The sequence below is a fragment of the Neolamprologus multifasciatus genome, chromosome 9 (assembly GCF_963576455.1).
Source record: "Neolamprologus multifasciatus chromosome 9, fNeoMul1.2, whole genome shotgun sequence".
Classification (NCBI taxonomy): Eukaryota; Metazoa; Chordata; class Actinopteri; order Cichliformes; family Cichlidae; genus Neolamprologus; species Neolamprologus multifasciatus.
In genome coordinates, this window is record NC_140447.1 from 23,829,801 (window position 1) to 24,039,456 (window position 209,656).

At 38.8% G+C, this 209,656-nt stretch overlaps 1 protein-coding gene and 1 long non-coding RNA gene across 5 annotated transcripts; one reads left to right on the plus strand and one right to left on the minus strand.

The window, feature by feature from the left end:
- Positions 1 to 53,978: 53,978 nt before the first annotated feature.
- Positions 53,979 to 177,479, plus strand: LOC146511610 (RNA-binding Raly-like protein). 4 transcript variants are annotated; one of them, XM_085173523.1, is made up of 10 exons: positions 53,983 to 54,911; positions 55,022 to 55,116; positions 105,150 to 105,423; positions 152,432 to 152,507; positions 153,545 to 153,592; positions 155,331 to 155,512; positions 162,495 to 162,611; positions 165,028 to 165,197; positions 168,856 to 168,894; positions 171,056 to 177,479. In XM_085173523.1, exons 3-9 carry the CDS (start codon positions 105,168 to 105,170, stop codon positions 168,886 to 168,888), a joined length of 882 nt encoding a protein of 293 aa, XP_085029649.1. In that variant the 5' UTR covers positions 53,983 to 54,911; positions 55,022 to 55,116; positions 105,150 to 105,167; the 3' UTR covers positions 168,889 to 168,894; positions 171,056 to 177,479. The 4 variants fall into 4 exon arrangements, with proteins under 4 accessions (XP_085029652.1, XP_085029649.1, XP_085029648.1 ...); XM_085173526.1 differs by having other exon boundaries at positions 53,979 to 55,116; positions 162,498 to 162,611; XM_085173522.1 differs by having other exon boundaries at positions 53,983 to 55,116.
- Positions 177,480 to 198,559: 21,080 nt separating this feature from the next.
- Positions 198,560 to 206,535, minus strand: LOC146511611 (uncharacterized). Its single transcript, XR_014876254.1, has 2 exons — positions 204,914 to 206,535; positions 198,560 to 200,780 (listed from the first exon to the last, which is right to left on the minus strand). It is a non-coding gene; the product is annotated as an uncharacterized LOC146511611 (long non-coding RNA).
- Between the last annotated feature and the right edge of the window lie 3,121 nt (positions 206,536 to 209,656).

Consider the following 209,656-nt stretch of genomic DNA (forward strand, 5'->3'; position numbering starts at 1 on the left):
TGCTGTCTGTTGCTGAAAGGCAGTGGGGAGAGGGGACACTTGGGCATGCATTTATTGCAGCATATAATGTGTTTCCTGGATACACTGTGCTTTTTCAGCATTCAAAGATTGATGGCACCGTGTCAGAGCACTGGCTTTGAATTTCAGACGGGTCAGGCCTTAACAAAAAAGTTATCAATAGTTCTTTTCATCTTTTCTTATTACCCACAGCTACATCCACTTCTCTCAGGCCTAGGCTGCTCACTAGGGCTGGGTATCATCACTGATTTCTATAATCCATTCGATTCTGGTTCTCAAAGTCCTGATTTGATTCAATTTAGCCTCAGACAGTCAGAAATATAATTCTGATCATTTATCAGTACTGATACACATGAGACTTCATCAGAATTGTGAAAATCACAGCAGATGCCTTTGTGTGAAAGTAACTGAGAATAAAAAACAGAAAAACATGAAGGAGATTTTCCTGGTCTGGCTTTTTATAGCAGGTAAGCTTAAAAATATTCTGCAATATTCTGCAATTTTGCATAATTTTAAGAAGTTTAAATTTCTTCAGTATTGAACAGCAGAAATTAGGCTTTCTTGTCCGAGGTCATTTAAGTGAAAAAAGAAAAAGACAGCGCTGTAAACAACGGTAGACTGGTGGGTAATAAGCGAATGAATAATGCAAAAAACAGAGATTTGAGACGGGAAACTGTGCGAACTGAGAGAGAGCTGTGCATGAAGTGTGCATGAAGTGTGATTTTTATCGAGGTGGAAGCAAAACAGCAAAACTCAGAGGGAATTCATGACGACATTGATCAAATGTGAAGCGTAGTTTGCCGCTTCTTTTGCTGCTGACTCGGCAAATTTTGGTTGGAGAGAGACAAAACCTGCACCTCAGAATCAGCGCAAAAAAGACGTAAACACAGAGCGGACGCATCAGAATTGCTAAGCTCCGACAGCGTGTCCGTGTTCGGGCCGTTGGGTGAGAAAGCCGAGAAAGACAATTTGGTCGCATTTGCGACCAAATTGGTCGCACTCTAGAGCCCTGCCGTAAAAGCATCATGAATGTAACAACATAATATAAAATGAAACAAATTAGAATCCAATTATTCTAAGCTACCTGAGATTGAACTAAGTGAGAGATAACTGAGATCAAAACATAGAACATGAGAGGGCTTGGTGGGGTGATATGACTTTAAAGGCACCTGAGGTGTCATTTTAGGGAGTGTGGGAAACACATGTTAATCCCACACATGCAAGGTTCTCTACCACTGTTTGGAATGCAGAGTGTCACGGCCGGATGGCCGGTGTGTGGTGTGGACCCAAACGCAGACAAAACGAGGTGTGAAGCGTGAACAACCAAGAGAGGAGCTGTTTTATTTAGTTATTCAATGAACAGCGTAACAAAAAGGCTGAGGGGAGATAAACTATAACTAAACTGGGGAAAACTGAACTAAACACAAAGAACACAGAACATGTTAGCTGGACATGGAGAAAACCTGAAACCTGAATATCAAAACATAAAGCATGGAGAACAGACAACCTAACAAAGAATGAATGACAACTCACACCATAAATGTGCAAGAGGGTGACAAGGAAAAAGGAAACGCACGGGGAACACGGCTGGAGCAAATAAACATAATGACACAGGAGGAAACAAAACTGAACACACTGAACACAGGATGCAAACTACCAAAATAAAACAGGAAACACGCAGACTAAGACACACGGACTTGACACTGGGACCGGCGGAGAAATGGAACATGGAAGCTAAAGTGGGAGACAAAAACAATGACATGACTGGAAGCGAAGAAGAAGGGAATAAGGGACAGAGAGGGAAGACAGGGAGCGAAAGAGAGAGAGGGAAGGCAAGGCAAGGGATGTGGACAGAAAGGGAGGGAGATATGACAGGCTGGGGAGAACATACATGAATGCACATGACAGACAGGGGAGACATGGAATGAGACACAAAGAGGGGAACATGTTAACTGAAAGATGAGATGAGACACATCAACAAGAAAAAATGGAAACAGACTAACAACTAAACATTTAAGCAAAACCAGGACTAAACTCAATACTAAATAATAGAAAACTAAAACATTAAAACTCAAAGAAATCACAAAATACCATGAACTCAAAATGCTGGTACAAATGACCCAGAACCATAACAGGATAGACTAGTTCACAATAACGTTTTTTTGTATTTGAATTAATATTTATAATTACATATAGTAGTTAAGAGGGTTGTTTTAAGTTAAAGCAATGGAGACAGTGTTTAATAATTGTAATATTGTACCTGGTTACTTAATAAAATTATTATATTATTATATTATAAATATAGAGATTCTTGGCCCAGGTCAAAACTGACCCAAACCACTCTTTGAAAAATGAAATATGAACACTGTGTAACGCTTCAAGGGAGAGAAGCTAAAAAAGAGAGAAGATAAAATAAAAAAATGTTTCATACAGTGGCTGAACTGTGCGACTGCACAAGGCAGAGTTTTAAAAAGACAGATTATTTAGAACTGTGAATCAAGCAAAGCTATGCTAATAGAGTACAGAAATGGAAAAAAAAGAGCTGGAAAATATCTTAATAGCACTTTTAAATGGAATGTAGCATTTTTAAATTTTATTTTATACTGTGTTTATTATTTCAAATATTGTTTCTGCTTTAAAAGCAAAAAACTGACTATGTATAAGGTTTTCATTCTTAATACATTTCATGGGTAGAATAAAATTGAAATTACCACTGAAGATCTGTGGTTTTAATATGGCAACAAGCCACTTCCACCTATCAGCCCATATACTTAGATAGCTCACTGGCTGCACACACCAGCCTGATCTTTATCACAGTTTCGGCTCTCACCCGGTTGAATGATCTTTTTGATAAACAATTCATTTGAAATGTGTGCTGCTCTAAATTTCTCTGAGCTCTGCAATATCACTGAAGCACATTTATAGGAAGAGTAAATCATCTGGGGCTCTATTATAAAAGCATATTCCGCCATTGATTTGGTGCCCGCTGAGCCTGGGCCATGTTAATGGCACACCAATTTCTTATCCTTCACAGTGCACTTGGCCTGATGAAAAGGTCATCCTCACTATCGTGAGCAGGGATGGAGCATGTGACTGACAGCAATTGATGTTAACAATGGCAGTACCTGTTTACAACATCCCTGTTGTCTATAAAGGATGGACTTTGCCGCTGTGATGTCACCCACTGTGTCGTGAAATCCTGTTATGAAGCCCGGAGCTGATGTTAAACACCATCTTGCTGTTTTAAATAGCTAATTACGATACATCTGGAAGTCAGCTGTTACCAGAAGAGTTGCCTCCTGCTGGCCTTTAAACAGAATGTAGTTCGAAGCTCACAGTCCACTGAAAATGCTCTAGAAGGTGTCTTTAAGGAATAAAGGGAAAGGGAAGGGGGTTGCCTGTGATTGCCACTTTGAGGCACTGCTATAGGGTAAAGTTTGTGAGCCCATGGGGTCCCAGTTGGGACTCTTTTTTCTATAAAGCTGTTGGCCTTGACTGTTGCAAAAGCTTAAGCTTGAGCAACTTTTAGCTGGTAAGAGGGCTGTTCACATTGGTTACTTTCAAGTTGAAACTACTTCAAAAGCAGTACTTCATTTTTGTGGGTTCTTTTTGAACGATCAGGCAGATCAAGTAAAGCAAAAGCAATACAGACACACATATACATAAAAAGAGAGATTCACATCCTGGAAAAACAGGGAGCACAATCGAATCAAAGGTAACAAAGTTTTCTAGCCACAGTCTGGTTAACAACAATAAAATATAAAACTCAAAAGCCTTATTAATGAAAGAGAATAAACCCTTGAAATTGACTTGAAAGTGCCATGGATCTTTTGCTTTCAGTTAGCAAGTAAAACAAAACTGCCCGGTCCCCTTGTCATTGACAGGAGTGTTCACAGTTGGAGCAACTCCTTCAAATGCAGGCCACCGACAGCCATGTAGACCCAGGGCTCTGCATGTCACAACCCATTCCCGCTGGATATTTCCTCACGGTCCACTTGACCCACGCTGGAATTACTGCCACTGGGTGTTCAACTCTGACGCTTGCTCAAATAAAATGCTTCTCCACAGCTCTCTTTGCTTTTGTCGTCTTTTTTTTTTTCACCGCCTTTAAAAGTTTGGCTTAGAATGTGTTGCTCTTTGATTTGGTTAAGTATTCAAGCATTGAAAACAGTCCAAAAAAAGCATGCAAAATAAAATCTAACTCTAAAATAAATAACACTGCCCAAAAATTGCTAGCGAGGCTGATATTAGGGATATCAGATATTAACTTTGACTATGTGATGAAGCCACATCATATCTAGCCAGCTATAAAAATAACATTTTACACCCACAGAAACTATCCAGCTCTGTGAGTCTTTTTGTATTTGGTGCTGCACATAAAGTTGTGATTTTCAAATGGATTTTAGAAACAAGAAATCTGAAGAATAATACAGAAGAATAAACCAAACAGGACAGCATTAAAACCAAGGTTTAAATGAAATAGAAGCTGCTACTTGGGACTCGACTCCAACTCCAAGTGATTCAGAATATTACAGAGACAAAATCAGAAGGTATAAGACTCAGATATAAGCCAGTAAAGCATTGCTACAAGAGCTTCTATCTTGGAAAACAAAGTAAACTTGAAAGCTCTCAAGAAAGGAAATGTGATTGAGGCTAATGATCCTGATGGTGCTCAGTGATGCATTGAGCTTGTTCACAGTGCTGTCATTGACAGAAGCGATCAAATCATTTTCTCGACTAATGGGTACTTCCCCTCCCTAAGGAGAAAATGGGAGCATGGCTAATGCATGCGCAGTTTCTATTGCCAGGGACGTGACTTTGATCTGTTAAATTTATTCAAACAGGACAACTGTCTGGTGATAATCACGAAATGGCCTTAGAATGAATATCCATCAATGTAAAACCTAATCAAAGTGATGAAAATGTTCTATTCATTGAAACAGGCCTGTACAAAAGTGTTGGCATAATAATTTAATTGTAACTGATCTGTATGCGAAGAAGATTTGTAGTGTCTTTATTCATTAGATAAGTGCCATGTGTGCATGTTCCCGTTAAAATGGCCGTTTTTAATGGACAACAATCTTTACTTCTTTCTCTTTGTTACATATTCGTATAAATTTTTAAATAGACTGATTCATTTCAGAAAGGAAAAAAGAAAGGAAATTCATTCAATCCCAAATTTACTGAAGTCTAAGCATGCAGTGTTTTTATATCACAAGTGGATCACATTTAGAGTTGGAGTATGTTGGGGCTCAGTACTGGTGAGGCACTTGAGGATTCCTGAATGGCCGCTTTGCTGTTCACCCTGGAACAGAAGGGGTAATTATACTTTGCACGTCTCTGGAGAATTTATCTGAGTCACAGACGGCTGCTGAAGTAGTTTTACTGATGCTATAGCATGGAGAATCGTCAAAGGACAGAATGCATCATTTGCTGTTATTTTTGAAAGAGAAAACATGACAATTTTATATCTAAAATGTTTGGTGCAGAAACTAATCCGGCTTTAATAATGCGAGGTCATAGTTCATTGAGATGTTCATGTTTTATAAAAAATGGGAAGAAAGGTCATTTGATCAGCCAGAAATAATACAGTTAGCAGTACCTTTACACATTCCACATGAGTGCCTCATCAGTCTGATAAAAAGAATAGAAAATGAATTTTTAAAAAATGGGCATTTGCAGACTGGAGAGTGACTGCTGAAGGTTGCTGGTTGTCACTAGATGAAAATGTTGGACCAAAAAGCTGCTTGTGGTTGCTTTGGTCTATTCTATTCTTATTACTGTGTGTAACAAGTGTAACAAGCTGCATTACCCTTTTCACGCACATTCATAAATTACTTCATTTCATGCACTATAGCAGCGGTCCCCAACCTTTTTTGCGCCACGGACCGGGTTATGCCCGACAATATTTTCATGGACCAGCCTTTAAGGTGTCGCGGATAAATACAACAAAATAAAACTAGTACCGGTACCGAAAAAAAGGAAAATTTATTCATAACACACGTGAAAAGACCAAGGAAAACTGAGTAAACGATAAAAACGATAACAAAATAACGCTGAAAACCGATAAAAACCCTGAAAACTATACATTTCACACCTGAGCCTCAACTCTCGCGGCCCGGTACAAAACGACTCACGGACCGGTACCGGTCCGAGGCCCGGGGGTTGGGGACCGCTGCACTATAGCCTGTCTATCTTGCATAGAAAGCTATGGCCAATACGGAGTCACCAGTTGACCTAACAAAACACATAACACAAGGATAACGTGCAAACATCACGCATAAACTCCCCCTGATAACCAGGAGATTTGAATTTAAAGGAACCTTCCTACTGTGATGCCACAGCTGTATTCACACCAGCTGGCCGCCTTAATTTGAAATTTACCTGAATGTGTTACTATCAAGCTTTTTACATAGTAACAACACACTTATACAGAAGTTACAAGTTATAACAACTTCAGTACTAAGGTGTATCATTTCTTGTGAAACACAGAAAGAGCATATATTTTATAACAAACTATTTCAATATTGCTTATAGCATCTGTAAAGCTGCATCAGTCTCATCCAAGCTTGTCTACACTGGTTACATTTATATTTCTGTTTTTCTGGCACATGACTTCTCCATAATCCTGCCAACAAAACTCTGATGGGCTCAGCTGCTTTTCCAGCTGCAGAATCGGCTGAGCCCATTGGAATTTTTCTATTTTTTTAAATCGATGAAATCATTTTAGATGTGGATGACAATTCAGAGATCTGACACCACCGTATTAATTTGTGACCCTTTTCTATGAAGCTTTTCCCCCTTCATTCAGGGCCTGATTGGAATTCACGAGATTTGATTTCCAGCTTCTAGACACCTGAAATGTTCAAATCGTCTGAGCAAGCTGTGCTTTGTTCTGCAGCAGTATCCAAGAGCTGCTCAGACGCAGAAGAAAAAGAAGCCTGAAGCTCAACTCTCACCTCCAAAATATTGTAGTATGCATTTCAGTATTAATATTGCATATATATACAGTAGCAGCTAATTTTCTTCAGCACATTCATTGTTCTGAAGGATTGAGGCCTTTCCTTGACCTACCAAACAGCATTTCTTCTCAAAATCCCTCGGCAGAGTCTTTTAATTAGAGGTCAGGACAGCTAAAATTATTTACTCTAATAGACTGCATATTTTTTAACTTTAATTCTGCTTTTTTTCCAGTCACGGCAGTATCCAAGCGCCTCATATTTTGGATTACCTCTCCGTAGAGCAGATTGTTGATAAATATATAAATATCCACTTTTTTTTTAAAACAAGCCTCTACCAGAATTATAAAGTCTAACATCTATTAAAAACTTTTTTTTAACATGGACTTTGATGTGCTTTAGTAGATCTAAGAGCAAGCAGAGCCTATCCTGTGGAGTGATGAGAAAGTGAGGAACACCAGATTAAATGGGCTCAGGGTTCAGCCTGAGGGTACTGTGGTGCTCATTGGTCACTGTCATCCACTAAGTCTTCTTTCTCTTTACTGCCTTTTGTTTAGTGCATTTAGCCCCAGGGATCTGTCTGGCAGACAGAATGATTCTGAAATGCTGTGATGAATGTGATGCCACATGATCTTCAGTAATGCTGGTTACCAAATCTTTTTTTTAAAATTTCCTTTGATTAGGAGACATTCATGGGAATTTAAAGGCTCCATTCAGACAAAGATACAAAGCAACTTCCCAGGATTAAAATAAGATCTATTCGTGTTCTATCTGTATCTTATCAAAAGAGAGAAAATGTTGGACAGGAAAAGTGGTTGGATGACAGAGATGTTAGTCCACTTGTTACCTAGCTGGAAGTTGTGGAAAGGCAGCTGTAAAAATCTTTTAAATATGTCATGTTAAAGTGCAGATCTCCACTACACAGCTGTAAAGAGAGCATAAATTAGACCCGTTTTTGATTGTTAACATATAGAAAAATGCCAGAATCTTCATTTCAAAATGTTACATATACAAAAAGCAAGTGTGAAAGATCCCATCCCATGCAAAATTTGGAACCTAAAACTTTGACAGGACAATGCGTGCATCACTATGGAGGCCTTGCATAATCCACGTGTTCAAACATCTTGAAGATGGGGGGAGCTGGTGAGTTGTCAAATCTCTTTGGAGCAGATCAAAGAGTGTTTTTAGGAGAACAATCTCATAGCATCTGTAACGCATAATAAGGGAATGTAATGTGTTGGTCTTGCATTGCTGCCTCAGGGAAAGGGAAGTTTGCAGTCACCGATCCAACAATGAATTCTTCTTCAGCAAATGAGCGAATTGAGAAAATGTGAGGCCATCTGTCTAAAGTTGAACTAGAAAGTGATCCCACAAATGAAAGCTGTGGGAAGGCCCTGTCAAATGCTTGATTTCTGAAATGTTGTGAGAGGGTTTAACACAGGAAACACATCCAAGAAAGCCTTCTTGCATTCTTTTATATATGAGGCCTAGGATCTACATACTTTTACGTCTTACATCTGTTGATAATTTGCTGAATAAATTACTGGGAAGGTTATTTTTTTCTTAGTGGTGCTGTCTAACATATTATAAAGAGCAACTACATCTGTCAGTTCACTAGATTTGTTATTTGGAGCACTTTAAAATCTAAAGAAAAGTTTTGGTCTTGGTTAAATTATTACAAAAACAAAAAATCAAAATGTTAAAATGTTAAAATGCCAACTCACACCTTTCCTGCCCTGACTGAATGTTATAAATAAAAAGCACATGCAACACACTGTATCAGACATCAGACAGCCTGGCTAATGTCCAATCCAACAGTACAGAAGTTCAGGGCTCTAGTGCATGTGTGAAAAAAGGCTACTGAGACATTTCTGCTGAGTATTATGTAAGTACACATTGTAACAGCTTTAAAGTATATAAATCGTAGTGACATTTGGAGCTGCTAAGGTTTTTTGGCTGGAGTATGATGTTTAAATACATTCTTTGCTTTCTTCTACATGATGCACAACCGTGGGAGGGAAGCTATGTGGAGTGACTTTCCTGAGCTTCTAGCTTAGCTTAGCTCCCACATGAGGCCATTTAATAATCAGAAGGCTGGTGGTTTGAGCCTTGCCCGCTTCAGTCTCCAGTACTGCCCAGTTTTGGGCAAGATACTGAAACCAAGTTGCTTTCTGATGCGTTCACTGGAGTATGAAGTATGAAATGTTAGCTAGAAAGCACTTAGAGTAGGTGTAGCAAAATGTACTTGTGTGAATGAGGCAAGTTCAGTAGAGTAGCGCTATATACAAACCAGTCCATTTACCACTGGTGTGTCACACGGTTTATAGCAATAGTGAGATGGTCTTGGATTCAAACGTACAGACTAAGTGCCATTTTTCAACATGTGCATTTATTTTAGTGAAGATATATAATTCAACCAATCATTGGTGGCTAAAACTAATCAGCAAGTGAAAACAAAATATATGCACATGTTTATTATGTAAATTTTTACACTAGTTTCAGTAGTTTTAGTTCTAGCGGAGGAGGAAGTTGCTATTTTTCCTTGATTTTTTCCTAGAGACAAATAGCCTAAGCTGATATTAGCAGATTCAGCAACAGCATAAATATATGTAAAATCACATAAAACTTTCAGCATTCAAAAACAAAGTGCAAAAAGTCCCAACAAACTAGTCTCCTGGGTGACAAAGTGGCTGAATCAAGGTCACAAATGTGAACTGTGTTACTCTTTAAAAGAGTATTATTTCTCAGATTCCAGTATTGCTACAACAGGTGCATAAAGGTACCAGTGCCATAGGACACCCTGTGTCTATCTGTATGATGCCAACATCATCTGACAGAGCTGCAGTCATTGATGCCCTGGGATGTGAACTGGATATTGGTGAAAAAATAAATCTAAATAGATAGATTTTTATAAGAAATGAACAGAACTTGATTTGAATCTAATTGTCATGCATGCATGTGTTTTCATAAATCCTCATTTAATGAACAATTGGGTCAAGCTAACACTGTGAATTTAACAATTTTTAGAGGAGTTGAGGGAAAATAAAAATGAAAAAGTCTGTGGTAATGAGTTAATAACTAAAAAAAGAATGAGGCTGAAGACTTTCCCCCCAAGAATATGCCTGTTTATCTCTTATAGCCTAGTCTTACGTATTCACAACCTGTCCAGAGTATTTCCCTGACTTCGCCCATTACATACTGGGACAGCCTCCAGCCCTACAGCACCGTGAAAAAAGGATTAGAGGAAATAAATGTGCTCTCCCGCACGCGCCTGTATGAGGATGTGAGTAGGGTCTGAAAGATCAGAGAGTGACATCAAATTCATTGAGTTGCTTTTCTGTCAGGCTCTAAACAGTCTTCTCTCAGCATCCCACTGTGTTATTAGAAGCAGTCAGAAAGACAGAGAGGAAGGAAATAGGAAAGCACTATAACTCAAATTGCCACCCAGAGAATGCATCTCAAAACGAACGTGATCAGATAGAGGGAGGACATTACCATTTCTATTACAGCTATTTTGCCTCCAGCAAAGCAGTCCATCGTCCGTCTCTGTGGAAATAATCTTTTTTTTTTTTTTTACCATTAAAAAGGATGCTTTGTCAAAGCTTTGTAAAAAAAAATGAAATACATTTCTAATTCATAGAAAATGTGTGATTTTCAAGAAGTTGTTTGCATGGATGTTTTTGTCTCTGCGGCAAAGAATGAGTCAGAGATGCAGCGGTGGAACCAACAGTGAATGGGAGGTCCACCTCAGTCTTATGCTCCATTAGCAGTCAGTGTGTAATAGCACGGGTGGACATGTGTTCAGTACAGATAACAGAGACGTAGCTGAGACTGTGACAGAGAGAGACAGCCCTAACAGACTGGCCCTGATGTTCCAGCACCAGCGACATGTCTGCCTCAGTCTCACCCACTCTCTCCCTCTCCCTTTGAGAGCATTTTGAAATACCTGTAGGTACAACAGAGCCAAAGAGAAAGATGGAGAAAGAGCAAGGTGAACTCTCTGGCCTGAAAATGATCTGGCTATATTGCAATTATTAAGGCAGACTCTGACTAATTGATTCCTCATTCAACCCAGAGCAGCTTCTGGGACTACTGGAATATGCAGACTGCACTGGAGCCTTTGCTGCTCCTTTATTCATACTGAGTCATATTCACATTACATATCTGTTGTGCCATTGCTTTTGACAACACGCCCACATGGACACACTTAAACAAATTTGGGATTGAAATATTTATAGTGTGGATATTAAATCAGGAAAATCATAAAATTGAAAACACAGGTTCATTGGAGGGGCAAATACAAAGATAATTTGCAATTCAGATTTTTATTTTTATTGCTGAATAAACTGTATTCATAAGATGTTCCCCACATCCACTCAGTTCATTCTGTATGAAAAGAAAATGTGGCCTACACTGTAGACAGTGAGAAAAAAAATTAGACCAGTGCAAAAAAAGAAAAAAGAGCTAATCTAGGTGGATACAAAAGGTGTCACACCAGGTTTTAAGCAAGAAAGTCCACCTATATTTCCAGAATTTAATTGGAATCTATTATTCTAACAAAAAACCCCGAATAAATCAGTAAGGATAGAGTAAAGTAGGAGGCCAATTTCCTTGCAAGCAAGAAAAATCTGTGGTTACCTGGTAACTGTTCTGAATTTTTATGTATTTGACAGTTGACTGCAGGTAGCTGTGGTTGCCCAGAGGTCAAGCATGCAACACCCTCAACCTCTAGGTGGACACATTTCGATCAGAAGGCCATTGCACAGGTCGCCTGGTGGGTTGCAATCTATTTCCAAACAAATGAGGACTTGGACTGTCTGCAATCACTGCCAGATTTGCAAAGGTTGTTAAATAATTGCAGCGATATAAACACAGACAGATTGCTAACACAGTGCAGTCAATGTCAGCCTGCACTGATGAGTGCAACTTTTTTGTGAAGAGTCTCTTTAAAGTACGGGACTCAACTTAACTGGTTAAGTTGGTTCACCGAGGCTGATGAGCGCAGGTGTTTTTTTGCTGTTAAATTGTTGTCCTGCAGCAACTGCGTCACTATTTGTGGAGAAGTTTGTTTCAAATATGTGAAGTTTTGGCTGGATTCTGATACTACGTATTTCATGTAAAATTCTGTTATATGTGAATTTGTGTGCATACAGACAGCAACAGGTTTGTGATTGTGATTTACATGCAGTTGCCAGCTGGAACCCGTTCAATTGCAACTGAGAGCAAACTGAGTGTCTGACTGTCGTTCTATCACCTTCGATACACCAAAGCCATTTCGAGTACATCAGCTGACTGCTAGTAGCTGTAGACTTGATCTCTAGCCTTAAAGTAACTATTTCAAAGGCAACAACACTGCAAGCTTGTTGCACAAAGTCAAAATAATTTTGGTCATGCCACGGTCACCAACTGCTGTTTTTCCTTGTGTGACTGTAAAATGCTTGCTGTTAATCCTGCTGAGAATCAGCAACATGATGTGTGCCACTTCACAGCTCTCATCTTTTTGTTTGCCAGTCCATATGGTTGTGTATCAGTGGCTCTTAACATGTGAAGCTCTAGCCCATGAGCAACCACGCTGATAGTTGCCAAGACAATGTAAAGAGCCAAAAGCAGCATCGAGTGTGGGAAGAAAAACGAATGAGGCAAAGAACACAGATATTTTTTTCGGGAAATGTTGGACCAAATTAGTAGTGATGGGATTTCCGGCTCTTTTTAGAGATCCGGCTCTTTCGGCTCGGCTCACTAAAAAGAGCCGGCTCTTTCAGCTCCGAACCGGCTCTTCAGGTTGTTTTGCTGCTTTAATTAATTTATTATTAACAATGATATAAAATTATGCACAAAAGGAATTACTAACGTAAAAAAGTGGTTTTATTTATATATGTTTATATATTAATATATGCCGTGGCCCCTAGAGACAAAGCACGTACAAACTCCAAAACACATTTCTAGCATGAACTGAACTTCCAAAGCAGAGCTACTAGATCACTTAAATTACACAATTGAAAGCATGTGTGTATTGTTTGTGTATTTATACACAGGCACTCATATATATTCAAATAATTTTTAAAAAAGTTCATTTACCTGTTACTACCACACACCAAATCGGGTCGTTGGTACTTGCTGGCTTGTGTAGCCACTAGGTAATAAAAGCTCAACACTGTGCCCAGCATCCTGGAGCACTTCTGTTGTGTTTTGTACGTGTTTTGAGTTTTTACGTGCTTCGGAGTTTTTACATTTTTACGTGCTTCGGAGTTTGTACGTGCTTCGGAGTTTGTACGTGTTTTTACGTGTTTTGGAGTTTGTACGTGATTTGAAGTTTGTATGTGCTTTGTCTCTAGGGGCTGTAAATATACTTTTATTTATTCACTCCACATAAAATGTAATAAATAAATCATATAATACAAAAATCAACTATTCACATTTCAAATTTTAACTATTTAAATTTTCAGCTTTTTCCTTTTACAAATTTTAAGTGAAACAACACAAAACACTGCAAACCACAACACAATTAAATATAAATTAAAACATGAAAACAAAAAAAAAATGCATATTCTCTGTCATATGGACCTGCATGAATAAACTTTCTGAATCCTTTATCATCTGCAACTGAAAATAGTTGTGGATGATTACTATACCTTTCTAATGTGACGTTGTTGTCCCTGGCTTTCTTTCTCTCTCTCCGGCTCTGTTCCTGTGCTACTGAGTGTAACTACCGCCCCTCCCCCCTCTGCCCAGCGTAAAGCACCAGGCTCGCGTGCAGAGTGAAGCGGAAAAAAAAGTGCGAGAGAGAGGCTGAGAGAAAGAAAAAAAAAAAAAACCCACGTGACGGCTCGCGATAAGGAGCCGGCTCGCGTCGTTCACGTCAAAGAGTCGGCTCTAAGAGCCATTTCGTTCGCAAACGACCCATCACTACAAACTAGGAGGAAGAAGTGAAGAACATTTTGATTTTTAAAAAGTAATGTTTTTCCAAAGAAAATGAAATAGTAAACAAACATCGTTAATAGTGTTTTGTGCATTTACTGAACATGTGTCATTTTTTACAAGGCCTGCAACTGACATTAGTCTGTTGAGGAGTTAAATAGTGGTCAGCATCAGACTATTTTATTTTTTCTCCCATAAATGGTGTTTAAATACATCTGACCTGATTTCCTGATAACCTGATTGCTTTTTAAGTGTAATGCAGTTAAGGAGAAGACATAATTCCTCAAACTTTCAGGGTTCAACCATTTTCTCACTTAGCTTTGTTGTATTTCACATTAAACGTTCATTTTCTTTTAAGTTTATTTTTCTCTTGCTGCTTGGCTGGGTTTAGACACCAAATCTACCTGATTAATTTTAGGAAAAGATCACTGACTGATCTAAAGGAGACCGTCATCATGGCCGCCCTTTTTATAGGGTTGCAGGGTGCTCAGTAATGCTCTGTTTGATATGTGATTGAATACAGAAAAAGTGGTGAAAGCAGGAAAGCAAGAACATAAATGGCAAAGAGATACTGACAAATGTCACAAACAGCAGTGATCTGGAGATACAATCAGTTTCTCGTCAAAAATACCAGAGGTTATGGTTTAATTGTATGAGCAAACTCATTCTTGGGGGACAGTGCTCGCTATATATAATCTATTACTGAAATTAAACTTCATTATATTAAAGCACAAAGCAATTGGCTCACAAGGTATAACTAGATATGCACCTACCACTGCAATAATAATGGGTGTTTAGTCACTGATTGCCTGTGGCGATTTTCTCACTGAACTTGACAAGAAGATTACCCTGTAAAATTGCTCTCATTAATGGCAAATTATCCATTTAAAGCCCCGTGGCACAAAGTTTTTGCCCTCTCAGTCATGATTCTATTTTCTGCAAAAATAACCAGCTGAACTGTTTTTCACTTTTTCAGGAAGGGTGCATTCTTCATAAAAAAGGTGATTTTTCTGTCCATATTTATTGTGGCTGTATGTCAGAAGGAGATCAAAACAACTGGTGAACACTTTTTCCGGGAACCTTGGCAGGCAGTTGGCTTTTTGTGAGACACTTTGAGATCTCAGATACCATCCATGAAAAATTCTATGTTGATACCATCCATAAAATCCACTGTACAAAAAAAAATCCAGACTTTAAAGTTTCTAGTTTTGAAGTCATATAGGAACAAAGGGAAAATGCATATTTGTTATTTTACAAACATGTGACAACCATTGGCATTTTAAACTTTCAAAGCCTTCTCCTAGGCTGATCTAAAGTAATACTCTTTTGTTGCTCTTTGCACATGTAAGACATATATTCAACTATTTATTTATCTTAGAAACCACTGTTCTATAAAAGACGTTTCTATCTGCTTTATCAGGATGTCTTAAAAAACCCCTGAAAAACCTTCAGTTGACCCAAAATACTGCAGGAACAGTACTGACAGGGACTAGGAAGAGCATAGTTCTCCTATGTTGGCTTCTCTTCATTGGCTCCCTGTTGAATCCAGAACCACATGTAAAAATCCTACTCATCTCTTATAAAGTCTTGAATAATCAGGCCCCATCTTATCTTAAATTCCTCATAGTACCGTATCATCCCAACAGATCACTTCGTTCTCAGATTAGGTTTACTTGTGGCTCCTTAGAGTATTTAAAAGTAGAATGAGAGACAGAGTCTTCAGCTTCTAAGTCGCTGTTCTGTGGAATCTGCTCCTGGTTTGGATTTGGGAGACATTTTGGTTAAGATTAGGCTTAAAACTTTCATTTTTGATAAAGTGTATAGTTAAGGCTGGAACAGGCAACACTAAATCCCCCCTTAGTTATCCTGCAATAGCTCTACGTTTAATCATTAGTTATTATTAATGTCTACCTCTGTTCCACAATGTGTCTTTGTAGGGTTCTTACCTTACAATCTAAAGCGCCTTCAGGTGACTGCAGTTGTGATTTGGAAATATACAAATAATATTCAACTAAATTGAATTAATCTGCTTTTGTTTTTCAACAGCCTGATATTTTCTTGGAAACTGATAAGCTATTCTCATACTGTGAGGACAATAAACTCACCTATAATTTCCATTTGTGATGTACATGAGTAAAAGCTACATTAGTTTTACAGTTTACCTGGGTTTCTGTTTACCCATCACTTTCGTTTGCCTTTTGTTCTCCACTGCAAACACAAGCCGTGAGCCAAGAAAGGTTTTCACAGAGATGGAACACCTAGCAGGTGCCAAATGGAGACTCGTGAGACTGTTTCATATAGATGTTTTTTTTTAAATCTATTTATTAACAATTTTGGACCTACCAAATAAACCAGGAGATTAATTAGTTCTGTAAAGAATCACTGCGTTGGAGTTCATACAAAGAGACAAACAGAATGAGACGAGGCAACCACTTAATCACTCCAATGATTTTCTTTAAATGCTCTTATTTAGTCATTCAAGGCAGAAACATACGCAGGTCTTCTGACTGAGCTTGTGCAGTGCGTCTCTTCTGCAGAGCAACACCGAGATGCTGCATGGAAACTGACCAAGACACCTGCAGGTGGGATTTTTTAATTTTTTATTTTTTTGCTATGAGAGCTGTGACTGCTTCTCAGTGAACAGTAGATGTTATTCAGAGCTGTCCAGGCCCCGATCATTCAGTACAGTCTATGTATGGATTCAATATATTCATCTGAAAAATGTAAAATAAGTGGTGATAAGACATGTAGATTGGTGCATTTCTTTGATATGTGGGTTATAATTGGCAATAAAGTGTTGTATGTTTACCAAAGCATGCTTTTTGTATCTTGTTTTTGTCACCATTAAGGATCTATCCAGACAATCAAATTACTTTTACCACTAATTAACACTTTTAAATATGATCAATTTAGCTTTCTTAATAGGTTTAAGTACCCCAGGCTTTTGAGGTGGCTGTAATTAAACATAATTGCACCGTAGCTAATTATAGACCAATTTCCAAACTATTCTGTTATACCTGTATGCAAAAAATACACTGCACCCAAAATATTTCATAGTTCAGCAATACTGATCAATCTAATAAACTTAAACCTACTCCATCCTCCCTATTCTGGTATTTTAAAGAGTAAGCAACCTAACTAATAGGGTTCTAAAACTCCCAGCAAAAAAAAAAAAAAAAATAGGGAACCACCCCCCACCTCATGATGCTTAATCGACGTAATCAACTTTAATTTGATGCAGTGTGAAAAAAAATGCACAGAAATCAATTATTTTTCAAGAATAATTAAATAGATTCAACATCTTTCTTCAACAGAATTGCAGACTGCACAGATGGTACCTTCCCAAAGGAAAAAGTACTATAGCTTACTAGGGTATATTAGACTTAATAGTTACTATATACAGTAATGGGCTTCTATACATTTTACATCAGATTAAAACTTTGGGTGTAAGATTCAGACAATTATTTATTAAAAGCTAGACATTTTAAATGAGAATAAGAAAGAAAAGTATGTCTTTGTGCCCCCTTTCCCCTGTTAATGCCCTATCGGCCCCCCTGGCTAAACTTTGCTAGATCCGCCCCTGCACAGTTACCAGCCGTCAGCTACGTAGAAAAGGATCCTGGTGTAGAAAGTAATAATAAATACATTCTAACAACAGTTTATCAAGGTTAAACATGCTGCTGTTGTTCAGCCGCTGGTTTCTTCTTTCTGCTGGACTCCTGACAGAAAAGCCGATCAGCTGATCATTAATCAGTTTCATGATTAAAGTAGCAGCAGAAGAGGGAGGGAGAGAGAAGAGGCAGTCGCTCCATATATCAGTTGTTAAGCCTTACGTGGGAATTTACAAACATTCAGAGATGAACTTACACACTTGCTTTACTTCTCTGTGGGATCACTTCCTCTGAGATGAAACCGGATTGGTACAAATACACACAGCTGCTCTATCACGTGACGCATACTGCTCCGACGTGCTACGGTTATGAGCCGAGTTACGCCATGTCGCAAGTTTTGTGAGGTGCTTTTTTGATATTTAATGGATCGATTAGATTTTTTATTTCTCTCCAATATCCGATCCGGTAATTTACGTCAGTATCGGACAGATACCGATACGTAATATCGGATCGGTCCATCTCTACTAAGTACACATAATTCAATGGAAAGGAGTAGCTGTACATCCACCTTTACTTGAAATATTTTACCTTTAAAACAAAAACATATAACAACATAAATGTCAGGTACTTGGATTATTTTCTATATATACACAATTTTAGCAGATAACAGGACACGGACTTTGTTTCTCTTTTTACTCATCTCCATAATTTTGTTTTGTGAATGCCTCAAAACTTTGACTGCTCTTACTAAGACTCATATGTTTGTTAGCTTCTTTAATCAGAATTAGATTATTTTTAAAGAATGAATTTAATTATTGGATTCTGATTAGATTTATTGTTATGAACGTTTGCGCGCACTGTCACTAACTACATGATATCATGTGGCTGTAATTGTGTGTCGAACTATTTGACTATGCCACTGTGTGCAAGTTGGGCATGTATGAAACTGAGCCCTTTCTGGGAAGACAAATCTGCATAAATTCAAAACCAAGTAGAACTGCAGATAATGTCACGGTTTTCCAGGGCAAGCCGCGGGGATGTGGGGGAAAGGAGGACCCAGAACGCTGTACTCTTCACTGCAAGCGGTGCGTTTATTTACAGTGCGAAAATGACAATAAATCCCCGTGCTCTCCCTTTACTCCAAATGTTGTGTCTTCTTCCCAAAAAGTCCCTGTTTAGTGCTCTCTGCTCCTGTGTTTCTGCACTCCCCGTGCTCACTGCTCTCTCTCGTCCCACACTCATTCTGAGGAAAACAATAGAGGCAACCATTAAAGCACTTAATCCCAGCAGGCATACACTCACTGACTTTTAAACTAAACTAGAAGACTGACGTGAAGCCTAACACAATAATCCCGCGTCGGTGGAAGCTCCATCGCTCTCCTAAATAGCTCCCCCGACGAGCCCAGATCAGCAGCAGGTGTGTGGCAAGGACTTCAGGTGTGGCCAGTCCTCAAGCAGGGCCACACCCAGCAGGCCTGAAGGTGCCTGTAACTTGGCCACAGAAAACAGCTACACACACATGCACACACACACCTGCCTACATACAAATGTGGACAGAACAGTAGCAGTGCAGATGACACACACATCAAATAACAACAACAACAATAATACTACTACTACTACTACTACTACTAATAATAATAATAATAATAATAATAATAGTCCACACTGCTCACGGACCCCGAGTCCGTGACAGGTAATAGGTAAAAAACTAGACATTTAGAGATTAATGTTTGGCTGTTGCACTTTATCTTCTGTGTGGCAATGTTGTAACTATAGCAAGATCAGCTAACACTACATTGTAAAGTAATATCTCAATACCACTTTTGGATGGTACCAGCACAATGCAGAGTAACATACATGCAGGCAGGTGCAGCAGGTGGTCACCGAAACCTACTATTAGGTAATTATCAGCTTATTCAATTTTAGCCCTTCCGTCCTGCTGAAGAGAAGTAATGGGTGGTGTGTGTTCAATTTAGAACAACAACAAGAGTTCACATCAGCTGGCAGAGCCGGTGGTGGAGGTAAAATTGCTTTGATTCTCAGCCGTGACAATAATTTCAAAAACTAAAAACACCTCTACTATTATGTACCCTGTTACAACGGGGTTTTTTTATACTTTGGTATTTGTGTATATCTTGGGTTATGACAAAAACATATATCCATATCGGTTAAATCTAAATATACATGTTCTTCAAATGAAAGTGCTTTCAAGGGGATTAAGATTTTTGAAAAGGCTAGCCAGTTCACGCGCTTTAAAACATAAAAAAGCTCACACGGTCTTAAGATGCAGGACGTATGTTTGCACAATGGAATAAACCACCGTACATGTCCCTTATCCAGATGGAAGGATTTAAACGTATGGGTAGAAAATGAAACAAAATATGGGGAAGACATTTATGTCAGTGTTGGAGATGGCTGATAGGATAGGATTTCTGGATGGAGAGCCTGCTGGCGCAAATGCAAGTGATGAACAGATGTAGAGAAGACACGACAAAGAAATGGAATTATTTTGCTTATGAATAAGAATAGGTTATTTTCTTTTAGATGTAAGCTGTCAGCGTTATTTCTTTCATGGCACATGGGAAGACTTCTTGATGTTTAATTAGACTCTCACAGGGCTCCTGTTTTCATCATGTACTCTTCTCTTCCGCTGCTTTATTTCCAACTTTTTTCAGCAATTTATGTGGTAAGATTGGTTCTAATGTGTGGTCGGGACTAAAGTGTGCATGAAGCATATTAGCATTCAGTGTGGCACACAGTGCTGTCTCATCAGCTTGTCAAACTAAATTACAGGTGCAGAATACACAGTGAATCATTCATCACCTCACTCTGTCCTCCCTAGTCTCCAACTGCTTCCTCTTTGTTTAGCCACGGTGCTCCATTGGAGATTCATCCAATCAATGTAATTGTGGATGATTGTTTGACTCAATCCAGTGGCTCCTTACAATCACAGCTATGATCAATGGCCGTTGCTCTCGTCTTCCTGCTGTCACGCAGAAGGATTATTCAGGCACGGTACAACAAGAGAAATTGTTTTGTGTGAAGACTTATCTGATTATTTCTGAGGGATTAAGCATTTTTATACCTGCAGGCAGCAGTCCATCCCTGCGGTGTGTTACTTCCGTTACATTTTCTTTGTTATGCAATGACTTGGCCACATAGTAACACGACATACACAAAAATGCTGAATGACACTAGACAGAGCTCAGAAACAAAAGATCTGACTGCTCAGCATCACTAAAAACTTTAGATACATGTAGCTTTGTAATAATCACCAGGAGTTGGGCTATTTATGGGCAAGTGATTGTGATCAATGAAAGTTTGAATTCCTCGGAATTTAATAAAAATGGACTTTAGAAAGTGGCGATCGTATTTCTAGTTTAGGGCTGTGACTAAGATCCGCATATTTTTTTGTTAAATGATAAAAGAAAACAAGTCTGTATCTGCCACAGCGATCATGTCTGATTTATTGGATGTTGTATTTCCAAATCTTCTCATTAGATTCTTTAATAAAGATGAACTTTGATGTTGCAGACAGCAACATAGGCACGACTTTGTCTGAATCCCTCTCCAGTATCCTGACAGCCTGTTAATCCTCTCTCATATCAGCTTCTTCTAAAATCGCAGCTTAGTTTTCATCAAGCTGGACCCGTCGATGATAATGAGCTTGGCATTTTCACACGGCTTGTAGTACCACACTGTAGGACTGAGAGACTTGTTTCTACTGTAAGTAAAATATTGGGAAATACAGATCTTATCCACATTTTGAATCAGAGGCAACTATAAATTTAGACCTCTCTACTGGATTTGCAAACTGCTAATGGATTGAATAACCAGCAATGAAAACATCTATTAATCTAAGGGGAGATAAGTAATTGCAGCTATTTTTGGAGCATATTGAAATGTCAGGATATAATGCATCTGGCTGTGTCTGTGCATTGTTCCCGCTCTGCCTCTATTCTCGCCTTCTGAATGCTGCTCTTAGATAATGAAACTCAACATGTAGTATATAAGTGCAATTTGTCTCTGTATTTCCAGCCAGAGCAGTGTGTGTCAGCCCGCGCCTCTGCCATGGTGCTGAGCAGTAGCAATGGCCTAAGCTGTGCTGATAGATGGCTTGGCTGCAGGCTGCCAGGCGCTGGTGCTCGCCTCAGCTCCCATCGACGCAACGAGACCCTTTAGCCCAGGGGTATGGCTTAGAATGCAGCTATTAGAGCAGTGTAGAAGATTTCCCAAGCTCATTATAGTCAAGTGTTGGGCACACATGCACGCAGACACATAGGCAGCTTTGCGAATGTGCACACAAACACAGTAGTCGCTCAGAATGCAGGTCCATGAGCAGCGAGAACAAGATTCACTGGAGCATTGAAAAAAGAAAGAAAGAAAGGAGCTAAAAGCATGAGATTGGGCTTTGTCACTGCAGTCTGTTTGGAAAGATTTGCAGGAAATTGCTTGTATTTTACACTAAAACTGAGAGAGTGAAACAATTTTACAATTTTAGAATGGCAGCATCATTATAGACAAGGCACACATCTTCAGCAGATTTACTCCTCAGGCAGGAGGTGCTTTAGGACTATAACAGGTGCACTATCAAATTCTGTGCATGTTAATTTTGTTTGCTTCCTGCAGTGGCATTCGCAGCATCGTTTGCATTCACTTAAGTAGAAAAATTTGTCAGTGCTGAAAAGCAAGACAGTATTGCTCTAGGTCCTTTTACCAAAAGTTATGTAGGTCAGTATCAAGCTTCTAGCCAAGGCTGGGTCTAATGTCTTTGTAATGACACACAGTCACTGTGAAAAGAAAGTACACTCCCAGTCAATTCCAAGGTTTTATGTTTCTGGACAAATTCATCTGGGCCTTACTAAATTTAAACTTATTTAAAATGCAAGCATGTATGAACAGCAACATGACAGATTACATGATGTTATTGTTTATTTAAAAAAGACTAAACCAAAGGTAAAATTAGTGTGTGAAAAACAGAGGGACACTGTGTGATTCAAGAGCTTTTTTAAACACTTTGGTCTCATATGTCTCATAAGGACATATTCCAGAACTAGTACATTTGTAGTTGCATTTACCTATATATAAGACCCCATAAGCACCAGATTATTTGTACATAAAGCCCTATAATGAAAAGAGGGTATAGTTTTTACCATGACTGTACCAGCTGCTTATTTTGCTATCTTTTGAAATTGTGGTTCGTTGACCTGTGTTAAACCGGGCTTCACCAATGATCATCATGCCGTATTTAAAACAGGTAAACTGCAATACTTGTGAACATATGCCTTAGGGACATATTATGAATACATATTTATATATGTCACCAGAGAATGGCCTGGAAGCACAGGAGAACAGAGCAATTAAGGGTTTAGTGTCTTCCTCAAGGAGACTGAGAAGACTTGACACTCACAAGGGAATGAGGAACCGCATTTAACACTAAGCTTGTCCCAGTTATAGCCATTACCAGAAAAAAAAAATCCAACATGGTGATGCTGTATAGTGTTCACTGCCTATTTTGTAGGCATCTATGTTCTATTACTAATATAATGTTTTTGTTTTGGGATTTTGTTTCTGTTGTATAGGGGAAAAAAGAAACATGGCAACACACGCTAACATGTATACATACATCAAAAAGCAGTGGAGCAGCAAAATTAGCCACTAGCTAATAAGGACATTTCAAAGGACAGTTATTTGAAAGTGTTTTGGAGATTAAAACACACCCTAATGGGAAGTGAAAATTTACCTGACATGGCCAGAAGCATTCAAGCACCCATCCATCCATTCGCTTCCGCGTATCCTTTTCAGGGTCGCGGGGGGCGCTGGAGCCTATCCCAGCTGTCATAGGGCGAGAGGCAGGGTACACCCTGGACAGGTCGCTAGTCTGTCGCAGGGCTAACACACAGGGACAGACAACCATTCGCACTCACATTCATTTGCACATTCCCACCTAGTGACAATTTGGATTAATCAATTAACCTATCCCCACAAGCTGCATGTCTTTGGACAGTGGGAGGAAGCCGGAGTACCCGGAGGGAACCCACGCAAACACGGGGAGAACATGCAAACTCCACACAGAAAGACCCCGGCCTGATGTTGGAATTGAACTCAGGACCTTCTTGCTGTGCGGCAACAGTGCTAACCGCCGTGCCACCGTGCTGCCATTCAAGCACCCATTTTTTTCAATTCATCCAATTCACGGTTGGGGGCTATCCCAGCTGTCACAAGGCAAGATGAGGGGCACAAAGCTTGCTAAAGTGTTGCCCATATCAACTCTATAAGCTAATAACATGTTGGCCTAAGGGAACCACAAACAACTGTAGCATTTAGTGTTGAAAGTCAGACTTTCTGCCGTGGATGGTGCACATTCAGTTTTTGAACTCCAACCATCGAACATCAAGGCAACAGTTCCAAATCATAATTAGTTATAACTATTTATTGCATTATAGGTAAGGTTACTCTAACATGAAAAGGCAGAGATAATTTTACTAGCAAATTATTAACCAGCTCACACAAAAATGTGATGCTACACCCACTGTCTTAGAGGCAATCATAATCTGCACTGGGGAACAGCTGGTTGATAAGCAAAGGTCATCGGCTTGTTTAGCACACCTGGAGCAATATTTGAACCTGAAAACACTGTGCAATGTTTTGTTGCGGTTACTGGTTTGAATGACGTATTTGAAACAAACTGCAGTAGTGTGCAGCAGGCAGCAGACTTTAAAGTACATTTGCTAAACGGCAGTGCACACAACCATTGAGCACACAACCTTTGGCGTAACAGTACATCAAGGTGCTCCACATAAAGCCATTTTTGTTTAAGCATTTCACTATGTTTGCCCTTCAGGATATAAAAGGAAGCCTCTTTACCTGTTCTCCTCCATCCACCTGATTTAAGTGTTCTTTGGTGTTTGTCATTTTGTTTCTTTAGGTTTAATTTCCTGTATGGCCCTTTTCCTTGTCACAAAAATATTTAACAGTGACAAATGGGGTCTTGTCCGGGATATTTAACTCTATCTAAGATCAGTTTGCAGTACGCTGGAGTTGCAGTACGAAAACAATGGTTAGTGGCACAGTCAAAATTATTGCAACTGTGAATAACAAGCTTGCGATTTCTTGCTTTAAAGATCTAGACCAGATCTGCAACCACTCACAGTTAGTTGCCATCCTTAAAGTGAATTTGGTGTGTCAAAGGGCAATGAAACAGCAATAAGAATAAGTCAGTCTGCTATCATTTTGCAAGCTGGCAATTAGTTGTAATCTCCTTATGAAAATATGTTATTAACTGTGATAAACTGGTGAAAATTGCAAAACGGTTACCATCTGCATACACAGAAACTCACACTGAACAGGAATTCACATTAAATGCTCCTATTTCATGAATCTGAATTTCCTAGATTCAAAGCAAAAATTCAGATATTCTCCCCAGATATTGACATAATTGCTGCAGGATGGCAACTTGACTGCAAAATGACCTAGGCACTTGGATACATTGCTTTCATATGAGAACATTTTATTTTGTATATTTAATTCATCCAATTCATCCAATTTAGTTTATTCCATTGTATAGAAGTATTATTCTGCAATGGCAATAAAGAGTTTTAGAGTTTCAGAATTAGTACATCCAGTTGTCAACCTGTTGAGTTGAGTCCCCTATCGCAAACAGACACTGTCACCTGATTCTTGGATATTGAGGATAAGAACAAACCAACACTGGCCCAGAAGAGTTCAGTCAAACGCATAGATCTCCGCTAAAAAGCACACCTCAAAATGGTTTTAATATGTCAGGGTTCAGCCCCTTCTCGCGTCAGCAAAGAGTATAACATGCATAAGTTACAGTTAATGACAGTTAGACAAATTTCCGTTATCAGCAACATTTTACCATACATGGTTGTTTGTTTCAACCGTCTCACCCTCCAGATGTTTCCTGTTGACTTGTCCAGTTCATACCTATTTTTTAACACCTTTTCGTCAACTGTTGCTATGCAGACACAAATGCAGTTTCAAGCAAAATGTATTCCTGGCCTTTGGCCTAGACTGTCTTCTATAATTATTTGTGTTTGTAAGCATGTATGCATTAGGGTGGCTGTAGCTCAGGAGGTAGAGCAGGTCACCTACTGATCGGAAGGTTGGTGGTTCGATCCTTGGCTCCTCCAGTCTGCATGTTAAGTATCCTTGGGCAAGATACTAACCCCAAGTTGCTCTCCGATGCGTCCATCGGAGTATGAATGTGTGTGAATCTAGTTAGATAGCACTAAGTATAGAAAAAAGTGCTTGTGAGAATGGGTGTGATTGGGTGAATGTGGCATGTTGTATAGAGCGCTTTGAGTGCTCCGAGAGAGTAGAAAAGCGCTATATAAGAATCAGTCCATTTACCATTTACCATTTACCATTAACCTTCTACTGCTCGAAGTCACTTAAACAATATATCGTCGGGACCGTCACACCGGACGAAGCTTAAGACCTTAAATGGACTGAGCATCAGCTCTCCATGGGCACAATTTGCAATGTGTATATAAAATAACTACAACTACACCTTTAATAAAAGTTTTAATAAAATGCCAGTAATGCAAGCCATGTTTAGCAATAATATATTTTCACATCACAAACAAGTTTTGCTCATCGGCACAAACTGACACAGATCGATTGCAATATGTTTGCAATCTGAGTTTATAAATTAGATGTGAATTATTTGCAGACCTTTGCCAATCTGGGAGTGACTGCCGTTAATCAGAGTTGGACCATGATTGTTTGGAGACTAGTTGCCAAAGCACAGCAGGTTTAGCTGAATCACTAAATCCCCACTGCTGTTAGTCCAAACTTATTTTGGACATTAATCTGAGTCAGATTTCACTGTTGGGACAAATCTTCTGTTAGTGTTGACACATTGTGGAAAATACACAAAACAAGCAAAGTGAGGAATCTGTCATAAAGTTGCTTGCTACCTCAAATGTGTAGATTATTCCTTGACCCATCTCCAAGCTGTCACTCAACCCTTTGTTGACTTTTCCTACAGTAATGAGAAACACTCAGCCATGGCCACCCAGTGAGTCCAGTTAGCGTTTTGATTTATTGAAATCCATTGCTGGCCAGTGCTGAGTCACCAGCTCTGTGCTGAAAGCTAGACTGATACTTCACAGTTCCTTCCACTGCTTTCTTTCTGCTTAGTATCATCACACTGTCTTACATTTTTCTCTGGCCCTCCTAAAGAAGAGAGTACAATCATTCAACCAGTAAAGCCACAAATGAAAGAAGACACTCAAGTTGGGCACATGATGTATGAACCTCAAACTGCTACCCATAGAAATCTATTGCTTTTACACACATACTTATTCTGTCAGTCGGCCAGTCTCCCATCATTTGAAAATATTATATATAATGAAAAGCAAAGATTTGCTTGTCTTATTTTTTTTAGTCATACACTGCCATCACTTTTAAATGTTATGCAAATGGAGGTTGAGTATAGACTAAACCTGTCTACTATGAATCATATTCATTTGAAGTGCAATGCAAGCTTTGCGAACGACTGTTTTGACCTGTGTAGGATATGCACTGTCTTATGACAGCTGGGATAAACAAAACCTCCACTCATGACCCTGAACTGGATATGCGTAAGAAGATGGATGGATGGATAGATGTTGAATTGCATGCTTATAATTCAGTAGCTTTATATACGTATACAACATGCAGGCATAGAGTGTGTTGATATATATTATTTAAATGTTTCATCGTGTTTTGAAAGTGTCATCCATCTAAAATTCTGTCCTATCATTTCTGGTCATGAATAAAACAATATTCTGGAAATAAACCATACAACAGACTTGAAGTCTCCATTTCTGACATATTTCACTTACCACACTGACTCTGACTGAAAGCACTGATAAGTCTGTCATTTAGCATGATCACCCGTCTAAAGCATCCCACTGGTGAGCACAGTTGTCTGAAGGAAAAATGTATAAAAATTATTTGTGACTGAAAACCTTTTTTTTTTTTTAAATAATTATTCAAATCTATCTCCAATCCAATTACTTTCATGTTCTACATTTCCTAAGACTGCAATTTGTTTGGTGTTTTAAGTCTTAATAGCTGCACTGGTGAGACTGATAGTCCCATTTTGTTGTTGCTGCAGGAATAAAAGCATGATTATTTTCGTAGCTTATCTTTTCTTGTCTGTTTTGATTCAATTTTCACCACAGTACAAGTCCTGGCAAAGACTTATACGTTTATAAGCCTTATCAGGGCTTCCCTTCAGTCCTTCTGGCCTTTGTAGAAAAATCTCTCTTCACTTGCCGCTTCTACTCGTTCCATCTTCTTTTAGCTTGCATCTCTGGAATTCTGATGATAATCACTTAAACCGGCGGTTAGCAAACTGCAGGGTGAGCCCCGCTATAGGGCTCAGAGCCACTGCAGGCAGGGCATGGGTGACAAGGAGGAAAATGTTTTTCTTCTTCTAAAGTGGGGAATGCCAAAAAAGTTTGAGAACCACTGACTTGAACACGTCTGTACTCTTGCAATACCTAAACACCCTATTTTCCAGTGTCCAAGGTCTGTTTAACCTTGGACATGAATATCAACACGTTAATAAATGTGTTTAGTCAAGATATTTTAAAGCTCTCATTTACAAACCTTCATTTGCCATAAACTCCCCAAGCTGATCCCAGGCAATTATTCACTGTTGCACATGGGACAATGAGCAGTCCATAATCAAGCAGCTCAGAGAAACTCTTTGTGATTGATCGCAAGTTGTTATTAATGGCAAAATAATAAAGCCTCAGAATGCCACAGGGATATCTGATATGCCATCAAATTGAAGTGATTTAATTTAATTATGCATCTTCTTAACAAGGAAATCTATGAGTTTTATTGAGTTTTATTGAATTAGACCACTGAAAATTATTAAGGTTGAAACCATGCTCAGCTGAAATTTGCAAAAGTGTTATGGTCAGAGGAAGCAAAGAAAAAAAGAAATATATGTGGAGGAGCAAAGATGAGGCTTTAAAACATAAGAAGATCTGTATTTGTACATTTCTTGTCATGCATGTTAAGGCTGCTAGTGTACTCTTTGCGTCACTTCCACTTTTCCACGCTGTCAAACTGAGGACTGCCATCATTACTGTAGTTCAACCGGTCTTCTATGAGCCAATCAACCTCTGTTCAGTTGACTTTTATATGCTGTCATTCTGCCGCTACGATTCATGTTGATACAATCTTCCTCATCCCCGTCTTCTCGTCTCCCTGATCTCTCAGAGCCCCACCCAAGCATCTCTACCACCACCAGGGAATTCCATCTTAATTCCAATCATTGCTGAATGTGGTTCTGGTGTGAACCACACACTTTTTTAATTCTGGAGGCTGCAGATTTCCCAGCTCCTCTCCATATTGACATTGTACTGGTTTGAGTAATCAGGTGCTTCAATGTTTGTCTCAATTTCTAGTGTGACGTTGCTCCTAACATTGTTTCTCTCTTTGCCTCTCAGTGATTCTCTAAGTCGGCTGAAGCTCTTTCCCTGAAGCAATAGTTCCCTGGAATCCAAAGCTGATATGTTACTGTGGAATGAAGAATTGTGTTTCCACTTATGGCTTCCTTACTTCCTGGAAAAAACCTCTAGCATGCTTCTCCCTCTCACTCCACCTGCTTTGCAAAAAGACTGAAGTAAGAAGTCAAATCAAAATCACAGCACAATATCCCTTGGTGCAACTCTGGTCAAAACTAATTTATTTCTCCTCTCTGGCAAGACCATTCCTGCTCAGTGAATAGACACTCACCTGAGATTCTCCCTGCTCCTGATTCTCTCCCTGCTGATTTAAATTCCAGTAAAATAAACCTTTTTTTTTTTTAACTGAACACTGTGATCTCTGTCTTGCTAGAGTGTCTGTTCAAAAAGTTACCATTATTGGTCATGACTATGGTACACACAGACAGAGACACAGGAGATGTACCCACATATTTGATTTGGTGCATATTTTACACTGAATGCCCTTTCTGATGCATTTATCTAGGCTCAAGACCACCACTGGGAGCATGTACACTAGCTTGTGACGCCTTGAGGCTTTGTTTGTGTCTCCCCCTTTCTCAAATTGGGGAACTTCTTCATGTAAGGTGAATGTATGTAAACCACTATACACTGGAGTTACATTACCCGATTTACTTTTATTATCTAAGGCATAAAAATAAATTTTACACTGAAACAAATGCTTGTAATTAAACTGACAAAATCTGATTTAATGATGTGCAATTTTATATCGGCTGTTATAGTTTTTCTGTTTTAATTGGATTAGTACGTACCCACTGCCCAATATATTTTGGGTAGGCTAAACAGTGGAAATGGAGACACAAAAAAGGGATTGTATCAGCAGCCATATTTGTTATGCTATAACTTGTTAACTAATAGCAGCATATTTTTAATTAGGTATTGGTGGATGCAGGTTCAGTTTTTGTTTTTAATGTTGAAGACTTAATTATGTGCGGCCAGAAGCTGGACAATTTAAAAGTGTGTTAAATGCTGCACCATTTTTGGTTGGTGTCATGTCTGATAAAAGACAAAGCTACTCTGTTCAAGTTTAAATACTGCGCAAGTAAACATAATTACCTGAATTGAGCCTGAATATGTTTTAGGATAGATAATACTGTCTTGTCATATGAAAAGGCAATTTCCATTGAAACTGCAGGTTCAGTGGACAGTAATTACAAAAGAAAGCTAAAAGAAAGCAAAACTAAGTAATTTTTTTAATTAAACTGAATTTAGCTCAATTAAAAACAACAATAGACTGTAAATAATCCATAAAAAAGTTGAGTTGTTTATGTGGTATTTTCACTGTCCTACCAGACACTCTATAATGAGCTTTTTAGGAAAGCCTTTTTTTTTTAGACTTTTAAGGAAAGCCTTGGTTTTCCAAGAAACAAATTCAACGGAAATGACAGAGAGTTTACACAAAGTTCAGCATGCACCTCATCATCGTGACTTGACAAATAACTGAGGCACAACAGGGGGTATGTCAGGAAGAAGTGCAGAGAGGAATGCAAAGCAGGCTCGGAGCAAAGATTTGTGAAAGGAAAGAGATGGAAGGAAATCTACTTCAGTTACGCCGAGAAAGGTCAACTGTTGTGAAGACAGATGACAGAACATGCAATGAGAGAGAACATTATTAATAATCCATAGGCTGTTAGACTGAACAGTCATGAACACTAATTGTTAAAAATAAAACATACTTTGTGATATTATTATTTATTACATTATCTGTTCTTTCTAGGTGATTCAATTGCTATGAAACAACATAACAACACTACCAGTTATTTTGACTGAACTTGTTAGAAAGAAATAGGTTATTGCAGTGTTTTATGGATGGGCTGGTTTGATATTATTCAGTGTGACCAGCACTTCCTCTCACTGGACTATGTAGTCTGCTCAAATTCATTCATGCACAGCTCTCTTAAATTCCCACCACAACATTTCAGTCAGGTTAAGGTAGGGATTTTGACGACTTTCGACGACTGAAACACATTGATTCTTTTCTTTTTCCACTATTCTGTGTGCTTGGGATCATTGTCCTTTTGCATGATCCAGTTTTGGCCACACTTTAGCTGTTGCAAAGATGTCCTCACATTTGACTCCAGAATAATTTGGTATACAGAGGAGTTTGTGATCAAGCCAATGACTGCAAGGCACCCAAGCCCTGTGGCTGCAAAGCAAGGCCAAATTATCACCCCTTCACCACCTTGTGTAACAGCTGGTATAAAGTATTTGTGCTGATATGCTGTGTTTGGTTTTTACCAAACTGGTGCTGTGCATTATGGTCAGTGTTCTTTGTAGAGATAAGAGACTTTCTTCTGGCAACTCTTCCAAACAAGCCATGTCTGTTCAATCCTTTTCTAACTGTGCAGTTATAAACTTTAACATTTAAATGGTAACTGAGGCCTGGAGAGTCTGAGATGTAGCTCTTGGATTTGTTTGCAATTTCTCTGAGCATTGCAGTGTCAGATCATGGGGTAAATCTGCTGGGACATCCACTCCTGGGAAGACTGTGGCATTGTGTTAAAAAACAACTGAATGCTCCAGACCTGCAAACTGCCAAAACTTTTGCTTTTAAATACGTGATAACATTTGCTGATGATCAGTTAATCAAGTCCATTTGAATAATAGCAGTTGGCTGCATCTTACTCTCTTAATTTCTATGGAACCAATAAGGGTGTTTGTAGTTTTTCACAACATTTTTTTCACACGATTGTAGTTTTTTCTCAGTTTTGATTCTTTTCACTGCCACAACTGCACAACAAACTTTATAAAGTTTTTTGCTGTTGATTTTTTTTAGTCATGGTGTTTTCTTCCCCCAATGATTCAATCGATCATATCCCTGGAGTATACTGACATCCAAAGCATGTTAAACTAAAATACCTCACATTTACACAAAGGGTTTACACTTACATAATTATATTTCAACTAACTTCAATCACTTTCTCTACTATGACACAAAAACCCACACAAATGCAAAGGAGTTACGGGCATCTAATGAATTTGTACATTTCAGATCATATTCCAATAAGCTGCTAATTAATTAGTCTCGTATGTCATATTATTGCTATGCTGTGGGACCAGGCAAAATCTTCACATTTGTTAATTAGTTTTGTTTGGAAGCATTTCTTGCAACAGTTTACAAAAAAGTTAGCTAATTGGAAGAAAAATGATGATATTGCTGTCTTCATCCCTGTCCTCATCCCTGCCTGGAGAACTGTGCATGTGAGTTGTCAGTGATACCAATGGGTAGTTTTGTATTGTAAATATTGTAATATCTTCAGCTTAGCATCCCAAACTGCACAAGAATGCTAAAACAAACTGGAAACAATGATATCACAATTACCCACCTGGGTGATAATAGGTTAAACATTTAGGATGAAATGATAAACTGCAGTATTGATACATTTTACACATGAAAGCACATCTCAACGGACTTTCATGCTTTGAAGTATGAACATGTATATTAATGGTGATGGGATAGCTCTACTTCTTGGATGTCCCTTTGTGAATGAGTATGTGCAATAAAGATGAATATATATATATATATATATATATATATATATATATATATATATATATATATATATATATATTGAATAATAAGCTGTTATGTAGAACATTCTCCACATGTGAAAGGAATGTGAGATTTTCATTTGAATGTACATTGGATTTGTGTAATCTGTTTCTATAAAAGTTAAGGAGTCAGGTATAGGGTGCACCCAGCAATGAAACCCAACTTTGAAACCCAACATTGAAAACCAAAAGTAACACTTGGCCAAGTCATTATCTTAGTAGTTTATGTGTTTTACTTTTTTTTCATTTTTTGTAAGTTTCCTTTTCCACAGTTTTAAAGTGCCTTAACCTGTGCTTGTCAACCTTAAGGTTTATTTCTCTAAAGTCGGCTGGTTCTTTTGAGGTACATTCTTGTCTCTGTGTCTCATTTAAACACACCCCTGTGCTCCCATAGTCGAACCTATTGGACCATTTATATATTATTTTCAACAATTCCCCTTACTGTGTTACATGATGCAGTTTTGAGATGCATCCATAGAGTTACATTTGCATCAAAAAGTGATGCGAGACACTCAATAATTACAGCATAATCAGCACTTATGTAATCAGGTCAATATACAGTGGTCTACATATAAGGCTATGTGTGAAAAAAGTACACTCAGTCTTTAAACTAGGTACACTCTTATTGCTTCCATGGTAATTAAGAAGGCAAATGGCAGGCATCTGCTGCTAATCAAACGAACATGAATAATTGATCATCAGTAAGTGTGACAACCTCTATAAAAGCAGTTTCCTGGTCTTGGGTACAAGGCAAACAGAGAGAGAAAAACATCCATTCATTCAAATCACTCATAATACATGTCTTTGGTCTCTTGATTACACTCTGTTGTTAACATAGACACAGACAGCTGGAGACCTGATGGCTGAGCAGTCATTCGTTTATACTTTTTGACTTCTTTGATGTCCACTTGAAGTTCACCACTTGGCAGGCATGCATAGTTGGTGCATTAGAGCCTAAAGTAATTTTTCCAGAAACAAGTCAATGTAGTCACAAGATAAGATTTGTATTTTGAATATTTTATGAAAGTTTTAATACAATATATTTTCTTTAATTATTAATTAGCATTTTGTTTTCATATGTATCTTTTTGGTACGAGATGATTTGATATTATACCTTCTTGTTCAATAGTTATTTCAGTTCTTCTCTGTCATTGTCTTACAGGGTATTATGAGTAAAATAGCTTCAGAGTAAAATGTAAAGCAGTGGAATAGGTGTTAGTCTACAGTGACAAAAGTTCTGTGAGCTAATAACTCATCTGCCATGTCGATGTCAGGAGGTTGATTAAAAATAGAGAAACTGTTGCCCAGAGAGATCAGTGAATGGCACTCCAGAAGAAATCAAGGTAAATAACTGGATGAAGAGCTTTAGAGCATTTATAGCGTATCTTTGAGGTCTTTTAGGTGAATAACTAACATGTTGACATAGGCCAGACGTTCCCAAAGTGTGGGGCCCGCCCCCTAGGGGGGGCGCAGAGCCATTGCAGGGGGGGCGCGGCATGAAAAGGGAAAAAAAAAACAAAAAAAAACAACAACGCTTGGACACTGCTAGCACGGGGCGCCCACACAAACGCAAAGCAGGAGATGAAGCATAGCTGAATATGTTTCCAAACCAACTTCATTCTAAGCCAAAGACTAGAAAATATGGTGAAGCACATCTTCCCTTTGGTTTTACCTGCACAAGTGCCGAGGTAGGTCTCCCTGCAGGATTGGTTTTCCCTTCGTCGGGAGCAGCGCTGGGCTGTTTAAATCACGGACAAACAGTATCCTACATTCTTGATTTGTAGTTCACAAACACTTGTTGTAATGACTAACTACTCCTGACATTTTGGAGATGCTAGCTCTTTATACAGTAAAGTTACAGTGGGATACAAATAATATCAGGCTGATCCTGCCACGATTTGTTCCCCCGGTTCAAATCACGGACAAACAGCATCCAACAGCTGTTTATGTTTTTGAACCCATTTTGCAGAGGGATTTTTTGAAAAATGTATTGATAGCAATGTTAAATATTATTACACAGGGAAAAAAAAAACAACTACATGTAAAATAATTACACCGTGACGCCTCTGCCTTTGGAGGACGTGTTCTTGCGTGCGTGCGTGCGCGCGCGCGAGGGGGGGGGGGGGCGCGAACATTTTTCTTGTAAAACAAGGGGGGCCCAGCAAAAAAAGTTTGGGAACCACTGACATAGGCACAGATAAAATAAATGAATTGATAAAAATAAAACCACAGCAACAGAGACATGCTGTTACTGGCTAAAGGATGTCGACCTTAAAAAGTTTTTAAATGTGTTCTTCTTTCATGGTTGTGTTGGTTTGATCTTTGCTCTGACATTTTGCTTAATGCTCTATGTCATATTACCCTCAGGCAACAATTCGAAATGTGCCCCTTAAAAAAAATGTTATTTATGCATTTTTTTGTTTATTTACTTTTTAAATTTCATATGACACATTTGGGATTCAAGCAAATAAGAAGTAGAAGAGGGTCTGACCTTTGACCTTGGAGTTCAGTAATTGTTTCAGTAACCAAAACTACACAGGCCACAGGGCCAACAACTGCTAAACATAAACTGACATAAATATATTAGCAAAATTCCACACAGAATAGTAAATGTCAGACACACACACAGAAGCTAACTCGTGCATGTGCGAACACACACATATACATACACCCACGTGCAATTATTTGCTTGTTGAACTTGATGTTTGTTAAAATAAAATTAAAACGTGAAAAACATTTTTAGTTTTCTCTCATATCTACTACAGGAGTATTTAGGCAAGGCAGCTGCACATGCAACTGTTTCATTCTACCAAATTCCAAAGGTTCTTTGCTAGATTGAGATCTGGTAACCGCGGAGGTCATTTGAGTACAGCGAATGCATTATCATGTTTGAGAAACCAGTGTGAGATGATCTGAGTGTTGTGACATATTACGCTATCCTAGCTACTGGAAGCAGGCATCAGTAGATTGGTACACTATGGGATAAAAGGATAAAGGTGGTCAACAACAATTCTCAGGTAGGCTGTGGTGTATAAATATACTAGGTAAAATGAACTAAGGTTTAAAAATAATTCTCACCACCATTATACCACCAGCTGGACTCTACATTGTGAACACAAAGTAAAGCTTTCATGTTGTTTATGCCAAATTCTGACCCTACCATGCAAATGTTGCAGCACAAATCAAGACTCTTTGGACCAGGCAATGTTTTTCTGGGCAGCCTTTTGGTGTTCGACTTTGGTGACGTTGTGTGAATTGTAGCTTCAGTTTCCTGTTCTGAGTTGACATGCACCCACTGTGGTCATCTGCTGTAACCTAACACATAGTTATTTGAGTTACTGGCCCCTTCCTATCAGCTCAAAGCAGTTAACACATTCTCATCTCTCTCAGAACTGCTGCTCTCTGGATAATTTCTCTTTTTTGGGCCATTCTCTGTGAACCCTAGAGATGCTTTTTGATCAGTTTCCGATACTCACACCAGCCCATCTGGCACCAACAAACATGCCCAGGTCAAAGCATCTGAAGCCACATTCCTTCCCCACTCTGATGCAGGTCAAATTGACCACGTTAGCATGTCTGCCATTTGATTGGATGATATGTTAACCTTGTGAGAGGAAGTCAAGACAAAACTGTCTCTGGAAGAATCAGAATCAGACAGCATACTTTATTAATTTGTGAATATACATATATATATGGTACTATGTAAGTGATTGTGTGCTCACAGATTTGTTTGTCAATCATGGCCAATAATAAACTGAACCTTGTTGAGAACCATTATTAATGATATTTAGTTAAAAATGTAATTTGATTCTTTAAGATGTTTTTCCCCTGGTTTATAACTGCGTTAATGAAGAGCCTGAGGTAGCACCGGTATAATCATCACATTTATGATTATTAATTGCATGAATAATTCATAGTTGACTGTTTAAATTGCTCCCATAAACCACAAATTTTAAAAAATGCTTCAGAATTGTTTTAAGGATTCAAATGGGTGACCTGAACTTAACCTGAGCTCTGCAAAAAAAAAGGAAAAAAAATACCAAGGGCTCCCATCGAGTTCCCACAATCTGTTTACATATTATTTTGCATTTGTTATTACTTTCATTATTTTTTTTATCATGAAATTAACTCTAAATTAAAGGAATAGCTGCTTTGACCCCTCCAAAAATGTAATATGTAGATTGATAGAATTGGAGGCAGTGGGTGCCATATTTTGATGAATGTCATTACACACTCTGCGCACTATTGAGAAAAACTACTCCCCCAATAGTATTCAACTGTGGTTTTGAAAACTGATAAGATTTTCCCTTTCCAGGGCTAGAAGTACTAACTTCATGCAGTGCTACAAGACCAAGTGAACTGTATCCAAGTCACAAGGTTTTCAAATAAATCATCCATCCATAAACAAACAAAATAAAAATAAAGACAAAAACATTATTTTTTACCATCACCATTTGAAGTCTTTATAAATTATCTAACTGAAACACAAACTGCATTAATACTATTCTTATTTATATAGATTCCTTCCTTTAGATAGTGCAGTTTGTGAAATTAAAAATCCCGTTAGTGCAGTCTGATCCTCCAGGTCTGCATGGCCTTGCAGCAAAACTGCAGCATTATGGGCTGTGCATTTTAAAGCCAAAAGGTTTGAGGCAGAAAGCTGGGGCTGGAAGCTGCTCAACTAGCTGCAAGCATCACATGCCAAAGACATCAGAAAGCCATTCACTACCACTGAGAGGTTCCACGGGAAGAAACAATAGTGGGCAAACAGACTCTCTTGCCCTCTGCTTTGTGCAAGATTTGTATAAGGCCAGCCTGCATGACTGCCAGAGTATTACTGGCCATTGGAAAGCTTTTTTTCACATCGCTATCAGCTTTTGCAGAATCTGATTAAGAAGGATTTACATTTCTTCTGCTGTGACCAGGAGTCATTCCCCTGGATACACCTGTATGCCTAAACCACAGACCCTCTGGTTTTGATGAAGGAAGACAGTATGTAACCTGGAAATAGGTCTTTGAGCACACAAACAAGCACAGCATATCCAGCTCACATTTCCCCATTTTTTTGCTGGTTCACCTTTTTCTCTTTCCATTTCTGCACCCAAGTAAAGCATACTTTAAAATCAGGAAAAACTGTGTATATAGAAATGGTTAAAAATGTTAAACATGTAAGCACCGGAAATTTAATAGTAACATGACTGAATGTTTTGGGATATCTGCACTGTATCATAGCTCTTCTGATGTGAAATCATTATCCATCCATTCATTTTCTTCTGTTTATCCGATTCAGGGTTGCAGTCTGGACTAGAGCCTTTTTCACGGGTGTGATAGGGGAAGAGGCAGGGTAAACGCTGGACAGGTGACCAGTATATTGTACAGTTAACGCAGAGACACAGAAAGACATTCACACACACATTTACACCTAGAGCATTTAGAATTTGCATTTACCTAACAAGCATATCTTTGAAATGTGGGAGGAAGCAGGGGTACCTGAAGAGAGAACATAGTAACCCCACACAGAGAGGTGTTCTGTCAGGTGACAGTGCTGACCACATATAACCAAACTTTTACACATTATCTATATTAGCATTATAATGGCAAGGTGAAGTGCATCATTCTACAATGAAAAAGACTATTCGCAGATAGAAAATATTGAAGACAGTTGGCAATCATCACAGGAATGGCTATCCCAGCAAATTCGTCCAAGCACAGCAACAAATCTACAACAAAATAACTGAAACGGAAAAGACTCATGGTTTTGCAGTGTCCCAGCCAAAGTCCAGACCTAAACCCGACTGAAATGCTGTGACAGGACCTTGAAAGAGCTGTGCATGAATAAACGCTAGCAAACGTCCCTGAAACGAAGCAACAATGTAAAGAAGTGTGAGCCAATCTTTCTCCACAGTGACATGAGAAATTGAAAGTCATACAGAAAATGGTCACTCCAAGTTATTGCTGCTAAAGGTGCTTCTACAAGCTACTGCATCGTGGGCTCTACTTTTTTACACACTACTTCTTCTTTTTCGCAAAGTATAAAATGCTATTTGATGTTCATCTGAAGTTGGACCTGGTAAGGACTACATCTTTTTCAATCATGCCATGAGCTGTAAAACCTAGGCTAGACTTCAGTTTATTTTATTTGAATATTATTTTATTTTTATCATGACTCTAGATTTGAGTTTCTAGTGTCTAAAAACAGATTCCACACAGGTACTGTTTTTGGTAATGAAGGCGAAAATACGTCGAAGCCTTTGGCCATAATAAACTTGCATTAGGTAGCATTACGTAAGACATTTAGCCTTTGGAATAGAGATGTGGTAGTTGTTGAAAATCCTCTCTTCACCTACATAGATTTTACATTAAAATTTTAATGAAATAAAAAATTGTCCTTTGCGTATTTTATCTATTTAATGTTGTTTTTTTTTTTTTTTTTTTTGCCTGTCCCGTTTGGTTCTTTTGCCATCAGAATTATTGTCTAAAGGCGAAGAAAGATGCCCAACGGATTTTCTTTACCAAATTGACCATCCCAGCTTTGCCGTAATGGTCCATTTGATTCACCTTTTATTCTTTATTTTATTTTCACTTGCTGAATACGGGACAGACTTGACTGGGGGAAAGAAAAGGGAGAAAGAAAGAGGGGAAGAAAAACAGTTGAGAAGAGGGACGGGGGAGAAGGGCAAAAAACAAAAACCAACAGAATAAGCAGAAGAAAAAAAAAAAAAAAAAAAAAAAAAAAAAAAATACATATATCGATCACCTGGATCACCTGTTGAGAAAGAAAAAAGAAAACAAGCAGAAGAAAACGAGAGTAATACAATAAACCACATCACAATGATATATGGGAATATGACAGTAAATACTAAATATTAAACATTATTGTGCAGCACGTAAGATCGACAGCACAGTGTGCATTGAGGTAGGAGCCAAAAAGGGTGTAGTTTGTGTGTGTGATCACCCGTGTGTACACCTGTGAGCATGGACGCGCTTGTTTCTTAAAAGGTTCCCTCATGTAATGATCTGCTAGAGGGTGTGGGGGGCCACTGCCCCGTCCTCCAGGGCATGAAGCAGGTATGGAGGAGATCAAAACCCCAGACATCCAGAGGCCCCCAGAACACAAGAGACCAAGGAAGACCAACAGAGGGGCAGCCGCGCCACTGTCCCAGAAAGAGCTGAGGAGAGTCCCAGATGAGGGGTCACCCAGCAGCCACGGAGCAGAAGCCAGGGGGGGCTGCAGTGACGTGCCCGTGAGCTCCGCCGGCAGCCAGCTGTGCCTGAGTGACCGAGCCCCAGGCCGAGAGGCCGGGGGCACCCCACCTCCGAAGTGGCCCAAGCGAGCCCCAGGCTCCAGGCCCCGATAAGCAGCCGCCAAGGAGTGAGCCGGTGTGTACCCGGACGCCCACCCCCGGACACAAAGAACCACCAACGCACCGACGTCTGAGGGAGTCCGCCCCCGGCAGGGGAAGTGGTGGGGGGAGATAGGCCTCCAAACCTTGGAGGGCCTGAGCTGTCCTCAGAGAGGTGGCATCTGATACCCAACCTGACATACAGACACAGACATACAGGCACACACAGATACAAACATCCATTCCCACCCTCATGCTCTCATATGCACTTACTCCACACTCAACCAACGTGGAGACAGACATAAAGAGACGCTGTACACACAATCACACTCCCCAAGCGTACTCTACGAACCGGGTCTAGGTACCCTTGCCCCTGGAGGGGGGAACTGCACCCAGACCCAGGTTGTGTTACCCTTTTCCCTGCAGTGGGGAGAAGCAGACCGCCCCGACTCCGCAGCAGCAGGGAGGCCCCACACTCCGGACCCCAGTCGGACGGCCAACTCCTCCTCCTAGCCCCCCTGCTCCAGCAGAAAGCAGAGAACGAGGGTGAGAGAAGACTCCTAACCTCCCTCCACCCGCTCATTGTAGTGTTGATGTATGTGTGTTCTAAGGTGCGTTTAAAACCCAGGAGGGCATGGAGCCACCTGCCAGAGAGCAGCAGGTAAGCGCATAGTCCCTCCTGCTAGCCCTCAATGTCTACGTGTATTTAAAATTGAGAGGTGGGCAACGACGCCGGGGGTGAGGTGTACACCCTGATGGTAATTGGGATTCCGTGTAGCGTGCCCACCCCCAAGATCCTATATTTATGTGTAATGAGAATGTGAGTAATGTGAATGTCTAAGTTGCGGATAAAATTGAGGCAGAGGCAGCCAGAAGGGGACAGAGGGGGGGGGGGGGTTACCTCCTCTGCACCCTGGTGACACACCCCCACTCCAAGGCCCTGCATGTGTGGGTGGTTGTGGTGGAGCGGGAAGAGGGAGGCAGCTGGAGATGGGGAGGGAAGGAAGGGAGGAGCAAGTGACCCCTCCCTGGGGCCAGCTCCCCCGCTGACCCCAGTAGGCACCCCCATACTCCGCGACCCACCAGGGAAGGGGGGCCCAGGCCCATCCGAACCGGGGCCCAGCGCAGCGGCGCCGCCCGGCCCCACAGAGCCCGGGGCAGTCCACTCAACCCCACAACAGAGAAAACTGCACCCACCCCATCATCCACTCATCTTCCAGACTACATAAGACAATAGACGCCCAGGCTGAGATCTTCCTCCACCTCTCCTGTATCTCCCCCTCTTGCAGAGAGAGTTCCTGAGAGAGGAAAGCCCCTGCAAGATGTGACAACCCCCCCCCCACCAGTTGAAGAGCCCCCCAGCTGGCTCGGCGCACCGGCGGCACCCTGCGCCAGTGGCGGGCCCCCATATACCCACCGGCCCACAACCCCGGCAACACACCAACCAGGACCCAGGCCCCCGAGGCCCGGCCAGGGCCCCAGGCCAGAGCCGGAGCGCCCCCAGAACCTCACGCCCGTCCCAGACCCACCCAGGGGCAGCCAGGCTACCAGGTCAGTAACCCCCGTCCGTCAGCACAGACCCTCCCCTAGCCCCGCTGCACGTAGCCACGAGGAAGCCGTCACCTAAGAGCCAACAGAGCCCCTAATTGGCCATGACCGCTACCCCGGGTTGAGCCCCCCAAGGAAGATGCTCCTGGGGAACCCCCCGACGCCCCAAGCCTGACCCTACCCCCACACCAATCACAACAGTGAAGGCGAGACCAAAATATGACCCCCCACCCCCACTAGGTGATGGAGCTGATCAGAGGAGCCCAGAGCGATTGATCTGATGTGGTGGCAGAGGCTGTATCAAGACTAATGTAATCTAATAGATAATTTCTATATTGGTTAGAATTAAGATTGTTTTTATTTTTCCAGTTCATGAGGACTGTTTTCTTGGCTATGCATAGAGCAGTGAAAACCATATGGGCTATATTCTTTTCTGAAGTGACATTATCTAAGCTGCCCAACAAACACACTAAGGGGGAAGTTGGAATGTTACATTTCAGACACTTTGATAAGTCTTCACATATCTCGCGCCAAAACTTCTGAACTGGTGGACAGAACCAAAGAGCGTGGATATAATTGTCCGGTGAATTGGTTTGGCAGTGTGAGCAGTTGTTGGTAGATGCAAATCTATCTATTTAATGTTACAATAAGTAGAACAAATGTGTTTTTTCTTTTGAAAATAAGGATTTTTCAGAGTAACTGTTGTTAATAAACTATAATCAAAACAGACTTTAGGCATTTGTGAACAATAAGCAATTTATTTTAAACAACTTCCAGTGTTCTCAGACGATTTTAGAGACTTCCTGCAGTTGACAGTCCATTTAATTTTTCACTGTAGAAGTGTAAAAAAACACAACTTAATTCTGCAAGGTTTTAGATGGTTTGCTACACAAACATAAAGCAAATATAAATGTTGCTAAGCTAAAACAAGACATTTAGTCCAGGCCACCCAATTCTATAGTGATACTGTACAACATTTAGATATAGAGGAAGACAGATGCACTATGAGTTTAAATGGATTCTTAAAAAGAAAAACAATAACAGACTTGTTTGTAACTCCACTCAGCTGTGAAATTAAGAGTAAGCACTCTAATGAAGGAGTTTTGTTCCCAAATTTAGATTATGGCTACAACATGTTTACCACGATGACTCCCTTCATCAACATCAGTTCTACCCAAAGAAACTAAACTTTTAACATAACACAATTTACCAGAACAGATGAGGATAGCCTTTGAAAGCTTTTTAATTACTTCTTGGGGTGTTATGTTTTACCTGCCATTTGCAAAAAATAAAATTAATCTGAGAAAAAATATATCAAGAGAAACTACTAGCGACTTAGGTTATATATATATTATATAGCGCCAGTCACAGCAGCCTTGTAGTATAAAGCGCCTCAAGGCACTTGATGCTCCAAGGTAAAGACCCTGCAGTATTCTGGAGAAAACCCCCAAAATCAGATGATAACCGATGAGCTGACATTTTGCAATGGCAGGAAGAAAAACTCTCATTTAAGAGGAAGAAACCTCCTTCAGAACTGGGATCAGGGAAGGACGGGCATCTGTTACGACTGTTTGGGTGATGAGGGGAAAGAGAAAAGGAGAAAAAAAGAGAGAGCATAGGGAGAGAGGGCAAAAAAATAGACTAATTAAGAGAGAAGATAAAATTTAATGACATGATGCAATGGTGTATAAACAGTTCGGGGTTGAAAAGAGGTGAGTGGGTCATTTTGACCGAGCATTTTGAGTTTTTTATGTTTTGGTTTATTTTCTGATGCTCTTGTGCTTTGTTGATTATTATTAGAATTCTATGTTTCTGTTTATTCGTGTTTAGGGATTAGTTCTTAGGTTTTGTGTATCATGTTTAGTGTAGGTTCAGTTCTGTGTCTAGTCTGCATCTTTGTGTAGTGGTTCTTGTTTCCTGTTTTATTCTGAAGGTCTGGGTCTCATGTGAGTGTGTTCAGTTTACCTCCCTTGTCTTGTCTTGTCTTGTTAATTACTTCCAGCTGTGTTTCCCACCTGTGTGTAATCTCCCTGTGTGTTTCTGCGTGTATTTAAGTTGTGTCTTCTTACGTTGTAGTCGCTTATCCGTCTGTTAATCTCCTGTGAATCCATCGTGTGTTTTCCCTGCGGTCCGTCTTCCTATGCCTCCATTTATCCTCCATCATGTTCATGTTCATGCTCAGGTTTGCTGTTCAGTAGTTTAGTTTGTCCCAGTATAGTTTAGCTTTTGTTCGGTTTTTCCATTTTTCACCTTGTGCTTTATTTTCAATAAACCTCCTTCACATCTCAGCGAGTGTCTGCATTTGGATCCTTCTTCATTTTTCCCCACACGGCTCATCCCACTCGCCATGACAGGAGAAGACTTGCTCAGTGCATCACATGAAGGCAGTCTGAGCCTACAGCAGCCTAACAAAGGGACTGTTCAGGATCACCTGATCCTGCCTTAACTATCATAAAGCGAAGTTTAGACTCTAATCTTAAAACTAGAAATGATGGCTGTCTTCTGAATGCAAGCTGGGAGCTGAGTTTATTCTGTCTTACTGTCAGGGCACAATCTCCAACTCCTGTTGCCAGCTGAGTTAATTTGTCCTTTTTTGGCTAATAGAGAGGCATCAGCACTAAGAAAGACTTATACAGACGTCTTTAATATATCTAATTCACAGACATCCAAGGTGGGGTTTTTTCCTTACATAAAAGCATCAGAAATGGGAAACACGCTGAGACTTAATATCAATTCATTCTCTGTCCATTTCACAAAATTACCTAAAAGGTCTTGGAGACAAATTGACAAATTTTCTCCACATCCAATGCTGACAGATAATGACGGTGGCCATTACATAATCTCACTTTGTGCCATGTGTTCAGTTGCACGTAGCAGCGCTTTTTCCATCGGTATATGTTTATCATGTGTTCTCATCTAAAAGTTGCTCTCTGGAAATGAAAAAAAATGCCCCATGCATATTTTAGAGTCCTGGGGCTGATCCAGGACTTGCTGGAAAGATTATATATCTCATCTGACCTGGGACATAAGAAAAAGGAAGTCTGGAATACCCTGATTTGCTTGTTGCCACCACGTCCCGATCATTGTAGGAAATGGATTTATTGGAATACTGGAAAAAAACATCATGGTAGCAAAATAACTGCGACATAAGAAGGTAAGGAAGAAAACAAAGCTTCGGGGATTTAAAAGGGCACCCAATTAAGTTTTAGACCACTGGTTGCACCTGGTTTCACAATATTTCAGTTTATCATTATGGTGCTTTATTTTTAGGTAGTGCTTATGTGCCAAAAAAGATCACTACGTGTGCAAAAACAGAGGCAACTGCTCACTCGTAAAACTGCTTACTGGGAAAATTGGCTTTGCAGGTGTATTTTAATAAGAAAGTACATTAATCATGTGTGTTAAAACCTTAAGTATACAAAATTTAATTTTGAGAAATAGTAATGCATTTAAGTAAGCCTTTTTTTCTTTGCAAAGAAATTTGCTACGTGGTAACTTTAAGAAAAAAAAAAGTTGTCATTTTGAGAAATCTGGTGACCAGCTCTGCACAAATAACCACATTAAAATCCAGTTAAGTCATACCACTTTAGCCACACGCAATTTAGTCCCCACAGTCACAGTTAGGCTAATTTCATGCTCCTGTGATTGAACAAAGTTGTGAAATGGTTTAACATGTGCAACATAACCTCCAGTGAGATGACCATAATTGCAAATCCAAAACAAGCCTGTCCCCACCTGTATCATATCTCCACCATAAGCTCCAATGAGCAATTCACGAACGTCACGGAGAAAGGTTGCACAGTCGAACAGTAACGCTGCATGAAAATAAATTAACTGTCATGTACTTATGTTAATTAACTACCAAAAGGGTACTCACAACACACAGCACAATAAACCTGCCCCACGGTGCTCCCGGCCGTGTAGTGGCCTGGGGAGTCCTTCCACTTCATAGTGTAAAGGTCATCCTGTCTCAGTCTCTCTGGGTGCAGTCACACTGAAAAGGAAATGTCCCTGCGCGATGTGACAATTAATCTGACAGCTGTTAACAAGGTTAATACATCATATGTGTGTGCATTCTTTCAGAAGGACATCTCGTCTTCATCTTCTTTCTTCTTCCACTTCTACCTTCAGAGGATTTGCTGGTCTGGAGCTGCGACGCTGCTCACCTACCTTTTCAAAGTCAATTATTTTGTTCATCAGAATGCAACGACGTGAGTTATTTTTTCCAGCTCCTTGTCGCAACATTCTCTCAAGATGTCTCTTTCACTAAACTTAATTGGAAGCGTAAATGCTTTTTAAGATGGCAGCACACTGTCAGAAAATTGGCAAACTCCAGTTTAGTGTCCATGAGTGTCTTTGCGTGTCTGTCGGGTACAGCTATTTGACTGTCTGTGAGCGTCCAAACCTTTGACCTGCCAGTTCATACTTTTGTTTACCTCCCTTGACAAGACATCAGATTGAGTCTTACTTAGAAGGCGAAAAACAGTGTGAATAAAAATATTATATTATTTCAACGCCAGACAACACAGAGGAGTGCTTTGTTTTGCATCAGAATTAAAACAACTGTTGCCTTTTATTTTGATGAGAATGACTTTGACGATTCAAGTCTAGTGCACATAGGAAGAGAGAACAAATGAGCAAGGAGACAAACAGCCCAGCACAGTCAGTCCACAGGGGCGTTAGTAAAGCATCTTGGTTTCTCTTATAGAATATCAAACAGAGTTTGGGATGATTGGGAAAACTATCATTTGACTCTAGTTAAAGCAATAACAAGTCCTCAAAACTAAAGATTAATTCCGGGAGAAATTATACAACTTAAATTATTATTATTTTTTTTAATCGTTGTATTATCATCATAATTGCTATGATTGTGGCTGTGCTAGATAAAAGATAATGATAAGTTTTCACATACCACCTCTGTTGTGCAGGTTAGAAAATTATACAGGTGTTTGTGGCTTCCAAATACACTTATCTTTTTGTCTGTACAAAGACCACAAAGGGAGAAATGTGTTCCTTACAGAGTAGTGTCTAGCACCACCTAACTCGGTTTTGAGCAATCCAGGAAAGACATCATATAGCTTGTTCCCACATATGCAGTAGTTCACTCCATAAACTGTAAACTGACAATGAAAAGCAGCGGAATTGTGCATTTTGAAGGAAAAACCCAAGAACAGATGATAAAGAGAAAACATATTCATGACACAGATCTATTGCAAAATAGTAAAAGTAAACCCCTGAAGTGAATAGGACAAAAATATTTGAACTCTAAAAGACATTACTGTGCAAAGGTCTTCAGCCACCCCTCATTCTATACTTGTGAAATATATTATGTGAAATAGGTACAGCCATTTATTAAAACATAAAAATAACAATTGAAATTCAATATATAGGTAATAATAACTGAGAATATATACACATATATTTGGCATGACTATCTTTATTCTTCAACACAGACAAAACTTTCTTAGACTTGTCTTCTTGTTCTTTCTCTAAGTAGCCTTCAGTTATAGTTACTCAGTGTCAATGTGTATGCCTAGAGACTCTAAAGAAAGGCCCAATAAAAAAGAAGTTAACGTGTCTCAAGCTTTTATTGAACACAATGAGTTACTATGACAAGGTCACATGTCTCAAACAGAGGAGTTTTGAGGAGTGATGCTGGGCTTAAGGCTCACTCAGGATACTGAGAAAGAGCAGAATGCAGTTAGCCCCATGAAAAGATGGGAAAATGATCTGTATAATGTTTAAGTGGTACAGCGAATACATGAACTGTCTTACTTGTGTTAGTGGGTGAAACATTTCTGGAAGGGGGCACTAGTTTGCTTGTGTGTTTGCTTGGAGGTCACAGGAGGGAGGACAGGCAGGTGCGGGAGGCAGAAGGTGTTCTACTGAAGGTTTCCAATGAGAATGAACCAGTTCAGGTATCATCTCCACCCAAATGTGGGACCATGCCTGCCCAAGCTAGCCTCAGAGAGAAGTTACAGAAGCAGCGCAACTGAAGATCTATCTTGGATGTTCCCTGCCTTTTCTTCTGTTTTCTGTCAAGATGACACACTGCTTCATTAATGTTTCATTAACACCAATTCATGACTGATAGTGTGTGTTTGTTTGTGATCAAACTGGGATGATAGCCAGCTGCAGACCATTTCTGGGGCTTCAGTGAACAGTAGATGGATCAACTGAGGTGCCAGATGCATCTCTTCGGTCCTGTCGTTCATTTCTTAAGGTCATGACTTTCAGATACTGTTCATCTGCAGTAGATTAGGCTTTTTAGGCTTGCCACTTTTGCCTTTGTCCCCCCACTATGACCAGTTTCCTCATATTTTTTAAGATCACATAATTATTGTTATTATTTTATTTCATTTTTAAATATATTGCATTTTTATAACAGGTTGCTGGTAACAAAGCACCTAAAAATACAGTTACAAATTAGTTATTTGCTAAGTTGTCTGTGTAAGCACCAAACTTTGCGTTAAATGATTCAAGAATCGTGGCTCAAAAAAAAGATAATGGTCAGGTACAAAGATTGAACTGATAATGAGTAAAGAAACAATTTCCTAAAAATAAAGGGAAAAAAGCTGCAAAAAAAAAAGAGTTTGAAATTTGTACTGATTCTAATATCAGCTGCATTTTTTTAAACTTCCCTGTTCAGTGTATGAGTACAGCTACACAGTATAGACACGCTCTCTAAAGCTCTACCACATAAGAATAAAATAAGCATCCCACTGTTCTATAACTGTCTCGTTATAAAAAGAACACCCTCTTGTTATAATGAGTTGCTTTTATCACAAGACTATAAGCACTGGATCTCATAAGCCAGTGCTGGATGTTAGAAGAACAAAGATAGTGGAACATGCTGTCCCGTAAAGAATAATGCAGCTCTCAAGTTTCACTTTGCTCCTCTCTCTGATAGTCATTTGTAGTATCTGCATACAAATGACAATCCCATTAAAAATTATATTGCTCAGAGAGAGCACAGTTTCTTTGTGTGCTAGGTCTGAAAGGGAGAAAAACCTGACTTGTTAATTAGTGTTCTCTTTCGGATTTGTGTTGAATTGTAATTGAACCTCATGGTAGAACTATAAAATGCAGCACACCATATGGGGGAAATGTGCCAGTCAGGCTTGTTGCCTGACTTAGTTGTTCCTTAAAAAAAATCTGAATCTGTTAAAGTTAATTTAGCAAATACTTTTCATATGTTAACCTAAAGGGAAATGTTTCAACTCTACTGAAACACACCCATAAACTCAAACACAGTCAGCTAGCTTGAAAACAGCGCAGTCAAAGCAGACGCCACTATCCAGCCACTTTAATTTATATAGCACCGTTTCACAACAACAGGTAACTCAAGCCACTTTGTATCACAAGGTAAAGAGCCTACGACATTAGAGAGAAAGCCCCACCAATCAGATTTTCCCTCATGAGAAGGACCTGGCGACAGTGGGAAGAAAGAACTCCCTTTTAATAGGAAGAGGCCAACCTCTGGTAGAACAAAGCTCAGTGAGGGGCAGCCATCTGCTGTGATTAGTTGGTGGTAAGGGGATAGAGAATAGGGGGATATTTTATTCTTTATTATTTCTTTATTACTTTTTAGCACAACCTTGTGTTATACTGAAGAGAAGGGAAGCATCACTATAACCAGCATCTCCAAAACTGGTCAACTCACACAAAATACAATTTAAAAATAATCTGGATGGATGAACATCACTACAGACCAGACGGAAATGTGTAAATTAGATTCAGGGGGTGTACTGTCTCTTTAATACCTTGTGTCATAATAGATGGTTACTCTGTTTAGAGTGCAGTGTGGTGTAAGTTGTTGTTTTTAAAAAAAATGGTGACTGAGGAGATGGAAGTCTATGTGCTACTCTCCACTTAACAATTTACTGACTTTTTGTCCCTTTTAAGTTTTAAACATAGATTCAACAAATCTGCATGTTTTTTTTTTTATTATTCTATTTTTTTGATGGGCAAATAACTGCTATTTTCTCTTACACCTTCTTAATAAAATCTATCTTGTAATGTAAAGTATGCACAGTTGGAAATGTTGGTCAAGCTTGCATTAGAAAGTCTTTTAATACACCTCTCATGTGATTGTAGGAGTGCGATCTCTAGCTTACAGGCTTGCCTTGTTCCCTGCTAATCTGAATATGTGCAGGTTTTTTAAGTCCTCTGCAAAAATCCCAACCCCACCAGAAACTATAAAAACTACCATAGGTCACTAAATTTGTAGCAGAAAAAGTGGTAATTTGGGTAAGATTTCATACAAAACGCCAGTTAACCTTCTGCTGTAGATCGTAAAATCTAAATGGTAAGACTTAGATGGTGCTGAAGGGTGATGGGTCTCAGTGTAGCTGTAGAAGTGTCAAAAATAAGGATGCTCTGCAGAGTGACTACTATAACATGTCAGTAAGCCTGCCTTCTGTCTCAACAAGGTGATGTGGATCCATCATCTTGGAGAGAATGAAGCCATTGACATGCAGGAAGGCAACACAGGAGAGATGCATTCAGTTAGGTTGATACAATTAATGCATTGGTTGACATTTCACTGAGTGACCCAGCCCACACACGTACATTTTCAGCCTTTAAAACATGCATAATGGTGGAAAAAAGCATTTCCTGTAGTGATTTTACTAAACCCATATTCTAAGGCTGTTATTGGCAAACACAGGCAATGTGAAAAGGCTTTCAAGAATATTATTCATTTTGACTTATTTGATATAATCCTTCCACCTCAAGCTGTAGATTTGTAAATGTAACCCATTTATGGTAATGAGCATTAAATCCCCTTACAGTTATGTGTGCATACTCCATTTATTTCTGATTAAAATATCCCACATAATTTCTGCCTACTTCTTGACAAAATGGTAATTAAAGAATACAATTCCTTTTATAAAGGAAATTAATTCGGTCTATAGTTTTTGTGTATTGCAACAGGAATACACAAACGAGCTACCGCCACGTATTGGAGTGGACCTCAGCTGCGTGAGGCTGGGATAGGTATCCTATGACTATATTATAGAAAGTTCATTCCATTTAACACAAAAATAGGGCAGGGAACTGAAAAAGCTGTGTTTTGTTTTCGTCTTGAAATATACTGTACATCCAGTCACATAGGGCATTTTTGTAATTTATTACATAGGGGGATGTGGATTTTGGGCAATAAATATTTTCTAACACAAGAGGTGGCTGTGAAACTGGATCCAACAGAAAAAAAAGAGAGAGAGAAAAAAATCAAAGCCTCCTTTTCAATGTTGCTGCATGTTGCACACATCCTATAAATAATGTACTAACAAATATTGATTAATGTACCTCAAGAAGAACCACAAGGCCCAAAAGCCCCGATGTTTTGAGCTCTGCCTCTGACTGAATGTTTATGGCCTGAGGCGATGTGTGGTCCTTGCACTGTACTTTACTAATGGGGATTTCATCCTGGGCAATGAATTATGATTCTGCTTAGCTTCATTTCTTATTTAATTTGCAAATCTACCAACTGCAAATGCATCGGCATGTAAATGAATCCAGGCTACCATGGAATCAAACTGGAAAATGCGTGTTTTTGTTGAGTCTCTGGCCAAACTAGACACCTCTCATGTCAAAAGGTTTGTATGATTGATAGTTCTTGTTCCAGATATTCATGAAGGTCGTGCCTCGCAAGTGTCTTTGAGATGCGACAGCATGGTGGATAATATCACGATCCAGAAACCTGCGAGTGGATTATAGCAAACATGACAGTATCTCCACTGTTTATGGTCACATATGCGTAAATCATGGGGAGTGAAGCATGAGCCGTATATTTTCCACAGCAGGCATTAAAAGTTGTGCGCCATTAAAGTGGGAGAAAAGGGGTGATTTTGAGCCAAATGACTGGTAATAACCTCATGTCAATAGCAATGTCATGCATTAGTCATAGTTTATTATAGAGTGTGGTATTGGATTAGAAGGAATTAGACTGGCTGTGGTTTAATTGGTCCATTTTTTTGTCACCCGTGCTCTGCCCACATGTTGGAAGCTATCTGGATTTATTTACTGCCTAATTCTTAAATCCGACCTGTGCATCTTAGTGAATCACCTAGTTTACAGTGAATTAGGTCATGAGCACCCCCAGGCATTGATAATTATGGTGTGACATGCCCTGCACAGCAACACGCTGACCGTCACTTTTACTTTAAAGGCCCAACAACCAATATGCTATGACACTGTTGACATATCACACCAAATGAAGAAAAAAAAAGAAAAAAGGGGGAAAACATAGTGTTTTACAGTATGCTTCCAAAACGTCTTAAGAGGCTCTGATGGCCAAATGGAAGAAGAGGTGAAAACACTCTGCGATAAAGGTGCTAGAATTTGCTCTAAGGAAAGTTTGATCACCGTTCTTAGACACCCAATATATCCTTTAGACACTGTAAAGGATTTTACACTGTGCCTCCCAAAGGCTTGGATGTTATCTGAAAAGTGAATTACATTAGACAGTGCTTAAGGTGGAAACAGTGCACCAACCACAGTTGTGATGAATGAATGGTGACAGTTGTCTCCAGCCCTGTGTGTTGCATGAACTTGTACTGAATTTCGTCTGACAACTGCAGTCAGACACTAATGCATCAATAACACATTATTACTTTCCTGTCTGGCACAATCAGCAATAACCTACATTTCTCAGGTGCATTTATTCAACAAATGAGAGAAAGAGAGAGAGAGAGTGGGTGTCTGCAGGATGTCATGTAGGTACGATGAATCCAAATAGCATGAAAACCAATCTTAAGAGTCACCTGTTTGTCTACTTGGCTTCTTGATCTTAAAAAACACGAGTAAACGGCTAAAAATATAGAATTAATCCATGCAGTGTCTCTCTCAATATCATACTTAAAAAGGAAGTACTACAGACATCAACTACACGATGAAGGCAACCCAGTTTCGGCTCCATGTACAGTCTTTATACAGCTGTTTGCCCCAAATATGCTATACTCACTCAGTTTCAGGACCATGGACAGGGCTTAGAGACATTAAAAGAGTATAATTTCAAAACCCATTCATCTTAATGTACCGCTTTAGGACCATAGACAGAGATGAATTATATTAAGGACACTGCTGAATCTAATATCACTCATTCATTCACTCAGTCTATATATACCCTGTAGTCACTCAGAAGCCATCATTTGTGTCTGAAATGATCTGTGGTAGGGGAAGTGATACATAGCAACAATTGTTCACCATTTGCTGTTTACTATTTAGTTTTTTCTCCAAACATCAGTTATATTATTCTACATGTGCAATGCTTCACTTTCCAGTTGACTATCCAAGAAAATATATACATTTTTAAAAATGATGTGAGATGATGGATTTGATTAGGATTTGTTCAAATTCTGTGTTTAATTTAAAATTAAAAACCAACAATGAATTTCAGTTTCCGTTTCGGTGCAGCAGACAGTTTTTTATTTTTCCTCAATATGTACTTGCTTTCAGCACCAGCAACATGGCTGCGTATTATTGAGACCATAGCCACAAATTATGTACTCTGTTTAGAAGACTTTCCATCATACACTGTGTCTATCTATCTATATAGGGAGTGTGGTAAAACTGCTGTGCTGAGCTAAAAAAGCAGTATATAATCCATACTCTGTAACAAAGACCTGCTTTATTTTTTTAATATGGTTGGTGATGGTGTTGTGTATGTGTGTGACAGTTGCCTTAGTCACAGTTCACGAGCATAGGCAGTCTAAACCAGGCTTTAGGCTACATAATGTATAAGATGACAAAATCATTGGAACGAGTACAAACACCATTGTTTTGCTTCAGTATTTCTTTTGTGCTTCAGTTTCAGCAACACAAACACACAAACACAAACACACACACACACGGCTTGGAAAAAGGCTCTTCTATCATTTCTTTGTCCAAGAAGTGTTCCCTTTCTTATTTTCAATCACACAACCAGGGGTGTGCAATACTGAATTGCGCAATGCACAGTTAAGGCTCTGTGCCATACTATACTTTAGTTGCATGCATGATAAATTATACTTGCTATAATAAAGAAAAAGAAATCTTGTTCACACGTGTTTTACCCCAATTCTCCAAAACGTAGAAACATCTATTTATCTATAGTAGTGCACAGCTGAAGATACTAAATGCTTTAAATTGGCTTAATATCTACAATACTCAAAGTTCCAGCACCCTGGACAGGTCTTGGTGATATTACAGTTTAAGTATAATGCATTATTTTTGTTTGCCGGTCCCGGGTGTATTACATCGTGCTGAGCACCAGGGACACATCTGCTCTACAGTCGCCAATTTCAGCACCATGGTCAGCGCTGGTTTCCCGTTAACGGTGTGTTGTTCGGTGTGCTGCACTTTCACAGTTTAAGCACCGAGAACAGGGCTGCATGCTATTGCGATGCAGCTTTACGTTGACCCCCACCCCCCTCGCTGTAATAACACACACCCCTGTTCATTCTCCCCCAGTAAGAAAAACCGTGCTCTTTATCCCAGCCAGTGCTTGCACTGAATGAAATGAAAGCATGCCTGGATCGTGACGTGGCGCTGACACCGCGTGAGCTCTGCATCTTTAAAACAGAAGGACAAAAAGCAGAAAAAAAGAAACCGAAAGAAAAACAGACAAGCTGCTCAGTCATAACTGTGGGATGATAAGGACTACCTCTTTTTACTTTTGGAGAGAGTCGAGCCGTTAGGAGAGCATTCAGCATCAGCTGTTCAACACTGGTCTCTCATTGCTGGAAGTCGGGGCTGAATCAGTCACATGACAGAACTGGAGGCAGAGATCTAGAGAAAAGGCACAGCATTTCGGCTAGCACCGCCATACTGTATTTTGAGCCATATCACATTTTTATTGCAACATTTTACTCCCGCTCGGTGAGTACATTTCCAATGGCTTTTTTGTAAGCATTTTTTGTCTTTTTAATTGCCCCCCCTTTTTTTGTTATTTTTCCTCCTTTTGCTGATGGTTGAATTGAGCATTGACATGGTGGTTTTGAGCGTTTTTCCACATCCAGGCTTCAAGTTTTTAGCATGCAGTTATTCTGATCGAGAGTGCCAAGAGGGTAAACGGGTGCGTTATCGGGATTGAGAAAGCCTTTACTTGCTTGCAGTTTTGTTTCGAGGGTCGAAACCAAGCAGGTTTTGTCAGTATTGAGATTTTTCGAACATTTATTGGTGGTTTTGAAACATTTTTAATTTTTTTCTCTTTTTTTTTCTTTTTTGTTTCTGTCGACTTTTGCTGTTGCTATGCTTTGGTTTGCATTTTGCAGTGTTGTTTGTTGCCTTCGAGTTTTGTGATTTTGATGTCTCGGTGAAATCACCACCGATCCGATCCTTGCTTTTACTTTGCTCCTCTTTTCTTTATGGAAAAAAAGAGGGGGAATCATTTTTAAAGCCCGATGACATTTTAACGTGCTACTTTTCTTGCAGCTGAGCTCACAGGTTTGTGGTTTTTGTTTTTGGTTTTTTGTGTTCCTCTCTTTTTCCGATTTCATTATACTTTTGCTGGTGGCAGTGTCAAGTATTTTTTGGATGTTATTTTTTTTGACTAGATGATGCTGGGTGGACGAGGGGAGTTTTGATTCTTGGGGGAGTTCAATGCGTTCTTGTTTTCAACGAGGATGAACAGACATTTTCCCTCTTGCAGGTATATAACGTGAGCGGATGAGTGACACGCTTCTGTATTTACAATAAAGAATGAGGTGACAGAAATATGCACCTGTGGCTGACGTGTTATTTTGTAAGGGCTGCTCAAATTGTTGATTAGAAAAGGCATTCTTCATCAATGTTACCTGAAGGTTACCTGCTGTGATCGATCTGTGCCTAATGCTTCATAAAATAAAATACAAAAAAAAAAAAAAATCTAATGTCGTGGTCAATAATTCAAGAACACGGATTGGAAATCACACGCAGTTCGCTCGAACAGTGTTTTCTTTGTCGTGAGTTCAACAATCTTCACGCCGTTCAAGCTGAAGACTAAATGTAAGTAGATACAGCCAAGGACGGATACACTGCAATAAATGCAAGTATCGAAAGTCTATTCATATATCGATTTGGAGGAGCGGAAATTCCTTTACTGCAGCAGACGCTTCTTTAAACTGCAGCTGGCTACCAACTTGAGGGAAATAATTAGGTTACATTTTCCATTGCAGTATGTCATGGGCAAATATCTTCCCACACTTAAGTGCCCCTCTTAGTCCTTTACAAACTCAAATCCGCTTTTTGTGGGCCTGGATGCATAAATACATTTTTTTTTCTAATCTGATTTTGCAGGAAATGAACTAAAAGAGGACTTAGAGTGAAATAATCCTTTCAAGAGGCAGTTTAACCTCAGATTATTAGTGCTGCAGGAAATGCAAAAATAATAGCGAAAACAGATATCATGGAGTCTTAGAAAAGAGCAAGGCTTGCAATCAGTTACTCGAATTATTTGCTCTGTGTGTGTGCGTGTGTTTGTGTGTGTGTGGGTTCATAGCCAAAAAGTCATGGTACTCAGCAGAAATCCACCATCTCTACTTGACTTACTCTTCACTTTTTCCCGGCTGATCTAAATCATTTCTGCCTTTTGAGTTTCCATTTTTAAAGAAAGGAGTCAAGCTTGTGCATCAGATCTCATCAGTTTGCTCCATTTAACTCATATGTGTTCAGTTTAACAGAACAGAGGTTTCGTCGGCATAATACTGCAGGCCAATAAAACACAGGGGAGTGGACCATTAAGTCTGAGTGTAGACTGTTAAGTCCCGGTGTCATTAAACAGGCTTGCATAGTTGATCAGAATCCAAATAATTTAATGTGGTGAAATGAAACATTAATAACTACTGGATGAAAAACGCAGTTGGTAAACTAGGATTGTTAATAAGGCAAACTGACTAGAGCAATTAAGATGAAACATGTTGCAGAGAATTGAAAGGCTGTTATTAAGTATTGATTTCTCTGCCTTCGGTTAGATCTATGCAGACCATAAAGGAGATGTAGATAAAGAGCATGAGGAGATTTTAATGGGGTCCAATTTGTGAGCCAATTTAGAAACAGCTTTAAGAGTCTAGGAAGAGAGTAAGTGTTTGCTTGTAGACACATAGTAAATATATTATAGGCTATGGTGTTGGAGTAGGTGTGAATTTGCCACAGAGTCTGTCAGTGACTGAAAAAGAAGAATTACAATTGAATCCAACTATTAGATTCAGATACAAGTAATCAGTGTACCGTCAGTTCTTGCACTGCAGCCACGATTTAATTACATTTTCCTTCAAAAATTTCTAAAAGTCACTGAACTCATTTAAGCCATGAACACATTAAACTCTTACACTGGGTAATTAGGTGAAAGAATGACTTTAATTTTCAAGGCCTGTATTTTAGCCTGAAGCCAGGGCATTTCACATGTGTCTAGATAATATTTTCAGTAACTTCTTCAAGGTGTCACACTGTCCTCCAGTTTATCTATGCAGAATTACACACAAGTCCATTTTTAGCTGCATAAAATAGCTGTCTTTTGTAAACGTTCCAAAGAAATTGTCTTCGTTATCTTCGGTGCACAAAGGTTTTAATCAGGCCACTCCCTCAAAATCAATCCATCTGTTGGCTTTCAAACCTCAAACCACAACATCACAAGACATCAACATGTCTTCACGCCCTGAGTTGAGAGTTGTTTCTGCCACACCGCCAGAGTGTGAGCTCCACAGACATCTCTCCTGCTAAGCATTATGATAGTTTCTATTACGTCCTGCAGTGTTGTGTCTGCGCTCCAGGCAGGTTTTCTGTTATCTGGGCCAAGCCAGAACCGCACAGGAGTCTCACAGAGAAGTATGATAGCTCGTGTGTGGTTATATCTCTGCTACCATGAATAAAACATCACGCAAGAGTCAGCTATGTGCACTAAGCATGTGCTTAACTAGGGGATGCATGAAAGTGAATGCAGGTTTGGTGGTGGTGGTGGTGTGTGTGTGTGTGTGTGTGTGTGTGTGTGTGTGTGTGTGTGCAGGCATATGTTGCTTTAGTATCATCTTTCAATAGAAGAAATAATAAGCAACATTAAAGGAGGACAAAACCTGAGCAGACTGAGACGTTTTATGTTTTGCCCTTTAAAGTGTTGAAAAGGGACCATGAAACAAGTTTTATCATTTTCAAGAAGCAGCAGTAGCTCTTTACTTAAATTATGTTTTTTTAACCATAAAGGCACTCGTATAGTATGACTTGCCACTGTCTGAAAATATGGCAGCTGCAAAGCTGGTCTGAATTTTGCTCTCATCTTAACATTTTTTTTGCCAGTCAGTGAAGCTCTCAATTAATCTCTGCATTGTTTTAATTGGATTTCCACATGTCATTACTCACATAGGAAAGAGTTTGGTTGCTGTTTTCCATCTTTATAAATCAATCTAGAAAATGAGCCTGACAGAAATGGTTATTGTCTTTCTGATAATTATTGTACTATAACAATAAATAATGATTTGCTCCATTCAAGTAGATACAAAAAATCCCGTTTCTCCTTCTTGACTAATAAGCATACGGCAAAGAGCACCACTCTTTACCGCATTAGTGTAATGTTATTTTGACAGCGTGATTAAGTGTGAGCAATACCTTGATTCTTCTTAGGCTTTACCACAAAGAAGAAGGGCCAGTTTTTATGTTACCTGAAAGAAAAAATGTCTGCAAGGCAAACTTGTGCAAGTCACAAGTTAGATTTTTTTTAAATAATCGCATAGCTGTAAAGGCAACTCGCAGAAGTGCATCCATATTATTATAAACTCAAAGCGTCTTTCATCTGCATTTTGGCAGTCAACCATATCAACATAACATGAAGTACCAAAGTAAAAAGAGTGTTTTACGATGTGTTTTATTTCTCTCAATGAGGCATTCACTTCCTTCTCCCCTCCTTTTAACAGATAAACAGCTTACCTTTGCCATGACTCATTCTACTGAGACTACTGTTAAGTACTTTACTGTCCTTTTCTGAGCTGTTAATTTGATAAGTGAGGGGATCTTGCACTTCATATTCTGGGCAATTAAACCCATATCTGAAGAATAGGGTCAGGCTGAATGACTTTCCAGTGTCTATTATGGGAACCATCTGAGTTACTGTGCATCACTGAAATCAGACTTCTGCGCCGACGTGCTGAGACCTGATTGTAACTTTTAAATTTCGCATGAAAGCAAAGTTTTGTTTTAGTTACATGTAACTGACATTCGGTCTTGAGGGCGTGCGCTCTTATAACTTGATGCTTATGAAGACAATGGGATCAGTCGCAAAACAGTGATATTTTTTTCTTTTGATTAAATACACGAAACTAGACATAGACTGAGACTTGGGATGTGTTTCAGATTTGTAAAGCGAATTGAATTTTTCTATTTTTAGGGAGGAAATAAGTTTAGAGCTGTGGGATTAGGACTAACCTTACAAAAGGACATGGAGCTAAGATGGTATAAAGGTCAGTGTTTGGAAGATCCGCTCATGAGGAAAGTACAGTTTATACTGCTTTCCCAGCGCTGTGCAGTTATTGATCCAGCCTACATGATAGCTTCCAGGTTACATGAGGTCAAGCTTAAAAATTCAGTACAATTTTCTAATTAGCAGGAGTATCACGTAGGAGCAAAACATTCAAAATGAGGCTTTAAATTAGATATGGATGTAGCATTGCCGCTTCTAATATACATAAGTATTATGTCTTTAGACGAAAATGTCACAGAGTTTCCTGCAGCAGCATCTTATCCCCAACCCCCTCCTAATTAAACTGTAATTTCAGAAAATTGTTGGTCTCATTGTAGATACATAAGCCTGTTTCATCACATTTAACTTTTTGGCATTTAAATACATGTTTTTCACATCAGTGTGCCAAACATCATCATTAAAATTTAACCCTCAGGCAGAAGGATGACCGAGCCAAAGATGATTAGTCTGTGCTTTGCACGTCTTTTCTGGAAATAACGGAAGATCTCAGTTTGGATACATATAGAATTATGGAAATGTGGCTGGAATATTTTGGCAGGACACGCAAAAAAAAGAACAATACACATGACCTCAATCTGCACATACACAAATTTAGACATACATTTGTAAAGAAAGAGCAGGAGAAGGAAACTGATGCATAAAGTTTTACCTATTTTTTGGTCCTTTTAAGAGCAGGCAGTTTAAGAGGAGCAAGATTTTAGCTTCTATTTCTTGCTTGTATGCATTTATTATACTTTCATTATGCAGAAATTCTTCTCTTCAGCCCTCCTGATAACCTGCTTCCCCTGATCGGGCTAGCCAATCCACATTAAGTTGAGTAGTAGCAAACTAGAACAGTGGCACAGGAAAAGACAAGCTGATCAAATATTTAGAAAAGCGCTCAACGTTTCTCTGTCCTACGAAGATGAAGTATTTTCTTTACCTCTCTGAAACATTAAAAAAAGCAGAAAACACTGCAGATTAAATAAACATAAGACTCTCCCAAAATGCCACTATAAAATATTAAAAGCAGCAATAAAAAGATAAACACAGAAATACCAGAGACTAAGGGCTCCCAGGTCAATTTATAGAGGCATAAAATCAAAATGCATAGTGAAATTCAAAGACTTGAGTTGCCATAGGCAACATCTAAGGCTCAACTAATTGATTTATCATTAGGATGCAAAAGCAAGTGCTTTCTTGCAATCTAAAGATGACCTGGGCATGAAAATATTAAGCATAGGAACATTATGCATGGGAAACATCTAATTGGGAAGAACTTTTTTTTCCTACTGTATAAGCAGTGGAGCATTGCCCACGGCGATGAATTCAAAGAACTGCATAGTTTACTGGTAAGAGTGAATCTTGGAAAAGCTGTTTCAGTTAAGAGACGAGGTTATAAAGTTGACAACTTGATCCATGAGTTCTGGCATGTCTAAGTGACTGTGTGCTCTTTGATGCTGAGTGTGTGACAGAAAAATAAACAAATGAAAAGCAACAAAAAAAAGAAGAGGCAGAGGAGTGGTATGAACCCTTCCAAAGCAGGTGGCAGAGCCCTCCAGATGCTGCAGAGAAGCAACGATGCAGATAATGTCTTGCCTAGATTACCTCAGGGACTCCGATTACAGTGGAGAGTCCTCATCTGGGTCAGCTCCGAGCTGGTTCTGCAGGGATCAGCTGTTCTCGCTGTTGTCCTGCTGGCCTCAGCTGTCTCTCACCTGCTTGTGACCAGTCGCGGATGTATTGGCAGTCTAAACACAACAGTGTCGACATACATGATACATTGCACTGTGCCGTACCTACACTGTCATTATTTTTGATAAGGTCTGCATGAAACGTTTTCTTTTTTTTAAATTGATCTAATTGAATTAATCAATTCACTGTTGTCATCTCTGGGAACTTTCAATTGTAAGGGAAAGATTTTACCATAACAGTGCAATAATAGTAGAATAGCTGGAAATAGGAGGGTGAAAACTCTCCCTCTTACAAAGAAGAAATCTCCAGGAGTGGGGATCTCAGGGACCAATTGGGGTAAGCAGAAAGTGAAGAGAGAAAAGAAGAGCATAGAGAGACAACAAAAAAATATAACGTATGCATGGATAAATTGGTGAACAGGCCTTCAGAGCACAATCCCTAGGGGCAAGTGGTCAGAGCTCTCCTGGGGCTACAGTGTTGGTTTGAAAGAATTTTTCTTGGGATGTCAATCAAATAACTTTAAAGATACTGAAAATGGACAAAAAATAATCGCAAATAACTGCAAAGAGGCATAAATCAACCATAAATAATCCAAAAAGACAGAAAGAAAATGCAAACCAACCTCAAAGAGACACAAAACAACCAAAGAGGAACAGAATTATAACAAAAAGACACAAATTGACCACGGAGACGCAAAACCACTACAAAGACGGACAAATTAACAGGAAAAAAAAACAACCACAAATAACTCAAAGCATTCTGCATTTCTTTCATTTTGGATGTCTTCATCTTATGTTTCGAGGCACTGGGGGCCTTTTCGCATGCCTCAGGGCACATTGACAAGGGAGGGAGGGAGTTCCAAACAGGAGTCAGAGGTTTCAAATCTTTGAAGTTTATATCCAAATTTAGAGTAGACAGCGAAAAACTGTGATCACTTTATACAACAGGCACTAAAGGGTAGAGAAAAATAAAATGATCATAAAGTGATTATACTTTTTCTGTGATTTGTTGCTCTGACAACAAATCTTCATCTTTGCTTTTGCAGCTTGTTTTTTTAAATCTGGTCAGATACTTTCAAAACTCTTGCATAGGGCGTAGCACAGCTCATTCACTCAAACCATTTATTTATTTTTAATGTTTATCAAATTATTGGCTTATATATTCTAATATACTCATTTGTGTTTTTAGCAGACAATAATGAACAATGCATGTGTTTGAAAAAAAAAGGAATCTAGCAATTTAGAAATATAAATTTAAGGCTAGATAATTTTTAAGCGAGGCAATAATGCAGATCTACACAAGAGATGAAAGTCAGTTTTGAAAAATGGGTTGCAAATGCTCATGTACGGTTTACCCTTCAAATGTATGTGTGCACAAATGTGCGTATGCCCTCTATAAGAGAAAGAATGTACACGGAAATTCCAGATAGATATTTTCAAGGAGATATAAACTGAAAAAGAGAAAAGAAAGAGAGATATTCCAACATAGAGGCATCTTGACTCACATAGTCGTGGGGATCATGACCTCAATTTTCAGTGTGTGCCACTAGGAAAGCACAGGTGCACTCAAGAAGAGATGGCTAGCTACCTAGCTAGCTATTGAGTTTGTGTACCCCTGAGGGCAAAAACATGTCCACCGAGCAAACCTTTTATGTTTCTCTCAACAAACGGTTCAGTCAGAGGTATCAGGGGGGACTGCTGGTGATGGTGAAAATGTATGATTGCTCCACATTCAAAGTCTGATTCAGGCTGACAGATAATTCTTAACTGACGGCAACACATGGACAGACTTGGGGCTTTTTGCACGTAAGCACTCACATTGTTATTTAAATGATGTTAAGTTATGCAGAACTTTTACTAACTAGGAGAAGAAAAAGGGAAGAAATGCAGAAATCAGCTTGGTTTCATTGCAAAGAATAGCTGTCATAGTGAGCCCCCGCCCATGAATGATAATCCCAGCTCTGTGACCGGCTGCGTGCGCGCACATGTCCCTGCAAATATGCATCCTGAACACAACGGCATCCTCTTCGGATTGAGGTTAACTTTAAAAAAAAAAACAAAAAAAAAACACAAACACATCTGTCTTCCTAAATGTTGCCCTATTCACTGATGGGTTTATGATTAAAAATAGAACTGCTGTCGTTTAATTCCCCACTTAGCCACAAAAACAAAAAAAGCAATCATCTCCTGAAACATTAATGGCCTGTTGACATCTTGCAGCGAGCCACAGTCTATCAGGTGGCGTGTGTAAATAAGGCTTCATTCTTCATATTGATTTTCCCCCCAGGTTTTGACATCAGAGGAAATCAAGAAGCACATTGCTGTATGTTCTCTGCAATAACAGCAGTTATTATAGCCATTACTTCCTTTTCCATCCATTTTCTCTAATATACACCCTGCGCCTACACCCATCAGTGTGCAAAGATGTGGTTTGGATATTTGTCTTGATGGAAAGGTAAATGAAATCTTCAGTTGAATAGCCTGCTCTGGCATTATTAGTGGATATAAATGTGCTTACTTACAAATTCCGCTGTTTCGTAAGAGTAACACGATTCTCTGGATTATATTTACGTCCCATTTGCTGCCCAGTTAGTGTTTTACTGCACAGGAAACAATAGCATATAGCAATGTGGAAAAACCAAAAGAGAACATTTAAAGCCCCATCAAGAGACTTTAAAGTGCATTTGCATGTCCTGTAAGCCAGTGCTTCTCAACTTTTAAAGCAAAGTCTACTTGTGACACATCATCCATCCCTAATCAGCAAGATGCTTTAAAAATAATGCCTTGATTATACTCTGTTGTGAATACAGACATGGACAGCTGAAGACAGGATAACAGAATAGTCATTCTTGTTATAGTTTTTTGAAGTCTGCTACCTGGGCCGCATGTGTAGTTGGTGCATTGTGATATAAATTCTTTGCAGACTGGTCCGTGCAGTCAAAAAAGACAGGCAGGTATGTGGACTACTATTAAATTTACATTGCTGTGACCTGAGCGGACTCTAGCAGTCTCTAGTGGACAAGGTTTAAGTCATTCAAAAATTGTTTTAATCAAAGTTGATGTTGATGTTGTCTGAATAACAGATAATAAAGAAATCAGAGGGATTTTAAGATCTATTTATTTTTAATTTTTTGTTGGGCAAGTGTATTTTCTTGGTTTGGTGCCCTGGATGCAGGGCTACCAGCACTAAATTCAGAATAACTGTCATAAACTACAGAAAAGTTTCCTTTTTTGTTCATAAGCACGGCCAGAAAACCCCACTTGTGAGGGCCTGTACAACATTTAAATTCTCTATAACACCAGGTCTGTCAGGGCTTGTCTGACAGACCCCATCGCCCCTGGCATTTTGCCCTGTACCAGCCCACCACAATCGATAACATGCCACCCATGTTTGTGCTCCCCTGAATATGCATGCCGTCCAGGCCACCCTTTAAAAGCACTAAAGGTGTGTATTGAATAAGAGAAGACTAAGATTTAGATAAAGGAAACGTTTTTTGAAAGTGACTCTGCTAATACCTGTACAGTACTGAGAGAATTTTAAAAGAAGTAATGATCTGTCTGTAATAAACAGTTGATCAGATAATTGTTCTTTTCAGGTTGAAGAACAGTATGTTTCACTAACTCATAGCATTTCCTGCTTGGGTAAGTCCTTAAAAAGCAGGAAAAAAAAATAAAGTGAATAAACTGTCAACATAAAAGTTAAATAAAAATGCGGGGGACTTGTTTGATAAATCCATAAAAAAGTGGTGCGATCATGTCAGAGAGGCGCAAATCAGTCACACTGACATGACAATGTATGTAAAGACAATGCACAAATAGTTGTTTAGTGAATAAATAAAGACAAGAATGTCTCAATTTTACTCCCATATAATGTCCATCACTGCCACACAAAATCTTGCATCCTAAGAGGTTTTTTCCATATCCCAAAACATCACTGGGAACAGCAAGCTGCCAGCTGGCCCACTGCTAATGCTGATAAAAGGTGGTTAACAAAATTGTGGCATCCTTTTTACACTTGCAAGTGCTTACTAATTGTCTTAGCCACTTTGCACAGTGTGTTAGCTAGCACACTCTGACATTCACACAAACACATTATGACCAGAAAACTACTTATTTGCAAAAGTGGCAAGCTAGTCAAATTGAAGTTGTGGAGAGAGTGCATATTTGGTTGTACTGTTATGTAATTAACACAACTTTGCAAAAACCAGCCATTTCGTTTACCAATAGAGCTTAAGCTTAAATTTTCTGACACTCCAGACAAGTTATCACCCTGCTAATCATCCTAGTCTCATCTCTCCTGACGTACAGTGTTGTTGATCCAGGCAGACAGCCCATTACCTTCTGCTTTACTTAACCCCCTCTAAGTTCTCCTTTTCTCTGTCCTTCTAACTGTGTACAGCACCACTGCCAGCACCTCCCTAGTCTTATCCATTTTGGCACTCTGACGTTTTTGTTGACAGCTGTGTTGGCCCGAAAAGTCACGTTAGGCCCACCGGGGGAGTTCCAGTATGCCAGATGGCCAGTCGAGCACAGGTAAAAGGTGATAACAGAGAGTAAAAACAAGCCAGAATAATATAATGTACTGTCCTTGCTCCTCTGGCTTTCTTTTCTCTCTCCGCCTATCACAAATTGCAAATAGGTAAACTGTTTGACTGTATACTGGCTGTTCTAAGCTAGTAACAAATTGAATGTAGAAGTATACAAAAAAGAAAACAGCGTGTGCGTGACAAGTGGCTCGCTGCCACAATAGAAGCAGCGAGCAATGCAGATGCTTGCTGTTGAAAAATGGGTTAGGGTCTCGGGCCCTCAAACAGCAGGCTGCTTTTCTTAGTTTGTAATGCAGCCCTATCTTTTAGCATGGTTGTACTGTGGGAATACTGATCATTTAAATGGATAGCTTATCATCTTCTGAAATACACTTGAAGTATGGGATGCAGACTTTGCTATTTTAGATTAAGATTAGAAGTTCAGCAGAATGCCGGCTCATTTCTCCATCAAATATAGGACCATGGTTCTCAGCTAGCTGCCAATTAGCATTTTTTAGCATAGTTAGCATAAATACTAAAAATAGGTGATAAGAGTCACTCTAAAGCACTAACTAATTATATTGTTTGAGAACTAGGGGTTTACTGGGTGTTTTTAGCTGGGCTAACTTGTGTTTATTCAGGGGTTAAAATGAGTGGGAGTTCCAGAAGCTTTCAGTTGCTCAGTAATTAAACCTAATCCAAATTTTAATACATAATTTTATCAAGCAGCCTGGCTTTGCTTCCAGGTTAGGCCACAGAGAAATGAATATCACCCTTGGTCCTGTCCACATGTGCAGATGTCAGAAAAGTTTCCATGTTGTACTTCACTACCTACAGCTACAGTAAGCCTAAACAAAGTTACCATTTCTATGGTAACTTTGAATGGCAGATAATTTCAAACTCAGCCTTTTAAACTGTTCAACAGACACAGAAAACTGCATCTGTGCAGTTTGGATTATAGTCTGTCTGCTAGCTAAGTATCCAGTCACTGTATTTCCTAAGAGGGGAAAAAATGTGTGAACGATCTAAAATAGACAGAACATTAAAGGAAAATGAGAGATTATTTTCAAAGATGATGACTATTCGGCAAGTGACATTAGCTAGAGGGGAAAAACTTACATATCCAAATAAATGTTACTTTATTATTAAAATATCAGATTCTGGATCTGCATGTAATATTTTGCTGAAGTTATTTGGTTATTTGTGAATTGTGTCTTTCACAACAAATTGAATTATATTTTTTGTCGGAATATTATACTAGTATGCAAATTCATGCTGAGCTGAGTAGCAGTATTATGGTACAATCTACAGTGCTGCATTGTGTTGCACTGGTGAAACGTAGTATGATAGCTCTGTGGTGTCCATGCTGACTGTTTGATAATTCTGCAACCTGTATAGATGCTAGTAAACGTATGACCAAAAGATTTGCTAAAATACTTTTTTAGGGGGCAAAGTAGCATTTTTTTTACACATGATAATTTTAGATTTTTTTTTTTTTACCTTCTTTATGTCCTGTTTACCATTGGTGTCAAAGGTAATTGTTATTTAAAAATAACTGTCTAAATAAATACCTGGAGACATTTAAGAGGACTTTCTCTAAGGCAGGTCTTGCTTCTAGGAGGAGTTTGCCAGTCATCAATTTGGATCTAAACTGATGATGCTCTTTAGTCTGACTTACCAAATTCTACCTTTATAGTAGTAATAGTTCATATAACATACAACAATCTGACTGAAGAGCAGTAAACCTCTAGAGCAGCAGCATCTGGTCAAAGCCTGTCCATAAAGAAAATGGGACATCAATTTATTTTGTGACTTATTTCTAAGAGAGTAATTTCCCCTGCACTGCACCCAATCTCAGCATACTCAAGTAGCCAAATTCCACTTTATCCCCTGGGTGTTGTGATTTTGTGCTAAGCTAAGCGAAGTGTATGTGACAGACAAACATCAGCGACATCAATCCTTTTTCTATTTAATGCAAAAAGAAAAATAAGAAGCAAATGTTGTTACCCCACAGAGATAACTCTTAATTTTAGAGTCCCTGTGGAAGCGGGATTGCTTCTTGCAAAGTGGTGTTGAACATAGCCTGCTTGTAATTCAACTAAAATCTTTCAGATCATTTCAAGTTAAACCTGTCTCCCAAAACAAATCCAGTGAACCGGCATAGCAAAAGTCAGATATTTTCTTACTGGATGTTACATGACATGATTATTAGGAAGTCACAATATTAGCTCAAGACTAAAATGCCTTCTGCACTATCTTTCAGTTTTACTCCAAAACTGACAGAGCGGCTTTCCAAAATGTTTTGTGACCAGATGGCTAAACTAGAAGAAAGACGTTCTGTGTATTATTTTATCCTTTTTTCCCCCCATCTTTTTAGACCCATGGGGAGCTAACTGCAAGGAAAATCAATTTCTGTCATTCTCCAGCGAGTCTGCAGATGACAGTGAATAAATTTGTCGGGGGTAGATGTAAAGTTGTTGCAAGCCACAGGAACTCGACAGCTCTGTAATGCAGGTAGTTGCAGCTCCTGCAAGACAAACTAGATGAATGAAGTGGGACATCTGGATTTTGCATTATTTTTGCTATACTCTAAAGACACCTGTCAGTGACATCGTCAGGGAATACAAACATAATTAAGTAATCAAACAGACACATTACATATGTAGATTACATTAATTGCAGAAATGGGCTTAAAATATTCATTCAAATTAGCCCCATCATTTAGGCAGGGATCTCTTCCTGGTGAGTGTAATCATTGAACTAATTAGGTCAGTCAATGCAAGTTGAAACATTTCGAAAAGCAATTTCACTTTCCAATTAATTATAGGCTCAGAGATTGAAAGCAATATGGAAATCTGTGGAGCAATAGCAGGGATAGATATAACCCTTCAGAAAATCATCATCATGAGACCAGACTTATAGAAACAGGCCGACAGACTGAGAAATTTCACTGTGCAGCTTGAGCCTGAACTGTTATTATTTTTCATGGTTTATGGGTCTGAATGTGTATTTGCCGAGATGACTTGTCTGTAAGGATTTTGGAAGTATCTCAGGAAGACTATTCAGCGCTGTAGAGCTGAATAGCATTAGATGAAAGTGGAACACTCATTCACCTTTCTAGTACAAAGCAAACCACTTTGGAGAGTTCATAACCGGCTGCAGAGTGCGTGGCTTTTTCAGAAACACACAAAACAAATATCCACCCTGGTCTGAACAGTTCCATTCGGTAGTCTTATTTGTTTTGTTATGGCACTTTTATTTCATTCAGAAGCAACAATATAATTGCACTCTATTCTAATTTTTTTTACAGTCCTGAGTGAAACAGCATTCATGGCAGCCATAAACACGAGGATTGCAGGGAATTGTTCTCCAATCTGCTCCTACAAACAGGGAGTGCATGACGCGGTGGACAAAAATATTGGTCCACCTACACATTACACCTACAGCAGCTGGCCAGCCATGGAGACCCAACAGGGTGATCTCCCAGTGCACAGCTTTTGTGTTGATGTTAATGCCAGAGGAGTTTCGGAGCTCTGCAGTTATTGAGTCAGGAGTGGATTGGCGAGCGTTACGCACCACGTGCCTCAGCACTCGGCGACTCCACTGTGTAACTTTACAGGGTCTGACACTTTGCGGCTGACTTGCTGTGGTTACTAAACACTTCCATTTTGCAAGAGTACTTTCAGTTTCAGTTTCAAGTTCACTTACAGTTTACGGTGGCATGTCTAGAAGGGAAGACATTTTTTCAGCTGACTTGTTGGGAATTCTTTCACAATCATCATGTCACAGATCATGTGCTTGATTTTATACAACTGTGGCAATGAAACTGAAAAAAACCCAAATTCAAAGATTAAGAAGTGTGGAATGTTTTTGTCCAAGCCTCGGAACAATGAAGACAACACAAAAGGTGTATAAGCTGTGATTTCTTTAGTGGATAATTGAGGTTAAAATCTCCCAATTAAAAGAATAAAAAACATTTACAACCTGATTTTAAAAATATATATATATTATTAATAGTTTCCCCCTTAATAATTCCACCCAGTGACGTCTTTTACAACTCCTCTACTTGGATACAGGATTCAGTCGGCATTGCCATATTTAAGCAGTGTAAAGGAGGCTCTACAAAGGGAGTACGTTTTACTTCTTTTATTCAGAGAGGGTATGTTCATTATTGCTTAACCCTCATTAAGATACTAAAAAAGTATTGTATAAAGGAAATGCTGCAAGTGTTAGTATGCCATAATGGAGCTGTAGTAACTCAGTGTTTCTTCTAGAGCTTTAAAAGTTTTCAGGTATTATTTACATTCTGTACAAGACTGGGCAGAAACCACAAGGTTGTACTATTTAAATCCCAAACTATATTTGCTACATTGTATGGAGTTTTATTTTGAAATCCCCTCATTAGTCGTCATTAGTGAGTCTTTTGCCTTGTAAAGGTAGCAATAGTGTCAAAAAGCACATCGCCACGTGATTTTCTAAGCTGTGGTACAAAAATGTTTTCTATTTGTAGCATCAGCAGATGAGGATGCTAACCTTTTGCTTAAGACATGTTTGCATATGGCATGCAGCCTGTCTCTTTAAGGGTTGTATAATGATATAATATGAATATTTGACTTTTTAAGATCATTTTTTGAAACAAATCACCTGGAAACTTTAATAATTTATGCTCCTGGAGCTAAAGATCAAGATACCTCTAACTAGTTACATTCATTTTAGCCATCAAACATGACAACAATTGAAGAAATGAAAAGCTGGCTTGTTTGCGTTGGTGTGAAATTAAATAACCATTGTTTCAAGAAATAAAATATAAAATATTTTTGAGTGACAAATCTTTCACCATTACCTGGTGCGATGCTAAATTCAAAAGGCTGGCATGCAAATCAATATCGAGCAGATTTCTTTCTCTTTTTTTTCTTCAAGATAAAAATATTGACGTATGACTTTTTGCTATTTTGTGAAATTATAAGCTACATAACTTAGCTTTTTACGAGTGCCGCCCAAACTGTGTGCAGCTTGTTCTTGTACACCTAAAACAAGACAGATGATGAGACTACAGCATGTGATAGGACATGCCCTCGGAGGTCCTCTGCACCTCTTTTGCCCTTCGTTTCCTCACCTTTCCCATCACATTATCCTCAATCTTACTTTGCTCCTCCCCACAATGCTGCCTCCCTTCCCATCCTCAGAGATCTCACCAGAAGCCTCCAGAAAGACAGATGCTTTGTCCATTCATTCAGTAATTACATTCCACTGCCAGGTCTTGCAGGCTGATTATTTAGCTGTCTGTCTCATCTACTGCCAAGCCACTTCTCCCATGTAAGCTCCGATTCAGGACCCCAGGACATCATCTGCAGATAAGGCTCACCCTGACTGTGTTAAACAATGAGAAGAGTTCAAAATGATTAGCCTGCCAGATTTTAGGTTTATTTTAGGTCACATTCATGAAGGGGGAATGAATGTAATGAACATGCAACACAACAAAATGTAACAAATCTAGACAGTAACATATAGCATGGGAGATGCTTTTGGTGAATCTAACCAATGAATCAGCTTAAACTGCGATACGAATGTAAACAACAAATTAGTTCTCAGAGAAATGAGAACGACTGCCTTTGGGCTCGCCTATGTTTTTTTCTTGCTCCCTTTTATATTAGAGCATCACCAGCTGTTATGGCAGATGGGCAAGGTAGCAACCAATTTAACTCCATCCATTTCTATGCAAGCACACAAGAAACAATCTGTCTCTGTCACTGACTGTCTCACTCGCTCTCTCCTCTAAGCTTCTTTTTTTTCTGAAGGGATCTAGCTTTATCGCTCTCATTTTGACATACAGATTTTTACCAGCATCAAATAAAAAACTGTGATGGGATAATATAAACTGTACATGCTTGTGATTAAATGAGTATTTGCAATATTTTTACTTTAATTTTATATGTAAGCAAACACATTGTCCTTGCCAATTCCTGAGAAAAACTAGGAAAGGTTTTCCAAGAAGTTCATGATACAATTTTTTTTCAATCCCAAAGGCACAAACTCTCACCAGCCACTTTATTAGGTACACCTTCCTAATGGTGTGTTAGAACCTTTTGCCCTCAAAACCTTGTTTATTCTTTGTGGCATTAAATCAATAAAAGGTGCTGAAAACATTCCCCAGAGATTTTGGTCAGTATTGACATGGGAGAATAACACAGTTGCTTGTCATGCCAATGTCTCCCTTCAACCACATCACAAAATGCTCTATTGGATTGAGATCTGGTCACTGTATGAGATATTCAAGAAACCCGAGCTTTGTCACACACACACACTATCCCACAGGAAGCAGGCAGGCGATGAGTATATTGTGGTCAAAAAGCGATGGACATACTCAATTAGCCTTTGGCACTTAAATGGTGCTTAGTTTGTATAAAGGACCTAAAGTGAGTCAAGAAAGTATCTCTTACACCTTTACACCATGGTAATGATGCTTTCACGTTGGATAGCAGGGATCATTTGGCCCAACCATCACAGCAGAGATTGAGACTCAACAGACCAAAGAATGTTTTTTTCCAGTCTTCTACTCTCTAATTTTGTTGAGCTTGTGGGAAATTTAGCCTTAGTTTCCTGCTGTTAGCTGATAGGAGTGGTATCTGGATAAGAGCTGCTCATCTGCATACTGTACCTTGATTGTAACAAGCAGTTATTTGAGCTACTGTTGTTTCCTGGAAGCTTGAAGCAATTTGTCCTTTAAAATCAGCAAGGCATTTTCATCCAGAGAATGGACACTGGATATTTTGTCTTTTTTAGACCACTCTCTGCAAACCCTATAGATGGGTGTGTGGCTTAGATCCTTGAGATGAAGTGTATGCAGCTGATGTGTGTAGAAACACATGCCAGGATGTGCTCCTAAATTTACACTGGTCATTTTAATCATGGTTAACAATTACCATTGGAATTTTTAGATTCAGCAGCAATCATAAGCAGATTTCTCCATACAACAATCTTTATTAGTTGAAGTGCTCTAAAATATAAAAACATAATTAAAAATGAACATAATCCATTTCATTCTATACCTTTAATATATTCAGAATATTTTCCTGATTCTAATTAAATTTCTACTGGAGTCTTATTTGAAAACGCAGGGCTTTTTAGGGGAAAGAGAATGTTTTTACAGTGTGATACAGCGTTCGTTAGTTTACTTAAGCAAAGGCTCCGAACTATTCGTCCACTATAAGTCTATTAACAAGCAGTGACACAAAGAGCAAAGAGGAGCAGTGAGGTTGAAAGATGCTATTAAAGCCATAACAAGAGTTAATGGCGGGGCAAAAAAAAAAAAAAAAAAGTTGAAGGTAATGGTGCTGCGAGTCTCAAATTGTCCAGATCAATGTTTAAAGAGCACATGGTGCAATTAGTGAGTCTTTTGTGCTTCTAAAATCTTTTTTGCATTTTTTATCAAAGAAAGCATGGGCATTAAACACCCAATTGCCCAAGCAATAACTATAAAACAGCTGCACCACATCAGAAGGCTTAGGCATTAAATTGCATTGTTCTTTGCTTCTGCACTAATACAAGGATAGAAAAGCTGGCCAGAGATGAAAATTTAGCCCAGTAGTAGCAACACTCGTCTAAGTGGGGCATCTATTTGCTCTCAAAACCACCTGAACTATCAGTGTCACACAATCCACGAGACACTGTAAACATTCATCTGATCCATGCTGAAATAATTGCATCACATAATAATTCATTCCCCAAATCCTCTGTTTGACAGCATGCCAAAGGTGGTGATTAAATTCAAATCTGAATACCGAGGAGGCCGTTGAAGTCGTCTATTCTCTTGTCATGTTCATGAAACCAGTCACCATAAGAAGATGGATAATTTGTGGCCTTAAAGCGAAGCTTACAGCGAGTAATAATGCTTTCACAGAGTGACATACAAATGATAATGGATCAGTGTAAAAAGGAGAAGTCCATTTTAAAATTCACTTCAGTGTGCAGCTGAATGTTGCAGTGATCGGATCAGCTTACAAGTTCCCCCAGATTAGTCATTTCCCTAAATTCCCTGAGTGGAGGTCAAGAGTGCAAAATTTATACGACACCCAGAGTCATAAGCAAGGTTAAAATAAAGCAGAATTCTACAGCAAGAGCCCAAAGTCTGCCAAGAAACATCCCACACACCATTAAACCACCGCCATCCTAGACTACTGAAACAAGGCATTTGGCTTCTAACCTGTGCGGGCTTTAGCTGTCCAGATTGGTGTACCAGGTGTACCAGAGCACCACCACATCTCAAATTTCTCGTCTGACAGATGTGAAGCCCAGTATGATCTTGAAGCCCATCTTCCTCAAAGCTGGAGGTGTTGTTTATTCTGAGAGACACAGATGTAATAACTGGTATCTGTGGTACTTCTTACCTTCCTGTCAGCTCCAACCAGTATGGCCAGTCACCGCTGACCCTCACACCAGATGTTTTTCTGTTTTTTGTATCATTCCGAGCAAAGCAACAGGTTTAGAAACGTTCTAGCCACACTTCACTTTTTAATTCAAATGTTACCTGAAGCTCCTTAGCTGTATCTGCGTAGATTTATAAATTATATAATTTATAATTTATATTATATATAAATGCTGGTGCATTTCATGATTGGTGATGCATGCTTCCACACCTTACTGACTACAGCTTCTTACTAGCAAAAAACCACACACACACACACACACACACACAAAGAGAAAACACTCCAAATCCAACAAAGTTGCTATAATCAATTCCAGTTCAGAGGCACTGTGGGACACCTCCAAGCTGTCAGCTGATGGAAAGCTGTTGATTATGGTTTTAATAAGGAGCAGAAAGTGTGACCATGAAGACTACAGTGGTGCAAACTGCAGTACAATACAACAGTTCTTACAATGTGTAATTCTTCCTTTGCTTTTTTCACTCAAAGCAAAAGTGTAGCTCTTCTTTTAGACTTCATTTAAGGGGAGACTCGATAGATCTGTGATGAATGTCCAATTGTGTAGGCTTTTAGATCATTCATTTGTCATTCAGATGAATGTACTGCTTCAATTAGTGAATAAGAGCTGGAGATTGGATCTATTATCAGTGTTACACTTTTGTCTACTTCTTAGAAGTTTTTGAAGAAAAAAGTAACTTGAGGAAAAATATATTAACTTTCTTGCTGAATGTTTGATAAGACCGATATATGTTTGTCATGTTTGTACCGTTTAACTCTGTAACAACCAGATGTTATAACTTAGCATAAACCAAAGAAGGACTTAGTTAGACTTATGCGATGTGTCATTCTCACAAAAGGGACATAAATGCTGCCATTCTTTTGGTTACCTTTGGCACACAACTTTCCCTTGTTTCACCTTTATTGTGCACTGTGCATTAACAGAGAGGAAGGAGGGTATCATGAGTCATTAGTATGAGAGGGAGACCCTGGCTCATGTACCATTTTGCAGTGTTGTGTTTTCCACTTTATACTTTGTTTTGACTCACAGTTTATGCTTAGATGCTGAAAGTACTTGTTTATTATTCGAAAAACACTATATTTAGGTGATTATGTTTTGAATGAGCTGCTCTGACTTCTGACTGTGCAGAAGTCTTGAGCTCCCCTCCACCATTTATTTATTTTTTGCTTCCGAGTAGCCAGACTGCCTTGCAATTTTTTTAAGTTGTCTTGAGCTATTTCAAACTATGTTCTGGCTTTTTTTTTGAGTTGCTTAACACTGACCTATGAATGATTCAAGCATAAAAAGATGTCAAAATCAATTCCATTCCATTTTAATTCTGTCCATTAAAAAAATGAGGAAATTGGACAGTTGGTGAAAAAAAGAGGGAAGTGTCCAAAGCCTCATCGGAAATGATCTCAGTGTGGCTACAAAGCTATTTTTAAGGATGGGAGGATGTCTGGAGGAGGACAGGGAAGAGGCCATGTCTAAAACATAGAGGTGGCTCTGTCATGGTTTGGGGCTGCGTTTCAGCCAGTGGTGTTGGGAATCTTCTTGAAACTGATGGAATTATGAAAAGTAGGAAAGTACTATAAGTACCATGGAAAGCATCTGTCTGGCAACTGCTTCGGTTTTCAGCATGACTATAAATGTAGCAAAAACATTCCTGGATAGTTAAAAACAACAACAACAACAACAACAACTACAACAAAACAGTGGAACACTATGAGTCATGGACTGGCCTCACCAGAGCCCCATCCACCACATTATAGGAGCAGTGTGGAATCATCTTGACAGAGAATGGAACAAAAGACAGCTAACATCCAAAGAAGAACTTGGATGTCCTTTAAGAAGCCTGGAGGACTATTCCTGGACACTACTTAAAGTACAGGAAAACTTGTTTACAAGGGTTCAGACTGTGTGGTCATACCAAATATTGACTTTCGAGCTCACTGAAAATGTATACACTCAGTTTTTTTTTCTTATACACTGTATTTCCATGTATGTTTTCACATTTCACTGTAGCTATTTACCATTTTCCTAGCAAAAGACTTAGAATAGTGCATTCCCATAATACCATGTTTTATTTTGCAAATAAAAAATAACAGGGAGTTATTTAACGACCCTTTGAATTCTAAACTATCATATTAGTACTCTAATTTGATATTTTGAAAGAAGAAAAATGTGAAAAGTCATTGATGTGTGCCAGGATGATTACTTTCACTGTTTGACAAGACTTGTGAGAAGTTTTTTTTTTTTAAAAAGTTACATATTCTCAGAGGGCTAATTATGAGCTAAAGGTGCTTGTTGCTATATTTTGTCATTACAGAGACAGCATAGCTCTGTGTAGTTATTATGTGACAGCATAGCTCCTTTTGCTGTGTCTATGCTATACTAGGTAAGCCCTATGTGGTTAATAGTGAATAAAAATATTCAGAGATGGTAAGGTCTATTACAACACCTACAATATATTAGTTCCAGGGAGAAACCCTGACATATTACAGAGTTTTGTCTTGCTATGACAGGAATGCACTGAAGTGTAAAAAACAGTACTGCAAATGAGACAGTAAGGGGTAAAGGTTAAAAGAGGCAGCTTTGTCAAGATGAACTTTTTTGACCAGTTTTATTAAGATGTGACAATAAAAATCAGCTTCAAAGCCCTTAAATGAAGAGCTTTGAAAGTTGAAGACTCAAGGAATACTTCACTTCAACATGGAGGGTCATTATAGTTTCTGAGTGGTGCGCTACAACCCAGAGGAGTGAAATATAGCCAAGAGCAGGTCTAACATCTGCCAGAGGGGTTACTGGGATTGGCCTTTCCTTCTAGATATCCACGGCTGAACCTCTGTGGCTCCAAATATTAAATTAGATAGGTATTCTGACCTGTCTGCAAAATCTTTTTTTCTCAGCTTTTAAGCCAGTAAATTAGCAGAGTAGAACACATTTTAAAATAAAAAGTGTCAATATATTTAATGATTTGTCTGTGTCTGGGCTGTGAAAGTATTGGTTTCCATTTATGTCTTGGCAAGCCTGGTAATGACCCTATAAAATTCATTTTGTTTATCTTAATCACCTCATTCTTATAAAATCTAATGATTTTACCTTGGCTCATTTCTTATTTGATGCCTGGTGCAACTACATTGTTTTATTATGTTTATTATTTTATTATTTATTATGTTTGTTTCTCTTGCACCCAGTTCTGGTTTGTCAAGTCAATGAAATTATCTGCTGTTTCTATCAGACCTGTTCGGTATTGACTTACATTTTTAAATTACAGCATGCACTGCATTTAGCTTTTAAACTACAGAAAAACGTATAGCTGCAGTTAAATAAAATGCAATGAAATGGTGACAGTTAGATGGTGTCAGAGGCATTTGGTGACAAGCATATCAATGAGTGTAAATTATAAAGGCTATATATAATATACAGGCTTTTGCACATTTTTTTTTCTTGCATATTAAATTGAGAGATTGTGTCAGCAATTAACTGATTCATGACAATAACTATGCCAATTAACAAACTGATGCTGGAGCATATTTCGAAGACCACATTTGATACAGGAAGTTGCTGTATGTCATTATCTATCGAATTATAAAAACTCTCATTAGGAAAGGAAAATGTAAAAATGTGAGTCTTTGGATCAGTATTCTCTCCCGGTGACAACATTATTCATGACAATTACAATAATGTAATTAGGAATTAAGACTTCAATATCTGACTGATTACTGATAGAAATATATTTGTAAAACATTTCCCACTTAACATCTGTGTGCAACTGCCCAGTCCAATCTAAAATCCATCCTACAAATGCACCACATAAAAACTCTCTTATAGAGCTTTTACATATGCAGTATCCAATGGCACGTCAATATAGACAAAATATGTGGTCCTTTTATGTTTACTGATGCATTTTTTTTACCTTTCGGATATCAACTTGCAATTTTAAAATCCACCTTCGGTAGTATATTTCATTTCATTTCAAACTGTCTGCTTAGCCAGAAAAAAAAGATCCAAAAGGTTTTGAAGCAGTGCTGAATCATGCTCTCTTATATGGTAAATCAACATTAAAAGCAACAGAAAATCTCCATGTAAACTCTCAAGATGGTTTTTCATGGCCTTGTTGTGCTTTCAAGTCTCGTCTGCCGCTTTGGATCGTTGCCAGTGTCATAGTAACGTGGCAGGATGTGTCATCGTCTCATCCAGGCAACACTTTTCAACAGAATATGTTAAGGGCTCCTTTTTTTCTGTGGGGCTGCTGGAGTGTGGCACAAACCATCAGGAGCCTGCTTATTTTTAGACAGTCCTCACGCTGATTGTATTGTGACTGATTTAATAAGTATCGAGAAATTTGAAGAAACTTTACTGGGTTAGAGACATCACTTTGGAAAGGTCAGCAGAAATTAGTGGAGTAGGAGGGAAACTTAACCTTTCCCTTGGGTTGACTGACAGAGAGACAGAAGTGGCTTGATTGCAGCCATTGTGTACTCTTGTGTTTGATGATAATTACATATCCTGTTGTTTGCTCGGATCCATAAATATTTCATGAGCTCCTGTCTTGGATTTCGAAAGACTAGAAGATTTCCACTATCCTATAGCAAAAAATGACTACAATAGTGATTCAAAAGGGTGTTACTAACTTATTATACAACACTAATGAATTCTCTCGGTGCTGATTTTTGTAGCTTTCTGTCCTGACACTTACCCATCTTTAAAAATTGTCTAAATGTTACTAAATTTTCATTACTGCACATACAGTTGATATTATGTCAAGTTCAGTGTTACTTCACAGTGTGTGTGAGATCATGCATTGCGTATTTCTCATAAAAAGCTAAAGTTGAAGTGATATCTTTGCATAAAGGTTTAAAGACAGCACAAAGCTAACGAAGCATGGCTAGTTAATCATGTTGGTTTTTCAGTACAAAACAAAGATGTTTGATTAGAAATGATTAGTTCTATCAACAGAACCACATGCTGTATTTATTGCTATTATCAACAGCATGGTGCACTTACTTCCTGGAACACGCTTCGTTGCTTGGCAAGACTTAAGGAAAATCAAAGACAACCTTTACAGCACAAAATTCTCTGCAAGACCCCAACCTGTCAGTTTTATACTTTGGTCTGAATACAGATTAGATTAATGAGCTCATTATAAGCTTTAGAGTTGCTAGCAGATTTGGACAAAGGCCTCCTTGCTGTTTTCTCTTGTTTGTAATCTTTTAGTAAAAATTAATTAGCAAAAAAAAAAAAAGAAGAAGAAAAAATATGAAAGCAACTTTAGCTTAATACACAAAAATGTATTTGTCCCAATCTTGTTTATTACATAAAGCTATTGTGTATGCATAGTTACATCTTAGGGCCCTGAATGTTCTTATCTATATTATGATGTCATCATGTTGCCCAGCGGCCACCTACCAATGGTGCCGCAATAACCTTGCATTTAGACAACCATACCAACTTATAAAGGCGTAGTATAATTTAATATATATTTAATATATTAGTTTGTGATACAGATTTTTTGATTTTCCAGATTGTGATATTTACTATGAATATGAATATTTATTGAATATTTATTTACATAATTTCACACATTAACTTACAAAGTCAGGTTTACTGTATTTAGAGAATTCAGGAAAACTTTAATATAAAAGCAATGGGATGTTGCGTCATGTGAATGAGTCCACCCTAAAGAAATCACCTTTTTTCCAGGATGCCATTATATCCATTTTGTTTAGGTGCATGTTACTGGCATGTATACATAAACCATAACAACCATAATTAAAGTAACATTCAGAAATCCTCTTTTACTCTAAGGGTGCACATTCTACGGAAGCGTAGAGCTGCCACCCAGGCTAAAGAAAAATACAAGTGTATCACGTTATAACGTGAAAAGTTTATTGTTCTAACAAGATACTTTTCCTGTTTGTACAATATACTATCATGTTTGTACAATATACTATCATGTTTGTACAATATACCTTTCACGTTTGAACAACATAATATCACGTTATTACAATATACATAATTATCACGTTCGTACAATATAATTATCACGTTCGTACAATATAATTATCACGTTCGTACAATATAATTATCACGTTCGTACAATATAAATATCACGTTATTACAATATAAATATTATATTGTAATAACGTGATATTATGTTGTTCAAACGTGAAAAGTATATTGTACAAACATGATAGTATATTGTACAAACAGGAAAAGTATCTTGTTAGAACAATAAACTTTTCACGTTATTCAATTCAATTCAATTCAATTCAATTTTATTTATATAGCGCCAAATCACAACAAATGTCGCCTCAAGGCGCTTCATAGATACAGAGAAAAGCCCAACAATCATATGACCCCCTATGAGCAAGCACTTTGGCGACAGTGGGAAGGAAAAACTCCCTTTTAACAGGAAGAAACCTCCGGCAGAACCAGGCTCAGGGAGGGGCGGCCATCTGCTGCGACCGGTTGGGGTGAGAGAAGGAAGACAGGATAAAGACATGCTGTGGAAGAGAGACAGAGATTAATAACAGATACGATTCAATACAGAGAGGTCTGTTAATACATAGTGAGTGAGAAAGGTGACTGGAAAGGAAAAACTCAATGCATCATGGGAATCCCCCGGCAGCCTACATCTATTGCAGCATAACTAAGGGAGGATTCAGGGTCACCTGGTCCAGCCCTAACTATATGCTTTAGCAAAAAGGAAGGTTTTAAGCCTAATCTTAAAAGTAGAGATAGTGTCTGTCTCCTGAATCCAAACTGGAAGCTGGTTCCACAGAAGAGGGGCCTGAAAACTGAAGGCTCTCCCTCCCATTCTACTTTTAAATACTCTAGGAACAACAAGTAGGCCTGCAGAGCGGGAGCGAAGTGCTCTAATAGGGTGATATGGTACTACAAGGTCATTAAGATAAGATGGGGCCTGATTATTTAAGACCTTGTATGTGAGGAGCAGGATTTTGAATTCAATTCTGGATTTAACAGGAAGCCAATGAAGGGAAGCCAAAACAGGAGAAATATGCTCTCTCCTTCTAGTCCCTGTCAGTACTCTTGCTGCAGCATTTTGGATTAACTGAAGGCTTTTCAGTGAGTTTTTTGGACATCCTGATAATAATGAATTGCAGTAGTCCAGCCTGGAAGTAATAAATGCATGAACTAGTTTTTCAGCGTCACTCTGAGACAGGATATTTCTAATTTTAGAGATGTTGCGCAAATGGAAGAACGCAGTCTTACATATTTGTTTAATATGTGCGTTGAAGGACATATCCTGGTCAAAAATGACTCCAAGGTTCCTCACAGTGTTACTGGAGGCCAAGGTAATGCCATCCAGAGTAAGAATCTGGTTAGATACCATATTTCTAAGCTTTTCAGCGCCGAGTACAATGACCTCAGTTTTATCTGAGTTAAGAAGCAGAAAGTTAGTGGCCATCCAAGTCTTTATGTCTTTAAGACATTCCTGCAGTTTAACTAATTGGTGTGTGTTATCTGGCTTCATGGACAGATAGAGCTGGGTGTCATCTGCATAGCAGTGAAAATGTATGCTATGTCTTCTAATGATGCTGCCTAGGGGAAGCATGTATAATGTAAACAGAATTGGTCCTAGCACCGAACCCTGTGGAACTCCATAATTAACCTCAGTGTGTGAAGAGGACTCTCCATTTACATGCACAAATTGGAGTCTATTAGATAGATATGATACAAACCACTGCAGTGCAATACCTGTAATACCTACAGCATGTTCTAATCGCTCTAATAGAATATTATGGTCAACAGTATCGAATGCTGCACTAAGGTCAAGAAGGACAAGCACAGAGATGAGTCCACTGTCAGAGGCCATAAGAAGATCATTTGTAACCTTCAATAAAGCTGTTTCTGTGCTGTGATGTTTCTGTGCTGTTATAACGTGATACACTTGTATTTTTCTTTTGCCTGGGTGGCAGCTCTACGCTTCCGTAACATTCAAACAAACTCTTGCATTTTTTTTTTCTTATACACTTAACCGGGGTGGTAAGTGTCTGAATGATGAGTGTAGCAGTATACTTATTTTGTACAACAGATGGCTCACATATTCCCTTAATCATACATAGAGCTAAATACATTTTCCTGCACAACCGCACAATGAGTTCCTTATTTATCTTTATTCATATAAACATTTACAACGCCTATATTTTCTGTTTTTTCACTCTTGGTAATGTGATTCAGTATATCTTTTTGCCAACAAAGCAACACGCAGAGCAAACAATGCTACAGGATGAGCATGTACTTGTAAATTAAACAAGTAGCATGAGTGTATAATAACGCAAATAAACCTATGGGGTTTTAAGGATATACACTTAATTATATAAGTGCTATCAGTGGAAATGTCCACATGTAATTTCATAGTCATCAAGTGTTATATAATCTGATCATATGACATTATCATGTCATTCAACTGCATGCGTTTCCTCTGAACACAGGACAGATGTGGTAATTACAGAAACACAAAGCTGCGTACCAGCAGCAGTTTCTGTCTGCTTCGTGTTATTTTGAGAGAATTCTTTACGCCAGCAAATAGAGATCTGTGTCTGCCATACACTGCATGGTAAACATGACCCAGCAGCACAAGCCAGCACACTTCAGCACTCATATTGATCACCAGCATAAGTGTAAAGATTGCGGCATCTGGAGACACAGTTGGGTGTTGATGAATATATCCCCTTTGGACACAAGCAAGTAAATTCAGCCGAATTTCAAGAATCTCTTTTGTGATTCCCTACACAGAACAAATGAAGTGTTTCAAAACATCCCGTGAAGAAAAGGTTTCATTTTAATCCATTTTATATAAATAACCCACTTTGGCATTTTGTTTGACACAAAAAACAATTACGTCATTGACTATGTGTTTGATTTAAGTGTGATAGTCCAAAACATCTGTTTCACAGTCAGACTCCTGCAGACGTGTATAAAGTCATGGTGAAAAAGAAAGTACACCTCTTTTAAATTCTAATGTTTTATGTAAGAGAACATAACAAAAAAATTATCTATTCCTCCGCAGGACTTCAAATTAGGTAAATACAACCTCAGATGAATGACCAAATATCATATAATTTCTTGTGTCGCTATTTATTTAATAAAAATTAAGCCAAAATATAAAAGCAGTATGTGAAACACCCTCCCTGCTTCTAGAGGAGTTAGCAGCAAGGCGCTGATAATCAAAATGCACTGACTCATCATCAGCAAGTGTGAGCACCTCTACAAAAGCAGGTGTTTGGGGAGTTTGTTGGTCTGGGGCATTGAGCGCGTGTTTTAATACAATGCAAAAGAGGAAAGACGTGCAGTTATCTTAGAGAAAGAGCTATTGCTATAATGCAGTTTGGCCATGATGTTACTTTTTTAGTTAGGGAGATTTTTTTGTTGTTGAGTGCTATGTTAAAATAAGTTGTTTAAAAGGAAAAAAAATATTTATCAAGGCAATATGAGCAGAGAGTACAAATATGTTGAGGGATTGGCTGTGTTAGTTCAGTTCAGTAGTTTGTAAAGAAAACAATGTTCACTAGCAGTCAAAAACTAATGTGTATACTTATGTCTGCATTTTTATTTTTTTGAATATGAGCAAAATTATAGAAGAAGTGCTGCCATGTGTTTGCCCAAAGGCTTCAGTTAGCATGTCTGATGTAAAGTGAGAAAAACAAATGTGTTTACATTTGCAGTTTTGTCTCCTTATACAGTACAAAACAAACAAATAACACATTTTTGCTAATATTTGTGGGTGTTTTCTTGTTTATTTGTTTGGTTTTTTGTACTATTTAAACACTAATGTGGCCCACCAACGAGACGACGGTGTTGGCAGTGGTCCACAGCTCATTTAAGTTTGAGACCCCTGAGTTATATGTTAAAGTTTATAACAGTACACTGAAGACTGAACAGGCAGAGCCCTCTTCTCCTTTTGAAGAACATGGCAGTTTGACTTAGCTTTATAAAGCTGGATGTGAACAAACCACATTACTGGAACCACATCCTTTGGAGAGTTTAGAGCAAAGTGGAAATGTTTGGCCGTAATGCACAGCACAACATTTGGAGAAAACTAAACACAGCATATTACCACAAACATGTTATACCAATGAAAAAAAAAACAACAAAATTCATCCAAGTTCTTTTATGTTATCACTGCTGATAAGCAGTGTTGGGGAGTAACGGAATACATGTACCGCCGTTACGTATTTAAAATACAAAATATGAGTAACTGTATTCCGTTACAGTTACCGTTTAAAAGGTGGTATTTAGAATAGAGTTACTTTGTTGATATAAATGGATTACACGGCTTCATATTGTTTCATATTGTGGCGGGTCAGGCCTGTTTGGGTTTTGTTTGACAGCTACGTTCTGTTGTTCCAGGCGGCAGCGTTACGGTTGCCATGGTTACAGGATGACGCTCTCTCTCTGCGTGTTTCCTGGGTGAGAGAGGCCTTTTTGTTGTTGTTGTGCTAAGCTAATAGGCAGAATGCTACAGGTATAGCTCTAAAGAATGTAGCATCATGGGCAGTGTAGTGCGTGCTGCAGGGAGAATGGACTGCCATACACGTTATGTGTCTGTGAGCGAGGGAGGGAGAAAAAGGATAAGTACGAGCTGTCATCGAGCAGAAACGGGAGCTGGAAGCATGTAAATATAATAATAACCACTGCAGCCAAGAAGAGTGCCTGACGAGCCCAGTTGTAAGTAAGCTATTAAGACTCGACTGTACACCGTGTTCGTGTTTTCCTCCAAAAACAATAAGTTCCTTTGGAGCAGCCGTTCAACGCCTCTCTCTGTCTCTCGCAAGCAAAGTTGACCCAGACAACAAAGTAAAGCTATTTTTCAGCTACGAGCCCGACACAGAACCTGACGTATTAGCCAGAGGTCCCTTTACTACGGTTCGGAGCTGCGGACCTTCAGTAACAGTAATAAATCACAGCAATAGTGCATTCATGTAGTTGTAAACAGCATGATCATATATTAAGTAATCCAAAGTATTCAGAATACGTTACTCTCATTGAGTAACGTAACGGAATACGTTACAGAATACATTTCGGGGCATGTATTCTGTATTCTGTAATGGAATACATTTTAAAAGTAACCTTCCCAACACTGCTGATAAGTGGCTCCAATAGTTATCAAATATATGCATTATTTCAGACATTGCAACAGAGTTTAATATGGCATGTGTTGTTGTTCATCTGAGGTTGTATTTACTTAATTTTAAGACTTGATAAGAACATTTTTAGTATGTCGTAATATATAAAACCTTAGATTTGACAGAGGGCGCACTGCCATGACTTCACCTTGACTACTCATACATATTGTCAGTGACTATCTTTTTTAAAATTCATATAGAATGAGTATTGGCATACATGGCTATACCATTTAAAAAATCCGGTTACTGTAAGAATTTACCTTGTATTGATCTCACATTACATAAGTGTTAAAGGCAACATTATGCTGGAGTAACACACTTTTCTGAATCCATAAAAATCTTTTTAGTGAAATGAATAGCCATTATGCTTATTTGCCCACTTTCATTTACAATACAAAGACACTGACATGAATACCATTTTACATCTGAACAAAGAGAGTCTTGATACTGAGGTGTTAACACGTTTGTGTGTTTTAACTTCTGGTCCTTTTTTATGCAAACCTTCCATTACAAGAGGCCTTTATTGGCAAACTCAATAGCTAAAATGAAAAACAAAAGCACATAAAAGTTTAAAATATCTGGGCTACAAACAAGGTCAACAGGGGAAAAAAAACATATCCAAAATACAACTGGATAACACATCTGAAGCCACCCTTCCTTTATTTCTTTCCCCTAATTGGCTGGTGTGTTTTGAAACATATAAAGCTAAGTAAGGGGATTTGAAGAGTTCTCGAACCAAGGTATAACAATAAAGGCTGCATAATTTATCAACAGCCAGGCAGCGCTGCTTTTGTACTTAATATTGTGCAAGCAATTCATCCCAGAGAGAAGTTAAATCTATTAGAACGGGACTCTGTGGAACCATTGGAAGAGTAAAAAAAAAAAAGCACATAACAATGAAAACTATTTAGAAAAATGCTTAAGAGTCCATACTGTATGTCAAGCCTTAGGGTGAATGGGAGCTGCAACTGTAGTCTGCTGCTTACAAATCTGTTACAACTCTCACAACTGCCATAAAATCAATACCCTGGCATTTGGCCAACACGTATGCTGCCCTAGTTTGAGGGAATAGGGTAAGACTTGGAAATGGGACCCCACATGCAGAAATTGAGCAAGTGTCCTTCACTGCATCTTGAACAAGCAGGAGTTGTGGCCTCTTTAGGGAACTTCCCACCTGACGTGAGATTATTTTTAACATTTATTTTGCTTGTCTATCCTCCATGCACGGACTAGTTTCCCATCTGATATGATGGCACAGCAAATCTTTAAACTTCAAATGATTTTTATAAAAGGAAGCCAAGTCCAACACACCGTCAAGGTTTCTGATGCAATCTAACACTTATAACTTGCTTACCTTTTCTAATATGCTCACTGCCCTGTTTTGAGAGACCAGGCTATGACCTGGAAAGAGGCATCTCTTCTAGAGAGTGAGCAGGTCTTCTTCACCCCTTCTTAAGTTGGAAATATGACCTCTTTACAACTTCAACCTCTTTAGAGATTTTCCCACATGACAACAAACTAAGCCATTTAGATGGAACTGTCCTACATAAGGACGTCCAGGGGATTGTTTCTATTTGTTTTACATCCCTTTTTCATCCATTCTACCTTAGCCAAACCTGTGGACCTGTCAACATGAAAAAGTTGGTGTTTGATTGAGTAGCTTGCCTACAAATAAGCCTAAAAAACTCTGTTTTTCATTTTACTGCAACCATTTATATTTGTTAGGTAATTTGAGTAGTGGTAGTTTTGGTGTACAGTGGTGTGCAGTTAACACAATGGGCACATTTGTTACACATGCAAACATTTTTTGTCATGTATATTAATTCACAACAAGCACAGAATAAATACTGCAAATGAAGAAGCAAAATAGAAGCTCGAATAAAGGATGTGACAAGTGTGATGTTTAATATTAAAAATAAAAAAGCTGTGCAGTTGTCTGGTGGTAGGAAGGGCTTAGAACAGATAATAGATAAAGTAAAGCTGCAGGAGGAGGGTTGTTTTCAAGTTCTTGTGATTTTATGTGTGTGTTTGTGCCTACTACTGCTACTACTGGAGCTTTAAGCTATTAATTATGACTGTGTTAAGCCAGCAGAAAGCTGCAGTGTGACCCAAGTGTCATCAGGTAAATTCTGTTTACCAGTGACTATTCATAACTCTGTAGCAATTGCTAATTTAGCAGCATAGGTTTTTTACTGCACTGTGAGAAAACGTGCCAGCAACTGAAATAAAAGCAGGCAAACAAAACCAATCATAGAGGAAGGTAAACATTTTTGTTATCTTTGTAATCTTATTAAAATAAAAGTGACATTTAAGTATTTTTCATCATATTCTCTTTCATTGCTTGTCTATTACACCTGAATGCTCTTTCATCAATGTGCTTCTGGGTGAGTCATTAGTAGAAGGAGAAAGTTATTACATGCCTTCTGTATATAAATGTCGCCTTTGTTATTATAATGCTCATAACCAAGATTTACCATTGCCAAGTGTGTTGAGGGGAAAAAGCACTTACAGTTATTGCTTCATAACCCAAATTATTATTATCAGTGAAGACTGCTGACAACCAGGCAGGATAGCAGAATTGATGCTCACACTTTATTTTGGACGACAGTCGACATCTTTTAGGTGGTAATCTGAACTGACAGTGGTGTCAAAAGCAGCATAGCCATATTTACAGCAATGCACAGCTGTTTTTATAACTTCGACAATATTGTTTTTGTGTTTCCAAGCTTTAATCATTCTAAATCATTCTTTTCTCTTGTTGGATTGCAGACAAAGTACCAGTTTGTGAGGAAGGCTAGAACCAAAATTAATTTTCACAATATACCAAATTTAGATAAAGCAAAGTACCTTTTTTTATTCATTCCCTAAGAGTCATTAGAAATTATTACAATTATTACATTTTGTTACAGGAAAGTTGCTGTTGTGAGTGGTAGACTTGAAAACATGTGACATGTAACTAACTTGGAAGACAGAGAATAAAACATATCTCAGGCCAGTTGTATTTTAAAATTAAGAGGTGCATAAATAATCAGCAGAGATTTTATATATCTTACTTGTAAAACCAAGAAAAGCAGTTCTAATATTTGCTTTCATAATATCACACCCATTCATCTCACTTCAAAGTAGCTTTTCTCTTCTTTGTGATTCAATAATTTTCTCACCAAAAATTAACTGAAGAACTCTCTGTAAGCCACGTGCCCAGGAGAGAACAGCAGATAGACACAACTAGTGGTTATCCAGCGAGCACAAGGGCATTTAGCAGCAAAAAGGACAGAAATGTCACTCAGCACTTGGACGAGGATAAAACAGGGATAAAAGGCTGCAAACATGTCTCCTAATGCATACAAATGGTGGACCATTTCTGATGAGATTTTTAGCCTTGCTAATAGGTTCAGAAAAAGTAATTCCATCTTTGGCTAAAAATATGTTCAAGTACACTTTTAAACAGTGTTTCATCCTCATTCAATGAGCTTGCTAAAATGATTCCTTCCTTAAAAAATTGCAATGCAGATTTTTAACTTCTATTTATTGAATTTCATATTTAAATTCTTTATACATAGCACCCATTGAGTGTAAATACTGATTTTATTTTTTGATGTCACTGATTTGGGAATCTATCGACTATCGTTTGATGATTCATGCTATGTCTCAAATCTTGGCCGGACTTTTTTACAGTTGTATTTCCTGACCCATTGGTGAATAGTTCTGCTAGCATGAAAGTGGTTGCAAAGATGTTGGGGGTTAGCAAGTTGCCACAGCCACTAGCAGTTGGTGTGGAAGATGCTAACTTGTCTGCAAACACTTGCACACTACTTCCCAAGTGAAATGGAAATGGAAGTTCAACGCAAACCAGAAACAGAAACTGTTCACATCGAAAGTAAAAGTTTGCCAGGAAGTCACTCGGCTTGTGACTGAGGTCTAAGTGAGTTCACAATGACACAATGACAAGTATGGCCACATGCATTGCACTACATGCCCCAGTGTGGCGTGGCTTACTTTTTACCCACAGTGATAACAACTTTGGCATTTTAATGGCAATGATAGAAACTACCATACAACTTTATCTAGCGTAAGGGAGGTACAATAACAGTTGTCATGATAACTCAAATTAACGCTAGCAAGTTAAGATCAGCTGATTTTTTTTTTCCATTAGCCACTAACATTATGTGTTGTGACTAATACATGTGGCTAATAAATGTTGCAACAAACATGGTCAAACGATGCAGCAACTTCTCATTTTTGCTTTCAGACAAAAACTACCATGGAATACAACCTTTATATTCTGTATTTATATAGTGCAACTTCACAACAAGCATTGTAGGTAAACCTACTCAACTGCACATTAATGCAAATATTTAATCAGCCAGTCACATGGCGCTAGCTCAGTGCATTTAAGCATGCAAACATGGTCAAGAGGACCTGCTGAAGTTCAAATTTAGCATCAGAATGGGAAAGAGAAATTATTTTAGTGAATCGGAATATGACATGAATGTTGGTACCAAAAAAGCTGGTCTGTGGATTTCTGAAACTACTGATGGGATTTACCAATAAATGATCCAAAAACAGAGAAAATATCCAGTGAGTGGCAGTTCTCTAAATAAAAATTCCCTGCTGATGTCAGAGGTAAGAGGAAAATGGCTGCTTTAAGCAGCGGTAACTACAGCAGAAAAAAAAATGCTAGATGCTGCTCCTGTCAACAAAGAATAGGTAACTGAAGGCTAGAATTCCAAAGGGCAAGTTTGATGCACACAACATGAAAGCGTGTATCCATCTTGCTTCATATCAATGTTTGAAGTTGGCTGTCTTGGTGAGCATCATTTAAAATCCACAGACTACCTGAAGTTTTTTGCTGATCATGCCCTTTCCCCTGATTTCTTGAACATGTCAATGAGGTCACTCAAAAGACCTCTATAACCACCAGATCTCAATGCAATAGAGCACTTCTGGGATGTGTGGAATTGCAGATTCACATCATAAATGTCTAGCTGACAAACCTACCACAACTGTATGATGCTGTCATGTTAATATGGATCAAAATCTCAGAGCAATGCTTTTTAGCACCTTTTTTGAATCTCTGCCAGTTCTGAAGGCAAACAGGGTTCAACCAGTGAGTATATATCACTGTATAAGTTTTGAACCCTGCAATATTCAAGAGACAATTTAGTCTATGATTGCAAGGTTGCATTTTAGGAAACACTTCATACAATAAAAACACTTCTCAAACACAACTGGTTAAAACTACTTGGATTATAACTACACAAACCTAAACCAGCTTTTGTTGCCTACACATTCTGCATGTTTATATGCAGATATCTTTACATAGAGATTATACAGACACTAAAGATTCCAAGATTTTATCTTATTGGTAAAGAAGTGCTACTGAGTTTATTCTTTTTTCCCCTTACATTAAGTCCATTACAGATATGGAGTTTACTGAGCTGCACTCACATGTGTTCAGTCCTTAATAAAGCTTTCCGGACAAATCAGTTGAAGAGTTAGACCATCATTCAGCCTGGGCTGAATGATAAATCTCATATGGTCAACAGATTATTTAGAGATTATTAAAAATTCTTGCCAGCAGGCAGGTTTTCTAACGGTGACTTTTATGGAAACCAAGCTGTATCTAAGCTAAAGCACTGTTTGCCACATGCTACATTTTATGAAGCACACCAGTCAGTCGGTGGTGCAGTCAGAAAGAGAGGCAGAGAATGAAGGAGGGGTGCAGTGCAGTAGGTATCAGGGATTTAACTGGAGAAGGAGCAAAGGTGATTGAGAGAAAAACATCAGGTCTGTCAATGCTGTACTTTGCGCTCCTCTGAGAAATGTGAGGCAGTAAACACTAAGCCGCCTGCAGCTCTGTCATACATGTTATTAGGTTAGCTAAGGAAACCCAGGCCTAATCCCCTTCAGCTCTGCAAGGCAAAGTAGGGAATTATCGCACGGTGATTATCACATGACAGTGTTTATAGTTTTTCTAAAGTATATCGAGAACTTTGCAACCAGGGAAATAATAACAGCGTGTGATAAGTAGGAGTTTGATTTTTAGGGTGATTCACTTTATCCTGATTACAGGATTGTAAAAAACACTTCAGGTGGCAAAAAATGAAAGCACATTGGGAAACCTATTATTGTGTAATACTTGTTATTACTCTCCCACCACCACAAATTAACAGGATTCACTCTTCCATGAAAAAGCTGTTTATCTATGTGGTTTAAGTGCCCCGGGCTTGGTGTTGCGAGGCAAAAAAGGACCCCATCTGTCATCCATTTCCCCTCAATTCTTTGATCATTTTGTGACCTCTTCCGCCCTTTTGTAGCACAGCATTTTATTCGTATGACGATTCATCCGGCACTCTATCGGCAGTAATAATGCAATGTGATAGACATTGTTTAGGGCGTACGAGTTGTCTCTCACAGCAACAAACAAGTGACGAAAGGGATGATGTGATAAAGCATGAGAAGATGACAGAGAGCACAATATCAAAGGTTTAGCAGTTTAATTCACCTTAACTTATGCAAGCGTTTTCTAAGTATAAAGTGTTATATTTTCTTAGCATGGGTAAGATTCCATGCATCAACATTTTTCTCAGTGTGCACTGATTTCTGCTTTTATTTTTTAATCCACTAATATATATTTTTTTGCAGAAGTCATGTAAGTAACCTTTGCTCTGTCTGAATATGGCGATGGATTCCATTTTGACAGTGGGAAATATTTGTCCCATGGGCCGATGACAGTTGTCAGTAGCTGAAAAACAGCCCTAGTGGTGTTTCCATTTAAAGGTGGCCCATCTCCCTCAAAGCAACGTTCCCCTCATAAGAACTTATGCCATTTCAGCGTCTCAGTTCATGTATTGCTGCTAAGAGGATGTGAGCGTTCATCCACAGCTAGAATGTCATTATGTGGCCAGGCTTTTGCACAGTGCTTTAAGGCTTACATGTCATCCAGTGTGCTGCTAAAAGGATCTGAAGTCTTTCAGTCACTACAAGTGCTTCAAAGGCTGTTTTACATGTAATTATTTCTAACGGGAGTGATACTTTGCTTAGATATAAATAAATCCTTAGACGGGAGTTTTTAAACCTTTTAGTAACATCTGAACCTTTATTGTGACAGCAGTCACTCTGAGCGAGTATAGGTGTCATTTTACCCCATGCATGACTGATGTCTTACTTTGAAAAGAAACTCTTCAAATGCATATGGCATTGCTGCTTTTTGAAGCGAGCTACTAAGATGGTAGTTTTTTTTATGTCTATTTTTGTGTATTGTTTATTTTGTCTGATGCAAGTGAAGTTTCTCACGCTCGTCGGCGTTGTGCATAAAGGCGTATGGTGCATTTTATTTCATTAATGCAAGAGGAGAAGAAGTGTTGAGGGCAGCAGACAGACTCCATAAGCCTCCTCTGCTACACGAAAGACAGAATATGCTGTCAAACTGTCAAAACGTATACTTCGAGGCCTGTGATCGTCTTGCTGTGTGAGGCTCTCCGTTGCTTTTATGTCTGCGGCGTTTGCGTACAAGTGTGTGACTGACTTTATGCACGTGAGTCTGTGTATGCCCATGTCCTCGTGTTTGCGTACTATTTGGGGGTACACACATTTGAGAAAGCATGCATGATTGTGTGTGCATATTCAATATGTCTCCCTCTCTTTGAAAGCCCTTACACTCTGATCCATTTTGCTGAAGTGTGTGGCTCTTACACTGCGCATCAGTAGACGTGATAAATGGAAATATGCCGGAGCAAGACGAGAAAAGAAACTGCTACACCTCATGAAGCATGATGACGGCTTCATTGCCCGGGGAGGCCCTTAAGGGTTCCCTTGGGCTCCAAGTAACAAATGTTTTAAAAATCTGCATCTGTGGCTTCAGTCACTGGCTGGGGTAATTGAGCTGTCTGTTTCGGAGTAGAAAGAATTAAAAGCAAATTACTACCTACTGAAACTGTGTTTGCATTGCCCATTTGTAAGAGACATTAATCTCTAAGTAAGGTATCACTGCCTTTATCTTATTGTCTTTGCAGTTCTTCTTTATTCTCAATTGTTTAGATAGCCAGTGAACTCTTAAAGACTATAGCTGTCAGCAAACACTGAGACGGTTTTAATTGTGCTTTACTGTTATGGTACAAATGCAGTACAGGCTTGTGGGGGTGTGATGAAGTGTCTAATTACAGATGGAGAGGGTGGGAGCCAATTTCAGTGGCGACACCACATGCAGCCAGCCAATTAAATATAGATGTTGAAGATTCAGTTTTCCCAATACATATCATTTGCTTTCTGTTTTTGTTTATGTTTGCTTGTTTTTGCTTTTGTCTGTGTTTACATGAGTGTTCTCTTTTCTATTTTCTTCTGCCATACACTCCTTTGCATTGCATTTAAATTCATTACAGGCATTAGTGAGTCTATGAAATGCATCATGTCAGTTGTAGTAGAAATGTGGCTTTTTGGGGACTCCTGGATTATCTAGGTTCAGATTTAAATTCAGTATCTACTAAGTGTCCTTTGATTGAGAGGGGGGGGGGGGGTGTCATTCACAAGAGGCCTCTCACTAAATGAGGCTACTTTGATGTGCATATTTTAGAATGACTTTGCAAATCATCTTTGCAAAAATGCACAACGGTCCACATTTCTCAGGGCAGTGTTCCTAGATTTTGAACACTGGTTTATAGAAACCTGATGGTGAATATACAAACATGTGATTTTCTAAACTCATTGTGAATATGTCTTCTGTTTCTGTGTGACGATCTTTGCATAACTTTGTTTGAAAGGATGATTCATGATAACTGCAATAAAGCATTGTATAGGAAAACAGCGTTAATGTTGCAGAGTGCATATTGCTCTGATGGAGAGCAATTTCATCAGAACTCACTGCACAGTGAGCTTCAATTTCCATGTATGAAACCCAAGTGGCAACCTCCAAGCCTTAAGTGGCCACTTCAGACGTTCTCCAAAAACAAGTCAATCCCAGCAGACTCCCGTGTTAAAATGACTAAATTTACCAGAGAAAAGATGTGTGTTCACAGCCGGCTACAAAACTAGCTAATTTACCCCTTCAGAAATCCTGCACAGGAGCTGGTGTTATATATAACTCGTCTTTTTTAACTTTGGCAGCATTGCAACTTGTTGTGTAACTTGTGTGAGCTTTTGAAGCATTTCTTTTATAGAATTATTTGATAAAAAATCTGGTGTGCTATGTGGTACAGACATCTTTGGAAGTCTAAACTCATCCTCAATAGTCTTTCTGATATTCATGTTCAAACATGGCCTCCAATTTCAAAGTGAAAAAAGCATGCTGAAAGTGGGTCGATGGTTCATCTTCCAATATATATCTTGGAAAGTGTTTGATATATTTCACAGCAGTCATTATATATTTCCAAATTTTGGACCATGACATTTTTAAGGAAATCAAAGATGACTGAGCAGAAGGCCCACGCTGATTTGATATTAAATGACCCACCACTTCAACATGTTGGTGACCTATGTGCTATGCAATGGGGCTTCACAAACCATCGTGTGACATTTTTTGTGGCTACCTCTGTTTTTAATAAGCAGTCTGACAAAAACACATTTTTAATGTAATGTTACAAATCACAAACCCTTAAAGAGCTTTACAATCTACAGTATTAGTGAAAGAACTACCTCTCAGTTCACTAGCTTTTATACTGACTAATACTATTATGCAATGATCATGGGGGGCTTACAGAAAAGTAGGCACGGATGTGACACCGACAAAAGACATATTTTGTCACAAAATGCACAAAACAGTGGCCTTTCATATGAGCAACTCATATGAACAGTTTGTTTTAAGGTGGGATGAGTCATCAAGACGTTATGGCATTAAACCATTTTTCTCATATTTACATTTTTTTTTATATGCATCAATTAGACACATGAGTGATTTTGTCTCGTCATTTGAAAGAAGCCTGCAAGGATGCAGTAATGAAATATTCTAGCTCTTACACCCAGGTTTTCTCTCCATTCTTCCATACTGTTACTGGGAATATTTCATTATTTTCACGATTCTGCCGCACAAAGACGAACTAGGAAGCCTGTGTGAGAATGATGCAGTTGACACATGCGGTGTTAATTAGTAGGGGAATATTGATTTAACAGGCGCAGGTAGAGAGACTGTAGAAGTCCCTAATGAACATTTCCCTAAAGATGTGTCATTCAACAAGATTTTCATCCCAACTATTTCTTGAGATTTCTCTGATGCACAAGGTAGTAAAAAGATAACATAGATCTACTGTAAGCTCTTCAATGACTGCGATGAACTTCTGGAATTACTAATAATTCCCTATTTTAGCTAAATGTCTGACTACGTTTGACTGATCTCAAGAAGCTGTAATTACCAAATGTCTGCAGCCAGAAGCTTTGCATTTCACACAGGCGAGGGACAGACTTTGTCTCAATTAGCTTCCGGCATTATCTCCTCTCCCTTTCTCTACACCTCACACCTCAGTGGCACTGACAAGGATGTTTGTACCTGCTATACACAGCGGCACTATCAGTTCAATCCTTGGCATGACTTTGAAGATTAGTCACCGAACCGTGAAGAAGCTTTTGAAGTGTTGGGGGGTTCTTTGAAGTTTGCGATACAAGTTTTTTTTTCTTACTTTCTCACTTTACCTTGTCAATGAGTTACACAAAGTTTCTGCTACCTTTGAACATTTAGCCTGGCAATGAGAGGATGGTGCTGGCGCAGGCATAAACATGACAACTATGAAGATTTGTATCATCAAAGTCCATGAGGAGTGTTTCAAACTGTCTTCAGTGTACATATCCTACAGGTCCCTTCACGCTGAACTGTCAGGGTTATTCTCACTGATTAGTATCTCCTTCTTTGGGAGACCACAGGAAATGGAACAATGTGACAACTTGCTCAGGCTGTATTTACTCATGTTCTCATTTCGTGCATGTTAAAAGGTCCGATTTAACAAACAACTAGTTTAGCAAACTTTGGTTGTACCAATAGTTTTGAAATATTTATTCCTGTCATGCGTACAGTGATAAGTGACTAGAATAAACTTTGCATCCATTCTGCACTTGGCAGGCAGAGAGATTATGAATAAAAATGAAATTAACATTGGAAACAGTGAAGACATAAAACCTGCCCGTTGAAGCTTGATGAACACATAAAGGAAACACATGGCCAGATTTTCTTGGCCCAGTCCCCACGTCTAGGCTGAATGTCTCTGGCTGCTTACCTCAATACGAAACTAATGAATTTCCGGTGATTTGATTGATTGTGTTGCTTGCGGTGTGAACGTACGGTTGAGCCAGCTGCACTTCACAGCCGATAGAGAGCAGGACTTTGCCTCTCAGTGCCTCCAAACCATCACACTCTGGTTACCGCCAGCAGAAATATGTAAACAAATCCAAGGCAGGGCAACAGCCAAGCATCTTCTTTATGCAACCGTTTCAGCACCAGGCGGTGCTATAGGGAAAGGCAGATGATACCAGAAAGGACCTGACACATAGGTCATAGCTAGATTGCAGATGGCTGACCAGCAGCTCTGTAACACCACCGGAGAAGAGGCGATGCCAAATATATCTTCCTTATCACCCTTTGGAGTTTGGCTCAAGAACAGAGGACACTGTATATTCAAATGCAAAGCCAACAATGATAGCAAAGTGCATAAAAGGTGAAAAATTTGCTTATTCTGATGACATTATACAGATAATATCCCTTCCTTTCTGCATAGTAATTCTGTAAATGAAACCCGTGAATTTTAAGGTCATTTAAATTCTCCTGAGCTGTTGCCAAGCCTTTGAAGCTCAGAAATTGCCTGTCATCCTCTTACAATACCGACTATTGAGCTAGTGCAGTGCATAGGGACGCCTATAAATAAGAAATATCCTTCTGCAAACTGTTAATTGTAGCAAGTCAAGAACAAGATTCAGTGAACTACTCTCTTTCAGACAAAACATACTGCTTTATGGCTACATGACTGCAGTACTAAAACCCAGGCTGCACTTGACTGTTTGGTTTGATTGTATTTTCATTACAGTCAAACCAAACACCTTTAAAAACTTAAGATTAATTCTGCTAATGAAGAGTTGGGACTTTGTTTTACTTCTCCTGCGGAGTAGATGTTAACAAATGCTAATTTGCCCCATTAAAAATTTGTCCCAGCTGCAGCTACAACCTGGAGAGCTAATGATGACACATCCAGATTTAATGAGGGAAACAGAACGGTCATCGGGCCAAATAGGTTAGATCCACCAAATCAAAGAGTAGCTTTACAATATTTGAGCATTTTTACACTCTCTGGGTTAATGTCAGTTGGAATTTTATTAGCTTACCCTTATGAATTTTAATGCAGTATAGCAATAGTTAAAATGCAGTTGCACATGAAAAGATAATTAGCAAAGCACAACCAACACAATAGTCGTTAAGTGGCAATGTGTCTTCTGGAAGTGCTAAAGTGAAATGCAGATTTGAACAGATTCCACGGTTTCTCTGGCAGCCCTTTCAGTACCCGTTAGTGTAAACCAGAAACAATCGTCTTTCTTAAATTAACATTGGATAATATCGTGGTTGCCTGTAGTGGTGAATTCACAGAGGAGCATCTCCAGAGCCTGCAGTTTCCCGCAGCTCTGCTGATTTTTATGTCATCCTCCAGTTGCAGGTTTTATGAGCCACAGCTTTATTGTTTTGGTTCGCTTTCACATGTCTCATAGGAGACAGCGTTCTCATTTGAAAAATCTACTGTACAATACCTGTTTCATATCAACAGCAAACATGCAAAGTTTGAGACAACAAAGAGCCGCATATTTCATTTGGTAAAGGAAAAAGTAGGAAATGTAAAAGGACAATACATATTGTACCCATTGTTTCCCCAAAGCTGTGTGTACGGACAACTGTTTGTCTGAATTTCTTAAAGTTGATAATAAATTTAATTCAGCTCATTTCCATGTTTGTCCAAAAGTGGACAAAAGTCAGAGAACAGTTCTAGAAAGTTTAAATGAATTAAACTGAGTTCTGGTGTTCACTGTGCTGAGGGTGGTTTGATATATGAAACTGTCTTCTCTATTTTTTTAGAGTAGGTGAATTTATTGTAACAATAACAACTGCTATAGTTCCCCATGGCATGAATATTGGTCGTTGCATCACACAGTGGTACCCTAAATGATGATGCCCAGAGGATATAGGGATCCAGCCCACATTAAGTAAAGTGTGGCATTGCTAATAACCTCATTTTTTTAATCACTAAATGCAACTAGTGCAAATATTTCCTGAGTTTGAATGCCACTTTATTAAAATCACTCAGAGCAGAAAGTTTATTTAAGCTTATTTTAATGTTTGCTCCCTGCTTAACGTACTTGGTGTACTTACGTACTGCACTGCTGTCTTTCTATTTCTGTTATGTAAAGCTTAACACTCCACTGCACCTAACAGATTTTTGCTTGTGAAATTTCCATTCACAAGCACATCAGACTTGATGAATTCCTCTGGTTTGTAAACAATAATGTATGTATGTATATGCAAGTAGTTAGTTCCACCTGTGATTGATTTCTTTTGTTATTTTGCTTCTTGTACTAAAGTGAATGATTTTGGCTCTTTCCCACCCCTTCTGAAACGTCTTGATTTTTGATGTTATTTTTCTGCTTGCCCAATTTGAGGAGGTGGAAACATCCAACTGCACTGTGGATAGAAAGCTTTTAGATATCCCGTGGAGCTATGTTCCATAGTGGAGAGGAAACTTTCAAAACAATCATGCAGAGTGGGTTTTATATCACCTCGATGCTATTCTTACCAATCAGATTGGATTAAGAGCAGACAGAGATTGATCTATGCTGCGCTCGAGAGCTCACTGTGTTTGACCAGATTAGTTTTAACTCTGTGCAGCTGTATACTACCATGGAAAGAAATGAAATCTTGTCAGTGCAATTGAGGTGTTCCCCTGTCAGTCACAAACAGCAGACTCCCCCTGGATAATAAGAAATTCCACTTGTATATCATCCAATGTTTGCTATGCCCCGGCACACGGGAGTTTTTCCCATCACATTTTACCCATCACTCTCGTGCAGGTGAATGAGAGCCAACTGAGAAATGACTCCATTTGCATGTTAGCTAATTGTATCGTTCCTTCAGGCTTTCTAATAGTCAATGAATTTTCTGAGAACAGAGTTCAGGGGAATAAAAATGGTTGGCTCTGCCAAATAGCCACTATTTGTAGTGAAATGAGGTTTGCTGCAGGTAAGAGGAAAAGGGGCCCAATGTGAAGGGCTGTGGTATTGAAGTTAGACAAGATGTATGAGGTGCATAGTCTTTCTTCCAAGGCTATAACCACCCAAGTAAGAAAGAAATGCTCAAGCATAAATTGAACAAAAAAGTAATAAAAATTAGTAAGCACAGTCTGCTTTTAATTTTAAATAGCATGCTGTGCCACATAAATTACACACAGGAGTATTGTATCATTACTGTCATTGCTTGTACTTAAAACTCATTTCACAAGTAATAGCAAACTAGAGGAAAAGTTAAGTCATTTATTAAACACTGGTTGCATAACAGACGTCATTATTGATGATATTTTGTCCATGAGCAGAGAGCTAATGGATGCACTTCATCCATTAGAAAGGGATTCAATTAAGAGCTGTAATTTTTAGGCCATGTCTTGGGACTATAATGCCTATTTAACGTATTAGGAGGTGGTGAACGTAAGAAAAACAACAACGATCCTTTTAGCTCTGCTTTGGTCTCCACCACCTTCTCAGTGTCATGACAAACAGGTTTTGTCTCTGCGTTTTAAGCTTAATATTCTTTATTATTTAGATTCAGGAAACAGTTTATTCTTTCTTGTTATTAGTTCAAGCTTAATTTTGAGTCCTGCTTTTCTGTACCTTCAGGGATTTTCAGTTTCTTTTGAATTCTGCAACTCAATGCAACAATGTTACATTTCCTGGTTGATTTATCTTTATGCTCCTAGTTTAGTCTTCTGGGATCCCTAGCCTTCAGCTCTCTATCATTAGAAACCTAGCTCCTCTTTGTGTCTATAGTTTGTTATTTGTGTCTTGCTGTTCATATTTTATTAGTGTCATACTGTGTTTCTGACCCTCTTCCCCAACTGCACCACCTGAAAGAGGTTCATCTTTTGTGTCTGAAATAGACATGACATTGAGGGCGAAATCTGGTTGATGGGGTTAAGACAAGGCTACAGTAGTGGTTTTTTTTTTACATCATCCTCCAATTTTAGTTGAAAAGCAAAGGGAAGCTTTGAAGATGAGATTATAATGATTAGAATGATTTAGCAGCCTCTGAAAACAGTAATTAAATATTTAAAACCATAAATCCCATTCATGGTTTAGGTTAGCAGTCAAAAACATCTCTTACCTTAAGAGATGTTGCTCTCTTACCCCATGCAATTAACTGCTCAGAGAACAAAAAAACAATGACTTGTGATAGTCATAAACAGTGAGGTTGTGTAAATGTCCCATTGAACAAAATTTATCTCACATTTATAGCACTTCAAACACCCTTTGCCAGCAAAATTAGAATGGCTCCTCCTCCTCCTTTTTATAGGTCCTCTTTGCAGTGGTGTAGCAGAGTTGAAGCTGAGGCCGGCACTGTGTACCTTGACTCATAAAGCCAAAGGGCAGCAGCTGATTGAAAATGTGGAGAGAATTAGCTTTATGGCTTCCTATCTTGGAGACTAGAGTCCTTTTTTTAAGATGCAAATAGAATAGTGGAAAGTGCTGTATAGCATTAAATGTGTTTACGGCCTTTATTCTGTTCATATTAAATTTAATTTCCGTAACTGTTCCTTCACCTTTAAATCAGGCGAAATGTTGGGAGTGCTGTTTCTCTTTGGATCACAATCGTTTCAGCCTCTGACCACACTTCACAAGTGCACATATTTATGGCTGGCTGCACGACTGAGATACTCTGCGGCCTGTAATACAAATAGAGCTGTTGATTTACAAATAGGATTTTTTTCACAGTTGTTGCTGTTGCTTTCACGGGCAGAAAGACACATTTTAAGTCAAGATATAAATGGAAGAAATCTTTGAAGCAATTATTCTAACTTTGCAGTACACGGTGGCAACGCTTTTGGAAAAGGTGTATCGGGTTACCTTACTCTGTTCTGTTTCAGCGAGCAGCTTCTTCGGCCTTTCCTCAGCCCGTCGAGCTGCCTAGGCAACAATCAGAGCAGAGAGGCTGAGGCATCGTGAAGAGAAATGTACAGTGGTGGAGTTGTAGGAAATTACAAAAGGAATCAATTCAATGAGTTCCCTCCACGAAAAAAAAAATGTCTATAAATCAGGCAGGTGGCCAGAGCCAAACAACAACCTTTTAAGAGCCTGTCTACCGAGGCACAATGCATTACAGAGCAAGAGAGAGCTCAGTAATATGGCTACTTCTGCACAAAACCCTTTCTTTTTTCACTCAACCGCTAACCCAACACAGCAGTTCTGTCAACTACATAACCTTGATGCTTTTTCTACTGACCTTATTTGTATGTCTTTATCATTGCCATGATATCGGGCTTCTCTTACAAAACATATTAGAGGCAAAGCATGCTGCGCTTTTCTGTAATGCCAGAACATCAAAGTGTTTTTTTCCCCAAAGGAGACGTCCACCTTTTGAAAAATGTGGCACTTATTCTGACACGACCACGCCGGCATGAAAGTGAAAATGAAGACTTATCAGTCTTCACCTCTTAACTGTCAAAAGGCAGTACAGTTGAAGCTGTAATCATTTTTAAAGAGTGGGCTTTGAACACCAGGTCGTTACGTTTCCTCTAAAAGCAGTTTGCAGAGCACGTTTCTGTGTTTTTTTGATAACAAATATCAGGTCCTCTAAAACAATTCTTTTTCCAATTACATTCCTGGTTGAATATCACTTCCTGCGCTCTTTTCCCATGTTTCTCCCTGTGACGCTATCACCTCAGAGGACAAGAAGCTTAATGGAGGTTGTAAATATACTAAAAAGCAAGGTCAGCAGGAAAACCACTGATGGAATAAATTAGTGTCCCGTTCTAAAGAAAACAACAGAGAAGACAACATGAAATATAACAGTAAGAAGAGGTAAAGTGGTCCGAAGGCCAGTATCCACTCCTGATTTATTAAACTAGAGAGGCAACCTAACCCTTCCCCACTGATGTGTCATGTTCCCTGTGACCTGTCCATGAACATCCATATGGCAGGAGTGTCAGACTGGGGTATTGAACTAGCATTAGGTGGTCGCTGTGGTGCTCGTTTGAGTTAAGACATGCATATCTGTGTGCCTGCACCACATCAATTTTCAGTGTCTGCCACTGATAAATGACGAGGCCACTTGAGGACTGGTGAGCAGGAGTTTATTCCCACATGTGGCAACGTGCAAAAACAGCACATCCATGCAACACTGCAAACCCGAGCTGCTGTGCAACCACAGTAGGTGCAAATAGTCAAAGAAATAACATGAGACGTTAGGTGATAACACATAAAACATGTGTTGCCAAGTGAAAGAGTAGCGGTAGTGTGTGTTGCCTGATCCCAGACTCAGGTGTAATGGATGCATGACACAAAATTTTTCCTCTGTAAATCGCACGGCTGTTCCACTTTCCTGGTTGACTGGGCAGCTTTCTTCTTTATCTACTGTGGGTTCAGTGTGTGAATTGCATCCTTTTCAGAATTATTCTCCTGCCACATACAGCCAATTGCCAAACAAAGTTATTATGGGACAGCACATCACAATAAAACTACACTGTGTAATTGTGCAGAGATTGACGCCACGCAGTGGGCAATCAAAGCTGCCGCGCCGTAGGAGTCTACAGCCGTTTGCATTGGAAATTATGTTTGGTAAAGGGAAAGAGACTGCCAGTCAGAAATGTGTACGTGTGTGCGCTTGTGTGTTCGTGCACGATATTCCAAGAACATCAGCGTTACCTTGGTTACTAATCCTATTTACTGAGGATTGGATCCATTATTCAGGTTCTTCGTCTCAAAGCTGAATAGTTGTTATCACAGTGTGTCAGGGACAGAGACTCAGAGCAGGCAAATATTAAATATTCAGTGTTTTCTTCACAATATTTCACAGTATTTAATGGACTAACTGTAATCCGTTTTGGAACATAAACTGTAATGAAAACCGGGATTTTTCCAGCTATAAAAAAACAAAACGACATGCTTGCAGTGAAAAGAAAATCAAAGGAAAAACTGGTGGAAAAATTTGGGGGGGATCAATTTACCTATCTGCTGTTTGATAACCGTAATTAAACATACAACAATGATCGCTCAATAGTGCATCCTTTCATTGGGTAGGCATAATTGCCCCGATGCTGCGACCAATCAGCTTTCATGAAAACTAACATTCAAGCCATGAAAAGGTCATTTAGGAATAATTGCAGAGGAGGCCTACAAAAGCTGAGGCTAATGTACGTTGATAACTTGACAGCACAGAAAAGTCTGAATAAAACTGTAACACGAATTACAGCCCACGCTTTATGTGATCAGTGAAATGGCACACAAAGCATTAGGGATGCAACAATATGGGTATTGAGATAGCAAAGCTTTTTCACTGACAGCTACTGTATTTGGTTTCTCACAAAGCGGAGAGAACTGCTGTGACATTCACATATTGTTGCTTCTTCTTATGCGCCTCACAATCATCCAGTGGTAGCATTTCAACCATGCAAAATGTGGCTTAGGTAAACAGTTGACTGGCCAGTGACATTGTACTTTACATACAGAGAAGGAAACCTTCAACAACAACAACAACAGCCTTTTCAATAAAAAGGTGCATTAAAAAAGTAGAACCCAACTAGGAAAAAGGGTAAAACTTTAAAAGTTAGTAAGCTTTAAGAAAATGATATGTTGCTATCAAACAAGTCATTTAGGTTTATCATTTACTAAAAACTAGCTATAATTTGAATTTAATACGATAACATTGGTACATATAATAACACACAGCACCTGTGCCACAACAACAGTAAGGCCAATCTCACTCCCTTCTTGCGTGTTATTGACTAATTACACACAGTCTAAGTCCATGTAGTTACAGCGGTTATAAGAGACAGCCAATTTGTGTTTATAGATGATCTATGTAGTATTTATTAACCATTTGCAGAGCTTAGAAACATCAATCCAGCTCCACCTGTCAGAATGAATGTGGAATGGGTAAAGATCATGCATTCAGACTGATTCAGGCCCGGCTCCAATTCCTATCCTGTCATCTCCCAGCGCTCTCTGCCCTGATCCACTCAGAGTGGCTTATTTCGTCCAACATAACCTGTGTTCCTCATTCAAAATTGCTCATCCTTCCAAAATTACACCGAAAGATCTAAAATTGAATTAAACAACATGTAGATAGTTCTGTAAAAGTTGACATGGTTGCCTTTACTTCACATTTATGAAAGAATTGGAAAGTTGCCCTACTTTTTTGAGTCAAACGTGAACTACTTATAGTCACTTAACTCTAAATATTAACAGAGGCCGTCATTCATCAGTTACAGAACAATTATTATTAAAAGATGTGTAAGCATTAAATAATGGTACAATTTCATTAACAGTAAAAGCTTTATTTTTATTAAAAATGAATTTTCCATTCATTAACTACGGTTAGTATAAAGTACTACTGGAAAAACAATTATCCTGCGTTTCATGGAGCTCCAGTGTGTAACACAAGTAAATAAATGTCAAATGATTCAAGTTAAATTGAAGTAATTTTAAGTGTATGTAAAATATCTGTTTCAAAATCTCCTTTCCAGAAGTCTGACTTTTACTTCATCTTTTTTTCTATCTAGTTATATTTGATGTCACATTTCATGACAGTGGATTTGTCACCAGCCAATCACATGCCCCCAGCTGGGTCAGTAAAACATCCATTCACAGCAATGCTGTCAGTTGCTGGAGGAACCACAGAGAGACTCTGTGTGTGTTTTTTACTCTTTAAAGTAGTTGTCTGACTGAGAAACAGCTTTAAAAAACCATGATGCCATGTTAGCCAAGGTCACAAACCAGCACACCGAGCTGGCTGGGTAAGTAAGTAAGAAGCACATGTATGTGATGAAGAAGCAATGATCATCATTCAGAATTGGTTAAATTTAGTGTTGTTGCGAGTCCTAAAAGAATACTGTGCTATCACTTTTTTTCCAACTAAGCAGCTCAATCTTTAGATCTGTAAAGAAAGGTCAGTTGTTAAACCGTTATTTGAGGTATAGACATCTTTTTTGTTTCCTTTTTTTTTAAACTTGCAGTATTTTTGATTTCTCTAAGCAGCAGTTAGGTTACTGGTGACAACTCTGCAATCATGAAATGACTTCTTTAAGAGTATTATTAGATATTTTACTGATTCTGAATTAGTTCCTGAAGTTCTTCGACAACGGTTCCATTTATAATTGTGCTTATTTATTTGACTATCTGTGTCATTATGTTATATTTAAAAAATTAATATTAAACACTTCCTTTGGAGCAGAATTAGCTGGAGTTGGCCTGCCCGTCCTCTAAAGCTTTCCCCCTCCCCTCCCCCTCTGTCTGTGTCCCAGGAGGGCAACTGGAGGAGAATGACTGGTAAAACTCAGACCAGCAACGTGACCAACAAGAATGACCCTCGTTCCCTCAACTCCAGAGTCTTTATTGGCAACCTCAACACAGCCATCGTCAAGAAGACCGACATAGAGGTCATCTTCGCCAAGTATGGCAAGATAGTGGGTTGCTCTGTGCACAAGGGTTACGCCTTTGTACAATACATGAACGAAAGGAACGCCCGAGCAGCGGTGGCGGGGGAAAACGCCCGTATCATTGCTGGACAGCCTCTTGGTGAGTCTTTGCTTTGTTTTTGTTTTGTTCTTTTCCTCTTTGCTCTCAGGTATCTATCGTTTGCTATGCAGATTTTATTAGTATGAAAGCCCAGTGAAATATAGCCTATACTGTACTTCACGAACACTTTCCTCTTGAAATACAGAGGCTTGATCTTTGCGGGAGGAATGAATTGTCTCTCTCGGGAACAAAAAGTGCCTTAGGCATCTTTCAGACTTTTAGTTTAGAGCCTCTCTTGGCTCCTAAATGCTGAAATGTCTGTGTTTGTTGTCATGCTGTTTTTGAGAAAATCCCTGCTGAATCATTTAACTGATCCACTAGTGGATGTAAGCACAGTTTGATTTTAACATTTACTAAACATCAACTTGCAGAAAATGTGTCAAAGTTCTTGTGACATACTATTTAGAGCGGAATGGAATTTATTATGTGGCATGGGATGCACCTCCAATATGCTGTGCAAGCACTGCTACTCTACTGTGCGTGCACTTTTTGTGTTTTATGTTGTTGTTTGTGAGTGAGTGGCAGGCAAAATGTTTAAGCAATCAAAAGACGTGAGTCAAAAGTTAACTTTTTAGACAAATGGAAACAAATTAGAAAAATACCGAAAAATCATTGTTATACGGTTTTGTGTGTCTTCACTCCAGAAGCAAACAAAGCTACAATTTAAGTTTAAGTGTTGAATTAAGTTTTGTCTCTGAAGGGCATTGTCTGGGGCCTTATCTTGTTAAAACATCTTTGCGAAGCCGAGGGATGAATTGCAAAGATACAGCGGAGCACATTCCTAGACACTACTGCTATCAAACATAATTTTAAAATGATCATGACCAGATAATGCTGTGCATGCAGGCAGGCGAGCAAGAGACCTTTTGATTAAATTCTCTGCAGCAAGTTTAGTGTTTCAACTAGGGAGCCTGGGCACTGCAGTGAGTGCAATGTGCAAGTTTTACTGAGTGTTAGTCATAATGCAATAACAGTAAAAAGAAATTAAACCTTCTTTCAGTTCTAAGGACCAAATAAACCATTTGGTCCTTAGCACATCTTAAAATTAACTAAATGCAATCTCAGATGAATTCCAAAACATGGTATATTACACTGTGTCATTATTTATATAACAAAAGTCAAACCAAATGCAGAAGCAGTTTGCAGAAAGCAAAATACATTCTTACAGCTTCCGTAAGAGACTTTAAGAGACTAAGTAGCAGTCAGGTGCTGCTAATCAATGCATTTGATAATTACATCAGGAAGTGTGAGCACCTTATAAATGCAGACGTTTTAGTGGTTTGCTGGTCTGGAGCATTCCAGTGTGGGTTAAAACATTACCAAAGAGGAAAGACACCAGAAACGATCTTAAAGAAAGAATCGTTGGTGCCAGTCTGGTAAGGGAAGTGTTGCAGGACAATTTGCAAACAATTAGAAATGCTTCATTCTGCAGTGAGAAAGAATACTCACATGTGGAAAACATACCAATTACCAATCTTCCAGTGAATGTACCACCCCAAGGTCAGACTGTGCAGTCCTCAGACTGCTCAATGAGCTACATTTCAGGCTCTACAGGCCTCACTTAGCATGTTAAATGCTGAAGTTTATGACAGCACAATTAGCAAAAGATGGAGAAAGTATTGCTCATTTCAAAGGGCTGCCAGGAGAAAGCCTGTTCTACTCTTGTGTCTAGAAAGAAAATAGCAGCATGGCTTAGGTTTGAAAAGTTGCAGCTGAATCGACTTTCTTGATGAATATCTTTTGGACAAAGTGGTGTTTGCCAAACATGATGCTGTCCATTATGGCCAAACACCAAATACTGCATTTCAGCACAAACACATCATACTAAGTGTTAAGCACAGTAATGGAGAGGTGATGATTCGGCTTGTTTTATATATCAAAGTAATGTGAGGCCATCTAACCAACAGCCAAAGTTTGTACAAAATTGGGACAAATTAACAGGACAATGATCTCTCTCCTTCACTCAGACTCAGTGCATTGTGCAGCTAATAACAATGAACTAAAAATGACTGGACAGGTATGGTGTGGCTGGAAGGGTTTCCAGGAGAAAGCCTCTTCTCTATAAAATGAGATATTTGTCATTTAGGCTCTTATTTCATTGCAAAGAAACACGAGGCTCCCTACGGAAAGATTGAAGAGGTACGATAATAACTGAACCCATAAAAGAAAATAGATACAAAGCCAAGACATGGACATAATAGTGGACAATAAGGTAGACCTACAGGATCACTTTGGATACCTTGCAGTTTTGTGTCTTTATGATGTTGTATCATAAAGACACAAAACTTTTGGTTCCACCAGGATTATTCTGTGACTATGGAGTAGAGAAGGACACAGCTTGATTGTCAGCTTGGACTTGAAAGTGGTCTTTCTAATCTTTTTGAAAAGGGAACATTTAATGAAAGAAAATGCAGAGCTCATTTAAAAGTTGTCTCTTCTGCATCAACCAGACAAGTTATTGATCTGCCTCCTTTCGACACAGCTTATATCTACCAAAACACCAGTAGTCTGACAATGGTAGTCTGACTTGACTCTCACACCCTCCTATAAAAGTCTATACATGTGGTTCTTTCAGCTGCTTTTCTCTTGTTAAGATGTTGAGCTGTTCATGAAAGTGTTTCCTCTTTGCCAATTATTGGATATTTCCCCTGCACGCTTAACAAATGAGATGTTCCTCCTGAAAACTGATTGTGTGATTGGAGCTTTCTAAAACAAATAATAATAATAAGAAGAAGATGATTTTTTTTTTTTGAATTATACTATTTCTCTATCAAGATAAAACATCAGTATCGAGCATTGGTGATCTCTCGTTGACTGGTTAATGGGAGCTAATGTGTTTTTGCTCTTTAGGATGTGCAATAGTTTGATATTTATTGTTATGGATGTTACAATCAGTGAAGTAGCAGGGGGAAAAAAACTGTTATTAAAACCATTCACGAGAAGGTTGATCAGCCGACAGAGCCAAAACCATATGTGAGCAATCCACCGAAGGCCTAATAACAGTTAAACTGATTCATTTGTGAATTTAATGCTAGACAGGTGACTCTTTTTCATGTGTGATTGCTTGTTTTTGGTTGAGAAAACAATTATAACTAAAAGTATTTTCATTACTACAGAGTTCATTTCACACAAAGCAAGACAATCCAGCCTTCACTGCTATCACTCAGTCTGCAAGTCATGTGGCGTAAGTAAGACTGGAAGATAGATCTTTAATTGACAATTTAGACCACCCTTCTTCTCATCCTGCCAAGCTGATGCTTTTTATATTAACATGGCAGAGAAATGAATCAGCCCCGTAATGATTTTGTGATGAAGGATGACCTCCCCAAAGCATCCGGCTTCCTGTGCAAAAACATTTCATTAAAAGGTTATTATCTGCAAGTTGATTGCACGTCATCTTCACAAGTACGCTAACATTGCCCTGTTACTAAAGGACCGGCATTCATGTGTGTTGCTGTTTGAGCCACTGTTGACAATGTCTGTTGTTATCATTGACCGCCCACGCAAGACGAATCAACAAATCTTTGTGTGGAGGGAGAGGAATGTTTGAAAAAGCACAGTTTTGAAGTGGGAAAAGAGGTCAGTGGAATAATCACATCAAACTTTGACTGCACAGCTCCACTTCAGTTGTGCAGACCCAGGGTGATGACTAATCTGTGCGCTCGCTGATACACAAGTGTCAGAGGTCATAGCCTGCTGCCACCACTGCAGATGAGACTGTCACTGTATATGTGCTATATGTTTGTGTGTGTGTGTGTGTGCGTGCGTGTGTGTGCGTGTGTGTGTGTGTGTGGCTAAAAAAGCGCAGATGCGCAAATGCAAAAATTCTGAAATTGCAAAGCTGGCAGCACCGTTCTCCCCTCGCCTGCAGAATGAAAAATGGATGCTCCATTACTCTATCAAATATGAGTAGGAGTTCGTGAGATCGTAGCTAGGATTCTGAGCACAGCAATCATTACCAAATAATAGTACGTGTGATGCTATTTTGAGTGGAGCGCTGTATCTCTGTGCAATTCGCAGATACAAGCTTGAAGAAATTTCTCGTTTCGCACGAGCGCAGATGTTTAATATAGCATCACATCAGACACGAAGACGCTTTCCTCTGTTCCTCTGTTGGTGAAACATTGAAAAAAAAAAGCCCCAGTACATACTAGAAAGTAAAGAAACCTCCCTTGCCACAGTGTTGGCAGTATTTAAAGCAAAGGATTCTTGATTTGTGGATATCAAACGTGCAACGGTGGAGCTCTAGTGCCAAAATCAAAAGTAGAAAATATACAGTGCTCTGAAAAAGTGTGTGTTTCCTTCCTGATTTCCTATTCTTTGACATATTTACCATTTACCCTATGTGAAAGTAAGTGACCACCCCCAGCCCTGATTACTGCCAGACTTGTTAAATCAAGAGGCCACTTAAACAGAACCTGTCTGACAAAGTAAAGCAGGCTTTAATATCACAAAAAGCAACACATCATGCCACAATCTATAGAAACAGCTGAGAAAGAAAGTCAATGAGATCTATCGGTTTTGGAAAAGGTTGCAAAGACACTTCTACGGCTTTGGGACTCCGGTGAACCACAGTGAAAGCCATTATCCACACAAGGAAAAAACTTGAAACGGGGGTGAACGTGTCCTGGTTCAACAGTGGGTTTTTTTTTTAAAAAAGAAACAGTGTTGGAGAGGTCTGTTCATAATCAGGACTTAAATCTGATTGAGATGCTTTGGCATGACCTTAAACAGGCCGTACATGCTGAAAAACTCTCCAGTGTGGCTAAATTAAAGCCACCACACTGAGGTGAAAGATTTATTGCCAATTATCACAAATGGTTGATTGCGGTTCTTATTGCCAAGGGTGGTGCAACCAGTTATTATGTTTAGGAGGCAATCACTTTTTCACACAGGTAGGTTTGAATGATAAAAGAACAATAAATGAAATCACCATTTAAAAATACAGTTTTGTATTTACTCGGTTTATCTTTTGTCTAAAATCTGTCTAAAATGTGTTTGATCATCTGAAACATTAAAGAGTGATAAATGAAAAATATGCAGAAAAAGAAAAAAGGAAAGAAAGACATTGTTTTTCAATTTATATATATCACAGTATCCTTGATTTGTTTTGCTTTGTGTGTCTCTCTCCATGGAGCTGAAACAATTAAACCTCGCAGTTTTTACCAAGCCAGTTGCTAGCTGTGCCTTTCTTCTTCCTGGCGCTGGCAATGGTAGTGTGCTGGAGCTTTAACTGAATGTTAATGAGAATGAAGAGACTAAACAAAGCAATAAATTTGTTATCAAAGACTCAGTAGCACTCAAAACAACTGCGGGAAACTTGTCAGTATTAGCAGCTCCTTTTACAAAAACACATTTCATCTGTTGACTGTGTAACAGAAATGCTGAATTGTATGAACTCGGAACACTTTTTCACTCATTTTTCTGAAACATGCAAACTCTTCTCCACGATGACAATAAAATCCCTCGTAGGACAATCGCTCAAGTATTTAGAGTTATCTGAGGTCAGCTGCTCTACATGTACTGTAAAGTACAAATGTCTCTTCGTTTCACTTCTGGTGCCTTCCCTGCCCTCTGGCTTCTTCTGACTGGAAGAATTTCTTGTGACTCAGTGACGTGATGATTGCTGGCATCCATGAACCTCAAATGCATCTGAGCAGTTGCCTTCCTCACCCATTGAGAGGTATCAGCTCTATCTGTATGGCCTCGCTCTTCTCTGGGCTCAGGGGGCTGCCATGGAGACGACGAACGACAGATTTTTTGCCCTCAGCCGTTTCAGCATCCCCGGAGCCTCCACATCGTTGCGGTGCCGAGTTGAAAATAACCCTTACGCTACCTTAACATTCAGTGGAAGGACTCGCAAGGAGTTAACATCAAACTTGGGTCTTTGAAACTTTTCAGAGATTTCACAAAAAAGCTGATTATATAGAACTCCTTTGAAGTATTCGCATCAAATGTTTGCGATGCATATCACACTTGCCCTTTATGTGGTAAGATGAATATCTATCATTTCTTGTTTTTCTCATCTACAGAGATGGTTGTTTCAACCGTGTCCTGACGTGGCACGGTGAGCTTAAGTGCGTGCCTGGAAGCAGCAGACGTGTGTGATTGGCAGGTGGTGATTGAAGCCCTGATGGAAAAAGGGCAATGAAAGAATAACATCCTATATTTTTCTAAGCAAGGCCATGTATAAAGATACAAGCTGCTGTGTGAGCTGGGAGCGGAGGAGTGGAGGAGAGAGAGGTAGATAGCGGAGAGAGGGCAGGCTAACAACATCTCTGGAGAGCCTGCCTGGTAGCGAGTACACCTGATAATCTTTCTTCTGTTGACTCCTGCTTTAAGTAGCTTGACCCTCCCTGAAGAGATTCGCATTCCACCTGGAAGTTTCATGTTGAAGGTCCATCCCATTACAATATTAATGACCAAAGTGAAGGATAATGTTTGATGGATCACCAATCATACCGCCTCCAAATGGCATTGGCAAGAGTTAGGCACATAAATAATAAAGTGATTTAGATGCAAAATCCATCCTAAGCGGATTACAAAAGCAGTGGCACTGCAATCAATCGTCATTTTGGGCCAACATGATGCATAGCAAGCAGCACCGGACACAGAGAGTAAACTACAGCGGGGAGAAGAGTGAGGAGGGACAGGTAGAAGGAGAACATGCAGGGAGTAGTGCTTACAGTGGCTACAGATACACTTACTGGAGCTGTACGTTGCTTTTTTCTGGGTTTATTTTGATACTTAGAGATTAATAGACAAATACAGGTGACGTTATTTTATTTTTGATAATTAGGAGTTCGCCTACAGGGGACTTCTTTTAAAGGCATTTTACAATGTATTATTTTAATCAAGGGGCGAGACTGTTGTGAGGTCAGAACAGGACACTGGTGGCCAGTTGAAAGCTCCTGACATTAATGATAAAAAGCATCAAAACTGCCTTTAAGTTAGAATCTGTCATGTGAGTGTAGCTATGACACACATGCAGAAACAGACCAATTAAAATCCAACATGAGGCAGAAGAGCATAACAGCAACATTTATTGGCATTACATCAAATACTATGTTTTTCACAATCACAATCAATTTTACAATGCCCTCCTTCATTATGCTTGACAGAGTGCAGCGGCTAAAGTTTTAGTAGTGTTACGTTCCACAGAATAAAAACTATGGAAACGTGAGATTGAATCGAATTAAGAATATACCAGGCTAAATTCAAACACACTGCCATTGAATTTTGCATTATAATGCAACTGTAGTGAGACTGCATTAATTACAGGGACACAGCATTAAATGTAATAGCCTAGGTAGTGTTTTCCCTGGAAACTGTAAGTGAAAAGTAAAACATAACGAAACTCGCTTCAAGCTAAAAGCCAAGGAGGTCTCCACATGATAAAACTTGATGATAAACTTTTTTTTTTTTTTTTAACCTGGGATATTGTATCTACTGTAGGGCTGAGTTTTCTAACCAGTCGCTTAAAGCATTTCTACCATCTAAGCACATTAGTGATTTCCTGTAACATGGAATACAACTAGCGATTGCTCCAGCCATACTCAGGTGACTCATTTGTTTATTTTGGGGTTGCACATCAGCAACTGCTCGTATCTCCTCTTTGCGAGCCCTTTGTGGCCTTGTTGCACTCAATGATTTATTTTTGCTTCAAGTGGTGAAACAAGTTTGTTGTTTCCACCTTTAGCAGGAGTAGTTTCCTTGTATATTTTGGAGAGTACTGTGCTGTGAGTACCTCCCTTTATCGGTACTAAATCGTCATTGGAGACTGACATGCATCTGTTGCTCACATACAGTATCTCGGGGTTTGTCTCATTGTCCTGCATACTTGCTCTAGCATTGCATGATGTGATGCTTTGAAATGGAAAAGCCCTAACAGACAGCAGAAGGATTTAACTTCATATCCATTTTATTTAGTTACTTTTAGAGCTCTTTTGCATTGATGTCACTGGTGCAGCCACGATTAAATTCATCTAGAACCGTGAACTAGCATGAATTTGGCTCACTTTTTCTTAGCCTTATTTGTATGTTGTGTTTAATGTTAATTAGCAAACTCTACTTTGTGTTGTGTTAATAAACAAATAAACACGCTTAAACGCTAACCCCCCAAAACCAATTAGCAATTGTAAACATTAGCATGTTAGCATTTTCACTGTTAGCATTTAAGGCCATCCATGCAAGCGCTAGCATGGTTAATGTTGCTTTTTTTTATTTACACTTTAGCACTCACTTATCACACAGCACATGCTTTAAAACTGATTTAATACAGTCTACACTAATCTCGTGCAGTTCACCTAAATTGAATTTGTTAGATTATTGCTCATCTGTAGGCAGCCTATTCAGTATTTGGTGTCTGTCCTCCAGCATTGAAATAGCTTTTCTCTTCACTCATTGTCTAACAGAGAGATTCAAAGCTGGCATACTATAAAACAAAAATGGGGGGGGGGGGGGGGGGGGGAGAGAATTTAACTAACACACAAAAATAAAGCTGATGAATTGAAAACATTTCAACACTTTTACACAAAATGCATGTGACCCCTTCATTGCGCTGAATATTACAGACTTAGCTCTGTAAGTGAAAATCCAGGAGGGATTTCTTTTTCCTTTAATATCTATCCAAACCAATCCTGTATGTTACCCACCTGGCTGCTGTAATTCTTTCCATCATTCACTATTAGCATTCAGGAGGTTCAGTCTTGCTTTGAAATTTGCATAGATAATTCCAGCTATGTCTACAATAACTGCACAGTTCACTAACTTTATTTTGAGAGCCAGGTTTAGAAGCATGAACAGTCATGAGTGAGAGGCCCTTTGGGTATTGCAGTATGCAACGAGATGGGCCAATTTCTCCTGATCCACTGGACTGAGTCTTGCCAAATCAAACCCCATAAGGCATTTCCTGTATCCTTCATCTCCTTATGTTTGCTTCTGAGGCTGTAAGAATATTCAGTTCATGTGCATGTGTTAACATGTGAGTTATGTATGTGCTTGCAGATAGAAGCCATTCATCTGTGCTTCTTTCAGTAAAATGTTTTAATTTGAATATACCCATTTAACAGACATTGCAATATCAATCTAAAATCCATTTCTCTCTCTTTCCTCTCGTAGCCCCTCTTGTAGCCCTTCTCTGCTTTTCTTTTTGGTATTTTTCCTTGTCCTTGTATGTGATTAGAATGCACCGCCGTCATCTGTCTCCTCTCTCATTAATCACGCACTGAGAGACTGGACCGGACATTGAATGCGCAGTTAGGCTGACCCAACGCTTGACAAAATACCAGGTACAAAGCGTACGGGCTCACATTCATACATTCATGTGAAATCAACAGCCTGGTCAGGCTCGGGGTTCATCCAAGCTGGAATGATAAGAAATTTAAAGTTTGTAATCGTGCACCTAATAGGCTTCTAATAAAGCCACCCAAGAAACAAGGAAATCGCATTTCCCCCAGCTGCCAGGATCTCTTTCTATCTATTTGTTTGTCCCCTTTCTCCATCCCTTTCCCTCGTTCATACAGACTGACAAATGCTTTAGTGGGGCATGAGCCACAGTGTGGACAAAGTGAGATGGATTACTGTGTGGATTTTGGCAGAGGAAACTGCAGCTAATTCTCTGATTAGAAATCTGGGTTCAGAAGGCAGAGAAACACTGAGCTGTGAATCAGAGTGAGAGAATGGGGCTCAGTGGGCTTCAGCAAGCTGTGACTGAGAATTTGTGCGTGGGAAAATGTGTGTGTGGTCCAGGCACTTATTGACATATGTACAGGTTAGAAACCAGGCTAGTTTTAACACCTCTGCTTTGACTATTGTGGTCGTATTAATTTAATCATTAATATGGGCAAAATTATTCATTTTTACTTTTGAAGTTTCATTTTTCTTCACCAGAGATCAGCGAACCAGCTCAGATTATATATATATATATATATATATATATATATATATATTCTCTAAAAATTACAATCCTGGTGGGTGGTGGGGTGCTGACAAGTTTGGGGTTTGGGTTTTCATTCTACACCCCATTTGTTAAAGTGCTCTTGAGCAAAACAAAGAGAACTGCTACCTCAGCACAAGTAGAATGCCCACAATGAAAAATGCAGTATGTGCTCAGCTATTAGCTAATTGCAAAACTGGCAAATATAACAAAAATCCTATTTTTAAAAAAGAAGATTAAAGAAAAATTAGAAATGACATTAAAGAAACTGCTGATCCACTGGTGTTTTCTAGCACAACCACCTCTGGGGTCCAAAAAGTGAGTGGCAGTTCTCTGGGTGAAAATACCTTGTTGATGCCAGAGGTAAAGGGATAAAGGCTGGACTGTTTTGAGCTGATAGGAAGGGAGCAGTAACACAATTAACCACTCATTACAACCAAAGTATGCAGAAGAGCATCTCTGAAAGCACAGCACATCGAATCTTGAAGCAAAAGCTTTGGCTTAGGCTACAGTAACAGAAGACCACACTGGTTGTAGTGTGGTCCTACTTCAATATGGACCAAAAGCACGAAGAATTCTGTCCAAAATGCTGACCAATTTAAATACATGTAAATTTTCCATCCAATTTTGTTAGATAAGTATAACGTACAATATTAAAGTTGATGGATTATGGCCAAATAATCTCACTCCAAAGGGTCGGGGCAGATGGCCGCCCCTTCCTGAGCCTGATTCTGCCGGAGGTTTCTTCCTGTTAAAAGTGAGTTTTTCCTCCCCACTGTCGCCAAAGTGCTTGCTCATAGGGAGTCATATGATTGTTGAGTTTTTTTCTGTATGTATTATTGTAGGGTCTACCTCACAATATGAAGCAACTAGATGCGACTGTTGTTGTGATTTGGCGCTGTATAAATAAAATTGAATTGAAACTGAAATGAAATTTAATGATTGGTATACATTCAGTTTATATATAGCATATTTTCCTTAATGAATAATTATTGGAAAAGCTAAACCTTTGATTTTATATATTTACATTGCATTTCACTCAAAATTACTGCTTCATGTTTATTAAGGGTTAAAGTTAACAGAATATTGGTATTCTGTATTTATTTTTTTATATATTAGGCATTTTTATGGTGATTACAAACAAAATAAGACATATGAACAATCATGCATCATATTAATTCAGCTTTGTTGTTAGAGAAAGTCTACCACTTAAGAAGAAGATTGACAATAAGAGAGCAAGTGTCAACAAAACACAAGCGTTGGAGAAACACTCCAGTGACCACTGGTCACGAGAGGCTCTCAAGTATACCCCCGATGTTGACATGAGTCAGTAGAAGGCACGTCAGTGTACATTTCTATCTTAATATCTTCCAGCTGACCAACCAGCCACCTTAGATTGTGACTCTCTGTATCATCCTTCTGCTGGCTGGGGTTCTTTTAAGCATGTGTAAAAAATAGCTGATAGCAGTTAGTAAATAAACCTCTGTGAGTTAATTCTGTTCCTTACTCCACAGAAGAGTGAGGAACAGGATTAACTTCAAGCCTAACAAGCATCCTGGATGCTTTCATTAATATTGCATTCATCTGCAGAGAACAAGAGAGGGAAGACAGCAAGGGGGAGTAGCTTTGGACCGAAGGAGAAAAAAAGCACTGTCGGGTAATTGTTTCCTATGCGTAATCAAAAATGCCCGTGTGCTGTTGAATTTGGGTTCACATTTAGGGCATGCCAATGCAGACAGGATAGTCATGAATGAACGAGTCATTGGCTGAAACTGAGTGCTGGAATTTCACGTAAGAACATAACGTAATAAAATGCAATTTTATAGGATTAGATGACATGTTTAGAAGAAATGTGCTAATGTAAAGAGTCTTGACTTTACCCAGATAGCTACAGGAGTTTTAGCCATGTGCAATAAAATCTGTGTTGTGTGTGAGATTAGTGTTCCTACAGATGCTCTTTTTGCGAAAGCTGAGACATAATACTTCAATAAGGCAAGTGCGTCCTTGCAGCAGGTCTTGCTGACAGAGACCACTGCAGTGCAACCTTTCCACAGAGCATCAGCTAAACAGACAGCTTCCCATAACAGATGTGACACAGACCCCAGGAATGGAAAATCTGCCCTTTAACACTTCATAATAATTGATCCAGTCAGTCATGTCTGTTTCTTAATTCATGCCTTAATTGTCAATGTGCACCTCGGGCGGAATGACAAAAGAGTAATCCAGGCGACAAAAAGGTGACGTATTGTGTGAGTAATGGTTCACGACTTGTGATTATACATGCAGTGATAATTACTGCGACCCCGGAGGGTTTCTGTGGTCCTGTGCGCAGCATGACCCCGCTGACTCCCCCTGCTTAGTGCATGAATTAAAAATCACACTGACAGACTTGCTGGGGACTTCGCCCCCTAAATGAAGATGGACAGTATAAACAAAATAACATTAAAAAACAGCCCAGAACCTCACCCCGAGCAATATCTTGCACTCTCATGTGTTTACTTCTCCTCTTACATTTCCTTATTTGACTTAGCATTCATTCTCCCTCCATCTCCTCGCTCTCTCGCCCTTCCTTATTCCTTCATCCTAATTACACTGCAAAGCTGAGGGTCCGTGACTCATGGCATCCAGTTGTTAGCGTGGAATTCTTGCTCACAGCTGGAGGACGGGACCCAGCCTTGGGCTCCACTGTCCAGTAAAGGTCACACCGAGCATGATGGCGGTTACTACGTCAAGTTTACAGCACTCAAAGCGTCGCATCGGCTGCAGCCAGGAGTAACCTCTGACACCATTGAGCCACAGTTTACAGTCAGACCGCAACCACCCAAGGTACTCGGAGCCATTGTTCAGAGCAGTGGTGCATAACAAAATCGGCCACTTGGCCTTCTCAGACCTGAACCCTGTGCTATTTTAAGGGGCACAGCTCGAAGGATTATTGTGCAACTGAGAGAGCTCGGATTTGTTCCCAACAAAAGATTCATTCACAAACATTTGTCTAATTCAATATACAGTGATTAACCAAAACATCTGGTACTTTCGTCTGGTATTTTTGAACCCCCCCCTCTTTTTTGTGCACAGCCTTACTTATCTTTAAGCTTTAACGTCTTCTCTCCAGCTCAGCTTCTTTTCCTTTATCGGTGCCTCCTCCTTTGTGACTGGTATGGATTTAATTAAGGAAATCAGTACGGGATAATGACTTCTACCTGAACTGACCTCTTTGTTAAAAGTGTCCTGAATATTTTGCATAATCACTGTAGATTGGATTAAGACGCTGAACGGCTTCCTCGCTCACTGAAACTCATTTCGGATAAGGGGTTCAGCTCCTGGAACCAAAGACATACTCATTAATAGTTGCACACTGCTCTGAGCTTACAGGATGACCAAACGTCTCTTCCATCTGTTGAGGGGGCGGAAGCATAACACCGAGATGTTTGCGCTGTGTCTCCAAGGAAAAATTGACAAACGCTTTATACACGCGATGGGGGGGCAGGGCTGTTTTCAATAGATAGCAGCTGGTTTGAAGAGCAATCCTGACCTTGACTACTCCTTGTAGCTTGTTTACACATCCTTATTAGCCTGTAGCCTTGGTGGAAATGCAAGAAGTGGTGACGTTACAAAGATAATGACTGCATGAAAGCAGGGACAGTTTTTAAAACTGAAAGGATATGATTATGCGGTGAATGTTCATATAAGCAGGTTAGAATTCATATGTAATGCATGATCAGAGCATAAGAATGACTAAAAAGCAGCAGCTCTCATGTGCAAACTTCATGTAAAATCAGTACCAAGGACTTAAGTGTCTTTGTTTTCCCATTCAAGTATGCAAACATATTTAAGTGGGCCTTGTCACAGATGGGTTTTGGACTTGAGCTGTAAAGTGTGTCACTGTTTCCTCTGTAGCCTACCTGTGTGACAGAATTATTAATGAGCTCTGTCTGTATTTATGCACCTCATCTAACAGGGGAAGATGGGCTGCTTTCATTACTTTGAGTTGTGGGAGCCATCCTGTCAAATGAGATTTGAGCGCTGGCCAAGATGAGCGCTTGTTATAAGAAAAAGGGGAAATTCATCAAGTGTTAATTGGGTTTGAAATGATGGGTCAGGACAGCATCAGCCTCATCTCCTCGTATGTCGAGTACATGAAGAACATGAAATCGGGAGTATCTGTCTAAAAAGGCATGTTGTCAGTCTGTGGTCACTGAGCACCACACTGTGGAACTCGGCGGTTATTACCGTTTGGGACTAGCAGCCTTATTTATAAAGATGCAATCTTGTCTCATGTCATTATAATCAGAGGATTTTTTAAATGGGTCTTCAAAATTTCACTGCACTCCTGTGGCGTTGTCAGATCAGCCTGACACTGAGTCAAACATCTGCGCACGTGAAGCGTATATAGTGATAAGCCACAACATTAAAAGAACTGACAGGAGACAGGTGAAGTGAAAAACACTGAGAATCTTGTGAGAATGTCATCATCTGCTGGGAGACTTTGGGGACTAATTTAATGCCGATGTTACTTTAACTAGTACCACATGCCGAAACACTGCTGCAGATCAGGATCCTCTACTGTGAAGCAACTTCACTGTACTCAGGATATCTTTCCATTATCTGGCCTCTCGTATCCTACCGCTGGAAATCGGGCTAAGCCGTCACGCGAAGGCAGTGGATAGGTCCACTGGTAGAAGAGTAAGAAAGGTAAAACTAAAATATTTTTTAAAACATCAACAAGAAAGTAATCACATAGGAGGAGATACGCATTAAAAGCACTGTGAATATGTGTGCTTTTTAAGCACTTTGGTCAATAGGACTGTAAAAGATAGTAATAAATTTAGTGTGCTTGAATGCTAACTAAGTAAACTAAGTAACTAAGTTATTATATTAAATTAATGTTTAGATGTGTATAGCTGTACACAAGACTGTATAGCTTTTATTCTTTCAGCCGCACCTCCAGTGGTGTTTAGAGGTCTCAGAAAGGTGTAGAATAAAAATAAAAGCAGAATAACAGTTTTAAAACTTCCTAATATCTATGTACAGGGGTCCAAGAGATCTCCTAGGAATGGCATTTGAGTCACTGGTCAGTGGGTGTTGATTTTGTACCTGTTGATCTCTAATAGAGAACATCATTTGCTCTGGAGCAGGTTGGGTCTTCAGCTTGCGTTACCATGAACCACATTTGTAATACTACAAACCCAGGGTTAAACCTGGAGCTGCTACAATTCCACATTGTAGTACAGGCCTTTGTAAACTCCCACATGGCAAGGGCTGTCCCCAAAGAGCAGCAGTCTCCTCCAGCAGCATGACACACTCTGCAAAGGACAGGCTTCAGAGCCCAAAGTGGGAAAGGTGTTGACCTTAAAACTTCCCAGATCCAATCAGATTGAATCCACAAAGGCCTGACATCCCAACCCACAGGATTTGCTGCCAGTGTCCTGTGCCAAATGCCACAGGACAGCCCCATAGGGACCATGTCCATTACCAAAAGGTCAGAACTGAGTTGGTGGCACCAGCGAGACCTGCAAAATAGTTCTGATGTTTCAGTGTGGATAGTCATTGTAAGTATACAAATACCGAGGCATGTTTTTGTTGTATGTGTCTGTGTTAATGACAAAAAAAACCTAAACCATATATGTAGCCTGTTTTACTCCATGCTGTACGTAGGCTACATCATTTATACAATAAACCACCTTTTTGGTATTTATTAGCAGCTATTCATATTTAGGCTAAAACTATTGTTGCACTGTGTTGAAGGAGTTGTAGTCATAAAGATTAATAATGCATATCTGCTCACAGATGTGTTATCATTTGAAATGCTTACTTTGTTATTTCAATTACCAAGATAATTTCAAGTTCATTATTATGGTTATGAATTGCATTTTTAGCGTACTTTATAGTTTTTACAAGGGCTGCAGTAATGACTACTTTGTATGTGTATGTTTTCTTGTACTTATAATCAGTTTTTCATAGTGAGCATTTTTGAGAAATTAGATTTTTGCTGCCCTTCTTTGCATGTTTCAGACTTAAGATTTTGTTTTTGGTAGCCCACTGGGGAAAATAAAACAGAAACAACAAAGAAAACCATTTTATTTGCCTCAGAAATGAAATTTTGGATTAATACGTAAAAAAAAAAAAAAAAGGTAATCATGCCAGGCAGTCTTAACTTCAGGTCACAATTGCTGTTGTTGTCACAGTTAGACACAGAAACAAACCAAGTCACAGCACCTGTGAGTACAGTTCATTGTGCTCACAGGTCTCAGGTTGTGTAGACACAACACAAGTCTCATTTAAACAAGCGTAAGAGTAAGAATGACTAAATAGAGTGCACCTGTGTGTAATCTAATGTCAGTACAAATACAGCTGCTCTGTGACGGCCGCAGAGGTTGTCTAAGAGAATATTGGGAGCAACAACACCATGAAGTCCAAAGAACACACCAGACAGGTCAGGGATAACGTTATTGAGAAATTTAAAGCAGGCTTAGGCTGCAAAAAGATTTCCCAAGCCTTGAACATCCCACGAAGCACTGTTCAAGCGATCATTCAGAAATGGAAGGAGTATGGCACAACTGTAAACCTACCAAGACAAGGCTGTCCACCTAAACTCACAGGCCGAGCTGGACGAGCTGCAGAGATCTACAGCTCAGGTGGGGGAATCTGTCCATAGGACAACTATTAGTCGTGCACTGCACAAAGTTGGCCTTTATGGCAAGAAGTGGCAAGAAGAAAGCGTTGTTAACAGAAAACCATAAGAAGTCCCGTTTGCAGTTTGCCACAAGCCATGTGGGGGACACAGCAAACGTATGGAAGAAGGTGCTCTGGTCAGATGAGACCAAAATGCAAAACGCTATGTGTGGCAGAAAAATAACACTGCACATCACTCTGAACACACCATCCCCACTGTCAAATATGGTGGTGGCAGCATCATGCTCTGGGGGTGCTTCTCTTCAGCAGGGACAGGGAAGCTGGTCAGAGTTGATGGGAAGATGGATGGAGCCAAATACAGGGCAATCTTGGAAGAAAACCTCTTGGAGTCTGCATAAGACTTGAGACTGGGGCGAAGCTTCACCTTCCAGCAGAACAACGACCCTAAACATAAAGCCAGGGCAACAATGGAATGGTTTAAAACAAAACATATCCATGTGTTAGAATGGCCCAGTCAAAGTCCAGATCTAAATCCAATCGAGAATCTGTTGCAAGATCTGAAAACTGCTGTTCACAAACGCTGTCCATCTAATCTGACTGAGCTGGAGCTGTTTAAAAAGAAGAATTTTCGTTCCACTTCTCACGTGCACACCACTTTGTGTTGGTCTTTCACGTGGAATTCCAATAAAATTGATTCATGTTTGTGGCTCTAATGTGACAAAATGTGGAAAAGGTCAAGGGGGCCGAATACTTTTGCAAGCCACTGTGTATATATTTATACATATGACTGACATTGTGTATTTGAGATGTTCTACAGTTCTATCAGGGCATTAAACTACTGAGATGCTCTCATAAATGACTGTTTTATGTCATTGGATATATTTTTATTTTTACTGTATTCAGTGTTATCACTTTGATTCCATTTTTTGATGTATTTCTTCATTTATTTATTAACACCCGCGGAAGTTTGTGAATATGCAGTCATGTGAAAAATCCTGTGATTCACCCCATGTTTCAGTAGCTTGTAGAATCACCTTTAGCAGCAATAACTGAAGTAAATGTTTCCTCTATGACTTTATCAGTGTCTTGTATTATTCTGGAGGAATTTTGGTCATCTGTTCTTTAAATTGTTGCTTCAGTTCATCAAGGCTGGCGGGCATTTGTTTATATACAGCATTTCAATGAAGAAATCAATTCTGACTGTGGCACTGTAGATTTGCTGCTTTGCTTTGGATCCCTTTTCACCGCATGAGCCAGTTTAGGCCAAACGAGCAGTTGGATAGATGGCTTCCTATTTGACTCTAGAATACTTGAGTATACAAAGGAGTTGATGGGCAGCTCAATGGCTGCAAAGCAAGCCCAAATCAACATCCCTGTACAATGACAATAACAAGCTATTCTATTCTATTCTAATCTATTCTACTGTATTCAGTTGGTTTGAGGTATTTGTGCTGATATGCTGTGTTTGGTTTTCTCCAAATGTGACACTGTGCATTGTGACCAAACATCTCCACTCTGGTCTTGTTTGTCCAAAGGACATTGTTACAGAAGTTTTGTGGTTTGTTCAGATGCAAACCTAAGCTTTAGCGAGAAACAACTGTTCCAAACAAACCAGGCTTGTTCAGGCTTTTTCTTCTTCTACTGTCATAAACTTCAACTTTTAACATGCTTCAGTTTGCAGTTTCTCATTTGTTCTTAGGTTAAATTTGTTGGAAAGGCCACTCCTGAGGAAATTGTAGCATTGTGTTTACACACACCTGAATGCCTCAGACCAGCAAACTGCCAAAACGTCTGGTTTTATAGATGTGCTCACACTTGCTGATGATTGGTTAATCCACTGCATTTGAATAGCAGCACCTGGCCAGTCTGGTTTTTGTTGTTGTGTCGTGGTAACAGTTCATCTGCTTGTACAGTAAAAATGTTTTGACAAGTGCTGTCTGGGTAATTTTTTCCAATAACAGATCTGTGACAGTATTTTATTAGCAGTGACAATGGTTGTGTTAACAAGAGCACTTACAGTTAGTCTTCTGAAAAGTTACGTTCCAGACGTAGCACACCTTCATACTTTCAGTTTCAGTTTGAGTCTACAAGTCCTAGAGCCCTTCTGAAGTGTACTTGTGAAGGTCTTTTACTAAAAAGCAAACCTGACAATCTGCCATTTATCATCCTTGGGACATTAATCACTCTATTCTTTACGAGCGCCACTTTCCAACTCATGTCAAAGAATTTACAGCCTTGTTAATCTCAGCTGCAGTAGGTAGAATAAGAAATGAAGTGAAATTCACCCCCTTCTACCCGCTTTGCCCAAAATAATTCTGTAGGCAATGGTTCAGACAGTTTTGGCTCCATTACATCCAGGAGACATTATTGTCTTTGTATTGGATTTTTCTAACCCCCTCCACCCTGTGGGCTTTGCATTATCTCCACTGACTGGGTGAATATCTGTGGCGCTGATAGCGTCAGAGCCGAATTAGATTTGGCAGTCTTTAATGCTTGTATGAATACCAATTGCAACTAGTTCAACATTTGAATACTTCTTAATGTGATTCTTTGCACTCTGCTGACCCTGACAGATGGAGAGAGAGCAGGAAGCAGGAAAAAAGAGACTTAACTGAGCGGGTGAGCGAGGGAGTGAGAATAAAAGCGAAGGGATCATGCAGATTAGAGCCTAAATAAAAGCCAAATGAGGTCTTACTTGAGAAGATGTAGGCTAGATAGATGTAAATCACGTGAATAGATTAATCTGTGTATGATTAAATGAAGGTACATGAGAGCATGGGTGGAACAGTTTTGCTCTATAAAAGCCTCAACTTAGCAAATAATTTAATAAAACAAGGTGTTTAAATGTGCTTCTGTTGATGATTTAAAGGATTTACTCCACTTAAAAAAGTATTAGAATCAAATTCTTTGCAAATGAAATTAAGAAAAATGTTTGTTGTACAAAAACTGTTTGGTTTCTTTATTATTTTTAGTTATTAGTTACTGTCACCAAATGCAAGATTTCTTGGATCTTTGTTGTTGGTTTTGGCTTGAATATTTTCTCATCTTACATTACTTGAATTTTCTTGAATTGATTGTATTATTCTGCCATACGGTGTTTGTACTAACTTTGGCTTGTGGTTTCCTGGGATAAAATCCAAACTCTGCATAATCCTTAATACAATGGGAAATAAAAGAATGGATGACTCATATTTGTTCATTGTTTTAGCAATGTCATAATATTTAGCTCAGAATGGATTTTCAAATGTCATTATGTGCAAACAAAGACTATTATCACTAGTAAACTGAAAGAGCAAAATATCAGGTGAAAATCTGGTCCAAGGCATGCTGGGATCGTGTCCAGCACCCAGCCTGCTGTTACCCAGATTAAGAAAAAATCAAAAGTGAGCACATAGACACTGTTATTCCTCTCTACTCGACGTTTTGAACTAAAAATTTCAAATTTGGATGAATCGCTCTATGTGACCTGTTGCCACTGATTTTCAGTATTTGGCATACCTCAGCATTTTCTCCCAGTAGATGTTATAATTCTTTATTTAAAAGGGACAGTGCAGTTTAACATAGTCCAAGTATAAAACGTGAAACTGATGTACTGCACAGAAGTTTATAGCTATTGCTAATTTCCAACTATTGTGCCTTGTTGGGCTTACATTCACAATACACAGAGTTAAAACAAACATTTTCATGAAACCAAAATACACCATGAATACTGCTACGATTAACAGACAATTTAAAAACAAACAAACAAACAAAACGATTAATTAAAATGACTACAGCTCTGATTTCCCTTTAACCAACCTTTAACCTTCAATGTAAAGAAACTAATATCTATAATCAGTCAGATTTCAGTTGGAAGTGTGTTCCACAGATGGCGAGCCTTTATGGAAAACACTGATTGTCCAAATTTAGATCTGCGATATGATATTTTGCAGTTGCCGTTCACCATACTCCTAATGCGATTACTATCTTGTCTTTGGATGTATCTATTAGGACTCTCTGGGACCAGCCTATTTATACACTTGAAGACTCATTTAAGAAAACACAAATGATTAATACTCTTGAAACTAAGTAAATTATATTTCTTTAAAATGTGACGATGATGCAGTCGAACAGATTTTTTATCCATTATTTTCAAAGATTGATTATATAAGGATATCACATGTCCAACGTGTCATACAATATGAAAAATGAGAAAATATCATGAAATGCATGAATAACTGAGCTGTTGAAGTGGGTATGTGATGCCAAATTAACTTAAAACAATTCAGATTAACCTTAACGTCGTTGATGGATCAGCTGAGGGGCCAGATGCATTACTCAGGTCCTTTGTCAGATCTTTGCCTAATTTTTACCTCTTTCTTATGACACAACTTTGAGACACTGTTCACCTTTCTGTACATACTTCTGTACATAATGTTTTGGTCTAACACTTGTCCTTCACAGTTTCCTCAAAGGACACACTGTACACCATGCAGAGGTATGCCACGTTTTTATCTACATAGCTCCTTGGAAATCACTTTGTTGGAGCAAAGAACACTATTTTATGCCTGTCACACTGTTTTTATAGATCCAACTGAGAAGAGCAAAATAATGTGTTTTTCTGACAGGCTGCTAGTAGCATAGGTCCTAAAGATACCATTTAAAATTGCTTCTTGGTGACGTTGTCTGTTATGTGTAGACACAACGCAGGTTCATGCCTTGAGTTAGGTTTCTCTTTTATGCTTGAGTGATTTATAGGTAAATGTTAAGTGACTTAATGAGCATAAAAAAATTAAAATAGAAAACATTCTTTTTTAAAATATTAGGTATAAAGCAGCCAATGCCCAAAGACAAACTTTGAAAGTCCTTCAGAAAGCCTGGAAAATTGATTTGGCTTCTTGAAAGCAAAATATAAAGAAATGAAGGGTGGCTCTTGACTTTTGTAGTCTTGTCTTTCCCCTAATAAAGAATAAATTATATCATACTGTTCAAATGATTTGGGTCAGTAATATTGTACAAATATAGATTTCTGTTTACTTAGACTGACATTATAGGAAAGCAGAATTCGGCCATGGTATGTGCTCATTAACACTGAGCACCTAAGGACATGTTACTGAAGGCAGGTTTATTTGCATGTACCATAACCAAAAATGATACACGCTCATATTTACAAAATCATTACGATTGTGTGATCATTACTTTCATTACCAGATAAAAGCTGCCTTTTGATAACACTGGTCTGATACTCAGCTAAAGAATTTTCACAAAAAGCCACACACAGTACAGAAACATATATGGCATTTCTATTTTTAACATGGAAATCTGTTTTTCCTTCAAATCTCTTTGTGAGAGGCAGCCATCGCTGTTATGCTGTGTATTCTCCACTAGAGTGTGCAATTTTCCTTCTCAGGTTTGGGTTACAATCAGCACTTGAACTGGAGGGATGCTCTTGTTTAGTTGAGACGTTTTGTTCTTGTTTCTGCTTCTAAAGATATAACACAATATGTAGTATAGGGTCCTGTTTCCTTATACAGTGAGTTTTAAAGTATATCTCACTGCAAATAATCCTCCATTAATCCTCCCAGTATAAATCCCCTTTGAGTATGCTGGCCCTTTGAGTAAAAGGAGGTTAATCTGCGTGCCTAAACTTGGAGAAGGAAAGTTAGGATGTGTTGAAATGTATATAAAAGCACTGCTAACAATGCAGAAATATAGCAGTCCTTTTTTTTAATTGTAAATTTTCATTTTCATCTCTCCTGCTTTTTTTCAAGGGTTTTTGTCTGAAGGGTTTGTCGATCTGGACTGAATCCAAACAAGTGAGGTGTTCAAGCCATGTAAACACACTGTTAGCACAAAGAGATAATTTCTCGTCACAGACTGCTAGGCAGTTGCAGCAGTTGACACACTAGATACGTTTGCAATTACTCAGTAGTGCCAAAAGCAGTAGCTGTCTAATGAGCTAAGAGAGGTTGTAAGTCACAGGCCAATGAGATGTGATGGCTTGAGCAGATTTGTATCCATCATGTAGAAAATCTCCCCCCTGGGCATCCTCCATCTCAGCCATAAATGAGGGTCATTTGTTAACAGGCGGTGTGCTTCAAATGCCAGCGGAGATTGTCTCAGAATCCAGAGCACTTTAGATTAGGTTGATGCATGTACATATTCTACTGAGCTCTTTGTGTCTTAAAAAGGGTAATGATGTGCTAAGTGCTATGAAGACTTTATGGGTTTCCTGCAAACGGGGTATATTCGTCTTCTTTAGGAAATCACACAATTTCAGTTGCTGGTAATTGCATTTATCTTTCTCTTATATACAGAAATGTTATTAAATTAGTTTTTAAACTGGATTTAAACTGCACTAAGGTAATATTGCTAACAGCGCTGCAGCTTAATATTTAAAAAGACAGATGGTCCCTATGAAGGGTTTGGCAGCTCTCTGGTCCTGTGTACAGATGTGTATATAATAAAGTTGTGTCCTTTTTTTAGATAAAAAGTGTAATCCAGTTGCCTTGAATGGTGTTTTCTTTCTTCTTCTTTTATGGCTTATTTAAACAAGCAGCAAATAGACTGCAAGGTGAACATCGTTTTTTTAAAAAGCTGGGGCGATATTCACTCTCCTAGTCCTTTTCAGTTGGCCCTGAAAACCTTCTAAGGTCTTCAACTTGTTGAGCTTGCTATTCAGACTTTAGTTACTAAACAGGTTCAGAGTGCTGCAGTTTTGACGTATTCAACATAAAACTTCAAACATCAAATGTGAATGTTCATGACTGCTCTAAAAAGGGGAATGCTGCTGTTTTCACCACTCACAAGGTTGCTGAAGTGTGCTTGACAAAGACGCATTTAATTTAAAAAAAAAAGGTATTTTGTAAAATAAAAAAACTAAAGAAAAGCATTAAATGTGGAATTTAGCCTTGCCCAGATATTTATCCTTCCTAAAGCTAGATGAAAAGACCTTGAGTCAAGTCGGAGTGCATTTCTAGTGCTTACCTTGTATATTTTAAAAAATCTAATTTTATTACCCATTTGATTAGCCGAGTTTTCAGGTTGTACTCTTGTTGTATTAATCCATCATGGACAGCAGGTGTCCCCGCTGCCCTATCTGGTTCTCTCATCACTAGTTGCAGTTGAATGGAAATGGTTTATAATCGTATTTTTTTAAAACATTTTACCATAAAAAAGGTTCACAGGGCTGAAGGTTTCCCAACAAATGACTTTGACCTACAGCTCAGTGTGAACCACTGTATTGATTTATTTGATTTGCCCATTTTCACAAGATCTACTTTAAGGGTCTTCATCATTTCTAGGTTTCAAAGTGAAAATATAAAGAAGACCATTTGTCACCGGGTGCACATTAGGGCAGCAGCAGTTTCAGAGTGGAGCAATATTGATTGAATTTCTGTTTCTTCCATGATCTTAGTTTTCAGAGTGTTTTCTTTTTTTCTCTCTCTCTCACTGAACAATTCAGCCAAAAATGAGGGGGCACGTAGTGCTTTTTTACCCCACACAACAATAAAGTAATATATTGGAATAAATCACACAAAATCAACATCCATCCTGCTTCCTTCCCCTTGTCTCCTTAGCAACACAGTCCCCTTTGCAAGTAAGATGAGATGCACCTTTTTCAAGCTTGCCTAGAGGGTGTGGAGGGAGTGTATTATTATTTTTATGCCAGTGTCAGTAAATGCATACGTGTAAGATAAGTATCAGAGTGAATATTACTTGTTGTGCTAAATCAAAAAGGATGAACCATGGCAACATTGTGCCCTTTGAATGAATGACAATCCAGTTATTTCCAGCATACGGACAAACCTGAAGCATTTTAAAGGCTCATAAGTTTGATTAATGCCAGCAATGTGGACATCAATGTGAGTCTGTTACTTAGCCGGGTTAACTCCATAAGCTGATGAGCTCAAGAAGGCACATAAACTTACCTATCTCAGCAGATAAATAACATATGACGGCGGTCTAACCCCATGAATTAAGAAAAATGAATAAGCAAAGCTGCAAATATCCACGATTCTCTCAACAGAAATGCTAGACCTATCCATCTACACAAAGCTAACTGTTTACATGGCAGCTATGTTACTTTAGTATTCTTCTGTACAGAAAAAAGACATGGTCTTCCCTAACTAAGCATCTTCAAATCCTGGAGCCATTCCCCTGATGCTCGCTGCACTGCCTTTTGAACTTCAAGTATTGGCAACACATAACAAACTCGAATCTGACATCCTGAAGCTTTCCAAGTGTTCGAATACAGTTAGGACAAAGTGGTTACACTTGCTAAGCTATATCTGCTGGATGGATTGTGGCAGAACAGACAAGCTGGTATTTAGCAAACTGGCAAAGGGAACAAGGTCACGAGGACGCCCCAAAAAGTTTGACCAATAATGGTATAAATAGTAGCAGATCACAGTACTTCAGTCTGGTTAAAGGTCCATGGAAACATTACTTCTTGGCTCCCTTTATCTAAAACCTAAATAAGCACTTTGCTGATTAGTTTATGGCTTCACTGACTTTTTTAGTACACATTATACTCCTTTTGTAAATGATGGTCTCAGTTAAAGTGAAAAAGGGTACAGATGAATATACCTTTGGTATGTTTTGGTTTCAAAACATCAGGATAGCAGTGGGGAACAAAGTCTTCATAGCAGCATTTAACTAACAGGGAGACGTCCTGGTAGCTACGTACATACACAGTCTTTAGGTCCGCTTTTGGTCCTGACTGCAGTGGATTGCTATGAACATTTGTACAGGCACTTATGGTCCAGCACAATATCAGTTCCTAATCAGCAGATTTTCCCTGCATAGTGCCAATAGGAAAATTGTCTCGACATCTGTCAAATGGCTTACCATGAAATCGCCTCAGGGGAAATGTCCAGGACCTACAGTAGTACCATCACAATGTCAAATCCAAAACGGAAGTGTTAAGCATACAGCCACTGCTAAAATATAATTTACCACATGGCCACAGTGCCCAAGTAGCTTCACCCCCACAGTTTTGCTAACGTGACAGTTTTGATGAATCCTCCTCTATGGTGACAATTAGCAGGCTAGTTTGACACAATATCTGAAATATTCCCATCTCCAAATCTTTCAGTAATACATAGATAGCTTGAAAGAAACAGAAAAAAAACCCATTAGAAACAAAAGCTTAATATACTGGAAACAAATTATGCTCACATCTTTACAAAGAATTTATATATTAGTGTGGTATCTCTGTAGAACAGTTAATCTGAAAGCCCACCTGGAAACCTGGAAAAAAAAGTTCAGTCTTATCTTGGAAACTTTTGGAAAACTTACCAAAAATGTTAAAAATGTTCCCCCTAAGGAGGACACTTTCATTATTAAGGGATAATTAATAATGCTTTTAATTTTACATGCCTTTTGTCACAATATTTAAACTGGGTACCCAATATTTTGTACTGTGGGATCTCCTAAAGCAGCTCTGCTCTAGTGATGGGTCGTTCGCGAACGAAATGGCTCTTAGAGCCGGGTCTTTGAAGTGAACGACGCGAGCCGGCTCCTTATTGGGAGCCGTGAGGGTTTTTTTTTTTTTTTTTCCTTTCTCTCACCCTCTCTCTCGCCCTTTTTTCCGCTAAACTCCGCATGCGCGCCTGTACTTTGCGCTGGGCAGAGGGGGGAGGGGCGTTAGTTACACTTGCAGTAGCACAGGAACCGAGCCAGAGAGAAAGAGAGCGAGGGACAACAACGGCACATTAGAAAGGTATAGTAATCATCCACTATTTTCAGTTGCAGATTATAAAGGATTCAGAAATCATGCAGGCCCATATGACAGAGAATGTGCATCTTCTTTTTGTTTTAATATTTTAGTTTATATTTAATTGTGTTGTGGTTTGCAGTGTTTTGTGTTGTTTCACGTTAAATTTGTTTAAAAGGAAAAAGCTGAAAATTTAAATAGTTAAAAGTTCAAAATGTAAATAGTTGTTTTTTGTATTATATGATTTATTTATTACATTTTATGTGGAGTGAATAAATAAAGTATATTTATGGTGGCCCTTAGAGACAAAGCTCGTACAAACTCCAAAACACGTACAAACTCCTAAGCATGTACAAACTCCAAAACACGTAAAAACTCCAAAACACGTAAAAACTCCAAAACACGTAAAAACTCAGAAGCATGTACAAACTCCAAAACACGTAAAAACTCAGAAGCACGTACAAACTCAGAATCACGTACAAAAGACAACAGAAGTGCTCCAGGATGCTAGGGCGCAGTGTTGAGCTTTTGTTACCTAGTGGCTACACAAGCCAGGAAGTATCAACAACCGGATTTGGTGTGTGGTAGTAACAGGTAAATGAACTTTTTTTAAAAATTATTTGAATAAATATGAGTGCTTGTCTATAAATACACAAACAATACACACATGCTTTCAATTGTGTAATTTAAGTGATCTGGGTAGCTCTGCTTTGGAAGTTCAGTAAACGCTAGAAATGTGTTTTGAAGTTTGTACGTGCTTTTTGGAGTTTGTATATGCTTTAGAGTTTGTACGTGCTTTGTCTCTAGGGGCCATATATAAACATATATAAATAAAACCACTTTTTTTTACATTAGTAATTCCTTTTCTGCATAATTTTATATTATTGTTAATGATTAAATAATTAAAGCAATAAAACAACCTGAAGAGCCGGTTCGGAGCCGAAAGAGCCGGCTCTTTTTAGTGAGCCGAGCCGGAAGAGCCGGATCTCTAAAAAGAGCCGGAAATCCCATCACTACTCTGCTCCAATGAGCAATGGACATAGGACTTGTTTGGGGGCGGGAGGGGGGGGGGGGGTTACCACCCACTGAGATTGTTATCAGTTTTTAGTGGGACGCCTTGTCTTGCTGGTAAGGTTGCTGCTGTTGTCCTGGTGATCTGGCACGTCCCAGAATATCGTGCACATGCACGAAACCAGCAGAACATTGCATTTTAAGGGGATATGCAGTGTTTTTCCCACTTGTTAGTGTTTTTAATGTTATCTTATTGGCAAAACAGAGCAACGAAAAATAAAGCTTGTATTGCGCATATTTATGTATTATGTATGATGCCAAATTTGAATTTTAAATGACTCACAAATCTAGCCAAAATACTCGGCCCAACTGGAAGATTTACTTGCGTATTTAGTGAATCTAAAGGTTAAATTTTATTCTATAGCCATATAAACTAAAGGAGTTTATCAGAATCTGTCTTCCCGGCTGTTTTCTCCTAATTTACTTTGTTTGACCGGCTCTGATGTCTGTATGGGGGAGAGTGCACTGTAGCCCGCTCCCCCCCTCCCGTCTCTAAGCATGGTATGGTCCTCGCTCTAGAAGTGCCTCCAATTCTCCGTCTGAAGGGCTAATTTATTTCCAGTCAGAAAGTATTGCAGCACGCTGAAGTCTTACGCCCTCTGCCTCTCAAGTATCTGAAAGAGCGCAAAGCTGGACCGGTACATAATGACCATGTACAAGGGGAAGCGTCGCAATCATCGATGTAAGTTTACACAGATCGTTCGGGCTTCGTGATACACCGAGGACATTTTCTTTATGCTGAAGTCGCTCTGTGCTTGGCATAAAAATGCAAGTTGCAAATACTAAGCCGTGACTCGCGCATGCCAGGATGCAACCCGATCGCTTTAAAGCGAGCGCAGGGCCTTTTTTTAAGTAGTTGAAATATGCGTGAAATGTAATCGTACATAGAAAATTTCAGATTTGTCAGCAAGCAATTATCGACTCTGTCATATTGCATTCTGTTGTTGATCCTGTGATGATGAAGTGTTAAATCAAGTCACCTGCTGAGCCCTGGCTGCTTCTTTCGAAACCCTCTTTGCACCTGCTCTGCTGCTCTGTCTGTTGAAATACAGCCTATTAATTCTACTGAAGTTTGCTCACACTGCCAAGAAATGTGTTATCAAGGATATGAGCTTCGGCGGTTCATTTCACATACAGTTATAATTATATACCAGTGAGTTATTGCAGTTGCAACAAACACCATTTGTGTTCCAGAGTGCACAAATTCTTGGGAATTTTGTCTTGCTGGTGTTTTGCATATTAACACGCAGATTTCTGTTGTGCGCGCGCAGTATGATCTCCGTTCATTTCTGCATCCGTGAGGTGAGAAAAGAAAATATTTGAGCTCATTCACAGTATGATGTCTAAACTCACTGAGTAATTTTGCTTCGGAATCAAGCTCTACTTATGGGCAAACAATTTCCAAATGGAAAACTATCTGGGTAATTAGGGGTTTGTCTTCTCTCCTCTTAGTCTTTTTTTATTTCAAGCAAAAATGTCATTCATTATCCAGTGTGAGTTTTTTTAATTACCTCAATTTGCTGCTTTTCTGTATCTCTTGTGACAGTAGAGTGAATATCCGTGGGTCTCTGTGGGTCAGGGGAAAAGAAACACCCTGATTAGAGGATTAGACTGAATGGTTATCTGAGGAAATAATCAGCAGATTAAATAATAATTAGCGGCTGTTATTATGCTGTAACAGAATAATAGAGTTGGTATAATACATCCTGAAGCGAGGCTCTCAGAGCTGCGTGCGCACTCATACTCTGCCACAGAGCAACGCTGCCTCAGTCAAGAAACTGGAAAGATGACTTAACAAGTAATTAAGTACAACGTGGCAAACCAGTGGTTCACTAATTACCAGTTGGCACTTCTTGACACAAGTGCACACAGTCAGTTATACCGTGATCTCCCCCCCTTCCTTGTCTCCTAGACATCTGTGGAGTGCGATAAAGGTTTTAAAGTGCTGCTTTGTGGCTGGTGTGCACTGTATAGAAAGAACACGTTATGCTCTTCTTTTTTTTTCCTCTTCAACAGAGAAAATGGAAATGTATATTGTGCAGTGGCTGGAAATAGATCTCGCTGTATAACTTTCTAGATTTGCAGCTTGCATGTAGACAGTGTGGGAGGGAAGCCAAATTTGGACACAGAGCACAAAGGCGTAAGTGTCAAGAGACAGAACATGCAAAGAAATCCAGGTGCACAAAGAGCAGGAGACAGTTAAGAAAAAAAAAAAGTGAGTCTATACGTGGGCTCATATTGTTGAAGAGCTTGTTTAAGGGCTCCGGACTGTATCTGCCAGCTATTAGGCCAGGGAGCCCGTGAGAGACTGCCAGCGGCTGTGGACTTACAGGATGGATTTGGGGTTTTTTTGTGCTGCTATATTTGAGTTTAGTCTTTGGAAAAGTCAGACAGAAGAAAAAGATGTTCTTATATGAGAAAAATGAGTTTTCTCAGGGAAAGGTAGTCCAGTATCCTTCCTTTTTTTTGTTCAGTACCTGCAGCCTTATCAGACCTCTCTGCAGAAATGGGAACTCCAAAAACTGCAAATTCACACGCTCAGTGTGCTGAGCCGTGATCACTTGCAAGCACTAGTGGCTGAGAGAGATGATCAAAAAAATATACTTGAGGGCTGCTTTAACTTATTGATGCAGATGTGACTGTAAAGAGGATGTTGTGCATTTTTGTTATGATTTTTTCTTCTAAAAAGCAACATATTCCACAGATTTAGCAACAATGCAAGAGCGACTGGCACATAGCTGTGAAGAAGTTGTGCAGATTTTGGAACGTGTTAGCTTGAAATTATAGCAGTTTATTATTTATTTATTGGCGTCAGCAGCTTTAATTTTGAAAATATAAAAGCTTTAAAAACAGGGATTTTTGTATTGATAATTTTATTAAAAAGACATCGTCCCTTTCTTTATCAAAAAGGGATCTCTGTGTCTGCTGTGTTGCCTATTGTGATTAATTTGATTAAGAAAAGAAAGCATCTCAGGCACTTTTTGGTGAGTGTGGGCAACAGCAGGAGTATTTGAGTTGGAGTCCATAAATATTTAAGGTCTTGCAGGCCAGGAATCTTTGGAGATCAAATGGGGTTTGAGCCCTCTAAACCTCGGGGATTTGTTTTCTGTGCGCTTGTATGAATTAAACATTTATTTTTGTACTACACGTTCCATAAAGGTAGTGGGAAACTTTGATATGTGGTACATGGAAATAAATATTGATATTGATAAGCAAACTTCTTTTAGACTTTCCTCTCCTCCTTTTTTTTTATGTGTCTGGACTTGAACATGACTCAAGGCTGAAGCGTACGACCAAGAAATGTGTTTTCATGCGCTCCAGATGTTACTCTCTTCCTTTATGCGTGTGCCGTGCTGCTGATGCTGGGGAGGAAGAGGAGGAGGGGGGATGAGTGAGGCAGGCTGTTACATCTTCTGTCAGATGTCCTCCATGTATCTCAAACCATGTGTCAAGGATAGCAGTTTTTTTTTTTCTACTTGTGCGTGTCAAGAGTTTGTGTGTGTGAGAGAGTCTTTTTTTCCTGCCTTCCAGACTAGACTTCTTTTCAGTTTATCTCCATTTTACCCAGAATTTCAGTTTGCGTGTCCATGGGAAGGAATACAAATCATGCACAACACAATCCTTGGTGGGGCTGTTAAGCGTCCGCTGCTCTGCTTCTCTTGAATAAATCACAAGCAATTACAGAATATAATCCGTTCCAGATACTTTATTTGCTGCCTTGGATGCAAGTTTAAAAATTCACCGGCTGTGCCTCCACACCTTTCTTTATATAGAGGAATCGCATCACACGGCGCTGTGCTGGAGATGTGATTTTATCTGTCAGAAAGGACCTAATGAGTCTCCTCTTTGGCTGATGAAATAATGTGACAGAGATGTCAAAAGATGTCACCCCCCACACCCAAACACACATCCCCCACCCCCGAGCCCTCGTCTCTCTCACCAGCAGCACCACGCCTGTTTAGTGGAGGAAAGGCTGTTCGGACTGTTGCCAGGAAAAGCGCCAATCAGTGTCACACAAAGACAAGCACGAGACATTTGCAAGAGTGCTGATGTACAGAGAAAACACCAACATTCACAAGAAAATCCTACTAATTATTGTCTATTCCTAATAGGCTCTGGAGGGGGGGGGGATGCTGCCAAATGCCTCTATTTTTCTTAGTGTGAAGAAAACGACTTAGAAAAACACACTTTGATGAATGGTGTTTAATGAAGGGGCACTGTTTGTTTTCATTACTTTGTGTTATAAAGCACTGCAAAAAAAATTAAGCAACCCCTCATTTCTTTATATTTTGCCTCCGAGGGGACTGTTTGTAACTTTTTAAAAGTGGTGTTTAACAGTAATTCTTCAGGCTTTCTGAAGGTCTTCCAGAGTTTAGTCCCATCCTTGCACCTGACCTTTTTCAGATGAATGTTTTCTTTATTTGTTAAGCCACTTAACACTGACCTATTAAGGATTCCGGCATAAGAAAAGACTCTTGGCTCAAGGGTGAACCAGTGTCGTGTCCACAAGTAACACCAAATTAGCAAAGAAGCAGTTTTAAAGTGTATCTTTAGGCCTGTTGCAGAAAACATGTGATTTGGTCCCACTTCTTTACTTGAAACTGCAAAAAATGGCAAAGATAAAAGTTTGAAAGGCATAAAATATTATTATTGCACCAACATTTAATTCCTGAGAGTTATTAGTAGAAAACCTGGCATAGTGTGAAGTGTGTCCTTCAAAAAAACTTGAGGAAACAAGTAAAGGATGAAGGAAGAAGTGGTCATGTTCTTAAGAAATAGGAAAAAAAATCCAGCAAAGACCTGGACCTCTGACATCCATCTGATCCTTCAGTTGATCCATTTACCGTTCACTGAAGCCTCATCAGAAATGCTGGCTGTCAAGCAGCCACTCTTAACAAAAGGAAACAGGGAGAAAAGGGTGAGGTGCGCCAAAGTGCATACGAAAATCAGTGGCAACAGGTCTTAGAGCGCGATGAATCTCAATTTGCAATATTTGGTTTAAATCACCAAATCTGTATGTATGAAGAAGGACGTACGGTGAGTGTCTACAGCTACCTGTGAACCATGGTGGAGACTTCGTCATGGTTTGGAGCTACATTTCACAAAGTGATGTTGGGAATCCTGTCAAGATTAATGGAATTATGAACGCAAAAAAGTACCTTCAGATTTTTGATCCACCATGCAATACAATCTGGAAAACATCTCATGGAGAACAGCTTCATTCTTCTGAATGTCAGTGTTCCCAAACACACTGTTAATGCAGCACATGGAAAACAATAAAACATTGGATTGGCCTCATCAGGGCCCAAGACATCAACAGTGTTGAAGCAGTGTGGGATTATCATTGAGACAAAACAGAACAAAGGGCAGCAAATATCCAAAGAAAAGCTTTTAATAGCCCTCAAGAAGCTTGGAGAGCTAACCATGAAGACTACTCATTTTTTTCTATATCTCATTTTCCTGTAAAATTGTAACAAATGAAGGATGGCTAAAGACTTTTGCACAGTCCTGTACAGTTACTGTTACAATAGTGGATGTTTATTCAAAACATGGGCAAAGTTTCAATCAATGAGATCAGTAAATGTGCCGGTAACTCCAAATGAAAATAGCCTCTTAAACGTCTTTGCAAGGGCAACCAATCATAATAACTAGCAATTAGCTGAAAGGCTGCACCAAGGTCCAGCATAACAAAAGATTTTGAATCATGCAAAGCTATAGTAGTAGATGTCAGAGAATAATGTGCAGCTAGAAATGAGTGTCTCCCTGTTCAGGTCTATTGCATGCTACCTGCACAACGCACGTGCAAGTGCCTTTTTACCTTAAAGGTTTATAGTGGTCTTTACATTCTTTTGCCTCTCATCCACCCACTCGTGCTAGCACAAGAGCTGTTCAGTTGATGTATTGTAGTGAAACCCAGCAAGCAGAAGAAGAAGAATAAAAGAGCCAGAAAAAAATGATGGAGGAGAAAGTTTGCACAGTAGGTCCCATTTAATACGGGATCAAATGTACAGTGACAGCTATGACTCCAGCCTGTATGTACCAGTGTGACGAATGGCGAAATTAATGTCTGTCAAGTGTCATTGCAAACGCTCTGAAGTAATTAGAGGACTCTCTCTCTGTCATCCATCGGCAGGGAGCGCTTGTAGTACCTATGCAGGAATGAGCAACATGGGTTTTGAAAATTACATCATATTTTCACGCCTGTAGGCCAGCAATGAGCCTGTCAAATTTCCCCAAATCTGTAATTCACTTTGTTTCTTGGTTAAAAATGAAATATGAATGTCGTACTGGGAATTTGAAAGCAGCACCTCAAAGATTTCTGTTCTAGATTTAACACTAAAGAGCTAAAGGTCCCTATTTTTAGTCACAGGGAAAGTCAGTGGCGATGTCCCGATTATTAACAGCTGTTGTGAACGTTTCTCAAAAGAAGTACTTGTTCTGCTGTGAATATCAGCTTGGTGTTTGTTTTCATGCCTCGCTTTTCATCTCTAAGCTCCCTCGCTGTGCCATGTTCATGTATCCAGCAGCCTGGATCGTCCGCTTTTTGAAGTGTATCATTGTTGACTTGCATGAGACAGCTCACTAGGTTTACAGGTCACACAAAGGGATGTGATCTCAAACCAATGCCATGCCTTTATCTGTTCTGCGGGTGCCTCAAGGGGCTGGGGATTATGAGCTGATCTCCTCGGACTTTGGTCCATGCAGCAGCAGACACGGGCGGCGAGGCGGTGAAGCAGGCTGAAAGTCACACATGAGAGTTTACAGGAGAACAGACGCCTGCATTTGTAATGGGGTGTCCACAAAAATCCTCTAATCAGTCAGGATCAAATGAGCGTTTCGTGAATGGCAGCATGTATCATAAAAGGTAGAAGATGGAATGATTCCTGTTTGGATCTGTACTCACAAAATTCAAAGAAATGTAATTAGCAACAAAATAAGGGAGTGATTTTATGACTTGCTGGGTCATAAAATGAAGTAGAAACCTGGACAAAACATTTTTTCTAATGAATTTCTAACAGTTTAATAATTTCTTACTTAAGTGTGGCTAAACAGAGGCGTCACTAGAAATTTAATAACCAGCTCTGATAGCAATAGATTCTCAATACCTGATGTGATGCTACAATTAAAAATAAAGAGAGAATAAAATTAGGACATAAACTGAAATGTTTTAGCCCACTAATGCTACTACTAGATATAACATTATTATATTAGGTGAAGAAGCCATTCTTAAGGAAGCGAAACAGGGAGAAAAGGCTGAGGTATAGTTATTTTATTTTAATTTGTTAGTCATTTTTATTTTTTACATTACATTATTACATTAAGTTACATTACGTTAGCTTAAGCATTTATAGAGTTATTCACTGCAAACATTTTAGCCCGTGGTGCAGATTTGATTTGACAATAACAATAGTCTTCCATACCCAATTCTTTCTGCCGTTCTTATCGACGAGTCGGGGCGCAGCTATCGCGGCAGTGACACCATTCGCCATCTTCCATGTATAGTTTTTTCTTGAGCTTGTAGGCATTCTTCTTAAACATGTAAGGATAGATGAGCACGTGCATAGGCATGTGCTGCCCCCATCAATCAATTCTGGACGAACTGCAGCCTCAGTGCATGCACTGTCAGAGGTACTGATGGCACTAAAGAAAAAATTTAGTAAGTAACATTTTCTGAATTTTAGATTCAAAAGCAAAATGAAGCTCTGGTTACCTCTCTGGGGCTAAATATGTACAATGAAGCCATTTATCAGGCAAGCAATCCACTTTAAACTTTAATGCAGTATGAATTTTAGCTTCTTTACAGAATAAAAATTTTCTACTGGGAGAAAGACGGATTTCATAATTTTGCCCATGTCATGAAGCTAGTGTCACATTCAAAGTTGTGAAGGAGCAATGGAAACTCAATTTCGCACTTTCCAATTCTTGCCATACATTTAAAAATTGCAAATTGAGATCCAGACGGTAAGTTTTAACGCATGCTGGTAGGGGGGCAACTAATGAAACTTAAATCCTCGTTTGGTATGTGTGAATTACTATATTTAAATGACACATGTGATCATTTATAAGAGTACAGTTTGCCAAATGCCAAATTCAAACAGAAAAATGTAGAGTCACATCACCTCACCTTGAACCTTCTTCATGGTTCTCCTGAAGAGCCCTGCTCAGTGTTTGATCTTCAAAGGTTCCTAGAACAGCACCTTTGATATGCAGATTGTCCCTCAGTCTCCTCTCTACTCTTTTTTCCATGTAATTAGACAACACTACAATGTTAGCCTGCTGCGTCTTTCTTTTTGCTGAGAGGTGTCTGTAAACATGTTTGTTTTTTAATTTTTATTTGCAGTTCTTAAAATCTTCCCTGCCTAGAAAAAAAGGAAAAGGTAAAGGGTTATTTCCGTTTGAGGGGACGGCAGCGTCTTGTGACCTTGATTGATGGATCCACGGGCAGCACAGAAAAATAAGAACGCGGCTAATATGTGAGAACTACAGTAAGATAAAGATATATGAGGTCTGTGTCTGAAAGGAGCTGCTAGACCTTTGTGAAAATCAAAGACTGTCAGGGCACATTGTTCATCCACTGCAGTGACAAATTTGACTGTAATTCACTCTGAAATTTTCTGGAAATCTTGTACCTGTAATGTGGCCTGTGTCAGTTCTTTCGTCTTTGCTCGTCTGAAAAACGTCTGGAGTATTTGTAGATTTATTATGCCTGCAACTGACAGGACCTCACCTACTGGTTACGGAGACACAGATTTGGTACTCAGTACAGCACTTTTATATCTCAGCCCTCCTGCCTTCCTTTCCTTTGAGTTGGACTCACTGAATAGTGAAGTTGGACCAAAGACAGCTAGATGTAATCTGCTGGAAACATGAATTTCCCACATCCCCACCTATTCCTTTCGCTCGTCCGTCACCTGCTAAATTCAGCTCCCTCATTTGTGCCGTTGTCTTTGTTTCTGTCTCTCCTGCCGAGACACAATTTGCATGATTAGTTACTTTGTTCAATTAATTGAGTCATTGGGGAGATAGGCGCCAGAGTTTCTTAATCCGTGAGAAGATGATCGGCAGCTCCTTGCGTGTCCTGCTCTCTTTTTTTTTTTCTCTCTCGCCTCTGCCTTTAATTTTTATCTCATCAAATAGACAGTTGCCGTTGCAAGAAGAGGAAAGTGAAATAAAATAACTCACGAATGAGGAAAAAAAAAGGCCAGATGTGATGTAGAACCATCAGCCATGGCATGCGGGGAATTTATCATCAGTTTTTTTGGGAAGGTCCACATTTCTCATTGGTCCTTGCTGATATGTGCGCATTGTATTCAGCCGGTGTTACACATCTGCGCTGTAACTCAAAGGGGACAGCAAAGGTTTTTTTGGTAATGAGAAGGAAAAAAAGGCTTTTTTGTCCCTCAATGGCAGCAGGATGCTGGGTCACAGAGCTCTACAATTTTAGCAAAACTGATTTGATCCTTGCAACAGAGCATAGTGACAAAGCACAATGATTTATATTTTGTGGCTTCTGCATAATCCTACAGATTTATGTTGTGGGCTTCGGTTTCTGTTTACTTCAACTTCGAGACGTCACATTACTTCCATTAGTTTGCCATAGTCTTCATCTCTAAATGCTACACTGCCCAGAACACAGGGTAATCTCTTATTCACTATCATTTAATACAAGTATTAGTTGTGCTGTTGTCACCAAATTGGCATCAGACATGGAGACTTTGAGCAAATTGGAGCCAGTTTTTACACCCATTAAATGTAGTTCTAAGACAATATTTGCAGAACTTGAACATTGTGTTTTTTTTTAAAAATCTTCAAAGACTGAACATTTGCATCAGACTCATATCTACTTTTTGGTGCTAATTGGGAAGTGATAGCATGCAGTGTGACTGAGATGGTAACTGAGCATGTAATCATTGTCATTGTGAGCCTGGCATTACCATTTAGCTCGAACATTAATCCCAAAATGCAACAGCACTGCTATAATCTCTTAGTTTTCTTTCTTTGCTTTTGTCTGCAAAGCTCTTTTTTGGGCATTTTTAATAGAATGCTACTTGGGAGATGCATTTGATTTCCTCTTTTCTTCACTCTTCACACTTTGCTTGTACCAGCCATTGCTCAGGTAGAATTTAATGACAAAATGAAGCCTTGGAGCATTGTTAATGCAGAAAGCCGACTTAATTTTGAATGCCTGATTCACAGCTGTAGTGACAGTATCTGAAGGTTCTTATGGGTAATGGCGCCAGTTGTTAGGCCAAAAATATGGGCTCTTTATCAAGATGCTCTCTTGAAATTATATCTTGTCAAAAAAACCCAAAATAATAAGTAGCTTTACTTGAACAGCTACTAAATAGGATGCTTGCGAATCTCTGAATCTCTGCCTGTTTATTTTCAGTCTTTGTATGGAAGCCCACACATGTAATGACTGCTTCATCAATTGTTGTTTTCTCAATTATAGCTTCTGTGCCGCACCACAGCAGGCGTCCAAACAGGTCATTTGCAGCTACGGAAACCGACAAAATCAGCTGTGTTTTGGTTGCTGGGTTTTCTCTTAGTGCTGAAAGGACATTTTGCCCAAGCACAAGGTAGTTTGACATGCAAATTACCACTTTGTTGCTGTGTTTGTGTGTGCGTGCTTTAAAAGGCATGACTCACTTCAAGTGCATTTTGGTCAAAGGAGCTTGTGCCACATTTCTGCTCTCATTAAGGCTGTAAGCTTAATGAGTAGCTGGAATGCAGGTTTATCTTAATTAGCACTGATCACACTGATGGATGTGACTAATCATATATTTAGACAATAGTATTTACCACCACGTTTTAAAGAAAAACCTGTACCAAATGAGCTGTTGAAGGCTGGAGGGCTGAATTGTCACCATACCGATAGCACACAGAGATGGCTGATGAGAGCAGTACATCGCAAAAGGCAGTTATTTTCAGGAATCTGCCAATCTTCCAGCACTCTTCCAACAGTAATACAGAAAGGTTCTTTGGCTCGCTAAGACACACTCTTGTCTCTGCCTCTCCCAGACCTTGTGTTGACCCCTGCTACCCATGCCTGTTAGCTCTCCTCTTCCTGAAGCCTGAGGCTATTAGCTGGTTTTCTCCTCCCTAAGATCGAGAAAGGAGAAGAAACGGTACACTGTCTCGTTTCTTACGACGCAACAGAAAGCTAGAGAGGCAGAGAGATTAAAGTCTGATTTGCTGGCTACAACAGGACGAGCAGATTTTCGTCTGTTCCAGTAGTACATTCATATTCTTCTCCTTATGTTTTTTGGGTCTTGTCAGTTTTCGCAGGAGTGCTTTCTCATTCCCAGTCATTCCTGTACAATATGCTGCCATATGGCTTAGTTTATAGCTGTGATTTATTCAGCGCCTTGACTTCCATTGCTCTGCGCTTATTCATCCCTTGCTAATGAAAGGAGGGGAAGAAATAAGACTTGTGAAGCTTTCGTTGGTGGCACAGGTGTCAAATAGAAAGGGCCCCACAGGTGATGCTCAGCACTGAAATGTCTCATAATGAGCTTCCTCGCAGTGCGCAGAGACACAGGAAGAAATATGGGCTGTGAGAGAAAGTGACGGATGGCGAGGTGGGTTAGATATCATCTTGTGCGAGTTCGTGTGGAAGGAAAGGGAAGGTGATAGAGGGAGGGAAAGCGAGGGGGATGGGAACAGACGAAGGGACACATTGAGTGATAGGGTGAGACCGAGGGTGGAACAGGAGGCATGAGCAAGAGTAGTCTGAGGGAGACAGAGATGTAAGGCAGCAAATGAGACCAATAAAACACATGGGCATGTTCCTTCAGGGAGTCACGGATCCTTGTTTTCTTGACAGAGGAACACAAGTCTGTCTTCAGTGATTACTTATGCTTCGTGCCTCTGTCTTTCCATTGCAGTTCACATCCAGAGCCCTGTTTTTCCCCCGATTCCTTAGTCAGTAAAAATGTAGCATTAAATTGTTATTCATACCTGGGTTATGCTTGTTTTAGTATCTACAGACAGACAGGCATGCGCCGTCTCTTAGAGATAGAGAATTGGGGGCTAGCTTAAATATATCTACAATTAATTTCAGCACTGAAAGACTGAAATTGCATTATGTGTACATTTGCACAGCTGCAAGGTCAAACCCCTTTTTTTAAATTGTTGCCCAGGCTGAGCAGACCTTCTTTATAAGTCTTTCAGCACCACGGAGAGCTCCACCTCCAACCATGGATGACCAAGCTGCAGACTGAGCAAGTGAGCAACACGAAACTAAGGAAAAGAGAGGAACAGAAAAAAAGCACTGAGCATCTCATTCATACTAAAATGACTTTTTAGTCCTACACAAACTCAAAGTGTTCTGCTAAAAGTGGATGATCTTGGCTCATGGATTACAATCATTTCCCATCAAGTCCACTTCCCACATACAGAAGTGACGATGCAAACGTGAAAATATGTCATTTTGCCTGCTTATAGGATCCCAACTGAAGCTTGAAACAGTGTTACAGCATTCTTACATGTCAAAACAAATTTTTTGCCCTTAAAGCAAGACCACATTATTATATTTGAATAATCAATATCTTTTGATCAATATCTTTAATAAATTAGTGCAACTGTGGCCAACAAGCAAGTTGTCAAACAAACGGAACGTCAAAGGTTTGTCATGTCTCAGATTTCCAGATCACTACAGAAATGTGCACAGTAAGCTTAATTTTTTAGGAAATACATCAATAAAGATGTCTGGCATTTTTTCCATGTCTTCCTCCCCTCACCCTAACTGGTCACAATGTCTGCCCCTCCCTGAGCCTGGTTCTGCTGGAGGTTTCTTCCTGTTAAAAGGGAGCTTTTCCTTCCTACTGTTATCAAAGTGCTTGCTCATAGAAGTTCATATTATTGTTGGTATTTTCTCTGTCCTCCGGTGCACAAATTTGTTGTATAATTTATAATTCAGCCTCTAAATTATTGCATTATTTATCAGTTTACACATAAAGAATTTCTCTTTACTTACCTAGTACTGATACTGCAAATAAAAACCCCAAAGTGGAAACTCATTGCAATAAACCCAAATACCATTGTTATCACAGACATCCATGTGAGAAAACCTGTGATCACTGAAATGCATTTGAGTGCACCAGTAATTTTTTTTTATTTGCCCAACTGCATAACCGCAGTTATAAAATGAGCTGTGAATTGTCCACAAATGAAGGAACTGGCAGAGAAATTGAAGAACTGTTTTAATTCTTAATTAGATGAAATTACTAAGAACACATGATGATTAAACTAAATAACTAAAAGTTGATTAAAACACAGCTGCAGCAGTACAAGGGCCTACAAATAACCTATAGAACTACTAATCAGGCGTCAAACACAGACAGGCAAGAGGAAACTTGGCACAAGGGTTATCAGTGAGAATCAGAGTTGCTGTGACAGTTTGAAAAGCAGAAAGGACATTGCATAACATCAACCATACTGGACAGCATCCAAGAAAAAAAATCCCTGGCTTGCTCTTTGGCACAAAACTATAAGATTAAACTTCAATTAAAGATTAAAGCTTGATAAATATTCAGAATCTCTGCTTTAGTCAGATCGGACTAAGATGAATTTCTGAGTCTCAGATGAGGCAGAACATGTTTGACGTAAATTTGGCCAAGGACTACTGCAGTGAATTCATAACCCTGATAGGCACAGAAGTGGGAGTGCGACCATACGGAGAACCACGAGGACAAAAGGTGTTTCTGAGATGGCATTTCCACATTGCACCATGAATGCCTGTGGATGTACCAAAGGTCTGGCTAACAAAATTACTTGGCAGAAGACGAATGCTCTAGCATAATAACCATCCAAAAACACAATGCCAAAACTACACCAGAGTTCACAATGAAGAAGAAAAGTGGAAAAAAGGGGAAAAAAAGAAATATGACCTACCAAGAATGTTGCTTTACTTGAACCCAATGAAACACATTTAAGGTATTTATAGTATAAAAATTCAACCTTCCAGGAAAAAGGAGCTGAAATTGTCTGAAATGTACATGGTTGAGTTTATTGTCAAAAAACAAATGTGAGCATTTCAAGTATTTGAAAAAATGAAACATATAAATGCTGGCAGTAAAAGGTGTATGGATCTTTGTTGAATTGCAGTGTTTAACACTGATATAATAATTCTGAGCCATTAACTGTTAACTCTACATATGAACAAATGCTTCAATATTAATGACATTACTGTAAGTCGATAACATATCCCTAAGACGAAGAACAGATGGGATGTATGAAGATTTAGTTGGTTGCTATTTTCTTGAAAGAAGGTCCTGAACTTGATGAGATCCTAAAGAACATTGTTCTCTCACCGATACAGGTAGGTGTAATACTGGGAGAGTCATTGTCAGAATAACCGATTGTTGTGTTAATGAAACACCTGAATAGTGTGTACAAGTGTTTATATCTATTCCCAAACATGTCTTCAAATGCCATGTTTTGGTTCCACAAACAGTTCATATTAAAAAGATGTTAAATTCACTAAAAAATGTATTACATTCCAAAAGGTTGATTATAACAATGGTATTTATCCATGAAAAGAGCCTTAAAATGTTGAATCAAAGAGTGTGCCGTTTTTGTTGAGGTTGAACCAGTTGAAGTTTTAGCCTACTGAAAATGTGGTTTTGATTGCTCCACTGGACTCTGCTTGAACCACACATGTACTGACAGCTTCAGTCGAAATAGGCTAAGGCTCTTTTAGCCTCCAGCAGTGGCGATACCTGTCAGGGACTGAACAGCATGGATTTGACTGTACTGCATATAAACCATACGGAATCAAAAATAATGGCTCACAAAAACAGAGCTGTCAGAGATTTTTTTTTTTTTTTTTTATCACTTCAGGTTTTAGATGCCAATTATATTTAGTTGGGCTGTTGTGGGCTAATTAAAGGTTTGGACCGATCTCTTTGTAAGTCAACCTTTCAGGTTGATGAGCAAAAGTGTAATTATCTCCAAAGGTTACCATCATGGTCAATCCTTGCATACTCTGTCAAGTATGCACACTCACACACACACTCACACTCATTTGGTCATGCGGCTTTCTGTAAAAAGTCTGTGTTTTAGCATGTCTAAGTAGGCAGCATACAAACAGACCAGGCTTTAATCCTATTTCTCATGAGAGCAGCCTCTGGGAGAAGGAGGCAAGAGTTTGCCAGCAGCTTATTTTCACCCCAGTGCAATTCCACTCCTGGGGATTGGGGTGCTTCCACTTGTTTGGTGTTGGGAAGAAGGGGGGGCAGAGCAGATGCATAAATTATTTAGGCAAATGTGTGTTGCTGGAGGGGACAAAGTGATAGTGAGAACACGGCCGCATGCAAAAAAAAAAACAATTTGTCAGAAAGTGCCTTTAAAGTGATCTATGTACCTACGAGGCACTTAGCCAAGGCTCTTCACAATGGGGTTCGGGTTTATCCTCTCAAGGGCGTTTGCTGATTGGTGCATTGTTCTCAGTCGTAAACTTGTGTCCTGCCAGTTAGGAAATGGCCTTTCTAATGCGTTGCTACTGCTGAGTATGCTGATGCTCATGAACAGTTGTGTGATATCAAGGACGATATTAAAAAAAGCACTTGATGGGATTTTTTGTTCCGCCTTTGGTTAGACTATGGAAATTTTTTTCACTTTTTGCCTCAAGTGATCTATTTGCTTCACCCTCCTTTATGTTTTTTTATTCATTTTTAGAAGAATAATAACCTCAGAGTGGGATGAGATTCTGGAAAGCTACTTTTTATACTAGACTTCACATGAAAGTGTTACGTTAAGGTGTTGTAGCCTCCCTCACCTCAGAAATATCACCTCATATCTGCATCCATAAAGTTCCTGGACTGTTTTCCTCATCTTTCTGGTGTTTTACTTTGACCAACTGGCTCGTCTCCCAGAAGCCACTCAGACTTCACAAAATATGAGGACCTTGCAGCACCCTTGGCAATGCACAGATAGTGATATGAAAATGTCTGCATCACTGACTGGCCGGATCACAAAACCTCTACGCCTGATAGTAAAAAATTTTTTACGGAAAGCCCGAACAGCCGGCTATAAATCAAAGCCCTCCTAACTTTCTGCTTTTGTTTTAGTTCTTCTTCTAATGTTTACTCATTTTTATTGTTTGTATGTTTTCAAGGATTTTCTTGTGCCTTGCAACGACAATTTTGTTTTGTAATCTTTCCAGTGCACGGCAGCAAGGTCTCCAGTCTTGCCTTTAGAAAATTGGCTCTCGCAGTGCACCTCAAATTTAGTGAGTCTACTCGACGGCACTGCAGCTTTTTTTAAATGTCGCATGAAAAGTTCAGTTTTGCAGCAGAAACAGCACAGAGTTACAAAGAGCTTAAATTGATTTTTTAAATCTCTGTATTATGAAGTACTTTTATGCTCCCTTGTGCTCAGCCATGGCTTTGAACTGTGTGCCACCATCACAAGCCGTTGCTTGATGTGAGGATGTTTGAAGAAAGGAAGTTATTTCACTTTCATGGGCACAGTTTTTGGCTTTTAAATTAGGTTACACCGCAGCGTAGGAAACACCGACACTGAATGAAATTCTGTGATATCCCGTATACTGCATGATAATATTCAGAAGCGAATATTGATTTATTCATACAGAGAGTAAGATAACCTCCTTTTCAACAGTTATGAGCAGATAGCAAAACAGTATCTGACACAGTATAATTAAGTTGCCAGCAAGTATAAGCACAAAATTAAAGGTTTTCATATAAGATAGTATTTCACCGAATACAGATACAGACATAATGGAGTAGTTGCTTTCTTAGGAGAGAAAGAAATCACACTTCTACCATTTGTGCTGTAATCTGGCCTTATGTCCTGTATGTTTTCATAGCTGGGCTTGCCACATAGAGACAGACTACAATTAAGTCTGGTCCACACCTGAGGGGAAGCAATACACAGCATTTCACTGACTTTGTGTTGTATGAAGGTGCCTGTTCGTCTTTTCTGTCTGCAAGCAACAAACTGAAAAGTGCCTGAGATTTGCAGTGTAGTGGAATGCACTACCAAGAGGGTAAACAATCCAAAACTAAGTTTTTATGAACTGCTGAAACCACAAAAACAAACTTTTCTGGAGAATGGCGTATGGGGGAAAAATGTGGACTCCTGTCAGTCAGTATTCTTACTTGTGCTGCAAGCTATTGTCAAGTCAAATACACCAATGCGAGTTTTAAGCTATCATATTGTTGTAAGTAAGGCTAAAGCATCTTATCTGTATTATATTGCGATTTTGATAAAGTCAGAAAGCTGTGAGCTACGCAGTTATTTTTTGCTGTTGCTTTAGCTTTAGCACAAAGCTCACTTTAGCACATAGCTAACTAGACATGTAGTGCTAAAGTAGGGTTGCCAACCGTCCCTTAAAAAACGGAATCGTCCCGTATTTAGAAACAAAAGTACACGTCCCGTATTGAGCTAATAAGGGACGCACTTTGTCCCGTAATACAGTGAGAATCAAAAGTAGTCTATAAGTTTTAATGTAATTAACGCTTTGTTTGAAAACATAATTCCCAGCCCCGCCCCTGCTTTGTGACCAATGAGCTGACAGCACACTTATGACAATTCGAGTATGACAATTCAGATTACCGCTCATCTCATTGGTTGAGGAAAGGTCGCTTGCGGAGAAAATACCGGAAGACAACAGATGACCACAACAAAAAGCATGGCCAACAGGGAAACAAACGCCGACACTGCGGTGCAAGTCTCAGACGACAGTACACCTGAAGCTGGGCAAACACTGCGATTTTCAAACTGCACGATTGGCTCGCATGGGTTATAAGTTCGTAGGTCACGATGCAGGTCTCACACTATACCGCCCGATGCTCTGATGCGACCTGAGTCACACTGTGCCTCCATAAAATGAAGGTTATAACAGAAAATCTGTCGCTCGCTCTCCCTCTTTGTCTTTCACTCACACAGACACACACCACCATCAACTTTGCTAAATTACTAATGACAAACATGATCAGGCAGCTGTGATTGAGCAGCAATGTAAATCCAACTATTTTCACGGTTGTTGTGGTCGTGATAATTTGGTGATGCCACATCGAAAAGGCTCGGATGAGCTTTCCAAAGTTCTACAAGTTGTGCCTCCATCGCTTGAGTCCAGATCACACGCTGCACAGCCGTGCTGCTCCGTCTTTTTCACCGACGTTTACGTGTTTGCGCGTGAGCAGTGTGAGCGGCTGCGGTGACACCCTCACAAGCGATTGATGATCGGGAGCTGGTCGTGAGGTGTTAATCGCTTCTCGTTACCCCACGCATACTACACGATGCACGATGAAGGCCAAAATCGGGCCGATCACCAAATTGGTCGCACGACTCAAAAATCGGCTCAAAATGGGCCAAAAATCGCACAGTGTGAGCCAGGCATTAGACCAGCAATGTTTGTTCCTCTCAGAGAAAGAAAAAAAGGCTGCAAAAGTGCAGGGAAGAATGGGAAAAGGAAAACACCTGGCTGGAAAAGTGCACGATAACATCTATAAAGCGCACTGCACTGTGTGCCGGCGCACTTTTTCCATAGGCGTGCTTCTAATGGTGGGCACATGAAGAACATGAGGGGCGTGAAAGCTCGGGGAACCCTTAACCAATTTTTGTCTACCAGGCCACGGCAGAACCAGATATGGTAAACACTGGTTTGTTTGTTTTTAAACCCTCTGGTTAAGGTTAAAATGGGCATGTGCAGTGAATATCAGCGCTATGTGGCCAGAAGTGTGATAATATAATTTATTTTGTGTAATAAACAACTGCAAGGATAGATGATTACAACAAATAGATGAGTAATACATAAAAGTAATACATAGATGAATAATGATGATGAGTTATGACGCGTAATCATGGGAACAAGTGGGTTTACAAACGGGAGCAAAAGCTGAAATAATGCCTCTGCTGAAGCCAATTGCACTAAATGCACTAAATGTGCACTGTTACAAGAATATTTTTCTTTCTATTGTTTTCTATTAATTTATATAATTTTAAGTTAAGCAGGACAGAGTTCTTTTAAAGAAAGATTTACTTTTATTATCAAAAGTTAAGCATGACAGGCTTCTGTTTAAGAAAGAGACCTGTTTTATTGTGTTAATGTTGTCATTTTGAGCTAAAAATAAATGGCTAAATGATTTTTGTTTCCCATGTGTTGATATCACAAAGAATACGCATCTACTTAAATCAAATTCAAGTCAAATGGTTAAAAAAAATAATTTCACACACAAAAAAAGAGCTAAAAAATTCACCACACTGGGAAGGGTGAAGACAACTGGGTCGCCCGGCCCTGGCCACAAGGTGTCCCTTATTTATTTCTCAGGGAGTTGGCAACCCTATGCTAAAGTTATCCCCTGATAGAATAAAACCTAATGTTTGTAGGTATTTTTTTTGCAGCTGTATTTCAGTTTGCATTGTTTTCAAAGTATGACATGTTACAACAGACCAGAGTGAACACAATAGCAAAAATGAAATCATGAGATTCTTTTGAGGTTTACAGGACATGTGCTCGCTAACCATGTGGCGTTAACTTGTTTGCCATTTTGGACACGAGACAATCATGTTGGCAATTTCGGCCTAGACACTGATTGATTACACTATGTCAACCATTAATAAAATGTTTGTTTATTTTAATCCACAGTAAAAACACCCCTATATGACTGATGACTGAAGACTTTCGCTTTGTCTTTTTACAGACATAAACATGGCCGGAGAGCCCAAGCCATACAGGCCCAAAGCGGGCTCCAAACGGCCGCTCTCAGCTGTCTACAGGTAAGATTTGCCCTTCTTCCAGCATGCTCCTCCTCTGGAAAAGTTTCTTATCATTAATATTAATCATCTTTCACATCCTGCTGCTCCAGCTGATGCAAATGTGCAGTAATATTAAAAATATGAGGATCCCTATTATGTTCGCTTTTTTCCCCCTCGTTCTAATTGAGTTTTAAAACGTCGACTGAAGTTTTTTCAGCACAAGTCTGTAAATCTCAAAGGAGAAACTGTTGTGTAAGCTTCATTAAGCATGACCCTGATTCTCTGCCCCGCACACATCTCCTGGTCACAAACAGATCAAAGCTGCGCTTGTTTACTGCAGTCTAATGTGATAGAGGTTTAGGCATGTTTTTTCTGGGAAAGTGTCACTGGGACACTTTCATTGGCAAAGCTTATAGCTTACACTTTTGTGAATTGTTAGTTAGTTTTTTGGGTTTTTTTTACAGTATTATTACACTAATTTTATTAGTCTTTGCATTGTTTTATCGTAGAACCTCATTTGCAATTTATATCTGCAGTTGAAATGAGTCGGGGTGTAATATGGTAATTATGGAGCAGGATCCGGAGAAGCAAAAACCAACACTACACTGTTCTAAATCGAAATAGTAATGCATTAATCATTAAAATTCCTGCGAGAATAGCAGCATTTTAAAACAACTCCTTTTCATCGCCGCTTCTCTTTATTTTATTGCTCTCCCTGAATTCTAAATCAGTTGTCATCCTGAGCGTGCCACATCGATTTTCAGCTCTAGGGTCTAAAAAACTTTTTTTCTTTCTGACTGACTGTATTGGCTCTCTCAAACTTTTTGTTGATCTTTTCTCGATCTGTGGTCTTTGCATGCCAGCGTAGCTTAGGCTTACTGCTTAACCTGTGATGGGCTTTAGGCATCAACTAGAGCATGTCCGTTCGAGTCGGAACAGTTTGTGTTTTATCTGCTTACTTTTGACAGGCTTGAAATGGCTCCTCTTGTCATAATCCATCGCATTCTCTCTTTCTCTGTCTTTCTCTGTGCCTTCCTCCCCTTCTGTCTTTCTAATAGTGGTTATGAATTTGATTATGAGTACTACAGGGATGATTTCTACAGCAGGTAGGTACCATTCATTTTTTTTACCAATATGTGATCAGATATAACATTTCAGAACATTATACATCACATTATAATTTCTATCGACTCAGTTTAATTGTAACATCTGTCAAGCTTTGCATTCTCACGTTAGAAAGTAAAATCTGTGACAGTAGCAGGATTACCTTCTGAAACTGTAAATTCCCCACCTTATTTAATCAACTATAGCTAGCTAGCAGTCCTGTGACTATTTTGATGTTGGTCTTTAGCTGTGCACATGTTGGCTACACCACGAAAACTGCATTGCTCTGTTATATTGTAGAGGTATTTACATTTTCAGTTTGAAATGCATTCATTGGTCACTTTTAGGTACACCTGTTTAACTACTTATTAAAGCAACTTTCTGACCTGGGTTCAAGCTATGCTTTTCTTTCACCCTAAATACTGTATTATCAAATAAAGGCTAAAACTTCCAAAAATAAAATAAATAAAAAAAATCAAATAAAAAAAATCGTATGGTTGTTGGTCCCAGATGGGCTGGTGCCTGTAATCCCTGTAGAAATGCTGATCTCCTGGGATTTTCCCAAACAACTGCCCCTAGGGTTTACGGAGAAGGGCCAGAAAAAGAGAAAATATCCAGTGAACAGAAATTCTCTGAAAATGCTTTGTTGTAAAAAGCAACAAAGCTTCAGGCTCACTGGAAGGCAACGTTAACTCAAATAAACCCTATTTACAACCAAGATATGCAGAAGAGCATCTCTAAATGTACAGCACATTGAACCTAGATGCAGGTGCACTACAGCAGCAGAAGACCACACTGGGTGCCGCTCCTAAGATCAGGAAACTGAGGATACGGTTCTAACACACCCACAAAAACTGGGTTGTAGAAGATTGGAAAGTTGTTGCCTGGTCTGATGTCTTGATTTCTGCTGCAACATTTGGATGGTAGGGTTAGAATCTGGCATGAACAATGTTCAACCCATGAGTCCATCGTGCCTCTCTCATCATACTTTAGGCCTGAGCATCACTTAAATGCCACAGCCTACTTGAGTATTGTTTATGACCATATAAATGTGTAGAATTCAAAGCTTTGCAGAGCTGTTTTTCTGTGATAATAATTACTATTCACATCTCTTCTGGGTCTTAGCAAACGGGTAGTAAAACAGATTTTGAGACACTTGTCCTGCCTATTAAATTCTATTCACATTCCCAGACAGGTACACTGAAATAGTCGACTTGTCGTGCAGACTGAACAGATCAACATGCTGATGAAGAAACACTTGTTTTGTCTCACATTTATCCACCAATGATCAGAGTGCTTATCTGCACAGACAGTTTCTATTTTCTAAATGTCAAACTTCACATTGAGAGCTGTGACAATCTGGTGTCACCAGGAACAGTCAAAGCTGACACTTTTATTTGACATTAAGCACCCTCTCAATTTCATCCTCTTATATATGTGAAGGGTTTATTTCCATGCATGCAACACACCCTTTAGTGGAACAGAAATGGGGATCTCGGGAAAATTGAACTGGAACATCTGTCCTTTGTTTTACCTGTGCTGTTTGAGAGAAGGAACTTGAGTAATCCATAGCAAATCTGCCTTCTGATTCAATACTGGAAATAGCGAGAGGGGTTTGGAAAGAAGCAGTGGTGAAATAAATCAAATAACCCTTTAGATGAACATTTTCCGACTGCTATAGGGCCTATGGAAAATGCGTAAGAAGTCAAGTGTAATATTATAGGTTTTTCTTCTCTTGAGGCTTTTTGACTACCATGGCAGAGTGGCCCCCCCACCCAGAGCTGTGATCCCGCTGAAACGCTCCAGGGTGCTCGCTCCCTCCTCCCGCCGTGGGAAGACCTCCTTCCCCATCAAAACATCCTCCTCTTCCTCGTCTTCATCCTCCAGACCTCCCACATCATCCTCCTCCACCGGAGTGAAATGTACGTAACAAAGGTGCTTTATTGCTCGTCTTGTGTTTACACTGGACCCGTCAGATTTTACTTTCTTTTTTATCATTATTTTTTTTACAGAGCACAGCCTAATTACGCTAATGGTATTCTGTCCCTTCTGAATCTGACGGCTTAATGCACATCTCAAAACCACGGCTCAGAGAATAAAGAGCAGTGGCATAATTCAGCTGTGCTCCTTGCGAAGCGCTTCTATAAACAGCTATTTAATTTCACTCTAGCAGCTCAGAGCGAGCCACGCTGCAATGTAGAGCAAAACGCAAATATAATCCCAGCTTTCCAAGCAGTACCCATTCAGCAAACAGTGCTATTCCTGTCACCCAGCATCCATCTGGATCCCGTTTGGTGCCCTGATTAACTGGTGATGCACTATAACGTCCTAAATGTAATTAAAGTGAGATTGGGGCCATCTCTGTGGAGCTGTGGTCAGCTGTGTTTCTCTAAACGTTTGTCTCTATCCGCAGCCTGTGTAATTGGTTACAGTGTTTGTTTCATTGTTGCCTGTCTAGCCAGTGTTATCAGCGAGAGCAGCTTGGTAAGGCCTGTCAGGAGGACCCAGCTGCAGTTGGTATTACAGAGAAGAGCAAAAAAACAGCATCTCCCATCCTCTTTTTGGACAGAGTCAATGAATTCTCTTCTCTGTCTAAGCAGTGGTGCTGTATGTTTGGGAGACTAATTTGCCCCTGCCAGGACCATGAAAAATCACTGTTTGTATTGATTGTGGCCCAGATAGATTGGACAGAAAAATAAGGTTAGGCTTTCCAGGCAAAAGGGTGGGCTAGTGTGAGCAGCTTGAACCACTTGGGCTACACAAGCAGTAATTTACTCGGGGTGGGTTGGGGTGGGAGACAGTCATCAGATGACTGGATCATGAGGATACATGTGTTTTAGGGAGTTTTTTTTCACACTTTTGGGTTAACTAATTCCATAACAGAAATCCCAATCTCAAGTGAAAAGTTTAGCTTTAAAATATTTTGTATTTCATACTTTAATAACCATTTAATTATTGGTATTTTTCTAGTATTTATTAAAAAAAACATTTAATCCATTTAATTTTTTTGTTATTTTTCGTATTGAAAATGGTATTGATTGTTTTTCTGGGTAGTGGTATCGCGTTTAAAATTATGTATAATAATAATCCTAGTTTGTGCAACTAAATCAAAATGAAATTTGCAAATCCTGACAATAGAAAACATGTAGCAGCCTGGTAGCTTTTAAAATAGTAACTGAAAAAAATAGTAAGCTTCAAATTTCAATCAAGTATACCAAAGATCAAGAGAGTGGTGAATACCATGATTTTGACTTTTCTACTTTTTGGATTTGAAGCTGGGGAAGCTCAAATCAAGCCCTTTATTTGTATACAGCCATGTTCACCAGTGCCACAGGGTTCAGCAAAACAGTGTTGGACTGTTGGATGAGTGAAAATGACCACAAAAGGCACGGTGCTGCCCTGAAAACCTTGCGATTGCTTTTGTGATTGACAGATTTCCACGGTTGCCCGTAGTTTGCACAGAAGATGCCAACTTCTCTACAAATACTAGCTAATTACCCTGTTAGCAAAGTGAAATTTAAAACGGAAAGTGTTCAACTTCACAGTAAAAGTTGTGCCTTTCGTTTGCAACCAACACCTTTCAAACTACAGATAACCATGAGAATCTGCTAGTGACCAAAACAATCTTACAATTTTACCTATTGACAGTCAGCAACCTTCAGAAACTACTCACCTGGTCTATAGACCTGTATGACTGAGGCATAAGAGGATAAGGCATGAGGTGAGATAAATATTAAAGTGTCTGGATTTAAATTCTGTGTATATGCTCTTCAATTTTACAGTTAAAGGACGTAAAGAATCACTTATAGCTGTCACACAGTAGGCTGTGTGGCTGGCAGAAGTACGACCCAAACTCGACGGGGTATACTAAAAGCTGGTTTTATTAAACTAAAACAAAGTACGAAATACAAGAATACCAAAACTAGGAAAATCAAACATTTGTTTCAGTGAGGGACACAACCACAAGAGACGACACAACAAAGAACAAAAGGAGACTCCAACAGTGTATATGCACCAGGTAATTAGAGAGATGGGAAACACCAGGGAACACAGATGAATGGAATCAGACTAACGAGACGAGGGGAAGCAAAACTTAACACAAGAGACAAGAGATGAAGGACTATCAAAATAAAACAGGAAGTAACAAACACTCAAATCAGGACTAAGACATGGGGACTGGACACAGTGACAGAAGATAAACATGGAGACATTAAACACTGACTGAGGAGACAGAAAGGAAACACAAATGATGCTAACTAAAGATTACATATCCTGATGAGGAATACAGACTGGAAACAAACAATCAAAATTAACATAATCAGACAAGAAACCATGAACAATAAATCTAGATAACAAAACTCAGATGCACTACGGATAAAAACTCAATAGCAATGATACAAAAATCAAATGTTACAAAAATAACCTTGTTGTTAAGTGTTTGGAGTGTACTGATCAAAGCAGGCCAGTACAGCAACAATGTAATCGATACAGAAACTTCAGCAATCCTGTTCACTACAAGTCACATTATCATTGCATTACATTGCTAGAGCACATTGCAGATTTTTCTAACATCCCATAGACATATGAACCAAATAATCGAACATTTTAAACTATATTCCTGCTGTTTCATTTTTATCACAATGCGTTTTGCACAAACAAATCCACAAGAAACTGGAGCTGCTGTCACTGGAGGAAATCGTGTAATCACTATAATAAACCTTATGTTGTCATGTAGCGTGTGTTGTCTGCGTTAAGAAGATATTTATAATATTTAATAGGCACAGACATTTGAAGGATTAAGGCTTGATTGGCTGTGCTGGCGACAACTTGAATGAAGCTTTTGGATTCTGTGCTGTGTTCATCTTCCACTCTCAGCCCTCTCTTCTAAAGCTACTCTTTCTTTCACTGAATCCAGCTCCTCCAATGGGAATAATTTCAGGTTTTCCTACCCTTTTATAATAACACACTGAAAATCTTTGGGTTTCAGACTGTCGGTCTGCGTGAGCAAGACATTTTAGAATGTCACCGCGGTTTCTAGTATCAGGGTTTTTAATTAATTCTTCTTTGTGTTCTATTTTGCATGTAAAACTAAGGTTAAAAAAAACAGCTAGTCTAAGAGTGACAGTGGGAACTTACACTGCCGAGCACAGCCAAAATTGTGACACTTTCAAACTGAACACTTTGGGTGACGATTTAACTGGATACCATCCTAAATAATTAAACAAACCAAGCACCAAGTCCATGTGGGAATGTACACTAGTGAGCTTATTGCAGTTTTACTGAATACTTACAAATATGTGGTTAAAAAGAGGTACATGTGTTCCAGAAAAATCACTGTTTTCCGGTATTAAAACTAACGGATTATGTCCTAAAACCCAGTAAATGACATCAGCATCACCAGCCCTAAAACTCTTTGTCCAGTTTAATCTTCATAGACCAGTGATTCAAGAGAGTCTCACTATCCCCAAGATAAAACGTCTGCCGTTCATCATGAGGTCCTAAAATTAGACCCATTACTCATTCCCTAAATCTTTCCTGATGCTTATTAAATAACAATGGCTTTTTTTCCCCAGCCTTTTCCTTTAACTCCAGCTATCTAAAGATGCTGCGCTGACGATACAATGTTGGATTAGGACGGGCATGTTTTCTCTCTGCAGCTTATGCGCCTGATAGCACAAAAGGAAAAAAGGCCTGGAGGCCGCAATAAATTAGAAACTGTTCCACATTTTCTTATCATCAAAGGACGACGAGGAAGCTGCCCAGAGTGAGCTCAGATGATGTTGGAATAGGGAAGTGGGTGGTATATGTGTGTCTAGTCATCGATGTTGGTTTGCACAAATGGAAGGAGGTAAAGCCGAGAAGGAGATAGAGATACCTAAGTTTGTGCCCTGTAGAGATATGATTGCGTATCTACTGTTCCCCCTTTTTTTTTTTTTACCTTCAGAAAGATCAATTTTCTGCTCTTTCACAGATTTTAGGTTGCTTTACAAAACAAGATGAGAATAGGTGTTGGGATTTCCTGACACATTACTTATTTAATGCCTCCAATCTGTCACCATGGGCTCTCACTCTTTTTCATGGACACATTAATCATACTGCTTCGATTCAAAGAAAGCACACATTGACAAATATTGTGTAGTGTGAATTGGATCCTACTGGAGGGAGAGTTGCAGTGTTTGTTTTTCAGCACGAATTCTGGTGACAGATTAAAAAGTCTTTTTTGGGGGGGAATCTAGTTTACCACGAGGTAATATGTCAGGATTTTGTATTTTTTGTTATTATCATGCACTGACATCTTGTAGGTGTTTATGTTTTATGCATTAGTTCAGATCGTTCAAAGTAGCTCGCAGACTGGATGGGCTTCGCGTTGTGATGGCATGTGGGCGTAAATGTGCATCACAGGAGCCAACTTAAAGAGCCACATGCAGACAATGATAACCAGACAAGTTACTTTTTGATTTAGCGTGCCTCTCCTGTCTCTGGTTTTTCCAGCTGAAGCTTTACAGGAATTCGTGGGTGTGTTTACAGAGCGCTCATCCGTCCTCTTTCCAGCCTTGACAGACTCTGATAGGTGTCAAAAAGAATTTTATGTTTTCTTCTCAACTTCTGGTGTCTGTTTTTTTTATCCCCCCTCCTCTCAAAAGATGACACATTTCAGCTTCAGAGGGGTAAGGAATGAGATTATCTTATTACTGTTTGGTCTAAATTCTTTAATCTGCTCAGTTCAAGCTGCTCAAGAGTACACTCTCATTTCAGCAGCCGTGAGACGGACCAGATTGAATTGGTTATGACGTTGAGTTTTTATTTATTTATTTTTATTCGGCAGTTGTTATTTCCATATGACATATCAAGGTTGAGACTCAAACTTTGACATGATAGAGTTACACTTCATTTACTCCAACGTCAGCTGTGTATTGTGGAGCGAACACTTAGACCGCGGGCGAAGCAGGTAGGGGAGAGCAATTATTTATAAGGCAGTAAACAGAAGCTGTGGGAGGGAAAATTGTGCCGCCTGTTTCTCATGCGGCTCTATAAGTGAAGCAACGATCACGCAACTGTGAGTGTGTGAAATGCAAAAGTGGCTTTGAAACACACTGATATCGTTTGAAGGCGTTTTTGTTTGTTTACCTTACGAGCAGAAGTGTTCATTTCAGCCTACTTAATCATTCAAAAGTACAGTTTCGTGTTATGACACAGGTCTCTGACTGTTTATGAAATAATGTGAAGTTGTGCACATGCATAAACTAAACTTGTATGGATTCAACTGTGAATAAGTCGCAGTTTTACTAATGAATCTTTTCTTTTCATGTATTCTCTATTCCTCTGTTGGAAGCTGTTAATGCTTAATGTGAATGAGGTACAAAGTCTCAGTTGATTGGGTTGAGTTAGATTTGTTGAATTTATAAGAACTGTTGATTTTCAGTACTTTCCTGGAAAGAGAGACAGAGAATTTAATTAAATGTGTTTAATATTTAGAAACTTTAATCTTGGCATTCTTGACACGCTTAGCTGCTAATGGATGTCTAAGAGTTGTTGTAGAAACAATGCGATGCGTCTCAGCTCGTGGCCTTCATCGGGGTCGTTGATGGCTCCTTTTTTGTCTCCGAATTTTTCTCACTCTTTGAAAAGCAATTAGTCTATCTGTTATAGACATGCAGTCACTCCTTAAATGTTTGGGCAATTGATTTTTGTGATTTCACATCTGTTACACCACCAGAGTGGATTGAAACTCAAAGAGTCAAGAAATGCAAACTTTTAGCTTCAATTCAAAGGGTTTAATAAAAGTATTACATTAACTTTTTTCTCAGGCTCAAAAGTAATTTGACAGTAGACTGACAAGCGGTTTTAATGCCAGGTGAGGTCTGTTCCCTTGTCATTCAGCAATAAAAATAGGCTGATAAGCAACAGAGTTTATTCAAAGTGTTGCTTTTGCTTTTGGTAGCTGTTCACTGGAGCTCTCAATATGATGTACAAAGGGTTGTCAGTCAAAGTGAAGGAGGCCATCATCAGGCTAACAAACACAAACCAATCACAGTGACAGCAAAAACTTTAGCAGTGGCCAAAAGCACTAGCCAGCTCATCAACACCAAAGCTCCTCAAGTACAAGAATGGCAATGTGTCTTTGATTGCCACGAGAGGTCCAATCCTTTGATTGTAAAAAGGAAAAAAAATGGCTATGAGAAAATTACTTCGCTTGATCCTCAGTAATCATTTTCCTTAACAGTTTATGGTACAAGTCCAGAACATAAAACACTGGGTCAAAGACCAAATACCGTGACTACCACAGTCAAAAGAAATGCTTATTAGGCTAATTGGATGGATGGATGGATGGACAGATGGATCTATTTATTTGTGACAAGACTTCTAGTTGTCATGGCTACAAAACAGCCTGGTTGGTACTGGTAGTGTCCATCTTTCATTTACAGTTTATGCTAACAGCATAGATACAAATACAGCCCATTTGGCTGCTTCATTCAAACAGCAGGAAATGATGAATTTTCAATAGCACTAACCAAATGTACAATATGCACTCAGCCAAGCAGGTACTACCATAAGGTGCACGCCATCTCCATGCTCAATAACATGATCTAATATCTACCGAGCGATCACACACAGTTTGTTCAGATATTGGCACTGCTGAGTAAAACTCGAGCAGCACTGCACAGCATGGTGGGCGTAAGCCGTGCACTAATCTTCAAATTGAAAGCAGCAGGTCCATAGTCTTAGCAGGGTAGCTTTCAGTTGGCCAGATTGAGATGTTCTTCCCTGAGGAAGGTGTGAGTCAGATGATGTTATGACATCCAAAACTCGAGACTAAGAGTATTAATATGATAGAGCCTGGCAATCTGTGTATCATTACAATGAGTATGCAAATTAAATCATGTTTGTATTTCTGTGCCTCAGTAGTGAAAACGGACCAACTTCAGACCATTAAACGAGAGCTCACTCAGATCAAGATGAAGATTGACTCTTTGCTGGGACGCCTGGAGAAGATTGAGAAGCAGCAGAGAGCTGAAACCGGTGAGAAGCAGACGGCAGAATCTGAGCTAGACGGGAACAAAAGGGAAAAAGGACACCACCCACTAAGGGAGGGAGCATAGACTGGTCATAAGTCTTAGTGACATTGTGGGAGATAAGAGCAGCAGAGCTCTCTGTCATAACCGCAGACAGGCGTCAACACCATGCTGACTCAGTTTATATGAGAGGTCTTCACCAATGCCCTTCACTGCAGGACAGCCTCGAGTGCAGCTCAGTGTGAAGGTCATTTAAATTACATGCCATAAAGTCCATGTTGCACATTTGTCACCATGTGTGGCTTTTTTTCAACTTCTCTCTTATACTTCCACGGCACTTGAAGACCGAGTAAATCAACCCGGCTCCCGGCTGTGTGCTAGGCAAACTGCTGTGGAGCTTGTTAGCAGTGAGAATGAAAAATTAATGCGGATAAATGAAAAACTGGAGTTAATTTACTACAAAATGTACCCATCTTTTTGCTATAAAATATCCTTAAATTTTTATTACAGATCATCTTTTGTCTATCTCACTTGTTCTGTTTTTGAATAGAAGTTCAGACTGTCTCAATTAAGGTTTTAAAAGATTTTCTAATGAATTCAAAAAGCAACAGGTAGCCAGTCTTAAAACGGATATCAAGAAGTCACGGCTCGCCAGGTGTTTAATCTTTGAAGTTATTTTTCTTAAGGTGACAAAAAACTGGCTGCAGTCAGAGACAACACACGGATGTTGATTTCTCTGTGCTCTCCAGGAATAAAGTTCTGCAGTTAACATCAAGATTAAAAGTCATAAAGCATAATAAACTGTGATATGAGGAGAATATTGGGGCTGTGGTCTTAAAACATTTGTGTAAAACGTTTTAAACTAGGCTGCACAGACATTTCGGCTATTCAGTATAAAGCAGTATACATAAATAAAGCTACTTCGGATTGATCCCTTATTCATAAAGGGCCGCTTACTCACAGCAGGTAGCTCTGCATGTTGGATCTGGCAAACTCTTTGCACTGGATGTGCTTCCTGACTTAATCCCAAAGTGATGTGTCTCCTCCCAGGATCAAACCAGGGATCTCTGATTTGTTCAGGAAAAGTGTTAACCACTATACTGAAGAGCCATTATGATGTTTTAACATAAAAAGAAATCAAAATAAGATATAAAATGTGTTCTCACAGATACATTTTGAAAAAAAAATACAATTTGTGTAATAAATAATCCTAATGTTAAGTGGCCTGGATAATTTAATGCAGACATGTGACACTGTAACCTAAATATGCACATATAGCGGAGCTTTAAATGAACTGGCTTCATAAATAAAGAAAAGATGAAAGTGGAGGCAAATAGTAGGAAGCCTAAGCTATATGCAAATCCAGGAGTTGACACATCTGTTGGTAGCTAGCTAGCAAAAGTGGATTTTGTATATTTGAGCTTGTTTTAAATAACGCAAACTATACAAAATTTAAATCTAAATCCTTTTCCATCTAAATGCAAATCAGGTGTGCTGTCTCAGTGCAGTTACATCCCTTAAATTTAATATGATCTCTTTAAGAAGCTATTTATGGAGTACCAACACCTTGTCTGAACCCTTGCACAATAAAAACATGTTACCAGCAGTGCCTTTCAGCATGTAGAGTACTGAACAGATTTTTTGTAAGATCACCCAGTTTAAGGGATATCTCACAGTTGTTCTAAATTAACAGTTTCTGTAATTACCAAAACTCATTTTTTGTGTCTCTGTAATCATTAATCCACGTGTATATGCGAGATCCTTACTCAAAATGATATTTTTAATGTTAAAATTATATTATTATTTTTAGATTCATTAATTTTTCCAATTTAGTAAAAAAAATTAGTAAAGCTTTTGTTTTTTTTAAGTTTTGAAATGATTTACATTCCTGAGCAGATATAATTTGAGTGGTTTAACGTTACTCTTGATTCATTTCTGACTTCTCAGAGGAGTCCAGTGTTCAAATAGAAATGTGAATTCAATTTGCTGTTAAAAGTGATAAAAGTGATATAATTTTTTAACAGTTTTTGAAACATTTGTTGTCAAAACGTACGTGCATTCCTGCTTTGTTTTAATGTAACAGGCGGTCTTGTAAATTTGCTAAGAACTGTACACGCGTGTGTTAATTGGGGGGAAAAAAGTGAAACATGTCACGCTTGTAAAAAAATAAACACTGTAAAATGCTAGAATTTTGATCCAAATTTGATGCTTTGCTACTTCAAATAAAAAAATAGTGTTAGTCACTCGGTTGCTTGCTGAGGACAAACTACTTCACTCCAGTTGAGTGTAAGGAGAACCATGGCCTGTTTCTGCACAACTGGGAAAACAGCAAAAAAGCAGCCTACTACTATTATTATCAAGAAAAATACAGGCCCTGCTTACACTCTCACTTCATTCACTGTGGCCTCCTTTCTCCCTCTCAGAGGCTCAGAGAAAATATGAGGACAACTGTGACTCCCTGCATGAGGAGTCTGTGTCAGAGACGGCAGAAAACTCTGGAGAGGAGGCTGGCGAGGGGGCGCTGGACGTAGAGGCGGGAGAGATGACCGATGGAGGCGAGGATGACTATGACGAGGAGGGTAGCCACCATCTGGTAAGAGAAACGGTTGACAGGCCTGACAGGGGGGAAGAAAGCAAGGCACTTTGGGACATCTCAAGTGGGCAGACAGTCTTCGCCTTCTGAAAGTTAATTTTCCAGAATTATTCATGGCCACAGATCTAAGAGAGCGGTTGCTTCACATGAGTGAATGGTGAGGGCGTCCGGACTGACAGTTTCTCCCTGTCGACCCTGGCTGAAACAGTGGAAGTAAGCCTCTTCTCAGGCCCACACACAGGCACAGGCTCACACACATACACATGCTTGCAGGCTATAATTAAAGCAGTGGGTTCAATACACATAGGAGAGCTTTTAAGACAGACTTGACATGAAGTGGTGTGGGTCCAACCGTGAAGTGAAGGTTCAGCTCAGAGGTTTTCTTTCACAAGGTCAGAAGCGGCCAACAAAAGATGATCCCTCAAAGAGATTCAATTATTAGGATTATTTAAAAATAATAATAATTTAGTGGAAAATGTCAAATTCTCAGCTGGGTTCATATAAAAACTAGAGATGGACCGATCCGATATTACGTATCGCTATCGGTCCGATACTGACCTAAATTACTGGATCGGATATCGGAGAGAAATAAAAAATGTAATCCGATCCATTAAATATCAAAAAAGCACCTCAAAAAATTTGCGACACGGCGTAACTCGGCTCATAACCGTAGCACGTCGGAGCAGTGTGGTCACGTGATAGAGCGGCTGTGTGTATTTGTAGCCTGCTAGCAAACATTTTATCTCCGAGGAAGTTATCTCAGATAGAAGTAAAGCAAGTGTGTAAGTTCATCTCTGAATGTTTGTAAAGCATTCCCGCGTTAAGCTTAACAACCGATTTAAAGAGCAACTGCCTTTCTCTTCCTCCCTCTGCTACTTCAATCGTGAAACTGCTTAATGATCAGCTGATCGGCTTTTCTGTCGCGAGTCCGTCTCTCTTCTTTGTTTTTGGCCCACTTTGCACCAGAAAGAGGAAACCAGCGGCTGAACAACAGCAGCACTATTAAGCTTGATAAGCTGTTGTTAGAATTTATTTAATATTACTTTCTAGACCAGGATCTTTTTCTACGCAGCTGACGGCTGGTAACTGTGCAGGGGCGGATCTAGCAAAGTTTAGCCAGGGGGGCCGATAGGGCATTAACAGGGAAAAGGGGGCACAAAGACATACTTTTCTTTCTTATTCTCATTTAAAATATCTAGCTTTTAATTATTTAATAATTATCTGAATCTTACACCCAAAGTTTTAATCTGATGTAAAATGTATAGAAGTCCATTACTGTATATAGTAACTGTTAAGTCTAATATACCCTAGTACTTTTTAGTAGTAGTACTTTTTCCTTTGGGAAGGTACCATCTGTGCAGTCTGCAATTCTGTTGAAGAAAGATGTTGAATCTATTTAATTATTCTTGAAAAATAATTTATTTCTGTGAATTTTTTTCACCCTGCATCAAATTAAAGTTGATTACATTGATTAAGCATCATGAGGAAGAGGGTGGTTCCCTATTTTCTTTTGCTGGGAGTTTGCAACCCTATTAGTTAGGTTGCTTAATATTTCTGCTAAGTACTCTTTAAAATACCAGAATAGGAAGGATGGTGCAGGTTTAACTTTATTAGATTGATCAGTGTTGCTGATCTATGAAATATTTTGGGTGCAGTGTGTTTTTTTTACATACAGGTATAACAGAATAGCTTTAGTGTTGTTGTTGTTTTTTAACTTGAGTATGAACTTATACAAAAAGCAGCAAGATATTAAAAAAACATTTTTGTTGATTAAAAAATACACTATATCGGATTCATATCGGTATCGGCAGATATCCAAATTTATGATATCGGTATCGGACACAAAAAAGTGGTATCGTGCCATCTCTAATAAAAACATGAATTTATTTGACTAAAGAGAACTTTTATCAGTTTTGTATAATTATATATTACACTATGTGTTATACTATATAGATGTATATAGATTTCTGCTTGTTAACACCGTAAAACAGCCAATAATCAGTGCATTTAGGCATGTAGAAATGGTCAAGACCACCTGCTGAAGTAAAGACTGAAAGTCAAAATTGGGAAAGAAAGGTGATTAGAGGTGGGCAGATCAGTCCAAATACCAATAGTATTTACACCAGCATTGGTATCAGTAATGGATCAATCCTTTGTTTCTATCCTCGTAGTTCAGTATGTAGCCCATTTAAACAACAGAAGCTGTCCCAAAGTCCATTAGAGACATTTTAGGTCTCAAAAAATCATTTCAAAATAGGTGAAAAGGTGTGTTTTGTTCTCTATATTCTCTAATGTACAGTGTACGTTGTTGTATTAATTATTGTAGAAAGCAAAAATCACAGTGATTTGGAGGTCATTCAAATGACTGATTTTCAGATTGATGACGATTAATCTCAGAAGTCATCGCACACTGTTCTCCTCTACATAAACTGCCGTTATAAGTTTAAAGTGTCAATATCGATGTTGGTTTTGGCAGTTCACTAAAAGTGATGTTAGTAAGTCTGAATGTGATATGGTTGTTGTTGCCAGACTTTTGAGTATTGTACACTGTTTATCTACTGGGATTTTCCCTCACAACCATCACTAGGGTTTACAGAGAATGATCTGAAAAATAGAAAATATCAGCAGAGTGTCAGTTCTCTTGGTGAAAATAACTTGTTGATGCAAGACTTCTTCAAGCTCATAGGAAGCCGACAGTAACAGATAAACACTTTGAAAACCACGGTATGAAGAAGGGCATCTCTGAATGTACAACAAATCGAACCTAGACGTAGACATATGTAGTCAAAATAGAGCAAAATTATTTTCACCTTCATTTTAACGCACTAGCCAGTGACAGCGTAATTTAGTTATCAGCCTAACAGAAGGATTACTTAATGAAACAATACAGTACATCTTTTGTGTAGTTACAGTAATCTTTTCATTAAAATATCATAAAAACACCATAACTGGTCAAAACCCCTAGAACCTGTGAGGAAGGTAAGGAAGGCATTTATATGTTTATGTTTCAAACTACCAACAATTCAAAAAGATTACTATTTCCAATCAAGGAAAATCTAAAACTGAATCTAATCAGTCTTTCCGCTGACGCGATAGTTCCCACAATGCTTATATTGATTGTATTTACTCAGCCAGTTGATCTCAGTCAGCTGTGGCTTAGACGCACATTTATCACGCCAGTGATTTCAGCTGAAAAATAGACTGCTGGTAAGTAAAAGAGACTGATGTATGGTGAAGGTTTTAAATATGTTTTCCATTTCACAATCGTCAAGTTCAAGTAGTGACATGGAAACAATTGATACTGGTTTTATCTGTATTTCCCTGGCCTTGTTTTCTTTATTATGCTTTATTTATTAGCCATTACCCAGCAGGTGAACATGGCCATGCTATCCTAGATGAAAGCTCCGTGTCCTCACTAATGGAAGAGATTATTTTTCAGAGGCATGGTGGAAGAGATTTATTTGTTTCCTGAAGGTCACATTGATCACACTTTGTGATAATGTGCTACAAAGACTGTTCTGCGGGTTGGCATGGCTGCTCTTGTTGAGCGTATATCAGCAGTGACCTTTAGAAAAGATTAAATACAACCTCTGTGTTCAGTTAAAAAGGCTGTATCATGTCTGTGATGTTAACCACCTCTATGTGCTCTCCTTTACAGATAGAAAACCACGTATCGGATATTGACAACTGAGATCAGGTAAGAGCTTTAGATTTGTATTTGATCTAAGCATCCATTATAGCGGCTGTGAAGTCGTAATAAAAGACTGCAAAAGTTTCTCGGGGGGTCTTGCAGCCTGCCCTCATTAAAGACCTCACATCCAGTCCTCATTAGAAACCATAGCTGCTGAACTGTGTCCTGAGCTTCTCTAAACATTCGTTAATCATCTCCTAAGTCATAAGCTCCGTGACATTTGGAAGACCAGCTTCACTGAAGGGCATCTAATACCGAATTCGACAGACGGAGCAATAATGACATTCCAATGGGCCAGAACTGCCCATAAACAACATTCATCTAATTGAATTTTGTGAAAGGGGATATGAATGGTGAGGCCTAAGGTAAAGAGTTCCCTGCTTCTCGTCTCTCAGGGTGTGGGTAATGATGCAGCCACATCATCAGTTGGCTTGGTGCTAGCTAGCTCTTCACAGCATGGGTGCGCGGCAGTGTTTACGAGTAGCTCAGTGTAGACGTAGCACTGAGTTAAACTCTGTTAGTCTTCTGTTGGTGTTGGATGACTTAAGGCAAACTCACTTCATTAGAGGCTGCAGAGCTCTGTTGATTTTTGTACCCAATTTTCATTTATTCGCTGTAAAATTATATCATTTTGTACGTAGCATAAGCCTACATATGAATTCCGCTTTTCGATTTAATCTTTAGAGTAATCCCAGCTACCGCTACCAAGGGCTGCAGCTGAAAGAATATAAACTATAACGGTCTTATGAACATTTAAATATTAATTTAGTGGAATAATAGATGGTGTGATTCGTCCATGTCTTAATGACAGAGCACTGATACCCTGTTACTCTGTAACTCTGACCTGTCCATGTTTCTGATGGTCACATGCTGTCAAAGCTTCAGCTTTCATGTACACTAGCTCATAGCTAGATTGTTAAACCTCCGGTTGAGCTGATAGCCACTTTTGTGTGACCGCTTAGCATGACTGCTGATGTTAGGGTAGATGAAACCAGATAACAGAGGGACATGCCGCATACGCTGGACTTGCTTTGTAGCACAGTGCTCTGGTTGCTGTTTGTGATTCTGTTGTTATTTTAGTCTCACCGGTGTTTTTCTTCTCGCTTGTTGTCTTCACCTGCCATTGACTCTTTTTACCTTAATCACTTATATCTGCCATTGTTTAATTAGCTCCCACTGTATTCACAGCCCGCCTCCTCTTGGAGATACCTGTTTATATTCCCTGTTGTTATGCTGCATGTGTTCCTGGTTTTCTAACTTTTTACTAGTGCTGTCAGCGTTAATCTCGTTAAGATGACGTTAACGCCATAACCGCATTAACGCGGCAAATCTCCGTTAGCGAGCTAGTGCGGATCGCCCCGTGCGTGTGGCTGCATGGAGCTAATGCATTAACGAGCTAACCGCGCTAACGCGGTTATGGCGTCAATGTCATTTTAACAAGATTAATGCTGACAGCACTACTTTTTACCTTTCCGGACTTTGTGCTTACATGAGCTTATATTATTTGCCAATAAAGGCTCCTTTATTCCTCTCATTGCCATTTATGACAAAACTAGCTATTTCCCTGTTCTCCATCTTTATGCTCAATGAAGCTAATCATTTGTGTGCTTTTGCATTTTTTTTGTTTGATTTCTAGTGGGATTTTGTACAAAATTAGCATATTCTTGTGGTTGCTATGTAGCTACAGTTTCTTAATGTACAGGCAAAAATGTCCAGTTTAGGCAACAGCTTATTCCCCCCTCCGCCTCTTATGAAACCACGTTACACTTGAGTTTTCCATTTACTTTCCATGTGTCTGCCTTATTGAAATTCCATTGGTGGCCAATTCACCGAACCCCCTCACAGCACATACATTTAAAAACCTGAAAATCCCACTCGAGGATCGAGAGAATATATGAATGTGTAGCTTGCAGGCCCACCAAGGATTGAAAATCACAGTGAGAAGAACCTCAATAAGTCATGTCCATAAGGATTAGCGAGGCAGCTCCGGCTACCGGGAAATATTTCTGCACTTCCCGAGATATTTCTGAGGCCATTCAGAATGGACAAGCCTTAAAATTCAGCTTAATCCTCATCAGATTTACAGCATTATAAGCATTCACCATGTTTGAGGAGGAGACGCAGTTCTGTAATGTATTTTCACAAGTTTTCTCCTTTATCTCTTCAGGGTGAGGAAGCAGATGCTCCTGGTCGGTGGTATTAGAATTCATCATCACCTTCAAGAGACAGGAAATGATCTGTAAGGGATCAAGACACCCATTCAGGACTGTAAGTTGTGTATGAGAGACGCCGAATCACATTTAGATGCCTGACTGTGCAGCTCAAACAAAATGTGATGTGATGATCTCTAAAGAAAATATATTCAAGACCCATTTTAATTCAGTGGCCCGAGTTTACTTCATGTGCAACTTATATTTCATTGGAAGAACTCGCACTCTTATCCTGAAACTGAAAAAAATCAAACCGAAGTCGAAGGACTAAAAGGATTTATTTGGATTTCTAAATGAAATTATGTTCAAAGATGGAAATGTTTTTGGTCTATTGTTACTGCTCTTCTGAAATATCCTTGTGCTGTAATTTCTGTTTTTCAAAGAATTTTTGTTTATGCTCAAATATCAAATGAATAAATGACAGAACAATCTGTGACCGTGGTAGGAAATTCAGCAAAAGAATGAAACATCGCTGCCGTCTGCTTCGGATTTGACTCATACATAAGCCAATAGCTGTGAGCATAACTTTATCCAGCTTTATCCATTTATCACACAAATGCCCTGTGGGGCTGTTCCATCATATATTCCAACTCCTGCCAAGTTTCAGAAGCAGAAAGGGCTTCCTGTGGTAGAGAGCCAACACTGGCACAGGCCTCCTGCCAGGGAGCAGTGCCCTAACGTCTCAGTGCACTCCTCCCCGCTCAGCTTGTGCATCCCAACATGGACTGCTGCTCTTCAGGAGCCAGCGCCTTTCTCCTTCACCCTCTCCTTCTGCATCCTGCATTGATTCCATTTTATCTAGTCGAGCCAGCAAAATAAGTTTTTTTGAAATGGTGGAACTTGTTATGATTTCAAATTAAACATTGGCAGGCTTTGATACCATCTCAGGATGAGATCTTTGATTCAGAACCCCAAAATGTCTGGAATAATCGAACTTGAAATAAAGCGTAGAGCTTCATTAAAACAACTTCACTAGGCACTGAGATCATTTGACCGTTCACTCGGTGCAGCTTACGAACAGTAAAAAAGAAAACATTGGAATTTCTTCAACTGTTTATGTGGATTGCATAACAATCTACATATAGTTTCAGCTTTAGCTGAGCAATTATAATTTACCTGATTATACATAAATAGCTGCAAATTGAATTACGTCCCAAGTGAATGGACGTGTTCAACGTGTTCGTTATTCAAGTCAAGTTTACTCTGGTATTTTTCCGCCATTCAAATTTAACCACCGCAGTGTTAATTCAAACAATAAGAAGCTGATGCTGTTCCAAGCCTGCTGAGAGGAGGTTGTTGTTGAGACCCAGGTGTCTCAGCTCATTGCTGTGTAGCATTGATGAAGATGTATATCGGCTAAAATTCTGTTCACGCCTTCGTTACAGTAAAAATCTGTCAGTGTTTTAGTGTTTGACTGAAAAGTTTCACCATTTGTGTTCTTGCATTTGAGTCGATTACCTGTGTCTGAAGGGGAAAACACGAGACAGAATATTACACATATTAATTTTACCGTTAATATTCTCGTAAATGTCGTGTTTTAAATGGATGATTGTCGTTATTCTACGAACATTACACTGACAGCAGTACTAAATATTCTAACTGGCCTCAGAGTATATAGGACCACTGTGATACATTCATTATTTTCATGGGGAAAGAAAACAACTCCCACACCTCTGTTTGGTTTCATAAATCACACCCTGACTCCAGGTTTCAAAATATTGTAGTTTAAATTATAAAAATATAAAAGCCTTAAACTGGAATTTGGATACCGACAAGTTCTTGCTACGCATCGCAACACAAACAACAGAATGATGGGATAACACAATCTTTCCATTCTTCTTCCTCATGTTGTATTGTTGGCATCCCTATTTTTTTCTCATTAAGGTTTAGTTTTCATATTATAAAAACTTTGTGGGACATTTTGCATGCTGGGAGGATATCCGACCCACAGGAGCTTTTATTTTGCAGTTGTTTTGCTAGCAGACACAATTAACAGTCCTTGGTGAGTCCACTGAATTAAAAGGACATTTTTTTGTGAGTTAATGAAAACTTTGTTTTTTTAGAATTACAGGACAGCATGGGCAGTGAACTGCCAGAACCTCTTCTGTAATTCTATACATTTATAATGTAGTTTCACTGGTCCAGCCCAATTCAGGTGTATGTGGCCCGCAATGTAAAAAACATTTGAAAACCCAGAATTAAACCGTCTTATTGGTGCTGAACCTCTGAATTATCAAAGGTATTAATAAGAACTTCCCCATTCTTAGATATGTTTATGATATAGTTAATGTTAGTAAGAAGGAAACAGGCCAGTTTCAGCCCCCTGTATTTATATTAAATGGTATGTTATATACATATTTGAGATCAGAGCAGGGCGATATGACCAAAAATATTTATCACAATATACATTTGAAAATTTGCGATAACGATATAACTGACGATATAATTGACACTAGACAAAATACTTTACAACTCCTGAACTTTATCTGTGCAAAAAAGAAAAAAACATCAATGTATTTTCACTTAAACAAGCAGCTGTTTTTTATGTGCATTAAAGTTATATAAAAATGTAACAGTGCAAATGCAAATTCCTTGCTGACAGTTTAACCAAAAGGCATTTCCAGTGGAAATTGGCTGACATATCCTCAGCATAACCATGTATAATATCCTCAAAAATTACAGAGTTTCTACACACACAATACGGTAATATTATGTTGAAGTGTAGTACGTATCACTCCGCCAGGCTCCTGACTACGATAGCCGTAATGCTCCGACAATCCATCAAGCGGTGCGGGTTCGTAGCTTAGCAAAGTCGTACTTTTTTTGAGCACACGGGATTATAAGGGGCACTGTCGATTTTCAGAAAAATCAAAGGATTGATTTTAAGTGTGACGTATTTTCCAAACAACACGGTAATAACGACAGCCCGCTAGCATGCTCTACCAAAAATAGTGCTTTGTTGTGTATCTGACGGACAAAAGCTGAACCAGTTCCACAATACTGAAGTTGCAGCATTTTTACAAACCAATTCTGGTTCATCCATTTCATTTAACGATCCGCTTTTTCTCTTCTCATTCTGCGTCGCTGCCATGTGCGTATGTAAACAAAGGCACTGCGCATGCGCGTTTTACCCATGTTCTATCGCGATATTTCGTTTTCCTATCGTTGCCCAACATTACACCGGTATTACCGTGAACGGTATGATATAGCCCAGCCCTATTTGAGATTGTTGAAGTTCTTATTAGTAGTTGAACTATAATAACTAACAATGCCATGTAGCTAGTTAGCACCATGTTGCTCCATCAGCTGGTATGTATTCTTTTAAAGCTATTAGCATAGTTTAAAGGTTCCCTAATGAAGAAGGATTATTGTTTGGAGTAACGCTACTAAAAAGGTGCATCCTGGATACATAAGAAGGCTATATAAGACATTTTTAATTATGTGATTCAGTCTTGATGAAAGTTTCACAGGTTGTTTCACTCAAAATACCAAATTAGAAACTGGTTATAAATAATTCATATTGTTAATAATACAAAAGACTTTCTCAAGAATTTCCTGATAAAGCTGAGACCCTGTTTTTAAGTTGGTGTTCCTTGAATTGCTAAAGGTTTGATCCACCCTCGTGTAACCAAGATAAAATATAAATTCTTCACTCAGCATTCTTTTGAAAAACGGTGTCGTAATTGATCTAAAAAATACACTCATCTGTGGTGGGGGTTTTTTTTTTTATTGTTTTTTGACTGTGGAGAAAATAATTGTTCTCAAAAACTATGAATACCAGTTAATGTGTTGGTTGTATTCAAATCGATTCTAATTTTTCAGTGATTTGAAAAGCATAAACAAAAATAATTGTAGCTTGAAAGTACCAAACCAAGGCTATCAAAATTCCATGCCACCAAGAGTAGGTAAGCCAATTTTTCTTTGTGATTTGGTTGAATAAACTCCCTTCAGCAGAAGATTTCGAAAATGGAAAGTCACTTTGCACAATATTATAAACACACTACACTACAGTCCTGGCAGGGCTACTTGGGGAAAAACATGCATAAAATCAAAAAAAGATTATCCTGAAGCTCATTCAAAATAAGCATCTGGTGAATGATGATAATGTGTAATATTTAGCACTATTTTTGTATCCCGAACATGTTTAAAGGAAATGGCTTTGCAACATGTTTATCTTTTTTGGTTTTGTTTGTTTTGGGGGAGGGGTTTTTGTCTGGGTTCTTTTTTTGCTGGTAGCCTGTTTTTTGATGGACAGTATGGTGACGTGTCAAATATTCTGCAAAAACACAGAAAAAAAAACCCTAATTGCTTTTAACTGTCGTAATTTATCTGGGTCACTTTAGAACACTTTTGGCTTAACTCGCTTTTCTTTCCGCTGTAAATAGCCCTTATGTTTATTTCAAAAAAGGCTAGATGAATTTTAAAAGTTAAAAATAATAAAAAATAATACACTGACAGTTTGTTGGAGTAATTGCAGGTTTAAACCAGAATCGTGGGACTTGTAGAGATGTGTAACTGATAACTGTTGTATAGAAATGTACATTTTTTTGTAAAAATATTTTTATCAAAAGGCATGTTTACTGTAACTTTGTATTTTCAGTTCATGTATAAAACGTTATAACTGTTGTATGAATAGAAACTTCATTGTCATTGTAGATAAAAAATTTGTGTTATCAAACAATAAAAAAAACCTGTTTGTGTCATTTAACTAGTCAAATGTTTCAATGAGCACCTGTTTCCTTTTACAAATAAATATGAACTTAAGGACAAAGAAAGCTTTTGCGTTTACTGTAAACAGATGTGATAATTACTTGCAGATGGTTTACAGATGTCTGTAAATATTTGGTGCATCATTAAGATGTGTCTCTTTCATATTCCTTCCCTGCGTTCATTACCGTGTCCTTCTCCATTTCAGACTTATTTAATCGTGATTTGTGGTTGATTATGCAGCGTATGTGCCGCACTTGTCACCACAATGACATTTTAACAAGTCATACAGCGCACTGTTTGAATGCATGTCAAATTAATGTCAGTCAACAGACAACTGGACACTATTATGGCAGTTTGTCATCTTGTATTTCACTAATGGCACCGGTCTTGCTGGCTGCCAGTTGAAATTACTCTGTTCCTTCAACTGGGAGCTTTTTACAAAAACAATTTAACTGTGGCTCCATGTTCCTCGCTGGCAGGTCATTTGAATTCTGGCGCAGGGGGTTTAAAAACAGGTGACGATAAGGGTGTAAGATAGTTCAGAATTAAATATAAACTTGATTCACATTTAAACTGAACTATGTTTTGCATTCCCTAACTCTAGAGATGTCTCACAGGCAGGTTTCCAAAATGCCAAATGCATTTGCATTAGTATAGAACTGGTAAAAATGAATGTTGATGAAGCATGTACTACAGGCATGTGAACGAAAATGTTTTTTTTTATAGGACTCTTTGCAGGAAGTCTGTGGCCCTACTGGCGCAGTCTTCCTGAGCCTGCATAGACTGGCATTCAAGCAAATTCACCCCAAAGTCAGGACATGCAATGCGCAGAGAAAATACAAAAAATCCACGAACTGCATCTTCTACATCATCTTCAACAAGCCTCAGTTAGTACGTTAAATGGCACAATTAGAAAAAGACTGAACAAGTATGGCTTGTTTGAAAGGGTTGCAAGGAGAAAACATCTTTTCTCTACAAAGAACGGCACAGTTTACATTAAGTTTGCAAAGTTGCATCTGAACAAACCACAAGGAACAAGGCAGATGAGACCAAAGTTGAGATGTTTTGACACAATGTGGAAGAAAATATCAGGTAAAAACTAAATCAAAAATATCAGCACAATTGCCAACTCTGAAGCACGGTAGTGGAGTAGTGATGGTTTTGGCTTGTTTTGCAGCCACAGGACTAGAGCATCAAGACAACCATCAATACCAAAAATATTCTAGAGTCAAATCTGAGGCTCTCTGTCTGGCAGAAAAAGCTTGGCCCAAGTTGGGCCAAGCAACAGGTCAATGAGGACAGAAGCAAATCTGCAACAGAATGACTAAACATGAAAAGAATTACAAGATGTTGTAATGGCCAAACTTGGCCGAGCTCAGTGAACTGAAACAATGTTATAAGTGGGGGAGAGTGGGGCAAAATTCTTTCAGTGACTAAAACAGAAAATGATTACTTCACGTTATTGCTGCTAAATGTGGTTCAGCAAGCTACCAAAGGGTCCTGAGGAAACTCTTTTTTTCCACATAACTGTATATGGGTGTGGAAAAAAAAAACACCTACTCATAGCTGAATAAAAACCATACACATGTTACATATTGATGCTTGCTGATTTTGATACTTGGACATGGATGGGTAACTAAAATGGGGAGTTGTTTTTTTTTTTGTTTTTTTTTTTAAAAGAACTAAAAAGTTATCTGACATTTGGGAAATGATGGAGATGTATTCAGGATCTGTAAAGTAAAGGATGAATTCATGAGATAGGGAATATATGTCTTTGTTTAGGAAAATGTTTTTAGCTCAAAGTTCAGGGAAACAGAAAAAAGGGTTTCTAGAGGTGCTGAAAAATCCCATCCAATCTCAAGGACACTTCAGCTGGGCATACGAGACTTAAACTTGTGTCCTGCGGTCGAGCAGCAGTCTCCAAACTCATTACACTTGCCCTCACTCAGATTAATAAACAGTCCAGTTCTTGGGGTTCACTTGGGAACATACAACGTGATTCCAAGGCTGATTACGACCCTGATTTGGCCTTGTTTTTAACAAGAGTCAACACTGTGTGACTGCAGCAGGGCAAAACAGAAAACTGGCTGACATTATCACATTGCTCATCCTCCAACTGTGAAAAGTCATAGCCTGAATACACTTTATTTTTTCTTATTTTTCTTTGGAGTAAACAGCAGCGTCTACTAAAATCTATAGGTTCCGCAAGACAACCTTTTCACAGTTGAATAAGGTTTTTAGTCCATATGGACTTTCTTCTTTGATTGTGCCTACTCCCCCAAATCATTTTTTCCCATCCCTTGTGTTGCTCAAATCAAACCAGCAACAGTCATGCTGCATTCACCACCTCACAAGGGGCGTCTCTCTAAAAATAAGCCTTGCAATTAGTAAAAAATCAACATCTGCTGCAATAAAAGCAAATTCTTCCAAGGGGGGAATGTGAGATAAAAGATGTTAAGAATCAACCAGCTTGAGCTCTGCAGGGTTGTTGTGTATGATTAAAGCTCCCTTCCTTGTTAGTCTACAACACTAATGTCCTTGAAAGGTTCGGGTATGTCACTTCCACTCTGGCGAGGTAGCTGGGCAGCAACAGATGGCTGATTTAAAGCCCTCCATTTATCCACAGTAAAAGGTAATGCAGTAAGGTTAATGAGGGCCAGCTTCAATGCCACACACAATTACCCCGCTGTACCAAGTCTACAGCACCAGCGGTTGGCATGAATACACACAGCTGTTTCTGTTTAACCTATATATGGGAAAACTTTTCACCCCTGCTTAATGCACTAGAGTGTCTGCCGTGGAGAGAAAGGCGATATTCAGCTATGATAGTGAGCCTTGGGATAAAACTGACTACACAGTTTTAATTCCAGTGGAGCTGTTAAGCTTCTGCAATATTGAATTTTTTATTTTCACAGCTGGGGAAATAAAAAATAGATTAAAATTAATGGTGGTGGTGTTGCTGCTGCTGCTGCTGGAGAGTTGCCTGTTAGGCAGCTCTGGAAATGTGTGTGTGTGTGTGTGTGTGTGTGTGTGTGTGTGTGTGTTACGTGCATATATGTTTTTAATTTAAACAAATCTGTTACCGAGTCCGGTTTAACCGTCAGCTCACGTGTATTCATAGCTGCCGACAGATTAATTTCACTTGTTCAAACTGGTCGCTCGCTGTTTGGGAAGAAAGCAGCTGTCCAGCTCACTTCAGTATAAGATTCAATCTTTAAATTATCTCAGCCGCCAAAGTGATTACTGCACTGGAAGAAGGGCCTGTTTAGAAGCAGCACTTCACTGATAACTCGTGCTCCATCCTAACTATATATTTTCATTTCTGTCTAAATGTGTTTTCTCAGTTAGTGTACTGTAAATGTACAGCACAGAAGAAGCCAATACTATATTGCATTTCAAAAGTTGGAGAGCATTTGCTTTATTGCAAATATCCATTTCCTCAGCTCACTGCACAAATCTCAATTAACATTTATATTATGTTAGCTTAGAGGGGGGAATGACGAGCATATTTTCACTTTTTGATTCAGAAAACATTTAAATTAATATGCATGCGTTGCCAATAATGTGTCAGGCTGCAAAGGCAGAATGAAGAGTCCCAGTTTTAATCTCTGCAGGGGCTTTAATGAAATCAGTAAAAGTTATGACAGCAGTGACAGATGAGGTGTTGCAAAGTCATTAGGTTCAGTTAGAGGGTAGAAAGATAACCAGGCCAGCCTGAGCGGGGGATTAATGTCTGCCATTTTGACAGTGTACACAATTAACCCTTTCCTCCTAGCTGAATCATCAAAGCCACACCATTTTTTAATGGTTGCCAACCAATTTTACTTCCCTTATGTGTGAACAGACATTTACCACATGTAGATGTAGCACCGCTGTCAAGATTAGAAGCATTTCAGGGCTACACTATATCTTTCCAAACTGTTTTATTACCATTGCAATTTTAAGCCTATTGGATGAAATTACATTGATTCAATAACAAAGAACACCAATCATTCCTCCAGCCCTGAACGGAAAAGTCATCAAGTTCTTTAGATGAAATCAATCACGGAGTAATTTAAGACAGAAAACATGACAAGGTGATGCATCGTGAGAGAATATTGCAGAGCAAGTTGAATTGTAATGGTCAGGGTAAGACAGCCGTGTTAGAGAATACACTTCATGTCTAGGCTGGAGTTGCAGTTTCAGCAGGCACAATTGTTGCATGAGAACAGGAAGTCGAAGATAAAATAAAAAGCTCATTTGAATCAACACAGACATAACAATTTATGTAAAAATGCTTTGTAGATTTGTGATTTACTTCAGTGATATAGACAGTGTCGGGAAGGTTACTTTTAAAATGTATTCCATTACAGAATACATGCCCCAAAATGTATTCTGTAACGTATTCCGTTACTCAATGAGAGTAACGTATTCTGAATACTTTGGATTACTTAATATATTATCATGCTGTTTACAACTAGGTGAATGTACTATTGCTGTGATTTATTACTGTTACTGAAAGTCCGCGGCTCCCAACCGTAGTAAAGGGACCTCTGAGTAATACGGTGGGTTCTGTGTCGGGCTCATAGCCGAAAAATAGCTTTACTTTGTTGTCTGGGTCAACTTTGCTAGCAAGAGACAGAGAGAGGCGTTGAACGGCTGCTCCAAAGGAACTTATTGTTTTTGGAGGAAAACACGAACACGGTGTACAGTCGAGTCTTAATAGCTTACTTACAACTGGGCTCGTCAGGCACTCTTCTTGGCTGCAGTGGTTATTATTATATTTACATGCTTCCAGCTCTGGTTTTTGCTCGATGACAGCTATACTTTTCCTTTTTCTCCCTCCCTCGCTCACAGACACATAACAGTCCATTCTCCCTGCAGCACGGACTATGCTGCCTATGATGCTACATTCTTTAGAGCTATACCGGTAGCATTCTGCCTATTAGCTTAGCACAACAACAACAAAAAGGCGCTCTCTCACCCAGGAAACGCAGAGAGAGAGCATCACCCTGTAACCATGGCAACCGTAACGCTGCCACCTGGAACAACAGAACGTAGCTGTCAAACAAAACCCAAACAGCCCTGACCCGCCACAATATGAAACAGGGAAGTACCGCCGTCTAATCCATTTATTTCAACAAAGTAACTGTATTCTAAATACCACCTTTTTAAACGGTAACTGTAACGGAATACAGTTACTCATATTTTGTATTTTAAATATGTAACGGCGGTACATGTATTCCGTTACTCCCCAACACTGGATGTAGACAACATATATCATTCATATTTGGACTTTATTTCTGTTAGATCACATTTTATGAATAAACTGCAATTTGGTTTTTGTCATTAAAATCATATGACATGGATGGAAAATCTTTTTTACCTTGAACAAATAGAAATTAAAGCTTTTCACCATATATGATGTTTATTTCTTTGAACTGTCTTCCTTGGCAAGAAGACCATTGCTGGCATCAATATGTATTTCTCTGCAATATGCAGCTGAGAGAGTGTGAGGAAACTATGGAATGGTTCTTGCAAGATGGAGGGTAAAACATGTGGTAATGTGACAGGTGCAGGGGCTTGAAATGTAATAATACTGCAGATTTCTGCAGGAATAGCAGGAGCAGAAAGACGAAACACGTGCACACATGTGCAAACCAACGCACACACACACACACACACACACACACACACACTAACAACAGGCCAAGGTAGAACAGGGTAGAGTGAATGTAAACAGTACTACAATTTCCACACTTATTACCCCGAGTGGACCCAAACACCACACACGTAATGTAAGTATGTAGGAGAGTGGGTGGCTACAGTGTGCATTCATTGAAAATGTGTTTTTGTCATGTTCTTCACAGAAAGTGAGCCAAGGCCGATGAAAAACATGGAAGATAATTAATGCATATAACTATAATAGTTATTGGCAAAACCTTATTCTAGAAAGGAGAAATATTTATTTAGGAATATAAAACAGGAGACTTGAGGAAGAAGTCAGTATAAGTCAGAACGCATTCACATAGTTTGTAGATATATGTGCTAAAAGGGTTATATCTGAGGAGATTGTTGAGAACAGTTTTGATGTTGATTTGATGTTAATTGTGCACCTTTACTATTTTTGAGGCTGCAGACTTGAAGTTTATACCCTGTGAGCTTAAAAGGTGCCTCAAGGTATTATTCTGTAAACAAAGAAAAGTTGTGTTTACGCTCTGTGTTCCTCGCTAAAATCCATTTATTTTCTCATTAAAATTTATAAGCCAAGTTATTTTAATATTTAAGATGTTTGTATTGTATCTGTTTCTGTTTACTTAGTGGCAGGCCTCTTTTTCTCTGCTGTTGATGGTGCTATCACCGCTTAATGTAGACCAACAGAAGGGCATAATAAAATTAGCAACTGATGTGAATTACACACAATATCACTGAGAGCAGAGGGGGGGAAGAACTGCAAACGCAAGCAGGTCATCTTTAGGTTATAAAGACTATCTGGCCTACATTGCACCTGTATGAGAGACCCTTTTAACAAAACATCCCTATTAAACTTTCTCAAACTGCTAACTACTCGAGTATGTACTGTTATGAATCGCATATCTATCTTTGTGGCTTTTGTAATTTCTTTTTCTTTCTTATCATATTTATGTTGGTTGGTTTTGTTGTTATGATTTTTTCTGTCTAAGACACCTGTTACACAACTGGCCACAGAAGAGCCACAGAAGAGCAGTTGGCAACTGCCTGATAAACCACCCATTGCTAGGGAAAAATAGGAAAAAATTAGATCAATGATGTGTCAATGTGACGTCAGGTTGACAAGTAGTTGCAGGAGTTTGCTTGCTGTTGTGTTTAATATGATGACTGTGCTCAGTCTAATAAAGCCTTCAGCAATTTTGGCCCTACATGTTATTTTCAGCTCTCTCTTTCTCTCTACCACAACAGACTAATGCAGCACCCGCATCAAAGCAGCCACAGCCCCAGTCCATCTGTCCATCTCCCGCTCCCTTCTCCTCTCACTCATAAAAAAGACCCCAAGATAGTTAAACTCTTGCGGCATGAGGTCATCCCTAACCCAGAGTAGGCACCCCACCCTTTTCTGGTCTGGGTAGCGACAAAAAGAATGAGATTGCAGATGCAATCGGTGGAAATTAGCTTTTTCTGAAGAGTTCAGCCATCAAAGAGACGCTCAGAGTAGCACTGTTAGTCTTCCACATCGAAAGGAGCCAGTGAACTGGTTCGGGCATCTCCATCTCAAAAACCCTCCAATGTGGCTGAATTACAACAATTCTGCAAAGGGGCCAGAATTCCTCCACTGTGCCGTAAAAGACTCATTACAAGTTATCGCTAACACTTGATGGGAGTTGTTGCTGTTAGGTTTAGGGGCCATTAATAATAAACACTTTCATTTTGAAACTACAGTTTGTGTCTAATATTTAAATTTGTTTGATGATCTGAAACATTTATGTGTGACAAACATACAAAAAATAGCAAATCGAGAAGTGGCAAAGACTTTTCTCTACATTTTGTTTGTTTTTCTAAAACATCACTGTTCCCACATCAACTGTTTGTACCCACTCATCTCTGTGTAAAGTTGGTGTTTTTGCATCTATTTATGCGTTCAGCCAACACAGAAAAATATCTTCTTCGTTTTTGACCTTTTGCTTGAGGTATAGTAAGAGTGTAAAAAGCAGTGAAAATATGGGCTTTAAAAGCAAACAGAATTAGCTGAAAGACTCTAAAAGGGGAAATGCAGGCTCAGGTATTACCTCATGTGACTTTGCCATTATAAACATCGCTATATGCATTTAGTCAGTGTAAATACCCTTTATACATCTAAACAAAGAATGGCAACATTAATTTTGTTACTCTATTTTCTATGTTTCAAGTAGTTGATGCCATTATGTAAATTCAATGCAGAATACTAAATAAGTAAAACAAGCGATAAAAAGTGAAAAAATGGCAACCAGCCAGCGTAGAGAGTGGAAAAAAGGCTAAAACACATCTCTCAATGCAGTAAACATATCTGACTGCTGGAAACAAGAAGGGAGTAATCCTCATTACCTATGCAGCTGTGTGGGCTGAGTTATCCCTTCGGTTCTGCACTAATTGCTCTGAATCAATAAAACTGTTTAATCCAAAGGAAAGGTTCCCTGTCACATTCAGGGTACGATGACCTTGGGAGCCCTTTGCGTCTGAGAGATGAGACACACGTGTTTTTTCCTCCTTTTTTTATTCTATAGGAATCACTGACTTGAGAGAGACAGGGGTGAGACAGGAAGACAGACAGGAGATAAAGAGAGGGGATACATTTTAAGTGATCTCCTTCGAAGCAGCATGCTTTTGTTACATGCCTCAAGGTGTCACTTCATAATTGAATCCATTCTTTTGTTCTGTGGCGAGGCCGAGGAGGCTCGAGGACAGCCTGAGGAGGAAGACGTGAACACCTCAAACGCCTGCAGGTCATGGTTTTCTCCCCACTGATAACTCTGTATATGAGCAATATCACCCCCAGATAACTCTCCACAGAGACAGGCTCCTAATGGAAACAAGTTAATATGCATCTCAATGGGAAAATTATAACATAGTAGAGAGAATTGTCACATTATAATTATGAGCAGTGAATGGGTAGAAAAGGAACCCTTCAGGTTTCGTGACTGAATCCGCTCCTGCTCCAATTACATTCTCGAGAGGCTGCTGTCCATTCATGCACAACCACAAATTATTGTCATTTTTGTCCCAACTGCTATAATTATAATTCACATTGTGACAAAACTTTAAAATAGGATGAGACAGGCAGTGATGGTGTTTCCAAAGAGAGCGAGAAATGGGGACTGAACACATAATTATTTGTTTGTATACAGAAGGGAAAATCAATAGCTGCATTAAAAAAAGAACTGCATTAAAATTCTTACTTAGGGAAGAAAGCACAACAGTTTCCAGTAAAATGTATGTAAAGTATTAGAAGTGAAAGGGGGAAAAAGAAACGAGAGTCATCTGAGAGCATTAATGAGTTCTGGGAACAAGGATCTGTATTAGTTGCCGTTTCTTTATATGAAACATTGGCTACTTTTAAACTCTTTTGGGCTGAGAGAAAGAAAAAAAACATAGAATTGAACATGCTGTTATCGGCTTGGCCAGCTGTATGGAGGCAATGCTGTATGCAGGATTTACACACATCTCTCACGCTCTTTATTCATTTACGACAACTGTTACAATTTCTGCCTGAATTATGTCCTTCAGGAGAAACCTGATAGCTTGAGAGAGCTGAAAATTTCTGATCCTCGAAACAACCATTACATGCTGTCCCTCTGTGTATCAACCAGTTTTACATTATGGCACAACATCATGGACAAAAATGATACTATTGATAAGCTGGATAAGGCTATATCCCTCGTGAAGCCAGCTACTGATTTGACCAATGAGACGCTGATGGACCTGCTGGACGCCACCATGCCGAGTTATCGATTAGCATACACCTATTACCTTAGCTTGTCATTGGAATGATAATAGCTAATTATATTAAGTAAAAAAGTAAAGGGTGCTCTTCTTGTTTTGTGTTCTACTGGCACATTAAAGCCAATACGCTACCACCAGCTGTGCCTTATGTTTCTATGGAAACTCATTTTCTCTCTTTTCATTCTCCTTCTTGGGGTTTTCTTTTAATATTGTAGGGTCTATATAAAGTTGGAAGTCCATGCCAGAGATGAACCTGAAGAAGATGGAAAATAATAAATGTAAACTAAAAAAAAAATGAGATCACAAAGAAGGTTTGTTTCAGCTGGAAAAAGAGTGTGATTTTATAAAAATGCAACATGATATTTCTTAAAATAAGCTCAAAAAATAACATTAAATACACTACTTGAGTAAATGCATTCAGTTACTTCGCAGGCTTAACGTTTGCATTGCTTTTGGTGAAAATGTGCAAATCTGGATTCAGTAAAGGCAACAAAAGAAAACAGAAGAAACATACTCTATGTATTAAAATCCTTGTCATTTTCTTGGCACATTATATATGCCACATACAAAAACCTCAGATCAAAAATTCAGTCTTGACTTTGCCTTCAAGGTTATCTGTACTCAAACAGATGAAGGATTCACTTCTTTACTGTACAGGTCGTGAATATTCGTCATATTTTACCCGACTTCTCCAGAATAAAAAGGGGATAAGAAAATGAATTTTCCTTGATCCAGTCCAGCCTCATTCCAAGGCCAAATTGGCTATTGATCTCCGTCTCTTTGTCTATTAAGGGAAAGCCTTGCATGCCAAAATTGGTCACCACCGTGACGGCTGCCCATATCTCAGTGCTGATTGATTCTGTGCGGGCTGTGGCTGGCCGAGCCAAACCAAGGTTGATGGGAGAGGGGATGAGGTTGATGGGAGAGGGGATGAGGATGATTGTCTGCGGTTACTGTCAGCCTGGCACTCAATGCACATGATCAGTAGAGCGGGAATCCACACAGACCAATCCTTTTGCCTAGTTTCCTTGGCCCAGCGTTCCCCACACCCTCTGTGTTTCTGCCATCAGTTTAAAGGAAATGGATACAGAGAGGAAGTCCCTCCATTCATTCTTTTGGAGGGACTTGATGCAATCAATAGTGCCAGAGTGGGATGATGGCGCAGTGACTAAGGCAGTGCAAGGACTTAGGCTGTGGTATTGTATAAGGAGGCAGAAGAAAAGAAAATCCCCCACTGTGAGTCAGTAAGAGACCAACAGTCACTATGATTGCTCTTTTCTTTGAAAACTCTTCATCTGTGCCTTGTGGCTTTCACTGGTTTGAATAAGAGGTGATTGATTTCAAAATCCCTCTGAACTTAAAGCTATTTCACACAAGACCTGCATTTCTATCTGAGTTTTGACATGCAGGTGTCTTCCAGGACTTGTATCGCACTGCTTTTTGGATTTGGTGATCGGTAACTGCAAAGCACGCTCACCAAGGAAGCTGGGTGTGCCAAGAGATATAATGGGATTAAAACATTTTACCCAGATAAGGTTTTTGCCATGCAGTTAAGCAAATTTGTTGAGTTACTTCAATCTAAGCAATAATGAGAAGTAAAATAATCTCATGCGACTGATGACTTACTAAATTCTCAAATATAAAACCATCAAATGAAATTAGCTCATGTTTCTACGATATGCCTAATGATGTTGAATAACAACATCAGATCTCAATTTAACTTAAAATGTGATATGGTTTTTGTTTTATGTTTTTGGTTAATGCAACATGACTCGATTATTAAGTCTGTTATTGAAAATCCATTTGGGAATGTGACTAACCAGGCACATTGTTTCAAGTAAAATCCTGAGATGCTTTTTATTTTATTTCTACAGTCTCTTACATCATTTTAGAGCAATTTTTGTCTGCTCTTCTTTATTTCAATGACTTTAAAGACTTGAGTTCATTGAGGTTTGAATGTACTCATTTACCCACAGCTCTCTTAAGATTTTGCAAAAGCTTTTCAACGTTGTTAAAGTCTAGACTTTGAAAAAGAAAAGGCCACTTATCCATTCTGCTGTATATTTGCTTGAGATCATTGTCCTATTTAATAACCCAGTTTCAGACAATCTTTGGCTGTGATCGTATTACTTCTGACTCTAGAAAACTTCGGTATACAGAGGAGTTCATGACTGACTCATTGACTACAAGGTGCCCAGGTCCTCCGGCTCTAAAATAAACCCAAATCACAACCCCCCACCCCCACCCCCACACCACCACTGTGCTTGACAGTTGGTATGAATGTACCTTCACTAACATTAACATTTGACATGATAAGTGGGGCCTTTAAATGTTACATTTTTGATTAAAACGGTAGAATGATGGATTTGAAATGGTTTGGAAATTACCTTATGAAGAGCAATGAGCACCAAGAGTTCTTTGTCGAAGACTTCTGCAGTCTTTCCTCATCAGCATTGCGTTAACACCTGAATGCCCCAGACCCACAAACTGTCAAAACTTCTGGTTTTATTAGCAGCACCTGGCAGGTGCCTTCCATTTAAATTCTTTTTAAGCATTAAGGATGTACTTAGTTGTTTACATTCTGCTTCTGCATTTTGACTTATCTTTGGTTAAATAATGACACAATGTGATGATACATGTTACTGTTCATCTTACATTTAAAGGCTATATGCTTTTGTATTATGTTCTGATACTTTAAACCCAGATGATACAAATCACATTAGGAAACATAATTGATAATAATAAATATAAAATGTTATTTTAATCAATTAAAGTATTTTTAACCTCATATTAAATATTTTACCACTTTTGGAAAAGCAGATAAATGCACAACATAAACATCCCTATGGTATAGAGGTTTTTTCACTCATCCCCTTTCATTGAACAGGTTACCTGTAATAGAGGGTCATTGTGCTAGATGCAGTGTTGGGCAAGTTACTTTGAAAAAGTAATTAATTATAGTTACTAGTTACTTCTTCAAAAAAGTAACTGAGTTAGTAGCTGAGTTACAAGATTCTAAAAGTAATTAATTACTTGAAAAGTAACTATTGCGTTACTTTAAAAAAAAAAATGTTTAACCCTCTGGGGTCCAGGGTATAATTGGCCATTTTTGACTACTTTTGATTTGTCCTCTGCATTTCACCTTTAAAAACTATTTATTTGCCTTGTTTGGTATCATCCTTTTCAGCACAACCTCACGTGTTTGAATTTACAGTTATGTTTTCATTTTGACATACTGTATTAATACAATTGATCTAAAATCAGCCAAAAAACATAAAATCCTTGTAGAAAAAGTTATATTTTTTTACTATTTCAACCACAAACTTGTTTATTGAATCATGTTTCATAACTTTAAATGCAAATTTAAATTGTCAATTTTAAAGTCATATGCACAAGTTTTGCAAACAACAAAGTTATTTGCAGCCATTTACCTTTTACCCTTTTTTATAACCATTTCAAACTATTTACAGAACAATCAGCTGTTCTGCATTCAATAAGATGCCACACAAATTATTTGTGCCACTCCAAAAAAATAATTTCTGTCCACTATAAAGGAGAACATCACAGCCTGATACCTGGAGACAGCAGTCACCTCATTGTTCTGACACACAACACAAAACTATCCACAACACTACACACTAACTACACAAGACAACACATTAACTACACACTACAAACACGCTAAACGTCACAAATCTCTCACATCTCAAAACTCGCTCTCTCTCTTTTTCTGCTGCCTTTCTTTCTCTCTCTCTCGCCGTCACCCCTAAAATGTCCCCCTCTTCCTAAACAACCAAATGTCATGTTGCCATATCATTTTTGGTCGACATGGTACAGTTTTCCACCAACACAAATGGGCTGTTTTTTGTTTAGTTTTTTTATTTTTTGCTCATAAGCAGAGAGTGCTTGCTGCTCTGTTCTTAGATGTTAACGTGACGAAACTATTGAGGAAAAAACACCCGTATATATTGTTTATCATGACTCTGGTTTTACGTGGCCTATCAACACAATTTAAAAACATATCACCTTGTTGCTTTGTCATCTTGAAGTGGCCGGGTGATTGGCTTACCACAACTACTTTATTCTTCCTCAGTCAAACAGCAGCACTCATGCGATTGTTTTGCCTCTAGCTCCAGGTGTTGTGCCAAAAAGTGATTGTCTGCTAGAAAGTGATTGCCGTCTGCAGGAGCGTGCAGCTGCTTAAAGCTGTAGCGCCCAGATTACTTACGTAGACAGCTACTTCAGTGCAACTGATATAAGGTGCGGTAAGCTAAAGACAGCTTCAACCTTCTGTTTGTTGAAAAATAGTAACGCGATTGCACCGCGTTTTCTTGTTAGTAACTATAACAGCGTTGTAATGATAGAAAAAGTAATTAGTTAGATTACTCGTTACTGACAAAAGTAACGCCATTAGTAACACCATTACTTGTAACGCCGTTATTCCCATCACTGGCTAGATGCACATTGTTTTGTGTGACTTCTCCTTTCCAGGAGATAAACCAAAGTTGCAGTTTAAATGGTGATCTTGATTGACTACAACTGACAGTTTAAAAAAATAATAAAAAATTGTCATGACATTCATGCCCATGATGAGTGTATGTAAACTTCTCACCACAACTATGCATGTGGTGTGCAGATAGTATGCAGCATGCTTGTCTCTGCTGCTGGAAACAATGCAGGTGAGAGTGAAATGGAAATTAAAGCAGGTCTATTATGTTCAATTAAATTACTATATGTTTGTACTACTACCACTGTGGTAGCTTTGCATGATTCATTTGTTCAATAATAATCCTTCTTTTTCTTATACTGGGACTCAGTGCAGCTCTTTGGTTAAGCCATTTCTGCTCTTCTCCCTTTAAGAAACCCCCCATTTACAGCCAACTTCTAATATGCTGCTACTGGGTTTCCTGACCATATTAAGGATACCTTTGCATATTCTTACATATTTAGAAGACAGAATTAGTTTAATTCTTTACTTTCCATTTTTTTTAATTGGGTTGTCCAAAAGTGTTTTCAAAAGAAAACATGTTATTAAGAAATTATAGGTGTAGCCTTACTAACAAGTAATACTACTTCATTGACTGGCTACCCTCCTAGTAAATTCTTGCACTATTTAATTTAATTTATAAAGAACATTAGTCATGAAATATCATTAAATGACTTAACTGTCATGGAAAACCAACGAACCACATAATGTTTGGGGTTTTAGGTTTAGCAGTAGTTCAGAGAAAATTAATTCTGTCATTTGGTGATGGCGTGCCTGTCAAGGCAAATGGTCTGTTTCTGAAATGTCAAATGAAACACTGCAACCTTTTGAAAGGTTAGGCATAACAAGGGAAGCCCTACTGTACAACCTCCCAAATGTCTGACAAACAGTTTGGTTCCAACACAAGATTAACCTCCCTGCAGACTGAAGGGCATATAATAAAGACATCAAAATGGGTGCAGATCATAAACAGAGTCAGATGAGTCTTAATCACAACTACAATATTAATGCCTGCTCCTAGGTATCAATAAATCACGGGTAACAGTGATGGTGGCTGCTGAATTTAAATGATATCTCTGTGCATAATTTGATTTTCCCAAACAGCTGCTCAGGGTAATGTGGAGGACTTTGTGGGAAGGTGATGGAGTGAGCTCCGGAGAATTCAGCAGCGGAGGAGAAGGCATCCATGAGATGGCCTACAGCTTTATGAGAATGACTAGAATACTGGTCTGATTTAATAACTTTTTTGAATTAGGGGATGTGGTATAATCAATTTGGGCTCCACGTGAGATGGCTTCTTTTGTTTTGATGGAAAAGGGGAGCTTTAAATGAGATTAAGACTGTGTAGCTGGAATTACTGAGTACTGCAGGTCAAATCCTCACATTACCCTCCCCATCTCACGAAAACAAACACACCTGCAGTCGCTTTGCAGTGTCACGGGGCATAATGAGGTTTGTTTTCAACTTCCATCTCTGCGGTGCCATGTTTGCAAAACACCTAGTGGAAAAAAATCAATTGATGAGGTTGGTTCTAAAGTGAGATGATCTCTCATTAAAAAACAAATCATGGATTTCTCCAAAATGAAGGTGGGCTTAGGCTTATTTTGTGTATATATATATCTATATATATATAGATATATATATAGATATATATATATAAATAATGGATATATAATTTATAATGGATAAATTCTGTATTGCTAATGGAAAAGGAGTCACTCATAACCAGTCAAAAGCTGAAGCTGTTGTGGTTATAAGAAGGACAGCCAGAGGGGATGCTGTTTTGCTTTCCACTAGTGATCCAAAAGTACAAACCAAAAAGTACAGATCACATATCAGCATTATGTAAAAAAAAAGACAATGAACATTTTAAAAAAAAAAAAAACCCACAAAACATGGCTACGACATTCAGAGACAGTGCTTTACAAATTTAATAGACCACCAATCCTAAAAGGTAAAAACTCTGTTTGAAACCATAAATATTATTTTTGCTTTTTATTAGGCAAATAACAAACTGAATTTTAAACATTTTTATCCCCAAATTTGAGCTGACACACCAAAGTTTCTGTTATAGTAAATAACTATAATTTGCCATCTTAATAACAAAAAACAATAATTCAATTTACTTTTTTTCTTTTGTGTTTTGTAAAACAAATTTTAAAGTTTTAGCGTAAGCTTTTATGTCCTCTGTCCTATTGTCCCTTTTCAAATTTTAAGCATGATGGCTGATTAGTTCAGTAGGATGAAATGTAGTGCTAGAAAATGATTTTTTGAGTGTGATCCCACCTTATGATATAACTCAAATTTAAAAGTTTTGTATTTTTCTCTCAAATATCCAAGCAGCACTTTCTATAACAGAGTGATTCAGCTCTGCTAGCACAAGGACAGATATAGAAAAGCTTTCATAACACATGCAGTGATTCTTTGCAGCACAATGGAGCCGCTTGGCAGAGCCTCATAAGCTCTTTAATTTGAAAAATTCTGCTTTGTTGATTTCGAAATATTCAGTTTTACTTGCTGTATATCATTATCGTCATTGCTGTAACAAAAGCTTATTCTATCTTCAATGGTAAACTACCTTCCTGATGTAGGTGTACTGCAAAGCAAGTTCAATATATCCAGGTGTTCCTTGAATCAGCTGGCTTAAAGACAGTCAGAGATAACAGATGTTACATGTCAAAGTATCCCTGAACCCCTAGTTGGCCCTGATCCATCCATTGGGGTGTGAATGTGTGAATCACATGTATGAATATCTATGTGAATGAGGCTTAGAAAAACATAGCTTAGTCAAATCAAGTAGAAAAGCATGATTTAGATACAATTTATTCTAAAATGAGCTCTGAATCTTTCAACTTAAGTATTAATTACCATGGCGATCTAGCCAAATAAATAGAAAGCCACCATTGTGACACTTTACTTAAGGAAAGCACAGCTCTAGAACTTTCTGCATGCACAATCATCCAGGTATAGAAATCTTAAATTGGACTAGTGACAAAACATTTCTCCCACATCTTGGACATTGGACACAAGATATTTTTTCAAACATGGCTTGAATGAATGTCACAGCAATGGTCATTCATTGTCCAAATGTTTGTTAGCTATTTAAAAGCTGTTATCACCTAAATCTGCAGTCTCTGTATACAGTAGTGTTCTTGAATCTTAAAGCTCATTTTTGTTTGTTTGTTTGGTTTGTTTGTGGGGGTTTGTAGACAATGCTAACATGCTAAACACATATTTAAAGCATCAGTCTGTTTCTGGCTTATCAAATAGCTGAGTGAAATGTACATTTCACTGTCTGCAAAGCACCAAATGTTGCCAGACAGATGGCAGACAGTGAAGTTTGAGCTTTCTCAAATCAAATGCTAAAATCAAATACTGAAAACTGGAGTTATCTTCATTGAGTGGAAGAAAACACTACACCAAATAAATGGTCATGTTCTTTTGTTTGTGTCAGATGTTTGAAAAAAAAAAAAAAAAAAACAGAGAAAAAAGTGTTTATGTTTTTTCTGCCTCAATACACAGTTAAAAAAAAAAAAGCAACAAACACACACTGCTTTTTGCCAATTATATTTCTATTATATTTGGAGTAATTTAAATTTATTTTGTTCTTCAACAAAAATAATTATCCTATAACAGCTCTGGGCGCTTAGTTTGAGATACACAAAATCTTAATTATGTTTTTTCTTCTTTGCATGAAGAATTGATTATCTGCCTTCATTAAAGATCAAATTTAACTGTATCACCTCACTCGATCCAGTTGGAGATAAACAGATCAATAACAAGCAGTCGACGCTGGATAATTCTCAGCAGCCTCAACATATTTAGTGTGCTCCACTAACATACCCACAGCCATGTTTTAGTTTCTTTTAGAATTGAGTTTCTTTATGAAGCACTCTTTACTTTACAAGTTGTAACTATTGCTGCTAATACCACACTGCTATAAAAAACAAACAAATAAAACAGTTTTGCCGCCTCTACAAAAGGCATCATTTCTGAAAATAATTTTACGCATTGGATCTTTTATTTTTTGACAATATCGTTGAGAAAAACTCAGTTTCTTTTCCGCTGGGAAATGTAGCTATTTAAAACACATTTTTGCTTTAAGAACTAATGATTTCATTGTTTTTCAGTCTTTCATTGTGTGTGAAAAATGGCTTCTAAATGTCCTGTTCATGAAGATATTACGCTGCACTCAACTTTATTCCAAATCCAATCTTGTGATTTAACATATCGATAAGTTGTGTGTGCTGCTGCGGAAAGATGCAACAAAGCAAATCACATTGCATACAAACATGTCTGCAAGATCATTAATAGCACTGCAGATGCGCCAAATTGAAAATGGAATATAGATGGGTTTTTGCACAGTTCATTACTTAGATTGCCTTCTGAGAGCAGAATTGTGGAAGTACAGTCTGCGTGCATTGATGAAACTTGTACTGTACGGCCAAAAGAAACTACCTTCTGCTGTGGCTCTGAGGACCACAGATGGGGTTGAGAGGCAGTGTAATGTAGAGGTTCTTTTTCTTATTGTTGCAGGTTCATAGATTAATTTACATGGTTAAAGAAATGAGTTATGTTTGCTGCAAAAATGCATTATAGTATGCATTGTAATGCAATGCATTTCAACGTCAGCATTTGTGCATTTCAGAGTTTGAAAAATACAAATAATTAATATATTACATAACATATTATTCTTGAGCTGCTTGTTTTATTTGGAAAGGATTTTGCCCCACATACCCCTCCCGATGCAACTCTCCCATTAATCTAGCACTGGGACTAGAACCAGGAGTACACAAGCATGCTCCAGCACTGCAGGGTTGGGTTGACCCCAAAAGATCTGCTCTGAGCTCACGGGGGTGATGGACAGGTTAAGAGATGAAGTCAGACAGAGGTCTATGATATTTGCAGACAACACTAATTTGTAGTCAGCGTAGTGGCCAGGTGGAAGAGAGCCTGGAGAGGTGGAGGTATGGTCTGGAGAGAAAAGGAATGAAAGTTAGCAAAAGGGAAACAAAACTGAAGAGGCAAGAATTGAAGTAAAGGTAGCGAATAAGAGGAGCTGTAGATACTGATGATTTTCACTGGTACTGACCAGAATGGCCATGATTAGAATTAAGTACATCTGAGGAGACAGCTCACATGTGAAGAGGAGGTATAGTGGGTATATCGCAAAGGATGCTGAAAACGTTCATGGATTTAATGAAGGAGGACATGCAGAGGGTTGGTGTGGCAGAGGAAATTGCTAGAAAAAGGTTCAGACAAATGTAGGTATGACACCAATACTGAACAGAGAGTGCCACATAACGGAAAATAGTCTAAAATACGGAAAAAGAGTAAAGCTTTTAGTATCAAGAGCTTCTCACAAAACTACCAATTTTTATAATTAGTGCAAACTTCCATTTACAGAATAAAGAGAAAATTAATTTATCACAGCCAGTTTAAATTTCTTGGATAATGTTGAAAATTAGGTTGACACTTCAGTCTCTTCAGTGGGGCTCTAAGTTTTGTATCATCCTTTGCAGGGAAAAGGTAAAGTCAAGCACCTTAACGCTTTCAAACTTATACTGCATGTAACAAATTATCTTCTGTTACCTAATGATCAGTGTCCATTTACATATGAGTGCAACTTACACACTAACTAAGCACATTTGTTTTTGAAAACCGAACTGCTCATTCAGAACTGAACTGTTGAACATCAGCTTTAAGAAGATTCACATTTCTTCTGAGTGAGAAGCTGCCATTCATAAGTCATTAAGCAGCAAACTGAATTGAGTTCTATTTCACTCGTCGCGCACATTTTATTCCCAGACATTTCCTTTTTATCAAAATGTAAGTCACAGGAATCATCGCGTTACAGCTCTGACCCTGAATTGAAGTAAAGAGTACTACTGAGCCTGGCTTTACTTGTCTTTTTTTTATTTTATTCAAATATTTTATGTACAAATTACATGACACTGCAATTCATGTTCTTTGTAAATGAAGTCTGCTATTCTCCAGCTGCTGTTTGAATAAATGGATCAGAAAAAAAACATCCGGTTGGAGTCTGCGGTCATACACCTGGTCCAGCCAGTTGAGAACCAGCCTACATGTGTTGCTTGTTGTTGTTGTTTTCGTATTTAACTTAAAGTAGTTAAATGTGGGTTAAATTTCAAAGGGGAAATAAATCATGTGATCTGCAATTAAAAGTCATCAGTGGACTTCTTGCTGTGGCAATGACATCAGTGTTTCAGCTTTTACACCAGCAATTTTGTGGCACCACTCTTTAAATGAGTATATCAGAGGGGAGAGCTCAGCTTGAGGGGTTTGAGCATGTGCAGAGGAGGGATAGTGGATATACTGGCCAAAAAATGTTGAGCACTGAGCTGCATGGCAGGAGGAAAAGAGCAGAGTCCAAAGAAAATAAAACAGCATCGCTTAGAGAAGTCCTCTACTCTGATTATGATGATGTATCTCATCAATATCAGGTCTGCTGTTTTCTGTGTTTTAATATCTCTACCGTTTATATGCTTCACCTGGAAGATCAACCTCAAGTCTACTCATCAATCACTGACTATAAAGTTTGCAGTAAATAATAGTTACACTTAGCTGAGCTGTGCATCGACTTTGAATGTTGCGCCTCCAGCGTGTTATGGGATGACATTTTCTCCTTTCCCTTCTTAAAGGATGGCCCAACGCATCTGCTAAAGGAATGAAAAGGAACCCACCAGAGTGTATTTCCTCAGCATTTAAAGATTTACTCATTTCACTCAGTGAGGAACTTCATTCAATAGTAAAATGTCTCTCTGGTTATCCTACAGCCAAAACCATTACTTTATATTATGAGCTTGTTAAATGGATAAAAGGGTCTTCTGATGTAAAATGAAGCACTGTCCTTCAACCAAAGAGTGAGTGCACTTTACAAAATAAATATTTATCTGCCTTTACTGCTGTAGAATACTTCCTTTGACTGGCACTCTGGTTTGAGTCATAAATAAAGCCATAATGTCATAAAACTGCGCTCGGTGAGTACAAACCTAACTTTGGAGGAAAAGTCTTATTAAAGTGCCTTTGGAGACAAAGTCACCAAACTTTTATATGAATGCTTTTATCAACTCTGTGTGCTATCTTGTGCCCCAGTGACCACTGAGTAGGTTATGGCTTTCTCCCAGTTTACTTAAGCTGGGGAATGTGTTTTTAGCCCAGAATGGCTGCCATAAGGGATGCCAAGAACTAAGACTTACTTCCAAAATGACCATTAATAAGGTTTTGTTTAAGTCGTTGTTTTGATTTTGGTTTTTCATTCATACCAACACTGATTTAGAACCACAGATTCTATATATGTTTTGGACTGTAAGAGGAAAACAGAGTACATGAAGAGAACATGCAAACCTTACACTGAAAGGCCACAGTCAGCATGTGGATTCAAGCCCAGAACCGTCTTGCTGTGAAGTGGCAGAGCTCAGTGCACCACCATGCTTGCTTTCTTTGTCCATTTAAAGCTAATGGCTGGATATATGGTGTACATTTAGCTAATCAGTAATGCAGTGTTTTAGATTAATTTGAGATGCTATTTTATTATCTTGTTTGGCTTAAGTGGGGGCAGTTCTGACATTCAATTTCCTTGTAAATTATCAATATCACATATCAATTTATCTGATTGAGTTAATTGGCCACCACCATCGCTAAGCAGCATAACAAAGACATTACATTCGTGGAAATAAATTGTACGCTGTGTGGCCAAATGGTTGTGCCATTTGGACGTGTTTCCCATCTTTGTTGTGATTAGCGTTGGGGTCGATACTTAAAAGAAGTCATTATTACACACATTACACAGAACACTTTCCTTAAAGTATTGTAGTTGTTTACTTAATTATGACCAGAAAAAAGTAATTTATTATACTACTCGTTACATTACTTTCGCGTTTCTCCGTAAAATGACCTGAAAATGTATTGTCTCATAATTAGCATCTAAGGATAAAAAAAAAAAACAGATTACAGTCCCACACACTAACACAAGTCCCCATCCTAATGAAGACACGGATATGAGCTTTCTCTTAGTTTTTAAGTAAGAACACAATGCTGACAAAGATGAAAACCAGCACAAAGAGACTTTAAAGTGATCGTCGCAGTGAGTTTACTGTAGAAACATGAACAGGTAGAAATGGAGGCTCCAACCTAACTTTTCATCCGTTTGTTACTATTCACTCAGCTCTAACGTCACTCTGGATTCTTAGCTAGCTTAATGTTAGCATGAGCAAAGTTAGCATGCTGTTTGTGCAGCTGCTTTCGAAGAGCCAAAGTTGTGATGGCAGGAACTGAACTACTGGAAACCAGACGACTATAAGTACCAGTTCTTAATTCCGATCCTATGTGCAACACTCCGTACATTCTTCAGAGTCTTGGAAGTGAGGAGGAAAAAATATATACAAATAATTCAGACATGGTAAAAGTCTTCAAAAAAGACTTTTAGGTTCAAGTTGTTTTACATTATCATTGATAACCTCGGGGAAAATATTACCACTGTGTATGTAAGCAGTAAATAAACAACTGGAATCATGTAAGTTTTCAACAGAAGTTGAACGTCATTAGTTTACATCGTACTTTTGTGTACACTGTTCCAAAAAATAGTAATGTCAAAGTATCTTACTGTCTTTTACAGTTTTGTACAGTCTTTCTAGAATATCATTAAATTTACATAAGTAGACTGTGATTTTACATGTCAAAGGTAAAATAACATAACATCACTGTAAATATAGTAAAACACAATTTACTTGTTTTTTAAATATATATTTTTTGTACATATGCATATTTAGATTGTAAAAATACATTCAGAAATGTATCATGATTTCACAAATATTTGTCTGTTATGTGAGAGAATGATCTGTTAAATTCAAAAGTAATACTATGGAAAAATATATAAAATGATCGAAAATGAATGAGAATAATCAATAATTAAAGTATTTGAATTATAATTGTGCTGAAAATTTCATGTCATCTAGGTCTGATTCAATAATTCAGAGGTAACAAGTGAAAATATAATTAATAGGAATAAAAACAAAAAAAACCCATATAGAAACATTGCACGGCCACGCTGTGCTAATTATATATTTCAAAAAGTAAATGTAGAGGTAGGAATTGCAATTAATATAAATCTCAAAGTATTCACAACATTCCTGAACAGAAATAGGCCTCTGCACCTGGGGTGAGGGTGTGGCCATGAAAACAATGTGACATGCCGTGGATGTTGGGACACATAATAACATGACGCTAACCATCGGCCAATGAATGTAAACTAACACCCACAAGGTCGCGAGTATGGCTGCACTGTAGGAAAAAATCCCAATATAAAAGTATTTTACTGTGCATTTCACAGTTTTGTTCTGTTCTTCTAGAATATCATTAAAGTTATGTAAATAGACTGATTTCACATTTCAAATGTAAATTAATGTTAAATCACTGTAATGTAATAAAACATAATTGTCATGATTATTAAATGTATCTGTCTGTACATACGCATATTTAGATTGTTAAAATACATTCACAAATGTATCATGATCTCACAAATATCTGTCCATTATTTAAAAGATCGAACTGTTGAATTCAAATGTAATGCTATGGAAAAGTATATAACATGATTCCTATAAGCTTGTGTTACATCACATAAGTATTGTTATCATTGCTATTTAGGGCGATCGTGGCTCAAGACTTGGCAGTTCGCCTTGTGATCAGAAGGTTGCCGGTTCGAGCCCCGACTCGGACACTCTCGGTATTGTGTCCGTGGTCAAGACTCTTCACCTACCGCCTACTGGTGATAGCCAGAGGGGCCGAAGGTGCGATATGGCAGCCTCGCCTCTGTCAGTCTGTCCCAGGGCATGCAACCCATTATTATTTAAACCACCTGTTAACTGTATATTTCTGTACATTTACGTATTATGATTCATATTGTCACATTCATTGACCTTGTTTATAGGTAATTTCATTGTTTGATCACGTTAAAATGTTCCTAATTTAATGTCTAAAAGCACTTGGAAAAGGCAGAATCCCATGTAAAATTAGCGCAACAAACTATTTTCATTACTGAAAATGACTGTATTTTCATGAGAAAGTTATTTTCTGTTATTTTACGGTAGTATTTTGGCGCCCCAGCTGCCGGAATATTACTGTTTTTTTAAGATGTATTTTGTAACAGTGTAGGAGCTCTGTAATGGTCAGTGGAAATTATCAAGCTAGTCTTATATGGTGGAAACCATTTACAATACATACACTATTTGATCACAGCAGGAAATTGTTTCCAACAAAATAACCTTGAATAACACACTCTGCACAGCACCTGCTGAGCACCAAATAATGGCTATCGCTCTCAAGAGCTCGTCGAGGAGAAGAACACAGAGTTTAAAAGGATAGATGAAGCTGAACTTTCAGCTGCTCCTTTGTCCCGAGGAGTCATCAGCAGCAGAGCGTCTTGCGCATTTGACTTGGCAGCTTTACATCTGATGGCCTCTTGCATCCAAGAGAGATTTGTAAATCTTACTGAAACTAAACCAGCGACCTTTGGCTTGCCAAGTAAACGTGTAAACCACTACACTTTGAGGCGCACACATAGTTTAAAAGGATGAAATTAAATATTTAATTTCATATATCAACAGACTGGCGAACATATTTGAATCATCATAAAGATGAATGCAACAATACCTGTGCGCTCAGGGTTGTTGCATTTTTATGTATAAATATGACACTTTATTGCTTTATATTCTATGTTCAACCTAAATGTTTATCTCCTATTTTCATTGTTCAATACCTCTATTCTTCTTCTCTCTGCTGACAACCAGTATTGATCTTTAGACTTTCTCCACCTGTTCCTCCCATTTTGTCTTGCAGTGTTTACCACTGTGTGCCTTCGCTTCCCTCCATTTTGGTCCTCTCGGTGCACAGCCGTGTTCCTAAAATCCATTTCTTCACAACACCTCTGGGCTACTCACCTCCCTGGGGTGAGGTGAGCCCTGCTGTCATCATCCTCTCTCTACTTGTAATGCGGCTGAAAACTTCCCTCTCTTATCGGCAGGGTCTGAAGAGGCCTAAACACCAGGCAGAAAGATGAGATTTTAAATCGCACTCATTGAGGCATTCATCCAACACAGATTTACCACTCGGTGTACAAGTGTCTGCCTTCATCTGGCAGCCCTGTAAAACAGTGGTAGCAACATGTGTGCTAAAAATCATGCCAGTTACAAGCCTAAAGCCTTTAAGACAGGAGATTCCTATTTATAACATTTATTTTGGTGACAACTTGGTCTCAAAGCAGCCAAGTAATCCATTTTCACGTATTGCCTGTCAGTCAAATGGTGTGTGCAATGCTTTGCAATCTTCCCTCAGTTTTTCTGTCACTCGACGATTTTTTAGGTTGCTATGACTGCTCGTGCTTCTCTTCCATTTATTCCATATAAACAATGCTTCTGCCTCTGATAGCATAAAAAGAAATTCTTTCTGTGAGCCAGGAGGGTGTTTTTTTTTCCTTTTTAAACAGAAAAGATCTCTCCAGCAGTAAATATAAAGGCTTTCATGTAGTGCCTCTAGCAGACAAGCTCTGTCCAGAGATTTATTAATCAAAAATATGATAGACTTTTATTTCAAGAACAATGTTTAGCACTATTCCCAAATGAGATTAGTTTACAATGGCGTTTTTCATTTAGTGCAAAATTAGAGTTTGGGGGTTTGTTATAGATGTAATGCAGTTTCTTCACATTGGCTGTTTACTTATCTTTTGGGGAAATTGTTATTCTTGTGGAAAGCAAGGATTTTTTTTTTTTTACAGCTAAATAAGTTCAATCAAGCAATTCACAAACTGCTGTGGCTTATTGGAGATAAAGACATTTTCTGTCGTGTTTTTATACTGCTGTGATGGTGGATTCTCGTGTTAAACAAAGCCAACGCTTATGTATTCTTGCTATGAGCAGCAATACTGCAAAGAGAGTGGTATGATGTTCATAGCAACAGATTGTTGTGTTGACTGTTTGATGTCAGTGAGATCTCGTAACCTTTACAGTCACAGGAGTCCTGTGAAAACTTTAAGAACCACCTATAGCAGCAATAAGTGGAAGTAACTGTTCTCTGTATGACTTTATCAGTGTCTCACATCATTGTGGAGTAATTGTGGCCAATTCTTTACAATGTTGCTTCAGTTCACTGAGGTATTTGCTATTTTGTACAGCTCTCCTAAGGACCCAGCACATTTAATTTTAAAATACTTTGGTATACAGAGGAGTTAATGTCTAGCTCAATGACTGCAAGCAATCCATGTCCCGTGGCTGCAAAACAACCCAAAATCATCACCACTCTGCTACCGTGCTGACAGTTGGTATGATGTGTTTGTGCTGATATGCTGTGTTTGGCTTTCTCCAAATGTGGTGCTGGGCATTATGACCAAACAAACAAGACTCCGGTCTTGTTTGTCCAAAGGACATTGTTCCAGAAGTCTTGTGGTTTGTTCAGATGCAACTTTGCAAACCTAAATCATGCTGCCATGTTCTTTTTAGAAAGAAGAGCCTTTGTCCTGGAAGCCCTTCCACACAAACCATACAAGTTCAGTCGATTTCTAATTTTACTAATTTTACTGTCATGAAGTTTTTTGTCCTAAGTCCTGTAGAATCTGAGATATAGTTTTTTTGTTGTTCCCTTTAGCAGTGCACTCTCTGTGGGTTCAAAATGTATAATGAGAGACCCTCGTCATTCCTGTAGAAATGGTAGGTGTATTTGGTAATGTGCAAAAATATGAAAAATGACTGTATATGGTCATCACAGCTTAGACTGTCAACATGGACTCTTCCTTCTGTTTGCTGTTCAAACCATCTGTACAATGAGCAGCAAGTCAGAACAAAGATGGCTTAAAGTGTTTAAGCACCTCGTTTCAAACAATGACCTATGAATCATCATAAAACTGTATTATTGCCAGGATCTTTACCTTATAATATAAAACACCTTGAGGCCACTGTTGTTGGGATTTAGTGCTATATAAATAAAATTGAATAATGCAAAACTAGTAGAGGCCAAGAATAAAAACACTGAGCTGAAAATTAGCAAAATAACTTCCCTTTAAAACCAGCAGTTTCTTGCAGACATTGTTTTATGTTCAAAGCGCTGACTTTCATTTCAGTAACACTGCACTAAATAAACTTGAGCACTGTGCCACCAAAGTTTGTTACCTAACAAATGTAAGAGCTTTAACAAATATGAGCTTCAGATTAACTTTAATGATCTGTTTGGATCTGGACAACCTCTGATTTCTTTTTCAGAGTGGCTACCAATTTATTTGAAGCTAAAAAAAAATGAAATTGAGGACAACTACTGTGATCCAATCTTATCTCCTTGTGGGGAACCTATGTGGCCTGGCGGTTGAAGCGCAACCTGTGTGCAAGACATTCTTGGTTTGATGCCAACTGGAGAATTTTGTTGAACATTATTTCACCTCTCTTTCCTCATTTTCTACTACCTCTGTTCAGCCTTGGAACAAAATTCTCTCAAAGACACTCCTGAAATACCACAAGTGCACATGGTTATGCCAAGAAGCTGTACGCTAATTCAACAAAGATTTTGATTAACTCTTAGCCTTTCTTTTTTTATTATATATTCTATTGTTTCGTTTTCAACCAGTAGAACATATTCGTTGTTCTGCACTAAGATCCAAGAAAATATTTAAAATAGTACAAACTTAGAAAAGCCAATAATGTTTGTTACCAGTTATAATTTACATAAAGTTTAAACATCTAGCTTCTGCACCTGCCATTTTCAAAAAAGGAGAGAAGAATGCTTTCCTGAAAAAATGTCTCTTAGAAACTGAATGATTCAGCAAAAGCTGCAAAAATGTCAGTGAGTCCATATTCCCTTATCTTCATATTTCCACCTCATTGTTCAGGATATTGGAATATGAGCAAAAAGGCAACATAAAGTAAATCAGTACAGTTGAAAAGTTTAAAGCAGCACCGCATCACCTGCTGTCTACAGCCCAGGTTTGTTGCTGCTTGTCATCCCCACGGATCCTAAAGAGCCTCAGCTCCTGCGCCTTCCATCCAGTAGCCCACTGATCTGCTCACCCCAATCCTGACAGCAGGGTGTCCCCTCCTACCAGCAGAGTTTAAAGTGGGCCAGAACAATCCAGAACCTTCTCTTAATGAGCATTTAAATATGATAAGCAGATTAACGCATATTACTGTCAAATTAGTAACATTTTTGCCTGCTGCAGCCTGGCAGTTGCTTCCAATGACAGCATGGAGATACTTGCTCAGTAACAAGAAACTAATGAAAACATCCTACAGCCCACTCACACCCTTTTTTTTCTTCTCATCCCTCTGATACATTCACGGTGCAGATGCAAATAAAATGGCTCGCAGTACTTCAGCATTTAGCTAGCGTCACATAAGAGGAGCAAGCGTAAGCTGAGTAAAGGGGGTTTTTTTAGAGCCAGGTCATTTCTGATTCTGCTCAGTTTAGCACAAAATGAGTGTGTGAGCTCAATGTAAAGTCAGTCTATTTCCCAGAGAGAGAAAAAAAATTAATGTGACAAAATCAGAAATGAGAAAGATGTAGGTAAGAGAGGACAGAAGAGGAAGATGAAAGATGCTTTTCAAAGGCAAGGAGTGCTCTGCAAGTGAAATTGGCTAAACTGGAATTTTAAATCTTACATGTAACATCCTCGTTTGAGAGGTTTTAAATCAGATGTTGGCGCTATACATGATGAGTAGCTGAATACGTTTGCAAAACAAACTGAATTATACAAACTTTGTATTATTTTAAGGTTAACATACCAGGCTGTTCATTGCAGGCTACACTGGTTAGATCACAGTGCTGTGGTGAAGTTCACAGTGATTCATTATGCTGGGCTGGTACAGAGCAGGCTATTCATGGTCACTGTTAGGTTACATCAATTAATTGAGGCAATGACTTTAATTAGATTCACCCACCTAATTCTACCTTTTATATTAGCTTTATACAGTCCAGAGGAAATCAGCTGTATAGCTTATGAGACATTATATCTTGCTGAGTGAATTTGGAGCCTTAAACCCACAAAGAGCAGTGAATACTGGAGAAGCAGCAAAGGTCAGGTCATCGCTGCTTGTACAAAGGAGAAAAATCAGCTGGACCTCACAAAGCAGATTACTGTGTGACTTCTTTCTAAGTAATTACTTTGCCCATGTTGATCTTAGTGTGACCCTACCTGCTAAATCCCACCTTAACGCCTGCCTACAACTCAGACCTCTTCTCATAAACAAGAACTTCAAATCTGTCTTTTTCTCTGCTGCTGACTTCCAGTCACCCTCGCCTGCTGGGCTGAATCTTGTTTTTTCCCTGTTACAGAAATGTATCATTAGGATGTTGCTTATCATTGCTCTTATCATAAATTCTTAATCATCCTATAACTATAATTGACTAATTGTGTTTTTATCTGCAACTTGAAATATGGAGTTAAGGAGTTCTGCTCCTTTTCTTTGTAAGCACCTCCGGCCTGTTTGGAATTTTGTTTGGAAATTCAAGTCTGACTTCAAATATCTGCTTCAAAATACCCTGCAAAAAGATAGCAGATAGTATGAGAGTGATTGTTTTTGAATAGTGTATCAGAAACTGAAAAAAATAATTTTAAAATTCAGAAGGACTTTTTGTATGAACACTCTTCTTCAGCATATTCACATTCACATGCTTATGTTGTATTTGTATATTGCCCAGGGTGCTAGCTGCTGACTGCCAGTGAAAAGATCTGCCAGCTCCAACTTTCATGACATTTGCCAGTTTGATTTCCTTCCTTCCAAAAACTGAGCAAACTGACTATAACTTGTTTATGAGTAGTACCAAACAGAAAAACTTTTTAGATAAAAAAAAAATTAAAAATTCACTAAAAGTTTAAGTTTTCAGGTGGGGAAGGGAGGAGTCGGGGTGGGGGGTCATTTTATTAGCTGATTAAAACCGATGATGTGGCAGCAGTTTAGCCAGATTTGGCCCACAACTGAGACGACACGAGGCAAGGACAAGCACAGAGCTGCAAAGACATCCTAAAAAAATTGTATTTTTTTGGTTGAAGACTGTGCAACTGTGATGGCATCAGCCACACAGGGGTAAATCAGTCCATTTTTTACTTTATTAGTTTGCTTTGCAGTTTTCTTCATTAATCATTTGGTTAAACCTAACACTGGTATTATGAGGCGCGCACATAGTAACATTGTGTGGTTTTTCTAAAATGTTTTGTTATATTAATTATGTTTCTCTTTCTTTGAGTTACCTGGGTTTGGGCGGTGGCTGTTTCCTGTCTTTTGCCTGGCAAAAGGCGTGGCTGAGGACTCACAAAATGCCTGCTCAGCAGGAACAACCATGGGCTTACCAGGAGCAGGGGTGTTTTAGGTTTAGTTGGGTTATTCTGTGCTTAGTTAATATTAGTGTGTTTTTGTTTTCCCCCCCTATTGTGTGTAAATGGTTTGGCCAAATCATTATAAAAGCTACCCTCATGTGTCTTTGTAATTAGGTCAGTTTGTGAGTTAAGTTGTGTCTCGCTTTGTTTTGTTTAAGTTTCTGGAAATTACTTTTCATAGAGTTATATTTAGTAGACCTCTTTTATGGGCCTGCTAAGTATATTTTTGAATTTTGTTCATTTTGGACTTTTTGAGGGTTAAAATAAAGATACTTTTTTTGCCTGTGTTTTCTTTGCTTTGGCTGCTTGGTCCCTCACAGTGACCTTGTGTGTTTTCAGGGCGCTTAAATTAAAAATTTTAAACTCCAAACAAGATTTATTTTTTTATTTTTTTGAAAATTTCAATCAATTTCAATTCAATTCAATCATTTCAAGCAATGCTGAAGGACCATGAACATTTTGCTCTCGAAACTATAGCTGAAAGCTGCTTGTACATTTGTAGCACCCTTTAGACGCATACAAATGAAGTTAAGCTTTTAAAAACTACAAAGTAAACATACACTGAACTATGAAATGTGATGAATTGGTGCAAAAATTGTGCAACTTAAGTTACAATAACCTCTTTATTTTGAGTGTGTGGTAAAGCAGTTTCATTCTAAATTAATTTTTACAGTCTTAATTTAGCCGTAGAATAAAATTGCTGCTTTGAGTGGCTTACATTAAAAAAACAAGTTTAAAGCATTCTTAGAAAACAGTTACGTTATACGATAAGAGTTCTCAGAGATCTCAGTTTTTGTGCCCCATACACAATACAGTTGGAGGAACACCAGTTTTATTAACAACTGGGAACATAAACACTTACTGGGAGTCCTTAATTGCTACATAAGGCTCAGACATGGTGACCTGCTAAAAGCTAAACCTTAACGCCGAATTTTAACTTAAACATTACTAGTCACTGAAGTCCTTGTGGACTATTCTGTACATATTAATAAATGATACATGTATTTACAACCATGCTCCTCAGCATGTAGGCAAAAAGTAGAGCTTTAATAAATCAATATAATTTAAGATCTTTTAAGTTAAATGTTCATCTTCTTCTCTCAGAAGAAGATGCTAGAGGTTGCTCTAGCATCCTCGTCTGTTACACCAACCCTCTGCATGTCCTTCTTTACTACATCCATGACCCTCCTCTAAGGTGTTTCTCTGGACTGACAATGCCATATTCAGCATCCTTTGCCTAATATAGCCACTATCTCTCCTCTGCACATGTTTAAACCATCAGCCTTGCTTTTCTAACTTTGACTCCAAACCGCTAAACCTGTGCTGTGCATCTGATATATTCATTTCTAATCTTATCCATCCTGGTCACTCCCACTGAACACATCTTTTTGTCAGTGTCACCCTTTCTAAACCTTACACAGCACATCTCAGTACCACCTTGTAAACCCTTCCTTTCACTCTTGCTGCTATTCTTCTGTCACACCTGTCTCCACCCACCCCACCCTGCCTTCAATGTCTTCTTTATCTCTCTTTTCTACTATCTATTGCTTTAAATGGTTTACTACTTGTACTCCTCGCCTACTCTTCACTTTTCCACCTGTCTTCCACTCAGTCAAACACATAATCTGTGTTGCTTCCACTGACTTTCATTCGTTTTCTCTATAGTGCATACCTCCACCGTTCCAGGCTCTCTTAGACCTGCTACTACTACTCTCACCACAGTTCAGTGTTATCTGCAAATATCATAGTCCACAGAGACTCCTCCCTCATTTCATCTGTCAATATTTAATCAATAATGAATGCAATCATTTTAATTAAATGAGGGCTCTGCCTGTATTCACATAGTGAAACAGAAAATGAACTGGTATTTTTCCAGTGATTTTCTTGTCTTATAGACCTCCAAAAGCAGCTTTTATACTATAACCCACATTTACATATTATGTGTACTATTTATCACACACACTCATAAGGACAAACTGGGGGACTGCGACTCAGCACATTGCAAAGAACATCAAGAGGAAAACTGGTAAAATGATCCAATTACACAAAACAACACTGTTTTTCTCCAGTTGTAAATAGGACTTGGATATATAATTCTGTATGTACCCTTAACTTCTATATTCTCAACCAAGTACTGTATTTCAAACTCTGACAACAAATTCTCTTTTTACACTAATAAGCTGTAGGAAGGTTTACAGTAAACAGTAAATTGGACATTTTAAACCCAAACAAATCTTAGGGTGAAGACAATTTAAATTCCTCCTTCCTATTCCTGAGTGCTGATCTAATCGTTGCTTCTGCAGCTCATATTTTTAATTTATAGCTTGCTTCAGGTAAAATTTCAAAAACCTGGAAGGCTACACAGGTTCTGCCACAGCATAAAGCTGGTCACCCAGGTGAATTAAATAATTACCATCCCAACTCAAAATTGTCTTGCAAAAACCTTAAAGTGCCTACTAAACGTTCCACTGACATTGTGTCTTGAGTCAAATAACATTTTACAGTCAGAGCAGTCAGGATTTAGGTCATGTATCAGCGCAACATCAGCAGCAATTTGTCTTTAATATTATAAAAGCCCTCAGTAATTCTGAATATCACTTTACACTTTGCACAATGTTGCAAATAGAATTTAGACAGGACTCTCCAAAGCTTTCAGGTCAAGTCTCTTTGCCATCAGTACAGGTGTTCCTCAGGGATCCATTCTTGGACCTCTTTTAATTCCCCAATAAAAGTAAATATCCTCTTTGCATTTTTATGCAGATTACAATACTTTATATCCCATTGGCTGTTCCATTGATCTGGCCATTGCAAATTTCAGTGTTCTTTAGTTACATTTCAGAATAAAAGAGACTTTCGGCTGCTCACTTATTCACAAGGGGTCGCCACAGCAGGTAGCTCCGCATGCTTGATCTAACAGATTTTTTATATCCGTTGCCGTTCTTGATGCAACTCCAAAGCATTGGTGTTGTTGTTGGCTTGTTTTAAACTCTGATACAATTAAGTACATGGTATTTGCAAGGTCACCTAAAAGTATTCATTGTATGCAAACATATGTTCATCATAAAAGATTTAAAAACTGAAACTGTAGATTAAATACCTATATTAAACAGAAAATCCAGCTTCTCATTCTATACTCTTACATTTTGCAGCTACACCTTCTGATTTCACTAGCACACCATATATATGTATATATATATATATATATATATATATATATATATATATATGTATACACACATATATCCCAGCAGCTGAGAGGGATGAGGGAGGGATTTGGACAGCGATAGCTAAAATCTGCAATGCTGGTGTTGTATTTTACAGGCTGTGTTTGCATTGTGGCATTTCTGCTCTAAACCCATTTGCATCTCTTCCTCTTTGTCTGTGTATGTATGCGTGTGTGCGCTCATATTTGTGTGAAAAAACAAAGAGACAGTGTGACAGAGGCTGGCAGAAATAAGTGTGCTGTGTTTTCAGAAAGCCCTGTTTTTAGACTGTGACATCTGACGAAGGAGGAGGGGATGAACAGATGTACTTTGCTCATGCGTCTGACAGGTGTACCAG

Excerpts from the sequence above, each read along its gene's own strand:
- LOC146511610 (XM_085173522.1), top strand. The coding sequence starts at position 105,168 with ATGACTGGTAAAACTCAGACCAGCAACGTGACCAACAAGAATGACCCT. Across the intron at positions 105,424-152,431 it reads CATTGCTGGACAGCCTCTTG|ACATAAACATGGCCGGAGAG; the intron begins GTGAGTCTTTGC and ends GTCTTTTTACAG. Across the intron at positions 162,612-165,027 it reads GCAGCAGAGAGCTGAAACCG|AGGCTCAGAGAAAATATGAG; the intron begins GTGAGAAGCAGA and ends TCTCCCTCTCAG.